A 288,358-nucleotide genomic window follows, 5' to 3' on the forward strand; every position below is an offset into this window, starting at 1 on the left:
CAGGACTGGCAGACAAGAAGATCAGCTTCTCACTCAAAAGAATTTTTTTAAAACAAAGTAATTTTTTTGTTTTCTCCTTAATATGGAGAATAAATCTGGGAAGGGCCTAAGATCTCCCTAATCAACTGGTCCTCATTGTTCTAGGAAGTAGGTGGGTTAGGAAGAGATGGCTTCCAATAAAAAAGAAGGAAATAATGCCATTTGCAGCAACATGGATGGACCTAGAGATTATCACACTAAGTGAAGTAAGTCAAAAAGAGGAAAATACCATACGATGCCACTTACATGTGGAATCTAAAATATGACACAAATGAACATATCTACGACAGAAAAACAGACTCACAGACATAGAGAACAGATTTGTGCTTGCCAAGGGGGAGGAGGAATGGGGTAGGGAAGGATTGGGAGTCTGGGGTTAGCAGATGCAAACTATTACATATAGAATGGATAAACAACAAGGTCCTACTGTATAGCCCAAGGAATTATATTCAATATCCTGTGACAAACCATAATGGAAAAGAATATGAAAAAAATGTGTGTGTATATATATATATATATAACAGAATCACTTTGCTATACAGTAGAAACTAACACAACATTGTATACCAACTATACTTCAATAAAATAAAAATTAAAAAAATGAAAGAGAAATCTTACGATTTGTATGGAAATGCAAAAGACCCCGAATAGCCAAAGCAATCTTGAGAAGGAAAAACGGAGTTGGAGGAATCAGGCTTCCTGACTTCAAACTATACTACAAGGCCATAGTGATCAAGACAGTATGGTACTGGCACAAAAATAGAAAGGAAGATCAATGGAATAGAATAGAGAACTCAGAAGTAAGCCCAAACACATATGGGTGCCTTATCTTTGACAAAGGAGGCACGAATATACAATGGAAAAAAGACAGCCTCTTCAATAAGTGGTGCTGGGAAAATTGGACAGCAACATGTAAAAGAATGAAATTAGAACACTTCCTAACACCATACACAAAAATAAACTCCAGATGGATTAAAGACCTACATGTAAGGCCAGACACTATCAAACTCCTAGAGGAAAACATAGGCAGAACACTCTATGACATTCATCAAAGCAAGATCCTTTTGGACCCACCTCCTAGAATCATGGAAATAAAATCAAGAATCAACAAATGGGACCTACTGAAACTTAAAAGCTTTTGCACAGCAAAAGAAACCATAAACAAGACTAAAAGCCAACCCTCAGAATGGGAAAAAATTGTTGCCTATGAAACAACGGACAAAGGATTAACCTCCAAAATATACAAGCAGCTCATGCAGCTTAATACCAAAAAAGCAAATAACCCAATCCACAAATGGGCAGAAGACCTAAATAGACATTTCTCCAAAGAAGACATACAGATGGCCAACAAACATGAAAAGATGCTCAACATCACTACTCATCAGAGAAATGCAAGTCAAAGCCACAATGAGGTATCACCTCACACCGGTCAGAATGGCCATCATCACAAAGTCTGGAAACAACAAATGTTGGAGAGGGTGTGGAGAAAAGGGAAGTCTCCTGCACTGTTGGTGGGAATGTACGTTGGTAGAGCCACTATGGAAAACAATTTGGAGGTTCCTTAAAAAACTACAAATAGAACTACCATATGATCCAGTAATCCCACTCCTGGGCATATACCCAAAGAAAACCATAATCCCAAAAGAAACTTGTAGCATAATGTTTATTGCAGCACTATTTACAATAGCCAGGACATGGAAGCAACCGAAATGCCCATCAACAAATGAATGGATACAGAAGATGTGGCATATATACACAATGGAATATTACTCAGCTATAAAAAGGGATGAGATGGAGCTATATGTAATGAGGTGGATAGAACTACAGTCTGTCATACAGAGTGAAGTAAGTCAGAAAGAGAAAGGCAAATATTGTATGCTAACTCACATATACGGAATCTAAAATTGGTACTGATGAACTCAGTGACAAGAACAAGGACGCAGATACAGAGAATGGACTGGAGAACTCGAGGTTTGGGAGGGGCCGGGGGGTGAAGGGGAAACTGAGACGAAGCGAGAGAGTAGCACAGACATATATATACCACCAACTGTAAAATAGATAGTGGGAAGTTGTTGTATAACAAAGGGAGTCCAACTCGAGGATGGAAGATGCCTTAGAGGACTGGGGTGGGGAGAGTGGGGGGGACTCGAGGCGGGGGGGGAGTCAAGGAAGGGAGGGAATACGGGGATATGTGTATAAAAACAGATGATTGAACTTGGTGTACCCCCAAAAAAATAATAAAAAAATAATAAAAAAAAATAAACAAACAAAAGAGATGGCTTCTAGTTTTGAGTAATTACTATTCCTTCATCTCTGCAGATTCTCCTCAGTATCCAAAAAGTAACCAAAATGAGGTGACAGTGGGACCATCTGCAGAACTCTCCCGCTGTTTCTTTAATCTCCAATTGAATGGCACCTTATGGTGCCCAGATACATACCAATGCTCCCTGTATGTGCTTTGGCTATATGTACAGAAGGTATAACCCTAAAGAGACTAAAGCAGAGAGAAGCTAAGTGATTACTGTTCTAGACAACACAGAAGATTACAGGTGGCACTTTCATAAAAATTAAGGCATTTCTTTCCAAGTGCACTGTCCAAGCAGGTGACATTATGTACACATTCATTAGATACTATGCAAAACCACCAGTGTCTCCCTATCTTAAAGCAGTCCCATTAAAAGGGAATTAACCTACTTAGAAAAGAGGGCTATGTGTATTTAACTTGAAAACAAGATTTGACAAGGTGACCACCTGTTTTCCCTTTTCCACTTAATTACAAAAGGAATGGTGCTTGAAGTCAACCAAAATATCCAAGAAGGAATTGATGTTACAACCTACTCATCTTCTCTACAAAGCGCAAAAAAAACAGCCACATTGAGAAGAAGCAGAATTAGTGCCCCAGCAACTGATCTTCCACCATAACCACTTGGCTTGAAGCCAGTCACCCTGAAAACAGTGACATTACCTAAGCCATTGGTAAAGGTGTCTTTTCAGAGGGACAAATGCCCATTGGGTGACACCTTATTCTACTAGCTTGCCTAGAATCATCTCCACCCAAAGTGAGAGTTTCTTCCTGCAGAATCTGTTTGGTGTGTGTTTGTTTTTAAATAAAAATTTGCCTGAATGCAAAAGTGGAAAAATAGCTCCTAGTATGTAAACCACAACAGATAAGAAGTCGAAAGATCTAGATACCAACCCCAGGTAAGTTACTCCTTATCTGTGTGACCGCAGGCAAATTACATAACCTCTCTGAATCTTAATTTCCTCATCTGTAAAATGAGAATGGTAATACCAACTCTATTTACCTTATAGGATGTTTGGGAAAGTTTCATAAGATAATTGGAAACTAGTAGGTAAAATGTAAAGTATTTTTCAAATGCGCAGGATTAATAACAATATCAACACATCACAGTAGACCTAAGAAGAATCCCCTAAGGGACCTCTCTAGATCATGAGTGAGTACCCCATAGATTAGTAAGGTAGTTTTCTAGCAGCCCCTTCTTGTTTAATATTTGCTGACCAGCTTCCAAAAAGCCATGAGAATAGTCAAGATGTCTCAGAGAAGTAATTACTTCTGAACGTTTGCAATTGTGTAGACCTGACTTTTGCAAGCACAAAAGTAAATTCTGTGTTTTTAACTCTTTGGAATTTTCCCAAGACTATCATGACCTTCATTCTAATGTTGCACTCCCCAGTGTGGGAGCCACCAGCCGCATGTGCCCATTTAAATTAAAATTAATTAAAATTAAATAACATTAATTTTAATTGCTCAGTCATACTAACCACATTTCAAATGCTCAATAGCCCCAAGCGGCTAGTGACTGCCATGTTGGACAGCACATAGAACATTTCCATAATAGAAAGTTCTATTGGACAGTGCTAATAGCGCATAAAAAATAAGGCTTACCGAGAGAGAAGTAGGGAAATGAAGATCCTATGTGCTTTCAAGTTCATGTTTTGATTCTGCCCTTTCCTTAGGCTAATGACTTAAACTCCCCAAGACTCAGTTTTCTTCACCTGTAAAATTGAGACAATAACAGCACTGCTTTATACAGTAATTATGATAATTAAGTGAAATAATATAGGTAAGGTATCTAGCATATTATACACAATCGATAAATGTTATTTATTACTGTATTTCATCAAGCTTAAGAGGCAGAACTTTTCACATTTTAACATATCTCAAATTCGCATGTAATTTACAGCCAGTGCCAAAAGAAACTTGGCAGAGAAGTAAGTTGTGACATAGATGTCAATGCCTGCACATGTGCAAATTAGCATGTGTGTAGAAGGTTATAGATTCATATGAGTCTCACCTAAGCTGGGAAATAAGCCTTGTTTGCGTGGCATGTAGTTGAACCTTATTTTAAGTTTGGATTCCAACTGTCATTGAAAATGTCTTCAAAAAAGCACATATTAAAATTAACAGAGAAACAAACAATAATTGTCTTTGTAGAATACTGTCATGCTCTACACAATATGATTAAAGGCAATAGAAATTGCCAAACCTCTTGGAATAAGAGTAGGTTCCTCAAAACTATGAAAGTTTGATGATATCTTTTGCTGAGTTCCAGTGATCATTCTGGTACCAGTATCCATCTATCAGAAATACCCAGCTGATTCTTAAGAAATGTTTAATGTCCATTAATACATAATTCAATTAAGAGGGAAAAGTATAATGATGATTTTAACCACACAGGAATTGTTCATCAAGCCTGAATACTGTGCTATGCCTTGAAATGTCTTTTGTTCTTAAATATGCTAATAAGGAATAGATTATAAAAGACAGGTTTTGAGGTGGAGTGAAGGAGGTCCCATGGCGCTGCAGAGAGTATTCAAACCAAAATCGACTCAGGAGAACATTCAGACTTTGAATGTAGAAAAAGCTTAGGCTCCAACCAAACTTATAAACTGAAGAATGTATGTCTATAGGAAAAAAGAGTCGTGTGATTTTATAGGTGCTTCTTTTTTCTGAAGTTGTTATAAAATTCATGATGTATTATCTAACAACATCTGATACCTGATATCAAGGAAATATGGGATTATCAGCAAGAAGAGACAAATAAGGAAAGCGACAAATCCCTAATCTCCTAAACTCAGCTCTAGAGCACAGAGGTTTTTTAGTTTTTAGTTTTTTAGTTTTATTGTTAGTAATGCACTTCATCGAATCTGGTAATTTAGTTGAAAAACACAATTATTTTCAAAGTGACTAAGAAAAAAACCCTGCCAATTAAACTGATACAAGTACCTTCCTATCATTTAGAACTTTTTATTTTACATTTATTGGAATGATTTCTTAAAACTTATTTTTAAAGATATTTATATCATTTATCATTCCCATGTAGTATCAACAAAAAGGAAAATATTAGCAAATATGCTTATGATTTAGATGCTACAAAAATTCTTCCCCTAAAGAATCCAACAGACATCTCTGAACTCCAAGGTCATCATGAGAACATCAAACTTGAGTACTTCAGGCAAAAATTAACAAGGATTGGAGAACATCCCTCACAGACAGCATTGAAACAGTTTCAGAGTTAGGGGTGGATAGAGCACTTTCCAAGCAGGGAGAAGGCAGTGGTCCATCCACAGGAGCCTCCAAGGTCAAGAACTAAAACCCATCTTGCAGCCTGAGAACCTCACAGCCTCCCCTACAGAAGCCATCCCACAATCTGGCTTGTCGTGTCTCTGACATGGTGCTTTTACAAGAATAATATTTACTGGGTTTTTCCCCTTGATTTTAAAAGGTATTCTTGTTCACTGTAAACAATCCAGGAAAACAACAACAACAAAATATAAAGGAAAAATATGTCCCAGAATCTCATCAATATTGGTAGCAATTTGATGTGCTTCCTTCCAGTCTTTTTCCTGTGTCCTAATTAGACTAATACTAGTGCTGCAATTTTGTTAGTATTGTTTTCACTTAGTACTTCCCAAATTCAACAGAATATTCTGGAAAAACAAAAACAAATAATAATAATCCAATGGGAATCACTTTTATATTCAAAGCCATTGATCTGTGTTTTTACACAAGATTTTATTGAAGGATAATATATATCTTGAATATAACTTGAAAGAGTGCTCCGATATTGACTATGGAATTTTATTCCAAGGGACTGATGCTCTGTTGGCAAATGCTGATGTTGGTGCTTTCTTGATCCATTTCAGACAACATCAGGACTTCCATTCCTTCTTCAAATGTCCTTATTTGGTTTGCAGTCTGAAACATCAAGGGATTTTAGTGGCCCAGTCAAGAATGAGTCAAATTTACTCCCCTCTATTCTGTTTCTGTGTTTTCCTGCACTTGCAGCGACTTCTTCTTTCAGTGCAAAATCAAAATGTAATCGTCTTGAAAAAAAATTTAAATAGCAATTAAACTCAACACATGTAATAGGAACAATGCACATAATTCAACTGAAGTGATAACAACATAGTCAAGACAAGCTTGCTCATGCTGAAGCAACGACAACCGTATCCTAACTGTCACCTGAGAAATAATACAATGCCTTTGATGGTAAGATGCACCTTCATTTCAATGTGTAAAAATTGCCATCTTAAAATCAATACTTCTCAATTTATAAGGAAATTTTAAGAATGTGATAAACTTTAACCCAGGAATCCAATCCAAAACTCAGACTGCAGGAAACTCTACAGATCAAACAAGCTAGCTATTTCAAATAAATTACAAGGAAGGAAAAAAAGGAGAAAGATGGGGAAAACAATAGATTAAAAAGGGACTTAGAAGACATCTTAAAATACAGAGAATGGACTTGAGGATATGAGGGCGGGGAGGGGAAGCTGAGATGAAGTGAGAGAGTAGCACTGACATATACACACTACCAAATGTAAAATAGATAGCTAGTGGGAAGCTGCTGCGTAACACAGGGAGATCAATTCGATGATGGGTGATGACCTAGAGGGGTGGGATAGGGAGGGTGGGAGGGAGCCTCAAGAGGCAGGGGATATGGGGATATATGTGTAAATACAGCTGATTCACTTTGTTGTACAGCGGAAACTAGCATAACATTGTAAAGCAATTATACTCCAATAGAGATCTGAAAAAAAAAAATTTTTAAATAATAAAGCTATGAATGACAACAAACAGGACTCATCAGAGTAAAAATTTCATCAGAAAATATATATATATGTGAATCTATCTCAATGGATTACTGTATTCATGAGACAATTGGAAACTTGAACACTGACTGGATATTTGAAAATATTAGAGAACTGTCATTAAATTTTAGGTGTGACAATGGTGCTGCGCTTACGTATTTTTCAAAAGAACCCTTATCTTTTAGGGATATATGTTGAAACAGTTACAGAAGAGATGATATGAAATCTGGAGTCTGCTTCAAAATAATCTGGGAGGGTAGAAGGAATGCGAATATGTACTTGTGATGGGAAGACTCCTAAAACAGCCCCTGGTGGTCCCCACCTTCTGGAAGTTACAACCTCATGTAATTCCTTCCCCTTGTGTGTGGGCTGGACTTGGTGACTTTTTCCTAAAGAATAGAATTCAGCAAGGATGATGGGATACTTCTTTTATGATTAGGTTCAAAAGACTGTGACTTCCCTTCTTGTTGACCCTCTCTGGCTCTCCTCTTTTTTTTTAATTAATTTATTTATTTTTCTGGCTCTCCTTTTTGTGGGCAATGTGATGAAGCAGGCTGCCACGTTGTGAGAGTCTCTATAGAGATGTCAACACAGAAAGGAATGAGGGAGGCCTCCCACCAACAGCTCTTGGAACTGCATCCTGCCAACGACCACTCAAGTAAGCTTGGAAGTGGAGCCTTCAGGTGAAATCTCAGAGGACTACAGTTTTGTGAGAGACCCAGAGCCAGAGGATCCAAATAAGCCCCATTTAGAGAGCTACTCCACAGAAACTGTGTATGCTGTTTTAAAATGCTCAACTCGGGATAATTCATTTTATCCCAATAGATAACTAATATAGTGTGATAAGACTGGCCATGGTTTGATGACTTTTGGGGTGAATGAAAGTGTACGGGGGTTCATTTACCCAGCTTTCTACTTTTGTGTATGTTTAAAATTCTCCATGATAAAGAGTGCTTCAAAAGCAATCAGTGAAATACGGTAATAACAATCGCTGTCCTTCCTGTGCCCTATCGTTGGATGACAGTATGGTTATCCTTCATGTATATATATACACACTGTCTATATCTTGAGTTTTGCTGTGTTTCCTACTCTGATTTGTCTACTGGGCTCCATAAGACAGTAAATATTTACTGAGTGTCTGCTAAATGCTAATGAAAAAAAATGGCCTAATGCATTGCCTTTTTAATAAAACTAAGAGAAAAGACTCTTTTTATATTATGTCGATGGTCAATTTGGGGAATGGCAACAGAATAAATGAAGATATACCAAAGTGATGATTAAAAGGATATATAAATAAAGAAGGGGGAAAAAGGAGCTCTGATATAGGACTAAGAAAAAATGAAGGAGGAGAAATGTGTTAGTTCATTTTCCAGGCTGTGGATTAATAGGTGTCTCTGTTTTGTTTCTTTTTGTTTTGTTTTGGTCAATCTGCCTGACTTTTGACAATTTCACTCATTTTTAAAACTCTACCAGCAGGGCAAGACAGGAAAAAAGGGGTGTAGTAGTCAGATATTTCCCCTTGTCAACACATGTAGAAAATGTTAAAGATGATGGAAACAAACAGAAAAAATTAAACACTGAGTTAATTAACACAAATTAAATACTGAATGGGGATTCAAATTCCCACGGAGCATACAGCTTGCCGAGACATTAGAGGTCTAAGTGTACAAGGTCACATCTCGATAAAATTTAACAAGTGTTTTAGAAGAGATAAAATGTTTTTTATCAAACCCACACGTAATTTTCTTATCTTCTTTTGACAGGGATAATTTTAAATTAGCTATTTGCCACTTTGTTCTCATAAAACGATTATAGGATGTGACTCACTGAGACCTAAATTATGTGAAAGTGCTAGAAAGAAAGGTGCTGAGCATCAGCTGTGGATGCCCAGTGACCCGCAGTCCCTGGGAGCAGCTGTAAGCCGGTCCACAAAAGGAGAAACTGCATATAAGTAGTTCATTATACAAGTTCTGGGTGGGACCACCTGAATTTAAACACAAACTCTGTTTCTTACTAAGGGTACAAGTTTAGGCAAATTCTTTAAATGCTCCAGCTTCAGTGTGCTCATCTGATAAGAGAGTATGACAATGTAGTTAACGTCTACGTTTGTTACAAGGATCAAGTGAAACAGCACATGACTTTGCACAGGGCAGGGTACTGTAATTACTCCTCCGTAAATGAGAGCCATTATTGCCGTTATTAGCAAAACCAACAGAAGATAATCTTAGGCCCTTGGCTACCCAGACCCATACTTTTAGGATGTATGAATGTGAATTATTGTATGGAGTGCAATAAACCTGCCACTCCTTTTTGGTTGATATTCTGATATTAAAACTGGAGAGGTAAAGTTAGGACGATGGGTTTATGTCTATAATTTGCTCCTTTATGATACTGCAATGTAATATACTTCTAGGAATCTAGTATCCATCTAACTCAGTCGTTCTCAATCAGGGGCAGTTTTGCCCCCAATTGGGTTCCAGGGGACGACTGGCAATTTGGGACATCTGGAGACATTTGTTGTCATGACTGGGAAGGTGCTACTGGCATCTAGCGGGTAGAGACTAGGTATGCTGCTAAACATCCTATAAATGCATAGGACAGACCTACCCCTCCCGCCCCCCCACCACAAAGAATTATCCAATCCAAAATGTCAATAGTGTCAAGGTTGAGAAACTCTGCCCAAGGTTAAGCCAAGAACAGAATTCTCCTTTTAGTTGGCCTTTAAAGGTTTAGAGCAAGCATTTAACAACAGCTAAGACTGATTTTAAGCTCTCTTACTTTTAGCCATTGGAACTACTCATTTTTTCATCATACTGACCAAGACTTCAGAAAGCTTCTTCCTGATGCTGTTAGCTAAAACAGACTTCACTTTTTGGGAAGAAAGAACAGATATTCCATGAATAAACAAAAATCTCACATTGTTCCTTAATATTGTGACCTGGAAAACTGATACGTCCTATATTGCATATGATATATAAATATGTGACATATAAATAAATATGATGCACTACTTTATATTTCCCTATACCAAAATCTTGTGGCCCTACTGACCCAACAGCATGTTATGGGTGGGAGAATAAGGCAGAAATTGAGCATCTCTACAATTTCTTCAGTGGCTCTGATCTTGCAACCAACCCTCCTCTCCACTACAATCAAAACACTTCTAACAGTCTCTGTGGATATTTCCACTAAAAACCAACAACAGACTCCCACCACCATCAGGTACCTTGCCATTTCACACCACCTCTTATTATTTCAAGAGTTTGAAACCAGAAGCCCTATTTTTTCCACACTGAAAATATTTGAATGGGCTGTCAAAAAGCCTCTCAGAAACATGCCCCATCCAACAGCAACAAACCCTGTGCAAACAAATCAAGTGGTGCAGAAATCCTTTGCACAAGATGATAGGGGAGGCCTCCATGCTGACACTGTAGGCGAGCCAAGTTTTCATGTACTTGGATGGCTGACCTCCAACTTCTGACATATTCATTATATTCCAGCATGTCGGCTGCAGATTGCATTGAAGTGATGACAGCTACAAGACAGCCAACGAGGAATATGGCCATTCTGGCAACAGGTGGCCTTTCACTTGTACTGGGAAAGTTAATCTAGTTTATCATCAAAGTATATTATGTTCAAGGAGTGTCATGTTTTGAGAGCTCTAGTGACAGATCAAATAGAGAAAGCATTCTTCCATGGAACGTGACATTTTGGGGGGACCGATCCTTTCAAACCACTTCATTGTTTATGCTTGACTCAGGTCTGTTAAGTTACTTCGTTGTCTCAAGGTTTACGTTACAGTTTCCAAATTATGATTTGCGTCCCCTGTCAAAGGCTGATGGAGGTATCCACAATCTCACTTTAAACAATCAAATACCTCTATTGCAAGGAATTTTTAATAGCCCTAATTTGTCAGCAGAAAAAAATATTGAAGAACAGGCCAGCAGCTAAAGTACATTCATGTCTAATCAAACTGACCATCACACTTCTAGATGAATTTTCAAATTATAGATATTCAAAACCAGCTTTGCCTACCCCCATTCAAATTACATTTTTTAAAATAATCATTGAAATGAAATCATAGCCAAGGCTCATAATGGAGAAAAAATGGCCCCTGGAGGGTACTAACTTCTCCTCGGGTTTAACCTTGGAATTTGGCAGGAAACCCTTCCCCAACCTCTCTCCCATTCCCACTAAAGCCTGAGATAAATGATGCTAGATGGTAATATTTATTCAGTCATCCCATTCCATGGCTGCCTTCCAAGCTGGATGATTATGTTTTGCTGCACTTTGGACCTCACTTGAAGAACTCTTAATAGTTCCAAAACATAGGGAAGCAATCAAAATGCTCATGTGCCTTGTGGAAACTAATTTTAATTTTCTTGAAAATCTTCTACCCTATTGGGTCATTCTTCATGAAGAGTCTTAGCGTAAGAGAAATAGAGTTACACTGTTTATATTTTCTTCATTCTGTGTGAACTCCTTTTTGTCCTGGGATAGTCAAAGACATTTAATCTCTAAAAGCAAATCAGTCTCTCTAACCCACAACTACTCTCCTCCACTAGAAAGGATGGTAATAGTCCCATAAACACATATAGAGAAGGTTACCTATTCATAATACTTCTCTCGTGTTCTTGGTTGGGCTCCACTAAAGACTTTAAGATAGGCATCAGCTGACTCATCTCAGATTTTGATGATTCTGGCAAGTACCTCCATCCTAGCAATCTGGCAAGTACCTCCTTGGGGAGGAGTCAAATTGAGCACCCTTCAGGCCAACGATCTCTAAGCATGCAGTTCCTCTAGTTACTGAACACTCCAAAGGAAAAGAAATGTTAACACATGCAAGGAAACAAAAGTGACATGATTTCATTTTGTTCTGTAACTACTTCATCCACCTATTACTTAAAATATGGATCAAGTATTTTATTTGATTTAAACAATCACACATACAGCACTTGCTAGACATTGTTCTCAGTACATTTCATGTATATTAAAATATCTGATCCTCATAAAAATCCCATGGGCTAGATACTACTTTCATATCCCTTTTAAAGATGAGAAAACTGAGGCACAAGAGGATAAGTGACTTTCCAAGGCCACAGAATCAGTAAGTGGCAGTCCAGGTTTGAGCTTAGGTAGGCTTACTCCAAAGTCCATGGTATTAACCGTCATGTTATGCTATCTCCATCAGTAGCTGAATAACAATATAAATAACACCTAAAATTTAATGTGCCAGGCTAGACACTGTATTTAATTCTCGCCCCAACCCAATGAGAATGGTACAATTACCATCCCCATTTTGCACATGAGGAAACTGAGGATTTAGAAAGGTTCAACATTTGTCCAAAAACTTACAGCCAGACAGTGGTGGAGCTTGGGCTGGAGACTGTGGAGATAAAAAGATGAACCAGAAAATAATTCTATTTCTGAAGTTTCTATCAACAATATTTTATAAAAGGAGCTGCTCATTGGTATGAAAGCATCAGGAACATTTTTAGAAGAATAATCTTTATTCTGTCTAGAAAAGGAAAGTGAAACTGAAATTCCAGTTTGCTAGTCTTCCTCAGACATTAGAAGTCTATTCCTAAAGAACTTGGAGATTCAGTTGTTACTGCATGAATCAAATAAGACTCTAAATCTTTAAAAATACCCAAAGCTAATTCACTTATGAAAGGAAAGTAAAAAAACAAAAACAAAAACTAATAATTGAATCCTTTCACAAAGGTAAAATTACATTGCATTTTAGAATCCCAGCATTCATAATTCTTCTTTTAAAAAATAATAATAGTTAAAAATATATGACATTTGTGAGAAAATGTAATGACATCAAGAAATAATACTAGCAAATGTCACTGTTTTATCAGGAAGGAAATACGGTTTCCAAGAGAAAAATATACCACGAATTTTAAACACAGAATAAAATATTAATTTTAAAGGTCACATGTATACTGAAATATTATTCAATCATTTAAAATTGTGTTTATAAAGATTTTTATGAGTTGGCATAATATTTATTTATGTTAAGGAACAAAGTATCATAAAATCTGAATGTAGAGTATAATCCAATTCTTCTTTAAAAATTTGTTCACTTAGTCATTTATATACATATAAATTTCAGGTGGTAAATGCAGCAAAATATTAACAAAGGATATCCCTAAATGGTAGGATTACAAGTAGTATTTATTTTCTTCTTTATACTCTTTATATTTTTTTAAACTTCCTACAATTCAGTATACATTTTATGTTATGAGAAAATAACACTAATTAGAAAACTATGGAATAACTATCTTACTCTGCAAGATCCCCACCTCAGACATCTATAGTGAATATTGTGCTTCCACAAGCCCAGGTCCCAGCTGGACTGGAGACAGGTTCTTGAACTGGATTGAAATCTAGCTAAGAGGGCTGTTTAACTCAGGAGACACGGGGGAGAAAGGAACAGTGGAAATCATTGCCATAAGAGCCAGAAAACAAATGAAATCAGTCCATGGACCTGGCAAGATCATATGTGGGATCACAACAGTATCTACCCCACAGGTTATGTGTAGCAAAGTCCGTGGCCTAGAGAGCAAAGCAGAGTCGGGGGAAGTTCAGAAAGAGGAGCAGGCACTGCAAGAACTGATGGGGCTTCCCTTTGATGCCTTGGGCCTTGTTTCTGAGGTGGGCACAATCACTTAAGGAAGACACACAAAGCTGAACCAGCTAAACGTGGGTTCCCTAACACAACCATGTGAGCCAGCCACTCTGTGGGGAAGTACAACTCACTGACACCTAGTACGAGGACACCTAAACTCCCTGATTCCTGCCATAACATAAAATTCAGGACAGCTCTAACATCCCAAGATCCACCCAGACTCAGGCCTGATTAGAACAAGCTTGGCCAATCCAATAGCCATAGCTATTTTCAGGATGCTAAAATGATATGGATTTTAGGAGAAAGGAAGAGAGGAAGAGACAAGGAAGGAAAGAAGAAAAGAAAAGAGAAAATCCTGAGATTTACAGATTCCAAGGGAAGAGTCTACCTTTAAGTAAATTTCCCAGGTCACAGGAAATTCTGGAAAGTTTCTGGAGAAGACCAAAATTAGCCTAGTTCAAGGGCACTCCTGACTAAAAACCAGGTAAAATGTAAAGACTGTCCCAGAAGTATAACCAAAGACATTGAGCTTGTCCAGATGTAGCTACAGCTTCTCAGAAATGTAGTGTTACTTGTGACTAAAAATAATGATTGGTCAGATGTTCCAATTCTGCAATTAAATTGAGGTTCAGATAAAATAATTATCTTTTTTATATTGTTATGCTCTGCAATTTTTAATTTAAATTATTCTTTGAATGCAGTGAACTTACTCTGTATTTCTTTGTATTCCATACAACACAGATGATTATTAAATATTTGATGAGATGTCAAATTAAAACCTAAGAATGATTTACCTTCCCAGTGAATTCCCACTCTCTAGACTTATAAGATTTCTCAAAAATAAAGCTAATTATCCATTCTAAATGTAACAGTTTGCATCTACCAATCCCAAACCATAATGGAAAAGAATATTTAAAAAAAGAATGTAGGGACTTCCCTGGTGGCGCAGTGGTTAAGAATCTGCCTGCCAATGCAGAGAACACGGGTTCAATCTCTGCTCCAGGAAGATCCCACATGCAGCAGAGTAACTAAGGCCGTGTGCCACAACTATTGAGCCTGTGCTTTAGAGCCCATGTGCCACAACTATTGAGCCCACGCGCTGCAACTACTGAAGCCCACGTGCCTACAGCCCGTGCTCCGCAACAAGAGAAGCCACGGCAATGAGGAGCCCGCGCACCACAACAAAGAGTAGCTCCCACTTACTGCAACTAAAGAAAGCCCGCACACAGCAAAAAAGACCCAACACAGTGAATAAAATAAATAAATAAATAAAAAAGAATCCGCCTGACAATGCAGGGGACACGGGTTTGATTCCTGGTCCGGGAGGATCCCACATGCCACACAGCAACTAAGCCCGTGTACCACAACTACTGAGCCTATGCTCTAGAGCCCACAAGCCACAACTACTGAGCCCAAGTGCCACAACTACTGAAGCCTGAGTGCCTACAGCCCAAACTCCACAACAAAGAGGAGCCACCGCAATAAGAAGCTTGTGCACCACAACAAAGAGTAGCGCCACTCGCCACAACTAGAGAAAGCCCATGTGCAGCAACAAAGACCCAATGCAGCCAAAATAAATAAATAAATAAATAAATAAAACAAGTAAATAAAGAATGTATATATGTGCATAACTGAGTCACTTTGCTGTACAGCAGAGACTGGCATAACATTGTAAATCAACTATACTTCATAAAATTAATTAAAAAGTAAGCTAATTAAAAAAACATGTAGGCTTAAAGCATTTTTATTAGACATGCTCATAGATATCAAACATATTGAAGTAATGGTAATAATTCTTTTTATTTTATAGATAATTCAAAATAAAATCTTTATTTTTACACAAATTCGTTCATACTTTGTTTTTTTGTTTTGTTTTAATGACATGGTGCTTTTTTGTTTTTCGTTTTGGCTGTGCTGCATGGCTTGCAGGATCTTAGTTCCGCCATGAGGGACTGAACCCCGGGCCCTCCGCAGTGAAAGCACAGAACCCTAACCACTGGACCACCAGGGAAGTCCTAGTTCATACTTTGAAATCACTCATAGGCATAATCTTTTGGAAAAAAATTTAATATAATATATATTAGTTTGTTAGCAGTTCAGAAAATCTACTCAAGAAAGTAATCATGTAATTCAGTTTATTTCTTCAAAGTAAGACATTTTACCATTTAACTGCAATATTTTAATTAAACAAGAAATTAAGTTTCACCAACATGTTCTACTAAACTGTAATGTAACATACACATAGAAAGAAAAGACAGAAGGAATAAGTACATATTATTCTTTGGCATTATAATGAAGAAATATTAGTTGAATTATTTTTAATTACATAACACCAAAAAAAGAATTATGTATATTTCCAAAAAAAAATTATCAAAAAGAAAATGATAAAACAACTGTGTTGAGAGAGCATCTTTCTATAGAAAACTTTTTCTTCTGGAATACTACCTTAATCTTAAATTTAGAAAACTATATACCAAGTTGTTCATGGTGGTCTTATTTATAATAATTTATTTGACTACAAGCTGAACATTAGCTATGGTTTGAAACATTAAGCAAATTATTTAACACAGATGGAATGAGATATAACCAGAAAAAGTATGTTAATTATATTCTTCTAACATATAAAATATTTGACAACCATTATATTTATCCTGAATACTCATGGACCCTTCCGCATAATTACCAGTCTAGAGCAGCATTCTAGAACCTCCTATGGCTTGTAAAATGAAAACTGATTTGAGATGGGCACCCTTCATTGTCTAGCCACATTGGAAAACTTTGTTCTACAAATACCCAGAGCACAGAGATTGCAAACACTCCCTAATAATAATAATATCAAGCTTAATACTCTTAGTTCACATTGAATAAGGTAAAAACACTGGGAAAGAAGAAGGAAAATCTGCCATTACCACAAGGGAAGTTTTGAAAATTAAATAAATTCTAACTGTAGTCCAGAGTCAAAAGCTCTTCTTTTTCATCCTTCCACCCCTCAAGCAGTCTGCAGAGCTAGCAGAAACCAGTAGAGGTTGGGAATCTTTGACACTCATTGGGCAGGTAGAGGTTGTAAAGCTGGCAAAGTATAAGAGCATTCTCTAAACATCACTGTTGCTATATTGAGGGGTAGCCTGTTCTGGAAAATATAAGAGATGGGGAGAAAGGAGCATTGAGGACTCAGGAGAGAGCACTTTAAAGGAACCAGCTATGGGTTGTGGAAAAGGAAGGAGAGAAGGTTAAACTCAGAGAAGGGAAGTGCCGGGAACTGTGGACTGCTTAGGTAGTAGCTGCCTTGAGTTGACATTTGCCTTTTGCTATGAAGACTTATGACTCGGAATTATTCAGATGTTTAATCGACTCTTGGGTGACAAACAGACCTCAGAAAGTCCTTTTGGATCTGTGCAAAACAAAAAATCAAAACTTCTGTTAAATTCACTTCTGGAATTTTCAGAATCTCTCCATTCCACACAGTCTCTCTACCCAGTGCTTTGGTACTGAGGTTCTTGTCTTATACAAGGTATCTAGGTTACTGTATAATACTTGATCTATCATCCACCCCCCTCCTGCCCCACTCTCTCTCTACAGGGCTTTAATAATCACTATCTAAACCCCTCCTTTTGGAGAGATGCTGGTAAGGAAATATCTTGCCCACAAAGAAGAACGGTCCCTTTTCTTTATGGCAACCAATAGATTGCCATACCACACCTCTGAAGATGGTTAAGGATATCATTCTGTGAAGAGTTATGGTCCCCTGGGTGTTGAGAAGTCTCTGTCTCTCTCTCTCTCTCTCTCCATGGCTGATGGACAAATCCATAGCAAATACAGTAAATTCAATACTTCTGAATTCCTTCTTACTACTCTTCTATAACTCAGAAGAGCTAGAAATAACCGAGGAACAAAAAGGGGAGGAGGAGAAAATGAATTTAAAATGCCAACAAAACAAACTTCCTACTATGTTCAGTGACATCATATTCAAATCAAATAGATGCTATTTTAAAATTCTCTCCCTAGGGGGAAGAAAAGACTGGAAAGAATTACATCTGGATAACACCAGTTTTCTTTGGATTTTAGGGCTCTGGGTAAAATTTCTATCTTATTTTTACTGTTCTATTTGTTCCATATTCTCTATGATGAATACATATTGCTCAAATATGTTATTTGTTAATATATTTAACAAACATTTGTTTATTTATTTGGTTGCACCAGGTCTTAGTTTGTGGCAGGAAGGCTCCTTAGTTGCAGCTTGCAGGCTCCTTAGCTGTGGCATGAGAACTCATAGTTGCGGCATGCATGTGAGATCCAGTTCGCTGACCAGGGATCAAACCTGGGCCCCCTGCACTGAGAGCGCAGAGTCCTATCCACTGTGCCACCAGGGAAGTCCCAATAAATACTTGTTTAAAAACTAGCTTATGTAATTATTTGCATAGACTTTTTAAAATTGGTGTTTAAAATTTTTTTTCTTAATAAGAAGTGTAATTTTCATCTCAATTTCATACATTTACTCTAAGAAATTGAGATGAACTCTGCCTCCTGGAATGAATGTCTCTGCAGTTTAAGCTGGGAACTTCTACATGGAATATATGAATTTTTTTAGCATGCTTATTTTACTTTGTATATATGTGATATAGCAAAAGAGGAGTTGCCAGAATTATACGAGAAAGGGCCCTTTCTGAGAATCAAGCACAAGTGGGATTTTCATGACCCTGAAGTCAAATGGTGCTGGTGATCCTATTGATGAGAGGCCACAGCTTTACCATGGAATGTTCTTGAAGCACAGCCACCAGGATGCCCTGACCCACATGTTGCTTAGACTTCACTGTTCATGAGACAAATGAGGTGTTACCTCCAGAATTCTTTTTCACAGTTTGTTGCAAGCAGCATAGTAAATACCTGATCTAATACTGTATTTGGCCCCAAGATCACACACTGGCTTTGTCTTAAGTTTCTTTTTGTCCTTCTTGATGTAATGTTTTTAAACTCTTGGAGGTGTTCAGAAAATTCAATAAAGCAAAGGATATAAAAAGACAAAAAGAGAGAGAGAGAGAAGTTTTTTAGAACGATCTCAGAGACATTCTAGAACACAGCCTCTTCCTTTTTGATGCCATAGATCGACTTTCCCAAAGGCTAGAAAGAATAGCATACATCCAGAAATACACAGAATAGTGATTTAAGCACCACTGTCTTCATTTTGCAACATTCAGGAGGCATAAAGGAAGGATTTTCTAATTATTTTAAGTCATTCTGTAGACTTTCCAATAAATTATCAAAACGAAAAATATTGGCACAACATCCCAGAAAGCATTTTTAAGAGGAGTAGTAAAAGGAACATCATAAAATTAAATAGCCATTAAGAGACTAAATACACAAACAATGACCAGATCATATATTAAAAATAGAACTCTGACCCACAACCTTCAGTAACCTGCCCAGGAAGCCAAGCCCTTATCTACAATAACCAGCCCAGGAAGCTAGGCTGCTATAAGTCATACTTGCAGGAAGTTAGACTACTCTCTTTAGGAACAATCCAGGAAGCTAAACAATAACATCTGTAATAATCAGTCCAAAATGGCCAAGTCTTGCTTAATAACTGACAGCTTCCCTAATTTCTGTCCCTGCTTTCAGCTTAGGATCAACCAGAGAAAGCCAAAAATATACCCCTAACCAGTCACATAGGAGCCCTGCTTCTGGTTATCCCACCTCCAGCTTCGCCATGCTGACAACTGCCAAGCAGGGCATACCTGAAGCCTTCCCTTTTTTCCACTATAAAGCCTTCCCACTCCTCTGCCTGCATATGAGTCTCTGCCAAACACAAGAGATGGTGGCTGACTCCCTTGCTATAGCATAGCAAGCTCTAAATAAATATCCTTTGTTTTTCTCATTTGATTGGTTTTCATTTATTTCCACTCCATGGAAGAACCAGGAAAATGCCATGACAAACTTGTAAAAGAATTCATAAAAAAGGCAAAGTCATTTAGTTATTGCAAAGTGTTTATCACAGAATTTATACCTAAATATGATATGCAAGGTAAGAAATACACATAAACATTTAAAAGCACCCCCTTTGAGAATCTCTGCAGCATCTCTTCTTAATACATTCTCACATAATCTCTGAGCATTTTTAATTTTGTATGCCTTTAATAAAATTTGGCAAGCACTCCCAAAATATAGATACTTATTTATACATTTGTGCATGTATAACAAACTTAGACAATTTAGAGGATGAGATAAAGTGAAATAAAACTACTTTTAAACCTTTGGTGAAGCATGATGACTGCACACTATCAGCAGCTAATGCCTTTGATGTGGGTGTAAATTCACATGTCAAAAAGCTTTCTTAATAATTTCCCAGCTGTATGTCTAATAATTCGATGATTAGATTGCTATTGCTTTTGCCTCTTAAATGGCTAAACATGAACTCATATTAGGGGTGGGTAAAATGTCAGCTCTGCCATGTTCTAAACGCTTGCCTGTGCTTAATCATTGTTATTATTATATTTTATCTGTGGTGTCTCCGCCAGAATCTTTTTAGTCCACTTTCCATTTAAAAACTGAAATGAAAACAAAATAATATCCTCTATAAAACTACTAAGAGAGGTCCATATAGACTACAAAAGTTTGCAGGATGCTGAAAGCAAACAGTCAACCATCTACCAGCATCCAACCTTTTGTGGAACACCCCAAAATAAGTGTCAGTCCGTAAATTAAATATTAGTAAACTTATCTCTCATTTTAGATAATATATTAATAGCAAATTAATAGATAAATAAAAGTTCTCATGTTCTCCTCCCACTGCTCAATGGATACTTGTGTGGCGATATGCTCTGCAGACCAGTCTACCATATGAGGTCCCTGAATGAATCAACAAAAAGGTGTGTGTGTTTTTTTTCTTTCTTTTGAAAATAAAGGTGAAGAGGAAATGAGATGGCACGTGTGTTTACATTTCCTTAGCTTAAATTCACATTAGAAAAGGGATTATGCATAACTTTTTGTGAGTACAGTCCTTCTGAACTAACAGAAGGAGAGGCAGATCTGAAGAATAAAACCATAGAGCCTCCAAATATGTGTTATTCCAGCTTCCCTCCTTTGAAAATTGGCAGCTCCAGAGTTCAGTGCTTTTCGACATTTAGTTCATGTTAAATCAGCACAATTATCTTATAAAACTTATGCATCATAAGTGGTTTGGTAAGCACATTAGCTGATTCTCATATTACCCAAGAGGAGGCATGTCAACCAGATGCGCTGATAAATCTAAGTTCAAAATTTCTCAGTACAAACAGTCACTTATCTGCATTTTTAGCAGCTATGTTTGCAATTTCCTTCATTAGTCATTAGTGCTCTAAACGTCCCTTCTTTATTTCTCTCCATAATGACAGAATGTAAACATCAATATCTCAGCTATTTTTGTCATTCATATTATGTATATCTCTACTGATTACTGAACTTTTAAAAAACTTTTATCTACTTCTTCCCTGATGTATTTGTGGAAGTTCCATTATCATTATCTTTTTCTGCTAACAAACTCTGTTTGCTCTTTGGCTATTACCTTTTCCTTGTCAGTCATAACTAATGGGGCAGAATCTTGTTTAATTTTTTTCCATCTCTTCTATTCCTGTCATGCTTTTATTTCCCCCTACATATAGATCTTAAAATAAGTCAAAGGAACCAGGTCATTAAAAAATTATTTGAATGCCTCTCACGGCACACAGGCTTTCATTTTGGTGTCAGCTCAGATTCTTCATTTCATTCTAATTCTCCCAACTGGATCTCTCTCCTCATACAGAACACAAGGAAACTCTCTAAAAGCATCTTTCTCAAAGTCTGGTACCCAATGTTATGATCTGTTAAACCAATTTGTATGACAGTCAGTCTTCAGTTAGCCATGGCAACTGGGGAAATATTGGCCTGTTATAATTAATTGAAAGTTCTTGAAAGGAACCAGAATTCGCGTAGGGCACAGCTCTTTACCGTCTACCAAATCTGCTCTAATATTCGAGTAAATTATGTGCATCTGAGAGGTAGAATCCGGAACTTTTCCATCCATTTTCCAGTAGGCATGCTAATAGATATTAACTTAATTAAAGGGAGAAGGTCTGAAACAACAGCCCAAAAGGCAGTACAGACTATTGACACCAATTCTTAAAAGTGATTACTTCTGGGGAGGAAGGCATGATTGAGAAGTAAGTAGGAGAGACAGTGAAAAAACATTCAGTTTCTACTGTGTCCCTTCTGTATCAATTTTATAGCCAGCATGTATATTCTACAGTTTAAGATGATAAAGAAAAATAAAAAGGAGTGTATGAAAAATAATCACCTGTTTAAGTTAACTAACTGCATAAACAAGTGTAAAAATAAATGAATTATTTGCCTGTGTAAGTAATTAGCCACTTCCAGCAAAGAATATATGTTAAAGTTATGGTCAAAGCACTAATTGTTTTTGCAAGTTAAATATAGCTACAAATATATTTTAACTATATTAAATTTATATTATGAACATATTGAGTATATTAAAAATATCTCAAAATGTATATTTATAAGTCAAATATATCTTTTATACATATGGCATATTATATCTTAAAACCTTTTATGGTTGAAGTCTATATAGGCAGTAGTTAGACCCCCAGATGCCCATTCTACCCTAGGCATCCAGGAAAGAATGAAGAGCTTTATCCAGAGTGCTTAACGAAGCAGCTCTGGAGTTACTGGCCTGGCACAGCTGATCACTGGGGTCATGACAAAAGCTGAAAAGTGGGAGATTACAGTGAAAATGCACATACTAAACAGTGACCTCCCAGTTCCTCTCCTGGTTGCCTTTCAGAATGATGTCTCACAATAGCAGCACAAATCTGGAGAAATGTAGATGACCTAATGACAGCATCAGAGAAGCCACCGGCACAGGCCACTAGCTGGCAAGCCCCATCACACCCCAGAACTTCCATTCACCTTGAATGCCTTGCTCTTAAACATGATCACCAACAACAAATATTAAAGTCTAAGATCAAAACAAAAAACATAAGGAAGAAATTGCAGAAAAATAAAAGAGAGAGAAGAACACTTTAAAAATTATAATTAAACTTCCAGGACATTAGGGAAACTCATACCCACGGAACAAGAACAGGACACTATTTTTAAAAAGGAACATGGAGAGAATAAGAAAGAAACTTATAAACTAAAAATATGACAGGAAAAAAATGAGGCTCTAAAAACAACTTAAACTCCTGTGCTTCTCTTCTCAGAAAGCAACTGGATGATATATTCCACCAAAATGAAGAAATAAGCTGAAAATGAGGAGCACTTGTCAGATAATTCATTTTTGTCCTGATTTACACCAATCTATTTATCTATCTAGTTACTATCTGCAGGGATGATATCATATTTTGCACACTATTTTGTAACTAACCTCACTCACAAAATTACACATCAACATCCTGTCACGGCAATCCATACAGATTTATACATTTCCATCATTATTTTTAAACCCTGTCCAATAAAGCTTATAAACATTATTACTTATGAATCCCAATTTCATTTACATATATGAAAAAACTGTAGCATAAACATTATGGAAATGTATTTAATTGAGCATCCTGGTGGACTTGGATGTTTGGGGACACAGGGATAACTGCAATACCTCTGTTCCGTGACTTCTCTGGTCCACACATTGGAAACCACTTTACAGGAAAAAAACAAGCCCTTTAGCAACAGAGAGGGATAAAAGTCCCTTCATCATGTGTGTCATTTATTCACTCAACAAGCACTCACTGAAGGCCTACTGTGTAGCCAAGCATGGTGCACCCTAAGGTAGTTGGACCTACAAAACAGCAAGGCACTATGAGGAGCTTGGAGCAGGTGGAAATGGGGGGGGCGGTGGGAGTAGGGGAAAAAAAGCTAAAATAATAGCCAGAATGTTACCTGTATCAGACTTCTGTGACTCAGACATTTTACTAAGGGCTAGCCCTGCTTGAGACTTGCCACAAAGCCACCTAAATAGACATTCCCTAGACCTCCTTTCTTCCTCAGAGGAGACAGGCATATGTTTGGACCAACCCTGGCGGAAGATGTGCTACTGCTTGTGTTAAGGAGAACATGCATGTCATGGACTAAGGTCAGGATATCTAAAGCTCCTCTGTAAAGATTCTATGGGCCGTTGATATAATTACCAGTATCACAGATGGACTTTTTTATGCTTCCTCATATATCACTATTCTCTTCTTTGGAAAAAGTTTACAAAGTAAATTCAGGGGTTGGGGGGAGCAAAGGAGGGGAGGGGGTTGATAACAGAAAATCTCCTACTGATGATTGTGCTTTTGGAAAATATTGTCAGACCTGGTCACAGTCCCCAGACAAAATGCTTTGTACAAATAATTCTCAGCAAGATAAAACAACAAGAATGAAGCCTAAGCCAGAAGCACCATGGAGCAAAGAGGAAAGCACTCCTGCCTCGCTCAAAGAGATTAAGTTCTGGCAATTCTGTAAATTCATCCTGAAAACGTCATCTTTATTTCGATGAGGGACTAATAATGTCTTAAGTCATAAGATGTGTATATATATATATATATATATATATATATATATATATATACTCCCAGGATTAAATCGTTAAGAGTAAGGCATTTGAGAATTGAAAAATGTGCATCTCAGCCCCAAGCTTCCTTATCAATTACGGTGTTAAGTTTGATGCCAACCAATGTGCCTTAATGTTCTTAGGTGACAAAGAGGAAATTACATGGAGGTGCATCAGGAAAAGATGACAGGGAAAATGTCGTGCTACCTTGACTGATACAATATTGAAACAATGTCTTCCAGGCCATAAAAAAAAAAAAAAAAAAAAAAAAGTCTGCCTATCCAGCTGAGTTATCTGAGAAAAAGACACTGTGATGATCATAACAGTTTCTAAAGTAAGACTGACTGGAAGGGCTGGAAGGCAGCAACATTTGACAGTGATCATTTGAACTGAGATCACTCAAGAAGGAAAAATATTTGTCCCATAGAATCTGAGTTCTCTGTTTTAGTCAATAGATCAGTCAATTGGCATACACCACACCAAGCATTTCATCTAATCCTTACAAATAAACCTATAAGCTGGGTTTAGTATCTCCATTTTAAAGATGAGGGAAATAAAACCAGAAAAGTTAAATAACTAGTTTACTGAATACGACAAACTCAGGAAAGAGCCCGTCCATACTGCCAGCTTTTCCTTCCCTGCCCCTTGACAATAACTGACACAGATTCCAAAGCTTTTCAGTCATTTTCAGGCATTTAAAATGAAGGTATTAAGAAGGTATTAAGATCTAATTGAAGTCTAATCCAGTTGAAATCAAAACTTCAATCTCTCAACCAAATAAGAATTTCTCCCCTCCTGTACCCTTAATCCTAACCCACAATTTTACAGACCACGAGTGAAGAGGGGGAAGTGGCATGGTCTCTTGTTTTTCTCCTTTTAATCCAAAGCCTTCCTCACCTACCCATGGTCAACAGCAGAGGTGGAATAGTAGTAAAGGAGTAAAAGCCTCTTTTTTCAGTTGATGCTGTTCGTGGTTCTCTCTGATATGACTAATAACCTTTGCAAAGCAGTCATCACATTCTGGCTCTTCTATGGGGTTCACTGCATTTTTCCAAGTCTTCCTCAGAGACCCCCCCAGTCTTCCATTCCTTGGGGCAGGGAATGCAATTTCAGGCTGACATCTTTACCTTCACCTTAATTCCCGCTGTCTCTTTGTACATGTCATGCAACCTCTTCCTGTCCGGGCTCCCTCACCCCAGCAAACCCACCTCCAGGACAGGTTTCTTCCAGCAGAGTTCACTTCTGGCTATCCTGTTCATGGTCAACGTGGCCTCCAGGAAACACTGTGAATGACTGTCCGGCAAATCAGTTAAGGACAGCTCTCTCCCTGTCTTAGCCCAAGTTCCCAAAAAGCAGGGCCCAAGATAGAGCTTTGCATACAGGTAGTTTACTTGGGGTAATGATCCCAGGGAGCAAGAGAGCAGGAGAAGACAAGAGAAACAGAAGGAGGCAAAGCCAATACAGGTACACATTATCAAGCTGGCCACCATGAAGGACAAGGATGGGGATCCTGTCAGGACGGACTGGAGACCTGTAAGAAATGCATCTGGGGTGGGGGGGGGGATTTGGAGGTGCTGAGGAAAGTAGGAGGCATTTATCCATAGTTTCTCCTCCCCCACTGATCAAGTGTGGACCCACTGGTATTAACTCGCCACAATTTCAAGTTGAGTATAAATGAATTCAGGGCCACTACATCAGAGAAGGGGCAGGAAGGGAAGGCTATGCAGGGTGGGCCTGGGGCCAGGCCCTCTATCATTGTATGTGCACAGAACACCAGCTGTGACTTCAGTAGGAGGTGAGGGACCAAGAGAATTGTGAAGTGATTCAGGAAAGGTGCCCAACACACTTTCTCTAACGGCCTCTCTCTCCTTTCCTGGATATTAGAAGATAAAATCATGACTCTTGTGCAAACATAAAATGAACATTTATCAAAGATGACCTTTGACCTATTAACTAACGAGGGAACCAATAAGATGTCAGAACCTGTTCAAAGGAGAATTCAAAGTGCAGATACATATTTAGGCCCTCAGGAATACCAGAATGAAAGGAATTTGCTTAATTGATATAAGACTAGCTTCTTTGGAGAAAAGAGGGAGGAATCAATTTCATTTCCCTCAGACAAAACTCACTTCCGTCTCTATGAACAGGAGTAATTTGCATTACTATTAATTTTCTATAATTTATAGAGTTATAACATAACTCAAAGAAAATGAAAGCTGCAGGTCTCAGAGAATCACATAACCAAGGAGACTGTTCTAGACAACGCCTAGCTTCCATATAAAAAGACCCAGTTATCTTTTTTGGCCCACTTCAAAGTCTTTCCCCATTCTTCTTGACAAGGCCATCACAGGATACCCTAGCCTTTATCTTCCCATATGCTCATCAAAAACTCTGCTAGGAATTCACTTGTGACCCAACCCAAAGAACTCACAGGTGACTCTCTAAGTAAGGGGTCCGTAAACTGTGACCCACAGGCCGAGTCTGACCAGTAGAACTCTGAAGATAAAGTCCTATTGGAATTTGGCCACACTGACCTATTGCCTAGACTCCTTTCACTCCACCGTGGCAGAGTTGAACAGCTGCAACTAGGACTGCACAGCCCTCAGTGCCTGACATATTTACTATTTGGCTCTTTATAGAAAAAGTTTGCTGACCTCTGTTTTAGATTATCAAGCAAACAGCAAGATTGTGAAATGTCAATTTTCCTTTCCATCAGATGGCCCCATCTCTAACAATGGTTTTCCAGGGTTTGAGGCCAAGAAGGAAGCACAGGAGAAATCTGGCATTTTCTAATCCTGTTCATACCCTTCAAAGAATCACCCTCTTTCTCTACCACACCATCTAACTTTCTCTGATGTAGACTGGAGCTGGGCAATGGGGGCCAAGAGTTCAAAAACTAGTTTTACCACTTCCTAATAAAGTCTACAAAGAAATGTCTAGACCTCTCCTTACAAAGTATAGGCACTTACGCCCACTGTCTTCAATTTATGAGCCTTAATTAAAATTCCAAGATCCCAGGAAAGGTCTTCCCCAATCACTATCCCAAGACAAAGCTGCTGGTAAACCGTTAGGGCCAAGATTCAAATCCAGGTCTGACCCAACTCAAAGCTTGTCCTCGCCCGACTCGCATGATAGGCATGATTCTTTAGCGACTCACCTCACATGAATGCCATCTACTTTCAGAGCCATTTTGCTGTTATTTTTAAAGACATGGGATGTGGCAAGAGCACTGGGGTGAGAAAAAATGTTTTAGGCAGAATGCTTGATACCTCCTTGCTGCTTCCCCACCATTCAGATGGGGGAGGAAACACGGGTCGGCTTCCACACCAGCCTGGCAGAGGAAACAGACATCTGCCTCAGGACGGTATTTCTTACTCTTGATAGCAGCCAGGAATGCTTTCTGATCCAAAAGAAAAAATGTGCCTCAGCTAAGAAATACGAGATTAAAATTCAAGCATATTGAAACTAAACTTTGAATTAAGTTTCTTTTTTTTTTTTTTTTAAAGAACTGCTTAACAGCAATGAAAAAAAAAAATCTTCATAGTTCTAAAGCACCATCCAGAAGCCAATTAGCGGAAGGTAAAGGGTGAACCATCGAAATGCAGCATCTTCACAATCAGTCACCTGACCCCTTCCTTTCAACACACAGGAAAACCAGCATGATGCTTCCCTTTTTCTTTGGTTATAACAGGAAAATAAGAGACTCGGGATTTCATCTCTGATGGTATAGACAGGAATTGTCAATCTGAGTGTCAAGACTGTTTCTTGAGCTGATGTTTGTAGACTGTAAACTGTTTTCCTCATTTTCCGTGAAGGTCATCCCTCTGGTTGTTTTCACTTACGGAGGTCAAGGGTCACATTTCAAGCAATTGTGAGGATGTCTTGGCCCACTCCTTCTTGAGCCATCATGCAATAAAATAGTTGATGGATACCAAATATAGTTTGGTGTTCGTTCATAATACACTGGGAAAAAGCAAAGCTTTTGGATTCAAACTTGGTTCAAATATTGGCTACGTCCTTTACTAGCTGTGTGATCTGGCACCAATGTTTCACATCTTTGAACTTTCGCTTTCTCATCTGTGAGTTAGGGAGAATAATCACTTCCTGATTTTTGTTATAAAATTTAAAGAAGAAAGTGTAGGAAGATCTTAGCACAAAGCCTGACACATGGTAGGTATTTCCATAAGCATTCACTCCCTCCCACTTTACTCTGCTATACTCAGCAGTTACCATGCTTCAGAGAAATTTTATGAGTTTTGATATTGCTACTACCCAAAGATGCACTTCACTATGTTATTAATTTCTCCTGTCCACTTTCCATCCCATACCTATCACAAATGCACTTGTGTTTCTCCTCATTTTAACTGGTTATTTCTTGACCAGGCAGAACAAAAGGAAATTCAAACTAGCTACCTGCAACAAAACCCATCATCAGGGTTGGGTGTGATTTAACAATTGGCCTATAGGTCTTTGGTATTAAAATACCAGCGTGCACCTCAGGAGACAGCGTGACACAGCTGAAGATAATCAGTAATGACTGGCATTAGAGAGTAGTAGAACTTGGACCTAAGAAAAGGCTGCTAAGCTTTGTAAAAGTTAAGTGCTCTTTTTTTTATGTAACAGATCACCAGCTGCTTTGGTGAAAGATAGGTTTAGAATAAAGCCCTTCGGTGTCTTGAATTCAAAAGGAAAAGGAGTCCTAAACAGCATGGTAACAAAAAAAAAAAAAATACCCACAAAGTCTAGGAAGGATATTGGCTTTTTATTTTGATGTAGACAGACCTTTTTTTTTTTTTTAATGAACTGTTTGTTTTTTTTTTTAAAACAGCACCAGTGGGATGTGGCTTCATGTTGACTTTTAAGTGACTCAATAGATTGAAAGTAAAAGTTACACAATTTAAAATTTACTTTTCTGCATCTTTCCAAACCAAACAATTTTGCAAATTACATTAGGGTTAGAATTTGCTGGAAGCCAAGAATGTCCTTCTATACAACCCAAAATAAGGCACAGTCTCTGCCCAATATAAACATCACCAAAGACATCTGCTTTCAACTGCATGAATGGTTTTATGGTATTTTCCCTAGTTATTTCTCTGGAAAGTCCCTATTAGTACCATTACCAAATAACTTCAGTCCAAAAAAGAAGTCAATCAAGATATCTAAAGTTCGGAAACCTGGCTCACAGTGATCCAGTACAATCCGCAATGTCTGAGAGCCAAGGAGACCAGAGTAAGATGACACTTCCTAAGTAAGATGACTTCCTCCCCTCTTGGCATCTGCCTCAAATAGGCTTTCTGCCATTAATAACTGTCATCATGGAGGACTTCCTAATTGCATTCTAACAAGTGCAGTATGTGTCAAAAGGGAAAAGTATTTTCTCATCAATCACGCTACCTTAATTCCAAGGATAAACAGATATGCTTTCCACGTTAAGAGGCAGGAAAAGTCTGCTGGCTCAAGCCGCTAACCAGTTACTCATTATTTCCTAAACACTCGTCATCTTCAGAACACATATTTTACGTTAATGTAAATGTATGCAATAATATTTGAATTTCTGTGGTGATCACTGCCAGCTGAAAATAAAATTCACAAGCATAAAACCACTAAAAACCTTAAGCTCTAATTGTAATCCCCAGCTCTTAGACGAATGCCTGGCACACAGAAGGCACTCAATAAATGTCTGTGGAGTTAAGGGCTGTCTACAATAAATGGTAGTTAAGCCAAAAGAGGGAATAGCATCCTTGGAGAGTGTGGGGCAGGAGAAAGGGAGGGAAGATATGGAAAGAGAAAGGAATAAAAAGGAAGGGGAAGAGGGTCTTGGAAGTAACTGCGGAAGCCACCAAAAAGTAAGAGGTGGACAAAGCCAAGGAGGCTACCAAAAAACTGAGTAGGAGGAGCCAGAGAGAAAGAGAAAAACCTCAGAAAACATGAGGTTATAGAGGAGTAAGCATCAGACTATTTTAGGATAGGTACAACATTCCCCCCTTTTTACCAGTTCTCTTCCTTCTCAATAGTCTTCTTAATAAACAAGTGGATCCATTTTCAACTTCGACTTTCACTCTGACTCTTTGTATAAACAAATTTCACATATCCATAATGTGTGATCACTCCAATATTAAAAGAACAAATAGTAGAATAGAACTAACTGCAATAGAAATATTTTCTCTCATGTTAAGAGAGAAAAATGACAGAGGGATCAATAGATCAACAGACAGATGCAGACACATGAGAGGGAGAAAAAAGATACATAAATGGCTTGGTTCATCCTTAACAGTACAGATTTCATTTGTATAGAAAGTAGCCTGAATAAAGCAAGAGTGTCCCAGCAAACAATGCTGCCCCGGCTCTTGTGACCGGTCTTGGGAATCACACGGCAGCTCTTCTGCATACTCTCTTGGTTGAAGCAGTCACAAGTCCTCCCAGATCCACAGAAAGAAGAATTCGACTCAACCTCTTGATAGCAGAATACAAGATTACATTGTAGAAGAGCATAGGGGACAAAAGATATCGTTGAGGCCATCTCTGGAAAATACCATGTGCTGCAATGACTTTCTAATGCTCCAAGTGAGGTCAAAGATCTGAAGCCATCTTCTCTCTAAGGCCTTAACTCTACTGCCTTTCCCTGGGAAGGCTCCTTTTCCCCAGACCAAGAATTCTTCAACTGCCACAGGCTTTCTTGCTCAGCTGGAGTTGATGTATTCAAGATCATCAACATAATTTCTCAATCACTCAGTATCTTGACCACAGGTGCTGGGGTGGGGGTTGATGGGGAGGGGAGGGACATCCTTTTTCACATACAGGCCTTGTAGAAGAGAAATACTGTCATGGACCAAAACTCCTTCTCCTAAACGCAAAAGCTTAAACTCCTTCCCACTCTCACCCCTGACAAAATTAGGCCTTCCTTAGTGCTTCATTTAATAGCTATTATTGTCGTTACCAAATCTTACTGCAAGGGTTTCATGCCTTGTCTGTCTTCCAGCTCCATCTCCCAACTAGTCTTTGGAAATAGGGACAGTCTCATCCATCTTTGCATGCCCTAACCATAACTAATCACTTCTGTCCTGAAAATCATAATGCTACGATGTAAAAATTTAGGACTAAGAGACAGCAAACCTGGATTCCTATCCTGGTTCTTCAATGTACCAGCAGGATGACACTGGCTAATTCACTCAACCTCTCTGAGCCTCAGTTTCCTCATTATTAACATGAGGATATACAATCCGACCTGCCTATTGACAAACCCTTGACAAAGGTTGAGAATCAACTGAGATAATAACGATAAAGTTACAAAACATTATTTTCTAATAATAGTTTCTAAATGAATAAAGATCTTTACCCTTTATTGCCAAAGCTTATAAAATTTCAGTACTTTGCACTCAATATTCTCTCTGCTCCATCAACGGTACCAGGCTCAATATGCTCTTGACTTTAAATGTTTAAACAAATCTAAGCTACACAGGAACTCTTAAAAATACATTTTAATGAACGAAGCAAGAGTTTAAAACATATATAAAGTGGCTGCTCCATACACTATTTTGATTCAAAGCAGAAAAAAATTCCTAAGTATATACAGAAAGGATTCCTAAAGAGCAAGAAAGAAACAAAAGGGTACAGTGGATCCCTACGAACTTACCAAGAAAAAGCTCCTTCCTAAGATTTCACTAGGCATTTTGTATTTAGAAATAGTCTTCTTAAAAGGACTTGTCAAGGAAACATCATCAGCCCTCACTCGTTGTATACTACATTTTTTTCAGAGAAATAAAATAACTTACCCTCAAGTCAACGAATTTTTGCTACTTCAAAAGCAAGAAAAATTAAATCATGCTAATAGCAACTCTTTATTTCAATCCTCAAATCTTATTCTCATAAAACCAAAAATTAAATAGCAAAAAAACCTGTGAAGTTACTGCATTTAACAAAAGCAAAGAACCAAATTCTGAATATTCCACACTGACATAGAATTTGTATGATATGTGTCTGGGAGAAGTTGCAACTCAAAAATGTATGAGAATATGTGATGAATCAAATACAATGTTTGTATTCACTATTTCTAAAGCAAAGAAACACTGGTTATAAAATTAACAAAATCTAATAGAAAAATAGAGATTAACTAATATTTATGTGCAATTAGTTTTCATACAGGAAGGTTTCCAACCAATCTTAACTCTATCAAGGGGCATCATCCTGTGCTCTGTGGTGGGGTTAGCCTGCAACCTCAGGGCTCACTGGGCAAAGGAGCCCGGGAACTGACGTTCAGCCACTCCAGAGAGAGACCCAGCTCATCTTGTCTTGGGTCCTGTGCGATAGGGTAACACAGAAGGTGAGAAGACCTGAGTGGAAGGAGTTAGAAGGGCATCCCTGGATCCCTACAGGCCGAGGGAGGAACTACAAATGGCCAGCTGAAATAGAGAAGAATCCGAATGGCTAATGGAAGCTGCAGGAGGAAGAGTTCAGCAGAGCACCTTAAAGAGCCCAGAAAAGCAGCCATGGAGAAAAGGTCTGTTTTTAATCATCAGTAACTAACTAGGGACAGTAGCCGTAGGCTCAGCCTAGTGAAAACCATAATGTTCCCTTCTCTCTCCCACTCCTATCTTTGATCTTAGCGAGGAACCAACAGGCGAGGAAAAGTGTGCAGAGAGGACGGGGTGAGCAGAGAGGGGCAGGAGAGAAGTAAAGACTACAGGACCACCCCTGAAGCAGGTCAGAGCAGAAGGAAGGCAAACTACTGAACGCTGTCACGTTCCAAATTTTGATTAACATCTTTGCTGTGACATTCTAATTACTGAATTGAGATTGTGTTTGCAACCTAAAGTGACCTTGGAGTATCTTTTCTATAAGACTGGAGGCAAAAGCATAAGAGCTGCCAGAGTTGACATCCCGGGGCTGGGGAAAATTAATCCCACTGAATCAAGCTTAAAGGTATGATGGGTGAAAGACTATAATGCTGAGTTTTATTTATGTCAAAACTGAGGCTTGTTAAAACTCACCAGTTACATATTGTTGAAGCCGCATTTTCGACTCAATGATTGATACACATTTTTTCCAGTGTCTTGCCCACACTTAGGAATAGGTGAAATTCTTCTGCTTTCAGTCACTAGATTCCAGTTGTGACCAGAAAGAGACTGTAGAAGATGAGAACTGTTAGGAATCAAAGAATATTAGGATCTAAAATATACAAGGTGGACTAGAAGGACTAGGGGACATTTCATGCCTCCCTCCAAATTCTTACTGACCACATGGACTGAATGAGATATGCCCACTCTGGCCACCCACTTTCAAAGTCCTCTCTTCTTCCGTCTCTTCCCTGCCCAGAGGCCACAGCTGAGTGGCCAGAAGCTGAGGACAAATTCCTTGCCCAGGCCCTCGAATTTTTGTCTCCGTGTATTTTCATAAGATTTAACTATCACAAGAATTCTGTTAAACTGTCTTGAGAAAGTAGAGATGGAAATTGCTATCAAGATCTAGAGGTTGTCTAATACTTTACTCAGCTGGGGCCATTACAGGTATAGAACATCTCCTAGGTTTTAAAACAAATGTCCCCCTCCCCCAAATTAAAACAGAGTAGAAGCAGAAGAAGAATATCTGTATTCACCTTTTATTTTTGAACTCAGCCCCTTAATAGGGCCCTGAGCTTAAGATATACAAAAATGATTATATTATTATTTTAAAACAGCAATGGCAAGCTTTGCCTTGGGGCTGCTGAGGCTACTCCTCGACCAGCTGATATTAAAGGTAACGCGCTGGTTACATTATCCCATCATCTCCTCAGGCCATGCCAGTCCAAGCCTGGTGGTCAGATGGGAGCTGCCCTTACAGGGAGGAGTTGGCCTCTGTGCTCCAGACTAACAGAGAGCAGAGAGGAGGAGTGAGGAGCAGAACATCCCTGCTGGGAACCAGAGAGGCCCCCCCTGTGCTGACAAACCAAGCTCTCCAGAAAGCAAAGGAGACACTAGTGAGACTTTTAGAGCATGCCCCCCCCCCCCCAAAGAAGGCTATTTAATCTGAAAAAGCGAGGACAAAGAGATCATCCAGGGGAAAAAAATGAGAAGGACCGGTTGCTTAGGGAGGAAAGAGATCAGAACTGGCTTGGTGTAGAAACATTCAGGCCTGCAAATGTCTCTCCTCCCTGGGAGGGCTCATCTGCTGCTGCCTCCACCCGTCACACAAATCTTAAGAGTTTTTAGAAACGTTTGATGTTCACAGTTCAACCTGGATACGGAAGATTTTTAAACTACTACAATTCAACAAGAAGTTATTAAGCATCCACTTTGTACAACGCACTGTGCAAAGTGCTATGGAGGCGGCTTCAATAGAAAAAAAACATGAAACTTACCTTCAGGGAGCTTTTGGTCTGGGTAAGACAGGAACAGAAATAATAAAGATAAATACAAGATAGTCTTTGGTGCATGCTATAATACAGGAAGCACAAAGGAGAGAAAGGTTAAAACCAGCTTGAGATAGGAGGAAACAGAATGCTGAGGAAGCCTTACAGAAAGCAGCCTCTGAGATGCACACTGAAGTATACATGGATGTCAAGAGATTGGGGAGGGAGGGAAGCAGGATAGAAGAGCTAGTTAGATTGCCAGAGGATATCTGAAATACCAGCACTTCCAACATGTACTGGACTAACCCATCCTAAGAGGCCAAATGGACAGAATTCCTAAAGATCACGGCATTGGGAACAGACTGAAAACACAATGTACTGTCAGCAGGGTCATGGAGTACGAAGAGAGCAGAGCACCCGGCCCTGCTCCTCCTCCACCCTTAAAAAGGCTGGTTGTTGTGCATAACTAAGCATTTCTTTGGCTCATAATGAGCTAGTCCAGTGCTCCACCTACCACTAGGGTAGAAAAAAAGAATGTGGCAACAGCACCTGGGATAAACAGCCTAAGTTTTGAACCACTTGCCTTAATTGATTTCACTTGCCCTCCACATCCTTTCACTTTACTTCAATCTTCCAATACTGTCTGCCAACAAGCTCCCAACAAGCCCAGTTTATCATTCTGTATCATACAGTATCCGTGGTGCTTTGATAATACAGTCCCAGTTCAACCAGAGGCCGGCTCTGGGCCTCCTATTTCAGTTACATTTGCAGTCAAATCTCATACCAGATTCTACTGCGTTTTAAGGGCAGGAGTGGATCTCAAATGCAGTGGGAGAGCTACTACCACCCCGCCCAAATTATTCCTCATTGCCCATGGAGTAATTGTAGATATTTAATTCCAATCTTAATCTCTCCTCACTTGTTTTAAGGTAACCATGACAGAAGATACAACATGCAGTTTGGAATCTTGCATGGGTAATTGACACCCCTTTAAAGAGCCATCTGAGAAGGGGTGCAGGTTGATGCCTTTGCTTTGGAAGGAAATGTGGGATGTTTTACAGAACCACAGGCCTAAGGTCGGAGACTGATAAAAGATCTGAAAACTACAGGTGTCCCCTATAAATATGCACCCAGGCCACCTGCTCCGTGGCATGGAAGGCTCTGATATCAGTGACGTCTCCCCACAGGGCTCTCCCTGGCCTTGTCTGGTTGTCTGTCATTGTCTGAAACAAGGAGTTAATTGCTTAGTGAGCAAATAGTTCAGGCCAGATCATTTATGAAAATCTCTCTGGAAATTGCCACCTTCGAGTCGCTAACTGTAAAACTAAAACGATTCCTCGTAACAGAAGGGCATGAAGACAGCTTCGCCTCCCTCTGCCTCAGTTGCCTCCTTTGCACGGCGGGGATAAAATTGGTGCCCACCTCACAGCGGTGCTGGGAGGGAAAAATGAGTTAAGACCAGCAGAGCGCTTAGAAAACAATACGTGGCACATAATAAGGGCTCAGTACGCGCGCAGACGGGACGAATGAATGAAAGGTCAGCCATCAATCTCTCCGCTGCAGCCTCGGATGCAGAATTAACACCCAGCGCCCTGCAGACCGCCCGGCCTGAGCCGCACGCGGCGGTGGAGGCTGAGCAGAACCCCGTTCCCACCTCTCCGCAGCCAACCAAAACCACACACTGGGAGAAACGGGAGCGCTTTCTAGAGGACCCTACCCTCTTCAGGAATAGCTTCAGTCTCACCTCACGGCCGCCGCCACCGCTCTGAGCCCCGGCAGCCTCAACCACAGCGTGCTCAGGGGGCGTCTCCAACGACCCCTGCCCCGCCGGCCTGTCCCTGTGTGCGCGTGCTCCCCGGCCTAGCTCGCGACCCGTAAGGAGACAGCAGAAGTCTCGAGACGTTTCGCGTGGACCCACTCACACCCCTGGTTGTGGGGGGTGTGGAGGGGGTCACCCTAGACAGAATTAAATCGGTGGGATTTAGCTATAGCCTTTCTGCTTGAAGGAACCACACATCACATGCCTGCGCTAGGAAGGAAAGCCCGACGTTCCGAATGTCCGGCGTGGGGATAGGATACTTTTCATCCCCCTTCCCTGATTTCCTCGGGACTTCCGCCTGGAATCTGGAGGTGGAGATATGACCATCAGGCTCCGCAGGGAAACCAGAGGAGGACCAGTGTCCTGAAGCTTGCACCACGCGGCCGGCTCCCCCAGCTCTCTTCTCTCAATTAATGCAACTAAACTTCACAATTGCACATCATTAGAAAACCTCTAGATTTTGGTACTATTACTTCTTCCTTAAGTGAGTCTGACTTTTAGCTATTAAACAGAACATGTGTGGTGAATCTTTTAAACACTGTACAGAGACTAAGTCTGAGGGGGAGCCCCTGGGGAAGGAGTTTCTGTTGGCTCCTGCTGACTCATAAGGGGGGCATATGTATATCCATTTTACAGATGAAGAAACTGAGTCTCAAGGAGGTTAAATGACATCTGAAGGTCATACAGACGCTAAGCTTGTAAACCAGGAGGATTAAATGGCTGGCTTCAAGTTCAAAGCTCTCTCCATTTCACTCCATTGTCCACCACCCCAAGGGTGTTTATGGTTCATGCAGGAACTAAACAAAAGGCAGAACAGAAAGTGGTTATCAGAGCTCCTATGCAAGGGTCTGTCAGGCAGAAGAATATGAGCCGGAAACACCTGGTCCGTGGTTAGGTGGAGTGCTGCTGATCATTTCTGAAGGAGGGAGAGAGGTTGCTTGAATTTTTTGCATGTCTTTTTTGTCTGAAGTGAAGATAGGTGGAGGCAGGAGATGGGCCAGCAACATGGGGAAACCAGCAACCAGGCAAGCAAAACGTTCACTGGGGTCTTGGAGAAGTCTCAGAGGACTCTGGCCAGGTCAGGGCTGGGAGTACAGACCCCCAAATGAGGCAGCCTTGCATGAGAAGCCCTGGAAAGGGAGCCTCCTACTTCCCAGAGGCAGAAAGTGAGGAAAATGGGCTGTAGAGCAGATATTCTGGGCAGAAAAGAGCCTACAGGTGTAACAGTTGTTTTATACATCACTTGTATCTATGTATGGTTTTCCTCTGCTAATTGAATTTCTTTCTATAAACTTGCATTTATCAGAGTACCGATCAAAGATTTTCTAATCCCTGCCTAAAGAAGACACTGTGGGAATGGAAGAGAAGATAATGCACATGAACTTGGGCTCCAATAGTGGTTCTGAATCGTCCTCTTGTCCTGGCATGATCCAGGTTGAGATAGTACTCAACACTCTTTGAAAACGTTGGTTTTCTTACCTGGTGTGGGAACGTGGACATTTGCCAAGGCCTTTCCTCCCCCTGAAGTGGCAGCATGAGCTGCAAATGGGACTAAGGCTGGAAAGCTAATGAGTTATTTAATTACCTTCACACAAAAAGTGGACTTCTGCATAGACTCAGGGAAGTAGACTCAGAGACTCATGAAATATGCCACATTCAAATCCAGAAAAATTTTCTTTCTGAAGAAAAGCAAAGGAGTAGATCATTAAAGCAGATTTTTTGTGGGGCTTTTTGTTTTTTGTTTAAAAAGAATTTATAATGAAAAGAGTGCAGACAAGAGGCTGGTTTGTCCTTGTAGACACTTTATTTCTCTGTTTTATTAGAGGTTAAAGCTGTTAGGTATGAAGTCTGGCCTACTTCACAAGCTGGAGGTCTTGCCTTCAGGGATCATAATTATTTTAGTTCCAACCTTCTGTGGTATCATAGCTGCAGAGCAAGAAGGGAAAATACCTAGACTTGACTTTTTCTTTAATGACATTAAAAATATACAAGGTATAAACTGGAAAGTACACAAGGTATGAATTTTAAAATGTAAGGGAAAAAAAGTTGTGTCAGAAGTATGGTAAAACATAGCAGAAAGAAATGAGCAAGGCTTGCTCTTGTGCAAACTAGAACACCATTTTCATTCCTTTATTATTTCTTTAGAAAAAATTTCTTTACTATTCCTTCCAGTTATTCATACAATCTGCTAATGTCAAAGCAGAAAACACAATGTTATGTTGATAAAATTCCATCTGGTTTATTCAGACCCAGGATGGGCCTTTGAGCTCACGTATCCCACTTTATGTAACAGATTTGGTGAAAATCTGAAGTAATTTGGACACAGTATTATAAATGTGTAAGGAAGTGTCACTACTTAAAAGTATTTAGGTATTCAGCAAATTATTAGGTGTTCAGTAATTATTTTGTAATGAGATCAATCTTATTGTAGAGGCATTATCACTTTAAATATATCTGAATTTTCACACACTGAGATTTCCTACAGCGAGGAGGACTGTTTTATAATCTTATATTACTTCTGATTGGCTTGATTTTTTTTGTCTTGTACAATTTGCACGGCTAGTATAAGACACAAGTACAGACCCTATAAGTGAGAAGAAGATAAACTGGAGGCTACTGGGGTATAATTCAGTGTATTACCTCAGCCCTGATTTCAATTTTAGCCTAGTAGAATGAAGTCACAGCTAGGTGGAGAGAAAAGTGGTTTCCTGCCAATCAGTGTAGCTGCCGAGTCAGAAAAGAGAGGGACCACTCGCTTCCCTGTGGGAAGAAGGGCTAAAGTTCCTTCATGTCACACAGAGCCACAAAGACCCACCTGCACACCAGCCCTATGCATTATTTAAAATATACATAGTGAATAACAAAGATCCAAAAGAATAACGGTTTCAAGAAAGCAATTTATTTCTCATACATAAACGGACAATTCAAGACTCTCTGGAGGCTCCTCATTTATCTGGGAATCAGGATGCTTCTAGACATTCTCTGCTCCATCACTGGGAAGTGGCTGCCATCCTCACAGTCCAGCATAGGAGACCAGCAATCATCCCATTTTTCAAAAAGTATTGTATTATAGAAGAAAGACTGTGGAAGGAACTTCAGGTGGTTTTCCAATACCTAGTCTCCCTTTCTAAGTAATTGGAAGACACTTGGACACGGGGTAAAAATTCCATTCCTAGTCACTGTTGCAGCTAGAACTTCTGGTAACAGGAGGTGAAAGAGAAGAGATTCCTGGCTGTGTCATTAAGGGCAGTGGCAGTGTACCACCTCTTACTCCCTTTTCTCCATCGTGGACAATGAGATCAAAGGCCACCAGGACACACAGTGGAGCCACTACACTAGCCTTGCACTGCCTTTTACGTAACTTTTACGTGAGAGAGAAGTCAACTTTTATTTTTTCATCCCCAGTCATTTGGGTCTCTGTTAAATGCTGCTGAAACTAAGGCCGTCCTAACACACCCGTCTTAAGGGAAATTTCATAAAGGGAGAAAGTCACTATTTATATATACTAGGGTCCAAGAGTTAGCCCCAAAGCCTCACCCTAGCCCTTCCATTTGCACATTAAACAAACACTTATTGAGTATCTGCAGTGTTTCCGATAGTGTTCTAGGCCTTTGGGGCAATGCAGCATGAATGTGTCCTGATCCTTCCCTCAAGGAACTTACTATCAAATAGAGGAAAGAATTAAGGGAGCATATATGACTAAATGCTGGTAATATGCCAGGCACTGCTGTAGTTGTTTTCACATGTTTTATCCTTTGCATCTCGCAAAATTTCTATGGAATCCTCACTTTATAGATGTGGACATCACAGCTCCAAAGGGTGACAGAATTTACTCAGGGTGACACCTATAACAAGTGATGGAATCGACATTTAGGTGCAGATTTCTGACTCATGAGTCAACCAGTGACCAGGCTGCTTCTTGGACATGAATGCAAAACACAAGAATGTGACAAGAAAAGCAAGAATGTCACAAAGAAGGCTCCATGTGACAAGTGCCAAGCACTTCAAATGCTTCAGCTAATGTGTCACTACCTCTTCTTGAGAGGTCACCCAGCCATCATAGTTTTCCCAGTGTCACTGTGTGTCCTGGACCGAGCACAAGCTTATTCTTCCCCTTCTATAAGGAATAGTAAACCCACTTAGGGCCACAGTATCAACATCATGGGCACCTTGGGCATATAGGTCCCATCACTGTGACTACAATCTGCACTTTATCTTTTCCCACTGCCAAAAAAAAAAGAAAAAGAAGAAAAGAGAAAAAACAATTCACAGGACAACTCCCTTCCTGACCACCATTTTTGTCTGCTCGTCTACTTTGGACTCCATCCTTTTCCCCTCTGGGCCTTTCTCCCTCTATATTCCACATACATAAAATAGCATTTGGAGCTTGTATCCTTCTTCATCCAAAGGGCTTATTGTTCCTAATTGACCCTAAAGCATAAAAAGCAGCCTGTCCAGACATTTATAGAATTATATCATCTCTTAAATCATATCACACCTTCTGCTAAAAATATCCAGCTGTTATATCATTTGCAGAGGTAATCCAATGTTCAAAATCCCAGACAACCAGAAGGTCTAAGTGGGATGAATTGTTTTAAGTCGGTTGAAGCATTCATATGTGTTCAAATTAATACCAACTCAATGATCACACAACACATGGGCGAAGCCAGGCTTGCCTAAACATTTTGAGGGTAGTAAGAAAAGATGACAAGTCTCCCTTTTATATGCCAGGAGGACTTGTCCCAGATAATTATCTGAGTTCAGCCCAACAGAGTTCTTTGCCAGCAATTGCTTCGAAGAAAGGGGCTATGATCCCTTATGTTATTTATGGTAAAGTAACACTAGCTGATGAAAATAACAGCCCCAGATCTCACTGGTTTCACAAAATAAAGGGTTATTTCTTGCTCACATCATCTTCTGATTGGGTTTTTAGTGGCCAGCCTTCAATGAGATGATCTGGGGACTCAGGTTTGTACCATCTGGTTGGCTTCTCAGGGTGGTTCCTCTGCACTGGCCCCAAAACAAAGGAAGCGACAAAGTGTGGATATTGTACTGCTGCTTTATGGTCAGGTCTGTATATCACATCATGTCCACCAGGCTCCAGTTTCCAGAACCCAGACCCCATGACCTAAACCTAACTCCAAAGGAGGTTGGGAAACATAGTCTTCCAGTGTGTCTTGGACAAGGAATGGGACTGGAGAGCAAAGAGCCAGCCTCTGCCCCACCCCGGGAGACAAGACATTGAAGGCTGGCTGTACCACCCAGGTCAGATGGTTGGCATGTTGCTCACTCCCCTGATGGCCTGGATGCAGGTATGTCCAACACGTGGGAGGCACTGGCACTCTGACACAAAGAGAGAGGCAGATCTTGGCCGTGAATCTGCAACTGCTGGTTACTGTGTTTTCAAATAGGCTTGGGTTTCTGTTGGTATCCCCACTGGCCATTGCCCACCCAGCCTCACTGCCACCCCAGCATGCCTCTTCCCAGTTCCCGGAAGTGGGACACTGAGCATCTTTGCTTTCTACCTCCACTGATACAGAGAAGACCCACAAAAGTTTATCCTGCTAAGAGGATTTTTACTCCAAGGGTATGAGTTTTGTCTGGAATGAGTGTCCTATCTTCAGAAGGGATTCTCTCTCAAGACCATCAAGAAAGAAGCCTTCCCAAAGTGTTGAATGCTTATTAGAGTTGTAATGGCAGATACACCCAGATGTGTATTCTACCAGAGCTTGGGAGGAGAAGCAGCAGTGAACTCAACATTTGGCTCTGGTCCTATGGAAGTCATGGTCGTCAGGTCTGTTCCCAAATATTCAGGTTCTCTTTCCAGAGACATAGGAAGATTGCATTTCCCTAACATCTTTGACGTTAGCAGGGCTTGACCTGGTCAATACAATGTGAGTGGAAGTGACCTACGATTTCCAGGGAGCAATTTGAGGAGCCAGTGTTTAACTTGTCCTGTTCCTTTTCCTCTTTTCCCGCCTCCCCTTGGTGACGACCTGGTGATGATTTTTCCCACAGGCAGTAGTCCTAGAGGCTGTTTTCCATAGGAACTCTGTCAGCCTGTGTCCCTCAGTTACCACAATAATCAGAGTCCCCTGGTGACTGTCACTGGACATGTAGCCATGAGAGAAAAATAAACTTTGCTTCACTAAGTCAATTGGAGATGGTCTGTTACCCAGAATAACCTAAAGTGACCCAACAGATAGAGGTCTCACAGTTTCTTTTCAGGACGTACTCTTTTACCATTTACTTTTATTTTGTCTTGAAAAAGTTCACACTTGCAAACTGTATATACACCACATCTGTCTGATTTTTTTTAAATGCATGCATGTAACTATTACTCAGCTTCACAAACAGAACATGACTAGTGCCTCCAGATTCCTCTGTGACTCTCCTCCACTTACTGCTCCTCCCTTCCCCCTGAAAGATGACAATTATCTTATTTTCTGTCAATAAGTTCATTTGCATTTCTTAATCACTGTATCTCACGTATACTGCTTAGTTTTGTGCATTATTTAACTTTATTCAAATGAAATCTTATTGTATGTATGATTGCTCTTGGAACTTGCTTTTTAATCTAATTTTATGTTTTTAAGATTTATCTATGCTGACACATATAGCTATACTTTCTTCACTTTTGCTGCAGTTGTATGAATGTAACAATATGAATGTACCCCTTCTCCTATGAGATGGCCACTTGAGTTTCCCGTTGGGAATTTTTGCCATTAGAAACAACACTAATAAGAACAGTCTTGTGTATAGCCTGACGCACATGTACAAGAATCCCTGTAGGGTGTACACCTAGGAACAGAAATGCTGAGTTGTAGAGTATTCACATGCTCTACTTTACTACATAGGGTCCAGTTGTTTTCCAAAGTGGCTGTACCAATTCACACTGCCACCAGCTTTTATGAGAGTTCTCTCTGCCTCACGTCCTCATCAGCACTTGGTATTGTCAGCCTTTTCTTTTTTTTTTTTTTTTTTTTTGCCCCTCTGGTAGGTATAAAATAGTATCTTATTGTGGTTTTAGTTTGCATTTTCTTTAGGACATACTTTCATCACATGTAAACTCAAGAAACCAAGGTGGGAAACCGTTCAAAAATGACTTGCCACAGTTATTCCTAACAACTGCATAAACTTCACAGACTAGGCCCCTTTGTATAGAAGAGGTCAAATAATTGAAAAAGGCACAATTATTCATTTTTGGACTTAGAAAATACCAAAGGGCTTATGCTACTGTTTGTGTTGTAAGTTAAACAACTTATATAAATGGCTCCTTTTAGGGGGTTAACAGTATTATCTAAAGCCATGGGAAAAGCAAATACATACAGTTCAAGGAAAGTATAAACATTTCTTTTATCTTACCAGATAAAGAGATTCAGTATAAATCCTAATGCACCCTCTTGGCTGTATACAATTTATAGCAGATGAAGAGTTTGAAACACTTTTATGTAAACAATCATAGATTTTTTTCGAAGGTTGCTAAAAGGCTGTTTGACACTCTTTGTAAGTGGGGAGCATCTCAGAGTAAGAACTGGTTCTGGATAATATCAGAATCCATTTCCCACTAGCAAAGCAGCTCCATTAAGCACTGTTTTCATCTCTGAAGCCTTTACTTTTATGTAATGTTTACATCATTGACACCTTCTGTTACTGAATCCCTAACATAAACAAGGGATGTAATAAGCCCTAATGTATTTTAACAAAATTTTAAGAGATGTGGCTATGGGATGAGGATAACCAAATGGAGTACAGATTAAAGCAACATTTTTAAAACACCTCAATGTCATGTGACAATGACAACTCTATAATCCAGTCCAAGGGAGAAACATTCTCCCTGTATTTATTCATCAGTTAGAATTTGATGAGCTCCAAATGTCATCTGACCAACCAAATTGTGTAACACAGCTTTTCAGCAGAAAATTAGAAACTCAGCCCTACTGGAAGAGAGATACAAAAGTGAGTTTACTTTGCTCCATAATATCTACAGACTCATGACAACTGTGAGTTTCAAGAACCACAACAGTAATACTATATGAAAAGCAAATCTTTGTAATTCACCATCTTAATGCAATAAAATAAGAAAGTGATCCATCCATGATGAAAACTTTTCCTGATCTAGTTCAGCTGAAATGGGTTATTTGAAAGTGTGTTTAGTCACTGTATGACCAACCTAGATAGAGGGGGTGGTTCCTGATTAACTCATCTCCACGTCTTTATTCTCTGTGAGGCTCACCGGTGTTCCATGGCAAAGATGCATGAGTTCCAGGCAGCAACAGTGATCATTCTGGGCTAAGGCCAGCGTACTGGCTTAGATAAGTGCTACTCAAAGTGTGGTCCACGGACTGGTGCATCCCATGAACTCGACCAATTTCCAATAAGAAAGGTCGACGAGTTGAGAGTAAGTGTTTAAAACTTGTTATAGCCAAAGGACGTTGCTGCAACTGCCCAGGGAATGATTATTGAATTTTCTCCTTGAACAGCATGTTTTACAAAAGAATGGGCTAGTGACAAATTTAAGAAACAAAACAAAAACTGTCTTTTGCCATAGATAGTTTGAGAGGCACTGGCCTAGAGATACTGTTAAAATGCAGATTCTTGATCACCAATCCCAGAGACGCTGATCCAGCAGAGCTAAGGTGAGGTCTGTGAGTTTACATTTCCCACAAGCTTCCCCCTGACGCTGATGCTGCGAGTCAGGACCACATTTTAAATAGCAACGGTCTCCATCCATCCAAATGCAACTTGCTCCCCACCATTTGGCATGGGGATTAACAAACCTGGAGATTTTAATTCTGTGGTCCCAGAAGGTAACACCTTTTAGATATTTATATTTAGCACCTTCTGTTATTTTAGGAGAACACCGGAGTTAGCACTGGCCATCCTCAGAGCGTTCTGCCTTTCAAGACTTTCCCATGTTATCACCTTCTACCCTCTTAAGGACTGGCTCTATGGTGACATTCTCCTGAATTTTTAGAGCTTCCTCTTTTACTGTTTGAAAGCTTTGCAATGTGTTAACAGTCCACACACACTGGGTCTCATAACCATAGCAGGCAATGCCTTCTGGAAACAGACATGGATTATAACTGGCATCAGTGCTGACCCGAATTTTAAGGCATACTCATGAAAGAGGGGAAAGGCTTGATCTCTGGTACTGAAAACCAACAGTGCCTACCGTCCAAGCTGCTCAAGCAACTTTCTGACAACTCACCTGAGTTTCTTAGTTGCAGTCTCTAGAACAGGGGCCAATCCAAGTGTTCTTCAAAATGAAGGAAGCCTTGCACTTCAGAAATTAACAGTCTCTGAATGCAGTAGTCACCTTCTCTCCTTCTGTGAGTATTTAGGAAGAACAACTCAGCCATTCCTGGGTCTCTTCAGGACTTCCATCAGCATCACTGACATAGAAATGCAGAAGCTTTCTGCAAGGCAATTCCATTGCTAAGTCAATTATCACAGGATGTGGCAGGCTTTTAGAGAGATTAAACTGCCCTTTCTACTGAAAGAAAATGATGAATTCTCAAATGGGACCCCTCTAATAACCCATTTGCTCAGCTACAGTGTATTCCTGTTGGCCAATTATCTAGTTTGATCCACACTGTTTGAATAAATGCCTTAGAATTCTGGGAAGGGATGCACAATTCAAAGAGCTGCTTGTACATGGAAAAGGGGCCAGTGTCCTTGGAGGAAAATATTCTCAAGAGTCTGAGAGATTGAAACCAAATCTCTAAATCAAAGCATTTAAAGAAAGTTCTGAAAGAGTAAGTTTTAAATTCTGAGTGTATCTCAGTGGCAGTGGTTCCTTTATTTTTGATTTAGCTGCAACTAAATATCTGTGCATGCACTCCTGTGCCTCAGTTTCCTCATCTGTAAAATAGGGATAATAATAGTACCTACACCTTATAGAGTTGTGGTAAGGATTAAATGAATTAATAAAGGTCGCGACTTAAAAATAGTCCCGGGTACACAGTAAGCACTACATAAAATTTCCCAGGATCTCATAGTTATGTTAGGGGAACCACTGATCAAAACCACCCACCCTGGCCAGGCAAGATAGTAGCCACTTGTGTGAGTTATCTTAACAAGAGGTCCTGATAAGGAATGTGGAACTAACACACTACCACCAACCAGAAGAATTCGGGAAAGGTCAAAAGGAGAAAGGAGACACTAGCCCATATGTCCCACCAGCCTCCCAGAATCCTTCTTGCTGGAATCCATCTTGGCTGAGTGATGTGCATGCCACCAGGAAAGACCCTGAGTCAGAGTGATTGGCCAGAGACAACACAGAAACTAACCCCATTACCATAAAACCTGAAACTGTGAGCCACATGGTAGAGCAGTTCTCCTGGGTTCCCTTAACCTCCTGCTCTCTGCCTGGGTGCCCCTTCCCAATAAAGTTTCTTGCCTTGTCAGCACGTGTCTCCTTGAACAATTTGTTTCTGAGTGTTAGACAAGTACCCCCTCTCGGGCCCTGGAAGGGGTCCCACTTCCTGCAACGTTACAAAGGGTCTTAGTGAGTTGGTGCACGCCTACCTCACTCCACCCCATCCCACCCCCATTCCACCGCATTCCACCCCCACTCCTGGTAACTGGGGTACACTGATAAGCGTATAGGCCAATTCTATCAATAGAAATATAATATGAGTCACATGTAATGTTAAAAATTTTTTAAAGTAAAAAGTGAAACTAATTTTAATATTTAAAAATGTAACCCACTGCATCTGAAATATTATTTCAACATTTCATCAATATAAACATTATTAATAAGATAGTTTACATTCTTTTTTCACAAGTCCTCAAAATATGTTTATTTTTACACTTATGACACATTCCAGTTTGAATGCTAAATTTTCATTGGGACTATCTAGCAAGTATTTAGAATTTGTAAATTATTACATTTGAAAAAGTACCTTCAAACATACTTGAAACTTCTCCAGTAACTGAAGTGAGTTTTCTAATAACTGAATTTATTTATTTTTTGGTTTAAAATTAAATAAAATTATAAATTCAGTTCTTCAGTCCCACTGGCCACATTCCAGGTGCTCAAGAGCCACATGTGACCAGTGGGCGCCATATTGGATAGCACAGGTGCAGACTTTGAGGACAGGCCTGCCACTTAATCATATGGCCCTGGGCAAGTTATGTGATGTTTTTTAAGCCCCAATTTCCTGATTTACAACTTATAAATTTAGTAATTGACAGCAGAAGAAAATATAATATCTACCATAAATTATTCTCTTCAATATTTGAGGTAATATATCAAAATGCATAGCACAGTGACTAACAGATTGTAGTAAATCTTCAATGAATAGTAACTATTTTTCCCTTAACATTTAATTAAGAAAAAATGGAAACATCAAAAAAGCTAAAGAATTGTACAGTGAACCCACACACACTCACTACCTAGATTCTATAATTGTTAACATTTGGTTTTGCCTTATTGAATTTCTATCCATATACCCATTCATCATGCCATCTTACTTTCTCATATATTTCAAAGTAAATTGCAGACATCAGTACAATTCACCCCTAAAACTCCAGCATGCATATCATTAACGTTCAATATTCATTCTTTTCTTTTCTTTTTTCTTTTCTCTTCTCTTTCCTTCCTTCCTTCCTTCATTCCTTCCTTCCTCCCTCCCTTCCTTTCTCTTCGACTTTCTGTCTTCCTGCTATAGCTGTATCTATATCTATATCTATCTATTGATCTATCTATCTAGTCTTTTGTGTAAGGCTCCTTTCACTTAGCATAATGTTGCTGATATTCATACATGCTGTGCATGTCTATTCCTTTTTATTACTGAGTAGTAATTGTGGGTATTTTTAATCAAGAAAGCCCCTAAAAAATAAATAAAAACATTCATCTAACTCAAAAAAAAAAAAAAAAAAAAAAAATCAAGAGAACTCCTGACCTGACCCCTTTCCAAGCAGCTATTCCATTCTTTCACAATTCAAAAAATTCTGCATCTTGTCCATCCAATGTGGATCCTACTAAAGCTTCCAGATTTTGATGCTAGTTAAACTGCTTAGAATTAATGAGAGAAAGTACTTTTTCATGTGAAATCCTTTAAAATTAATGTAGAGTTAAGAAGTTCTTCTGAGCCTTCAATGGAGAAGGCAAACCTTCCTAATTCCTTCAGCTCTTCATACAACAATATTTTAGGTTCTTTCGACTTCCCACTCATTCTCTGTGTTCATATTTATTTGTTTTCTTTTTTATTTACTATCTCTTCTATTGAACTGCAAATTCCATAGGGCAACATCATGTCTATTTTATTCACCAATATACACCCAGCACCTAGTACAATGCCCGGTAATTAGAAGGCTCTCAACAAATATTTGTGGAATGAATAAGTGAATAAAAGAATTAAAGAAGGGACTCGCCTTTAAGCATGTTTAATTTTGTCTATATTTTAGTATATATGGGACAGGTGTTAGAGAGAGGAAGGTCCAGGAGCTTGAAGAAAACACCAAATTCCAAGAGACACACCTCAGGGAATGCAGCGGCCAAGCGCACTGACTTCATTCCCGGCCAGAAGTACAACCTTGAGTCCTTGTCTCTATCGCTCTTCCAGTGGGTTGAATGGATAGCCTAGACCCAAATCTGAATTTCCCTTAAAAACGAAAATCAATTTTAATTAGTGGCCCCCGGCTTTTATTTTCCAGCCCTTCTTAGATCTCCAGAATTAAGTAGACACTGCCCTCTTCTTCTCATGCCCCAAGTCTAAATGTGAGATAATTTTTTAAAACATTGATTTATTTTGCCCTTCCCATATTTTTCTTTCCCCTCTTCCAAGCAGACAGTCAGGTCTTTGCATCCAGTTACTTGCTTTACAGGAGTCTGCAATTCATAAAACCAGAAATTGCCTTCAGACAATTTGACGCTCAGGCTTATTTTCCAGAAGCATAGGATTCCCAAAGGAATCATCCTGGACAGAGAGGCTGGGGGCATTGGAAGGTTGCTAAAGGAAGCAGAGATATTTCCCCTAGACTGGAAAGCTGCTGGGGTTGGCAGACCTCTCAGAGAGTGTGATGCTCACCCAGCCCTCCTGCACCTTCGCAGGTGGTGGGACCCCAGGAGGGAACGGCTGTGGGATCCCGGAGAGGCTGGATTCTAACTGCCTGGCTTCCAGGAGCAGCGATGACTGGTGAGGCTGGGTCCCAGCTTTGCAAAGAAGTTTCAGAGCTGCCCGCCTTCCCTGAGTCCCCTGGCTTGGGACACAAGATTTCAGTGGTCAGTCTGAGGTCCTGACTCATGAGGGCCTTTTGATTTCTGTGTAAGCTTCTTGATTTGCTATATGGCCCCAGAGAAAGAGAAAGAGGAGGAGGATTAAACACTCCTGCCCTTCTCCATCATGGCTAAGATGGGATTTTCTTGCCATTTGGGAGAGAGGGAGCCTCAGAGATGAATTTGATTTGATTGCAAAATAATCAAAGATTGCATTTATTAAGCACTTGAGATGATGCAGTACAAAGCCAAAAAGAAGATAAGAGAGGAATAAGAGGGAGAAATAAAGGTATATCAAAGGGAGAAGAGAGGAAAAGAAGGGAGGGTGAGGGGAACCAAGACAAAATGTGGCAGATGTTCAAATGGAAACCCACAGGAATAGATCTAAATAATGATAAGACTTAAAATGTAAGTTAAACTGTTCAATAATACATAGCCCATCCCCTTCCTTGACAAATACATATTCACAATGACAGAATGAAAACCTTTGTTTACAGCTACGGTTTTCATATGACTGAAAGTCAACAAACTCTCAAAGATGACTGGATTTAATTATATTGCGCATGTCTGAGTGTTTTCTTGATGGGCTAGTGATGTTTGACAAGTAAGATCACTCTCATTAATTCACAAATACATTCCATAAAATTTGTTTTTCTTGCCTTTGTTTCAGCAAAACACTAATTATGTTATAATCAACACTTTCATATATTTTATGTTCCATTGACAGTAATGCTAAAATAGACACATTTCTTGGAATATTATAGTTCTAAGGTAATTTTCAATCATTAATTTCTATGTCGAGAACATTCACTCTGCTAGGGCAGTAGTAACAGGAGTTTTTAATAAAATTCCTTTATATATCATGAGCAACCATTGTATTTGTATGTGTATAATAGAGTGTTACCACCAAAAATTACAGAATATTTTAGTTTCAATATATAAACTGTCATATCATAATTTTCACCACCTTTTAAAGCAAAATCTAGAGCCATGTAATAATGTAAAGAAAAACATTTCTCACACTGTAGCTAGATCCACATCTATACAGACTAGTAGTGATTAGGATTATTTAATTTTAGAAAATGTTCCTCAGACTCCACATACCATTGCTCTGAACCCGGTGCTAATTTGTAAATACCTCTGGAACCACAAAGAGAAATAAGAAAGTGGATGCTCAGCACTGCTGGGAAATGATATTTGATCACACGAGACTCCATCACATCCATGCTATCAGAGAAAAATTATTTGACAAGTTAATTAATTTGTCTCTTCTCTTACCTAAAGTGCTTCTGCCGCTCAAATCTTTCCCATACTCCAAAGTAGTGTCTGTCTCTGATGTAAGTAACAGTGGTACAGCCTGGAAGACTTTGTGGCATTTGGATGGAGTCATCTTTTCTATTTTAAGAACAAAGGGGAAGGAATGAGAAATAATTCCCTGGGGCCTAAATGATGTTCAATTCTGAGGGTGGATGTTTAGGGTGACACCATCCCAGCACTGACCACTAGTTCCCAAGTGACAGAGATGCTCACATGTTCTTAAATGAGTTCATTTATGTCTCTGTGATAAGTAGGGCTCTCTAAAGTGTGAGGGCAGGGAAGGAGACCCCCTTTGTCTCATGCAAGCTCAATACTGAGAAGAAGGGAAAATGAAGAGAGGGAAAGAAACTAAAGGAAAATAGATGAGAAAGAATCAAAAGCTACCTCTCAAACCCCCAGGAAATTAAAGCTTCTGCCCTTAACAGTCTCAGTCAAAAATACCCCTAAGCTCAAGAGCACACAATGAAAAATTGTCAGCTCACATACATTCAAAGAGCTTCTGTAAACAAATACATATAAATATGCACATATATAACTTACATACTATATAATTACATCACATGTAATTTAAATATATAAACATGTAAACATGTATTTCTTCTTCTTGTTTTTCTATAGAAAATTGGTTGACAAATGGCTGATGATCTCCTCTATAAAGCAGGTCTGGTGTGGAACTGTGTGGCCTCTGGACAGAATTGCCAGTGAGTGGCTGGCCACTGAGCTCCCACTGCTCCTTTGTAGAGGTGTGAAGACCTAAGTCATTCCCAGGCTACAAGGCAAAGGCACACTGGTTTCCTAGGATAATCGCGCTCTCCGTGCAGCCCACGGGTGCGCTTTCCTCATGGGGAAAAGGTGAAGCAACTGATCATGGGCTGTCAAGGTCAAGTTGGATAGAATGATCACACCAGTTACTGGTTTTAGACTTTGGGCCAATCCCTTCACGTCTCTGAACCTCCATCTCCACCCATTTAAGTTGGGCTGATGCCACCTGCATAACTGTGTTACTGTGGGAGTTAAAGAAAATGCTATAAATGCAGTAACCTACTCAGCAGATACTGTTTGTTTCTTTCCTAATGATATATATTCCTACCTGAATATGAACATCCCATAATTCTTTCAAAATTACTATAGGCCCATCATCTCATAAAATGACTACCACCGGCAAAAAAATAAGAAGGAGGAAGTACATGCCTGTCATCTTGGAGGATGAGTTGTCACCAGACAGCTCTGGGCATCTGTGAAGCTCTGTGACACTCCAGAACTCCCTTGGCCTCCGTGACACTCTAGCCAGCCCCAGCATCCTAAGCCAAGCGTGAGGATTCCTGCTGCAGGAAACATCTCGACTCATCAAGGAGAACATTCAGAGAATGGCTATTTGCTGAGCCCCTTTTTTCCCTTCTGTCACTACTTGCCAGCTCACGACAGCTGAGCTGTCCTATCAAATACACACTAGCTGCCTTCACACACATGCAAAAAAATCAAACTGAAGCTCCCACTCTATGGCACGAACCAGATTCCTTCTATTTATAAGCAGCAGCCTAACAGGCAGGCTTCATTCTATAACTTGCAGTTCTCAGCAAGCTGCACCAGAATAGAGATGTGTTCATACTTTCCAGTCACCCAGATTGCCACTTCAAAAAGAGAGTGATAGACAAATATGGTGCAACTCGTTTATAACATTTTCCCATGTTTAACTTCCAAATTTGAGAGTCTTAAGCACAGTTGCCAAAAGCAATTTTTTCCTAAATGCAATATTTTTTTTTCTCGGTCTCTTAAATGGTAACTGAATTTTTCCCCCTACTGTTTCTTCTTAGAGGCCAAGAGTTTTTCACTCCCGGTCTGCAATACCCTGCCTGGGCTATCGCCCAAATGGCTTTCACACTTAAAGTGAGAAAGAATTAAGTGCTTCTGCAATTGAAAAATGGTTCTGTCTGCCTTGGAGTCACAAAGCTCTCTTTACTGAACCATTGCTTGGAGACTTCAACGCTAAGTGTACCAATGAGCCTGTGATGGTGCCAAGAAAGTAACTAGAGAATGAAGAAAATCCCAGCGTTTGTCTTTCCAGAGCACATCCAGCTGTATTCACCTAGATTTTACTCCAGATGTTTTGGGGGAGGGGACTTTCACAGCTGTCCTCTGGTTTTCCTTTAAGTGAGTTTAGTACAACCTCAAAAGTTGTCATCTTTATATCATTTTCACATAGTAGTAGTCTAAGCTGGTCGTTGACCACATCTTCATAAGTTAATTGGAGACTTCACCTGTGCTTCCAATATGATATTGAACTTACCTTAATGCCAGGAAAAAGCAGTTACACTTATCTCCATCATTGATTATTCTTTTGAGAGGGCTAAACATATCCCTTGCAGGATACTTGGTCTGGTTCAAAACGTCCATTAAAACATTTGATCCATGCCAAAAGGTCCTTGAAATTTAGTCCTGACCAAAATATCCATTGAGACATTTGGCCCACGATTCACTAAATAATCCAAACATTTAACTTTGTTAAAATTTCAATTGCATTATTTTTATTATAATTGATGAAGTTTGGATTTCACATTCATTCTTGTTCTTCCTCATCATGAAGTTCAGCAAGTTTACTCTTAAGTTGATAAGGAACTGCTCCTAATTATATATCTACCTAATTATTGGTTTGTTTGTCTTATCTGTGAACAGTTTCAGTTATATGAATTTGATTGTCTGTATTGTTGTGAAGTTGGTGGCCATATTTGAGTGTGACCACCAAGAACCTAGGAGATATAAATTGTTCGCTGCTTTGCTGTTCACCATTTAACATGTCAACAAATCTCCAAATGAAGGATGATGTACTACCACTAGCTTCTGAAATGTGGTGAGCCAGCCTTCCAGTGCATTGTTTGTCCTGTGATTCAGTACTGATGTACGAACATTCCTAGTTTCTGGTGGAAATCTTGAAGCTTCTGATCTTCTTCTGCCTCCTCCATGCCTTCCATGAACACATATTCTCCCAACATAATCCATTAGGTCATCTAAATTTTCTTCTGCGTTCTCCACAATGTATTCAAAAATTTCATTTACATCATTCAAAGGTACAAATGGGAGTCCAAACAACTTAGATGCACACTTCTGGGTGTTAGTTTCCATTCTCATATACTCATGTGTTAGACCCAAAGAAGATATTTTCTGCCAGACTAATGGTGAAAAGTGAAACAAGCATCCTTTTACTTATGCATTTGGTAGGAGTAGTCAAATTGCATTCATATTTGCAATCTCAAAACCCATCATGCACAGTGAAGGGTTAGTGTCAAGATTTCTTTCCAGTGTAAATGCAAGTACTTTCTCATATATGTGTATCTGTTAAGTGTCTTCTCACCTTTTCATTATTAGACCATAAATTAATGACATATTATAACCCGATACCACACCATGCACAGAAAATAACTGAGAGAACTGTGTTGGTGCTGTCTTGAAGGTGCCATCACTCAATAACGTGGAACTGGCACTTAAATATCGAATATTATCAAAGTTGTGTAAATAAGAATTCTTTTGTCATCTTGAGCACCAGAATTGTGCAATAGAAATGGTTCCCGTAGGTGGTCACTTTATACTCCTCCGAAATTTCAACTCCATGCATTGAAGTTGGGTTTGGAGGTTGCTGTCTGCTTTGAATTCTGTTTACTTGCCTCTTTAATGAATTTCTTTGTGGTAGCATTAATAGGACCTCTTCATTGTGAATGTCATGGAGATTTCTTCAAAGTACCTGCAATGTTGTTGCATTTCATTTTTTTCTGCCAGTCCTTTTAACCTATTCAGGGTTTTCCTACTTCCCTTTCAACACCAATGTTGTGCTGATGTTTTCCTATCCCATCTTGGATGACGATGTTGTCCAAATCCTGACAAGCTGTACGCTGGCCATCGCAGATGCTCCTCTCTTCACAGCACCAAGCACATTTTACTCCTATCCCTGTTAAAGGACTGAAATGATAAAAACTATTATAATGCAACATTGGCTTTTCTTTTTGTGAGTGTACTATTTCTGCCATATTCCACTGAGAATTTTCAAATAAAGATCATATTGCCAAGAAGCAGCAGCAGAAGTGTGTGTATGTATGTGTGTGTGTGTGTGTGTGTTTTCTTTTGTGACTGTCTGACCAGTAGTCACTGGTTTATTGGTAAGGGAAAGCTTACTAATGTCTTATGGATTCAGCACCTGGTTCGGCCAGACAGGATCAGCCAGAAGGTAGGCACCATCTGAGGGCATGGTGGTCCACGCTGATGGGCAGTCACTCCCACTAAAACCTCTCCAAAGAGAGCCCCACATTCCTTGTGGTCTACCATGATTGTGCCCATATAGGACATTGATTCAAGGGAAACATTGTGCATTCACCCTGGGCGATGGGATAGCTGTAGGGGAGTTAATTAGATGCCCAGTATCCCTCATGGTTGTTCTTACACCTCACAGCTGTGTGGTAGCAGAGCCATACCCGCCCTCACTCCTCCCAAACAAGTTAGCTGCTTTGTAAAGTGTTTATATCAACATGTTCTCTGCCCATTTTACAAAGTAGCTTGACCAAGCTCCTCTTGTCAAACTTTGCCATTATTGAATGACCCAGACACATCCAACCAAATGCCCAGTAACGTACCATTAATGTACCAAACATGTTAATGTACCAAACACATTAACGTACCTTTCATCGTGAGATCCATCCTTGATTTGTTGTCCTCTGTGCATTTCTCTAACTTAGGACTCTTCCTCAGTTTACACAGTTAACGTAAACCCCACTCTTCTGCAAGACTTGGGCCCTGACCCATCTACCTAGCTCCCATGTGCCATCACCAGCTACACTGTGGAGGCAAGAAGAGTTATTACTGGCAATACAGTCACAACACAATTACTGGACCAATAAAACATGATATCATTTTTTATGTATTATTCCTATAAACCAAACTATAAATAAATGTTATGGGATATTTGAACCCTGGGACGTTTTCTAAGTGTGGGTGTTTTGACAGGACCAAATATCAAGGACCATTTGGCATGAGCCAAGTATGCTCATGGATGTTTTTGATAGGACCAAATTTCAAGGACCCTTTGTTATGGGCCAAATGTTTCCATGGAAGTTTTGGACAGGATCAAATGTGTGCAAATCAACAAATCTCTTTATAGCGCAAAAGCATATATTATCCTGTAATCTGTGTATGTCTTTTACAAAGCAAGCTTGCCAAGGGCAAGAAATGTTTGAATCAATTTCCTTAAACATCCTTAACTATTTCATTAAGCACTACGATTGTTTTGTCCCTGTAATGGTAACCTTATAAATTTTAAATTTTGTTTAAGGCCAACCTTAGAGCTGTGGATGGTGGCCTAGTAAATCTTTTAGGAGTTTGTCAATTTGTAAGAAATTCCAGATTTTAGTTTTTTTCTCTGTGTTTTCTTTAAAAAAACAAACTGTAAATATCCAAGTCATCATTTCCTTTGTTTCCCCTTACATAACTTTATTTATTTATTTATTTTTAACCATTGTGTTCAGTTAGGATGTGTTGAACTTCAATGATACAAATTAGTTATATTTATAGGTTGTAATAAATATAACTAAATTTATTAAAGTTAAATGTTCAAGGAATTGCTAATTTACATATGCTACCTTTTTAATTGCATATTTTCTTTTTTTCATTTCTTCTTTTTTTTTTTAAGGCTCTGTTTTTTTTAATTTTTTTTTATTGGAATGTAATTGCTTTACACTCTTGTACCAGTTTTTGAGGTACACCAAAGTCAATCAGCTGTATTTATACACATATCCCCATATTCCCTCCCTCCTGCGACATCCCCCCACCCTCCCCGTCCCAGCCCTCTAAAGCATCACCCATCATCGAGTTGATCTTCCTTTTTATACAGCAACTTCCCACTGGCTATCTATTTTACAGTTGGTAGTATATATATGTCTATGCTACTCTCTCACTTCATCCCAGCTTCCCTTTCACTCCCTGCCCCCCCAAACTCATGTCCTCCAGTCCATTCACTGCATCTGCATCTTTATTCTTGTCTTGTCACTGGGTTCATCAGTACCATTTTTTTTTTTTTTTTAGATTCCGTATAGCCCTTACATAACTTTTAAGTAAGCCTAATGATGTTTTACAAAAGAAATTTTAAAAATTCGACAGGGATCAGTGAGACCACTAAATAGTAAAAAAGTAAAGATAAGATCTATATTTGAAACTGAGAAAGGGACAGCCCTGAAAATCACAGAGTAGTCAATTTAGTTTTCATACCTGGAAAATACTAGAACAAATCACCAAAAAATCAATTTGCAAACACCCATACGATCACAGAATACTAGGTAATAATCAACATTGCTTTGTGAAGAACAGTCTTGTCAGAACCATCTAATTTCCTTCTAAAACAGAGTGACAGGCCTGGTAGATCAGAGGGATGAAATAGATGTAATAGAGCTTGAATTTTACAAAGCTCTTGATTCTCTCTTCCATGATATGCTCATCAGTAGATGACTTCAAACCGGAAGAAATTTGCTGTACAGATTTACTGAAAAGCATGGTTCTCAGTGTTTGTGTTCAATTGGTGGTGGGGGGTGGGGTAGGTAGGAGCAATTTGGTGTGATATTTGGCACAGGAATTAGCTGCTCCTGGACCCCTCATCATGCGCACCGGTCCCAAACACAGTCCTAGCCTGTGTGCAACAACACTTGTCCAATGAAGGAATGGCAGGTAGAATACTGCTGCTTGGTGAATTACACAACTCTAAGAGGAATGGGTGGTCAGAGATCAGAAGGTTGGAGAAGAAGAATGTTTTCTCCTCCCTCTGAAGAGCCAACTCTCTAAGCATACCTGAGACAATATAGGTATGGAATTTACATTGTTTGGGATAGATTGCATTACAAATTATTTTGACAGTTTTTATAAACATGCAGAAATGACAGTATACATTTTATTTTGGAGGAAATTGAACTTAATACGCTCAAGCTTTATAAAATGCAAAAAGAATGGTATATTAAACACTAAGTGAAGAGTCTGTTATACAGAGTGAAGTAAGCCAGAAAGAGAAAAACAAATACCGTATGCTAACTCATATATACGGGTTCGAAAAAAATGGTACTGATGAACCAAGTGACAGGGCAAAAATAAAGATACAGCTGTAGAGAATGGACTTGAGGACACGGGGTGGGGGGTGAAGGTGAAACTGGGACGAAGTGAGGGAGTAGCACTGACATATATACACTACCAAACGTAAAACAGATAGCTAGTGGGAAGCTGCTGCATAGCACAGGGAAATCAACTCAATGATGGGCAATGACTTAGAGGGGTGGGATAGGGAGTGTGGGAAGCAACCACGGGAGGGAGGGGATATGGGGATATATGTACAAATACAGCTGATTCACTTTGTTGTACAGCAGAAACCAGCACAACAGTGTAAAGCAATTATACTCCAATAAAGAGCTTGGAAGGAACAACAACAACAACAAAACACTAAGTGAAAGACATGCCATATCCTTAAAATGTTTTGGGGTGAAAATTTTGAGAAAGATTAGGTGATATAAGGAGACAGCATATGAGTCAGGGTTTAAAAACTGGCTTGAGTACTTGCTAGTCACACAACTTTGGGTTAATTATTTAAATTTGCTCAAACTTCCATATCCTTCTATGCAAAATGGGCCTTCTATGGGGTTGAAATGAGAACTGAGATTTCCTATATATGAATATATATGACTATGGTATATATTCATATATTCAATGTATTCAGATATTTAGGTATATAGGTATCTTCCCCAGAGTCAGGCATACTGTAAGCATGTAATAAAAGTTCCTCACTTCCATTCACATGTAGGAGAGTCCACTTCAAGAAAGTAACATAGCAGATTCAGTGATATACCTACCAACTTCCTATCTTCTGCCATCAGCCTGAAGTCACCAATGGCTATCTGATATTCACTCCACTTTCCCATCCCCCATCCCCCATTTCCATATTTTGGATGCCATATTGCATCTAGTGTTTGGCTTGTCACATGGAAAACAATTTCCAGTGGATATCTGTGGGGTTGCCTGCCCTGTCACTATACCCCTCCCCCTTTTCCAAGACCATACAACTATGATAGAAACTACCATGTTTTCTCATATCCTTGCCATCGTGGCCACAACCAATCCATCTAAATCGGGTCCTTAAGTCAATAGAGGCCAATCATCACCATTGCAATTAACTATTCCATGGGTGTTTCTGATCCAGACTGAGCCTTCCGAGTCTTCCCACAGAATTGTTTTGAACTAGGATTCATGAAGTTTGAGATTAGTCAGCCTCTCCTTTGCTAAGAACATCCATTGGACCAATGTTTCCCACTGTGAGGAAAAGTCAGTCTGTCCTAAAAATAAAAGAACAATCAGAGAACCGCAGATAAAGGTAACGGGACAGGACCTGGCAACATTCAAACCCTGATTCCAATTGTTCCTGAGACCCAGCTGCATCTCTGCCTTTCTGCAGCTCAGTTCTTCAAACCTTCATCTCATGCTACCTAATAAACTTCGTTTTTATTTATGCCTTTTCAGGTTGGGTTTCTGTGATTTGTAACCAGATTTCAAAAAAATACTGCAACCAAAATCCTTTTTTAAAAAATTTTTGATTATATCCTCAGTGTAAAATCATAGGTACTATATTTTTGAATCAAAATTAATGAATGTTATTAAAATGATTGAAGCACATTTCCTAAAAGTCTTTCAGAAAAGTTTTATTAATTTCAACTCTCATCTGCATATATGAGAATGTTACCTACCTCCCTCTAACATTAGATTTAAAAAAAATACTTTCTAGCTTGATAGGTGAAAAACATTATCTTCCTTTAATTTTTCATTATTAATAATTTGGAAGATCAGAAATGAAACGCGATGCAGAGAGTGGAACTGAATTAATAGAGGAGGAGAAGCATCAACAAGATCCAAGCTACAGAGAACCTGTGTACTAGGTATTCATTGCTGTATAACAAATTACCTCAAAACTTAGTGGTTTAAGCAGCAAAAATTTATTATCTCATAGTTTCTATGGGTCAGAAATCTGGGAGCAGCTGAGCCAGATGGTGATGGTTCAGGGTGAATCTATAAACAAGGTGTGACTGGGGCTGGAGGATCTGCCTCCAAGCCCACTCACATGGGGGGAGCCGAGGACCTGAGATGCTCATCACCGGGCCTCTCCACGGGGTGCTCACAACATGGAGCTGGCAGAGTAAGTGGTCCAAGAGGGAAAGAGAGCAAGACAGGAGCCACTGTGAATTTCATAACCTACTATAACCTAATATGACATCACTTCTGCACATTCTATTGGTTACACAAATGGATTCTGGCAGTGGGGGAGGGCGGCTACACACAGGTGTGAATACCGAGAGGTGGGGAGCATCGGTGGCCATGGTAGAGCCTGGTGACTACTGCCTGTGTTCAACTTATTTTACCTCCCTTTCCTTTTAGATCTACCCATCTTAATTCTGAGGACAGCAAGTTCCCTACATACGAACGAGTTCCATTCCAAGAGTGCGTTTAAGTACAATTTGTTCGTAAGTCCAACAAAGTTAGCTAAGGTACCCAACTAACACAATTGGCTATATAGTACTGGACTAACTTACGTGACTGGACAGGCGAACACACATTCACATCTCTGAAAGTTCACAACTTGAAGGTTTGTATGTAGGAGATTTATTGGATTCTGCCTCTCTTCCTCGCATACTATACACTGTCCTTACACCATCTACTCCATTCCCATGAATTCTATTAGTGTGACTACTGAGGCCTGTCTCCTCAGTCTAGATATTTCTCTCCTGATTCGAGACTTGTATCTTCACTTTCCTGCAAGATCTCTTTGTGTGTATGTTCAGTACTAAATGTCACTTCCCACTGCCCCCTTCACCTCTCTTAGAAGATGGTACCACCATCCACACAGTCATCCATGTCAGGGATCAGGGCCTACACTTGACACCTCCCTCTCCACCCCCTCCACATTGTTGGGGATACTGCTTTGGTTGGTCCTGCTCCTCTTCTTGCACTGTGCTAGTAACAGAACACAGCAACCCTCGCTGCCCAGGGGTGGGTCTAAGCCGGCACATTCAGATTTTCTCTGCTGAGACTGAATTCTGAGTGAGTATATCTGAGATGGAAAATGATGAGAACCAACACATTGTATGGCAGCACCCTAGAAAAAATGGCCTGCTGGAAGACTTTGAAGAGATGAAGTTCTCTGCTTTCTGGACCCCAGGCTGTTGTGGCCTATCCTGATAGCTTTCCAACAAATCCCTCTTTTGCTTAATTAGTCAAGGACATTTTCTATTGCTTGCTAACAGATAGAAAAACAAACCACCACCTTAATTCAGCATGTAATAAATCACCCAGTCCTGGTCAATTCTATGCCCTCAGTGTCTCTAGGGCCCTCTCATACCCCCAATGTCACCATCCTTCTTCAGGGCTGGCCTCATGTCTCACCTGAGTTGTTCCTATAGCTTCCTAACTAGTCCCTGCCTACAGTCCATTCTCCTTCTGCTCTATTCTTCACGTGTACCTGGGTGATCTTCTTGAAATAAATATCTGACAATGCTACTCCACTGCTTCAAATCCTCTACAGGTCCTCATTGCCCTTAGTGAAAGTCAAAGGTCCTTACATGGCTCGCAAGGGTCTTAGGGTCTAGCTGTCATTGGTTATTAAGCCCCACCCCCTGCATCCTAACCACCAGCCACACCACAGAGCTCCCAAGTTTTTGGAAGTCTCCATGCTGTCACCTGTGGGTGTTTGCACTTGTTCCCTCTGCGCTGAGTTTTTTTTCCCATGCACACAAACTCCCTATTTGACCAATCCTTATGTATTTTTCATGTTTTGGCTTAGATGTCACTTCCAGAAGCCTCCCCTGACCCTACCAGTCTGGGCTGTGTTTCTTTCCACGTGGTCCTACAGTGTCCTGAACTTCCCTGGCATCCTATGCACCCAACTCTGCTGTAATCACTTAATTACCCATGTGAAGTCCTATTCTATCCTAGACTCTGTTAGATCAGGGACTGTCTCTGTTCTGTGCTGTAACCCCAGTGTCTAGCTCAGTTTTTTAAAACATAGAGTAGCTATGTAATAAACATTTTTTGAATAAATGAATGGGTATTTAACTCTTCTCAGTTTTGTCCTCAATTATCTACCAACCTAATCATAAATAAATCTAAGCAGTTTCCTAAGCCTCCATGATGGCAAATACATGTGCGATAGGATTTTTACAACTCAGCTTCAGCAAACTTTGTTTTAAAATAAGAACTTAATTTGAGCCGCATATATAATGCTAAAAAACCAACATCTCTCATAAAATATGTAGCAAAAAAGGCCAACTTTTTCATCAATATCCCTTTAATATTGGTAGCCGCACACATCTGATAGGGCATATATTTGCTTGGACATTAAGACTTGGTCTTAGGAAACACTGGAATAAAAAATTCTCTTTTAGAAAAGTTTCCTTCATCTGCATGGTAAAAAGTTGTACAAATTTTTCTTTTTCAATACAGTTGCTAACCTGATTGATTATTGCCACATTTTACATGGAAACGTCTATACACATAAGTTAGTCCTAAATAGTTCGGAGCAAATATCCATGGGAAATGCTGTCTTGTCTAATAGTGTGAGGGGGGTGGGTTAATCAGGGGAAGAGCTAACATTCACTATTGCCTGCTGTGCCCGCCACTGGCATCGTGTACAATCCTTATCTCCAAAGAGAGGGTGATGTACGGTGTCAAGTGTTCAATTCTGGACATAGTGATACTTCCCTGGATGGCTGGACATTTCAGGAAAGATTTGTCAGGGACCGCAGATGAACAGGATTACAATTTTGCAACATCCCTAAAAGATGAGCCTGAAAACACACTTAAAACACTCATAGCTGCCCAGTTCTCCTCAGGGAACCAATTACGCACAGTCTACACAGCTATGCATCCCTGCACTGGCTCTGGCGGCTCTTGTTTTTTCACAGGAAAGCAATTCAGACAGTAACTTAACTGGTCCAAGTTCTGTGATGAGATCTTAATGAAAACTCTACAAAATCATCTCTCTGAATTCCCTAAGAGTTCCTTTCTTGGCGATGGAGAGAATCAACCTTTCATACAGGTGTGTGATAGTCAGCACACAGGGTACATACTAGAGCCTTTGTGGACCCAGAAGAGTGGCTCCCAGGATTTCAAGCAACCTCTGTCCTTTGCATCGCCACTCAATCTATTCTGTGACCTGGGCCTCCTGTTATCTCGGTGCCATTTTAACATAACTGTAAACAATTTTGTTTTAACCACCATGGTTGGGCTTTTATGAGCTTGTGAATTAAAACACACACAAGTAATCAAAGAAAATCTTCCCCCGTGTGACCCATCTTTCAAACAAGACTATTGTACATGCTACAAAGTATTTTTCAAACAAAGTGAAACAAAACAAAAACAAGGCCAAAACAAAACACAGTTTTATCACAAGTAATGTGAAAAGAAAAAAAAAAAAAAAAGAAGCTAAGCACGTTTGAAGTTTGGAAGAGGAAAACAAAACAAAGATTAGGGTATTTCTAATAGAAAATTATTTGAAAGATATTTCAATGCTTCATGCTTTTTGCTGATGTTTTTGTTACCAGTAAAGTATATTGCTTTTAACAATGTCTCGTCTAAAGATCAGATTTTTAATCATATAGGAAATAGCGCTGAGGACACTGTAGGAAAGCTCAGGACCTATTTTTTTCTTTTTAAAGAAAAAGCATGGAATTTTGCTTGGGCATGATGAGAATAATTTTCAGTAGCTTATTAAAATAAGAGATGCAGAAGACATGGAAGTGTATATGGAAGCGAGACAGAGCAGTATAAAAGGGAGCCAGAAGAACATCTGGGCAATCTCGTTCCATCCACTGACGTCCTGACACTGGCTCTGGTGCCAGACAGAACAAGTTTCTGTCATTCAAGTCACTTAACCTCTGCGGATCTGATTTCTAATCTATAAAATGGGGAAAACAGGAGTAGAGGTCCACAAATATCTCATTTTCAACTCCAAGATGGAAAATTCTTAGAATAGCAGAAGTTTTTTCATGATGCAGCTGGGGCAAAACTGCCCTGAACTGAGATGTAGAAGTCTGTAGCCATCACATATTTCACTTAGTATGAACATTTATGTTTTGTCCCAGAAATATTAATGTGCTTGATTATGGAGTGCCTCTGAGTAGGATGTAATCAAAAAACAATAAAATGCTTAAGAATAAATTTAACCAAGGAGTGGAAAGACCTCTAAACTGAAAACTATGATGAAAGAAATTGAAGAGGACACGTTTGTAGATCAGAAGATCACTGTTAAAAAATTCATACCACCCAAAGTCATCTATAGATGCAATGCAATCCCTATCAAAATTGCAAAGGCATTATCCACAGAAAAAGAAAAAAACAATGCTAAAATTTGTATGGAACCACAAAAGACCCTGAATAGCCAAAGCAGTCTTGAGAAAGAATAACGAAGTTAGAAGTATCACATGCCCTGATTTCAAACTATACTACAAAGCTATAGTAATCAAAACAGTATGGTACAGGCATAAAAACAGACACAGGCCAAAGGAACAGAATTGAGAGCCCAGAAATAAGTCCATGCCTATATAGCCACCTAATACTTGATAAGGGACCTAAGAATACACAATGGGGTAAAGATAGTCTTTTCCATAAATGGTGTTAAAACTGGATCATCACATGCAAAATTGTGAAACTGGACCCCTATCTTATGCCACTCATAAAAACAAACTCAAAATGGATGAAGGATTTATATCTAAGAACTAAAACCATAAAACTCCTGGATGAAAATTTCCTTCACAATGGTCTTGGCAAAGACTTTTTTGATGCAATACCAAAAGTACAAGAAACAAAATTAAAAATAAACAAGTGGGACTACATCAAACTAAAATCGGTCTGCATGGCAAAAGAAAAACAATCAACAAAATGAAGAGGCAACCTATGGAATGGGAGAAAGTATTTGCAAATCACATATCAGATAAGGGGTTAATATCTGAGATATTTAAGAAATTAATACAAGATAAGAGCAAAAAATAATTTGATTTAAAAATGAGTACAGGACCTAAGTATTTTTCCAAAGAACACATACAGATAGCCTATGGGTAAATGAAAAGATACTCCACATCCTTAAATATTAGGGTAATGCAAACCAAAACCACAATGAGATTATTATCTCACACCTGTGAGAATGGTTACGCTCAAGAAGAAAGAGACATACGTTGGTGAAGATACAGAAAAGGAAACCCTTGTGCACTTTTGGTGGGAATGTAAATTGGTGCAGCCACTATGGAAAATAGTATGGAGGTTCTTAAAAAAATTAAAAATAGAACTACCATATAATAGATCCAATAATCATACTTCTGGGTATATATCCAAAGGAAATGAAATCACTATCTTGAAGAGATATCTGTACCCCCAAGTTCACTGCAGCGTTATTCATAACAGCCCAGAAATGGAAACAACCTAAGTGTTGATCAGCATATGGGTTAAAAAAATGTGACAAACACACACACACAGACTGGAATATTATTCAGCTATGAGAAAGAAGGAAATTCTGCTATTTATTACAACATGGATGGATCCCCAAGGCATGATGCTAATTGATATAAGCCAGACAGAGAAAGAAAAATATTCCATGATCCCACTTATATGTGGAATCTAAACAAAGCCAAACTCACAGAAACAGCATACAACAGTGGTTGCCACGGGCTTGGGGATAAGGGAAGGAGGATTGTGGGGAAATAAGGGAGACATTGGTCAAAGGATACAAACTTCCAATTATAAGATAAGTTCTGGGGATCTAATATTCAGCATGGTGACTCTAGGTAACAGTACTGTATTATATACTTGAAAGTTGCTATGAGAGTAAACCTTAAATATTCTCACCACACATGCAGTCATTAAGTGAGGTGGTAGGGTGCTAACTAACCTTATTGTGGTAATCATTTCACAATATTATATGTTTATCAAATCATCACATTGTACACCTTCAACTCATACAATGTCAATTATATCTCAATAAAGCTGTGGGGAAAAGAGATAAACCTTTATAAGCTTGAACAACACCAACTTGCCTTATTTTATTCACTCCTGAAGGTCTGGGGTCAGATTCCAAGTTTACATGAGTTCCACAAATCTAAAAGCATGTATTATGAAAAAGACATCATAGTGCTGTTCTCTGTAACTCATGTGAAAACAAATCTTCAGCAAGAAAAGACGTATTCTAACAAACAGAAAAAGGCTGTCAACCAGAAGTTGGAAGCTGTTGAAATCAAGTCTGTTTGGTGCTCCTGGCTCAAAGCTGCAGGCACAGGAGGATGTCTGCAAAGCCAGCATCGGCTGAGAGCGACCACCTCGCACTGAGCCACTTGATGTGAATGCAAGCCCAGAGCCCCTCAGGGATGGGAGCTAAATCCTTCACTTTTAGGCAGCTTCAGCACCATTAAAATTCTCAGTAGGGGCACTTTATGCTTTAAGACTGTCACTCAGGAACAGGTGTCTGTGAATCAAGGCCTTTGTCCTCAGAGTAACCTTCACAGCCACCACCTTGCACCCAGGAGGCTGTTCTTATTCACACGAAAACTTTTGAGGCTTAAAGGTGTGCATGCAGTGGGGTTGACTGACAGTGTGGAAACCCTAACTTTGAACTTCCCAACCGTTTGCCATAAAGCCTGAAATCACATTTCATTGTCTACTTGGGAGAAATATTAAAGGGGCTGTAAGTATCTGCAGGAGACTAAAGAACAAAAGCTTAACAGGTGACTTCTTCAACTAATCCAGAAAGTCTTGTTTTCATTCATCTGGGAAAGATGAACAGGCTTTGGGGGGCGGGGGGGTGGGGTGGGGGGGTGGGAGAGGGAGTGGTTCGTGTTCAGCAGCACTAAGCTTCTCTGAGTCAGATGCATAATGCTAAGACTTTCCCCAGTAGGTGTTGAGGTGAATAGTATTTGTTTAAGCTGAACTCTTTGGGGCACAGAGGCATCTGACTGAAGTTCTTCAAGTAATGGAAAGTTGTCCTAAGGAAGATTCTGCTCAATGCATGGTGGTTGTGGGGGTCTCACTCCATCCATCATGGTGGTTCCTGATGCGGTCGCTTCCTGTCCATGTGTTGCTGGTTTACAAGGAGGAAAGGCACAAGCTCGCCTTGACAGTTTTCTTTGACATAATTCCCACCACTAACTCATTCACCTGCTACTTCCCAGCCTCCTGGAAGAACAAAAATATCTAACTCAGCTCATTCTTTCTGCCACATGACACAAGACATGGCCAGGGTACTACTTACAGTAGCTTCTTTTAGAAGAGGCTGTGGAGACATCTAGTAAAGATTGAGAAATGGCCAACCACTTCTAGTGGCCTAGGCCCAGACCACTAGAAACCACTTGGGCATTAGTTTGAACGCCACCTAAATCACAGGTGAAAGATTTACTGCCTAAATTCTCAAAACCCAAACACCTCCCATGTACATTTTATAGTGTGTGTGTGTGTGTGTGTATTTATTTGCTGCACCCAAATCAAATAAAGCATGACTTTTATGTGAGTTTAAGTCTTCTGCCAGAATAACAGAAAACTTGTCAGTTCCAAATATTTTCACCGAACTACAGTGTTAAGTCAAACGAGGGAGGATCCCTGCCTGAGGCAGTGAGATGCCAGGATCAGGTGCGAGGAAGTCTACTAGCCCATGGTGGGCTTTGCCGTATGTACACAGTGAGTACTCACATTGCAGGAACTCAAAAGACAATCTGTGATGGATTCAAAAAGTCTTCCAGAGTTGCTGTGATGAAGAAGCCTCCAAAGCCAGTTACATCATTGAAACTGAGGGGCAAAGAGCAGCAAGGTGTAAGCATCTGGAACACTTCCCTCCCATTTTCCTTCCAACCTGCCATGCTAGGCAGTGGCACAGAATTCCAACAGCAAGGCCACAGCCTTCGGGTTCAGGCTGACTTGTCTTCCCTGGGAGATAGTTTGGAAAAATCTATTTTTTCCTCTGATGCTTTGTGCCCTTTTGCATAAATTCAGCGTTCTAGCATCCAGCCTGTCTAAGCCTGCTGTGAGATCAGACAGAACAACCTTTGTGAAAACACTGTGCTCATGGTTTTCCCCTGGACTGAAGGCGGCCCTGTGGGAATTCTCCCTCCCTGGAGGCCAAATACCTAAGATCCCAGCTGAGAGTTTCCTTCCCTGGGGAGAAGTAAACTAGAGCCCAGCTCTGCTGCTAGTTCCTATCTGGGACCCCAAAAATTCTCTCACTAGCTGCCAAAAACCCAAACAAGACTAAAATAAAATATTAATAGCAGCTGATAATGAAAGTTAGTTCCTACCACTAGAACAGCATCAGTGTTAAAATGTTCCAACAAGAGAGGTTTTCTGATGTGCTTGAGTTGTCAAAAATGAAGTATTTCCATTTTTAGTTCTGAATGGAAGCTTGAACTGAAAGGCAAATAAATGCCATTAGTTCAAAAAAAGTAAGGATGGTGGTGAGCCACTGCTTCTGCTGTTGATGCCCTAGTGGGAAACTGAGGGGTGGCAGGACCCAGGGCTCACTGCTGATGCCACTCTACAGGCTGCCCAGGAGCTGGCAGCTACAGAAATGTATATCCAAGAATATCCAAAGAATTTCTTCTGGTACCCACATCTAATTTTGTAATTGCTTACTTAATGCTGGGCGAGGAATTTCAGCACAAATTTCCTTACAACTGCCAAAAATGTCAGTTAATAAATCCCTTGAGCTATACAATGCCAGTGCAAGAATGTCCAACTGAGCATACAAAAACTGGCTGTACTGACAGCTGAGGGCACCACTGATGCTCTAGCTGCTCAAAGTCTTGCTCGTGTACTGCATCTGTCCAGAATGCTACCTTCTGTCTGTGGGACATCAATTTCTCCTGCTCTTGGTTGTGGGGTCCCAGGATTTCATGGCTATGAGATGGCTTGAAACTGAGTTTCTGGATATCCTATGGCTTCGGAATTCCAACCACTTGCAGACGTTACAGGGCTGCGGTTAAAGTTTCAACACACACCATTCCAGGATAAGACTAATCTTCTGTAGTTCACTGGCCAAGAAGCCAGGAAGTAGTGGCCCACAAGTGAGGTGTGTATCTGCAAAAAGTTGAAGATGTTAGCATGTACCACTTTACATTTGACCTGCCCATCTTGGAAGGTCTTCAGTCAGGGATTCTTTTTATTTCTTGGTAGTTCTACGTAAATCAACCTTCCAATCCTACACAGTCTTTCACTGTGTAATAAGTTTTCCAATCCTTCCCTCTGTACTAAGTTTTCCAGTCTTTCCCTGGAACAAAGTTTTCCCTGGTTCAGGGTGATTCTATCTTTGTCGTTCTTCAGACTCTGCAGGACCACAACTGGAGTAGAAACTATGGTAGGCCAAGTTACAATTAAAACATCAACCACTTCAAAATTGCTGTGCACATCAATCCGGGCCTGAGATTTATATCAGAGACATAAAAATCTAATCTGATAAAACCTCAGCAATGAGAATAGACGCCCATTCATTTTAAAAAGCTAAGATTACTTATGCATTCATCTTGATTTTTAATCCAGTACAAAGGCCAGCATTTTGGATCTCCCTAAAGAGAAAACTGAAGGGCATCACAGACTTGACCCACTGGGCACCAAACAAGAATTCTAACTCCTTGCGGCACGCACGTTCTTCTTCTACAAGTGTCAACACAATATGCAAGTGTCACATTCTTTGTGCCAAAATGACTTTTACTCCAAATCTCTATTACTTTTTAAGAAATTTTAGTAAGGATAAAAAGAAATTAATTAAGAATACTTTAAAAATTATTATATGATGTAGCAGCACTCATAGCACTCACATTTGAAGTGCTGCTTCTACGATGAACACTGCTGAACTCTTAGCACCGAAGGCCTCAGTACCTCTTACAGCTGATCACTGAGACACTCCAGATCACCATGGGGCTCCCAACCCCCAGCCTTCTTTCTACGCAGTGGGTCCATAAAATGTGAGGTTTTTGAGTCCCAAAAGTTTAGAATTCTTTAAGTGCCTTTTTATGCTGAAGCTTCATACACCCAAACAGTAGCAGCCCGAGGGATCTCAGGCTTTCAAAGACTGCAGTGTATCACCTTGGAAATGTTTCCCAAACCCCAAAGGCTGGAAATGGTATGCATGGACTAACTCTTAAAGCAGCAGCATGGGTCCCACAGAACTTTCTGTGATGATGGAAAAGTTCTTTAAATTTATGTAGTCCAACATGGGGAGCCATTAGTCACATGTGGCGCCATTAGTCACATGTGGCAAACTCAACATCTGAAATGTACTTAGTATGGCTGATAAACTGAATTTTTAATTTTAATCAAGCTGAATTTAAACAGCCACAAATGGCTAGTGGTAACTATATTGAACAGCACAGCTCTAAAGCATCAAGGCTTTGAGTAACACGATACCTTTCTGACAAACGAAAGAGGCACGCAATAAATACTTGGTAGCAACCTGTCATCGATAACCTCTAACCACTCTCCGTTCTGGCTCAAGTAAAAATAAAAACAGAGCTAAAATAGCAAAAATAAAAAAGCCCACATGACTTTTTAACAACAATCTCCCTTGAACAAAACTAGTAATTTTTAATATATAGGAGTGGCACAGTCAAAGATAAAAAATAAAACTAAAGCCAGCAAAACAAAGAATTAGAAATAAGCATACTAGAAGTTATTTATGTTTAATGCTTAAAAGTCTGAATGCACAAACAATCTACCATTATAGAAGTACTGGTGGTCAATACAATGCATTAGAACTATGTACAATGCACAGTTTAGTATCAAAATCTTTCTACACTGTAGAGATTTACGAAACTGTTAATGACATCAAACACTAAGCACTTAAGACACCATTTTGTTTTTCTGCTACCACATTAGGAACGTCAATGGACAGTCCATTTCAACTTGCAGCATCCATCCATTTCTAGTATGAAATTAAGTAATTTTCTACTTATACAATAAAGTTTATCTACACAGTTCTCTTGATTTTGATCCATAGCAGCAAAGGCACTGTACATCAGCAGATCCACAGACTTAAAAGATTTTTTTAAAGCATTCAAACAAAAAATAATAATAAAAAAAAGGAGTCACATATTATAGTTTAACAGCAACGACAACAACAGAAAAGATAGCAACAATGTTTCTGGCACAATGGCACAGCCTGTGTCCATTTCAGGGACATCCAACTAAGACATGGAAAGACCTAGAGGTAAAGAGAGCAAGTCCTCATCCCAGGTGAGAGTCCATTCTTTCTGATTTTCAGAGGGAGGCCCTTGCAAATCCTCCTCTGCTGTCCTTGTCTTGTAAAAGACTTGACTTGCACAGCGGGAGGAATCCTCCCCTGAATCTGTGCAGTTCCCAAAGAACATGCCAAAAAATAGCCCATCCTTTCTCATAACGACAAAACTGCCCAAAGGTATACATCTCCCTTTGCAAAGAAATGTGGCAAAAAAATCCAGAAGGGATTAAGTTCTCCCTTTGAGGCCAAATTTACTTTGTTCATCTGTCTATAATACAATAAAAAAGGAATTAAAAACATATTACAAAGACACCTGTCAACAAGTCAAAAAAAGAAAAAAAAAGAAAAAGCTCAATTACTTTTATCGAATATAATCTAAAGCTATAGATATATTGGTTAAAGTTGTCCAAATAGACTCCAATGAATATGACATGGTCTGTCACATTCTAATTTTTCGAATTTCCAAACAGCTTTAAAATAAGTAAAAAACAAAAAAAATCTAACAACACAGCAACATATTGCTTCCATATGTAATTATACATTTCACATCTCTATACAGTCATTAGTCTACATTTAGTGACTTTTTTAATCAGTTATTTTAAACCTTCCTTTCCCCTCCTTTGCCAAAAAAAGGGGGGGGGGTATCAAATACAACGCCTCTTCGTTATCAATGCAGGAGCAGACAGCTTGATTTAGTCAGTCATTGTTAGAAAGCCTTCTTTAAACAAAATAAATATATTACAGATATAATACATAATTAAAGATTCCATTCACTGGTAAGCAGGGTTATCCATGTTCTTCCGAGTAGAGAGCTGAAGATTTGGTATCACAGGTTCTTAATGAGTATTCACAATTCAATAGCAGGGAGGAAGTGGGGGAAGGAGGGGGCTGAACGCCACAACTGCAGTGAGTATTAGAAATCCTTGATTTTGGATGCGGAGGAACAGAAGGATGACAGAACAAAGTGCTACAAGGAGAAGGAGTCCAGTTCGCATGAAGATTTGTCCTTAATAAATAACTTCATAAACCGTGGCCTTCTTATCCCCCGAGCCAGTGACAATGTATTTGTCATCCACAGAAATGTCACAGCTGAGCACCGATGAGGATTCTTTGGACTGGGAAAGAGACACACAAACACGTTAAAGACTGAAAGAAAAACCCATGAATATTGAGAGGCACTGGAGGACTCAGAGCAAAAAGAAGCATAATATCTTCCCTTGACCAAAACAGGAGCCCAAGCGAGGAAAGGCAGTCCCTTAAGTCCCTTCAAGGCAATTCTTTAAAATGGCTGAGCCAGCTGCATTCCTAGGGATACTTCACCCCGTTGGTCTAGAGGCTGCTCCTGCACTGGGGACATCGGGTGTCTGGCAAGTCCGTGGTATGAGCCCCCCTGCTGATGAAGGAAGACTCTACATCAAATCCTAGTCTCCAGCTAAGAGCAGAGTGTTCTCAGTATGCAAATCCTCGGCTTCACTCGGATGGCCTGGATGTAGATGGAGCTGCAGAACACTAGACGCGGCACTTAACCTGTCTGGTCCCCACTTTCCTTAAAAAGGTAATTAGGTAAAGACAGCTTACCTGTCTGCCACCTCTGAGGGTGGCCTCAGAGCCAAGATAACATAATTTTGCGGAACCGTATTGAAAATATTACATTTTTTGAGATAGGGAATGTAAAAATATTTCTAATATAAAACCTAGTTGTCCCCTACGTAGAAACAGAATATAAATGTGCAACTGGGGAGGAGTTCAATAGTTTGGAAGAAAAACGTACCACTCTTAGATTTCCAAATACCATGTTTGACGACACCAACTACAAAGCATTCATAGTTAACTTTTAACTAAAAACTGTGCTAAACAAACAAACCAACCCCACAGGATTTTAACTGGGACTCTAAAACAGTAAAAAAGCAAATGTTTCACATGCAGATGTTAACCTACTACCTGTGTTTCTCAAACTTTTGGATTGCAACCTGTAATAAATACATCTTACTTCATAACCCAGCAGACACGAGATATAATACTTATACTCACTACAAAAGATACACTCAACATTTTTTATTTCATTTTTTAAAAAAACGCTGGTTGAGACCATCTAAAAGGTTGTGATTGACAATACAAAAACCACTGTATTACGTTATAAACTTCACGACAGCAAGAATCTGCTATTTTTGTCCTATTGCACAGTACTTTCACTTAGTATATGCAGTAAATTCAAACAAATTAATCTCATCAATGATGACTTAATACCATATGGTCAAGAAAGCTGCAAAGCTGTTACACTATTCTAAAAAAAAAAATTCCAAAAAACACCACCACCTAGAAAATAACATCCTAAACACAGAAGGTTAAAAAGGAAATCTTTAACTTGCCTATGAAATTCTCACATACTAGCGAGAAGACACAGATGTGTGTGTGTGTGTGTGTGTGTGTGTGTGTGTCTGTATCATGCCTACAATCTCATTCTCCTACAAAAAATTCCACAAACTACATAAAGTACCACTGAGTTAATAAGAATAAAGTTAAGTATAAAATTAATCAAGATTTATTACACTTTTCCATAGCACTCTTTTGGGGGGGGGGGGAGTCAGAAATAACAACACAAACGAGTATTCAAGCAAAATGCTCAGAGTTCAAACAAAATTTCTAAAAGCAAAAATGCAAAAATAAATTAAAAAATTTCACAGAAGACAGGAAACAGCTACTCTAACATGCAAAAAGGGATTGGGGCATGACAAGTTCGTTAGGACCACTGGCACGGCATCTCAGCTCTGAGCTCAGAGAGAACTGGACATAATTCCCGGTTGCATGGCTTGCAGCTGTGACCCTAGTCTCTGTCAGGCACAGTTTTCTTCTCTGTGCGATGGGAGTGACACTAGCTCCTACCTCCTAGGACACATCTGTGTTATTCATTTGTGAGAATACACACAGAACCATGCAGTGAGCATACAGTGAGTGAAGGCTGCACAAGTGAAGTGTTACCTGGAATATACTGGCCCCATAAGGTGTCCTCCAGGCATTCAGGAGGTTGTCCTTGCCCGTGCTTACAAACCATTTACCTATAGGAATAGTGATTTGAAAAAGGCAGTGTTTATTACTTTGTCAGAGCCATGAGATTTGTGCTGCAGAGCATCAAGTAATACACAGAAAACTCACCTGATTTGCAACAAATAAGAGTTTCTTTTCATGGGGAAAATAAAGCCCACTCTCCTAGGTTTAATAAGTTATTTATACTTAGGACAAGAATAAAGCGGATAAACACCAGAAAATAACATGGTATTAGGGAAGTAGGCATGTGTGAGGAAGTATAATTCTGAAGAGAATGAACTCAAGACCTGACTTGAAATGAATCAGCAGGAAGGCGGAATGACGGACAGTGGACGCCAGGGGCCTGCTTACCACAATGAGCAAACTTGAGTGACAGCACGCAGCTCTCGTGGAGATGGAGCTGGTACTTGTCAGGCTTGGTGACGTGCAGCACCTCCACGTTGCTGTTCTCCATCCCCACTGCCAGCCACTCTCCGGTTGGGCAGTAGCCCAGGGAAAAGATCTAGAATTAAAACAGGTGACCATGATGGTAGCTGTAGAGGACACACTTCCTTTAACAGGGAGGCACTGCTTCCTCTGGGGACAATACTTAAAATGATGAAGGAAATCAAGATAATGTGATTGTACAGGAAGAAATCCAAGTCAAATCTGAGATCCCAAGTAATGAGCCAGATCACATTACTTGGGATCTCACACACTAATCAACTGTGTGAAATTCAAAGATCTACAGAGTAATGGTCATTGAAATAAAAACCTGCTAAAAGCTTATAATAAATGAGATTTTTTAATCCTTCAATAAAATATAAGCTGTTGTATTTTGACAGAAAACAACAAAAATTTTTAGTTATGTAATTCAGAGTCAAAAGTGACTCTGTCCTATGGTCAATAAATTGCTGCTGAAGTCTCTCATATATTTCACAAAAGCAGGTCTCTAACACGTCACATGCACAACCACGCACCTGGGAGGTGAAGTCGTGCTGTTGCAGCTGCCGCCCCTCACGCAGGTCCCAGGACCGGACAGTGTTGTCCAAGCCGCCCGTCCAGAGCTTGGTGCCATCGTTAGAAATGTCAATACAGCTGGCCCCGTCCGTGTGGCCCTGGAATTGCCTGAAGATGGAGAAAAGTCCTTCAACAGTTAAGTTTTTAGGTGAACTCAGTTCAGAGTTCCTTGGCCATCAATTTCACTGCAGGCCTTACTGGTAGATTTCCTTTTGGTTTATTATGTCTTCTATTATTCAAAATACGTAGAGAGATTAAAGTTTAATTAAGATGCTAAATCTCCTGCATTTTTTTATTTTTGAACACTTAGGAAGTACTCCTCAAATTACTCTTATGTTAAAACACAAAACAACTGATAGAAAAAAAACTCCATCTGAATTAAAAGAAAACACAGCTACATGAATATGAACCAATCAAAGATATAATCTGAGACCTATTCTATCACTGTGATATGGAAGAAGAGGAGAATTTCAGAGGATGTAAGGAGTAGATTCCTTCTAAAAGCTCCGGGGATGGGCACAGAGCTGCAGAACAAATTCTGCCAGCAAGGAACTATACAACTGTAGGAGGCTGTGCAAGAAGAAAGGCCATGCTCTCAAGTAACGAACATGGAAAGAATCTCGGTGTGACTCAGCTGCCGCAGGAGCAGGTAAAATGTATAAAAGACATGAGGGCTGGGGCTGGGGCTGGGGCTTAGCAACAGTGCCTCATAAGAGCCTTATCTAAAAGGGGAAAAAGTGATGACTATTTTGTTTTTGGAATCATTATAGAGCTCCATCCTGCAAAATATGTTACAGACAGACAGTAGGGGCCTCTTCTTCCACCCGCCCCTGGACCTGTAGCTGGGCTCCATTACACCCTCTGCACACCCTTTAGCAGATCACACCTCCCGCTTCCTGCTCTCTCAGGTGCTGACATCTGGAGACACACGTGTTCCAGGGCATTTCCTATCAATGGCGATCCTACTCAGGATGGACAGTTACGTCTACCCATCCTGAAAGGTGGGACTACAGATTATCTAGACCATTTCAGGGTGAGGCCCACCCAACACAATGCCTGTGCCCAGGTTAAGAGATCAATGATCATTTGTTGAAGGAAAGAACGTGTGAGATACACATGGCACCAAGGATAGCGCCACGCACTGAGAACTTTCTCAACAAGTGTCTATCGTCAATGATGGTTTGTTAGCACAGATGGCAAATTACAGATGTCTCATGAGCTCATGAGGTCACAGGCATCTTATGTGTATTAATTATGTAAAACTGACCTCCTATTTTGAAACCTGAATTGGCGATGCTTAGTATGATTAAAAAAAAAAAGAAAAATAGAGAAAACAAATCCTCATCTGATAAAATTCAAATGATGCAGCAAAAAAGATTTTACAGCATCTTAAAATGGTCCTATTCTTAACAATTTTTAGTAAGATAGTTGTATTTCATCTTTCTGAAACGACACACGCAGCTCTCTGGCACGGCACAGTTCAATCCGCTGCCCTGGTTAGGGACCCTGCTGACTCACCTCACCAGCGTCTGGTTGTGCAGGTCCCACACGGCGATGTTGCCATCGCTGCAGCAGGAGAAGCAGACCTTGGAGTCGGGGCTGATGGCCAGGGCATAGCAGGCGGGGGCAGAGGACGTCAGCTCTGCCTTGATGCGCGGGGTGGGAGCCGCCAGGTCCCAAATGGACAGGGTGCTGGCTTCCCCTCCCACAATGAGGGTGCGACCATCAGGGAGCAATCGGCAGGAACGGATGTAGTTATCCCTGTTCTGTAGAGACAAGACCCATCAAGAGGTTATTCATGAGGAAAGGAAAACAGCATTAACATGAGAGCAGAAACCCATAAAAGCATTGTGTTCCCTCCTGGTTTTAATGAGCCATTTTCACTTATGACAATGATAAAGTGGATTAATGCTAGTAAATTACATGAAATTAAGGAAGTACTTAAACCTGATCTACAAAATTTAGTACTGAGATATTTAATCTTAATTAGCATGAAAATGCAAAGATCTAGACCCACTCCCACCACCAGCAAATCAACCAGCCGCCTGACTCATCTGCACACGCAGACTCAGCAGCCCGCACAACCCTGGAAGAGCCACGCCTGGGAACTGGGTACACGACCTGACTGCTGAAAGGCCCTACTTCTGCTGCCAAGAAACTGCCAGGGAGTTAGAGACCTTGCAGTCTCTTAAGTGTGCCTGGCCCTGCATTACCTGACCAAGGGACACGGTGGGCTTGAGTAAGCAGCACCAACTGAAGGCAAGGCGTGTTAAGTGAGAGAAAAAACCAATTTCTCCTAGCTCATGAGGTTACAGGAATCTTGTGCAATTAGGTCAAAATGGCCTAGAACTGTGCTGCTGCAGAAAATTCTACTGCTCGTCCAAGGAAGAAAACCAAACTGAAATTTCCTAAGTAACCTAAGGATGAATACCCATGATACAGCTCCGGGGGCAGCTAGCGTTTGCCATGAAATAGTAAGTTACTCTTGTCTTATAACATGACAGATTTTGGTACTTGGGTGCACTATCACAGAAACCACTGTGGGCTCTTAGTTTTGTCAAACTCTTTAATCAGATAGGAAGACAAGCCTGTTCCCATGCACTGGGCAGGGTGAATGAAAACTGTACTGGAGTATACGCCACATGTGAAGAACCAGATGAATCTACCTGAAGTAACTGCAAGAAGACAGCGATCCACGTCAAAGACCACAAACCACTGAAGACAACTAGCCACTTGGGATCAATTCTGTGTGCTGCTGGTACACCCAGGTCCTATTTTCTGAATGAACGTTTAAACCATGTTCATCCTCGTTCACTCACCAGACAGTCGAGCTGAGAGACAGGGCTCTTGTTGCCGGGGTGGCTGATGTCCCAGACCTTAACGCAGCCCTTGCCCCCTGTGTACACGTGCCGCGTGGGGTTGCTGATGGTCACCGCGCACACCACCTCCCCATGGTTCAGCGTGTTGATCTGGCGGGCGTGGCGGGGGATGCCGGGGCCGATGAGGGCGTCCGGGGGGAAGGGGACAGGCTGCATCTGACCGTCCGCAGTGACGTGGAAGGAGTAAGCTCTAAGGCAGTGGAGAGGAGAAAAGATAGGAAAGAGAGAAGGCAAAACATGTTACTTAACTGATCACTGTAATGAGATGAGAAACAAAACATTTTCGGTGCTACTTATGATTTGCAAACAAGTTAGATTTACTGAATATGGTAGAAAGAACATAACTTTCAGAGCCACTGAGCTAAATCTATGATCAAATATTGGGTCAACTCTTCGCTAGCTGTTGTGTGACATCAGCAGTTACGTAGCCTCTATGAACCTTACTTAGTTCTAATCTTTAAAATGGAGTGAATGCCACCTAAGCTTCTCAGAGAATTAAATAAGATCACCAGTGTCCAGTATAGTAACTACTCCTTTTGTTAGGGTACTCTACAAAGTTGCACTGTCTTGTACTTCAGGTGATTCAGAAGCCTGTGATTAAGATTTTAACCTACAGATCACTTCACTCCAGTCAAGTGACTTACTAATGAAAACGAGTAAGCTAAAATTATGACGTTTTAAGACATTAACAGGCTCTAGGCCTGGATGGTGAAACAACATATGAGTCACCAAAAAGAATGAAAACGTTTTTTGGATAAAGACTTGACAATAACAAATCCTAATAATTCCCAAAAGAATTAGAACCTGAAAAAGCATCCTGTGTGACTGCCCCAGAGGCTCACCTGTGAGTACCTATCAGCAGGCTCACCCGTGAGTACCTATCAGCAGTTCCATCACCAGGTCATTTCCAGGGAAAACCCTCCAGTCGTGAAAGCATTTGGTTCTAAAACGCAACTTAAGTTAAAGCATCTCGCTCAACAGACGCCTCTATTCTTAAGGCACTGAAGTCAGGAAGGGACAAGTGAGGCTGTTATGATGAATGTTGAGTTCCAGGAGGCGGGAGATGGTGGTGGTGCGCAGGATGGAGCAGGGCCTGTCTTGGGGAAGATCACAGGCAGGAGCCCACTTTGGAAATGATGTCATTTTCTTTGGCATGGAGCTTCAGAATGTGCTCTGCTTACAGGAAGGAGTTTATGAAAGACATTTCAAGGGAAAGCATTTGTGGGTAGACAAAGGACAGGAGCTTGGACCTACTGGGGAAGTTTTAGAATCAAAACAGTTGATAGTTCCTTAACACAAAAATCTACAGGCTAGCCACATGCATCAAAATTCGGCTCATTATTAAGGGAACGTTACCAACAAAGTCCCGAATGTCCCCAGGAAGGATGTGGCTGTGGAAGATTTGGGGACCAGACGGCGGAGGGCTTTCTCTTTGTGTAGACTACACAGAGAACTGCGTTAGAGCTGGGCTGTAGAAGAGAACTAGTATGTTAGCTTGCTGAGAGGGGAGGTGGTGGGAAGCTAGGAAGATGAGATGTAGTTCTCCGCTCAGAGCAACAGCACTTGGAGACATGTTGGATGTGTGGGCCTGGAAGAGAAAGAGATGCTGAGGAGCGCTCTCAGGCTTAGAACCCAGGTGGCTAGGTAGCCTAACAATACATTAGTGAAGGTGACAGGGAAGCATTACTGAGGGGTACACATGTGGGGAGGTAAATGGTACGGGTGAGAACCCAAACATCTCAACCAGAAGTTGAGCACTGTGATTTAGAAGAGAGGTCAGGTCAGAAAGATCAGTGTGTGCTCATACACAAAGAAGTGATAATTGAAGCTAAAGGAGCAGAAAAGAATAATCTTGGGGCAGACATGCAATGAGTAGACTAGATGCAGAATTTAATAAAATGCTTATAACAGTTAGAGGACCTCCAGCTAGAGCAGTCAGAGAGGTAGATAATCGGGAGAGACAATAATATGGAAAGGGGGACTAGACGGTCAGTCACATATATCTTGGGTATCCCAGTGCACGCAGCACTTGGGGATGCAACAGAAAGAACTGGGGATATGACAGAGAGAAAAACATCCCCCACCTACCCCCTATTCTCCAAGTCACATTCTGGGGGCTGGGGGTAGGTGGCAGGTGGGCTAAGGGGCTGATTCATTAGTGAGATACTAACATATATAAAGATTAAAACGTCAAATGGTCAATGCTATGAACAGTGGACATGCCATGTACGCTGGGAATTTGACAAAATGAGAAGAACAGGGAAAATGGCAATGGGGCTGCAATATAAAGAAAAGGTATTAATTAACGTGGCCAAGGAAGGAAGACGGTATGAGGGAGAGTGTGGTAAACCGAAGGCCAGAGGGAAGCAGAATGCGTACACTATTCACTTAGTCATAAAATATTCAATGTGCAACATGTGCCGGGTGCTGGAGAATCAGTGGTGAACAAGATATCCAAAGTCCCTATCATCCAGAGCCTGCATCCTACAAGGGAAAAAAAGCTAACATATAAGCAGATAAATAAGCAACCTTAGACAGCAGTATACGTGTGCGCGTGTGTGTGCGCACGCGTGCTCTCTCTCACACACACACAGTTTCAGATGACGGAGACTAAAGGTGCACAGCAAGGTCTGATACGGTGTACAAGCTGAGACCTACAGGCAGGGGCCAGTTTTGCACATATACAGAGAGGACTGTGCCAGGCAGAGGAACAGTGAATGCAAAGTCCTAGAAGAAGAACCAAGTGAGAAAGCCAGAGGGCACACAGTGGCAAGTGACAGGCTGGAGAGAGAGGCAGGGGCCATGTGAAAAAGGGCCTCATCGGCTGTGATGCGGAATGTGGGCTGTTATTCTGAGCAGAATGGGAACTCACTGGAGACTTCTGAGTACAGTGATTCAGTTCATATTTTCAAAGGATCATTCTGGTTGTTGGGTGAAGCACAGATTTTAGGTGGCAGAATGTAAGAAAGAAAACTAGTCAGGGGGCTAGTGCGGCCATCTGGGTAGGAAGCTGGTAGCCAGGGCTTGACAGACAGTAAGAAAGCTTACTGGGAACAATCTGCAATTCGAGATTCCTCTGGGTAGAGGCAGAGGAGGCTGCACGGGATGGCACGTGTGGATCCTGGAGGTGACAAAGTGAAGGGTGAGGACAAGGTCTTCCCTGGGGTCTCTAAGTAGGTAACTGAGTCGAGAAGGGCAGACGTTCACTAGAGGTGATGTGGTCCAAGCCCTGAGATGAGGTTACTGGGGGGCTGACCTCGTGAACACCAGTGACACCCAGGCAGGCTCTGAGTGGGCCAAGTGCCAAGGCTTTAATTAACTGAGAAATCTCCCAACAAGGCAGAGGAGTGGGTAGAGACCCATGGCACAAGCCTGAAAGGGGTTGGGTTTTCACAAGAAGGTAGAATGAGGGACTTCCCTGGTGGCGCAGTGGTTAAGAATCCGCCTGCCAATGCAGGGGACACGGGTTTGAGCCCTGCTCCGGGAAGATCCCACATGCCGCAAAGCAATTAAGCCTGTGTGCCACAACTATTGAGCCCATGTGCCACAACTACTGAAGCCCACACACCTAAAGCCCATGCTCTGCAACAAGAGAAGCCACTGCAATGAGGAGCCCGCACACCACAATGAAGAGTAGCCCCTACTCCAACTAGAGAAAGCCTGTGTGTAGCAACAAAGACCCAATGCAGCCAATACATAAATTAAATAAATAAATTTATTTAAAAAAAAAAGGTAGACTGAGTTCAGTTCTGTATGAGACTGGAAAGGAACAGGAGGTGCGGAGAGCGTCAAACCTAGCCTTTATCAGCTCTGAGGACTACCGATGTGAAGTAAACGAAAGGCCACCCCGTGAAGGGCTGCAGGTGGAGGGGTCCCCTCAGGAGAGAACCAGGTGTCAGTTAAGGCAAGGCAGGGAAGGCGGCAATGCTTACAGAGAAAGGCTGAGATGCTGAGGGATGACGACAGAGACAAAGGCTTACTGATTTAGCAATTAAGGGGTCATGAAGACTAAATACTAAAGAAAGAAAAAGAGAGGTTATCCCAAGTTTAGAGACGGTGTTATACATTCTTGATAATCTCCTTGGAAAGACATCCCTTCTCTCCCCTCTAAAACAACTAAACTGTTTTTAAAGAACCTTGATAATTTAAATAGTTAAGAAACCAAGCACACCATTTCTTTTGAGGTTTTCAACACTACCACAACCACTCTGTGAGCGCCTACTATGTTCCTGGAACACCCTTATTAAGAATTTCAAGAGTCTGTTGCATTAAGAGTATAATGTAGCCCTCTGTTTACTATTAATATACATAAGACACTGAAGTCTGGAAGAAAGAAAGCTCCAGTACACACTTATCATCAGATTTTAACAAACTCTTTGTTGTGTAGCTAGCAGAGTACTGGAATGTATAATGAAAGCCAACCTTTCCAGAAATTAGAGAGGCCCAGGTTTGAAAACCTATTCTTTTTCTATCTAATTAAATGCATCAATACTCCTTATCCACATATTCTGACACAGATGTCATGCTGAGCTACAGTATTAGGTAAGATACTTGCCTTGCCCATAAGTGGCTTATAATCTAAGAAGCATGATGAGAAAAGTATAATACAAGGTGCAAGATGGGAAGGATGAAGTTCCGTAGTGGTTCAAAACACAAAAATGAAGCTTATGTTTCATGAGAAACATGGTACTGGAGATGGGTTTTAGAGAATGGAAGGATTTCACCAAAGAGGGAGGAAGACGGAAAAACCATTCCAGGTGGAAGGAACAGCTCTAAAAGGATCAGATGAAATGATCTGGGAATGTTCTGGACTGGTTTTAATTCAGGAATTCATTTATTCAACAATGGCCCAACACAGTAAGTGGTTGAAGGAGCTGACCCAAGCATAGCATGATAAAATATATTTTACACACACACACACACTCTCTCTCTCTCTGTATAAAAGGAGGGGCCTAGAAGACCAGCCTGAGAATTTCACAAACAGAATTTACTGAACAGTGTTTTGAGGAGGAGAAGGAGTGGGACATTACTGGGGCAAAGCCACCCATAGAATAAATTTGGTAGCAAGGAGTACAACGGATAGGAGGAATGAGAGAATTGTTCCCACAATCTAGACAAGAGGCAATGGGGGACATGAACTAGGCAAGGAGAAGCATGACACACTAGAAGTAACAGTGGATATAAAACTCTGTAGGACTTAATTAATGAGATGTGAGGAAGAAGCCAATAATAACTGAGTTTCTGAGCTCAGGGAACAAGGAACAGAGTACTCTGAAAACCAAGCAAATTGGGAGGAAAATCTAGTCTGGGGAAGCACTTTGTGAACGTGATGAATTTGTAGTGCAAGTAACACGCACTCAAGATGCCTAGCTAATGTGTCCAACAAATAACTAAAAATAACAGAGCTGGAAGGAATGGATGCCAAGAGCCAGAGAAATACTCTGTCTCTCACGTCAGATGAAACTACTAAGAGCTAAGAGTGGTCTCCAAGAAAGATGGTGAAGAGAGAGGAAGTTTGGGCTTTCTGACAGAACTACACGTCAAACAATTCGAACATCTGCAAACCACGCTGTTTAAACGTGTACTGAAGTTGATATTTTATTTGGATCATCATCTTTCAATGAAACCCCAGCATCGTTCAGAAGGTTCTTGGCCTTCCCACCTCCTTCTCCCTCTATGAGAGGCCCAGTTCTGTAATGACACACTCATCATTTCCATGCTTCACAACGCCTTTCCCAAGTTTCCCATGTCTCACAAGAGAGAACTAGACCTTGAAGTCACAATTAAGGGTCTGGCTGTTGTACTTCATGCAATAGGACAGAAGATTGGGTTCTAGGAGCGTAAAAACACATTAACAAATACTTGAGGGTTTACTGTGTGTCAGGAATTGTTCCTCTTTTGAAAAATCTTGCTTTATAAAAACAAAGAGAAACAACAATAGAGAGAATCTCTAAATTGTGAGCAGCCTATAAATCACAAACCTGAGATTTTTTGTTACGGCTGAATTTACATTCCATTTCCCATAATATAATCAGTGCAATGGTTTTAACTGTATATTTTTACACTATTTATAAAAGTCTCAAAAAACTAGCAGGTGAGGAAAAAAGTCCACTTTAGGCTTATGTTGAAATTAAACTCTGTTGTCATTCCAATTACTTATTGAGTAGAACCTTTGCTAATTCACCAGAATAAGCAAAAAGACCCAATGTGAATTATCAAATAAATGCTATTTTATTCATTAGTTTGGAACATGGATTTAATTATAATTCTTGATACTATCTAGCAATTACTCTGTAAAAATAATTAGGACAGAGGTGCAAGACTGTTTTAAATCTTTCTAGAGAAAGGCATTTATAATTACTTTGTGTGTGTGGTGAGGGAGGCCTTTAGGTGATTTATTATGTTTTATGTTCTAGCACAAAAAACAGTTTTCCTGTTGAAAACTATGCACAAGTTTCACAACTCTGTATCTTGTGATCTGGAGAGCGATACTACCATTATAATCATCTCTTTTGTAAAAATCTGTAATAAAAGTATTTCTCTCTATATCCATAAATGAATGTGAAATTTATGTCTTGGTGCCCTGTTAAAGACACAGCAATGACAGGAACAGGGAGTCTAATTTACTCAATCTAATCTTCTTGGGCCATCTCTGCCTCCCACTATGTTCTATTGCATAAGCAATATAGAAACTGGTAATAAACCGAGCAAAGCTCAAGGGGAAATGATGCTGCAGTTGACTGAAGAGACACTATACACCAAACACTGTACTGAACACATAGCATTAACACCTCATCCTCACCCCTCCTCATCAGGGAGGCGCCGGCTCTGTTTTAAAGATGAGCGAAGTTAGGAAACTCTGCACAAAGCACTTCCTTCCTAGTGTCAAACGGCAGAGTCAAAAATTCAAACTTGGATCTGTCACACTCCAGAACTCATATTCTGTTAACACAACACTCTCTTTGGGATTCCTGATGTCATTTGCCAATTGCATCAGGTGTGACTCCGTCAGTCCTGGAACAAAAACTCTCAACCATCCTCCAACCCACCAATCCTCCCAAAAGGATCTCAACAATTTTATAATGCTGTGTGTCAAAACTGGGGCAAGGCAGGGACCCCAGCTCAAGGTTCAGAAGTGCCTCCTAAATCAGACCAGCTGTGATTCCACCGTGGTTCAACTGGCCCAAATCCCCAAACCAAGACTGTGGTTGCTTCTTTAGATACACTTGACACACTTTCACCCCTCGTGGCCTCTGGGCAGCAGCAGAGATGGGAAGCACCACCTCATCTGGTAGTGGTTACACTATGGCTCTGGGTGCAACTTCCGGTTAACTAAGTGGTAACTGTACAGCACCTGGCAACGGGACGATACCGCTTCCATCAAGGAACCTCTCCATCCCCACGCGTTCCTATGGAACTTGCAGGTATTCAGTTTATTTGATTAATCCTATGACCTTGTTATTTAGTCACTACTTGAAATAGGCCAAACTTTCACCTTCAAATACACCAGGGTTCTTGGTCAACAAGACTTGTCAGTCAGTCAACAACTATTTGCAGAACACACACAAGTACACAGAATTTTACGGTAATTGATATTTATACCTTCAACTCTCCAGGAACTCAAAGTCTAATCTGCCTTGCCTCCCTTATTAATCAGTCAAATATTTACTGAGCAACTTAGCTATGGAGCCAGCACTGTGTTTGATGCAACAGGGAAGTTTAGCGTAGAGTCTGTAGAGGAGCTTCAGAGGGAACGGCCAAGAACATGGAGAAAAAAAAGACACACAGGAAACAACAGGGTGACAACTAAGTGTCTGAGTGTATAGCAGTGAATAAATAAGCTATGGGAGGTCAGTGAAGGGAGAGATCGGCACCTATTTTCATTCATTCATTGAACAAGCATAAGCTGTGAGCACCAATTGTGAAGATGAAGCCAAGAGCATAGGAACTGTGCAAAGGCAGTAATAAAAAGGTGCACCGGATTAAAATGAAGGATGAGGAATGACATATGGGGAGAGATTAGAATGCACAAGAAGAGGCTGGAACAACTGATGTGTATGTTTTGCCTTCATAGCTCGAGGGGGCCACGAATACAGAGGCTCCAAATACCCAGCTCACAGGATGAGAGGCCAGCTGAGCAAGCCACCTTTCCCAGAAACACAAATGAGCATAAGACCACACTTCTTTCTCTTCAGCCTTTGAAGTTTGGCATGTCTGTTCCTAACATGCTCAAATTTTGAGCATCTAGGTTTTGCACATAAGATGACTTTTTTTTCCCAAGGTAACACAAAGAATTGCCTTGAAACCAGTAGCAGATGTAGAGGAGTCCTGATTGCTGGAGATGCCTCAGCAATCTGCATTTCCATATCAGAAGCTTGAGATTCTAAACTGAAAATACAAGACCCCACACCTCAGTATCTCTTCCCTTGCACTAAGAGAAAATGAAAAATACTTTACACAAGCTGCAGGAACTTGCCAGCACTGTCTAGCAGTGCTCAGAGTCTGGGCCCCCCGTGAGGGCCCAGACACACAGTGAGCACCAAGCACAGAGGCAGGTACTCACGGTTTTCCCCCTGGAATGCCCGTCAGGTTTGGGGGTATTGCTGGCACACGCATGTGATGGTGCGGATCAAATCCAACCTAAAATTTTTCCCAAGCAAGACAACAAAAACAAACATAGTTACGTGAGTTAAACTCATTTCATCCTACTCCATATCTTTCCAAACCCTAGGAGAATAGATGCTCTAAAAATGTGATTTTAGAGGTAAATACACAAAAACTGATTGATAAAATGATAGGATTTTCATGATTTCATGGTAACATACTTGGGGTGGAACAAACATAAAAAAAAATAGTATTACTAAAGCTCCTGACAGAAATGAAGGGTTCACTATATTTATTATATTGTTTGCTCTACTTTTGTAGGCTTAAAAATTTTTTTAAGAAAGGAATGCAAAATAAAAAAATTCCCTCACCTTACAAAAGAAAATGAATTTCACAATATAATTCCATGCAGTTTAATTTATAAATATGCACAGGTCCCTCTATAAATACATCAAATTATATAAACTACCTTAAAAAAACACACATGGCAATCCTCTGAGCTCTGAAATACTTTTATTCTGTAAAAACGTACCACTGGTGATCGCCCATAGGCAGCGGCTGCGGCCGCAGCAGCAGCAGCCGCGCTCATCTGCGGGGAGATGTTGTGCAGCCCCGCGTAGGCAGCTCCGGGGCTGGTCAGCTCCCCATTCATCCCAGCGTGCGGCACAATCCCAAACGGGGTCGGATATGGACAAGGTACTGCCATTGGGGTCCTCAGGCTTGAGGCTACAGACCCAAACAGAAGGAAGGAGAAAAGCCAAGGACACACACAGGAAATAACAATGAAGTATAATGAATATCAGGAGTAACACGTTCTTACATATGCTAAATAGTAGGATCCATAATTCAAATAAGCTTATTTTAATATTCTCAAAAGTCATTCAAGCCTTCACCAAGGTTTAAACATTCCCCTTACTTTACTGAAAACCTACTATGTGTCAGACATGGTAAGTGTCAGGCACTTGACTCAGATTAAAGAACTAACAGCCAGTCAATGCTGGTCATTAGTACAGTTAATGTACTAATGTACACTCCTTAAATTGCTTTGATATCTTTAAAAACAGGAGACTCAAATACGTAGAGAAACTTTTTTCTTACTAACCCAAGGGGTCGACTCCTGGTGGTTTTCCAGGGACAGGCCTCAATCCGGGAGTGGAATTACTGCCTGGGGTAGGGGCATCGGTTCGTGGAGTAGGGGTATTGGACTTTGACACAGGAGTAGTAGATTTCTCGTTCTACCAAGAGAGGTAATGGAAAACACTGGTAATTAGAACACAATTTTAACAATTATGTTAAACATTTGAAAAGGTAAAAAGGAAAGAAAAGGAAAGGAAAAGGAAATGAAAAAGATTTTTCAGCGTGGGCCTCTATTTTCATTAGTTAAAAAGAGCTAACAAAGAAACAAAAAGTGTTCCCTGAGACCACAAAACCAATATTCAGGAGGACATAAATCAAAGCTGAATTTGGGGCAGAGTAGACTATTTCCAGGAAACTGGTCTGAGTCAGACAGAGGCTGACAAATCATGACATCCTGATGTGACCGACCACTTGCTGGTTGCTTTGATTTAAGACTGAGTGGTTTGAGTTGGTTTCTTGATGGACTGTTCATGCCACAAGAAGCTCCCCTGGTTAACAGGCCCCATTAAAAAAGATTCAAGCCTGAATCATCACAGAGATCAGCACAGAGGAGCTGACATTACAAGGCCAGAAAGCCAAGAGAAAACAACAGAAAAAAACTTAATCTAGCCCTGTGCCAGACACATCTTCCAAATTTGCAGACAAACTGAGGAATTATCTTTCCCTCAGCTGTGAATTCAAAAGGTTATTTGAAAACTAAATTCATTTTTTTTTTAAAATGCTATGTTACCAGGAAATAACTGATGAAGAAAAAGGAAGACACACCACATAAAAATGCAATTAACTACACAGCCACAGAAGAAGGGGGTATGGGGAGATTATCCTGACCTGCAAGCAGTTTCATTTTTGTATTTGTGATTTGTGGTGTGAGTCAAGGTAAACTTTTATAAGTGACAGATTACTTTTTAGATAGGAAGGGAAAATTATTGCAGTCATATATAGCTTGGTAATTCAAACAAAGCTAGCAACAAAATCACATCCAAGCCCCAAACTAAATTTACCATAAACCACAGGTGACAAAACCGTCTCCGTAACCCCATTGTATATTTCTTCATCTTTGCTGAGACACATTTCACTCAGTTACCTCATGTCCCTCCCCTATCTTTGCAAAAAGACTCACAAAACATTCATCACTAACAAGTCAGTGAACCCACTCTGTTCCAAAAGTACTTTTATCAATTAAACTTGAATACTGAACATATACATATACTTGGAGATAAAAGTCCTATGGAAAAATGTGGAAAAGACAAAATTTTAAAAACAATTAAACCTAACCATCTGGAAACAGGCAAAGCTAAGGAAGATGGTGACAAACTGCTTACAAGGCTAAGTTCTTTGGATTTGGAGGAAGGAGTACTGCTGGAAGATGCGATCGAGGCTGGACTGATGGGGGCATCTTTCTTGAGCAGGCGTGTCTTGTCCAGACCATTCTCTCTCGGGGAATGTGCTGGGCTCCCTCGAGGTGAAGATGGATCCTAGGAAGGAACATCAAGGCTATCAAATGCAGCACAGTGCATTCACAATGCCAGAGTACTTGGTGTGGACGTTTCTACCACAAAAGTCTTCAATAGCTTAGAGGTGAAAAAATGTTCTGGAATAGACCACAAGACTCATCGAATTGCTGAAAAAAATATTCAGTATCGAGGTCATGGAAAATACTACAATATTTATAGTATTTATTTAAAACAGAAACAAAAATCAAAACTCTACAAATTTGCAAGTCATGTGTCAAGGAGACCTGTAAGCTGACCACAGATGTCTGGTGTGCATTCATGGTGGTAACAAAACACATCTGCACTTCACAGAAAAAAGTAGCAATAAAAAAGGATCAGTAATACATAAATTTTTCTGGTAAATAAAATGTGCGTTCCTTTAGAAATTAAGAAAACATTGTGGACACTAATTGTTGGGACACTGGTCATCATTATAACTGGGTACGAGCAGGAAGTCAAATGAGCCACAAACATACCTCATTGGAAACGTCAACCACCAAGTTGTCATCACTCTTCTCACCATCGCTGTCCTGCATTGACAATTGAGAAGCATTATCTCCTCCCCCAGCAGAAAAAAAAAAAAAACCTAATGCAGCCAGATTTACCCTAGGTAAGTCCAGAATAATTAATTCCTCATATTTTACGAAAATGAACGGCACCAAACAGCGTTAAACACTCTACAAAGTACTGTGTTCTTTAGTCCTTATGATGACATTATGAGGTAGGTAACAGGATGATTCCATTTTAATTTAAAAAACTGAAGCCTGTGGCTTGTTACGCTAGAGTACCAGGTGCCACCACACTACACAATCCAGCCTACAGACGGACAGGATTTATCCTCTCAAAGACTGGATAAGTAGCCACAATTTTAAAACTGGGAGGTTTCACATGACAATTCAAGTTCTGAACTTCTTTTGAGGCCTGTAGTCTTGCAGGGCACAGCCACAGGAAGCGGAGCAGGGTCGGCTTGCCCCCACATCAGTGAGTCCCATCCGGCTTGCTCCCTGCACCGTGTGCTCTAAAGACCAGTCCCTGAAGGAAAGTGAGCTTCAACCCATGTCAGGGACGTATGTGGATGTCTCTGTAAATTATATTCCACAAAATGTGCTACATTCCTCAGCACAGGAGATCATTTAGACATTTTAACAGGCTATGATTTTACATTTTAGCTTCACATTTCTAGTTGCCCACAGAAAATTCAACCACCTTGAAATTTATGGAGGGAAGCAAATACACACATCTAACAGAATATGGAACATGAGTCTTCTATCGGTTGCCGGATAAACCACTGTTTTCTGGCTCACACACACATGTGCGCTCACCTGCAAACACAGGCCTTCAGCCAGCCATTTGAGACACAGCGAGAACTGCAGTAACTATTTTTCTTTCCTAGGATGTTATCTTATGTTCTAGTTTTGGTTGGTAATAATAAGAGAGTAAAAAGGCTGCTGATTAAAAAGCAAGGTAAACTGCCTCCCCCAAAGCAAAGGTGAGTGAACCTACATAACGAGCTGCAATCTCCTTTTCTTCGGTCTTCTGCTTTTTGCTATCAGAGGAGTAGTCTGTGGAGTTTCTGTGCTTCTCAGCACCTCGGAAACTGGCTGATGGGGAAACCGAAGAGCTCTGGAATTAGAAAGGGAAGAGGGATTGAGAGGTGACCACACATTTACAATGTCATTTTTTAAAAATCACTTGAGATTTTGTTTTCTTTTGGTTCTTTAGTACACACTCACAAAACTGTTAAGAGGAGACAGGAGAGAGGGGAGGGGGTGAAAGGAAGACGAGAACAGAGGTAGAGAGAAAAATAAGGAGAAAAAGGAAAGAACATAACAGAAGAAGTAGAGTCAGGACAGAGGGAGCAGAGGAATAAAAGGGAAGGCAGGGAATAGGTTAAATGCAAAAGGCAGAGGGAGTTTGGTCTAAAGGAGAAGTTTGTATTTTATCGAGAAAGGGAGCAGATATAAGAGAAAGAGGACAAAGAGAAAGCAGCCCCCCCACCGACCCCTAATTTCCCAGCTAATGAGAAGCCAATATTTTAAGCCTCTATAGAGAAACTGAATAAATCAGAATCCAGCTTGAGAGATAATTACTATTCTTCAATGAAAAAAAGAGAGGTAAGTCTTTGGGGATTTAAGCACCCAAATATGGTGATCCACAGGGCCTGGGAGATGCAGAGTGGCAGGTAAAACACCAACAACAAGACCACACCTACAGATATGCACTTGATTCTTTTTCTGACTCCTAGAGTTCCATGACCTGCTTTTTGTTTTTAATCTCTGGAAATTCAGGAACCCCATTAGGATCAGAGAATAGAAAGATGGTCCCTCCCTCTTGGGATCACAGTTGGGGGCAATCTGTACGGCCTCAGCCATGTCTGTCATCTCTGCTCTTCCAAAGAGCTCTCAGGTGGAGGAGTAGCACAACACAGAAAACAAACACCAGCGACAAGATCAAGGCCAGGTGGTTACTGGGCACAGTGAGATGATATAACAGCTTAAAACCATAAACGAAGGACTTCCCTGGTGGTGCAATGGTTAAGAATCTGCGTGCCAATGCAGGGGACACAGGTTCAATCCTGGGTCCGGGAAGATCCCATATGCCTTGGAGCAAGTAAGCCCATGCACCACAACTACTGAGCCTGCACTCTAGAGCCCTCAAGCCACAACTACTGAGCCCACATGCCACAACTACCAAAGCCTGCACACCTAGAGCCTGTGCTCCGCAACAGGAGAAGGCACTGCGATGAGAAGCCTGCGTACCACAACGAAGAGCAGCCCCCGCTTGCTGCAACTAGAGAAAGCCTGTGTGCAGCAAGGAAGACCCAACACAGCGCCCCCTGGAACTATCCTTAAGGACTGGCTAGTGACTCAGTGCCACACAGACCAAGCAGAAGCTCTAAATCAAGGTGAAGTGTAAGGAGAGAGAGCAGGGCTGAGTGCAGGGCTAACCTGCTGAAGGTGAACTGAAGGCCTGTGGAGCCAAGTCCCTCAGGAGAGCACCAGGGCAGGACTCCAGAGTACTAGATTAACCCAGTCATGGTGGGAAAGGGCTGATCTTGGAGGACAGAGGCAAGAAAAGTTGGAGATAAGGAAAAAAGTTCTAGAAGGAACAAAGAATCACTACCAGAATCTTTGCCTGGTGTCTAAATCAATTCAGAAAACAGTTCAGTAAAGCTCGTCCTCATTTGGAACGTTACTCATCTTATATAAAATTTACTCCTTGTACTTTTTTTTTGCTTTATCTTAGTCTGTTAGCAATAATTAATATTCATAAAAATGCACAACATTTACAAGGGCCTCTTAATTAACTATGGGAGGCAGTGTGATATCTAGAACTTTTGGCTCTATATCCTGTTTTACTTCCACTGAACCATAATGCCACATTCTCTTCTGAGACTAAACTTTCAAAGCGTGTCATTAGAGGAAAACCAATAGACTTTTTTCCACCGCATGTTGGGTATAGCTACCAAAAGATCACCCCCTGGTGGTCAGCTGTGCTGATGGCAACTCCTCCACTAGCTCAAAAGGCAGGGGTGCAGGGTGGGAGTTTGGAGAAGGAAGACTGAGAAGGATCACTGAGTGGGTTCCTACTGGTAGAGGCTGGAAAACTCTAAACCCTTCCTTTCTGTATCAGTCCCTCCCAAGGTTTTACATGATTACCTTAAACATAGGCACCAAGCCCTATAACTATCCCTACTCAAACATTCACTCTTAAGTTTGGTGGCAGAAAAGATGGCAGGCATTATTCATTAAGGCTGAAGACTGAAGCCTTCTAGTGAGAAGCCAAACAATTTTAAACAATTGTATTGATTGCTTCTTGACTTTCATATATGTCTACTGAGTTCCAATCCTTGGTTCAATGCTTCTGCTTTGCTTTCCTACCAGGACCCAGTGCAGTCAGGTTTTTACAACCATTACTTCCTTGAAACCATGCACACAAACACCAGCTGTGAGCTACTACCTACCATATTTAATGCCAGACCCTGTATCTAGTTTCTCGCCTCTCCAGCCTATCCTTCACATTTCTGGGATTCATTTCCCAAACAGAGATTCTCACCCTTCCTTAAAAATTACAAATGGTGTCCCACCATCCACAGGAAAAAAAGTCCAAACTTCCGAATATAGCTGTTTTCCAAAGTCCTTCACCCCCTGCCCCAGTCTAGGGCCCGGAACTCTAGGGCCCTCGTCTCGAAGCTCTGAGCTTGTTGCTCCCTGGTGCGCCATCTATTTTCAACTGCATTGGTAGCTTTTCTTCCTGGTTTTTGAGAATGTCCTTTCCCTCGGTATCTTCCTTTTGAAATCTTCCCTCATCACTCTCAAGAACCAGCTCTAAACATCACTGTTCAAAGCTCCCTCAGACACTGTGAGGCAGAATTAATCACTCTTCGTTCCCTTAACATTTTGCTCACCCAGTGAGTGGAGCACTCCCAATCGATTGATAGCTATTTGTTTACAAGCTCCTTTCCACTCCAGGCTGTGGGTTCCTGGGGGCGGGGGTACCCAGTGCAGTGAGTGACACAGAACGGCCAAGAATTGTTTTTGGAACATAAACGACTGAACCCCTTTGCACTCCTCAATCTTAATCCAAAATTCATGTGATACATTCCTTTTCAGAGGGCCTCTTGGCCAAACAAATCCACAGGAAGCCGTTCAAAGGAGTAGGATCTGAGGCCTGGCACCCCCTGGATCAGGCAACATGGTAGCTCTGCCCCTTCTTCACCTTACTCCTCTACCTACTTCTACATAACTTCATCCTACTAATGTGATATTTTATGAAAAGAAGAAAAACTGAGTGTACACGTGTATGATTAACTCTCCAAGTCTTTTGATTCTGACACTCTACACTTTAACGTTATTTCCACTCTGTCAAAAAGGAAAAAGTGATTTTTAAATGATGACAAACTACTTTCTTAAAAATCAATACTAAATGGTAATGCTTATTTATTGACACACATGTACAAAGAGTTTTTTTGGTTTATTTGTTTTTAAGCTAGTTGTTTCAGGCATAGGGGACAGTATTTTATTTGTGAATTTTACTGCAGAACAGAGTTACATGTTGGCATTTTCCTGGTAGAATGATAAAATAGTTAATTATCACTAGCATTTGAAGGTTAAGCTGCACAATAGGCACCAAGGCAATCAGCAATGTTCTAATAACATAATTGCTCTAGAATCAAATAGGACTTGGTACAGACTCTCATCATGCATCTTACAAGTCCACCATTCTGCCACTGGAAGGCCATTTGGATCTTTGTTAGATGTGTGAACAGGAGGAATTAAACACTGACAAAAGTCACACTTTTACAAGAAAAGTTTATTTTTATTTCTCTTTTGTTATCTTAAAAGCTTAGTCTGGAGCTGCATTATTACTCCTTATAAATCTACAAACTTAGAAATATTAAATATAAATCTTTCTCATTATAGTCTGACCATGTAAAATACTAGCAAGTTTGTTATGAACGAAGAGTCACAATCAGAAAGCAGTGGCTGATCTGAAAAGGGCAAAATACCTTAAATGTGAATGGTTAGTAAAACCTCTCAAAAATAAAGTAATAACCTAGAATTAAAAAAAAAAGTTCTGTATTTTTAAAAATTAAAGACATATTTAGATATTGAAAAAGACAAGGTAGATGTCTAATAAAAGATAAAGAGGGAAACAGCAAAAATAAGGAAAAAATAATATAAAGGTATGAATCTTATTATACGGAAATCCTAATTGCTTTGGTAACAAAAGATAAGCTTTAAAGTCACTTATTCCTAACATTATAATCATGTTAGTTCAAAATGAGAAAAATTCTATATCCTAGCCTGAAATCCAACCTAGACTTTACTAAGGCTATTGATCAAGTCAGCTGCAAAACTGCTACTCTAACTGTAATTCATTCAGTGCAGAAATTACTTTGGGTCAGGGACACAGGGGGAGTTTGTTTATGGTGGTGGGGAGGACGGAGAAGGCAGGCTTAAAGCCCTGTAAGACTTTTTACTTATGTCATAACCAAAGCTCTCCAGCAATCTAAAAGGGTGACCCCACCCCTTTGCCATGACTCCCCTGCCACCTCAAGATCAAAGATGACCAAGTATGAGAAAGAGTTCTATAAAGTATTCCCCCACCCCCAAAAGAGGTAGTGTTGTTATAATTAGCCAATTATAATAATAGGTAACACAGATTTTACTAGTAGGCAAGAACATCTCTCTGGAGTCAGACTGCCTGGGTTAAAAGTCTTCCACTTAATAGTCCTGTAGCCTTGAGGATGTTGTTCAGTCTCAATCAGTCTGTAGTCTGTAGTCAACACCACCCCACCTGCTCCCTCAACCAGTGTGCTCACAGGGCTAAGTGAAAGGAGCCACGTAAAGTACAAGGCACAGTCCCTCGCAAATAACTGAGCCCCCAGCAACAGCAACTCAGCACTGTGACTGGGCTGCACACTATTTACTACGCAGCTAGTGTGGATCTATTTTAAGCCTCACATAAGGACTATTCTAAGTGGTTGCAGAGCACTGCCCCACGGCATAGATATGCAGATGGTCCATAATGATGGGGTTCCAATAGGCTGCTATTAACCAAAACACATCTCCTTTCAACAATTACAATAAGGTTTTGGTTCCATACTGCAGGCAAGACTATAAATACCATATCCACGTTGGACTTTCTAATTTGATTTCAAGTGCCCATCAAACTAACTCTGCTTTCCACTGGCATAGGTGCACTGCTCAGATGTCCCTGCCCACTTATAAGATCCCAACCAGCAAGAATGCGCTATATATAAAGGTCGAATGCACGACCATGATCAAGAACTCTAAAAACTCACTGCTCATCAGCTGCGGCCTTCAGACGCCCCATCTGCCTGGCACCAAAGGGTAAATTCATTTTCAAACAGATAAAGAGGATAATGACAGGGCAGAGGGCACCACAAAAATCTGGCCAGGGTGACTGCAAGTCCTAGATTGTCCCAACTTCACACCTGTTATCCAGGTCTCTTTACTCTCAAAACCAGCCCACTTTAGAAAATGAATATACTGCTACTCTTTTTTTTTTTTTTAGCTCTTTATTGGAATATAATTGCTTTACACTCTTGTACCAGTTTTTGAGGTACACCGAAGTGAATCAACTGTATTTATACATATATCCCCATATCCCCACCCTCCCTTATCCTGGCCCTCTAAGTCATCACCCATCATTGAGTTGATCTCCCTCTGTTATACAGCAACTTTCTAGTAGCTATCTATTTTACATTTGCTAGTGATATATGTCTATGCTACTCTCTCACTTCATCCCAGCTTCCCCTTCACCCCACCCCCACCCCCGTGTCCTCAAGTCCGTTCTCTACATCTGCATCTTTATTCTTGCCCTGTCACTGGGTTCATCATTACCCTTTTTTTAGATTCCATATATACTGCTACTTTTAACTGTAGTGTTTTCAGTACAGGAATTAGTTTGGGTCAGGGACAATTCAGGAGGAGTTTGTTTATGGCAGTGGAGGCAGGGAAGACAGAGGAGGCAGGCCCAAGAGCCCTGTAGACTCTTTACTGATGCTATAATCAAAGCCCTCAATCATCATTCCCTCTGCAAAAGACTGATGTCCAGAAGAGAAATGGGATATTGGTGACTTTCCTGAACACAGAAAGGCCAATGTAATGCTAGAGATCAGCGGGAACCCAGCCCACTCCTCCTTCCAAGCAGAAGGGCCTTCAAGAGGAGCTCTACCATTCTGAGTCACCCAGACTCAATTAGGGTCACTAGTCCTCAGAGTATTTCATGGTTGTGAAACACTTTCAACAAGTTCTGAAGGAAAGGTAATATCGTGAATAAACTTCTATACCAAGCTAACCATACCATACCCCAGAGCATTTCTGACGGGTTTTATTGCACAGCATTACATAAAATGTTTATATTCCTGTTCACAGAGCTCTTTTTAACTAATAAAACATTTTAACATTTATTATCTCATTTATAAGGAAATAACCAGGAGAGATGGAGAAAACAACCCTCAACTGGGGAAAATTAAATATAAAAACTTTAAAATGAAAATTATTTGGTCAAAATGCACACGTCTTGCATACTGACTCTAACATGCAAATTTATGTAAATTAGCTTAAAATTTATAGCATGCTGGTGGTAAAAAGCCTTAATATGGTAGGGCTCCGAGGCAGTCACTGGTTGTCAGTTTACTGCTTATTACAGTCTTAAGACTTATTTTTTTTAATAACCTGCTTGATTAAGGAAGTCATTAAAAACACAATCTGTATATAACCCTCACAGAACTTGCTTTTTTCAAATTAACATAAATCAAAATTCACCTTCAAAGATGACTGGGACTTTGTGAAGACTTGCCCTTGTTAAAATAAGATTTAATATAATCTCCATATAAAATAATGAGTCTGTTCTTAATAAACATTTCACCTTCTATAACATTTTGTGAAGAGCACTTTTTTTTTAATAAATTTATTTATTTATTTTATTGGCTGTGTTGGGTCTTTTTTGCTGTGCGCGGGCGTTCTTTTTAGTTGCGGTGAGTGGGGGGCTACTCTTCGTTGTGCTGCACGGGCTCTAGGCAGGTGGGCTTCAGTAGTTGCAGCACATGAGCTCAAGAGCTATGGCGCACGGGCTCTAAAGCACAGGCTCAATAGTTGTGGTGCACAGGCTTAGTTGCTCCGCGGCATGTGGGATCTTCCTGGAGCAGGGATCGAACCTGTGTCCCCTGCATTGGCAGGCGGATTCTTAACCACTGTGCCACCTTGGAAGCCCCAGCATGTTCTTTAAAATGGTCTATTGTTGTCTTTGTCTTTCTGATTCTCTCCCAGTAAGAACAACTCGGTTCAAGATAAATTTCTTTTGCAGATAGTAACCAAAATTCCACCAAACCAGAGGAATGATTTTAAGGAGAAAGCAAGTATACACAATAGTCATACTATGGGTACCCAAGTTACACAGCTATGGGTCCGAGACCAGTCTGTACCATTTGCTGTGTGACCTTAGACGAGTTAATGAACCTCTCCAAGTTTCCATTTCTCCAGCAGGTAAATCGAGGATAATAGGAGTACTTCCTTAGAAGGTTGCTGTGAGGATTAGAGGAGAGTGTGTGTTGTGAACAACAGTCTGGAGCATCATGAAGAGCTATACCTCTTTGGTTAGCGTGGAAACCACGACACAACCTTCCACTTATGGACTCATTCAACAAAAACAAACAAAGCATCCACTAAGTACGAAATACAAAGGTGAATGAAATACACCCTGTGCCCTCCAGTAGGGCTCCATAAGTCAAATATACTTAGAATGCATGAAAGTCCTACATATTTTTTTTCCTCCATGCAGTAGAATCTACAGAACTTCAATATTTAGTCATTCATGTTTTGCTTCCAAGGCTTCAGTGTTATGTATTACTTGGTCAGGAAAAAATGCCATAATAATTTATAAGGTATCAATAAAATTGATTTTAAATTAGAACATTATCTTAATGTCCTCTTGGGGTTTCTTGACTGTTATTCCCTCTTCCTGGAATAAAGCTGTTGGCTCCACCCCAGAAATTTCATTAAGTACAGCTACTTTAGCTGGAGAGCTAAGCTGCTGGAGCATGATGCTTTAACACTAAAGGTACAGGTTTGATTCTTACATAGGCACTTGACCTTCCTCTCCTGACAGCCACCGTCTGCATGTGGTCCAAACTCTGGGTTACATGAGGAAGCAACTGGGGGGGATGAGAAGGGACAAATACCTACTATGACCACTGATGGAGACAACCCAAAGCACAGGCTGAATTAACCAAGTAACCTCATCCCTGATTATCTGAGATGGCATAGTATGAATAACCTCCCAGAAACTGTAATAAAAATTACCCAGTGCACACAAATATCGCACAGAAGTCACTTATACCTTTTAAACTGTCTAATCACCCAAAGTCACTTCATGCCCTTCAAGCCAATGAATCTCCTCAAAGTTTGCAAGACCTAACATTCCTATGTGCATTTGTCCTCCACCCAGAATTTCCTTCCCCTCATTTATACAGATACTATAAATCTTATATGCAGATGCTATGTTAATTATAGTCACATGCACCCGCCACCTTCTTCTGAGATTTTTTTTTTCAGTATAGTACCTATAAAATATATCCTAAATCATTCATTCTCCTAATGCCTTATAATCAACGTTACTAAATCTTATAGACAAATACGATGTGGTGCATTGAGTCTGACTGCCCTAAAAACAAATGAGAGGGCGAAGCGGTTGGCAAAATTTTCCTTCCTGCATTTTCTGAGAAGGTGAATTGGCTTTAGACTCATTCTTGTACTGTGTTCTGTTCTTGAATCAAAATATCAACACACTTCTAACAGTTGCTTGGAAAGAAGCTGAAGTAGGGTAGGTGCTCAGAGAGAAAAGTGACTCAGCTTTAAGACTTGGCAAGCTGTATCTTAATGGACCAGAACCCTCATTTTAGTAACTATTAAAGTTTATTGGAAAAGAAAATCTTTTTATGTTGCTATTTTTTCCAGTAAACTGTTTTAATCTATTTGAAAGGATAAACATTTTTTTCTTCCAAAGAGTGTTAACTCCACAGAGCCTCATATATATTCTTATGCATTATGTATGCAAATATACTCTATACAATATCAGAGGGTAATTCAACAGGAACAGAGAAGGAAACTACAGTGTATCAATTTAAAGGTAGGCTTCTCAACAGTTTTAAGGTTGCTAACCAGAAACCCAAACTCTAGGTTTTCTTCATACCACCCCAAAAGGGCAAAACAGTTTTCAGTGATCATTTAGCCACTTTGGTTAATGTCTCTCATTAAAATATCAAAGTGAATCGTATTCTAGAACAGAACTGACAAACAGAAATACAATGTGAGCCATATATGGATTTAAATTTTTCTAGTAGCCAGATTTTTATAAAATTTAAAAGCAACAGGTAAGATAAATTTTAATCATATATTATTTCAACCCAATGTATCAAAAAGTATCATGTCAACATATAATCAATCAATATCAAAATTAGTAATGAAACAATTTTTTTCATTTTAATTTTTTTCAGTACTGAGTCTTTAAAATCTGGCATGCATTTTACACCTACAGCACATCTCAATTTGGACTGGCCACATTTCTGGTGCTCAATAACCACATGTGGTATTTGGCTATCATATTAGATGACACAGGTCTAAAATTTCTTGAAATCACAATAGGAATCAACACCAATTAATATGAGCATCTGGCACTTTTCAGAAGTACAGGCCTGATCTGGCCACTGTCTATCTTCTCCAATCCAGGTGAAAGTCTCTCTCTGAGAGTGCTGGACACCCCATACTCTTTTATCCCTCAGTGCAGGCTTCTGCCAAGAGCATCCTTCCCTAGCCTCTCAGCAGCTAGCATCTTTTCCCCTTTTATTCCTCAGCTTAAATGCCACCCTCTCAGAAAGGTCTTGCTGGTCATGTTATCCAAGGCGATCCCTCCTGGAAATCTCTATCATAGTCCCTTGTTTACTTCCCTCCTAGCATTTGTATCATGGCCATTATTTTGATTATTTGCTTGTCTATTCCACTTGACTAGAAATTCCACAAAGACAGGGACCATGCACTTGGTTTGCTGCCTTGATTAAGGGCTGCTAAACAAGCGAATGAACACAAAACCTGATCTGCTCATGTATCAATACTCATGTGTATGTCTTACTTGTTCCCATATTATTTTTATTATCTTGAGAGTAGAGATTTTACATTCCTAAAGGGCATATGCTCCTGGGCTTTATTTCTTTGTATTCTCAGCGCTCAATATCAATGATTGTCAGGGTCAGAAGAACAGCTGGGGTTGCAGGTGGGGAGGTGGGTGAAAGTGCATGTAGTTGGCACATCCCAAGGAGGGAGGCAGACTTCAAAAGTGGTAACTTAGAAACTGATGTCGTGACAAGACAATTTTCAGGACCATGCTAAAAAAGACAGTAAGAGAAAGTAGAGCAAAAAATAAAACTGAAATAAAAGTCACAGTGGCACCAGGCAGAGAATATTGTCAAAGCTCGTACCTTTTCCCTGTTTGCTCCTCAACCCCTCCTCCAAGGTCAGCACCAGGCTTGACCTCTGGGTGGGCAAAGAAGAAATATTTGCTGTTGCATAAATGTATCAACGCCACCAATTTTTCTTATTCTAAAAGAGATAAATCTTCAGCACAAGGGAGACATTTTTCAACTGGTTCCCCTCTTCCTTGTCTCTCATCACGTACTCATCAGCTGTCTGCAGCCAGGAAGAAACAAATCTTACTCAAGTCTGACCACTGAAAAGGCAGAATCTAAATGAACCCTGCCTGTCAGACCCACCACGTGAAGAATGCAGGCATCAGCAGTTCTTTCTGTGGCCACTCATTTAGAGAACAGTGATCCCTGGGGATGTCCTTGAAATGTTTATCTCCCAAGGAGGTAGTGGTCAAGGAAAAAAATCCTCAATACTCCAATTTTTTTCCTGAAGAGTAAGTCACCACACACAGGTGATGAAAGAAAAAGGCAAATATAGGGCAGACAGATACATACTTGTTTTTTTTCAAAAGAGCTTCACATTTTTGTTGTTTGATTTTTAAATCAAAGATGACTATCTCGAGTTTTACATAAATTTTTAGTATGTAAAGCAACATATAGTATTAATATCAATCAGTTTAAGAAAGTGACTTCAGTATACTGAGGAATAAAAACAAATGAGACACGTACTCAGAGACACAATTTCAAATCCGTCCAAAAAAGTGATTTCAAGCAGCAGCTTTTATTTGATAATTAGGTCTAAAGATGCACGGGTTGATCAAATATGTAAAACACTGGAAGAACAGGCATGAGCTAAACCTGAGAGTACTCTAGGCTAAACAGGAAAACAGCATTCCACTAACTGGGGCTGAGATATTGAAAGGGGTGTCAGGTCGCAGTCTAATCCCATCCCGTCCATCCCCCATCTCAAACCATCAGAGGTCAGAGCTAAATTATAAGGGAACTACAGAAAAGGTCTCAGCACTCTGTCTGCTTGCCACCCCTGACAACTGCGAGTGCTGCTCTGCGGCTCCTGCTGACCTTTCCTCCCTCCTGCCCCTTCTTCTCCCTGCCCCCCAGCCCTGCCCCACCAGCGCTATCTCTGTCAATAATGTCTTCCCAGTCGCACTACGGGCTGAAGAGGTTGTTGACCCTTATTCTAACAAGTCCTTTTAGGTTAATTACTTTTGTATACTCAGTGTACCCAGTGACATTTAATCACTACAGCGCTGCTCGGGTAAACAGAACTGAATGAAGCCAACTGCAATTTGGCATCGAGCTAAATGGTGCGGTAATAGCAGCATGCTGAAGACCTGAAGAAAATACTCTCCCTCACCACCCTGAGAAATGAGGGGAATGCCATTCTATCAATCACTACTGCATTAAAAAGGTAGAACCTACCTCAGTAGTATGCTTTGGCTATTTAATACTAAATATGGTTTGAAGGAATCCAGAACTTTGTAACATAAGGATAGCCCAGAAAAGTTTTTGCTGAACAAATGAAGATCACAATAACTCAGAATGTAGGTATGACTTTTGTGGTATGAGCGTCTCTCCTCTGTGTGCCTCTCTCTTCACACATGCACACACACAAGCAGCACATAAAGTCCATCTCCAGATAGCCCTCTGCTAACAGCCAGCACTCCGTTGTCTTGCTAGTCTTTTGTTTTATAAGCATCCAGGGCACAAGAATCTAGATGCAGAAGATCCCTCAACCTAGTGTGTATAAAAAAGCAGCCAGGAGCAGGGGATTAATCAAAGGTCACGGCACAGACCTTTGAGCCACCGAGAAAGTTTGTTCAAACACACAGGCATGGACTTCCTTCCAGTGGGACGAGAGAGTGGGACAGAGGCAGCCAGACCACTGGAGGCAGAAGTGCTTTCAATACTAGCTGGTGGATGGAAAACTGAGACTTTACTTCTCTACTGGAAGGGCAACAAAGACCTCACAAGCAGAGCCTTGAGTTGTGACTCCGTCTTGAGCTGAATGGCTACTCTGTGTTGGCTATTCTAGACACCAGGGACACAAAGGCAACAAGGCACAGTTTTGCAGTGCTGTGGAGTCTGGAGTGGGGGCGGGGAGATGAAATAATCACAAGCTGCAGAGTGAGAGTGCTCTGGTTCCAAGTCTCAGCTCCAACTCATATTAGCCTTGAACCCCTCCAGGCACCCCTCCAGGCCTCAATTTTCATGCCTGTAAAATGGAGATAAGGATATCTGTCCCACAGGATTGTAATGGAGATTAGATGAGCTAACTAGGAGAAGTGGCTGGTCCTTTCTTTCACACTTATTTCTGGAATCCGCCCGAGGGCAAAAACCAAAGCTTTGTCAGCAACCCCATCTGGGCAAGTCTCCTCTTGCCTTCCTTTAAAAGACGGTCATGGGCAGTTCCTCGAGCCTCAGATTCTGGGGAAAAGTCACTCTGTTTGTCCAGATTCAAACACTTCAGACAGCCTATTCTCCAGTCTGGGCATCGACCTCCCCTCTTGGTTTGGTGTCCTCTTCAGAAGTTCTACTCCTCTTCCTTATTTGTAGAATTCACGTGAAACACACCTTCCAGCATGACCTTGAGTTAGGGTAACAGAGCGAAGACAAGACTTGCAATCCCAACTTCATCGGAACTTCACAAATGACTGCAGTGAGTGAGGGGTCAAGCCTAATGGGGTGGTGGGAACACAACACAAGCCCCCCTTGTTAATAACAGAATACCCTCAGCTACTGACCTGAGTACCAACTAGGTGCCAGGCACTCTGCTGGGCCCGAGGGCAGCGACTTAGAACACACCAGAAAGGGGGATGAGGACCCTAACCTCAGAGAGCACTCTCTCCAAGTAAGGAGATATACAGTAAATTAAGTTATTAAGAAATTAATAAATCAATAATTTAATAAGTGAAAATGGCAATATGCTACAAAAGAGAGAACCTGGATGTGAAGACTGAGACTAACAACAGGGTGGTCAGGGACAGACTCTTCAGAGAGACAACATTCAGGCTGACAGGCGAACTGGAGCCAACCACGCGAACAGCCAGGAGGAGGCTGCTACACACAGGGAGAAGAGCACATGCACAGCCCCCCAAAAGGGACAGAAGGGCTGGGTGCCTACTGTGGAGGGAGCCCGCGAAGGGGTGACGCTGGGAGGGGGGAGGGGCCGGGCTGTGCAGGGCCCAACAGGCCATGGTGATATCTGTGCTTCAAGTGCCCTTGAAGGGGACTTAACGAGGCTGTACACGTGTTCTAAAAATCGTTCAGGAGATCTCTGAAAAGTTCTACGTTAGAGGGGAGCCAGAGTCAGAGTTAAGACTTTTAAAAACACTTAAGAGCAAAGATTATGTTGCCCTTGGTAATTAAAAATTGAAAACAATATTAAGTGTACAATATAAACCTTACATGAACGCTAAATTCAAAACAGCAAAATTCTGAATCAGATCATCAAAGCTGAGCTTTCATCATTTCTGGTGTCCCTGCTTTACGAGTGCTGTTAGCATGGGCTTAAGTGGGGCCTGCCAGGTAATAGAGCTTTGGAGGGGAAACAGGGGTCTGGGAGAAATGCTGACGGCTCGGACTCGAGGGAGTGCTGGAGAAGGGGAAAAGAGGATGGATTTCAGAGAGATGTGGAAGCGTAACCCAGTGTCTTACTTCATGTTAACGTGTGTGTGCGCGCATAAGTACGCATGTTTTCCTGAGTGTATGCAGGCATAGATGTATGTATATAATTAGAATAGAACCAAGTCTGTCAACACACTGATGTCATCTTTATGCATCTGCAATCGGACCTAGGTTTGTCCTGGAAAAAGTAAGGCATGAGTCAGATATCTCATGAGAATGCTCCTGACCTTGAGGAGCTTGTGGGACCGCATGGAGCATGTGAACAGCATCTTCCAGGGTTATCACAGAATGGGGGGTGAGGGGAGGGTTGGAAATAACTGATCTCATCAACCAGAATTAAATTCCTATAAGGTGGTATATCAGGTATTTAAAACAGATGCTAAAGAATAAATGCTGATTTTTACTCAAAGAAACTTAGAAGCAAGGGAGGAAAGACCCATTTCTGTGATCGACAGAAAACTGGGTTATAAGAGTACAGTGACTGTTTCAGGAGGGGTGGGATTTATCACTGAGCCTTCCCACCAGAGAGGTAGTAGGCTAGGCACTACTTGGGAAGGAGGTGCAAGCACTGTTAGGGTCCAAACCTGTGCTGAGGCCATTTCAGGTGTGTGAGGAGACTAGGCTATGTCTGGGAGAAAATGGAGAAGAATAAGGCACAGCGCAGCCAGGGCTCCAAAAGGTGTCCTTTTCTCTGGGATGACGTCATGAGCTGGGATGAGACGAGTGGCAAGGAGCAACCAATTCAAGGACTGGACAGCAGTTCACCTTGGCTGCCATCACCAATGTCAGAATCACCAGTGAAGCTTTAAAAAAAAAGCCCCACCTGGACCCCACCCCAGAGCAATGAGGCAGCTTCCACTGGAGGGGTGGGACTAGGCAATCTTAAAAGCCCCCAAGTAATTCTACTGTTGGGCCCTACGGCATATTCAGAGCATCAGCAGCAGCTGTGACTCCTGTGAGGTGACTTCCTAATCAACTAGACCTGCCTACCTATTAGCGCACGTCACCTCCAGCCCTTTCAGAGAGCACAATTAACTCAGTGGAGTGACAGCAGCCCAGACTTTATCTCACCATGGCTGTTCTCCCCAGAAGAACAACATTTAACTGTAAAAAATCATGTCTTTCAAAATCATAGTTTGGAGTTGAGAGAGCGAAAAACCACGACCACAACCATGTCACTAGATGAGCCTAGATGCTCTACACATCTCTGAATGACTTAATGTGGTGTTGCCACGCACAGCTCTACAATGCTAACAAACTGATGTATTTTGAGTACCATAATTAAAACAATAATCTCAATAAAGTGGGCATTATGAGATAATTGGCCATTCTCAGGTATTAAGCAAACTGTGGTAAAAGCCAAGGATACTCATCACAGAGGTCAATTACAATAATTGCTTATCTGAATTACATTATTGCTATTGTAAACCCTGCTTGATTAAAAAAAAAAACAATAAAAACTGATATAGCACACACCACAGGGAAATGACCTGAGGAGTTCTTGCTGTTCCTGTTGCCTGGAGACTGCAACGTCTCTTGGTCACTTGAGAATTCACATAACCAACTTCGCAGCACCTCTGCTTACACCCTATCCCTTTAAAACAGGTATGTGTCCTCAGCTTCGCAGGCGGAGCTCATTAAGGAAATAAGACTATCAAACATTTGAGAATTAGCTCAGAAGGGCAACATATGGTAGCATATAGGAAAATGGAGTGGCTCTAAATTAATAATAAAATTAGAGGGTACAAGAGAAAACCAAGTACCCGTTACTCTGGGAGTTGCATTTTCCTTCATCAGCAGATTACATAAGTCCTCACTGCCTTTTGCAGAAACTGAGTCTCTCAGTTCAGCCGGTTTATAGCTTGTGGGAAGAGATTTCACCCTCCACGTGCCACTGTCAGCTTGTCTAGATTAGCACTTGGGCTCAAGTAACCAGTAACCAATGGTCAACCAGAAAAGAGTCGGGAAAGCTTTGAAGACCAGAGGAGGGAAAACAGAATTCCTGACCTTCCTTCAGTTAACTGGAATGTGTTTGGCAACTGAAGAGTATAAAACTTTTTTAAGCTGTGATTAAACATCAAGACTTTGATGTTTTATACAGTATTCTTCCCCAGTAATTAACTGCACTAATGAAGTTAATTACTGGGGAAGAATGCTGGATAGAACATCAAAGTCTTGATGTTTAGTGTCACCATCAGTTCAGCTAAACAGTAATAAAGAAATCATTTCTTAAAGCGCATTTACACATGTTCAGCACTTCTATTTACAAGCTCAAATTGTATGACAGGAACATTTTTCAAAATATCCAAAGATGCTATCCACAATGCAATCCAACTGCACTGACAGCAACAACATACCATTTAATGTAGTGTAATTAAGTGGCCAAGAACACCGCATAAAGCAAAAGAATTGAGACATTTAATCATAGTTATGAGGACGGTTATAAATCTACCATTACCATGAGAGGAAGGAGTGGCGGAAACCAAGGCAAACAGCCACAAAAAGAACTATGTAACCTGAAGACTAATGCTAATTAAGCATTAGATACAGGATTTAGCTTCAGTCTGAGAAAAAGAAAAAGGAAAAAAAAAAAAAAGGCCAAGCTATAAACAAGAACTTCAGACATTAGGCCCTTTCAAGCACTGCCGGTTGGCACTGAGTGTCCTTTGCCCTTACCATCAGAACACAGTGTGCAGGGATGGGGAGAATACTGGGAAGCAAGATCAGAGGAGGGCCTTCTCGATATGAGCTCACAGGTACAAACAGGCTCTCCTGAACAAGGCAGCAAGGTGCCCATCCTTAGCTGGGAGGGACCAGAGAAGTCGTCTAGTCCCCATTACTCAAGGTATGGTCCACTGTCCAGTGGCACTGAGATCTCCTGAGCTTGTAAGAAATGCAGTATCTTAGACCCACCACATACCTACTGAATCAGAATCTGCACTGTAACCAGCATCTGTGCTTTTCATGCTCATTACAAGTTTTGAGAAGCACCTGTCTGCTTCAACCTCCTCACTTTATATAGGAAGAAACCTGAATCCTGAGGGTTGAAGTAACTCAGGCAAACTAATACAGGGCAGATACTATAAGATGATCTTCTGATTTTAGTAAGAGGCACAGGAAATGATGCCTGCATACTATGAAATGAAACCAAACTTGTATACAGAGCAGCAAGGCATCATCAATAAAAGAGGACACAAAAGGGGTCAATGGAATGACAAAGGGGCTTGCTTCATTAGGTTTGACAGATCTGGCTGGCTTCAAATGTATCTGACTTAAGCCAAGAATTCCATCAAACACATGTGAAGTGAAAACTTACAAATTCTGTAAACAGGAAAGATGAAAAGGACATTAAAATGTGTGAAAATGAAACCAAACCCAAAACCCAGAGAAGGAAAAGCTTTGAGGTCTCCACTTTATTTTTTCAAAGGGCGATGGAAACAAGAAAGAAAAGGCTGTATCTATGCAGCTACCACATGTGACTGCAGAGGATGTGGACTGCACAACTCCAGGGAGTGTAAACTGCACTTCTGCACAACCATGTGTGGCCAGACTAACCCCAGCCCATGAAGAAGTGAGAAGCATGCGCAAGCTTGTTGCATCATATAAGGCTGGATCCAAAGGTCAATTAGGACTCCAGAGGATGAAAAAGGGGGAACAAGAATGTAGGCTACATAAAAGCCACTGAAGCAATTTCATCAGAATTGTTAATCGTGTTACGAATGTCTCTCCCCTAATGAAAATGTGAGTCCCAGGAGGGCAGACATTGTTGTCCTTTCCACCACTATATCTGCAGAGCCTAAGTACAATTGCCTATACTTGGTTAACCACTGAATAATAAAATTTTAAAAACATTTAACAGATAAGTTTTGTGGCTTCTTATACATAGATTGTCACTGTATTTAGCATCATATGGCACTTACTATCGACACTGATGATGAAACAAAACTGACAGGTAAATTTAACTCTTGGGGGCTACATTTAGTTTCCTAGGGCTGCCAGACAAATTCCCACAAACCACGTGGCTTAAACAACGGAAACATTCTCTCACAGGTCTGGAGGCTGAAGTCAGAGATCAAGGTGTTGGCAAGGCCATGCTCCCTCTGCAGGCTCTAGCAGAGAATCCTTCCTTGTCTCTCCAGCTTCTGGTGGTTGCTGGCAATCCTTGGTATTGCTTGGTTTGTGGTAGCATAGCTCCAACCCCTGCTTCTGTCTTTACGTGGCCTTTCTCTCTCTCCTTCAGTTTATGTACCTCCCTGCCCCCACCCCAACGATGACATTATTAATGATGCACATACATAATGATGAAGTGTCTCAGGAACTACTTCTAGATGACTTTCCCACCACATCCATGTGGCCTCAGTGTTAAGGAAGAGGTGCTGGCTTTTTTAAAGCTAGGGTCTACATATAAAAGTTTCCCCACTCCGTTCTCATTTCTTTCAGAGTCCTGCCTCATCTCCACCTTTGGAAGCACTAAAGAATCCAATCTGTAGCACTTCCCCAAAGAAATATTTATAATGGGAAATGATTAACTTGACTCCCCAAAACATTCTTTGACTCAAGACCTTGAATGAGTGAGGACAGCAGCAGATAAGATGTGACAGACCCACAAAAACACACCTTGCAATGGATGGCCCCTTGAGACACAGGGCCACTGGGCTGGGGGTGAACTAAGAATGCATGTGCTTTTTCCTTAAAAAAAAAAAAAAGTTTTTAAAACATTAATGATATGCCTAAATGATGTGATTGATACATACATTTTTAAAAATTGTTTGGAAGTACATATCTGAAATCAATAAAGTCTCCAACATGAAGTTTTTTCTGACTTGAAAATACTTTTTGGATAAGTAATAAGCAAACTCAAGACATCTTTAATTCAAGCCAAAGTAGCTAAAAAACAGAAATCACACTCTTATATCCTAATATCCTGCCAAGTAGTTAAGCGTGATAACTGACATTCAGACACATGACCTTCTGTTCAATTCAAATGAGTTATCTTTAGATATCTGGTGACAACTCTTCTTGTGACTTAAGTACCTCATAATACAATCCATCTTGTGTTTTGCTGTTGTTTAGGAAAGGCTTGAATAATCCCCCTACAACAGTATTCTAGCAAACACTCTTAAATTATGTAATTCACCAGGTTCAACTCTGCTGGTACAATCACACTCGAAGAAGACAGTTATAATACATTATCATTACAGCTATACAATCCAAGTTGAATTTTCCTTGGCTGAATTCCTAACATTTTAATGCTGAAATTGATCTGTTTTAAAAACATCATGTGAAGGGTTTTTAAATACCATACATGCCCAAGCTCTTTATTTTAAATGCTTCAGAAATGAGGTTGCATAAACAGAAAAAAAAAAAAAAAAAGAAATCTGCTCTCTAATCTAGCATTAAGCATATTTTAAAGAACAACAGGCATGTTTTCAAACAAACTACTGCAGTATACAAATTACCCAGCAGGGATAAGGATAACAATGCTTCTTCTGTGGGTTTAGAACCTAGGGAAAGCTGACATTTCATCAAAGTTGTCTTGGAAACAATATTCTTTGTATTCTTTAAAACACAAGAGGTGCATATTTGGGTGTGGGCTATTCCTTGCAAAAACAGTCAGATGGTGAGGCTGCTATGGTTCTGGTACAGTGATTAGGAACAGAAGTATGTAAGCACTGAAATTATGCAAGGTGTTTTCAAGAACAGGGATCACCATGACACACATGCCAGGTTACAATCTGGTTCCCACTTAGGCTGATTTTTCTTTACCTAGAATACCATTGTGTAGATTGACTACAATAGTGGCCACAATTTTCACATGTCCCTGTAGCCACAGCTGGTCATGTGACTTGCTTTGGCCAATGGTACAATAGCAAACTTGATGCAAAAGAGAGGCTTTCTCGGACTCTGCTGCTGCCAAAAGAACAAGCCTTAGCCTGTTGGAGGGGTGGGTACAAGAGATATGTGGGGAAAAACCAGATTGCCTGAGCTAAAGACATTCTAGACTACCCAGCTGACTGTAGACACATGAGCAAATTCAGCCAAGATCAGCCAAGCCCAGCTCAGGTAGAAGAACTGTCCCCAGCCCCACAGCCAACACAAAGACTAATGAGATGTAACAAACAGTTCTCACTTTATATCACTAAGTTTTGGAAGGTTTATTACACAGCAATTGCTAACTGATATAATCATTTAATTGAGAATATGCACTATACGAAAAAATGCCCCTTCCCCTTTTTTAAGCCATCCATATTAGGAATAAATGAAAACAATGCAAATTAAAGAGCAAACTCAGTCCTTTCTGGTTTTCAGCCTGATGACTTCTAATACTTAAGAAATGAATCGACATGTATAAATGGTAAACTATCACAAATTCATTATTGCTTCAGCAGCCTCAACTAACATATGAAAAGCACTCCATAATTATCAAATCATTTCTACTTACATCATCATATCTGCCCTCCCCCAAACTCTGTTAGGATAGTACTAACACCACCATGTTAGTGATAAGCAAAGAGAACTCTAGTGAGATAAGTGACTGCTTAAAGTTACACTGCTAGAGAGAAATAAAGCTGGTATTAGAACAAAGGGCTTCTGACTTAAGACCTCAAGTGATTTTCACTAATACCCTGACAGAAAATAAGGAGAATATGACAAGGTCAGTGAGATTACTCACACTTTATCAATTCATGGAGTAAAAAGACAAGATGTAAAAAGCTCTATTTGATATAGCCGAAATAATTTAGAAAAAATAGAATGGCTCAGAATGAACCCTAAATTACACTGATATCCCAAGATTACATAATTTAGATATGGTTATTTTTTAAATACCATCTCTTTAAAAAGCAATAAATATTTTCCCAATTCAATGTTTTTGAAATAATTCTCAACATTCAAATTATGTACACAATTTTGTGAATCAAAGGAATTTTGAAGATAAAGGGACCAATGAAATGATACCTTCCTGAAATTAGTCAGGATAGGCACCATGGAAGCTCTTTAATTGGTTCTATCCACATGTGAGTATTAAAATAACTCTCAACTTCATGTTTATTTATGCTCAGCTTAATTCTACATCTCATCTTCATCTACATTTCCTCCTGAGATTTCAGAAGGGGGAAAAAACCCATCTTTAAGGGTTATCATTTCATAAAAAATGTACCACCTAACACCTAGAAGAAAGACCATGGAGTCAGGAGACTCTTGAAGGGAGACTGTTGCTCAGAAAAACCTGGCCTCTGTTCACCAATGCCGAATAGAAATACAGAGACAGAGCTTCGGAGGAGCAGAAAGGAATAACTTTATCATTTTGCCAGGCAAAGGGAGAACACAGTAAGCTAGTGCCTCAAGAACGGTGCCTCCCTCTTTGGGGAATAGGGAGAGGTCTTATAGTCAGGGCTCGTGGTCAGGGGTAGGGAATAAGGATCAAGGCGCTAACAGTCTTGCATTCTTCTGATGGGTCGGCAGTGAGGTCAGTAGGAGTCAGCATCATCAACCTTCAAGTCAAACCAGTCTGGGGTCTGCATGCTTGTGGGCAGCCTACCTTCGTTAATCATTCACTTCTCCCATCTGGAGGGGGTTTCAACTTCTGAAAAATAGCTCAAAGATATTGTGGTGTGTATTGCTGATGGGGAAACAGGACCTTGCCCCAAAGCTGCTCTTGACTGTTTCTGTTTCTCCCAGGTCTCAGGCATCCCCTCCCTTCCCTAATTAATAACGGCTTGAATCTGCCCATTGGAACTCAGGGAAGGTCATGGAGGCTGAATGAAGGCTGTTTTCCTATAATCAAGGAAATAGGGGATGCAGACAGGCTTTGTGCCCAGGGCCCCAGAGGGCCCTCCTCCATATCAAGAATAGAGAAGAAGGAAAGAATTCTTTCTAAAGATGGGGAGAAGTAAATTGGGAGTTAAACTAATGGTCTATATCAAAGGTTAGCCAACTTCCGGAAAGTGCTTGACAGCAATCGATTTATTAGGCTTTGCAGGCCACATAAGGTGTCTACTGCATATTCTTTGTTTGTTTACAACCCTTTAAAATGTAAATACCAGTCTTAGCTCATAGAGACCCCCCCCCCCCCCCGCCCCCCACACACACAGAACCAGGAAATGGATTTGGCCTGTGGGTCAAAGCTTGCCCATCCCCTCAAGTCTGGTCTATATAACTGTAAGAGAATTCCCATATTTTTTTATAATCTAAAGACTCTCACCACACAATCATATCAAGTTTCCAGCATTCTCTCCCAGGGTGCATTCAACAGCAGCCAGGAGAGGAGGCAGGAGGGTCTACATGGTGCGATCTGTAGCTCCACTCAGAAGGCAGTGCACCACTCTCAGATGCTGGAGCACTGTGATTGTCATGACTTTAAACGCAAGAGAAAGGTCATAAGTTGTCATCTGATAACTTCAGTTATCAGTCAACTCAGTTTCATGACTTAACTTGTGGCTAGGACACTGGACAAGAAATTGCTGCCTGACTGGTTTGGAGGAGAATGGGTTAAAGTTGCCTGAACATTCTTCTCTTGCTTCCCTGATTTATTCAAGAGTGTAACAAATGACTACTGTAATAGAGGCACCCTGACAGGAATACAGGAATGCTCAAAGCTGAAAAGGACAAGGTCTTTGCCCTCAAAGCGCTCTGTCCATGAAAAAGTTAGAGATAAGGTAAGTACACAAGTTCTAAGGCTGCACTTAGAGACTGCAAGTCAGGGAAGTCTTCAGGGCCAGGTGTGCTTTGGAATTTAGTATTTTTGGAATTTGAGAAAGGCAGTAAGATACATTTATTGTAGCAGAGTCTGGGATAACACCCTAATTAAACATTAGTATGTCTACAGTCAATCCAGTTTTGTTACCAAATGAGATACAAACAAAACAAACCCACCAAAAATGACAACCACTAAAAAACCCCCAAACAAAAACCCATTTTGTTTCCAGAAACTTTTGTTTTTCAGAGTAGTGAACAGGGAAATGTGGGCCTGTCTAATCTTATAAGAGTCTGAAAATTCATTATGTCTTTTGGTCTCTTTTAAAATAAAGTTTTAACTTAAGAAAACCCACAAAATATGATGATTTCTGATTCAAACTAAGCAACTGCCAACTTCTGCTGCATTAGGATGGCCTTCTTTATCACACCAGGTCTTTAAAACAACAGGTTACCTGAGATGCAGGTGGGTGAGTTCAAGCTAACCAAGATTTGACACTTAATAACATTTTCTTATGCCACCCAAAAGTCATAAAAAAATTAAATTAAAAAAATATATAAAATAATCCCTAACAGGCAGTTAATGAATCCTTGGAAAGTATGTAGCATGACTTTCTTAATAAATTTCCCATCGAATCACTAAATACCTGTGGCTTTGTGCCTAGAAAAGGCAATATGCTTTTAGAAGGGCCACCTTAATATGGACATTACATCTCCAATTCTGGAGAGAACACGCTCCAACATCCGATAATATGAAAGCTAGAGATCTTCTGACCTTCTCAGTGCATATGTCCTGTCACTCGGAGGAAAGAGTCTGTGCCTAATTGAACTTTGCTTCTGCTACAGCACCCTGTATGAAGTAAGCACTTTATCTAACAAATACCTAAAAATCTAACAAACATATAAAAGCTGTTTTCATTTGTACACCTCAACATGAAAAACAATATAGTGTTTATCAAATTGGCGGATGGAGAGTTCCTTTCCCACAGTGGATAAAGTGTACTCAAAGACTCATTCTAACTCATCAATACACAATTTCCCCAGATTGAATCTGAATTCTTAGACGTAGACACAAGCTTGGAGAACTCCTGGTCCAACTACTTTGATGTTAATACTAAGTCAAAAAGCAGGTGAGGGACTTGTCTGAGGTACTGCAGCTAGTAAGAGGAGAAGCTAGTATTAGAACAAGGTCTGCAGATGGTTTCCAATTCAAGTTTGTAATGGCATTCTGTTGATAAATAAGTATGTTTACCCAAGATAACGTATACAGATTAAAGCCTACACATTATTTCTGGCCTCACTACATCAGGCTCACAGAGTCAGGATCATAAGGAAACAAAGGTTCTAATTATTAAAGAGGCAGGTGCATACACATAACTTGATGAAACTCATCATCCCTGGACCTAAGGATCCTGGATCCTTGGTAAGGCAGTGCACAATTTCTTCTGTGCCTCATATTTCATGTATTTCAGAATATAGTTCATATATTTCCTATTAATTTCTATAACAGACACAGAGACCATATACAGTATAAAATAGTTCTCTAACTTGTATAACTATTGCATCACTCATTACTTGCTTTGCCAACAAGTTACTGATTCAATACTCACCTTTATACACAAATAGGAATTCAAAGCAGAAGTTTACTAAGAGCACCTGGTTAGGTTAATCTTTCAGTAGTATTCCCTCTGAAATTTCTGAGTTTGGTTAACTGTAAAGAACCTCTTACACTGCCCACTTACGATTCTACAGGCAAAAGAGCACCTCATCTATACAGGTGTGAAATTAATGACACGCCTACAAAACTCAGAAGCAGGATAACTGCAAGGATGCCTAACCTGTAAACTTCTGAGATAGTACAAGCTCTAAGTTTGTTTCCAAAAAGAAAAGAAAAAGTTAAATCTATCACTAGTTATATATAAATTCAAAATACAGAAGTATCTTACAAAAAGCCTAATGAAAACATAACTATAAACAGGTTAACAGGACCTGTGATTATCAACTTAAAAAGTTCCTACCATGTCATCTTATCCCTTGCTGTCATTACAGTCCAGTACTTACAGGTAATTAAAATGAATATCTTGAAGGAAAAGGAAAGGATACCCTAAAACGAGGTGAAGCATGGAAATAACACGGACCCAACGCTAGTCTACAACATGTGCTCCAGATGCTCTAGTGGTCTCACTATTACTATTATTTCCACTGTGGATATTTTTCAAAAGATGCTACAAACATAATTAATTCTAGGTACTAAAACTGTAGCATGCAAATAGTATTTTGAATTAGCCACAATACCATTTTGAATACAAGATACTAGCATTTACTGAGAACTGACTAGAAGCCAAGCACTTCACAAGGTACGTTACACACGCTGTCTCATTTAATCTTGTAATAACCCAATGAAATGGATCATATTATTACTGTTATTATTATTATTATAAAGAATCAAATTGGGAGAAACTGAGTAACTTGCTAGTCTAAGAAACTCTGAGTTGAACCTAGATCTATCAAATTTCAAATCCACTCTCTCCTTCCATTATACCATTTTGATTCACGGCTGAAACCATCACCGTCACATGGATTTAGGGTGGGAAATGTACCTTCAAATATAGAAAGTAAATTAAAATACTGAACAAGTCTTTGATCTACAAGTCTGAAGCAGCTCCAATGTTTCATTTAGAATACCTGAAGATACAGGAGAAAAACACCTAGGTCCAATAACACACTGGAGCTTTTGCACACTAAGGTACTGCTATTAAATATCAAATAAACAAAATACTTCATAGGGCACATCATACAAAATACCATAAACTCTAGGTTCAAAAGAACCTGAGCAGCTATGCAATCTGATGAGAAACCTGAGGCTGAGAGAGAATAGAGGGCATGTCCAAGGTCAGATAATGGTGGCAGATCCCCTGAATCTGGTGCTCTTTCTACTTTATCCCTAGTTGGCTCTTTCCCCCTCTTTCTATGTATTTTATTTTAAAAAATAATAAAGTACACTCAATGAGTCAGACTACTGACCCCAAATAGTTTCAGTGGTAACAAAAGCAGTAATTTATTTACTCTTCTGTTGCATCCTTTGCTAAAAAGGCCTTGGGGAGCAGAAACAGTGAAGAATTCCATTAATTAGAGTATCTAAAACAAACATAAGTGGCAATTAACAGATTATCAAATATGACAGTAGAATAAAATGAGCATAAAATAGTGTTCCCTTCCTGCCAGTCTATCAGGGAAATCTAGCTTTAAGCATCTTGCATGATGCCTGTGATCCAATCAGATCAAAGTGGCTGGTACAAGGGTCTAAGATACCATCTCACCTCACTCTAGCTCTCTAATGTAAAGCTGAGAACTGTGTTTACAAGAGAAGCAGATGACTAATCAGGGTGGCACTGACATTGCTTAGTGAATGAAAGTGAGACAGATCTTGAAAATGATTAAAGCCCCCAGTCACAAATAGTTGTTAATGACTATATACTCTGAATTTACAGGACAGCCTGATATCATGCTTTATTTTCATTTTAAATAAAAGCGGTTTGTTAAATGTAGGATAAATGAGATTCAATTTCTATGTCATAATTCTTTTCAAGTAGATTAACAAATCAGCATAAAAATGCTTCTGTCAAGCCATGGGCCTCAATTTGGTATTCTAAAAGAGAAATCACCATCACGCACAGCCCTCAACTTAAGATTCAAGTTATGCTCAACAAATTGATATAACACTGGAATCAAGCATTCATGCCTCTGTGATTCCTACCCAACTATCCCATCTGTTCTTTTCTAAAGGTACTAAGTTGTCTTTTTGGAGGGGGAGGGGGAGCAGCAAAGGAAGGGAATGGAAGGACTGGAAAGGAAAACTCAGAACAGTTCAAAGGGGCCTCTAAGTTATGAAACACAAGAGGTCTCTCCTCAACTCAGTCAGCTGATAGGAACAACAGCCAAAACATGGAAAGCACAAGCATTTGTTTGTCCATCAATTAAGGAAGGGCAGCAAGCATAAATAGACATAAACACTATAAATTATTACAGACACAAGTTAGAAAGTATTATCACTAAATGCAGTGATTACAAAAAACCAAAAGCCTACCCTTGTTTCTCCATGAAATGACAATGATATCAAACTATAAAACCCAAATTAGGGAATTCTGTTACTATAAAAGTATTCCTATTAACCTCCAGCAAGTGGATGAAGATGCAAGTTAAATTCTTTGTCAGATTTTTCATCTGCATACATTTTAATCAGTCAGACAACAGATTCTGAGCTGTAAGAGGAGAAGGATACATCTGTTGGATATGAGAAATTTAACACAAAAACACACACAGGACTGTGTGATGACATTCCAAAATGCTGTGAAATAAAACTGGCCTCAAATCAACATTTTGAAGGTCCACAAAATGTAAAGTATTAAAAATACACACCTCCCCCTGTGAAGCGCTTACACTCTTAGGACATATGACAGGTTAAGTCACACAAAGGAACACATCACAACAGCATTATTACAGATACATAAAATCAGCATCTATTGAGTCTGGATTTTTGTGGATTTGACACACAAGAAAAGATGAGAAGCTCATATATGATTTATTGTCTTCCTAAGTGGCAGACACTGTGCTGTGTCTCCTTATGCATGTCTCTAATCTTCACTCTTAAAACCCAACACCAAGTAAGGTATATCCAGATGAAGTTTACACTGACCCTAGTATAGAGATGAAGAGAATGGGCTCTGGGGACTAACTTGGTTCCAATCAGCTCATCTGACAGATTAACCTTCTTGGTGACCGTGGGCAGGTCACTTAGCCAACTGTCTCCCACTTTCCTCAATCTAACTTGGAGATACTAGTAGACTCCACCTTAGTAGGAGGTTTTGACTAAACAGAAGGATGGCTGTAACAATCTGGGCAGCACAGAGTAAATGCATCCTCTGTGCTAACTATCTTTATTATTACTGTCCAAGATCACAAAGCTAGCAGGTGGCAGAGTTCTCTCTAGAACCCATGACCACAGTGGCTACAAAGTACATCTTTTCACTCTATACTAAGCTGCCTTCTAGCAATTTTCAACAACATCCAGAAAAGCAGTAGACCACCTCTCAATTCTTCTTAGCTGGGAAGGGAAGCCTGAGGCATATGTCATACAAGAGGACTACAGAAGGTGAGGGCAATTAAAGAGGAAGACTCCAGGGTGTTGGGCCCAGTGATAGCCAGAGGTAGGAGCCATCATCCAGAGCTACCCAGTCTACAAAGGCATCTCTCTGAGGAAAGGCAACACAGCCAGGATTGGAAGCAACTGTGGACCAGGGCTCAGAGGCAAATACTACTCACACGACAATGGCCAACCACGCTAATGTACTCTGAGCCTGTGATTCTCGGGGCTGACGATGCGTAAAATGTAACTTGCACCAGAATTTTAATTTTTTTTAGGGGAAAGTTATACCTGAAAAATTCTCTAGATACAAAAATAAGAGAAACTAAAATATGTAAAGTAGCGAATCAGATAGAAACATTTCATTTGGGGTAGGCTCCTCCCATAAAAGCAAATACTTCAATATGGACTTCAACAGAAAATAATTTGAAAAGCAACCAACACTTTAAAAATCATATAATATATTCCGAAGGTAAACAAATATTTCTGAAATCACTTACTGCCACGTATATGGATTCCAGAAGGTTAGGTAAATCATGAAGGGAAAACCTCCAAGACTAACCCACATTATTTTGCCTTAATGGAATTGGGTTACATTCAATATTATTTTAAGTAAGTGGATTTTTGGTTGGGGTCTAGAAATTGTGTAGTTATAGGGATATTTTTGTTGTAATGGTATTTGGTATAATCAGATTTGATTTGTACATCTCCCAAAACAAATGTTGTGACAACCAGAAAAAATTTCCGGATCTTAGGCCAAACAAAACTAGCTCTTTAAAAATTTCATTCCTTGTAGGATGCAAAGACTATACAATTCTCTCTGATATTTATTCTGAATATCAGTGATGTATCCTCTACATTTCTGAAAGCCAAAGGCACATAATTTATAGCAGAGTTTCTGAAACTGTGCCCTTTTCACTGGTTGCTGGCATTTAAGGCATGTTTTCACACATCTTGCAATGTTCTGAGACTACCCAAATTGACTGGAATTACATTTTTAAAGCATTTTTAATTGAGTGCCTGGGCTAAGAGTGTTCTATGCCCCACCTGCCCTCACTTGTACTTGTTTCTGTAACAGAACTCTAATTGCGGTTGTAGAAACTTTCCACTTAATCTAGTCCTTCTTTTTAGGGTTTTCTGAGCTTGAGAATTGTATATTCCTTTTCCTTAACTTTTAAATAAAATAAGTCTCTACAAAGAAACACAGTTGGTTTTTAGCTGGTGTTTAGTTTTGACAACCAGAGAAATGTGAGATTTAAATCTAAGCTAACATGCTCTCAAAGTGGCATCTTAGGTAGGAGGAAGGAAAAAGAAACAAAGACTTGAGAATTCTCAAGCATAGCTGACCCCACAAATGCTTCCTGGGCCATCAGTGGAGATGTCACTTTTCTAAAAACAAAGGTGTGGTGATTGATAAAAATGGGCAGCCCCAAACACAGCCCCTGGGGTTCTCAGGTCCTCTCTCTCACAGAAACAGATCATCCAGGAAATGGCTCTAAACATCCAGATGAAGTAATTCTCAGAAAACAGAGTCATTTGAAAGACACCTCACAGGCTTTGCCAGACAGGCCCCAGCCCCCATGGGAGCTGAAATCCCATCTGCACAGAGGCTCCTCACTGTCCACCCCCATGGGAAGCCTGGCAGTGCCAGCACTCTCTCCAGGAGGGCAAGCACCACCCTATGCCCAGTGTGTTGTTGTGCTTTCCAGAACTCTGGCCCTTCTGTCATTCCTATTAAGAAAATATGGGATTTGCTTGAACCCTGTTGGTACCGACTCTCTGAGTAATCTGAATTTGCATCCTGGGCACCCTCTCCCCGCAATGGGAGGGGTTCCTCATTTTTGTAAGCTCTGGAAGACAGCTTTGTGGCAGTGCACCATCACCCCAAACAGCACAGGCCATATGAAATCTTCCAGATTGACATTTTTATGGAGAAACTGAGGCCAATCTCTCTACTGGAACACAGCAAACACGTAACACTCTGAGAGAATACTTCTTTTGTTAATATTCACCTTCAGGAGAACACACTCATACAGGGGTGGGGCACAGTCCTTCATCTCCCCTGCAGGACGCAGGCCTGCATGCTGCCCCTGCACTCCAGAAGCTGCAAGTGTCCTTTCTCCCTCAGATGCACTCCTGCCAAAGCCCAGACGTACCAAGACTGACTCTCGCCTTGTGAGACTGCTCTGTGAACTCAGCCTTGAGAGAAGGAGCTGCAAATAAATCAGTATTACCATGCAGGGATGTATGCTCCTTCCCCAAACAGCCAACCTTATTGACAGGGATTAGGTGTATGAGTAGTAAAATAATGAAAAGCACCGAGAGTCTCCGCAGCTCCACAAGCACCTGCTGGGTATAACCCTTTCCCCACACAATTAGAGGAACGCCGGAATTGTGACAGTTTACAATCCTGGAGGGGCAAGTCCACTTTACAGGTAATCTGACATTGAAGTAAAAGAGACTGCCTGCAAAATGCAAGGTAAACCGCGAGTCACTGTCCTCAGGCCGCTCCTTTGGCGCTCATCAGGCTAGTTAGTCAGGCTGATCAGCAGCTTCTCCTACCAGCAGAAGCACACAGCACCAGCACAGCAGGGGAACAGCTTTTAAAACCGGGATAGGGACTAACAGGAACCCACAAGGTTCTCCCTGTTTGGTCTCCAATTTCAACTATTATGAGTGGCAAGTGGTTTTGGCTGTAAAACATATAAAAGTCACGTTCTCAACCGAGGTTGAACTATCTGGAATCACGAAATCCCCTTTGGATTTAAATCTGTGCTCAGATCAGGTAAAGTTAATTCTCAACCATCTGCACGTACAAGATTCATTCTGTAGTTTTGCAGCAAAATTTTAATCCCAGAATAATTTCTCCCACAGCCTGGCACATTTCTAGTTTGCTGCTTTCTCCTGTCAGGCTGGTGTTTGCTTGTGGAATGCAAGTTAATTTAAATATTAACACCCCCCCCCCAAGAATAAATGCAATCAAATTACTTTCAAATTATCCATATTGTACACTAAAAAAATTGTAAGAGTCACTGAACACTTATTAAGTGTCAGGCACCTTTAAACATTTACTTTACCCCTCCCCCTGACAGAAAATAGAACACTAGGGATGTAGCTTGCCCAAAGTCACAAAGCTGGTGAACAGCAAGAAGGCAGGGTTTGAACCCAGGCCACCTGACTCCAGAGCTTGTGTTTCTAACCAGCATCCCTGCACTGCCTTTCCCCTGCAGGCTAGCTGGGGTTCACAGCGTGTTGTACACAGATGTGGACAGGTCGCAACACCCACCAGCTTTTCAGCATTGAGAAATGTGGTTCAAACTGAGTGTACAAAGAGCCGCCTTGAGTCACCCTTTACAAGGGTGTTATTTTAGCTCTAAGAGCACAGCAAACATGAATACTGCTCCAGTAGTGAGTGGGAAAGGAGGAGGAGGGAAGAGACCTGTCTGTAAAACCTGTCTCTTCCAAAATATGCTCACCCTTGTGGCTCTGGCCATGGCCTGAGGGGTGCAGTGGGCTGATCTATTTGTCTTGGCCTAAGCGAATTTCTCTGGAATTCATTCCTTTCACTGGTAAGCCTTTTACTGTGTTTTTGCCCAGGGTTTCTTATAATTCTGGATTCATGATGAGTCAAGTCTGTGGAGTCTTGGTCTCTCTCACTTCTTCTAGCTTGTTAACAATGAAAACTTCTTGCCTTACTGTCTTTCCCACGTTTTCTAACTTGCATGATTTCCCCGCCTCCTTCCTCCCTTGCGGACTAACCTCTATCAGAAACACCACCTACTGGGTCACACAGATGCATTTATCCCCACCCAGGACAGTCTTTTCAGGGATTTCTTCCTTACGAACTTTAGATCTAGGTCCCTACACCTGATTGCCTAGTGATGAAATAAACAAAATATCACCCCAAGTTGCAACTTGGGGAGCATTTGGGTTGCAGTTCTTTTTAACAAATTTGCCCTTGAAGTTGCCCCCCACCTCCCAACTGATTACTAGTCTCTAGGACTAAGATGCTACAAAGATTACAACAATCTAACATTCCCACTTTTAACATAAACTCAGTAAATTCCTATTCTTCTCCACTGAAATTCCTTAAGATATGGTCACATGAGGTACGGGAACCAAAGAACAATTACACAAAGGTACATCTATTCTTTTTGTCACTGGTAGAAGAGGAGAATCCAATGGATAATGCTGGAGAACAGAACACAGTGAAGAGGAAGCAATGGCTGCCTCCCTGCCCCAGCACTGGGTGAAGTAGTTAACGACAAAAGAACGTCTTACTGATAGTACCCAGAGTGCTCTGGACAAAAACTGGAGACCAGACACAAAGACATGGTTTAATAGAACCATTCAAATACATTTTCAGTAAACTTTCCATTATCATATCTCAGAAATGCACTGTCCCAAAGGGTATTTTAACTTCCTAAATACAGTTTCTAAATATCCTTGCCCATGTTTTATAAACATTTTTCTGGCCTTACTATGTATTCTAAATCCTTTACTTGCCAGGAAGGCAAATTCTGTGACAGTTATCCCTCTCCTGCACTGTGGTAAGGTTTGCTGGTTGGTGCTTTTAGAGAACCCCCAGAGACCTATTCAGATGAATTCTTCAGAGGGGCCCTTCTCTAAAGCCCACCCACTTCCACTAACTATCTGTGCACTGAAAACCCACTCTGCAGCCTTTCAGTCAATACTCAAAGAGAGCGCTCACGTTGAGGCATTTTAAACAGGGGAAATATGCATACAACCCCTCAGCCAAGCAGACCTTATATTTTGGTTTGTGATAGGGAAAATACATGCACAAATGAAGCCTGAGGAAGACCAAATGCAAAATGAAATCATCGAGCAAAAGGACAGCGGCTTCTCCGACACTCAATCATTTTCAGTCACACTATGTTGTCCAGTAACCTGCATTGATAATTCCTCATGAATAAAATGCCAGCATTATCATCTGCAGCTATGTTGTTGACATGCTTTTGCTATTTCACTAAAAATACCATTAATTTTCTGGCTTCACAACAGCTGAGCTACTCCCCATTTGAATATACAAAAGAGCATTTTGTTTAAACCAAATTAAAAGCGTTCCAGTAAATGACTTCCATTTTGCTAGCTATACTATTTTAGCATATACTGTTTTTCTTAATCCTCCCTACTTCAACGTCATGCCTGTCATTTCCCCAATCTGAAATACTTTCATTATTAAAAATATTGTTCTTAAGGTGGGGAGGGGGAATCTAGAAACCACTTCTGTTATAGCATTCCTGGCCAGCAACACACTTATAGGGCGTAAGTACAGTGTGGCTTTTTTTTTTTTTTTTTAAGATTATAGGACATGGTAGCCTCCTTAATTCTCTCACCTCTGTGAGCCAAGGTACATAAACAGCAAACTAGTTTCCAGGTACCCAAAAAGAAAAGTCCTACACACACACGAGAGAGAGAGAGAGAGAGAGAGAGAGAGAGAGAGAGAGAGAGACCACCGACACCACCTTCCATTTCCCATCTAGATAAGTTCCGACATCCCCCATTTAAGTCAGAATGAAAACCACTACTCCTGCCAAGCCCTCCTGGCATCTCACCACTTTATTTGTTCCCATTTGTATCTAATACTTTTGTCAACAGTTCAACAAAAGTCAAAGCAAACAACCCACTGCAAACACTGGGGGTAACAGCAACAAGCATGAATCCTTCACAATTATCCAGCCCAGCTGCTCAGAGCTCATCCAGGCTGTTTTCATTTACAACAATGTCAACAAAAGGCTGAAACCCAATAACTAGATGGGTCAATACGGCCACTGTATACCCTATGAAGGAGGAAACGCTGTGCTCCTCCTTCCCTGCTTCAGCAAACATGTCGAATAATTCAGTCAAATGGACAAGTGCTTGTCTAATCATTTGTTATGTGAATTATTCAACAACTTTCCACGTAAACCACTAAACAGGACTCTTCAAATATTTCTGTGGCACTTCTAGCCGTCCAACCATGGAAGCACACGAAAGGGACAAAAGCAGATGAAAACAGAAATCATGACCTGAGTTAGTTCCAAGTGAGAATCTTTGGTCTAAGAAAGCAGAGTCTTTACAACTAATCCTTTTAGGTCTAACCTTGCTGGGCATTGTCATACAGGCCCAGGCTTCCCTGTGGCCCAGCCTGGGGGCAACCTATGACCATGGAGCTCCACTATCTTACCTTACTCAGCTTTAAAAGTTTCCCCCTGCCTTTCACAAGCACTGCAAATAGGTACAATATGCATTTATGATTTTTAATAGAGTATTTAAAAAGTATAGTTAGGCATGTATTAACCACCTACAAAGCGTAGTTTAAAAGCACCTGTTCCTAGATTACATTTGACAATGTCAATTCCCTGGCCTAATTTTGAATAAAATGTTGCTGTTTATTTACCAAAGAATTATTTTGAGATGTTACACTTCCAAATCCCCACTTCCCTTTCTTTTCTCTTAAATGTATGGCTTGTGAAATCATATACAAACCAAACAGCTTGATAAGAGGGGCTTGACCTGGCGTCCGGGCCCTCATCCTGCAGAGCCCCTCCCTCAGGACCAAGAGGACAAGCCCACCCACATCCTCTACCTATCCCCCTCTAAACCATGAACTGGGTACCAGGACCCTGAAATTTCCTGCCCAAAGGCTCACGTTCAGGGTCAACACAGTTCTTTTTCCTGGAGCCTCCCAGAGGCAGACTCAACTATTGGTATAGGTATACCAGACCTGAGGAGGCCATTGAGGTGTAATGAAGCTTTGACGTGAGAGCTGGGCCATCTACAAGAAAATATGTGAAGGCCCGTGCCATCTAGCAATGAACTCCTAAGGAGCCTGAGAACTGTAAATCCAAACCTGGCCTTTCAGATAATTGCGATAATTATTAACTGAGTTTATAACTTTAAAATACTTAAACATATGGTATGAGAGCCTCTATCTGTAATTTTTACCAGGCCCACAAAGGCTAGGGGTTGGCCCAACAGGAAGGTATCATGCACAGTTTTGGGAATCCCATCTTTTGAGACCACTCTATCACCAAACATTCCACCGCAGTACTGTGTGTAAGAAAATCATGTGAGAATTTTTTCCTTTAAGTACTATTTGTTTTTACAGATCCACATATCTACAACAGTAACAAAAGTATGATTTTACTTCTCTAAATACTTTAAAAACACAATAAGAGTTAAAAAGTTAAAAATAAAAGTCAAGATTTATTCCTGTTTGCTGGGCCAGTACATACAGTAAGGATAAAATATCAGAATACTGGAAACATTTTCCCTCCTATATTATTTGTGTTCTTTCCTTTTATAGCCTTCAAACATCCAGATTACAAACTCACTGCTTTTAACACACTTTGTCTAACACAGATGAAGGAAAACAACAGAGATTCAAACTCATTCAAACTCATTTCCTCTCCTCACTATAGCCAGCTTACTTACTGCCACTTATTACTGTGGAATTTTCACTTCTTACCATGAATGTCTAAGAATTTTTACAGTTTGGGGCATAACAAATTGTGCTTTCAAAAAAACAAATACCTGTCCAGGACACAAAAAACACAAGTTCAGAATTCTATTTCCTTTTAAGGGTCTTTAATATTCCCTGTACCTGTTGTATTTCTGAGGCTGCCTTCAAGCAGCAACTACAACGTTGGTAACTTTAAAAAAGATTCATGAAAGAAGAAAATTCCATCCGAATGGAAAAGAAGCTATTTACTGGGAGCAGCAACAGAAAACTATTTCCCCCCCAATCAGAGAAACTACCTGAAAAGTGATTGGGTACAATCACTCAGAAGTCTCATGATAATATTTTAGCCCGATGGTCCAAATGTTTCACTGATTCCTACGAAACAGTATCTGAATAAGAGTAAAAGGCACCTTCAAGATTGGGAGGCTACAGAACGTTGCCACTGGCATTGCCGTGGGTGTTTGCTAAAGGTTCCCTGTTTACCTGTATTTGCACATCAGCCCTGGCAGCTTCCTGGGAAGACTGCCTTCAGAAGCTAGTTCTCCAATCAGCATAGACTAGTTCTATATGCACAATTTAAGAGAATTCAGGACTAACTGGAAGCTCAGAAAGATGAAGGGGAACAATCCATTAATGTATTTTTTTCTACTCAGAAGACAGCATATCTCAGTTCCATACTTCAACAGGAAAACGATTTGAGGAAAGGGATTGTATCTAATCTTTACTATGCACCCCCAATGACGCAGTGCAGACCTATTTGCCCTCCAGCTGCCAAATCAATAGCTACTAACTTTAGTTTATTTAGACTGCATTGCTCCATTTTCAAGCTCATCTATCAATACCAACAGGTTGCAAAGTCAGAAACCATTAAAATAATACTTTCTGCTTAGTTGTCTAATGGGAAATCAGGAAAAATCTCTCAGCTACAGAGGTACAGCTGTGTCTTTTTAATATCCAAAGCAAAACATACAAATTGACAAGTTCTTCCTACTTAAATGCCCCTCAATTTAATGACAATGAAGCAAATCAAAAAGATTAGGACAAAGCACAGAGCTTTGTCTTAATATGTTTATTAACAGAATTTCTCACCCTACATGCTAAACATAACAGACTATATCCAACATGAGACGTTTCATATGTAATAGTCTTTCCTCCCCAGGAAACAGGATCAACCCATAGGGGAAAATGGAGACTGAGAAAAAAGGGTAGAAGGAGAAGAAAGGAAGAGGAGGAAATTGAAAACAACAAGGGTGAGCAAACCAGTTTACAAGGAAGCGCCTGGCGCTAACAGAAGGGACGCAACACACAGGACACGGAGGGCACTGCAGGCTGGAGGGGGTGCCGCCTGAAAATTTCAGTGGGGGCAAGAACTGAAGACAATCCTGCCAGGAGTGGGGGAGTAACTACTCATCAAACAATGCCAAAGTATTGTTCCTGGATGCGTCTCTATTTAGTCATAGTTTGCTCTCTTCTCCCAAGGGCAAAGCTGTCACCAGCTCAGTTTAAAATTTCTCTAAATAAGGTCAGACTAGGTTACTACAAGATTTTATTATCAAAACAGATTCCAGCCTAAGCTTCAGGAGTCTCATTCTGACCAGTCCAATGTGATTTGGTTATAACCCCAAGAGCAGGGACCGGGGCTGGGGCAAGGGTATGGAATAACTCACAGACCTTTCAAGTCCTGATAACTGAGGTATAAACACAAGTGATTATTTCAATTTTCTCTAAAGATTATTTTTTCAGGGCAGCCCAATAAACCTAATAATGCCCAGATTTACTAGGAAATTTTTTATTCATTCCCCCATGCACCAGAAAGTAAGCTAATAACATCCCACTGAGAGTGCTGTCAGGCCAAATCCTGCACTGCTGAATGCACCACCAGGATAAATCTCCCTTCACTTGCCGTTTCACCATCCACTTGAGAGCCAGGCCCTGGGGACTGCTCCAGATTACCCCTCCACACACAGTGTCACAGGCACAAGCCCGAGTGGCCCAATCAGTGCCAAGAAAAGAACAAACTAAAAAAGATTAATTCACAGATGTTCATGCATTTCACATACACTGTGCCCCATGGTCCGTTGCTAGGGCAACGGGAGACCACCAGTGTGAGCTTTATTGGCTTTATGAAGTGTGTCTCGGGGACTATAGTCCGAGAAATGCTGCATAATATTAGTGTGGCTTTTTTGAAGCCTTGTTTTCAGTGTTTATCCACATTTAACCTTCTCACTATTATAAAGGGCATTGTTATGCATAGCCTTCAACCCCCCCTATCACCACCAAACTGCCTCAACTTTGTATCTAGAAACATTAAAATGCTTCTCCTGGGGGTCCATTTTGGGAAGATCCAAGTTAAACTGTTCAGCCAATTCCACCAGGAAAAAAAAAAAAAAAGGCCTACAACCATTTAAAAGATCACTATATTAGAGCTGTCGACCACGTTAGCCATTTCTGAACAGTAAAGAAGCTACAAACCAAAATATACACGTGCCCCTTATTTTCTACGCATTGGGAGGAAACTTGCTTTTGAATATCAGGGGTTGATTCTAACCAGACGGAACAGCAGAACCAGCGAGCCTTATCAGGCCCAAAGTCTCTCCCTATCCAACAGAACTTTCTGTGATGATGGCTCTCTTCCATGCCTGCAACTAGGATGGCAGTTAGGACAGCCATGCGTGGCTACCGAGGACTTGAAGTATGGCTAGTACTGAGAAACTAGATTTTTCAATTTTATTTCATTTTAACTAATTTAAATTTAATAGCTTCATGTGGCTAGTGGCTACCATAATGGACAGTGCAATTTTACTGGCTTACCAGACAACTACACAGGTTTTTAAAAGTTCATAAAAACACTGTCTTTTTATGCTTTTAGTTTCCGCTTAATTCATAAAACTCTAAGTAATGTACACAGAATAGTATTCAGGACTGTGGCTGCCTCTCCTCTCACTGTGTGGTTCCAAAGGCCTCGGTACTCGGCCTAATCAGCCTGGTTCTTTGTCCAACAGGCCGGGGGAGGAAGAGTGACTTCCCCCCTCCCCCACCCTGGGTGGGAGGTTAAAATCACAAATGTCACAACTCTCAGAGCAGTTGCACAGATCAAGTGTTAATCTAAAGGGAAGGGGTGGGTGAGGGGGAGAATATGGGTTGGCGGGGCCGATCTGGAATGAAGAGGAGAAAAATAAAGCCAGTGAATAGATCAATTGAAGCAACAGCTTACATTCAGATTCACAGGAGAAAGAACACACCAAGACAATCATTTCCTGGGAAAAGCTCAAGCCTAATGAGAATTTACTCTGCTCCTTTATGTGACAACCAGCCCTTTTGTGGCACGGGCTTCCTGACTGACAGGAACCCGGGGCCCCTTAATAGGATTTCCATATTATTTCCAACACCTGCCCAGAAGTTATTTGTTTACATTGAAGGAGGCAAGATTCCCAAATCAGACATCTGCTTCTAGTTCAGGCATATCTTAGGAAACCATCTAGAAAGCAGCTTTGTTACCATGGTGACATTTTTATTTTTCCTCTTTTTTAGTTGGCTCAAAACATTAGCATTCCCAATTTTATTTTGTTGTTCAAAAGGCCAAATATCGCTCAAGAAAACAGAAGTTTAAAGAAAGATAAATGAATACTCAAAAATTTCTAAAATAATTAAAATGACCATAAGGAAGAATAAATAAAAATGAGGTATTATTATACCGCCTATCAGCTTCTCTCATTGGGTGGCATCACTAACCTGTTTACCTTCCCTCCCTCTCCCCTCTTCTCTTTCCCTTAAATATGACACTCAGCAACTTGAAAAAGTACCAATTTGGGGGAGAAAAAAAGGTTCAAGAATCCTTAGGGTGTGACATACAATTAAATAACGAATCCATTTTCATGAAAAAGAATTCCTCAAGCTCACCCTACAGCCATGGTGAGGGACAGGAAAGTATAAGCTTTGCGTGAACACTGGTGGTTGAAGAAGGGACGGAATAATAAATATGAGGGAAGAAAGGTAGACTGCAAGTGAGTAGATTTCATGTATGCGTATGTTGCTGTTTTCCTGTTTCTAGTGAAGCAAAACTAGAGGCATCACTGAACCTAGGGGTGGGGGGAGGTGGGGACTTAGCCACCAATTACAACTATCACAAATAAACAGGAATTAAAGCGACAATACTAATAGATGATGCTTAAAATACTTTTTTTAAAGAGGTGAAATTTATTACATACAGAAATATTTGGATTGGTTCTGAATAATGAATCTGATAAAGTCATATTACGTATTATGTTCAGTTTCTAGATTCAAAGTTAAACAACTAAGTATTCAACGCTAAGATTTAGTTTTGATTTGCCAGATCTAAGCAGCATTATTTAGTCTTGAAATATGATTTCATTAGTTTCATCTAACAGCAAGTTTATTTAAAAGAATCCAAAACTCTTGCAGAAGGTATTAGTCAGCCCTCAGCAAACTTCCTTTCCAGTCCTCTTTATGAACCTGAATTCTATTCAACTCTGTCCCAAGGCAGCTGTCATGGTAATTATCAGATATGACTCCTCTTCCATCCAAAATTACAACCCTTTTTAGTGGCTGGCCCCAAGGTGTAGAGAGTCTTTAACGCAGAAGAATTTGAAGTACTTCAAAGCACCATAAAACAAAATACACAAGCTGGGCAGAGGTAAGTGTTGCAGTAGAAATAATTCAAGAAATAGAGAAGTGAGGATACTGAGCATCCCCCTGGGTAATTTTAGGATTTTTCCAGAGTGGGTTAAGTGATACTATATAAGAATATAAAAAAGATGGTGAACCATTCTTTCAAATAATTCTTTTGTTAGAATTACCTACATTTTGAGAAACAAATGCTTTTGAAATTCAAATGCCAGTTTAAACAAATAAATATTGAGCCCCTTTAAAATTAAAAACAAAAAACATGTTGAATAAAAATTTTATGATGTAATATTTTTACAAGAGATGAAATGCATTCTAATTAAGTTAATTAGAGACATTAAACACAGGGATGAAAATGTTTGTCTGGTAACTAAGAGGGTTGGTTTATAGAGGAAAAGAATTAAACCGCCCTTGCCAAAAATCAGCCGGGGAAGGCAGACCCCACAACCAGCCAGCCCCTGTTAATTAATATTTGTTCTGCCTCAGCGATTGGAGGAGGAGGGTGCAGTCAACAAAGCTTCCCCAGTCTCATCACTAACCCTTCATGCTCACCACCTGAGGACCAGCTATGCCCTAAAGATATTTATTCATCTGTTCGACAAACAAACAATTACAACATATTTTCTGGAATTAGGACACCTGTTACAATTTCACACAGCTTACATGCCTAGAGGCAGGTATCAATTAATACTGAACAAATTACTGCATCATAAACTCATAGAACAAAATTCCTGATTATTCTGTGATAAGGTAATTCTAAACAGGTAAATACATGTAGAAAAAATACCTCTACAAAGAAATAAAAAAGCAAGAGTAATGCTGAAACACTTAATTTTAAATTCCCATCTTATTTTGGAAAATTCAAAGAGTTAAACATTAAATCCTTGAAAGGTATACTTTAGAAAACTAAACTACTCCCCTACCACTCAACACCCAAAATGAAATATAATTACCATTGTGTTTATTTGGCTAATGAATGGCATGGCCAACTTTATTGCTGAAGCCTATCCTGTGGTATAAGGTTTGTATTGTAAAATTCACTTCTAGGACTGGACTGAATAACATAAGAAAACATCTACATTCCAAAAGCTTGAAAAAAAATGCCTGGAGTAGTAGCTTTGTGATTCAGGGAAGTCAAGTGACTTGCCCATTGACAGGAAGCTGACCTAAAGAGAGAAGATCCTAAATCTATTACAATTCCTACTCATCTTTGATTTGTCCTCCTATACAGTTCCACAAAGAAGATAAGATTCTTGCCTTGAAGGAGATAAAAATTTAGTGGGCAAGACCTATGCTCTGCTGGAGCACAGGACATCTAGGACAGTACCCCTAAGGAAATAGATTTACTTAATGTATTTTAAAAACCTTTCTTGAAAACGTATTTTTAAAAGCCTTCTTGAGACTTCCCTGGAGGTGCAGTGGTTAAGAATCTGCCTGCCAATGCAGAGGACTTGGGTTCATCTGGGAAGATCCCACATGCCGAGGAGCAACTAAACCTGTGTGCCACAACTACTGAGCCGGTGGTCTAGAGTCCAAGAGCCACAACTACTGAGCCCACGTGCCACAAGTACTGAAACCCATGTGCTACAACTACTGAAGCCCGAGAGCCTAGAGCCCATGCTCCACAACAAGAGAAGCCACAGCAATGAGAAGCCTGCATACCACAAGGAAGACCAATGCAGCCAAAAAAATTAATTAAATAAAATAAAAAAATTTTTAAAGGCAAAAAAGAAAAAAGAAAAAAAAAAAAAAAAAAAGAATCCACCTGCCAATGCAGGGGACACGGATTCAATCCCTGGTCCAGGAAGATCCCACATGCAGCAGAGCAACTAAGCCTGTGCACCACAACTGCTGAGCCTGTGCTCTAGGGCCCACGTGCCACAAGTATTGAGCCCATGTGCCACAACTACTGAAGCCTGCACCTAGAGCCTGTGCTCTGCAACAAGAGAAGCCACTGCAATGAGAAGCCCATGCACTGCAACAAAGACCCAATGCAGTCAATAAATAAATAATTTTTTTAAAAAAAGCCTATCAAGCAATATGTAGAGCTGGATTACAAATACAACATAGTCTGTGTTTGAAAGTAAAAGGATACAAATAGAATTCTTTTTATTGATGATCAGCATAAATTCCTAAAAATTTTATCTTGATTATTGGTAATCTCCATTGAACTGTTTATCATCAACATGTACATGCAAACCTAGATGTCATTCTTCTACCCATTCTCTCATCATAAGAAAGAGACTTTTCCTAGTACGATTCAGCAGAAAGTCTTGACACTACTGGGACACACACAGAGACATCTAGAATATGGGCCATTCTATGAGAAGGTTGGCCCATGGTCTTCGACAAATCAGTGGCACAGAAAAAATTTTAAAAGGAGGGAAACTCTTGCAAACCAATTTCAAATAATCGAAGAAATTTGCTTATAGGCTAGATATTAGAAGCTATCAAGGAATTATTTTTATTAAGTGATCTAAGGCATTATGGTTACCAAAAAGGGGTCCATTGTTTAAGAGAAATGTGTTCATTTTAGGTATTGAAGTACATAAGTGTAAAATGCATGCTGGAATTTGCTTTAAAATATTTTAGTAAAGAAATAAAGGAATAGATTTAAATGTGGCTAAAAACTGATAGCTCTTATATTTTAATGTTAAGTATATGGAGAATCTTGGCACTATTATTTCCACTGCTGAGTATATTTCAACTTTTTAATCACAAAGGATGAGACTGAGTCACCCAAAAAGCTCTCCTTTAGCCATGGCAATGGCTATGTGATCTTGAGCAGGGCCTCAACACCTCTAAACCTTTCCTCATATGTGAAATAAATAATAAATCAATAAACCTTTCCTCACCACCTGCCTTCACAATGAAAACTGAACTATGAGCTATACATGCTCAGAGATCAGTGAGGTTTACTGGGTACCTAGGGCTCCACATAATTTTTCGATAGGTTAGCATGGATAAATTGGAGTGCCCAAGGCACAGCCCTTAATGACATACCTTCTTTTCTCGGATTACTGATGTCTGAGGGGAAAACAGGAGATAATGCAAGCCCCACTACAGTTTAGTTTGTTGGTGGCTTTTGGGTTTTGTTTTTTTGGGGGGGGGGGGGGTTGATTATACCTTCTCTTTATAATATTTTATGGATTTCAACTTTAGGCCTGTGTCTTTTTGTAATATGTCCTTCTAAAGTCTACAGGCAATTAATCCCACCAAGCTTTCCCACAAAGGGTAAGATTACAAACCTTCCTATCTCACACAGGTATATGGTGAAAGGCAGTGAGTGTTAAAACCCAAATTGCCTGGGCCAAATAGTCATCCCCTCTTCTACCAGCCAATCTTTCCTCCTCAAGTGGTTTCTTCTCTGCTTTCTCCCACACAGGACATGCCAAAAAGGCACTTTAATAATGTGCCTTATTAAAGGCACACTCTTCAGACTGATATTCCTTTGCAACAGGAAAAAAGAGGCAGAGGGGAACAAAAACCAAGTTACGCAGGTCACACAAGATCCTGGAACAGAACCTTCACCATTAAGTCTTGATGTACAAAGTGAAGCAGCAAACAGAAGTAATCATTCTGTTAATTCAAGCTAAAAACCCACTTTTACCTGTAACACCCAACTAATAATAAGGCAAAAGTGCTTTCTTGGCCCAAATCATACACTTCAATTTGAACATAAAAACAGCGTTAGTCTAATTCTCCACTGATAAACCTTTATAGCCAACAGAGAGTAACTGGAGAGACAAGAAGAAAAGCAACGTATTATGTTTCAGTCATCTACATAGAATAAATACCAAAATACAGTTAGGGGAGAAGAAACAGGCATTGCCATAGATACAACTAATAAGCAAATCATTATGAAAACAAACAAAAACAAAGAATCCATACAGGAGGAAGAGGAGGAGTCATAGTATATATACCTACAGAAAAGTGTTTAGCTTGAAAAATATCTGTATGTAATTTTTTTTTAAAGATGCACTATCCATACTTATTATACCAGCACAAATTATGAAAGCTATAAAGTTCAGTATTGGCGGATTGTGTGGAAACATACTCAAATATTGCATTTGGCATTTTTAAATGTTGCAGCACTTCTGGAGATTAATTTGGCAATGTAAAAATCACTAAAAATGATCTTACTCTTCGATGAGGCATACGGCACTTTGGGGAAGACAATCCAATGAAATAATAAAAATAAAAAACCACCACTTAAAGGAAAAAAAATGTACTTATGCTATATTTTACAAATAAAAAATGGCAAACCCCTCACGGGCCTGAGTTGAGGAAGTTACTGCATTCAGGATAAAAACCAGGATACATAATGTACACAGAAAGGACTTTGGAAGTAATAAGGTAAGCACAATAACAGCAGCTCGGGAGAGATCACGGAGCTAATCAACAGCTGCTGATAGTGAATTCTGCCATTTATATTCAAGTTGGTCTTGATTTTCGTGGCTATATTTCGCTAGAAGGTGTAGACATTTGGGGTGTAATAAGACTAATTTCTCAATCTCAGATTCCTACTAAGTTTTAGGCAATCTGTCCTTCATAGCTCTCCATCATTACCCTCGTGTCAGCCAATCAGGTGGAAACTGAGAGTGACGTGAGGAACCTGATGACTCTTCTTCATGATCTGGGACCTCCAGTAACTAGGACGCTCCTGGCAGCATATGAAAATGTCTGTCACCACTCTGAAGCCAACCCAGCTCTACCCCTCAGCCCGCAGGAGGGATGGTCAGCGGGTTTCATCACCTCAGAAAATGTTTCCTTGGTTTCACTTATATCCTTTTAAGAGAAACTCCAGAAGACACTGAGAAAGTCCCCACTCAGGAAAGAGAAACAGGAACCTATTTTGGGCTTTCCTCCCTACCAACTAAGGGTGAGAGTGGACCATGGTCTGTGTTTCCTGGCATTTCCCCCAAATCCAAGGCTTACTGTGCACACATGTATGTGGGTACTGGATGGCCAAGCGACAAGCAGGTGCTTTAACTCCTTACTTCAACAGCCCTAGAACACACACCATTCTGGTTTCTCCTCACCAAATAAAATGATTGTTGGGCTCCTACAGTGCTTTCTCCTTTAGGTCCATATTTACATTCTCCATCCTTGTTGAAAAACTTCAGATACAGTTCTGCTTAGGAATAACTTCAGAAAACAGGCTTAGGAATGAACTTGACTACTGGAGCTATAGAAAAAAAGATCAATAAAGCCAATAGCATTTGGTTTAGTGGCCACAGAACTTCCAAGAAAAGAAAAGGAAGAAAAAGGGCCAACATTTTAACAAGGAAATTTCTTTCATTTTTACTTGACATCTAAAGGTAAAGCACCTTAATTACCTGAATCTTTACAGTAAGTTTAAATCTATATTTTATGAGCTACTCTGAAATCTGCCCTGTTTAATAATCTGTAATGTCAAGAAAACATTTTAAAGTGTCTCTCACAATTAAACCCATCCACAACCTTGTATAAATCAAAATTTTGCTACCATATCAAAATGTTACACTGGGGCTGTATAACACTGCCCACATACTCATTACATGCAACACTAATTACTACCAGCAGATTCAGAATTTTCTGCACATTAGAGGCTTTTAGAGGAGCTATAAAAAATTTCAGGCACCATTAATTTAAATTTGTATTGAAATTTCCTTTTGACAGATGGCCAAAAATTACTTATTATTTAGAGTACCAGAGCTGCCTGTTTGCACATTAGAACAGGAAAGGGAAAAATTAAAAGCAAGAAGGAAATTTATGTCACGTTCATTACCTGTTAAATGTTAAGGAGCATTATCCTGCATGAATAAATTATTTCATACAAGCCCAACTCCAGCTGCAGGCAACTGGCATGCTCCGGCTGATAAAAACCATCTCTAATCACACATCAGACAATCACAAAAAGCCCCTCTTAACCAGGAACCACTTACAGGAGGATGAAGACAATCGATGGAACAAGCAACTAACTGCTTCTCTGAGCAGCACAGAACACATTTACAAAAATTAGTGAACTATTTCACCTTGCAAAGCCACAGCACAGCCCCAGACCTGACACAATGCAACTTCAAATTCAAGAACGGTACCCAACAAAAATATCTATTTATAGCTACCATTCCATAATAAATCAAGGCAAAGCCATCCGTCTCTATTTCCTTTTGTTTTTCCCCTGGCTTCCAAGCTATATAGATACTCACTCCCAGACTCATCCTGAATGATTATAGATGATTTCAAAATATACCTTACTCTGGCATGAGGGACCATAAAATGTAATTGACACAAAAGTGTGCACTGGAGTATAAATATTTTCACAGTCTTCTGGGAGTGGAGCATGAGAGGAGGTTTTTGTTTAGTTCACTGGCCTGCCTGAAGGTATGTATTTATCATATGAAGGCAGGGAATGTTTATGTTATTGGCCTCAGAATAACCAGGCAGGCTTTCCAAGGGCTACTACCAGCAAATCCTGGTCAATGCATTTACTTACTACTTCCTAAGTACATATGTGTGGAGTACTTACCACACTCTGATTAAGAATGTTTTTTAATTTAGGTACTGATGTTCATATTATACAACAAAGTATGCAACTGTAAATGCATAATTAAATAATTCACTGTGGGCAACTGTAAATGCTGACAATTCTACAGGTGTGCAGATACCCTTTCAAATTACAAAGATTCTTGAAGGGTAAAATAGTACATTTTATTTTCCATCATTTAATGACTTTGGGAAACAAACAACAACCCTACTCTCCCTTTATTATAAAAGGACAGGGGATAATGAGGCATTCAAAGTGACAGCACAGGCAGTTTCAGGGGAGTATTTTAGCCTCCGTACACATAAACTTTGCTAAAAACCGCAAGAAACGTAACTGCCTATGCTCCAAAACATTCAACTGTTACAAAATACAAGAAAACGAACTGACAGCATCTGTGCTTTTGGCCAATGCTTGAGAACTGCCCTTGCTTTCTAATCTATACAAAATACAATGGCACGTGAAATACAATTATCCACAATGCAGCAACGTATTTATATTGTGCCTGGCTCAAAAGTTATCAAGCAATTTCATGTTTTACTCATTTCCTGCCATGGTAGCCTGTTTTTCTTGTTTGCTTACTATATATAAACTCAGGCATCCTTAGTACACCCCTTTATGGTATTACATAAGCACATCCAAATCATTAGGTCCTAAATACTTTTCCTCTTTCCCTGCAACTTCTCTATAAAGAAATAGAGAAGGCAGATAAGACAGATGCAAAACCTAAGGAGAATAACTTGCTATACTAGAAACCAAGACATCATTAAATTTAAACAAACAAACGAACAAAAAACCACACAAAACAATTCTTTCTGGTGAAGAAAAGTGCTCTTAAATGTTTTGATAAAGAGTTTTGTAGGATGGAACTGGTTCCCAAAATATGTATTTCCTTATAAACCAAATTTCCCCCCATTATTATTTATCTTATAGCCAAAGCTTAACTGAAGAAAAGTGGTTATTCTTTTTCACATGGCAAAGAAATAAAAAGAGCAATGCAAGCCAGATCTTATAATTCAATCTTAGTCTATAAATCTGATTCTGATAGAGAAATGGGACCAATATTTTTAAAAAATCTCAAACACAACTGAATGCATTCCAAAAAGGCAGTTTACCACTACTTGGTAAAGCCCACCAAATCATCCTGTAAATCTCAAAGAATCCATTGCAAGATTTATTCAAATCATTTACAGCCCCCCTTTAAGCCATTCCTTCATCTGTAATTTTGAGTCCTACCTTGATGGAGTCTCTGTCTATAGCAGCAAAGGCAGATCAAACGGAGAGAAGGAAAAAAAAAAGTACCAGTTAGTTTACATAAAATCACACATTTGTCAAAGTTGATTTCTGCTAAATAATAAATGGCACAGATGTCAACTTTGCTGTAAAGTTAATTATTAATACTACTTGACCAGATTCACAAAGCTCCAATTTACCTTTGACACAATTTCAGAAACCAAAGCTGGATATTTGTGTTATTTATACGTCTTATTGACTTTTCCACTTATAAAAGTGTTTACAGACATGCCTCAGCTCTGGATCATAGCACTAAGATAACTGGATGACAAATAGTACAGTGCTTCCAACATCAGAGATGGGAAATGTATGTTTATGTGATAAAAATCATTTACCCAAGATTATAATTCATGGTAATGACACTGAAACAAGAACAGATATGAGGTTTTAATTATAACCACACCCTCCCGACCAATGAACCACCCATGTACTAAGTAAATTCCCATAAAGGAATGCTGGGAGAGAGTTTCATTTGCTTTTCTGCCATTAAGTAATAAAAACTACGAATAAGCACCATGCAAACATACAGTCATATCAAAATGTCTCTGCACCATCTATTTTAGTGGTGGGAAGAACCAACCTAGAAGGATCACAACTGGCCTTAAAATCAATTATTTACACAAACAACTACATTGTTCTTACAGGCAGAAATGATTTAATTTCATGCTTCTAAACAGACTGGGTGAGAGAGGTAGTTAAACCAACAGATTACATTAATTTGGGCTGCACTTTCTCAATTAGTAAGACTACTGAAATTGTTTCCTTACCTGCAAGATTTTCACTTCATTATATAGGCTGATCTGATTTATAAATAATAATTGAGTCTGTCAAATTATAAAGTGAGCTTTTATCAGTAAATCTGTCCTCAAAATAGATTCGGTCAAAATTAGCTATTAATGCCACTCACTATTTCAAACACTTCATTACTGATTTAGACTTGGGGAACTCAGGAGGTAGCAAGGGATCAGAGACAACAACCAGGAATCGCGTTCCCTACCCCTTGCCTTTGGGAAGTGCATTAACTCTGACCAACCACTATGATATCATTTGGTAAAAGACTGCTTCCAATCGTTAATTTACCTTCCAGTGGAAATCCTTTGTTTAGTCACTGGTAAAATGAAATCCAGAGACGGAATAAACAATGACATGCAGACCAACCTCAGCAGCAGGTAGGTAATATCAGATTGACATCCCAAGAAAACTGCTCACCTCTTTGGTGATCACTGTCATGGTGCTTCTTCTCATCTTTAATTGGAAGGTGGGACTGGCCTCCCAGGGCACTGGAGAGGGCCAGAAGGCCGGCGCTGCTACCAATAGGAGGAATGGCAGGGGGCTGAAGCCCTGAAGGGTGTGGGGTCAGAGGCACTGGCAGACCATGTCCATGTGATAAATGCTGGGCCTGGAGTTGTTGCTGCTGTGAGAAACGAGACAAAGATATTGAACTTGTTCTCTATATCTGAGATAACCCCCAACAACAAAAGGAGACGAAAAGAGGTGCAGAAAGATCCTGGAAGGCCCAGCATCCGTGAAGGTAATATTTATTCTATATATATATATAAATAAAAGGGAAGGAGATAAATAATAGAGAAATGCTATCTTTTTTACTTGGATTTAGTGGTTTTGCAATGCACTGTAAATAACTTCACTGTTGAATAGTGAAATTATCTACGTTACTTCTAATAGTTGAAATTAGACTTCTTTAACAAAGCATCTGTATTTTGGTCTCCAAAACATAAGGCCTCACTATCATACATCTCTAATCAAAACATATACGTGACTAACTGTTAAAGCAGTTATGTTGAAGAAAAAAAAGCTGAAAACTGAGAAAATTAGTGTTAAACAGTTCTCCCAGAACCACTGCACAGCATGCGGCGAGAGTTAATTTGAAAGAGAAAACCTGAATTAACAACCCAGAAAAGGAAACTGGTTGCAGCCACCGTTTTAAGCCCTTTAAGTGTCCTCAGCGGTACTTGAGCAAATTACTAAAGAAAATCTAATGTAGCAAGGCCTGGGTCCTCCTGTAGGCTTGCTCAATAATGCTGAAATAATTGGGCACTCTGTGCACGTTTAGTGATGCTCGAATGAAAAGCTAGAGGCCTGCCCTTGTACTCTTCTCCAGTGGCCGCTTCTGTGTTGTGACAGGTTTATCTGAGTGGGACTGTGATGCATGCACCAGTAACTGTGCTGACAAGAGTTTAAAGTCATTTTTACCAGCACACTGGCAACACATGGAGAAAGCCCTCGAGAGGCTGGAAGGGGAGTGCTTGACCTCAGCGGAGGCTGCAGCAAGCTGGGCTGCAGGAACCGCGGTGGGAGGGCCTTGCTGCCTCTCCTGAGGGGGAGCGGGCGAGGGGTGGTGATGGGAGGGTATTAAGTATGTTCCTCAACAGGAGTCCCACCTCAACCTAGACCATGCTTAACAATGTTCTGTGAGAACAAGTGTTGAGAAATTCTCAGACTAATTTCTGTAATGATTATATTTTATTTTTTTTTAATTTATTTATTTTTATTTATTTATTTTTTGGCTGTGTTGGGTCTTCGTTGTTGCGAGTGAGCTTTCTCCAGTTGCAGCAAGCAAGGGCTACTCTTCATTGCAGTGCTCGGGCTTCTCATTGTGGTGGCTTCCCTTGGACTCTAGGAGCGTGGGCTTCAGTAGCTGTGGTGCATGGGCTTAGCTGCTCTACAGCATGTGGGATCTTCCCCGCCCAGGGATCGAACTCATGTCCCCTGCATTGGCAGGCGGATTCTTAACCACTGCACTGCCAGGGGAGTCTCATGATTACATTTTAATTAATACCTTTAGAATCACTTTTCAGGCCTCTCCAGTGATAGCTAAATAGTCTCTTTTACAATTTTCTTTCCAAGCAGGACCGCACAAAACAGCTTTCTCAAACATGTGTGGAGTGGCACATTCTGTTCCCCTTCACTGGTGAGAACAATCTTGAAAAATATTTCCAAAGAAAAAGTGAGTTTTTTTTCTCCTCCCCAAAGTCCTTTTACTTCCCTCCTCTTCACCTCTTCCTACGTCTGAAAATAAAGTCAAAGTGTAGCACTACTTAGTTCTTTTCTCCAATTAACCTGCACCTACTTTCTGGCTACATGCACTTAAAATACAGTCAATGAAATAAATTACTAACACATTTCAGATAAGTTTACATACATAAAATGGCAAATTGGAGCAGTGATGCAGACACTCCACCAACTAACGCCCACCCTAAAGTCCTGCCAATGTGCTACCCAACTGGATAGTTCAAAATAATGTCTTTCTTCATTTGAGTGGCCGAAATCACGTTAATAATTCTTCATGTACTGTTACTTAGCTGTGACCAAAAATTATAAGCACACAGTATTTTCTAAACATGTAGAAAATAGGTCTATGAAGAAGCAAGGCCTTTAGGTAAATATATGGCAAATTTACTTCAAGACCTTGTTCTATGGAAATAGCCAGAAAATTGCTCCAATTCTCTTTCTCCTCTAAATCCCCTAATACTTCTTGTGCATGGGTTAGGCACGTAGCCACTTTCTATCTTAGATCAGAGTTCAACTGGCAAGCATTTATTAGAGCCTGCATATGACACACCACAGCTAACTGCAGGCACTGAGACATTCATATAATATCTGAGCAATTTAAAAATATGTCTATTTCATTAGACATTAAAAAAACAAAACAAACAAAACCCTCAGCCAAAAGCAATACCTTCAGTGCTGCAGGTGTTTCACTTCTATTTTTCTTTCATAGAACCAAATATAAGCACTAACTGCCTCATTTTCCTGTTCACCCAGAACATTCTAAAGGCAAAAAACATACCCCTAGTCTGTAGCACCTGCCATTCATAGTGAAGACTTCCTGGGTTCCTTGTGCTCTATTCTACCTCAAAATAGCTCTAACACTAATCTTTTCCTCTTCTCCACTGTGCTGGTCTTAGAGGAAGGAGGATCCCCTTTCCCTTCCAAGGTCCGGGTTCCCCCCACCTATGTCATCTTTTCTTCCCTTCTCCCTTTGTTGCTCCATCAATTCTCCAACTCTCCACCCCAACCCCATCTTTAGTGGTTCTGTCACTGATTTTGTTCTTCTGCTTGCAAGCCTAATTCTAGCAACTCTAGCATTTTGTTTAAGATGAATTGCCTACCTAACACTAAAAGAACTTGAGGTAGCACTTTTCCAGGATGGGAAAAAAACCGCTATGTTTTAATCATTTTTTGTGTCCTCCACTGCCCCTAACACAGTGCCTTGCACATACCTGGCACTTGATAAATGTTTGTTAAATTTAATTAAAATAACCTTCTTTTACCCTCTTAGGCTACTGGTCTGTATATCCTTGTCTATGCAGAGCCAAACTTCTTTAAAAACTAGTATAAATCTGCAGTCTCCACTTCTCAATAACCCCCTCCTGTAGACGCAGGCAGACACACACACACACACACACACACACACACACACACACACACACACACCCTTACTCATTAACACCCTGTAATCTGGATTCCACACCTTACTCTTTAACACACTGTAATCTGGATTCCAAGTCCACCCATCTCAAAAAATTGATGACCATTCAGATCGCAATTTTTTCAAGATTTTACAATTGTCTTTCTCTCTGCTATATCTGCAGCCAGAGCTAGTGTATCCTCCTTATGAAACTCTCCTCTACCTGCTTCAGGAACACTACAGTGATTGCCACAGCCTCTCCTTAGTTCTCTCTCTGAATACTGCAGTTAGATTTCCTTCCTGGCTTTTCCTTCTACTCACTATAGAGGTAGAATTCTAAACCTTTTGCTCCTTTCCCATGCTCTAGCACCCCTGGTCTAACTTCTTGCCAGACAAATCTACTTGGCAGTCCAGCATTACCTAAAAATGACACGTTTAACAAAAACCCCCTAAGTTACTTCTGCTGGCTCAAGTTATCAGTCACCACTGATTTGTTTTTCTTCTGTGCTCCTATATCTGTTATCACCAGATCCTGTCAATTCTCAATTCCAGCATATTAGTTAGACCCTCACCATTCCTTATTTTGATTAGCACAAGTCTCTATCAGCTCATTTCAATTTTAATGAACCCACCCTGCATCACCACTGCCAGTATTTTCTTTTCAATTCATGGCCTCTCCGGTTTCTTAGAACAACCTCTCCATTACTTAAGTTGTACTCACCTATCCTGCTCAGCTCATGTTTCACCTGTTCTGCAAAGGCCTCTCCAAGCATGCCACGTGTCTACAATCTTACAGGATTCCCTGTATCATTCATTGGAACAGACTGCCTCATAAAGGTACTGTTACTCATCTTTTTATGGATAAGAAGACCCTAACCTGACAACAAGATTGTGACATTCTGGAGAGAAGAGACCAGCCTCAGGACTCTTTGTACCCCTGGCACCTGGCTCACCACTATTTAGTCATATGGCCATATATTTAAAGCTTTTGGTAAATTAAGTTTCTACTAAATATAAAGAGAGCTCCTATATATCCTTTATCCAACTTCTACTAATGTTAAAACGTCTTACATACCCATAGAATTTATCAAAACTAAAAAATTACCATTGTACATTACTATTAATCAAACACAGACTTCGTTCAGATTTCTCTGGTTTTCCATTAATGTCATTTTTCTGTTCCAGGATGCCACACTGCACTGAGAGGTTTTCTCACTTGTTTTACACCAAGATGATAAAGCCCTTTATAATTTTCATGAATGACAATATCCAAATTACAACTGTATCGTTAAACAGAATATGCCTTGAACTTAGGAGAGAGAGAAAAAAAAATGAGAGGGGGCTATCATAAACCTACTTTTACAAACCATCCATTATACATACAGAATATCAAACAAAAAAGCACACTCGGGGCATCCTGCAGAAAGGAGCAATTTTTAGCAAGTGTTTAAAATATAAAACTATAAGATAAAAATGAGATTGTTACCAACAGGTAGATGATAAAAATGTAAGAGAGATATACTTAAATACTTCAGGTTTTTAAATGTTAACATCAATCAAACAAATCACTTTCTGTATTTAGTGGTCATTTTTAAGCTTTTTTTCTCCTTAGAAACTATCCTAGCACACAGTGAAAGGTATTTCATAATGATTACTGATTAGTCAATGAAACCAGTGTATTAGAGACCATCTTCTTTAAATAAAAACAGTAAGTCACCAACAGCTAAACTGAACTTTACCCTTTCCTCCATTAAAAAAAAAAAAAAACCCTTTAATTTATGAAATTAGAAATAACATTCAAGAATTAAAAATTAAAAAGAATCTCTATAAAGTACTCTCATCAACAGAGGAAAACTCACAGCAGATTCCCTGGAAAAGGACTCAGGCTTCTCTGGGTATTATTCAAGGAGCTGTGAGAAGCACAGCCGAATGGACTTCCCTACAGTACAGCAAAACCTTGCCGATGTTTCCCAATAGTGTTAATACTGTCCTCTGCTCTCTACCCTGTCTGTGTTAATTACAGAGCAATTAACCTGCAAAGGTTCAGTGCTTTATCCTATAGTCACCAAAGAAACATAAAACCTCTTGCTTTTTAAAGACAGAGGGAAAGGAAATACATCTTAAGAGTACACCAGTTCAACACTGATTATTACAATAATTTAAGATAAATCACCATTCTAATCAGAAATCAGGTTAAAAAATGTTTACCTTAAAAGAAAATTAAAAATAAAAAACACAATCAAGACAAAAAAAAAATAAGAGGAAGGCACAGACTGTAGCACCACTTAAACATCAAAATAAAATACACTCTATGTAACCATAACTGGAAAAAAACCTATTGAGAAAGATATATATCTTGGAAACATTCTTCTGACTGGGCTTCCTAGGCCATTACTATCTTGGGTGCCTTACTTTAAAAAGGAAAATAAAGAAAACACTCTCATCTCAAACCACAATACAAAATAAAATTTTATTCTTTTCTCTTGATGGGCCATTCAAGAGAATAAACATTAAAATGCAGTGAACTTTTGAAACTTAGGCAAATAAGTACTCCATTAAGATAATTAATTTAATTTTGAAAAATAGCCAGTAATTATTTCTGAAAATATACAGCAATGAGGTAGTAGATACAGCCTCAATTCTGTTAATAGCTTTTTACTGGAGTTTCTGTAACAAAGAATTATCTCCTCAGTTTCAAGTTTGGAGTGAAGGGAAAAAAGAACCACTAGCAAATCAAGCTCACAGGAAATGTCTTCTAAAATGGTTTTCTGCCAGCAAAAAGAGAAATTATTTTTAATCAAATGTCTCCAACTGCTTAATCACCCACCAGGGCCTGAGACTGGTCAATGACCAAGCGGGTAAGTACAGAGCGGTAGTCCACACAAATCCCTAGCAGCTCTCTCTGCACAACTCCAACTGGAAACCAAGCAGCGGTTTTCCTGTCCACCACCCTTCGTCTCTACTATACTATCAACAGAAGAAGGCTCAAAAGAAAAAACAGAAAAAAAAAAGAAAAGCTTCTTTCTGAGAAGCAATGCCACCCCAGTAGCAATGAGCATACTCAGTGCTATATCTTGGTTTCTTAAAAACAAACAAAAAACCCCAAACAAACAAAAAACAAGGTGAGCCTGCTACATCTTGTGTCAGAAAGCAAGAAAGCTATCTAGACTAGCAGGGTGTGACAAACAGGATAATGGGCCAACTTGAAGGGGTCCTCACTGGCAAAACTTGAGACAATTAAAGCATCGTAAAGAACGATAACTGTAATAGATTACAACACAACTGTAAAAACAGTTGCCAGGAGTGGAGTCCATGGTATCCCAAGAAAACAGGTGGAGTTGTGGGACATGCCATGAGGCCAAGGGCTCTCAGGACCACAACCACTCTTCCAACCAGCTGGCCAAGCTGGGTGCACTGAACCATGTGTGCCTTGACCCAACCAAGAGACACTATTCTAGGAGAAAAGTAAGGGAGGGAGCAACACATTCAAGAGCTCAGCAAGAGGAGGCAACAAACTCCGAAATAAAGCAACAAGCATGGAAAAGGGCCTGGGACTGGGCTGGTATCTATACTCCCTGGACTGTAAAGGTGCCCTTTAGTAGGCACTCTGTCAGTGGGGGTTGGGCTGAGTCTGAGAAAGGAGATCCTGGATGATATTCGGGGATGCAACATAATGAAGTGACATCTGAGCTACTCATCTGGAATCCTTACCATCTCTAGTGACCTAAAGCAGGTTACTTGATGATTTCTTCACACACAAAGTGGAAACCTCAGTTTCTTCACACAAAAAGTAGAAACAGTTATAAAATCTACCTCTCCAGGGCTGCTGGGAAAATTATGAGATTGTGCATATAAAACCCTGAGCACAATGCTTGGAAAATAATAAACACTCAATAAACAGTTACTGCTATTATTAGAAAAAGGTATCCAGAAGTCTATATCCACTCACTCACTTGAAATGAGGGGAAGGAGGAAGGAAGGCAGGAAAAGCTCTTCTTTACAGAAGAATATTAATTTAAAAGAAAAAAAAAAATTTAGAATTTACCACTTCATTCTCCAAATGTTTTCACAGCATCAACAGGTACTAAAACCACTGGGTAAAATGTTGTTGGGGAACAGTCATTCACAGTGTCAAAGTATCGCCCCAGACTACTAGCTTCACCAATAAATGCGATACAACTGGGAAATACAAGACATTACCCAGGTAGTGTTTTTACTAAAAATACTTACGCTGAATCTAAACATGAGAAAACAACCAGACAAGTCCAGATTGTAGGACATTCCACAAGACTGGCCTGGAATCTTCAAAATGCCAAAGTCATAAAGTGAAATCACTTGGGGACTCTTTCTTGCCGGTATGAGAGAAGACTGAAGAGACAGCACAACAAAGGCACTCTTGAATGTGAGTACCAGATTGGGGGACAACTGCTATGAAGAAAGATGAGCTATCAAGGACATTGTGTGGACAACTAGAGAAATATGAGTATGGACTATACACTGGATATATGGATGGCTTAACTGTATTGTGCTTATGCTGGAAAACTTTATACAAGATGCACACTGATATATTAAGGGGTGAAACATTACCTCTTACTTTCAAACGATTAGGCACACACAAAGTATAGGTCTGTCTGTCTGTATGTATACACGTTACAAAGCAAAAGTGACAAAATATTAACTGGTGAATCTAGGTGATAAGTACACAGTGTTTGTTTTACTATTCTTTCCACTTCCCTGTAGTTGTAGAGGTGGGGTAAATAGGGTGTGCCCTTCTAGTCAGAAGACTGGGAGTTCTTGCTTTGAACAAATATCTCTAGCAAAAGCTAGAAGTTAAGTGAATACATGGAAAGAAGCAAGAATATAGAAAAGAACAAAGGAAAGAACTTTACAACCTAAGCTTATCTGTAATTCATTCCGGATGACTTAAAACAGGAGATTTACTGCAGGGGAAAGACCGGCATTTACAGCAACACAAGAAAGATTATCACTGCAAGGATAAGTTTCTCACACTAAAACCATAGATCTCCATGGTCCTCAAGATCTCTGGACTTGAGGTAACAAGCAAAGAAGCAAATTCCATGAGTCCTGTGCCAAAGATTCTACTGTCTTAACTTGCAGTTTAACTCACAAAGTAATTATAGCAAAAAAAGGAAAGGAGGGACTTCCCTGACAGTCCAGTGGTTAAGAATCTGACTTCTAATACAGAGGACCCAGGTTCCATCCCTGGTCAGGGAACTAAGATCACACATGACACGGGGCAACTAAGCCTACGCGCTGCAACTACTGAGCCTACACTCGCGCCTCAACTAGAGAGCCTATGTGCCACAAACTACAGAGCCCACATGTTCTGGAGCCTGCATGCCACAACTACAGAGCCAGTGTGCTGCAACTACTGAGTCTGTGCACTCTGGAGCCCATGTGCCACAACTAGAGAGAAGCCCTAGGAAAGATCCTGTGTGCCACAACTAAGACCGGACATAGCCAAAAATAAAAAAATAAATTAAAAAAAAAAAAAAAAGGAAAAAATCCCCTAAACCCGAGTTATTATATTAACTTTCCCATCAGAAATCCAATTAGAATTTCTTCTGAATTGGTCCACAGTTTACTAAGAAAAGTATTTCTAAGCAAATTAATAATAGAAATACAATTTCCTGGAGGCTTGTTTATTTAGAGAATTTTTTGAAGAGATTTTAACACATTATCTTACTGAAACCAATGCTTCTATTTTGTGTTATAGTTATTAAAGTTACCAAGCTAAGGGATCCTGCTCACAAAAACTTTCTTTAGTTACTTTACAGTATCTTTTAAAAGTAAAGCTGCATCTAAAATGCCTATCTATTTTTTAATTCTTCAGTAACCCTGAAGTTGACCTTTAAACTTTAGAAGTAGAATAAACCTCAGATGACAGATGAGTTGCTTTCCAACATTTTGGCCAAAACTCACGTGTGTGCTACACACATGTGTGTTCTTATTGTATATCTGCATAGAATACATATTAAATGAAACAGCAGTTTAACAAATACCAAATACTATGTGAAGCACACTTTTATATTTTCTATTCTCTTCTCAAATAAAAAATGTTGATGACTGATTTCACTGCATAGTCATGAATCTCAGGAACTGCAATTTGAAAAACCCTGAGCCAGGCTGTGATACTATGATTTACAATAATAAATATATATTTGGTCTTAGTTCACAGTTCCAGGCACAGGGCTCCAAAAATCCCTGGAATTTCCTAAGTGAAGAGAGCAATAAAAGGTGTCTTTTGCTATGTTAATGAGGTAACTTTTGGAGGGCACTTTTGGATGGGAGCAGGTTGCTAAGAGAACCACCACGTGACTAGCAGGTTGGACCTTTCAGTTCTTCCCACCAGACTTTCAGGGAGGTCGGGGAGAGTGGCTGGAGAGTTGAATTCAATCACCAATGGCCACTAATTTAGTCAAGCATGCATATGGAATGAAACCTCCAAACAACCCAAAGGACAGGGTTTGGAAAGCTTCCAGGTTGGTGAACACAGGGAGATTTGGGAAGGGTGGAGCACTTGGAGAGTGCTTTGTCCTATGCATTTCTTCTATGTGACTGTTTCTGAGTTACAACCTTTTATTAAAAAACAGGTAAGTTAAATGTTTCTCTGAATTCTGTGAGCTGCTCTAGCAAATTAATCAAACTCAAGGAGGAGGTTAGTAAAAACACAGGTGATAACCTGGATTTGGGACTGGTGTCTGAAGTGCAGGGAGGAGGGGCATTCTTGTGGGGCTGCGCCCTTAACCTGTGGGAGCTGATGTTACCTCCAGTTGAACTGTATGACACACCCAGCTGGTGTCAGAGAATTGCCTGGCGATCTGGCAAACGATATCATACTGAAATTGGGTGCAGAATTTTACAGGCAAACGTACATGTGAGGCCCAAAGTAAAAGTCAGTGGGAAATTGTATCTGCATCAAGAATGTGACACGAAGACCTCACCATGCAGCCCAGTGAAGTACCTACTGCCCTATCAGGACCTTTCTTAACTAGGGAGGCCTTAATATAATTGTTTAGTAATCCTTCATTCATAAGAATCAAGAGACAGCCTCTCTGAGAAAGTTACCTCTGAACTAAGACCTGAAGGATGAGAATGAGAGGACCTAGCAGAGACCTGGGAGAAGATAATCAGAGATGAGAGACAAGCAGTTGCAAAGTCCCAGAACTGGAAAGGAGCCTTCAGTGACCAAGAAAGAAAAAGAAGTCTGGTGGGAACCCAGTAAGCAAGGATGAAGTGGGGTTGGACGCAATATTATGGGAATCAGATCACAGACAGAAAGGGCTTTACACTTTCACTTAAGAATAATGAGAACTTTATAGAAAAATGGTACAAATCAACTGGTTTGCTAGGTAGAAACAGAGACACAGATGTAGAGAACAAACATACGGACATCAAGTGGGGAAAGCAGGGAGGGTTGGGGGGGAGTGAATTGGGAGATTGGGATTGCCATATATACATTACTAATAAGGAAAAAAAATACCAATTGTACACTCTAAATATATGCAGTTGATTGTATCTTAACTGTATCTCAATAAAAGTTCTTAATAAATAAATAAAAAAAAAAAAAAAAAAAAAGAACGGTGAGAACTTTAGGCAGTGGTGAGTTTGCTATTGTTTTTTTAAGTTTGCCCATAAGCAGTATAAGCTGGATAATTATTTGCTGGCTATACGTGTTAACAAATATCTTCTCCCAGTCGCTGGCTTATCTCTTCATTTTCTTTAAGAAATCTTCTGATGCACAGATGTTTTCAACTGAGCAATATCTTTTCCTTTTGGTTTGAGCTTTCCATGACCCATTAAGAAATCCTTTTCTATTATAAGATTAAAAGTCTTCTTGGTTGTTTTTCTTCTCCGAAAGTTTTAAAGTTCTGTTTTTTTACACTTTTCAGATTGATTTCTGCATATGATGAGACAGGTGGATCCAATTTCATTTGTTTCCACAAAAATAACCAACTAATCCCACCAGTTTCCATCTTTTTCCCCACTGATTTGCCTGCCCCTCTGACATATATAAGTGGATCAATTTCTGAGTCTTTATTTCATTGGCCTATATAAGATTATAATAAGTATTTTGAGCTAGAGTATTATACAATCTAAACATTTTTAAAGTTCATAATGGTATGTGGAGACTGGATCTGAGAGCGAGCAGCCAGATGAAAGGAGAGACCAGCAAGAAGGTAATACAAGGATTCAAATCAAAAAATAATGACTCGCATTAGGGTTGTGGCAGTACAAGTTGCAAAGAGTAGAAGGACTTAAGATCCACTTTAGAGATGGCACTAAAAGACATGGTTATGGATAGAGAAGGGGGTGAGAATAACTGGAGAAATGTGAGATACCTTGCAAAGATGGGCCCCAAGCAAATGGATAGATGATTGTACTATTTACTCAGATGGGTCAGAAGAGAGGAGAAATGGGCCTATAAACATAATCTTGTTTTATAATTTTTTAATTAATATCTTTATAGAGTAGTTTTAGGTTCACATTTATAGCTTTTTTAAAATTAGAAAAGTTTTATGTATAATGAAGACAAACAGAATAGAAAGAATTTGAAAGTCACACATAATCCCCAGCAGCCAAAGGAAACTATAATGTTGATAAGTCCATCCAGCATTTTTTCAATGCATCCATAAGCATTTTTAAAACAAAATAACATCATGCCATCTTGTAGTTTAAAATGCTTCTTTTCCTATTCACTGTATCAAAGAACATTTTCCCATACCCCTAAATAATGCTTTGACTATATCACTTGTAATGGCTGCACAGTACATGCCATTGTATAGATACGAGAGCTCACTTAAGTGGTCCCCCAACTGGCTAAGGGTTAGGTTGTTTACAATTCTGAGACATCTACGGAGAGTCACCATGGTTTAACAATATAATCAGTGAAGATAGTTCCTCTGCAAGTTACAGAATACCCAAATAAAAGTGGCCTAAATAATAGGGGTTTTTATTTCTCACATAACAAGTCCAGGGTTGGTTGGATGACGGCAGTATCAAGGCTCTGGGTCAACATCTCTGATTCTCCTGACCTCTCCCATATCCCATTTCTCCCAAGATGGCCCCTGCAGTGCGGAACATTAACTCATCCTCACACAATCAGGGTCAGGCAAAGAAAGGGAGCAATTTTCTCTTTATGGGTCTTTCTGTTAGAGAGAAAAAGGCATCTCTCTATATCTCATTTACCTGGACAGGGTGACAAGCCCACAGCTGTGGGGAAGGCTGGAGAGAGCACCTGGATGTTTTAGCTTCCATAGTAGAAGGCAGGTTCAGCCTGTAAGAAACAACCAACAGGGACTTCCCTAGTGGTCCAGTGGTTAAGAATCTGCTTTCCAATGTAGGCGACACAGGTTCAAGCCCTGGTTGGGGAAACTAAGATCCCACTTGCTGCGGGGCAACTAAGCCCACACGCCACATTAGAGAAGCCTACACACAACAAAGATCCCATGTGCCGCAACTAAAGACTCGATGCAGCCAAATAAATAAATAAATACTTAAAAACAAAAAAAAAACACAACAAAGCCTGCCTTGACAGTATCTTTGCTTGTAGGCCATTTGAGGCTACGAGCTGAAAGAAACCCCAAAACAGCCTTTGAGTTTTCAATCCAGGTAGACAGCAGCTTAAATTATTCTCCTGCCCTCAACAGTTTCTTTTCCCAGATATTAACTTGTACAGAGCTGTGTCTATAAATTGCTTTGGGTCAACACAGAAGCATCTGGGGAAAAGAAAAAAAAAAAAAAAAAACCACATGATTGCTACTTTGCTTCATGATCACAGTGGCACTGTTCCTGTTAGTCACAGAAGACAACCTGGGCACCAAGATAAACTCTCCCCCTTTATGTGCATCTACCAAGGGAAAAAAAATGCATGAGAATCACAAAGGCAGAATAGCCACTGAGCTGCCTTAAAAAGGATTCAAGAACGTGCCATTAAGTTTTACTTAAAAGCTCTGGGTGGCAGAGTTAGCTCTAGCTCTTGCTTATTAGGTCGACGTCATTATTTAAGTTTGCAATATTACTAGAGCCCATCAAGTAGAGTTATTCACAAGTAGGACGGACAAGATTTTCTCAAGATGGAAAAACGAGAGAAAAAGTATACAGTTTATCATAAGGGAATGAGATAATTTCAAAAACAGGACTCCCCCAAATACACTGGCAATTCCTATGCGTTCTAACTCACTTATGTCACCCCTTACTGGTCTCTGGCCCTGTATGGTCCTCCAGCAGTTATCCCCCCCCCTCACCCACTACTGCCTATAATTAGCTTACCCTCAGCCTTTTGCTTTCAATGGGTAACTGCTACCGCATTCAGCGTCCCCATGCACTTGGTTCATAACTCTGTATAAACATGATTTACCCATCTATGGATCTACCCCTTCCCCATGAAATCATGAGCACAGGGACCAAGAGGCATGGACCAGTTCTTAGTCTTCTTTGTGCCCCAGAACTTTACAAGGTGCGTGTATGAACAGGAGACTAATAAAGTATTCTGAAAGATTTATTTGCTTGTATTTTCCTTTGATACAACTATGTGAAGACAGCTGCTGCCTCCAGTTAATACCTCTTAATATAAAAATATCCCAAGCAGTCATTATCATTAGTTGTTCAAGATTAAATATTTAACGTGGTTAACTTATTTTCCATAGTACCTACAACAATATCAACATAATACAGGGTTTTTTTGTTTTTGTTTTTAACCTGCCAAGAGTTCAAGAAACTTCCTTATCCCCCTGGGCACTATTCAGAAACAAATTCAGTGCCAACTTCTGATCTTCAGGTTTCTGAGCAATTATGCAGCAATGCCTCCTTATAATGCTATAGACAACTGCCTTCTGTCCACACACATTCCAACAAGTATGTCAGGATCCTGTGCAGTTCGATTCTTGTTAAGGTGCAGGCTCAAACATTTTTTGTGTCATGAGACCTTCTGTGAACTTAAGACCAAAATTTCTTCTTTGGACAATACACATCCTCTACACCCCTCAAAACACACAATTTTGCCAACATTTCAGGGAGCTAATGGACAGCCTGATACCCAAGCATGAAATCCAGAAAGATTCAAGGACCTAAGATTAAAATTACCGGTGCTGATAGTGGTGCTCATGACAACTTTTGATTCTTACATGTGACAGTAAATTACAACAGGCAGGAAGAAACATAGTATGAGTCAGGAGTATCCAACTAGTATGTGGAACTAATACACACTTCAACTCAGGCTAACCAATTAGTATGTGCATCAGGCACACCCAGTTTCACTTCCCTCATTGAGCTCTGGACACCAAACACTGGACAATACTATAATGGATCTCGGGATAAAGAGCCTATTGATTCCAGTGTAAAAGAAAGAACAGAGTCGAGGGAACGCGTAAGGGACATGTGTAACAGAATGGTTAAATGTGAGAACTCTGAAGTCGGTCTAAGCTTGGTTCCCAGTTCTGTCACTTCCTCCCTGTGTGGCCTTCAGAAAACTACGTACCCCGTCAGAGGCTTGGTTTCATTATTGGTAAAGCTGGGACAATAACACTCCCCTCCTCATGGGGTTGATGTGAAGTTTAAACAAAATAATGTCTACAAATGGTAAGCACAGTGCTGACACAAAGCAAATACTCAATAAATGCTTGCTATTTTTAACCACCCCCTTAGGGAAAGGAATACAATGCTAGGGATGTAAATCTACAGAAGTAACTGTGACACAAAAGGCCCTCAAGTTTTAAAATAAAAATTTCATAGTCATAAAAATAAACAGGCTTACAAACCATACAATGTTAGAAAACTGGATAGTACTTTAGCGGCTATCAGCTCCAGCCCGCATTCTACTGGTGGAAAAACTTTTAAATTAAATTCCTAAGATCATACTACAAGTGACACTTCCTTCCTCTCAGTCTTGGCTCAAAATTGTGGGACAAAAAATCAAAATGCAAAAATAGGTCAAAATGAAATGTTTATTTAACAAATAATTATTTAACATTTATTTATTAAATATAACAAATTATTGCATGTTTATTGAACAGTTACTGAGTATTTACTATACAAATATTAAAAATGACAAGCTACATATTGTTCTAGGTACCACAGGTATAAAAGGGAACCAGATCCCACCTCCTAGTGAAGGAAAATTAACACACACACAAACAAATAAGTGGTAAATGCTCTGAGGGAAATAAAACAGGCTACTGTACAGAGACTGCATTAGGTGAAAGAGCTACTAAGGTCTGCCAGTCAGGGAAGGCCTTTCTCAGGAGATAACATCTGAGCTGAGATTTTAAAGAGGAGCATGAGGAAGACCAACCAGGTCAAGACATGAAGGATGGGGGTTCTAGAAGGTAGCAGAGCTGGTGCACAATCCCTCAGTCAAGAAGATGCCTGGGATATCCAGGGACAGAAGAAAAAAATCAATGTGGCTGGAAGACAGTCACATGAAGAGAGTGAGGGGTATCGGAGAGGTGGGTGAAGGGTCAAGCTCACATACACTTGTGGGCCATGGTAAGAAATTCAGACCTCAATCTAAGCAAAATGGGCAGACATCAGAGATAGGCTTTAAGCCGGGGAGCAAACAGATCCAATTCATATTTTAGAAAAAGATCATTCTGGAAGCAAGAAATTCTATCAGGAGGAAGCTGCAGGAAACTAGCAGAAGGCGTACCCTGGACCAGGGGGAGATGGCAGAAGCAGTCACCCTTAAGAGAACAGTCTAGAGGCAGAACATTTTTTTAAATGAAAGAAAGTTGTTCTATTGAGCTTGGATTCTTCCCCTTCATCCATCAGCCAGTCTCTCAGATACTGACAGTTAAGGACCTGAGTTCTGAGGGGTACTGGAAAGAAGGCAACCGAGAAAAGAAAAACAAACAACCCCCCAAAATTGAATGGGGAATACCAATAATGAAAGCTACAGAAGAAATCAAGACAGTGTGTCACTGGGAAAAAAACGGACAGCCAGTTTAATGGAACAAAATAGAGTCTAGAAAATGGACCCACACAATATAGTCAATAGATTTTTGACAATGATGCAATAGCAACTGAAAGGAGAAAAGAGTCTTTTCAACAAATGGTGCTGCAACAATTGAATAGAATGCCTACCTGGGGTGGGGGAGAAAGAAAAAGAAAAGAAACTCAACCCATATCCCCATATCTCACACCATAAACAAAAATTAACTCAAACTGGATCATGGGTCTAAACCTAAAACTTCAGAAGAAAACCTAAGAGAAAATATTTGTGGTTTGGGGTGAGGCAAAGATTACTGAGAGACAACAAGAGTCAAAAGGTAAGACTCATAAAGAAAAAAAATTCATAAATTAGACTTCATCAATGTTAAAAACTTCTGCTCTTCAAAAGATATTATCAAAAAAATTAAAGGATGACTACAGATTGGGAAAAAATATTTGAAATATACATAAAGTGTGTATGTCCAGGATATTTTTTTTTAATTTCAAAACGATAAAAAAAAAAGACTCAAGAAAAATAGGCAAAGATTTGCACAGATACTTATCAAAGAAGATATAGAGATGGCTAATAAGCACATAAAAAGACACTCAACATCACTACTATGGAAATGCCTTAGAACACGAGTACCACTATACACCTACCAGAAATAGCTAAAAACTCCCCAAACCTACCATCCTCCTAGTGCTAGTGAGAATGTGGAACAAAGGTTCTCTCATATATATTAGTGAAACTGAAAAACAGTATGGCCATTTTGGGAAACAGTATGTCAGTTACTTTATTTATTTATTTTTTTGTCAGTTACTTTAAACATACACTAACCACATAACTCAGCAATCCCACTTCCAGGGTAAAACTTAAAAAATTTACAAAAATCTGTATGTTAATATTTACTGAGGCTTTATTCACAATCACCAAAACCTGGAGATAACCCAACTGTCCTTCAAGGGGTGAATGGCTAAACAAACGAGTATATCCATACAATGGAATATTATTCAGCTATACAAAGGAACTAATTGCCAATGCAGGCAACCACATAGACAAACCTCAAATGCATTACGCTAAGAGAAGATGAAAACTCAAAAGGCTACATAGTGCATAATCCCATTTATATGACACTCAAAAAGGTTCACTTTGAAAGAAAAAACATCATGGGCAGTTGCCAGGGACTGGGGTAGGGAAAAGGACTGACTACAAAGAACAAGGGAATGTGGGGAGGTAGGGCAAGATAAGAGAGAAATATTCTGTCTTGATAGTGCTGATAGTCTCATAATTGTATTGGGTTGCCAAAACTCACAGAACTATAAGCTAGAAAGGGTAAATTTTTGGGACTTCCCTGGTGGCGCAGTGGTTAAGAGTCTGCCTGCCAATGCAGGGGACACGGGTTCGATCCCTGGCCTGGAAAGATCCCACAACGCCATGGAGCAACTAAGCCTGTGAGTCACAACTACTGAAGCCCGCACACCTAGAGCCCGTGCTCCACAACAAGAGAAGCCACCACAGTGAGAAGCCCATGCACCACAACGAAAGAGTAGCCCCCTGCTCGCCGCAACCAGAGAAAGCCTGTATGCAGCAACAAAGACCCAATGCAACCAATAAATAAACACATTAAAAAAAGGTAAATTTTACTTTATGTAATACCTTGATAAATCTTTAAAAATATGTATAAAATCTTAATAATGAATATGTATTGCTCCCAATTCCACATATAAAAAAATACAAATTTATAAATGCATGCAGCCTCATTTTTACCATGTTTTCTATTACCTGTTTCTCTTTATTCTGCTATCCTTGGACACTAAAGTTTTAATGAAATGAAAATGTGCTAATTAAAGTTGACTTATGTGTAGTAAAATGTAAAATCAGAAAGCTTACAAATACCAAAACCTTAGTAAGATGATTTAAATGTAATCTGAGGATCATTTCAGAATAAGTTGCAAAAAACATTTAAAAATATTCAAAGTGAATGTGAAATGTGCCCTGCCCCTTTAAGAGGCTGCAACGAATGAATAAGTAGATGTAATCATTAAATTAATCTTACTAGTCTATAGAAGGTTCAAACCTTTTCATAAAAGTCCTCCATTTTTAGGTAGATTGATATCCTAGGGAGCTTTGAGGAGGACACATACCAACAGTCCTTAAAACTTTGCCTGAGTCATCAACCCTTTAATTGTCTATTTGGGGGGAGCCTGCCTCCTCCCTCCCAGCTTTGAGGGACGCAAGGCAGGCTGGGTCCACCTGGGAAAAGGTCTGGCTAGATGGGAGTTGGTGATGCTGCCTGTAGAAAACTTACTGGGAAGAAGTCAATAAGAGAACTAGAAAAGCAGAAGCAAAATGGGGAAAAACAACAACAACAACAACAAAAAACCCCACTGCCTGGAGTGAAACCTGCTTTTCTGTGTAACAGTTCCATCCAGTCCTCTTGACCCCCACACAGGCTCGGCCTGCTGTGCACTGGTGTGAATGAAATGCAGAAGCACAGCTCTGGAAAACTCTACATTCTTCTTAGTGTAAGCCCAAAGCCCAGGTGCTTCAAGGGAAGTCAGATGCACCCACCCAGACACATTCTGCCAACTTCTGTAACATTGTGTGCTTAAATCCTCCAGGAGCTATGGAAATGCATTTATTAGGGCGAAGGATGGAAAAAAGGGCTCCCCCTCCACAGGAACTAAACAGTAGCACTTCAAGTTAGCAACAATTAAAAACAAACAAAACTGATGAGCTTCTAGAAATTTCTTCTAAAGAAGCTTTGTAACAGAAATTAACAGAGTGGACACTGTAAGCACAAATGAGAAATCCTGTTCCTTATCTAGGTTTTTTAGGGAGTTCTGAAGTCGAGACAGAGTTAAAAAATTACTTAAATATATGAGAGTCTTTGTTAGGAGAGAAGGGAAATTACCGCCTCTTAGAGCCTCATCAAATTACAGCACAAAGATTAGATTATGATTGCATCACTCAATAACATAGTCCCCTGATCCACAGTAAATGAACAAGTTTAAAAAAAAAAAAAAGAAAGAAAACCCCACACAACAACCAAAAGTGAGGGGCAGACATACCAATGTAAGACAGAAGAATGTGTAGAACAATGTTAAAACTGCTTTCTTTGGCTTAGATGAGCAGGTAAGCAAAGCCCTATAACTGCAGAACCAGCCTCCACTCCCCACCCCCAACCCTTATCCCATCAATCTGTGTACATCATGTAGTCAGCGGCCAGCATGTTTTATAAAGCCTTTAAGCCCCAGGCACACTGTTGAGTAAAGACAGTAAAAAAGCTGGAACAACAATCTCTGATAAAACACATCTATTTTATAGCTTGTTTTTAAGTTTTTAAGTTTATTTCATATAATACACATTTAGAAAATACCCATAGTAATCACAAGAAAAAACGTGAAAGGGAAGCTCACCCGTAAGTTCACTGAAAATTGGCCATTTAAAAAATAATGTAAAAGCTGAGATGTTAAAGAAAATGTTTTATGCACAGAAACTCACAACAAACTATGACTGTAGTACATGAGTTCAATTGCCTACCTACACCAGAAAGTCCCCTTAATAGAGCCTGAGGTGTATGAGGTCAAATACTGAACGTCTTAGATCCTCCAGGAAAGCGGAGGAACAGGACTTGGCTGCAGATAATCAGGAGAAATGATTCCAGAACAGCAGTGGGCCCTGGAGAAAGTGATCAGGAAAGGAGGGAAACTCAAAACAAGGTAGTTGATGATTACTTTAGGCAACTGAACTCCATCCTGCTGGGACCCTTTGCGAAAGGACCATGTGCAGAAAGCATCTCAAAATTGCCCACCAAAGGGGCATGAGGGTAGCATTCCACTGACTGTTCACCTATGGGTCCAGGATTACCCCATGGTGGGGAGAAACTCCCTCACCATTCCACGTTGCACACGCCTGAGGAGTGGATTCCCCACAAAAAGCACCAGGGAAATGCAAAAGCTTCCCAGTGCAGTTGAGGGGAGGTGCTGTCAAGCCACAGAAAATATGTTGTAATAGCAATGACTCGAGAGGAAGCCACATAAGGAGGGTATGTGGTGGGCCCAGGAAGGACAACACGGTTTCTGCACTGCAGGGATATCTGTGTCCAAAAAGGGTGGCAAGCACAACTACTGCAAAATTATGAATACCTCTGGAAAGCCCATTACTAGCAAATACAGAAGAGATAAAATCTGGCTCTTGGATACTTTATACGTTTTTGCTTTTGTTGAAAAAGTAAAGTTGTATTTTTAATCTTCTCTCATAATTTCTGCTATTAGAGGCTGTGATGTAATGGAGGGGAGAACACAACATACACACGTTTTTATATACACATATTTATATCTTTCAGGTTTTTTTGCCTAATGGTTAATTAGTTTATAAAGACAAAAAAGGCAACTATCACAACAGTGGGTCTAAGTGTCTCTGAAACTTAAAATGGCTGTTTTTAAGTCTATAATGGAAAAAGAGGGACATACCATTTTAAAACTGTCATACTGCAAGACCTTCTGCCAGAATGCCAATCTGAAATGCACGTGTATATGTGTGTGTGGGTGTACACACACACACATAATTTAAGGACCAATCATGACAAGGACAATAAAACAAAATGCTAAGAGGAAGGAAAAAAACCCCAAGGGTATTGTCTTTCTTTTTTTAAGCTAACTCAAACACATAGGATGGTAAAGGCGCAGTCATTTAAATCATTTCCTTAGTAATACAAGTAATATTTAAATAGATTTAATAGTGCTGCTCCAAACCAATGAATTATGGGTTTAAAACCTATTAAAATGTAATGTTTTTTTCCTGAGCTGAGAGGAGAGAGATTTAAATCCACTGAATTTTAATATTTCAGCTTGAGCTGCAGGAGGTAGAGAAAGTCCAAATGAACTATTCCATCAGCACCATTCAAGCATGAACATTTTAATCAGTTTTACTTCCTTGGAGTTCTCTAACACAGTTTACGCTGTCATTCTGAAAGCACTTAACACAGAGAGTGTGAAAAACCACCAAGGCTTGTTATTGCCTTCACAATGGATGGCAAATAATTTTGCAGACTTCCTATCATTAAAATGTCACTGCTAAAAATTGAGGTTCAGCATTTCTTGTGCTAAACTGCATTTTCCTACAACACCATGGCATACCTGTTCTTAAGGATTTTTGAAGGGGGTGTGCTTTTTAAAAAAATGCATATTTCTCTCATTTCTTTCCTCAAAGAGGTTAAAAAAGAGGGGGAAGGAATCCAAAGGAATCCCATTTTCTATTTTTACAAGCCAAACATTTTCTTTTCCAATGTTCATACTAACAAAACTTTTTTCTTAATGGTAGTTTCTTTGGTGAAATTCTTATGAGGTTCCAACTTAGTCTCCTTTATTAAGCATAACCACATTCACACAGCATGTGCTGATTATATAGTGTAATGGATTTAAAAAGCATTTTAAGATAGTCAGATGACTCAATTTAATAATACAGGAAATGAAAACATCATTTCTAATTAGATCATATTACTGATTTAAAACTACAATTTGTGTGTTGTTCCAACAGTGTGATCTTACAGAGATTCTAATTTAAAAACACAGTGGCTAGCAGGACACATGACAAGATCTAACTAGATGCATAACGTTCCCACAGCACATTTGGGGGAACTCTAGGAAAGCTTCAAGGAAATATGAAATACGAACAATTCCAAACAAAACACAAAATATTAACTATAGAAAACAACACAGGCATTTTTTCCTGTTTTTTTTCCCCTTATAAATAAAAGATAAATGATACTTATTTCAATCTATCAACAGTTTTAAACTGAACATGACCTGTGAAAGAAATCATTATAACTGTGTTTCATTCCATTAAACACAACTAGCTTATTGTCAAGAGAACAAGCCGCCTCTCCAGGTTTCGGGCTCACTTCAGCTTTTTGCATTTAAACTGCATGGATCACTGGTTTGGCTCATTTACCAATGAAGGTAGAATAATATTGCAGAGTTAAAAAGGTGCTTCATCAGATTTCATTAAATTTGGGAACATTTGCGCTTGTCTGGATGGTGGGCATACATATAAAACAGGTACATATCCAGTGATAAATAAATGAAGGTCTGCAGGGGCTCAGATGGGTCTTTGCCTTCCGGAGGAACGCTTTCATTCCCATGGCGCAGAAAATCACTGTCGACTACCAAAAATCAAGTTACAAAAATCTAAAATTGACCCCCCTGATCTCTTCTGGTAGTTGGTCAAAACACCATCACCTTGCAACACAGCCACACCTAACCAGACACAGAACAGCAGGTGCACTTAAAGTTCCACAGTGTTACAACCCTGAAAGCTCCTGGACACTACTGCTTACTAGGCAGGGCTGAAACAGACAAAGGCAAGAACAGCAGCCACAGAAATGCATCAAGTGAGTTGCCTTTAATGGGGCTCTTTTCTTCTCACTTGGTTTGTGGCTCCCTAAAACTGCTGGGTTTGTTTTTTCTATTTCTGCAATCTGTTTTTCAGAATAGTCAGATGACGTGATTTTGATTCCATTTTCTGCTCAGATACAAATAATCTGGAATTGCCACTAGATCCACCAGCTACAGCACACGCTGCTTTGATAGCATGCAGCTCTACTGAGTTAGTTCTTCAAATAAGTTTTTAGGTCACCAAATTAAATTAGCTTTATTTTAATAATTAAATCCATATATACACAGTATGTCTGTCAGTTACTCAGCTACAGTCTAATAAATCATCTTCTCCCTGAGAAAAGGCAATCTGCCATCCCATTCAAAACAAAGTATGTAAAATGAAATAGATATAAAACAGTATTAAAAATATACTTGATGTGATGAAAGAAAGGGAACTTGTTCTGCTTTTATATCTTTCCTCATATTTTTAAGCAACATCCAACACAAAACAATGTGTTTTTGATTTATATTAATCCCGCCACTGTACAGACAGTAACTAAAAAGACTGAAGAAAGCAACAAAAAAGCATTCTGTTTCCCTGGAAAAGGCTATACCAACCAGACATAAGGTAGGATGGCTACCTGTATTTTAGCAGTTCATACAAAAATAAACGCCAAGCCAGAAATGACCCAGGAACCTTTCCTATGGGTCCTCACCCACGCATTCTCTCCTTTGACAGCAGAGAATATAGTGGATGAGAAAAGGTTCTATTCCTAGTGACCTTGAGGGATTTGGTAACCAAAATATATCCCAACAGGAGTACAACATGTGTTTCAAGCAAACACAGCTGCTATATACATATACACTAACACTAACTTCAAAATCAAAGCCTTCTCAGCCATTAAAAAATTTATTACATTGCCATTTTCCGGAATTTTCAGAAATAAAAACTAATTGTGAAAGGTATTCATCTCTCATCTCTCCCCCATCCCTGAACACAGAAAATGTATGACAAACGAGTCTCTACATGGCTTGTTCTGATTCAGCCTCTTCTTTCCAAGGGGCACTTCTGAGGAAATAAAGGTTACACTTTTCCATTTATTATGTCCTTTAATTTACTACCAGTATTTTCTTGTGGTCAGAGGGACACAAAATAGAGCTCAAAATAGCCCATTAAAAAACAAGCTGCAATCAGACTATTGCTCCACCACCATCGGCAGCCATCCCAGAGTTCTGATTTCCTTGTTAAAAGACAGAGGCATAATTGAAGCAATATCTTCACTTCAGATTGATTATCAGCCGACCCTTATCCGCATCTTCACTCAGCAATTTGAATTTTAATGAAAGTAAATGGAATAATTAGCATTTCAAAGTGTGTTTGATACACTGAGGGGAAAAAAAAGAGAATAGACTTTTGTATATAATCTATACACAAAAGAAAGTATTTGGGAGGGGGCAGAAAGAGGAAAGTACAGTTGTAGTGTCTTCATTAGAATAACCTAAGGAACTGCTCCTAACAGCTGCATAAACAGAGATGTGAATACTGTGCTTTCTTCCAGCTAAGATTTCTTGCCTTTATTATTTTTAAGTTTTAGCACCTTATTTTATTACTGGTTACCTTAATCGGGAAGAACAAACATATAAGTGGAGTTGGAGTGACTGCTCAAACCCATGAATTCAGCAGGATTTCTATGGCGCATCAATGGTATTAGGAAGGATTGTCTAACTGGGCCACTGATTTTGCAAAAAGGTGTAGTTCATCTATTATTTCTACTACAAATGGACACTAGGCCTTAAGAACCACTCATCACAGGGGAGGAAGAGCAGCAGGAGATGTGAAAATGTACATTTTATTTAACTAAAAATGATATTAAGATACTCTATGTTTGGGGAAAGATAAAAGAAATCGGGTCATTTTAACATCAGGGCAATCTGTGTCTTTTTACTGGCAATAGGCTAGCAACAGAGGCTGATTGTAAAGGAAAGAAATACGAAAAACAACTACCCAGTCTCCTCAGGGGGAGAATTTTCAGAACATGTCAACTTGAATTGGTGAGAATATGTTCAGAGTTTCTGAGGTAGCCATCAAACTTCACGTGAGACTGAAAGCAAAGTGCTTCATTTCACTTTGTAGTCCTCTACTGCCTTTTGCCCCTCTGAACAAAATTGAAGAAGAGCGCGAAAGAGAGCTGATAACAAACACTAAGATGATCAGAGCTAAAATGGAAAGGCCACGTACCCCAATGATGGCGTTCAGTTCTGCCATGGTCACCTGCTTGGCCCGTTCCACAGCCTGCACCACTTGTTGCTGGTGCTATAAATGAAGATCAGAAACAGAATACGATTATTTGTTTTCTAGTCAGTCAAGAACAGCTTTTCCTAACATGTCCTCTAACTTTAATTACATGCAAAACAGGATTCAGGGGTCTCCATGTTTCAAATAAAAGCCCCACGTGGTGGATGACTAAATGTCTAGGGTACCCCTGTGTCTACAGTGCTGAGAAGTAACTGGACATCCAACTGCAGGGATTATCCTTACAAGTGGTAGAAGCAACTTAAATTTTACTTTCAAGTCAGTGGTGCACTTTGACCCAATGTCTTCCACTAACACTAACAAAACAACACAACCCGTCTCCTCACCTGCTTTCTTTGTCTCCCTTTTTTCTCTGCCACCTACATAAAACATGTTTTGAAAATATTTCCTACAAGTACTTATTTTTAAGCTTCCACCTGGTGTTTGTTAGAGAAGACACTAGAAAGACATCTAGAATCCAATGTTTATGTTTCTTCTCTAAATGTGAAAAAAGTGCTCATATTTTCATTCCTGTCATGAAGAGCTGCATATTTAAAAGATATTAAAAATGTTCAATTCTTGCCAGCAGTAAAGTTTAAGGACTTCAGCTATTTCTTTTAAATGCAATAAGAAAACTAAAACCTGCAAGTTTAAGTTATTTTTCTTTTGAAAACTTAGGGTGGATAATATACAAAAATCACTTTGACCACAATTAAGTTCTAAAAAGAATGAGCAAGATCTGATTTTAGTAATTTTTGTAATATTAGAAAAATTAAGCAGCACTCACATTTGGACATACACAAGTGCTTACACAAGTACCCCCAAAATGTAAATATTATTCCCAAACTAAATACACTTGAACACTCTAGTACATACACACTCAAATTCAGTCTAAAATAGGAATCTCCTGTACTTTTTTCAACTTGCTTTAGTAAATGAAGAGCCAGAGACTGTGCTGTGAAACAGGTACTCCTCTGTGTGGCTGAGAGAGTCTTGTTTTGGTGGATTCCAGTTGAGAAATGTACTAACATTCTCTACTGATCTAAAGTGAGTATGAAGCTCAACTATCATACTGCTCAATGCATATAAAGAACTAAGCTATCAGTTATGTAAGTGAAATTCCCCTTGACCTACCTAGTACTACATTCCAAAGCCCCCAAATAAACAGTTACTGGGATTAACTAGGGTGACTACTATTTCTACCTCCCAGCTGTAAGTAGGGGAAGGTGATGTGGGAAAGGAAACTGCTTTAAATCAGTTTATCTACATGTGGTGTTCTCACCCTTGATTTTCTAATAGACGTGTATTTTATGCCTATTAATAATGCAAAGAAAAGATCTATCAAATAACAAATCACTGCATTTTACGTTTTTAATGGACTCTGATCATTAAACTATATACCTTGATTTTTTTTTAAGACTCTGTTTCAAAACAAAGGCTTCAGAAGCAATCCCCCAAATCTTAATAGATATCTCCATCCATCCTTACTCTTTAGTAAAATATCTACCAAAGTGAAATAATTTATTTTCCTTTTTCTCTGAAGGTAAAAATCCTAAAGATTCATGAAAACATTAGAAGGAACAGAGAAGCATAGTTAATAAAATGGCCAGTAGTAGTTGTTCTCCCTTGAAGCCAACCTGACCATGTATGTTTATTGAGCATCTATCATGTGCCAAGCACAGAGCTCATATTTTGATTTAGGACAAATTTGGTTGTCAGGGTATTGAAAACTAGCAGCAGTTGGAAAACAGAGGAAAAAAACAAACAAACACAAAATTTTTATGGAATTTTCCATCTTTTACTTTCCAAAGAACTGAAAGCCAAAGGAACACATGTACACTTATCCAGCATGCATCTCTCTCATTCCATTCATGCACCCATTTGTTCAACTAAAGTTTTTAAAAGCTCTTACTCTGTGCCATTTCTGTATATTACTTAAATACCTGCATATTACTGAAATATCATCTACTTTACATTAAATATTCAAAGAACAGTTCCACAAGACAGAGATGCAGAAAAATACATCTAGTTAGGGCTTTTCTACCATGAAGATCGCTCAATTCTTGCTTCATAAACTGGATTCCAACTGCCAAGATGAGCAAAGATGCCTTAGGCAGTGGGGATATCTTTCTGACTTGGCATTAAAATCAGGTACATTTACTGAGAAAGCCAGAAACACACCAGTGAACCGTAACACTGACATCAGATGCTTTTATAGAAACTCTTGCTAAAAAGCTAAAATGACAATGGAAGTTATGATTCAGCTCCTTCCTTTTCTCTCATGGCAATGGCCATGGGCTAATACCACATCTGAACTTTACCTGTAGTTCAGGATTTTACTTCCCTTTATTTCTGCTTACAACTGTGAATCATGAGGCGCTTAAGGACTTTTTGAACAGAAGCTCCCTAAGGCAAAGAATGCCTCCTCCCTTTCTGGAAGCACTGGGACATTGCTCACTCAGCCACACAGTAACATTGTAACACACTGAAGAAGCACAGAGAAGGACAAATGATCACAAAACAAAAAAACGAACACTAGGGGAAGAAGCCCCAAAGTACTCTTGCAACAGGACCCAAAGAGGCATTGTTTTTCCACTTTCACATTTAAACATGTAAGCTCTCTGACTCAGAAAACATGGCAAGTTTTTCACATCTTCTTAGAGCCGTGATGGCTTTCCCATTATGTCTGCCATCTCTTCCCCTTCTCTTCCCCTTCCCCATCTGCTCCTCTCTTCCCACTCCACCCACATCTCATTTCCTCTCCCACTTCCTGCTGATCTCCTCTGTGGCCTCACCACAAGTGGTGACAGCCACTCCAGCCCCAGTAAATCTGCAGAAGGAAGAATCCTGTGGCCTCTCTCATTGCTCAAGCTGCTCACTCAGATACGAGGTCCTAGTCTGAGCTTTCTACCAGCACCACCAAATAAAGTGCCACTAGGAATATATTAATAAGCCAAGGGTCTCTGAGAGAGGAGCCTCTAACTGGGATATAGAAGAGAAAACAAACAACAACAAAAATCCTCAAATATTTATTCTTTAAAATACTGTGATTTATAATTTTAAAAAATCCAAACAAAAAATCTAGATTCTGATTATGACTGTACAACTCTGTAAATTTACTAAAAATTACTGAATTGTACCTAAAATGAGTGAATTTTATGAGGTGTAAATTACAACCCAATAAAATACTGTGATTTAAGGAATACAAGCATGATTGTAAAAAAAAAAAAAAACCAGTAAAATGAAATTCTATACATTAAATCACTTGCCTACTTACTTTCATCATCATAAAATTAACTTTTTGCACTTGTTCAGTTAAATAGTTTTTCTACAAGAAAGAGACTAAAACAATATAAGCTTATGATAAGTCCAGCAAAGTATGCTGAGAAACAGGCATTAACAAACCACTAGAATATATACCTCAGATGTTGAACACATGTTTCTCAGAAGAGACTACAAAGACAATATCTGCAATGCCAATACTTTGGGGCATGGCAATAGATTTGGTACCTCTAGTAAAAACTTTCATTTAAAAACTGTATTAGGGACTTCCTAGGTTAGGAATCCACCTGCCAATGCAGGGGCAAGGGTTCAAGCCCTGCCCTGGGAGGATACCACATGCTGCAAAGCAACTAAGCCCAAGCACCACAACTATTGAGCCTGTGCTCTGCAGCCCGTGAGCCACAACTATTGAGCTCATGTGCCGCAACTACTGAAGCCCATGCACCTAGAGCCCATGCTCCACAACAAGAGAAGCCACCACAATGAGGAGCCCATGCACCACAATGAAGAACAGCCCCTGCTTGCAGCAGCTAGAGAAAGCCCATGTGCAGCAACGAAGACCCAACACAGCCAATAAAAAAAATAAATCCAATAAATAATATTTTTTAAAAATGCTTGCTTTAAAAAAAAGAAAAACTATATCATAACATATATTTTTTTAATATCCTTCTTATTGATGGGGTAATACAGGGGTAGTAAGGACAGATACGTAAAATGAACTAGAATTCTTACCCTGACATGTGGAGATGCAAAAGTGAGCATGAGATAATGGCTGCCCTCCTCACACAATTCACATAGAGCATCTTACAAAACAGGAAGTTAGGATTTAAAGTACTAGGCAAGATTACTGGCAGGAATGGTCAGCATACTTTCTGGGGCATCAAGGAAAGGCCTTGTTTTCTTACTCATTCAATTATTTACTAAGCACCTGCTGTGTGCCAAGCACTGTGGTAGGAACTGAGATTAATGAACAAGACAGTGAATTAATAATACTCAAGAGGCCTGGTAATTACAACTGCAGGATAGTTCCCATGAAGACAATGACAGGATGCTACGCAATCACTCATCAGAGAAATATCTAATCAAATCTTAGGGTTGGAGGAAGATTCCATAAGCAAGTGGACACAACAACTGAGACCAGAAGAATGTGCAGGGGTTCTTTGAAAAGCAAGGAGAAAAGAACTGGAGGCAGAGGGAACAGCTTGGATAAGGTCCCTGAACGATAAAGAAAGCTTGTCTACTGAGGAAGAGAAAGACTGTGTGGCTGGAGGAGGAGAGAAGTGTAAGAGAAAAGTTGGAGAGACAAGGCAAGGTAGGATTCTGAGGCCCTTCCTGGGCATGGCAAGACACACATGGAGAACTCTTTAAAATGGAAGAGGTATTCACAAAAAGGACAACAAAGGCACGCATTTGAAGTCACTTGAGTATGGTGCCGGCATACTCTATAGAACCATATACTAGTGGGGAGTGAAATCTACAAGGTAGGAGGAGCCTAAACAGTGAGGCTCTGCATGACATGCCAAGAAGCTGGACTTTATCCTGGTAAGATTTTTTTTATTTAAAATTTTTAAGCAGCTGAGTGTTATCAGTTCTTCATTTTAGTCAGATGGATCTGGGAATAGTAAAGAAGCTAGATGGCAGGGAGGTGAACCAGACTGGAGGGAGAACAGAGGGCTAATGTAATATTCTAAGGTGAAAGATACTGTGGCCTGAACTCACTACCTCATATTCAAGCTTTTTCCTTTTTGGGATAATGGACCCTAATATTGAGTAGAAATCTACCTTCCCATAACTTCTTCCCACCCAATTTTGCCTCTAAATTCTCCTCCACAGTAAGTATTTGAAAATGGCGTAATGCATGTTTTCAATTTCCTCTATTCCAGATTAAATATCCCCAGGTCACTGGCTCTAAGAGACTCATCCTTCCGGCTACTCCTCTGGTTGTGCTCAATGTAACTAGACACAATTTGATCCTGAGCAGATCAAAACCAAGTAAAAAGTGTCACTCCATGTCCATTAAGTCAGGCTAAAAACCTACTTTTTCAGCAATTCTACCAAGTTTATTAACACAAATAAGCTTTCAATTTAACCAAAACTCTTCTAGTCAGTCTTTCCTAAATAGTATCCCAAGAAATGTTAGTTCCACAAGAACTTAGGTATTACGTATACAAAGCAAAATTTTAAAACTCACAAGGTTTAATCTGGCTAACATCTGGCAAACTGCTGGTATTTTCAGAGCTTCAAATCTCAAAAGAGGGTGAATATGCATTATATGCACGCCTTTCCGAACAACTTTGGCTCTGGAGCTTGGGATTAAGGCTCTCAGGAGACAGCTTGGGAAATGTTGCCCAAGTACTCCTCATACGGACCACCTGGCCTTGTCTTCTTCATTCTCATTCATATGCAGGCAGGGCATTCTTCACTGCTAGGTCCAATAAGTTCCACAAATCCAGAGCTTTCCAACTTTCTGCAATGTTGGAAATGTTCTTCATCTGTGCTCTAGCAACTAGCCACATATGGGTGCATACTGAGCACCTGCAATGTGGCTAGTGCAACTGAGAAACTGAATTTTTAACCATATTTAACTTTAATCAATTTTAATTTAAATTTAGACAGCCACTTATGGCTATGGCTATGGCTACTGTATTGGACAATGCAGCTCTAACTTAAAGTACCTTAAAGCTTAGGTCCAGTAATAATAATCTAACCACTACCTAACTAAAAGTCAAATGAGTCAGTTTCTCAAATATACACTCATTTTTTTAGACACATACAAATAAGAGTTGGCATCGCTGCCTTTGGAAGGAGGCCCACATTTAAACCTGCAGAAAAAAGTTCTCCCTCCTGAGAACCACCTTTCACTTCCTGAGGGGAAGGAGGCCATGCTACCATAAGGATCTCACCAAATATCCAAATGTCAACCAAAACACACAGCCATGCAGAACAGGCCAAGTAGTCAAGCATGGAACATGGGACAAAATTATGCTGATGCCTCACTCAGTACTGTGAAAACAAAACAAAACAAAAAACATTTTAAATGAAAGCTTGCCCAATGTAAAAATTAGAAAACTGGTTCAAATCCTCTAAAGCCCCAATCCAGGTGTATTATTCATTTTAGGACATTCCTTAGATATACAGCACTGTCACAATACATTACCAACACTGATAAAATGGCCCTGACTGGGAAGCAGACGTGTCCTGTAAAGTCTGCTGGCACTTAATGAATGATCTCAGAAGATGGTCTTAAGGGTGTCACTGCATACTTATAAGGGGATCTCTGGTGATTTCAGCCATGCTCTCCTATATCAAACCATGTTATCACAAGCCATTGATTCCTTACAAAGTTAACAAGCAATAAGACGAGTTAAGTTGGTGCCATTATGAGGCGAGAACACTGCCACCAGTCCATGTAACCACTATATTTTGTTCATTTCCTCCTGAAGGCACAATATGAAACTGACTGATCACATTTTTCAACTTCTATTTTACAATTATTCTATACATGCAAAATGTGATTCAGAATAATTCAGTACCATATTAAGCCAGGTGCTAAATAAATAGCACTTGACATACAACCATATCTCACAATACAGTGACAGGGTTCATTTTCCATCAAATTAAAAGGGCCAAAGTTATGGATAGTCCAAAACAGAAATTCGCGTATCATTTGATGTGACTGGCTATCTTAGCCTATTGGAACTTATATAAATGCATATTATCACTACTATGTAATTGTGTATTATTTTCTACTATTTAAATGCAATGTAGAACATCTAAATGAATCTACAGAATTCTGGAGAAAACACAACTACTTGGTACTACTCGTTAGAAAAGCTAGCAAGGCAATGAAAATCGTTTTGAGTTAAATTAAATTTGTACCACAAAGCATTCAAGCTGAATGTTCTCTTTTCTCTAGGTAAATATAAGAATAAAAGTAGAAATAAGCCTTAAAATTTTCACTCCTAAAAATTCTAATCATCAGAGAACTTTGGTTAAACGTGGTCAAAAGAATGATTTGAATTATCTTTTTTTTCACTTGTTAACATTCACAGATGCAAGGCAGAAAGAGCTGCTCACTCCAATCTGGGCTCTTCCACAACCTCCAAGCAGCCTGCTTCTGCTTACAAAACTCAAGGAAATGAGAAAACTAAAGTGATGGAATTGCAGGGGACTGGGGAAGGAGGGCAATATCCATTTCCTCCTTGGCACTGAATGATTAGAAACAAGTTGTAAAAACTTGATGAAAACAAGGTTAAAGATGGATAACGCCATTTCTCCAAATCTAACAATGACCATGGGTTTAATAAATGGTAATTAGGAAGCCACTGGTCATAAGGAATCACATTCTGTTCTCTCACTCTGTCCAATAAGGTACATACTCTTTCGGGTTACTTCAGGCTGTGATTGGAAATGGTTTGAGGCTCAACATATTAATAATGGATCAAGTTTGATGCTGTAAAACAATCAACCTGAGCTACTTTTTTCTGAGATGCCTTAAATTCCACAGAACCAAGAGTGACTTATCCAATATATCTTTCATGATTTGGAGGGAAAGGAGACTGTCAAAAATTTTGATTCCATTTTCTCCAGTTTGAGGACAAGACACGTACAAAAGAGTGTGTGTGAGATAGGTGAGGGAAAAAGAACTGTAACTTAAGGACTCACATATGTTCCACTTATGAGAAGCAATTTCCTTAACAATAACTTTTTCAGCTTCAAGCAGCATTTTCCTTTCAGCAAGTCTACTACAAAATTTGGCAGGCCTATGAGTGATCTCTCATATATCCCATCCTTCAATTGAGAGGTGTCTTCAAAAATCTTTGTGCTTTTTAAAATATGGGCATAAACATAAGCTGTGCATCTAGACCTAGGCAGCCCACAGGGCCCGTCACTGTTCGTGTGGGTTCCTTTTCACCCCCTGTGCTTCTATGAATGATAAACAAAGTCTGATGGATGACTCTTTTCCCTACAATTCAGACCTTGGCGGAGACTTCGATAACAAGAACTATGCATTATTTTATATTTTGTGTGACATTAAAATACAAGCTGTGCTAATAATACAGTCAGAGCTAGAGTTGGTCACACAAAGACACACCATTGGTTCAATGTGACTCCCTTCAAATCAACACTGGCAATAGTAATAACACTATTTTTATTTTATGCACAGCACTATGTCTAGAAGCAATTGCTAGCTGTCCCTTGATACTCCTTCTCCTACATTAGTTTGAGTTTTAGATGGGCATACTCAGCTAAGACTACATTTCCAAGTCTCCCTTGCAGCTAGCTATGGGCAAGTAACTAGGCACTGGCCATTGCAAAGTGAGCAAAAATGTGAGCACCCTCCACATCATGACCTTAAAAGAAAAAGCACCTGTCCTCTCTCGTCCTTCCTGATGGTTGGGGCAGGACATGGTGGTGCTAGGGATGATGAAAATCAAGAGAAGGACTTGAGCTAACAACATCATGGAGTCACCAAATTAGCTACAGCTGCTTCTATGCAAAAGATAATACCCATCTAGGTCCTTTACATTATCACTAGCCCTCACGTAACAACCCTACAAGAGCAGGTATCCCAATTTTCGGATGAGGAAACTGCAGCCCAGAAAATAGTGTGTCCAGCATGATAAAAGAAGCAAGTGGCTAAACCAGGATTTGGTCACAAGTCTGCCTGACCTCAGGCTCTTATCACACTGCCTCATGTATAACATAATTCTTCCAATGAACTCTGCTGCTTGTTAGGGGAGCAACAAGTTTCTGAAAAATACAAATGCTACTCTGGGTAAAAAAGACTTCAAACTATCATGTAATACACGTAATATATGACAACTGACCTACAGCCTATTAGGGATTTGAAGTTCTCAAATGTCTTAGAACACCTTGTTAGTCACCATGAAACATACCCTGCCATCTCAAAAATAAAACTATTTTATAATCCAAGGGAAAAAAAAGCCCCAAAAGTACAGCTATCCTCTAAGTAAGATCCTCAGCTAGTGCCCAATATTTATTTAATGCTTAATCTAACAGGATAAGACAATATTTACTGGGTTTCCAAAAAAAATAAAATATACGCTCCCTTCTGAAAGATCACCTGTGTGGGGCTAACCACCCACTGCTGGAAGCAGCCCCTGGAGCTGCGAACCTAGCTCATTTCACAGGAAGACCACCAGCCAGCCCATTCACAAATATTACCTTCAACGCTTCCCAGTTTTTTACCGAGTCCCTCCTCTCCAAATGTCTTGGGACCCCAAATAAGCTAGAATAAAATTCATTTCCCAGGAAAGGTTAAAAAAACAACAAACACACAAACAACCCAACAACAACAACAATTGGCATTTGCTATCCCAAGTGCTTTACATTTAATACATATAATACACATTGTAAAGATGAGGTTGCTCTCACCATCTATAGGAATACCACAGCACAGAGATCAACTTTCCCAATTTAAGGCCAGTAAGAGACAGAGTTGGTCTGATTCCAAATAAGCAGAAACACTGTGCCTTGGTGCCAGGTTTAACAAGTGGTGCACAGTTTTCAATCTACATTTGAATCTCCCTACAAGGTATGTTCCTGGAAAGGAGTGCGAAGGGGCACTGGAGATAAGTCAGTGTTTATTAGCATCCTTCAATTTTGCTGAGGGCTCATAAGGTCTAAGGTCTACAAGCTATATCCTGAAATCACCGATGAATAAAGAGAACCCATCCACAGAAACTACTTGTAAAAACAAAGCTAATTCAGGCTAAGCCACCAGGTATTTTGAAAACAGCCAGTCCCCCAGCTGGACTGAGAAATTTGTTTATTTAGATCGATCCGTGGGTAGAACACTGACCCCATCCAAAATCACTCTCTCTTCTGAGGTGAGCTCTACAGGTTGAACACCTTGAAGAGTTGTCACCTTTTGGATCTTTGCTTGCTGGTTTGGGAAACAATTGTTGGTAATTTGGAAAATTAATTTTGGGAGCTAGAAGAGAATCACCCTTGAGTCTACCTAATATGCCTCACTGAGATTTTTAGCTAGTTCCCAGCCACTGGTTGTTTTAATTTATACTTTTTTCCTCTATAAGGACATCAGAGAGGAAGATAAACAATACACATTCTTCCAAAGAGAAATGAGTAAAAAGGGGAGGTAGGGCTGGCTCCAGGTCCTCCCTCTCAGGAGGGAACTTTGAACTTCTCGGCTACTGCTGCAGCTAGTACTCCTGCCAGTCAACCTCAGCAAGCTGCTCATTACTATGTGCTAAGCTGCACATGGACAATCCCAGGTAATCCTCACAGCAATCATGCATTCCATGCTATTATTAACTTCATCCTACGGATGAGGAAACTGAGGCTTAAACTGGCAAATCACTTGCTAAAGGTCACCTAGCTTAACGAGGTCATAGTAAGCCATGCAATTTGTAACAGGGAGGCCAAGACTCGACCCAGATTCCACAGTCACCATCCCTGGCCATCTCTTTCTTATGGAACTGCCAACAGGAAGTTGATTATAGTTCCTCCTCAGCAAATGAGACCTGAAGTGAGACAGAGAAGAACTTCCCATTTACTACTTTTCGATTTGCCTTTTACAGAAGAAATCTGAGGGCAGCAGAATATAGATAAAGTCTTACCCATCCCTAAAAGCCAGAAGAAAGTGGGAGAAAAGAACAGCTTCAGACAGGTGAGGAGTCGTTAGGTTTCTCTAAATCCTGATTTTAAGGATCCTGTGAAATTTATCCTGTAAGCGATGATTACTCACTTCATGAAAAGAGTCAGCAATATCTTTGTTTAATGCCTGGGACTTTGGAAGTAGTTGTTTGTGAGTGCAATAAGCACATCACTAAAATAGATATTGGCTATAATTTTTTGAAGTGTTTTAGTGAAATCTAATAGGAAAGTACTTTTCTCTGATATTACATACACAGACACACTTCAAGTCCTTGAGTTACAATTACACAACTTATTTTCCCCCCAAAAAGGTCTTGCAGTTAAACTAAATTTACTCAACAGTTGTCATTCAGTACTATATAGTTTTTTAATTTTAGAAAATGTACACTAGACACAAGCAATACTAAGCAAGTACATTAATCAGCACATGGGAGCTAAATTAAAAATAGACTTATCTACTAGATGTCTGCAAATTTACCTCTTATTCCTGCCAAACACCAAAAAAACCCTCCCACCACTGTCCTATAGCTTAAGCACTAGTCTTCAAGAAATGCTTTTCTTTTTTCTAAATACAATCATTTACTTTTTAAATAAAAATATTTAAAAATAAATTCTAATGCCACAGCTGCCGTTCTGCTAGTGAGACTGTCACACAGAGAGCCGGTGTTAAAAGATCAGATTAAGAGCCTTCAGTCCTAGCACCAAGTGACATTCACAGCCATGCAAGAGTGATTTTCCATGCCTCTGAAGAGACAGGAAATAGAATTCATCTTCCTCTAATAACATGCCTCCTCCCCTCCCTCCAGATTACAGTCCATCTGGCCTCAGGGTAGAGGCTAGGAGTGCCATGCCCACAGACTGCCCAGAAGAGGAAATAAGGTGGGCAGTATTCAGACACAAAGCATCAGAGAGGCCCAGATTGGACGGGAACAAACATGTCTGTGGCCCACACATTAAAGGATATACACACACCTTAGGAAACTAAAAAAGGAAGAGCCAATTAAATCCAAAGCAAGCAGAGAAAAGATATACACAGAATCAGGATTTAGAAAACCATGACATAGGTCATTCATTACACATGTCAAGGATTTCAACCAGGAAATGTCAAAAGTATTGGAGAAATAAATAGTAAGTAGTGAGATTATGATGCCTATCCTCCCATCTTAGAGCAGAAAAGGAGTTGCCAGTATCTCCCCACGGCTTTCGCCTACAGGGTACGACTTCCTTAGCCAATTAATTCCAGTCCAGTCTTGCTCAGCCCCACTACCACTACATATTCTGTTCCTACCAGGCCTGCTCGCACAAACAACGTAACTCACGTGGGAAAAGGACCTACTGGCAAATCAGCTAGCTCCACCAACACCCCAAGATCTCCTCCCACATCTGAACATAACCCCACTGATCCTGCAAAAATGCCAAGGGAATAAGCTGCACTGCTGATTATGTGTAGGAGTACGTGTCTGCAGAAGCCTAAAATCTAATACCACCCAAAGGAAAATTCAAACTTTTCCCTCTGCCTTGGGGTATGACACCTCAGCCTGGTCACAGCACTGTGGGTTACACATTCTTCCTGCTCTCCACCTCCATAAAGCAGAGCTGCTTAAAGTAAGAAGAAATGACACACTGGTCTGGATCAGGCAAAGGGCAGCCAGGCTTTCTAAAGAAATGCAAATAGGCCCCTTGACTCTCCTTCAACACTCCATGTAATCTAGCCAACAAGCAAATCCTGAGTAGAAATAGTTAAATGGGGATATACTGGGTGGTAGTTCTGTGGTCACAGCTAAAGGATGAGAAAGACAATATATCCTCTGTTGTTTGTGATCCAGAAGAGCATTTGAATCCAGGATGTTAACTTAGGTCCATGGTTTGTGAATATGAGGGGCCCCAAAGGATACATTCCTGATGAAAGACCTCATGGTTACTGAAGTCTAACCCAGTTCAGACCAAACAAGAAGTGAGATAGGGATCCACACAGCTATCACACACATGCACACTCAAATACCAGCTGCATGCCAACCTCAGCACATGCCCACCGGCAGGTAGGCGGGAGAGCTGCTCTCCTGGAAAGCAGTGACACAACTGAAGGGTAGGAGTAGAGTACCTTGGTGCCTTCCAGCCCACAACACCAAGCACTGTGCCTACAAAATGTGCAGCTATTCCATTTATTAGCTTCTTCCTTCTCACAGCTGATTTTACCCAAGCAAATGAAGGATTCAGTAATCCAGAAGCAAAAACTCTTCCTCTCTAGCTGGTGCACCTAAACTTTGTAACTGCCAAAAGCCAGCAAGCCGGGCGGGGGAGCCACCAGGAAGCCACCATGTACTAGAAATACACCTCCTCATTACACCAGGTGTGCATTTGTGGGCAGCATGCACACTTCCACCAGTGGGAGCAGAAGAAAGCGCGTGAGCTGCATTGCTGGGCCTTGGCAAGGCATGAAGGCCGTGGTACTCAGAGAAATGAGTCCACTGAGCCCAACTTTGTGTCTTTTCCCAAACGCACCCACAATGAAGACTTCATTGGGTAATAAGAGGTAACGTTTTAAAAGCTGCTAGCCAAAAGTTACATTATTTAGTACATAAAGGCTTTCTATTTGATGTATCTTCTGCCAACTCTTAATGCCCAGTGACAAAAGTGTAGAATAAACTCTTGTCTTCTGGGCAATTTTTCTATCTCCCCTATTAAATGCCATTATGACAAAGTCATAATTCCGAGCAACACTCATCCAATGACAGCAAAATATTTTAACAACTGAATTTTGCTTAGCACATTAGAAAATACTCCATTATATAAACACAATTATATTCCACTGAATGTTAATAAGGTGTAGAAGTTGGAATGCGAACACTGTATCTTAGAAATGTGCAATACAAACACCAAGAGACAGACAAGGCCAAAGAGTCAGTTTTATCTGTAAAACCACTAAAATGGTACCTTCCAGCCCAATGCTTGAAACCAACTGCCTTACCTCTTGGGACAGGAAAGGAATGACTTGTGCACAGATAGCATTCAGCCTCTTGACAATCTCTGCCTGCAAAAAAAAAAAAAGAAAAAAAAAAAAAAAAAAGGAAAGGAAAGCAATAAAGAGAACAGTCAGCTGGTTACAAATTCCCAAAATATCAACAGGATGATATTAAAACACACTTTATATTCTGGCTGGCGTATTTCCTAAGGAAGAGGAAAACTCTCATCAGCAAGCCCATTAAAAGGAGACAGTGACAACAGTGCCACATTAATAGCACAATTTATTAACCAATATTCATCTTAAAAAGTTAACCTTAAAGCACCAGGACAACATAAAAAGGAATTTAACTTTCATGACTGGAAATCAGTTTTCAATAGCCTTCAACAGGACCCTTGTTCATTCTATTGTGGTTTTTCATAAAACCTTGTGTTTTCTGGGTTTAAATGGTAAAGATACATTCTTCCCTACACCCCAACTTCTCTCAACTAATAACTCACTGGAGTTCTACATTTGTGGCTTTTGCTTTAAACACAGGCACTGGAATTTTACCACCAAGACCCCAACCTCCCAAAAGAACAGCACCTAACTAACCCAAGTGAGCTGATTAATTCAGATCCTTAGTTATAAATTGTAGGGAAACAGCATGTTTTCCTCAACCATTAAGATTTCCAAATGTGTCCCATCAGGGTTTTCAGTGTGCAGAAAGCAATTGTTTATATATGGAGACTAACCTTGGGAACATTAATTTCCATCGTAGTATGGAGCTGCAAAAGTCCCAATAGTGTCAGATAACAGTTTATTCTCTATTAATTTTGTAAGTGCTCAAATTTTAGACAAACAGTATGCTACAGTAAGTTTAAAAAAAAGAAAAAAGAAAAAAGAAATGCACCACTACGTTTTCTTTAAAAAGCTACACAGAGCTTCACTGATCATCACCTTAATTTATATTATCAGACGGCTCCTACGTACTTCAGTATGTGACATGTAGACAACAGGGTTTTTATACACATACACACAAAAAAATTTTTGCCAGTTTTATTCAGATATAATTGACATATGGCATTCTATAAGGTTAAGGTGTAGAGCATAATGATTTGACTCATACATATACTGTGAAATGATTACCACAGTTTAGTTAACATCCACCAAAATAGCTTATTTTTTTAATGATGGAGTGGGGAAAAGGAGAGGCGAGAAGTGATGGGACACAGAAAACATAAAGCAATTACTATTCCTGAGACATTCTTAATACAAATTCCATCCAGGGTCAATTCCTCGTTTTACAAGAGGACAAAAATTCTCCTTTTCTTGCTAAGTCATTACCAGAATAACAGCGACACTCCACTTGTGCAATCTAGGTTTCCTTCTTTCATCAGCAACCCAATTTTGACTTTGTGGCTGTGCAATCTTTTAAATACCAGCACCTTAAAAACTTTGCCAGCCAACAGAAAACAAAAATTCACCATGAAGTTTCAAACCTAAGCTCTCCATTCCAGACTGCATTCCTAACAGGACGGACAAAAACCCAGTACCTATTGGCAGCAGTGAATAAGGACCCAACTGTGCTGACCTGATTTAATTTACTGCCCTGGCCCCATGGAGCATTTAGCTATCCTTTAAGAATGCTTAAACCACCATGAAAAGCTGCAATGGGAATCACCAAACCACTCTCCACCTGGACGAACATACCACAGTGGTTATAGGGTGAAATTCCAGTGCGAGCTGAGAATAGAGTAGCATTCACCAGACTGAAAGCACTAGTCTCAGAGGCATTTGGTTGTTAAGATTTTTGTAGGGAGAGGTGGAGGGGGAGAGAATAAAAGATAATGAGACACTTTGGGGCAGACCAAACTGATGATTCTAACGCTTAGAACCATCTGCCAAGCATATTTTCTTCATTATGTTGTTTACATAAATAAAATAGTCCCTTGCTAGGAGGGCTGAAAAAATGTGTGGGCACATAAGAAAACTGAGTTCTTTAGTTTGCCTACATAATCTAGGCAATAAAACCTACTCCAAGGAAACTCACTCATCTGGCAAAATAAAGACCAAGAGGTATTTATTTGTCTCCTTTAATTTGGGGCCTAGGCTATGTTAAGACTGAACAACTACGAAAAAAAAATCTACATTTTCTTAAAAATAAATGTAGAAAAGTCAGAAAGTCGTTTTATTGATCCATGTATGTTAACCCACATACCTAATAGAAAAGGGGGAGGCACGGGCAGAAACCTTTCAAACTTTTTCTTTAAAGATCTCCTTTTGTCTAAACGACTTCTTAATTTCTTTAAGTTGTCACGCCAATGGATTTTCCTGGTCAGGCTAATTGGCAGCAGGGGGGTAGGATGCGTGTGTGTGATTTCATAAAATTAAGCAGGTCATTCCTCACTTTGAAAGCTAAAGTTGCCTCGGAAACACTGTTGCTTCCATGGTCATCTAATTTTGCCTCTTTTGTTCCATAGGACCCAGCTTTAGGAAGGCATCATTTATTTACAGGCCTTTCCACTGGGCTTCAGCGATCAGCCAATAATACTGTGGACACACACCTCTAATGGCCTATGTTTTGAAACTGAGTCTAATCTAATGGCGTGGGGCCCAAACTCCTTTTCCAGCACAGCCATTAAAGGATGTAGGTTATTGCTGTTGTCACCACTGATATTTGTCATTGTAATGTAATTAGGGCCCTAAAATGATGCATTACAGCCCTTGGCACAGCTTCTATTAAAATCTTTTCTTCTGCTCACTGAACTGCGACCTGCTTTCTGATGAATAACAGACAGACAGCTTTAGGGTAAGGAGCAGATTCATCAAAGAAGTATTTTTCAGCTTTGGGGAAAGAGAGGGGGAAAAAAGGCATCCTAGGAGGAAAACCACCAGGGGAAGAAAAGCCACAATACACATTTGAATTTCATCTGACCACTTGAAATTCTGATTGCGTCTGATGAATCTTGCTTAGACAATATATTCCCAGTCTTCGAATCACATGGTTAATCAGGGCTCTAATCTGCTATCCATCAGCCTATGCCAGCGCTGTAGCTTCCAATCAAATTTATAGGTGATGTGGCTCATGCATCCCTGAGCAAGTACATTCACAGATAGCCCATTTAAACAGGCAGAGATTCTGAAATACTGCTGTGAGGGTTACTGGATGTTATCATGGTATTCAATGCTTTATGGAACTGCTAACTATTGCCTTCAGATGCCCGTGATATTCCAAAATAGCATTAATGGCCTCCATAAAAGAACAATTGTTCATGCCAAAATATAACAAAATGATTGTTTTTGCAGCCATAGTTTATCAAATACATTAACAATTTTGACACTTCTATTATGTTTTCCTCGATCTATCAAGATATTCATTAAAAAGAAGTTCCACACACAGTATTTTCCTACCCTCAGTTCACTACCATTCTATTTCCACCTTCTATAATTCCCATCCTTATGCCACCCTCCAATAAAAAGAACCAATAAAAATAACGACCATCCCACTTAAAAACAAAACAAAAATCACAAAAACATAGAAACAAAAAAACCTGTTTGGGCAAAATTTTTTAGAAAAAGGTAACTTAACAAAAAAGGCATTCCATAAAATTCCCTTGGTTATGCACTTGACACCTGGCACACGAACACTGACAGGCTAACTAACCCCGAGGTGGTGATGGCCAGTGGACTAGCAGCATGACCAGTGAGTAATGAAACAGAAAAACACTGAGAAAAACCACCTATCCCTTTTTTCTTCACACTTCAACTCAAGAATCACTGCAAAATTTAACTACTTTGCATCATGGGAAAGCAATGTCATGCACTGAAAAGAATGCCACAATTCAATCCCTTGATTAAAAAGTAACAAATACTAAAGCACACAATATCAAATATTTTCTTTATCACATAACAAATTACATTAGTTATTTTAGTAAGACAAAAAACTAGTTAAGCCTACACTTGAATTGAATTACATTCCCTCAAATAGTCCTAATATAATAAAAAAATTTCATTTTTATTTTATTTCCGCCTATATGATTTCCTTAAAAAAATTAAATTTTATTTCAATGACAATAAACTTGAGAGAAAGTACAGATTATTTTATCAAAGACATGTATCAAAAGCAATTGGTTTAAAAAATGTTTGCGTTTTTATTCTCTCATCGAAATAGGAACAATACTACTATACAGTATTACTGAAATAAAACATAACAACAAAACATTACTTAGGAGACCATTTCAGTAGCCAATGGGGTGGAAAGCAGGGGCAAAAAAAACTATTATAGTTTCAGGAAAACATTGTTTAAGAATAACATTTCAAAATTAATTTGTTTTTATATAGCAGTTTCTTTGCCAAAAAAAATTAAGATGTATCTATTTATTGTACTGCTTATCAAGAACAGACACTCATCTATTATATATAAACACTAAAAAGTGAAGAAAAATTCCCACTTACTCTATCTGAAATGCTTTCCAGAAAGAGTACAAATAAATCTTGCAATCCTCTCCTTCAACCCCCTTTTACCACTACAGAACCAAGACTACAATCTTTTATTTCAATCAGAAAATAAATTATCTTGATTTGTTATTGATTTGTTTCAAATTGTCTGAGAAACAGTACAACTTCTGGAACTGATCCTTCCTGCCCATAGCTTAAAAAGTCAGAAGACTAGCGAGAAATTCTTCCCAACTTAATAAAAATCCAGACTAAACATAGGAAAAAATATTCAAGTAGTACTATTTCTCTAAACTGACAACTCAGTGTTTATCTTGTCATCAAAATTCAACTTGACAAGAGGTAAGAACATGTAATAGATGAAATTAATTGTAGGTATTTTTTTTAAGCCAGACTGGAATAAGGCTTAGAGATTTAGATCAAAGGTATTGTCAGCATTGCTAGCAAGCTGGTAAACCAGATGCCTAAGTTATTTTAGTACACGTGATTATTCTGCACAAAATATTTTATAATGCTTAATAAAGCAATAAAATGAAGCAGTAACATTGTAAGAATCAATTTAATAGGACATCTATGAGTTCCCTAAAGGACTGATTCAAACTCTAAGACTTTCTTCTTTTGCAAAGTATTAAGACAATTTGTAAAAGCTCTCATCATCCCACTTCCTCTAACAAGAAAGAGGTACTGTCTAGGAGTACTCAGTTAATATAACCTTGAATGATACAAAAGTGCCAATATTCAACCATTTTTTTAATCTACTCCCCCTCCCCTGAGGAGTTTAACTAAAGCAATGATTCTACTGATTGTAATACCTCAAGCAATGTCAATCTGCTTTGTGTTTTGAACTCATGTTTATGCTACTTTACCGAGTGCTAAGTGTGCTTTTAAAGTACCCAGCATGCAGTTAACTGCATATACTAAGATATCCCCTAACAAGATATTCAGGTGCTGTGTGTGGTGCTAGTGCAGGAATACATGGGATGATATATTTCCCAAACAGTATCATATAATACCTATATTTCGTAAAACTATTCCCATCTGTCCCCAAAAGCGAAGCTGCATTTTACTGAAGAATTTTTGCAGTGGTTAGAAAAAAGTGCCCCTTCCTCTCACCTCTTGAGCTTTCTAGAAGTGAAGGTCTTTGAGGGAATTCCCAGACATTTGCCTATTATCCTATCTACATCTTCCAGGCTCTGGTTATTGTGTTTAAATACTGTTCCAAATGTTAAGAGTGACATTTTATCACGGTTGAGAAAGACAATCATTTTGCCAGACAGACATCCAGTTACTACCCCAAGGTCAAACCACTTAAGTTCTCAAGTCTGAAAAACACTCGAACCAACAGTAAGGTTATACTCAGCTCTACCAGAGGGGTGAAGCAAGGAAAAAGGAAAAAAAGATGGGAGGGAAAAATGGGAATGTCAAGAGTAGGGAAAGCAAATGCCTTTCTCTGGTGGGCTTAACCCCAGCCTTCAATGAACCAGAGAGCTGGTCAGAGAACCTGATGACTGAACACCAAGACACTCAAGTTCTGCACATGCTCACAGCAAGCCCTGCCAGCTATTTTCTGATTTCTCTTCTCTCCCTCCTTGTCTCTGACCCACTCTCTCTCTTCTTTTTCTGTTTTTTTTTTTGCCCTACTTTCCCACTGACATAAATGTACAGGTGCCTTGAATGCGGATTTACAATTAAGCATTTTCATTCTTAGCAATGGTGGAGGGGACAAATATTCCTTGTGCCTATAGGAGGCGAATATCACTCACCTTGATTTCTCCAAAAATAATGTATATGATTTAAGTATATGTGGGAAATATACGAAGACAGAGGAATTTGAATACTGGAATAAAACCAAAAAGAAAAACAAAAACAATAACAGGTCTTACCAAGTTCTCATCAAGGCTACCTATTCTCCAGGAAAGCAATAAGCCACCTTTTCATACACGGAGAGCCATGCTCCACTTTTCAGTCTATCCTCTTAGGTTGGGTGAAAGGCTTCCTTGTTTGTTTCCTTCTCGTTTATCTCCGTTTTTCAACAAATCGTCATCTATATTCCATATTCCTCAGCATTTCCTTTTCTCTCATCCTTTCACTTCTAAAATGACTTCTATCGGTTTCCTCTTCCTCCTCCCAACTATATAAAATTTCAATCCTTCGAAGCCATCACTGCCAAGATACCCTTCCATCCCCTTCAACTGTTTTCTCTATTTAATAAAACAGTTAGCTCTTTTCAAAACCAGAGTCCTGCTCTTCTGCTTTCTGCACTCATACTGCGCTGCCAAACACCTGCACTACCATCCTGGTCCAGTACAGCGGGCAAGGGCATCCACAGCGCCCACCAGACATTGCACCCTGGCATCAAAACATGGGGACCAACAAAGCCTGGCAAGGATATGGGAGGTTCCCTCCGCCTGGAGCCACCTGCCCCAGATCTCATGGCTCATTCCCTATTCATTATCTCAGTCACAGTCCGCAGGACCCTTCCTCAGGCAGTGCCACTCATCATCCTCTGACTCTTTCTTCCTGTCACTCTCCAGCCCATGACAGTCTTCTTCACAACATTCATCATCACCTGAAATGATCTCACGTCTGTTTTTGTTTCCATGTACTAGAGCAGTGTTTCTCAAACTTTAGTGTTCATACTAATCACTTAGGAATCTGGTTAAAATCCAGCCTGGAGTGGGGCCTAAGAGTCTACACTTCTAACATACTCCAAAGTGACACTGGAACTAGGGGTCTGCAGACCACACCTTGAGTAGCAAGGTTCCAGAGAATGGAGGCTCAATGAAGGCAGAGAAAGATTTGTCTATACCCCAGTCCTGGTATATAGAAGACACGCAAAAATATTTGTTGAATGACCTAAAGAAACTGCAGTCCAGGTTCGGTGGTTGGAATCTCCTGAAACCTTTTGCAAGTATACTAAAATTGTTTGGGAATAGTTAGAGCACTTCAACCATAAAGGAATATCCATCGGGAAGACCTGCTTATACTGATTCGGTTTGCTTACCTCCCCAACACACATTTTTTCTGGCAGTTAGGATGCGATACTGCTCAAAAAGAGTAATAAGAAATCACAGTGGGTCACAAAAGGAAATGCAAATTCACTCTGGACAATTCCTGACTGATAAGTAAATGATTAAAGCTTCCATTCTCAAACCCTGGCAGGGAGTGTGTTTTAAAAGATCATTTGAGAAATACAAAGGAGATGCCACTCAACCTCCTTCCTGAGATTACTGGGATCACCTGACCCACTGGAACTGGGGTATTTGTTAGAGGGCACACTGGGAGGGCACCTTGTGTGGTGAGTCATGATAACTCTCCACAGTGGATCTCCAGAGTGAATGAATAATGATTCTAACAGCTCAGGAGAAGGCCCAAACCATGCACCCCTCACAGGCCTCACAGGAAGAGCAATTCCTGACAGTTCCAGGTGTAGTGGGTCACAGGGGTTATACACATGACCTCAAGTGTAGACCAGCTTGGACATACCAACCCTGCTCGAAACCTGGTCACTCACGGCCAGGCCTGGGGAGCAACGGGCACAGCTGCAGCACGAGGATGCCTAGAGGGAATACGCCATTTGAATCCCTTCCAAACAAGGCCCAGGAATTGCTGCGGCACCACACGTATGGGACCCACATGCGGATTTAGATACACAAATCCATTCCCCACAACTCCAGACAAACCTGTGTGAATACGCTCACTGTGAGAGGGTTCTAACAGTTAGCAGACTTCACTTAAAATATACTACTTCCTTGCCTGTTTCTGTGGAGTTTTTCTGTCACTGGTGCAATTGTATTCCACACAAAGTCCACTATCACTCACTGATTCCTCACCCAAACGCTGAGAGACTCACACAGGTGTGACTGTGATTCCTGTGCACTGGGAGAAGCCACCTGTGACAGGCCGCTTAAGAAATTAAAAATGAAATCCCATACCACAGACTCAGAGCTCTCTATAATCAGAAAAATAATAGCATTTTTCCCTATCCTCAGGCTCACATCTACCTCTGCCTGTTTTCTTCTTTAATACCTTACTAGGCAGTTGAGAATATTAAAGGTGTAGAACACTACTGTCATCTATTTGTGCTCCTAGTTACTTTTAAAACATATATCAAGCTGCTTTTTATTGTGCAGGCAGCTTAAAAATTTTAAACGTGAACCTTAGAAAAAGCCAAACTCACAACTATAATACTGCCTTTCTGTCCAGTCAACAAATATTTATCAGGCACCTACTATCTGTCAGGCCTACTTCAGGTGCTGACACAGGGATGCAGCCACAGGAGAGAACAAGACAAATAAGTCCCTGCTGTCATGGAGTTTACACTGTAGGGGCAGGAGACAGAAGCAAACATACAAGTATATGAAGAGGAATTTCAGATGCTGAAAAGTGCTATGAAAAAGATGAAATGGAGGGGTGGAAGAGAAAAGCCTTGGGCAGAGGGTGGATCTAGTCTGGATGAGATGATCAAGGAAAGACAAAGAAGTGACCTAAAAGCTGAAATGTGTCTGGAAGCAGCATCACCCAAAGCAAGTTCTATACAAAGTTTTGCAGATGTTATTAACAGGTACTGTATTCATAAAGAGCTCCTTGGTCAGATGGCCTCACAGAGCTTAAACAAACAGGATTCTTTCCTGCTGACATCCCAGAGCCTCTCAATTGACGATGTTATATAAATCTTTGAAAAGGTGCACACAAAATCTAAAAAAAGTAGTACTAATCAAACCTCTTTGTGGAACCCTTTCTTCTCAAAGCTCTTAGAGGAGATTATATTTCATGGGAAACATTAAGCTGGTCAATGGCTTCCAGCCCTGGCTTTACACTAACATTAGTAGTGGATCCTTCCCAAACACCCACGCCCAGGCCTCACCCCAGGCCAATGAACTCACACTCTCAGAGGGTAGAACCCACAGGTCAGCATGTGATTGTAAAGCTCCCCAGGTGATTCTAATGTACAGGGAAGACTGAAAACCATTAAGCTGGAGCACAGGCTGCATGCAATAAAAAACAGAGTGGAAAATAAGGACAGAAAGGGTTCTCTGGGGTCAGACTGTGGAAGGTCTTGAATGCCGCACTAAAGAGCTTGAACTTTATTCGGAAGGCAGCAAGGACCTATCAAGGACAATTGCTAGGAAAGCCATGACAAACACCAGACAGGAGGTCAAGACACTCCAGGGCATTTCTGCTCTCTACTCTTTTCTTGCCACTGATTGTATTTGAGTGGCTGTAGAAGGACAGAAGAGATTTATAACCACACAACATACCGCAAGAGGAAAGATGGAGGATGAAAGATAACTTCAGAATAGGACAATATGAATTCCCATGGCACCACAAATGCTGGAAATTCAACAAGATATTTTCAGACATCGGCTCATTCATTCACTCCTACTCTAAGCTAGGAGCTATGGTGGAATCACAGGTGAATGCCAAATTGATCTGGACCCTTTGAAGTTTTTGTAATCTAGTACAGCTGAAGACTAACTGGAACTAAACAGAATAACGGACAGCATGTAGTACCTAGGTGGTACAAAGAGGAGCCTGAGCAATGCAAGGGGGAGGGTGGAAGAAACCCCTTCTTGCTTAAGTCATTGCAGTGGCTCTGGGGAGAGAGAAACATCACGTGAGCCATATTAATTCCACAGTTTCTCAGTACTTGTCTCTATACTGCCAGGCACTATGTTACCCTCTGAGAAAAGAGTAGGGGGAGACAAGATTTATAGAACCCATAATCTAACAAATGAGACAGACACTGAAAAAAAACAAAGTGCAGGGTATTTTGAAATGCTTAGCAGGAGACACTGTTTCCCTAAGTAACTGAGGGTGAAAAGTGAGTCTGCTAGACAAAGGAGAGAGGGGCAGGGGAAAGGCCAAGAACATTCCAAAAAAGGATCAGCCTGATGCAATAGTGTGAGACATTCAGATTCTACAAACGGGGCAACTGAAAGGGGACAAGATGCGGCTGAAGAAGCAGACCCAGAAGAACCCAATGTACTGGGATTATCTCTACCCAGGTTAGACCAGTTTGGAGACAACCAGATTACTCATGGTGAGAGTCATCTTAAATACGGTGGCAAAAGGTACCACTTGGACCATGATCGGTATCATCCTCCACATCCTAACATTCATGGATGGCTTCCTCTGAGCCAGATATTTCAATTAAGTGTAGGACAATTTTAAGAGGATGACTTCCTGTCCCCATTTTACAGATAAAGTCACAGAAAAGTAAACTGGTTAACTCATTCACCATGATCAGATAGCTGGAGAGAAGTAGACAAATGCAGGAATAACTGAGAACAGATTCCAAGAGACCAGATGACTGACTGGGGTGGCTAATGAGCGAGAGGGAAAGGCAATCATCACCTGCTTCTGGGTTTCCGGCTTGAGAAATTGGGTGGATGGTGCTGACATTTCCTGAGATAAAGATCACTGGACCACAAGCATGCTTGTGGGGGAGGATGTCATTTGGGGACATGTTGAGTTTAAGTACTTGTGAGACATTCAAGGGAAAGGAGGACTTGGTTACATGCAACGGTCTCAGAGGAAAGATCCAGGCTGTAGGAAAAAATGGGGATTCATCTACTTAGCAGAGTGGTCAAGATCACCTAGGTAAAGGATAAAAGAGGAGAAGGATAGAGCCTTGTTGGAAACACTGGCTGGATTTCCTGGAGTAGAAAAGGACCCTTAAAGAATGACCCAATACAGACAGATACAGAAGTGTACCCAAAGCTCCCGTAAGTCCAGATAAGGCAGCAGACAAGGCAAAGGCAGCAGACAAGGCAAAGGCTGCAGACATGGCGATCAGCCGGGAGGCAGCACAGCCATCCCAGCACAACAAGGGTCTGATGGGGAGTGATGGGGAGGGCAAGAAAAAGAGGCTGCATGGGGAGAATCAGCAGCACGCCGTGATGTCACTAGATTTGGACAATGAGAGGAAGTAAGGAATCCATGATTCCAATGTGTAAAGCCTGGATATGGTTATACCATTCATTAAGAAAGGGAAGTCACAAGCCTGGTTTTAAGGCTTCTTGGGGAGACAGTTATGGAAAGGCAAGGGAAGAATCCAGACTCAAGTGGCAGAATATTCTGCAAAACACGCCAGATATTGTGAATGATAAGCTGTGGAGTCCCAAATCCCAGGTGGACTCTAGTTAATAACGCACCAGAACCACGACTCTAAGCAAACCCTAAGTGATTTGGAACTCCATTTCTACAACCATGAAATGGGAAGAATAATGCTGCCCCACATCTCACTGGCAGAAATATTTATGAAAGTAGACTTATTAACATAATAATCCCTTAAGGTAAGTAGTACTGTTTGTTTTAAGACAGACTGAGATTAGATAGTGCTACAAACTGAATAGCTGTGTTGTTAGGTATCGATTGAAGCTTAGGGCTCTTCCTGTCTCTCAATTAAGAAGACATCCCTCACTAATTTATACTGCATGGGGGAAGGGCTGTAGATCTAAGGGGGGGGGGGGGGGGTGGGACTACAAACTCACCAGCACAGTAATAATAAAGAACAGTGCATCCCAACTGATGGAAAAGAGGAATGAGGTCAAAGGCTCAGCCCCAGAAAATTTGCTGTTTCTCCAGTTTCGTGCACTGTGACCTAGAAAAGACGTTCTCAGTATTTATGTTTCGCTACTGGCAAAGGATATCTCTTCCTCTTTTCTTGGTAAACAGATACTGGCCCTGGATGCAGTAAATTTTATATACAGGAGTAAAGAACAGGAGGCCAGGGTAGGGGGGCAGAGGAGAAGTCAGGCTCAATTTCAAACCTTCTTGCAATTTAAGGCCACAGATAACAAGTGAGACATAGAAATATGTTCTATTAGAAAGATGGTGAAAATAAAAAAAAAAACCTCTCTAAAGCAAGTTATTAAATTAAGAATTTAGAAGTACTCGGAAGAATTTAAACCAGCTTTGCCTTAATCAAAACAGACTGCAGTGCCTAGCAGCTTCCTATTGACTGTGTCAAATGCCTTGACCTAACTTAATATTTTATACATGTTGAACTAGATCTAACCTTTCCCCTAATTTGCTTTTAAAGTTACTTTTTTATTTTGGGGGTTATACTTTCATTTTATGAACTCCAATTTGTCTATTCCTAATTTATAAAACAACTCTGATAAACCCTTTGATTAAATATTCTAAAGCAATGCTACTGAAAGTAGTCAGTCCCCAAACTGTTATCCATGAGGAAGAAGATAATGGGCTTGTGCCAGAATTAAGTCAACTACTGTTTAGTTCAACTAGATGGGGTTTTTTTGGTTGTTGTTGTTGTCCCTCAGTTTTGTTTTTTTCAACAACAAAGACATTCCTGATGAAGGGAGTAGTGCATTGATTTATAGTCTGGTACAAGCTCCCTACAGTAAAAGCCCACCATTAGCAAATAGTTCACAGACCTACACCAGTCCATGGACCACACTGAGTAGCACTGCTCTAGAGCAACACTCCTGCAATAGAAACTATAACTTCTTATTTCCTGGCACTTTAGGTGATAGATATATTCCTTCAACGCAACAAAGCTCTCCAACACAGCTCCAATACGTGGAGGATTCCCTGATCCCCTGCCTGATTTGTGTAGAGACGAAAGTGTCCACAGTTATATTTGACTACTTAAGGGTAGGTGACGGCCTAGAAATCAGTTCTGCAGGCACCCCAGCCACAGGGTCTTCCCACAAGATCATGCTGCCTGCTAGTCTGATGCTATGCTACAGCAAACAAAAATAAAACACCACAATTATATACCATAATCTTATTTCTAAAAGGGTTAAAGGAGAGTATGACAAATGTTACAGCTTAAGAATGTTTTCACATCTTTCACAACAAAATACACTCCAAAACTGGAATTTTGCTTGCTTTAACTTGTTTCATTTTCTGCAAAGAACGTGCCCACATGAGAAACCAAATTACAACAAAATATACTACTTCATGATTCTTTTTGCCGATTTACCCAAAATATTGCTCAGGAATTAGAGGCCAATATGAGCAGGGCAGCCACTGAAAGTTGAGAAGAAAGGAGACAGAATCTGAAAGCACAAGTACCTATCAGAGTGGGGTCTCCGTGAGCAGAGGGGGTAGAACTAGTCTCTGTAGCAATGAAACAACCCCCAAACATCAGCTGGAGCTCAGCCAGGCTACCTAAGCAAGATATCATTAAAATTACTTCCACCCGCTGAACTGTTCCAGAGATGCTTGTCTGGAACTTGAGCAATGAGAGGTTATGCAGAGATATCACACTACCTAGCCATCTTGATACCCTAAGTGGAAAGTCTCATTCGAGCGGCACATGGACTACGATGTACTACAAAAACTACACCATGGAAAGAAAAAACTAACAGACTTGGAAGAAATTCTGGAGATTTTGGAGAGTCTTTGGCTCCTTGCTACTCAAAAGGTGGTCAGTGGACCAGAAGCATGGGCATCACCAGGGCGTTAAAAACAGAGACTGTCACTCACCACTCTAGACCTGCAGCAACAATCTGATTTTACCATGATCCCCAGTGATTTGTAGGCACATTAACGTTTGAGAAGCACTGCTCTAGTTCACTGGTTCTCAACCCTGCTGCACATTAGAATCACTCCTGGAGCTTTTAGAAAAATACTGATATCCAGGTCCCAGGGTGAGGAGCCTGGGAACCAGAATCTTATAAAACACACTGATCCAGTCCTATTCTCTTGTTTTATGCATATGGATGAGGAACTGAGACTCAGAAAAGTCAGATGATTTACCAAGATCACAGTGGCTGAAATAAGAGTAGATCCTAAAAAATAGTTAGGACTGTGTTGTGCCCCCCCCACCCCCGCTGCCAAAAAGTTGAAGAAACTCTAGTTACCAATAAATCAAGCTCATTTTAACGATTTAAGGTTTCATTTTGGTATATACTTTTTTATACTTTTGTACTTTTAAACAAAACAAAAATATATTTATTTTATGTATTACCCCTTGACACTTGACCAGTATTTTTCAACAGTGGGGGTAGTAGGGGTGCATAATTCTCCCTCAGCCACAACACAACTGGTGGAGACAGAGTGAAGACTGAGCCTTTGGCTTCTGCCTAGGTCAGAGTGGTAGGACCATGGGTGACTCTATTGCTTTCTTTTGCTTTCTAAAATCTCTTTAATGTGAATATATTACTTTTTCAGCAAGCAAGCAACAAGAAAGAAAGAAAAGCACTCAAAACCACCTTTTAAAGATCTCAACTTAACTTAGATTGAAAAGTCCCAAAACAAGGACAATCGCTGTGTTCTGATAAAACTTTCCAAAAGTACAGAAGTGATCCTTGGCGTACCTAAGACAAGAAACTTTCGCCACAACTGCTGACCCTTTTGGTGGTTGATGATTATGTCATTACATTTAAGACGCCCATAAATTAGCACTAGATACATGGGGGTGTGGTGGGAGTTGTGGGTGGAGTGAAGGAAATTAAAAGCTGCGGTCAGACTTGAAAAAAATACCCCATAAAGCAACGTATGTTTCTGACAGTTGAAACAGACTGCATGACAGACAGTAAAACCACACTTCCGCATGGTTTGGTTTTTTTTTCTTTTTTGGAATAGATCTGTGGCTTTATGCCACCAAGCAATATTTTGGTTTACCAAAATGTACTCTATGGCCTTTTTAATTTCACGTTTACTTAACTTTCCTTACTATCACTGCTGTTCTCACTCAACTACAGCAGCTTAAGACAAGTGTCTTGGGGGGGGGGGGGCAAGTTTAAAATACAGAATATGCCTCATTTTAGGAAAACAGGAAAATTAACCACACATGTAATTCACATTGACTACAGCATCCAGTGTAATTTTGGTATTTAGCTCATACATAATGGACAATGGGAGTAATTATTTCTTTTGAAATATACTAGTTTCTCAAGACAATTACAGACTTTTCATGTTTACATAAAATTTCTCAACCCAAGAAGGATAAAAGAATCACTGACCTATCCACAGTTGTTGATAGAAAATGATAGAAAAATTAAAAAGCAACAGAAGAACGGAATGACTGGAGCAAAGAGTTTCCACAGCTAATGAATAATTTAAAGGATTCTGTACCTATTTTTAATGTTAAAAAAAAAAACTTTAAAAGGAAAAAAAGCCAAAATCAGTTAATTTGCAAACTCCCACTATTGTATCTATATAAAGGTAATGGCAGTAACCAAGCAAAATGATGAAGAGAATTTCTCACACTAACACAAAGGTCAAACATCTTCCTTAAAATGGTAAGTTTCTAAAACCACTGCCCACAAAGAGCTGCCTGGCAAAGTCCATTGTGGTGTGAGTATAGAATTAAGGCACAAACACAAATCTTGCTGAAAAAGAATCCTTGAGGTTCTTGGCAGGAATATAGATTTGGCAGGAGATGAAGGGAAGGTGCTAATATAAAGGCAGAGGAGAAGCAACAAACTCCCTGTCCTTGCCTCCTCTCCCTTCTAGCACTCCCTCCTCCTCCCTAGGCACCTCATCCCCTAGCCATAATCAAGACCAAGTTTCCCCTCCACAGTCTCTTTTTCTATTAATGGTACCTTGATTCTGAGAGTCTGCAGACGTCAATGTCTAGGCCTTTCTCTGTTCATTTCCACACCCCTCATTCAACAAGCTGCAGGATCACTTGGGTTCCTCCTTTCCAGTACATGTCACCTCTTCAACCCGGCCTCTCTCCTTCATGTCCCTTTCCACTCAAATCATTTCAACCAACATTTATTGAACATTTACTGCCAGGCCCCATGCTAGTTGCTAAGAATAAAGCAAATTAGCAAAACACAGTGTCTGCCCCATTGTCTTTCCTATGTTTTCCCTCCACAGCCCATGTAATAGAACTAGTATTTAAGGCCTTCTAAAATGCTTCCCAAACCCACATCCTCAACCATTCCCTTCTCTTTCAATCAAGCTGGGAATGGTAACCACCACCTGAACATGAACAATACTTTCTTAACTCTGTACCTTCCACTTGGAATCCTCCCCTTTCCTCTCTTCCTGCGCAAGAACCTCCTCCTCTGAGGTTCCACTAAAATATCCCTACATCCTCTGTAACAGGATTCTTAATCACTTGCAAGCCAGAAAGACTTCCTCTTCGTCTACCTATGTCACAATTGTGCCATCACCACACACTCATGTATTGTTCACACTGGTCTAAATGCCATTAAAAGATTAGAATCTCATGGAGGCAAGAGTTCTACCTTCCGACTCCCTAAAATCAAAAGCTTTTAAAATAGTCACCCACATTCATAGCACAGCACAACGGAATATGCAGGGGGAAAATAAGCCCAAATAAAACAAGTTCATTGAACGGTGCCCAAATATTCAAAAATATAATAAACCCATGCTCTAGAGTCACAAGCTACTTCGAAAACTCCAGACTCCATTTTGTTTATCACAATGTGATCAGGACTAGACAAAGACAAGCACAATGCACTTTGACCTCACCAAGAAGCTAAGTGAAAGAGCAGGACTTTTTTGTAGCAAGATCTGCCCTAATTTCTCAGCTGGGATAGATCAGGCCAAGGTGTTATGCTGAATTCTCAGATGGCCCAGTCTATCCTAACTTGGTGATAACCAAACAGGTATCCCAGAGAAGGGCTGAAATATTGGGACTGTTCAGCATGGACACAAGAAAGCTAATGAAGGACGACACTTCTGAAAAACTTACACAGAAAGGAACTAAAAGTAAGACTAATTCTGGGACCCTCAATGGGTAGCCAAGACAACTGGGCCTCGCTTAAAACAAGAAATTTCCAATGAAAAAGATGATTACAGAAGACCACGTGACATTTTCATTCTGAACTTGAAATAGAACCCACCACCAACAACCCTACTTTGCTTATCATCATGAGAACAGCAGAAGAAAACATGAAAGTACACATATGATTTGACAGGTTCTATCGAAATGATGTAATTAACTAGAGAAGCCAGAGAAGGCTGATTCTTCAGCCTCTACTCATTAGATGCCAGTAGCACCTCTGAGTTGTGACAATTGGAAATATCTGCAGGTACTGTCAAATGCTCTTGGGAGAAAGGAACTGCCCTGTTTTGACATCACTGCTCTAGAGAAATAGTTCCCAAACTCCTCCTTTTGGGTTCAGGTTTCCTCACTGGATCAATGAGTACTAAGAACTCCTCTCCCACAGAAAAAGGCACACAATTTTGCATATAAGTTCAAGGATTTTGTGGATACTTTAAAACCCAACCAAGGACCCCCATTCCAATTCTCACCCTAGGCAGGCACTCAACAGTTTTTAAGTCCTCTGGACAGTCCCACGTGGTTATGAAAGGTACTGTGCCTGTTTCAGAAGTTTCATGGTCATAAATACAAAAATAATTATAGGCCTGTGGTCATCAGGCCACGAGCCAGCAGTGCAATCTTCAATAAAGATGAATGATCGGTTCACTAACCCAGTGCACCTGTCCACCAAAAAATTATACTACTTTCCCCAACCTGGAATAACTAACCAATTCATGGCAGTGTGCATGGCCCTGCAGCCCTGGCTGAAAAACTAACCCCAACCCATGTTTCCACTCAATGGTTACAAGAGCAAAAAGTCCCAAAGCAAACAGAAAGGAATTGTTCTGCAAATTAAAAACTGAATCTGAAGACCAAAGCTATTTCCACTTGGTTTAAAAAAAAAAAAAAAAAAAGGGTTTCCTTCACTTGTATGGCTGGTGAAGCAGAGCCAGGGCAAGGGATGGGCAGAGAAAGCCGCCTCCATTAAGAAGACTGCTTCCCTCCACACCACTTCTCAGCAAGGCTTAGGAGGCAAAGAACCTACTGCTCTGAATACAAAAAGCATTTTTCTGATACAAATAGATACAAAAAAGTAGACCCACTATTATTTGTAACACTTAAGCTCTCTGTGTGCAGAACACAGTGGACTATGTACCTTTAGACACCAAAACCAAAACAAGCTTACCATATTAAAATGGTCCCTCAGGAGGCAGGCATTGCCAGTGGTTCAGAACTTGGGCTCTGATGCCAGGCTGACTCTGCAGCTTACTCGCTAGAAAGCCCTGGACAAGTGTCTTAGCTTCTCTTTACCTTACCTTCCTCTTACACAGTAAGGACAACCAGATCCCTTCCTTAAGGGTTATGAATTAAATCAATAAAGCACTTAGTGCACCACTTGATTTGCAGTAGGTGCTCAATAAACATTAATTGGTATTATTATCATGAATATTTACCAAGATACACATATGGACAATCTGTAACTACATGGAGCCACTGATACACTCAAAGGAGGACATGTTCCAAGATGTAGACATACCTATGACATAAGCTACACAGCACATGGTTCTAGGTTGTAAAACATTGACAATATTCGGGGTTTTTGTTTTTCTGTTGGCAATAGCCTAAAACTGCTCAAAGTAAGGTTCTTAAAAAATAATAATATTTTATGTGTAAAATTGATTCAAAATCTTAATTGAATGGCATGCCGCTACTGTAAAGCAATGAAATTTGGGACAAACCTTTTGCTAATGCTGGTCATTTTAAAATCATATGATGATGGAGTTTAAAGATACCTTAGAAATGACTCATCTGAAGACGAATCCAATCTTAAATTTTAAAACTGCCCAAATGCCAGCTGAAGGGTCTGTGGCAGACCTACAATGAGAACTCCAAACCTCAGACTGCCTACTGAGGACATTGTTACTCTTCATAAAAATGAGTCCTGCCTAAGAGCTCAGAAACAAAGCTTATATATACTGGTGGTTGACACTCTACCATAGGAAGTACAGTGCAATGAAAAATTAAATCATCCCTTCAGTTGTTGCAGCATTTCCTCCCCTTTAAGTTCCAAAGATTGTTTCAGATGCCAGAAATACAGGAGTAACAAAACACATTCTTCTCTTTTGGAGCTTATACCTTAGGGATGGAACCTGATCTCTACTATGTCCTCGATTCATCAAAGGTCAAGATTATACATTTCCCCCTTCTTTTATTTACCTACAATTAACTTATTATAAACCAAGTTGAAAAGTCCAAACCTTCTCTAAGTAAAGGACAATGCGAGAAACCCAAGGACCTAAGATCTCAAGTTCACTGTATGCCAGTCCAGGCCTGCTTTACCCTGAGTGTCATCAAGGTAAACCTTAGCTACAGAAACTAACATCTGCACTGGATTCTGGAAGGGTAACTAATCCCAAGAGCTAATTACAAAACAGGTAATAAACTACTACATATATACTCCTCAACACTTCGGGAGAAAACTACTGGATCACATTATAATTCACGTGATTTCAGAAGCTGCATGATTAAATTTCCTAATACTACATATGCCACAGGGAAAAGCATAAAAGCTAATCACTTTAAAGCAGCACTGGAATTATATTATATACATATAAGATACATATAGTTTGGGGGAATTCCCTGGCAGTCCCGTGGTTAGGACTTGGTGCTTTCATTGCCAGGGACGGATTCAGTCCCTAGTCGAGGAACTAAGATCCCACAATCCCTGCAGTGTGACCCCTGCCACCCAAAAAAAAAAACCAAAAAAAAAAAAAAAACCACATTTTTAATATTACATGTTTTTATAATAGCTATTCTAGCTGTGCATCAACATTACTCCACCTGAATGATGGCCTTAAGAGAACCAGTGAATTCTGAACCATCCACTAATTAACTGAGAGACTTTGTCATTTAACATTGGAGTCTCATTTTATTCATCCAGAAGATGGGGAAAATGCTTTAGCAACATTATTGGAGCCTAAATAAAATCACGGATGAGAAAGTACCTTGTGAAATATAAAGTACTACATAAATATCCATTTCTATTCCTAGCTTAATTAGGTTAATTTTGGGCTTAAAAAAAAACAAACTCAAAAACAGTTGTTAAAAGGGACTTTCTGAGACTAAGAAGTCTCATGTCTGTTCACTGGGTCATAGAAAATAACCAAAACCAAACAGTCATTTTAGACCAAAGGAACTAAAAAAGCTCTCAGTGTTCACTTACGCTCTAATTTTAAGCTGAGAAAAGTACAGTCCTGAGAAGTTAAGATACTCAGCAATATCACACAACTGGTTACTGGCAAGGTCAGGACTAGAATCTGAATCTCCTGACTCAGTCAAAGTGCTTTGGGGGAAGTAGTAGAGTATTTCAAACACAGCATTTGAAATGTTTAGAGATTTGACAGAAATATCTATCAAACCAGTGATCTGAAATTGAGCCAAGCCCAGGATCTATTTTTCTGGCTGGCTGATCTCAAGAACTTATTTAATTTCTTTGTGTCTCAGCCTTCTCATATAGAAGATGGAAATAATAATAATACACAGTAATAACCTCATAAGGTTATTGTGAGATTAAGTAAAATATTACCTGCACAACAAACTCTCTAAAATCACTTACTGTTATGATTATTACTCTTGTAACGACATGGTACCATCTCCACCAATAAAAAACTAAGATATCTTCAAAGTTTCTTGTCTCTCGAACCAGAAGCTTGCATTTTTACCGATTTGGAGAGAAGCTGGCTAAACATACCATAGTATGGCTAAGATCAATACCTCCCCACACTCACTCAAACCACACGTACACAGACCTATTAATAGTAAAAGAATTCTTCAGACACACACTGACTAGTGATAGAGTGATGTTCAAACTGAATTTTAAATTCAGTTAGTAAAGAGTCATGTTTTCATCTTTAAGAAGGCAAATTCCACATGCTAAAATACATATATTATACTTTAACTAGCCTAACTGACTCCTAAAAAGCAAACCTAGCTCAGCTGCTTTTACTTCGTCTTTCCACCTGTCATTTTTCCACAGATTTAACAAGTAGACACCACAGGCCTAACTAGGCTTGGAAGCTCAGTGTTTGTTATCCTACAACCTCAATGTGCCCTTAAAAATATTAAATGGCACATATTCTTGGCTAGCTTGATCTGAATGTAAGGATTCCCTCACTCACCAAATATTTCATGAGCACCTACTGTGTGACAGGCACAGTTCTCAGCACTGGGGACACGGCATAGAACACCTCTGTTCCTATAGAACCTTACGTTCTCATGGGAGAGAGGAGACTGGCAAGAAACAAGTTTACATCTAGTGTTTGCACAGTATACTTTAGGAAGGAGAAAACAGCCAGTTTCATTAAGCACTCTGCTGAAAGTGGATCTAGGGTTTGTATTTTAATTTATGATTCCAAGCCTCCCTTTTGGACTCTGGAAGGACAGCAGGGAGGAGAAGGAGGCTCTGTGCTCATACACAAACACACAGATCAGGTCTCTAGCTAGAGCGACACTCTAACACTTCTTGGATGGCCGGTAGCATCCCCATCTTCCCGTCTCATGTTGCATACAGCCAAGAACATTCCAGAAGCAAGCACACTATTTGCTGTTTGAAAATAGCATGGTCAGTGAAGGGAGCCCTGGAAGGGAAATCAAGAAACCTACGATTTCCTTTTCTGCCAGCAACTCTCGCTATGCCATCTCGGGCGTCCGCTGACCCGCGTGAACCCTGGTCTCCCTGCCCACATGCTGATCCTCCTGTACCGTGACACTGGGCTAGTCTCTTAAGCCCTTAAGCCTCGGTGTCATCTGTTCAAGGAGGCCAGTGGAATGACACTGCTTGGCAAACTGTCGGGTACTCCACTGACAGAAGCTATTTAAATAAATACATGGATCCAAGCTTGCTACTTGCTTTACAGGAACATCAGGAAGATTAAGGAGAACATATAAAACGCCTTAAGCTCTCTGTAAAGAAAGGGTGTTACAGGATACTAGTGTTCATAATTTCTACAATTATTTTACTTTCCAGTTATATTTCGTTGCATTTTGAAATTCTTTAACCAAAACAACCCACAGACCTTCAGAAGCAGAATACATATTTAGAAAATAAGAACAGAACCCTAATTAGAATAATAACAATTAAGTGAAATCAGCTTGCTAGGATATCAGAAAGTCAGCATCCATCTTCCTTGCCTCAGCCCCTCAAGCCTAAGTTGCAGGGCAAGAAACGGCTGCCGCGGGGGCTGAGGCGCAGCAGGCCGGCCAGGTTGTAGGAGGAGCCCAGGACAGCAGCCAGCCTTTCTCTCCATCCATCACAGAAGCTCCCTCCACAGTGCAACCTGTGAAGTATTTGTGGGCAAAATCCTCAAAAATGATGACAAAGTGACCCACGCACCAGATGGCAGAGGACCTGAGGGGCGTCTGAGGGTATTTTCTTCCACTTCTTTGACCAACCAGCTAAAAAAATCCACACCTTCCTTTTGTCCCCCTGGACGGAGTACAGTCACACACGGCAGCTCTCTGAGGAAAAGTTGGGCTCGGTGGCAGAGAAACAGCAAAAGCTTGGCATAAACGCTGGGTCAAGTCCAATGAAAACAGAGAGGGCATATAGATTTGCGCTGATGAATGCCAGCTAAATCCCTCTTTACAGACGGAAAGCAACTACCACTGACAGCTGTTACTAAGGCAGAGTTAAAACGACTCTAATTTTCACTTCTGACTAAAATTTCTCAGGCCCTTCCCCCTTAGAGTGGATAATTTCATGAACTCTGTTTGCAATGAACTTACTCCAAACAAGTCCTAAGTCTCGCAAGCTGTCATTATCAGTGTAAATACTCAGTTGACCACACCTACACACGCTGCCTCCCGCTTTTCTCTAACAGCCCAACTCACAAAACTGATCGTAACTCAGCCACAAGACCACTGGATCTGCCACCACAGCTAAAGTACTCGAGTTTTTTAGGAGGAGGTGTGGGAAGGGATCAAGGGAAAATATCTTCTAAAAATCACATCCCTTTCACTGGCTCTGTAGCCATCAAATACATTATTGCTATCCTGGAGTGATAAACCAGTCTATCCAGTCCTGTCAAATAAAAAAGTTCTCACTAAAAACAAACACAAATTACTTCTAAATACACATTTGAAACATTTAATTCCCAACTGATTTTATCTATTCTATAGTGCAAAAAGAAAAAGAAAAAAAAAAGTAAAATTCTAGGAAAGACAAACGAAGAATGGAAGAACAATGGGCCAGTCAGTGTCTGCACTATCTCGGCTTCACTGAGGTTGGAAAAGCACCTAAAAAGATGCATCTTATCCCTCGGTCCACTAGTCCAACCCAGCTCAAAGTGGTATCATTTGGGATACAAAGAATTTTGCCCAGCAAATAAAATATATGAAACAAAAATAAGCAATATCCAGTAGGGATTAAGGGGCAGTGAGAAAGGAAATATCCCTTTGTTTGAATGCTGCAAAGAAAGTCTTTCAACTTATAAGCAAAACATTTGCCTTCATTTAAAAGTTTGAGTTGTGTGCGATTTCCTGTATCTAAGAATCTCTTTCTGAACTACAAAGAAGCCACAAAACATCACATTTTCCCCTCCCAGCTTCCCCCTTCGAAAACCCACAAGATGGTGATTAACAAACAGCCCCTTGTCTTCAGGCATAGTTTTAGAAGCCACAAGGAAAAGATAAAAGTTAAATGGAAAAGCAAGTTTGTAAACAAATGAGAAATAGGTTACACAGGGAGGAAGTAAACTCATCTTGATAAAAAAGCAGCTCTCCTGGCCCCATTTGTGGGAGACTCCAAGTGAAAGCAACCCTCACCCTTACCCACTGAAAGCAGTTTGGATGGAGAGAGAGCCCAGGCCAAGCCTTCTGGCCCTGACTCTGGGAAGAGCTGCAGGAGTCTGGGTATAACCCTGATGTTCAGTGGCTCAAGGACTGGCCCAGACTCCCAGGGGCTCTCCACTCCAACCCAAGGCAGACCCATCTCCCAGGAAACACCCTTCCAGGGAAATTCATCTAATTCAGGTAGTCCTGAATCCACTACTTAATAACTATATCACCTTGTGCAGATCTGATCCTGTTTAATCATCCTTTGATGGGACATAATCCCCTTCTTAGGATCTTTGTGAGAATTAAAGAATTCTGGCAATGGGCCCAGATCAGTAATAAACTGATATGTAATAAACATTCACATCCACTGAAAGGAAATTCCAATTCCACTCAACAATCACTGTTTCAGGTGAAAAATCTTCAGATATTCTATAAAACCTCAGAAAGAAAATTAAGAACCAAACATGCAAGAAGAGAAAAAGGGGAAACCCACGCAATCCATGTGCTAATTATGCACATACCCTGACAGGTTAAATTTCCTCCTCCAGATCTGCCTCTCTTGAAGGTCCTGTCACACAGGTCCTGGCACATGTAAAATGACAGCTCCACAGGTCCTGCCCAAGGCACCGCCCCTTGGTATGAACCATCATAATGCTAGATCCTCTCAGTTTTGGAAAAAAATGTAATTAAAACCTACATATACCTAGACTTACAAAATAACACTTAAGTTGGCCCTCATTCCAAAATGTCCAAATCGGAGAGGCAGGGAAAAATTACTGATAACCTCCATTTGGTTAATATTAATTACAGCATACTGTTGAAGGATAAGTAATCTTAAATTAGAAAAGGTGGCTTTAAACCTTAATGAAAAACAAATAAAAACACAAGCACCCCACCTCTCACCATGCTCTAATTGTATCTGGAGTTTTTTTGCACAATCATCAAAATTTCACTTGTAATGTCTCTTTGAGAATTTCCAGTCTAGCAGTGTCTATCACTGTTCAGCCCCTCTAGATTATTATTTCCTAATATTTATACAGCAAAAGAAAGTTCTGCAAGCAAAATTCTCACTGGTTTATTAGGTACTTTCAGGTAGAACATCCCACCTTCAATAATTCACTTTCATTATTACACAAGAGTTCAATCACATCCATTTCTGAAAAAAAATAGTCACTGCCTAAGAATACAACAGCCACATTTTTGCCCACATTCTCCAACACCTACTCCTGCATCTACTCCTCCAAATCCAAGCATATACAACCTAAGACAAGAGATATGCAAGAAATTAGTAATGCTCCAAAAAAAAGTTTTCTCATGGGAAATATGGTCTAAACAGAACTCTAAACAAATTGACTTCCACTGCAAGCACTGTCCCCAAATAAATTTACTGCACCCTAGAATCAAGTACACTCAAGGCTGGAATGCCATGCCAGTCGTATATTACTTCAACCTCAATAAACCTCTTTTTACTCTCTAAATCCTCAGCTGCTTTCTAAAATAGTTCACGAAAAAGCACCAACCTAATTAACAACAGCTTCCTCTGCAACTGTGGCCTTGATTTCACTTATTTACACATTAACTGCAGCCTCCTTTTGGCCGATCCAGTCTATTCTCTGTACCATGCCGAGCCTTTTATCTGCCCTGGACAGCATTTTCTCCAGCAGATGAAGTAGATGCCGATTGATTTGCTGTCGAGCATGGTAAATTAATAGCAACAAATTGCTGAGGGCCCGTCTCGCTGCTCCACCATGCTTCGGCAGTTTTGCTTTATTTGCTCCATGATGGGCAGCAGTCGGCCTCTTCAAGTCAATTTCTTCTTAACAACCTGCAATACTTTTCAATGGTGAAAATAGAGCTGTTCCTTGTAAGTCAGAAATCAATATCCTATTGCCCTTAGAAAATGCTAAACAAGCAGTATTGGCAATCCACTTGGTACTAGAGGGTATCAGATATAATGCAAATCCATACTGCTTCCCTCCTTGTAGTTATTACAGTTTGCTAAAAGGTTCCTAATGTCATTTATCATCATTTACCATCGACCAGAGAGGCTATGATTATGATATCCTATCAGTTGGCAAGGCCCTTTCATTTCTATTCAATTAATATTTTAGCAGCACTCAAATGGTTGTGGCCCAAGTCTCATAATAAAATTTACATGGCTTGTAGTGAAACAGGAGTTCTCTTGCTCTGGTTTGAAAAAAATAACAATTGTATATACACACTTATAGGTCGAATTTACATACCCATTTGTTCCTAATCTACAACCAATATTCACTTTTTAAAGTGGTAACTGCCGCTGTCAGATTAAATCAGATTAAATCAGGGCAGTCTCCTTTAATTACAGCATTACAGGTGAAGGATGGGAACAAGCAGCATTTAGCAATGTTATCAACTGCATGCATCACCCTGTTCTGCCCACGGTCACTGACCCATTTAGAAGCTACACTGTATTTACAAAAAACAATCAGCAGGAAAAAAAAAAAGTAACAATTAAACTACAGTCTACCTGTCCCATCCAAAACAAACAAACAAAACAAAAAACAAACAAAAAACAAACTTAGGGAAATCCTTAAGGAATAAAGGCCAATGTTCTTCCATTTTAAAAAAATTCCATTCTGAAGATATCACAATAAAACATGTGCCGTTTCTAACCATGTCGCATTTGTCATCTTCACTTTCATGCCAGAACTTAAGACAGTGGCAAAACATTAACTTACTTTTTAGACTAGAACACTCCACTCTAACCTTTCTGGGTTTTTTCCCAGCTTCACCTGCTCAGCTCTATCGATCCTACTAAAGATTACCAGAAATTAGATTCATATTTTATGTTCTAATTCCATGTCATGTCACTAAGTTCCCCTTTAAAAAAAAAAATCAACTAATTCTACCAGACTAATGCTATTTACTCAGTTACCAAAATTTAAATTAATTATGTTCTCAAACATAATTGTTAAAAATTGGCAACATTATGCAGGCTTAATTAAGATTAAATCCAATTTACTAAATGTACTTTAATTGGTACTAATTACATTAGCTTTCATTTCAGAATGACAAATTCCCCACAGGTTTCACTTTATAGGCCTCGATCAGGACCAGCAAAGGGTAACTGACCATGAGCATCACACAGAAAGGGGAGGGGCCATAATACTGGACCCCCCACCCTGCCTGTCACTGCTCTGTGCTTTTATTCTTTAATCAATTTGCTAAGTCACAGAGTCATGACTCCATCACAGCCATCATTTTCTGTTCCAATGAAAAATTTCTCTAAAAATAAATACTCTGTGGCTGGCAGCAGCCAAGAACAGGAGCATTAACCAAAAAATACACAAAGGTTTCAAATATCAGGGCCACCAATTACTAGGGTACTTCCAAGGACTCTGGGGACTCCTACTCTTGAACCCTTCAGAGACACAAATCTAATAAGTGAATAAGCCTAACCTGATCTTGAGAACTAGGCCCAATTATGCCGCAGGGCAACTTCCCTACATTATTGCTGCTTTCCATTACGAGGGTATCCAGCTAGTGCATCTGGAAGAGAGGCCAAGAGGAACCAAGGCTGTCTGCCTAGGAAAACAAATAAAGACAGATATGCCTCTGTGCTTAAGGGGGGAAAGAAAGAAAATATAATAAGTAGGTGGTTTGCAGGGCTGTCTGTATTTCATAATGTGATAAACTGCCCTCAGGATTCTTGATATGATTGAATTTAAAAGCAAGAGAAAAAAAGGGAAAATGTACTCCATTCTCAATTTTAAATGGATGGCATTTGAGGCCAGCTGGACAAGAAGATGACAGAATTACAGAAGTATGAAATGTGTACAATTAAGGGATCTCACATACCGCCCCCTGCCCCCTAAAAGAAATACATACAAGCTCTGTACCCCCGAGAATTGTAAACAGTATAAAGAGATCTGGAAACTAAGTGGTTATGGTAAATAACATACAGGAGAAGAAAATAAAGGGACACTAATCATCTGGTCCAATCTTTAAAAAGACACTAATTAGCACTGGGTGGTAGATGAAGGCCAAAAAAAAAGACATGTACAAGATCCAGAACTAAAACCACATGTGTTGAGGAAAATTAACAAACAATATCTCTCATATAATTTACTCCTATAAGGTAGAGCAAAGGGGAGCCCATCCATAAACTTGATGGGTTTTGTTTAAGCAGGAGATATTTACATTCCTTATCTAAACAGAAATGGCAAGGATGCCAAAATAAGAATTTTAACATGCAGCAAACTATACTATCACGTTAATATTGACATAACCAAACAGCACATGAAGTAAAAAAAAAAACTATCTGAAATAAAAAGTCCTCAGTGTGACCACTCATTTTCCCCCCAACTTTCTGTTTTCAAACACTGTCTGATTGCTTTTATTGTCTAATTGTCATCGTTTAAAGATCTGAGTATGTTTCAAGTATGTGATAACTAACCATACCAAGAAAGGAATCCATAAGTAGTAAAGGCCTAATAATACATGATCATTTCATATTTTTTAAACTTAGAAGGTAATGACATCCACCATGAGTATAAATAAGAGATGAAAAGCATTAAGTTTTCCCTCATCTTTTGCCAGCAAGTAAACACATGCACACCTATTCCAAAATGATTGATAAGACAGATCTGAAGCACTTTCACTAGGAGATCACTAAAAATAAATGCCTCCTAGAGGAATTACTATTGCCAAACAATATTTATACATATATGCTATTTTTCTTTCTAGGAAACTTAAACCAAACCATTTTATTCAGTCTCCCGCAAAAAAAGTCTGGTTCAGTCATACTTATCAACACTTTCTGACTAATCATTAGCTTTTTTCTGTCTTTCTTTTTCTTTTTTTTCTTTTGGCTGAACTAATTGCTAGATTTCAAGACCTGGTGTTGAACCTTATCATGTCCTCCTATCAGGCTCATGTACTCTCTACACATTTTGGAAGGAACAGTTACAGTTCCTGGTAAAACCCAACTAAGCAGCCTCAGGGGACCAGTAAAAGGAATTTACATCAATTTCTTTTGTAGCTCCACAGATTTCATTTTGATCCTCCCAGCTCACCCTCTATCCATTCTGTCACAGCAAGCCAAGGAAGGCTCCACACAATTTACAATTTTACTTTTTAATATTTTCCAAGAAAAGCTTTTATAAGACAAATCTGCAATGCCCAAAATACACAAAATTATTTCAAAAGAAAAACATTTTAAAATTTTAGCATCCTGCTTTTGAAAATGTACGAAGTTTAATATGCATTCAAACACTTTAAATCACATTCTTAAATAATTAAAATGAGGATAATATGCAAAAAAGATGGGGAAACACACCAGAAAAAACAGCATTCTCTCCACTACAGTCTTTTAAAATACAGGTGGCCACAAAAGTGTGCAGAATAAAATTGCAAAACATACAATTTCCTTTCTAAAGTGCACAGTATTACTGTCATTTAAAATGCTTAAAAAGAAATAATAGCTTACCTGCTTGTGCATTTCTATATTCAACCCATAGGACATCTCATAATACTGTCAAAGAAGGAAAAGCAATTAATTTCATGTCTTTCATCAAACCATCTCCCTAGTTTGTTCAAAAAGTCCCGAAGCAAACATAAAAGCATAACCTAAACCAAAATATCCATCCTACCAATGCTGCTACATCAGGAAGAACAATCTACCGCTACCTTTAGCCTAATAAACTAGAAGAAGCCACCTTAAGATACAGAATCTAAGAGAATAACTCACAAAACTAAGAAAATCAAGTTCAAACAGAGCATTTTTAACACCTCCAGTGGTCTTTATACATCACAAGCAGATGACTCACAAAGGTCTGATGAAAATTTGGTACCCTATGGACTCTAATTCCTAGGCACAGCCGGCAAGTTAATAACAAAAACAACGTGTCTCATACAAATGCTGATGTTTTGACAAGAACTGTTCAAAAAAGGTGATGCTGCTTCAGAGTTCCGTTTCTCATTTTTAGCTCACTGCTCATGCTCATGCATTCAAAGGGAAAAGCCTTGATAGGAAATGAATAAGTTACTCTGGAGCCTTTATGAACAAGCATAAAAATACACTTGGTAATACTTCTGAAAAAGCAGATCTGATTGTTTTAAACATGTAGTATAACTGGCATTACAGAAATTCTGGCAGAACAAATCGGTTATACAGGAGACTACAACACTCCTCAAACCAATGTAACACTACAGAAATTGAAAATACGCAAATACACACACATTAGGAACATACAGAATGGGGGGCGAGGGAGGGAAAATCTGAAAGGATGTCTGGTGTCTTTTTCTTATTCATCATTCTTTAAAAGAAATAAAACACATTCAAATTTTAACACTACTGAAAAATTATCTGGTGAAAACTGTTTGGAGCAAGAGCAATAAAACAACAAAGAAAACTACCAACACAAAAACATTTTGCCTGTGACTCTAAACAAAATGTAAATGAGGTTGTTTTTTCAGTCTGTAAAACCAAAGCACAGAAAATTATACCCCATGCAGCTAAATTTTTTGAAAATTCAAATCAAAGCTGGTTGTCAGAGGCAAGTTATAACACCTGGAATTACAGGTTGCTAATGGTCACATTCCCACAACTTCAACTGCACTTGCACTGCGACTGTGATCTATCCTGCAGCCTCCAGCAATCTGAATGTATTCTTGCTTTTGGTATCCCAAACTAACAGGCACTTTGAATCTATGACAGTTTTCTTACCATCACATAATGCCGCTGCATCTCTGTCTTCTCACTGGCGAGTTTCTCACATTCCAGTTTCAGGCTGTTCAAGAAATACGGAAATCTAAGTACAACGCAGATCCTGACTTATATCCTTCAAATACACATTCCCTCCTCTAAATCATCACGTACAAAATGCCAAATCAACTATCTTAAATACCACTCTCATTACTGAAGAACAAGCAGGAGAGAAAAGGGTGAGTAGAATCAGCCGGGGCTTGCCCTTTCAATAAGGATCAAATGTGGGGGTTTTGTTTGTTTTAAGAAAAAACCCTCTTGTCAATTTAACTCCAGAATCTCATCCAGAAATGAATATTCACAAAATTCACTTAATGCAACAAAAACGAGGAAATAGACATCAATGTCTACATCTCCAAACACTAATAAGTCCCCCAAAATGTCACAAGGGAGTTTTTTTCTTTAATGTTCCACGAAGAGATTAATGAAAATATGAATCAAGCATGTCTTATGAATGATGTCTTATTTTTTCCCTCCAAAACACAGAGACAAGTTGAATACCACCACCCAGGGGCAAGGCGTGGATCAGGTTCAGTGGCTTGTTTTGGTTCCGGCATTTATGAAATAAGAATTACACGTCATTGGAAATCCAGCGAAAGAAAAATATTTCAAAGGCACTCTAAGGTCTAATAATTGTCTCAAGACGAAAACATCTTTTCAGCATAAAAGTAATGAAATCGCCTACTTGGAGACTGCCCAGGGCTCTGGGCTCTTGGTATTTCACTGGAATAGAAGAAAGAAGTGAGAAGGAATCAAGCCCGGAGTAATAAAGAACCAAGGAAGTCAAAAGGCCCCAGAATCTTCCCAACCTTCCATTCTCTTGGCCCCAATAAATCAATATCGAAAGTTTGGCCTCAGCGTTTTCTAAGTCTTCCCAGTTTCGATTGTTCGGCCTGTTTTTTTTTTTTAATTTACGGGGAAAAGGAGGAAACGCTTAATTTCTTTATACCTGCCTAATGAAAAGAGGCCGTGACTTGACCTTTCTGCCCACAAGAAAAAATGATAATACCTTTGTGGTGGCCCAAAAAAAAAAAGGGGGGGGGGTTGTGTGTGTATGTGGGGGGAAGACAAGAGCTAAGCAAACAGGAGGATCAGCTAAAGTCAATATCGTTACCTGTGGTATTGAGCCTGTAAAAACTGAAACTCTTCCTTAATCCGATCACAGGACTCGGAAATTGTAAATTTAAAGGGTTGAGCAGGCTGATGCGGTGCCTAAAGAACAACAATAAAATATTTTAATTAGCCCACAGCACAGGCAAGGTGGGGAGATGGAGAAAACACCACGAGGTGCGCGCCGGGGGGGGGGGGGGGTCATCGCGCAGGCAGGCAAAGAGCGATTAAAACTCTCCTCCCGCCCCCTCCTCTGGCCGCAGAGCCCGGCTGAGGCCGGCTGCAGGCTGCTCCCGGGCCCCCGCGTCCTCGCGCCCGCCCCGGACCCTGCGGGTTCGAGACCCCGCTCCCCTCCCTCGTCCAAGGCGAGCGCCCAGGGGCCGGCGCGCCGCGCCCACTGCCTCCGCACCCGGAATCGAAACTGGCCCGTCGGGGGCACCCGCGCCATGGCGTCGGGCCGCGGTCAGGTCGCGAGAGGGGGCACACGGCCGCCACCCTCCCCGGCCGGTTGGCCGGCTAGCTCGCTGGTCCCAGGGGCCCGAGGCGCGAGGGGCCGGCGCCCCGCGCTCCCTCCCCGCCGCCGGACCCGCCGCGCCGCCGCCGAGGGCGCCCTCCCCGCCCCGGCGCGGAGTCGCGCCTCCTCCATCGCTCGCCACCCCTCCTCCAGGAGTCGCGGCGCGGGGAAGGCGTACGGCTCCGCGCGGCTTCCAGGGGCTTCAAAGACAACAATAAGAAAATGGCTACAACTCAACTGCCTCTCCGCACCTCCTCTCCGAAAGTACCCCCGCGCCCGGGGGCAGTGGGGGGGGGGGGAAGCGGGCGATTCCCCGAGTGGGGCGCGGGGTTCAGGCCGCCCTCCACGCCCCTCCGGCCAAAGACACAACTCGGCGCACAGGGGGCGACGCGGGGAATCCCCCGGCGCCCGGCGAGCCCGCGCCCCCGCCGCCCGCACTCACCGGGTGTCTGGTCTGCGGGTACATCTTGCTCAGGTCGCGAATCATCCAAACCGATTTAGTTGGCTGCGCTGGGCAGAGGCGCGCGGCTCATTGGCTTTAATGGCCTCGAGGAGGAGGAGGCGGCGGCGGAGGCGGCCGGCCGGGTCCGAGGGGCGGCTCGGGCGGTCCCGGCCCCTGCCGGGTCTCGCGTGACGCGGGCGGCAGGAACGCGCGGCGGCGGCTGGGTGCGGGCGGGCGGCCGGGCCGCTCCGCATTCCCCGCGGGCGTCACTGGCCCACCGCGGGCATTGTCCGGCGCGCGTCTCCCGCGGCAACGCTCCGACGTTCGCTCCGCCGAGGCGCGCCCGCCGAGCCCGGCGCCGCGGCCGCGCAGCTCACCCGGGCCGGGAAAGTGCGAGCTCCGCGCCCCAGCGCCCGCCGGCAGCGCTCCCGCTCGCTCGTTGGCTCGCTGGCTCGCTCGGCGTCCCACTCCAAACTTTTTTTTATTTGTCTTTTAATTGGTTGTTATTCCTCCGAATGAATGATCTCTCTCTTCTTTCCTAAAAGCAAACACAAACTCCTTTGGTTCGGAAGAGGTCTCGGCGGTGCTTTTTGGTTTCTCTGGAGATTTTTTTCACCTCACAGCAACGATCTTTTAAAAGGCACCTTTTAGCTTCTTTTACCACATCTCATTTCCTTATTTTTCTTCCTTCCTGTTTTCTTGTCTCTTTTTTTTAACCCCAAATTGGAGGGGATTATAAAAATAAAAGAGTGAAACGCTTGCGGTTTTTTTTTTTTTAAATTCTCTCTCCTTTCAAACTCTGCGAACAGCACCTCAAAATAATATACAAGTGTGTGAGAGAGGGGGAAGAAAGCAGCCAACAGCCCAAACACCCGCTCAGAACAGCTCTAACAACACGCTCTGTGTAGGTGACTTCTTTGACCAAATTTAGCAGCGGCTAATCATTAACATTCTGATACATATTCACAACCGTCCGTGGAGGGACCGCGGAGCATCCCGGGAGATGTAGTCCGCCCCCGGCGACCGCGGCTAAGGATTCGTCCAGATTGACTACAATCACCGGCCGGCCACGCGACCGCTCTGGGGCTCTCTCCAAGCTCCCCGCCCAACCCCCGGCGCGGTAGGCGTCTCCAGCAACCAATCAGAGGTGGCTGAACATTAATCGCCGTTCTGAGTTACTGCCCATCATTTCACTGCTGACAAATGGCGAGCTAGCGGGGAGGAGCTGGCCGGGCTGGAACCCACGTGGGGGCCGGGCGTCGTCCGTGGCTCGGACCAATGAATGGAACGGGATGGGGTTAGCGGAGGCGGGGCGGAGATGGCCCGCCCAAGGCGGAGCTTCGCCTTGGCTGAGGTTCTTTAGCGCGAGCGTTCGAACCGGGGAAACATTTGTTCGGCTGTCAATCAAAGTAACGTGGGCCTGGGAGCAGCGGTGGCTGCCGCTGCTGTTGCTGCTGCCCTGGCTGCATCTTCAGAAGTGGGTGTTGGTGGCGGTGGTGGCGGCAAAATAAAGAGGTTAGAGGGGGCGGTAAGACTGGAGGCTAGTCAGAAGATCTCCTTCCGAGTCTCATCCTCCCATCCGCCCCCCTCCGACCCAAACACCCTCGGCCCCTCGCTCCGGGCCGCGCCAGGAATGCGGACTAATTAGGGTCCAATGTCTCCTTAAAGAGACAAGCTCGGCCTTGTGTAACGCTCCGAAACCCCTGTTGAGACAAGAGAGGGAGGATCACGCCGATCCCACTTCGGTTCACATCAATTTTACGCGCCGCTGGAGCCGGCATAATTTTCCGTGTGAACGCGGATTTGGGCCCCTGTTCTTGTTGAGAGCTGGAGACGGAGCTGCAGGACGCCGACCCGGGCGAGGGGTGGGGACGCGGGGCAGGGGGGGCGGGGCGCCTCTCCAAGCCCCGAGGGGGCTGTGATTGCCGTTTAACCCCGAAGCGGGGCCGTCTCCCCCAAGCAACTCTGCAAGGAAGCTCCCCGAGACGCTCCGACCGGGGGTCGTGGGGGGCGTAACCGTGAAGTTTCGGGGTGGGGATGGAGGCCGGGGGGACAGGGGTCGCCCGATTCCCAAAGAAACTTTGTCGAGAGAGCCACCCGCACCCCGCAGACTGTCAGTTGCTCCTCAGGAAGGCAGTATCATCTAGGTGCCGGCCCCCAGCACAGGGAAGTAAAGGGCCCTGCGCACCCCGAGATGCTCCCTCTCCCGGATCGGCAGGACGAAGACCGCCCCTCATCTTCCCGCATTTTGGATGAGCAAGTCGAGTTTGTCGTGGTTTAAACTGTCAGGAAGCCACATGGGGCGCGAGAGATGGCGGGTCCGCCACGGCGAGGGACTAGGGCTGGAAAGGTGGGGGAGGTCTGGGAGGCAGAGGCTGGGGGAGGGACATCCTTGTGGTAGGGACTAAAGAGGTAAGAGCGGACTTGGTGGCAAGGAGGAATAGCCTGGGACAGGCAGCGTATCCACCCCTAGTGCTCGTCCAGCTGGGGGCAGCTCCCGGGTTTAAGAGCAAGCTGCACGGCTTGGCTCGCAACCCTCCTAGCTAGCCTCTAACCTTGGGGGGGGGGGGGGGGGGGGGGCGGGGCGGGGCGGGGGGCGGGAGGAATTCAGATAAAGTCAAACAGGGGGTTGGCTAACGTAATGGTCTGAGTTTTGGACATGTATTTGTGAGTGTCTTTTGCTTACTCTAACTTGAGACGTTGGCCGAGGTGGCTCGGCATTCGTGAAAAACCCTCCTATAATGATATCCCTTGCCTCGGTGGACGAATAGAACGACTTACTGTCCAACCTAGCACATTCTATGGGCCCCTCTCTGTGCTGGGCACTTTGAAGGGCTGGTTCTAAGGAAGGCTATGGTGGTCTTCACCTTCCTCTAATTTTTTTTTTACTAAAATCCTGGAACTAGAGTTCACTTGAATGTTTCAATTCAGCAAATATCTTCCCCTCCATCCCCAAAATAAGAGAATGGAGGACTCCTCGGGCAGTTTTCTGAACTTCCTCTGTCCAATACCTAGACACACATGGCTTTTTGAAACTTGAAATGCGGCCAGTCCAAAATAAGATGTGCTGTAAGTACACATACACACCGACTTTGAAGAGTGAGTACAAAAAAAGAAAAGTGAAATAGCTCAATAATTTATAATAATTACATGTTGCAATTCCAATATTTTGAATAAAATTGATTAGCCAAAATATATTACTAAAATTAATTTTGTCTTTTTTTACTTTTTTAACCCAGGTGCTAGAAAATTTTAAGTTACTTTATGTCACTCACATATTTCCATTGGACTGTACTGTTTTGAAACATTCCCAAGAACCAAAAATTAGAAGACTTGAGTGATACAGTTTCTACACTAGGACAGTGAATCTTCTAAGAACACCAGCAACTCTTCTAGGGCTGGCTATTTGCTCACACTGAAGCTTTTCAATAGTTTGTTAAATTACCCACAGTGCCTCTGTAAGAAATTCTATGTTACCCGTTCTGGCCAGAATGTTAGCAACTTCCATGAGAACAGGGACCTGGTTATGTTCACAGCCTCACTCCAAATGCCTAGAATGATGTCTGACACATAGTTGGTGCTCAGTAAGTATTTGTTGATGGCATTAATGAGTGAAAGCCATTCTGTGTCAATACAGAAAGCTCCCATATTATTTGGGCCATATTTATGGAAATTCTGTGCAGTTATTTCCCAGGACAGGGGATGAGAATCCTAATAATAGAAACTGAAGAGCTATTGAAAGGGTCAGTGGACAAAGGGGAAACTGTGCTCTGTTAGGAAGTACCAAATACTTGTATTAGGGACCTTTCTCTTAATCTCTCTTGACAGTTTGTGTCAACAGAAGAGTGGCTGGAGAAATAGGATGTTTATTTTTTATTGAGTAAAATTTTAAAATACAGCACTTGGATATGTTTCACATTTTGACCATGTGGCAGAGCTACATAATTCACAGGGATGTCTCAGAAAGATGCCAAGTGAAGCAACCCATAGCCCTGCCTGGGTCCCAACACAGAAAGTGTCTTCTCGGCTCTCTGCTTGTGCTTCGCTCATTGCAGTTCTCCCAAACTATGGAGCCAAGCTGTGACTTCAGTTGAGGGCTTGTCTTATCCCTACCTCACTGTTGGGGCGGGGTTGTGCTCAGAAGTAGCATTCAGGTTGAAAGCTAAGCCTGGGGCTTTCGATCTTAAAATGATATGCAAAGCAAGCATATTGTTACCACTTAGGTTATATGCACTAAATAATTTATTCCTCCATCAAATATTTATTGAACACCTAATATGTGCCAGGATAAGGGAATTTAGCAGTAAATGTGGCTACTTTTGATGTATTGCCTCTCAGCTCCAAATGTATCCATCCTCTTTGCCAGCTCTGTGAAAATGGATCTGGGCCCTTTAAATAGTTTCTTTTGCCCCTGGTACCAAAGCTTTGTCAATAGGGAGCACTGGAAAGACATTACAGGAAGTAGTATTTCTGGTTCTGGTGTGCAAGTCCAGCAGGTTCCTACAGCACAGGTGGCAATCAGTAGCACCTAACAGCCAGCAGCTTCCTTCACCATCCTCCTTAAGTGGTTTTGGAGCTGAGTACCCCTGATGAGACATCTTCCTGAACAGCTTTCCCTGGCACCTCAGAGGATGGATTTCCGGTAAGATCTGGAATGTGGGTTTCTGGATCTTGCCAGAAAGGCAAGGTTTCCAGCAGGGTCCACCCACTCCAGCTGTGTCCTCTCAAGCAAGGTCTTGATTTCAGCCATGGGACCCGTGTGGGTCTTGGGGAGGCTCTTTCTTGAGTTCTCTATCTCAGCCCTAGGAGTAATGGCTGCTCCTTACAACTGCTATTTTGTATTCTTTAGGGTTCTCTTTACCTCTTACTTACCAATCCCTCTTTACTCCCATTTCCTGTCATAGTTAATAATTCTTTATATTGAACTTTCTGTGTTCAAATTACTGTGTGGTTTTCCTCTAATTGGACTCAGACTGATACAGTAAACAACATAAGCAAAGTCTCTTCCCTATTGGGGCTTATGTTCTGATCGGGGGAGGCAGACAAACAGTTGAACAACAGCAGCATAATGTGACGGTGGTGGTACATGGTATAAAGAGAAATAAAGCAGGGTGGGGGGATGGGAGCGACTGGAGTCGTATAACTAGTTTAGATGGGAGGTCATGGAAGACTTCTCAGAGGAGGTGACCCAGGTCCCAGAGGCAGAAGGTATGGGTGTTTCTCATTCTGAAAAAACTCCTGATTGAAGATAGGAATCCTCTTTCAGCTTATTCACCCTGGCACTAATGGGGTGCTTTGGGATAAAATGACTGAGTGTGTGGGGATGATAAGTAGCATCCTATCTTTAATAGTCATACTTATATCAGTAAAATAGTCCTATCTAAAAGAGATCCTGAACTTCTAGCTAGTCTGAATTAACAGTCTGAATATTTAAAAGGAGCAGTGAATTTCTTTATACTCCAAGCTGATAAAGCAAATCATATTTAAGAAATACACGATTCGGGCTTCCCTGGTGGTGCAGTGGTTAAGAATCCACCTGCCAATGCAGGGGACACGGGTTCATCCCTGGTCGGGGAAGATCCCACATGCCGCAGAGCAATTAAGCCCGTGCACCGCAACTACTGAGCCAGCACTCTAGAGCCTGTGAGCCACAGCTACTGATCCCACATGCCGCAACTCCTGAAGCCTGCATGCCTAGAGCCCATGCTCCACAAGAGAAGCCACCACAATGAGAAGCCCATGCACTGCAACAAAGATTAGCCCCTGCTCTCTGCAACTACAGAAAGCCTGCATGCAGCAAGGAAGACCCAATGCAGCCAATAAATTTTAAACAATAATAAATTTTTTAAAAAAGAAATACACTATTAAAAACAACCCTCTTACTTGAGAAAAACTCATGTTATCTTTACTTCCCTTGACTCTAGAGGAGCCCTTCAAGAGATTTTTCTGCTCCATTCCCCTGCCTTTAAGCAAATAAGGTATTATTATCCCCACTTTAAAGATTAATCAACTGGGCTCAGAAAGAAGTTACTTGCCAAAGGTTGTATAGCTTGTAAGCACTAAAGCAGAGATCAGAATTTCTATCTCCTTATTTCATATCTGTGTAAAACCCGAATTCTACAAGTGGGTATTTAAAGTATTCAATTTAAGGACTCGACAACCCACTTGCGTGGTTTACTTCTTTCCCAGCAGATGTTTTATTGCTAAAATAAGGGTGGAGGGTGAATTAGGGAGATGACTGTTGCAGCTGCCACTGGGCAAAAGCTGAACCCAAGGATTCCCAAGGCTGCAGGAAGCAAACCTGGCTCCCTTCCTCCCATCAGCCACCAACCTCATAGTCTCTGAAGGCTTGAGAAGCGCAGTTCAAGAGAGATGAACAGTGCTTAAGTGTGAGTCCTTTTATTTTTCATAACAGCAGGGTTCACACCTATTCAGCTGCTCTTGCCGTGCCTTCACACAGGCTCCCACTCATGCTAACTGTCACAGCAGCCTGCAGGGTAGATATTACAGGAGAAAAACTATGGATTTACTTTCTGAAATGGGTGGCATGGGAATGGGGTAGGTATAGGAAAGTTTAACTAAATACCATGCTGCTTTGTACAAGAAAATAATTCGTGAAAGTCCAGTATTATTTTCACTAGAACTGTGAAAATTCACAATTAACCATGATCTGGTGAACCCTGCCTACTCTTTTAACCTCTCTGATTTCATCCATATGGTGTCTCATCCTTAAAGGAGGTATGATCCCTCCATGCTAAATGCAAACATTGGCAGCTCAAAAAATATTTTATAATTTGGGACTTGCATTGGTCATATGGAATAGATTTGGATTCAGATCATCTGCTAAGCTTGATCACCTTTTCTTTCCCTCTTCCAAAGACATGAACTTCTGGAATGAATATTATTTGGGGGAAGTGGAAGCAGACACATTTTGTTGAAAATTGATCAGTTTGTCTCATAAAGTGAGCAAAACCGTAAGGGTCTGTAATCTTAATGCTAGTGTGTGTGCTCCCACTGCTGTAATTCAATTTAGGGCTTGTCTTCAATGTTATGTAGCCTGGAACAATTCTGGTAAATCACATGACTTCCTTTAATAGAAATCCTTGTAAAATAGTGTGAATGAGCCATCATTCACAGTGTAATATCTGGTCCGGTGCACTACTACTTTTAGAAAAGACTATGATATTCTGGGAAATTTTCATTCATGGAGACACCTCCACCTTCGCTGCTTGGTTTTATATAGAACCAGATTTGAATGATTTTATTATATATTTTTATCAAATAGGTCCATAAGAGAGACCATTTGATACCTTATCTCTGCATGGACCATGAGGGTTTACCTAAGGCTGCCACGTAGTATATCTGGTGGTATGTAAAGGTAGAGAGAGATAGGATAGATGGGTATTAAAATCCTGTTTACAGATGAGGAAACTGACGTTCAGAGAAACCAACGGCTTCTTGAAGGTTATACAGCTAGTAAACCAGCAAGTTGGGAATCAAACCTGAGCTTTCAGAGTCCACTTCTTTCCACTCCACTAGAGCTGCCCCCTGAACTGCTCAGTCTTAGATGCCACCCAGCCACTGTTCAGTCTAGCCATGCTCCTTGCTCATCTCCTCCCATTTCACAGCAAAGTTACCAATAGCATGATTGATTGGCATAACCTTCCCCAGCACGGTTACTACTGTGCAGTGTTTCTGTAGTTTAGGGTTGATTTCTGAATGTGACAATTTTTGCTCACTCATTCTCCATTCTCAGTTTATAATCCAAACTGAGGCACTTTTTATAATTTATCCAGAGAGAATTTAAAGAGAAATTAAGGCTTTTAAAAGGGATGCCATGCTGGAAATAATCTTATAATCTCCAGGAATAACATTCATTAAGGATTTAAACAGCAGCATAGACTATTTTTCCTTTACAGGCTTAAGAAATTTGGAGCTTATGCTTTCTTGAAAGGAAACAGTTTGTTTTTAAGTCCTGGGAGGATTTCTTATTCTTTGAAAATTTTAAGATATATAATTAATCATGTAGAAGATGATGTATTATGATAGTAATTGTCATGTATATTTTAATTAAGACATTGAATATGTAAAATAAAGAATTGTCAAATATTTATTGCAAATTATATTTAGAAACATTTTTATAACATTTAGATTGCTATGCAGCAATCAGTGTTCTCTAACAACTTGCTCCAAAAACAGTAAACATGTGAATCATGTTGTAAAAATTAGTCAGATTCAGAAATCTACTCAAAGATATAAAAACACTAGATAGTAAAAACGGCACTGGCACAAAATACCCTAACTGTACATTTTCTACCCGTTCGAGGGCAGAGTGTTTACAATAGCCTAACATAAACAACCATATTTGAGACTTAGTTTTGAAAATTCACTTCTTGTTGAATGAAGTATGTTAGTCACATACATTCTTTAATTATTTATGCAATGCTTAGGAAAATTTATAATCAAAGTTTCATCAAAGTAAGTTTAATTAAATTTTTATTATCTGTAAAGCTACTGCATTCACAACTAGAACTTTACTAATTATTAAAACCAAATATATACAGAGTCATAGCCTAGGGAGAAGGAATTGCCAAATAAAGTACTAACTAGTCAATTCAACTGGAAATTTAAATAGTGATAAATAGAGAAGAGTAATTTTGTTTTTAACATTTTAAGTGTCAAGACTTAGGGGGCTAGAAAGCCTGCAATTTCTATTATGAACCTTGCTTCATGGCCTTCTAGTATGTCCTAGGAAGGACCTGTATTTATTTCACAGCTAGGTTACATATAATCAACCCCATTAGTAGCTAATATTTACTGAAGTGTGCCAGACATTGTCATATAAATAATCTACCTCAATGCCTTCATCTCCATTTCATCTTCATCTTAAAGGTGAGCCCATGGACTATTGGACAGGTTCCCTGACTTGCATAAATTCACCCAGCCTGCAAACTGCAGAGTAATATTCAAATCCAGGACTGTTTCTCTAGAAGTGTTGTTTTGTTTTGTTTTCTGTTTTCAAACCATCCTTTTCTAGGTCAGAAAGGAATATGACATTTAGATACATAATTTTGATACAAAGTATCTTTTGTTTTCTTCATTTTGTTTTCAAAGAGTAAGTTGTGGCTAATAATACATTTTATAAATCTTGCTATGCTATGGGATCTTCTTTAGGAGAATTTTGATATGAACCAGTGAATCAGCAAATGGTTGCTAAGTTTATATTTCCTCCATTGAACAAGATTAAATCCTAATTCACTCAAATTGTTTTCATGTTCTGATGAATGATCAAACGACCCAATCTCTAAGTCCATCTTTTTATTTTTTATCTTTTATTTTTTAATTCTCACCAGAGGAAATAGTCACTAAAATTAATGTTTAAAATATAGAACTAGGAACCACATTTGAGTAACTATCCAGAGCTTATTGTCAACATACCACCCTGGGAATTTAGAAATATTTTAAATTTCAGGCATGGTAACATGCAAAAAATCTAATCATAAAGGAAGTTATCATGAATAGCGGATACACACATACACACACCCCCCCCCCCACACACACACCCATATCAACAGTTGATTTCATAGATAATTTCCTGCCCACTGATGGCTGCTTCCAAATCTTTCTTTAATTACAGAGGAAAATTGATAATACCTACTAATACAGTTTAGTTAGCTCTATTTCTTATGTTTAGACCAATAAACAATGTTCTAATGTACTTGTTTTAGTTAGATGAAAAATACATGAAGCAAGAACAAGGCACTGTATTGTTTGAGAAGATCCGTGACACGTTTTAGGTTGACTGTTTCATAAAGATTCTTTTTTCTCAGCAAGGTTCACTTGAGATAGTAGGCTAATGTAAAAACAAATTGTATGTATATATAAGTATTGTTACATATGATATATATATATATACCATATTCAGAACTGTTTTTTGCTAACAAACTTAGATTTACAAGAGCTTTGAATGTCAGGGAAAAAAATCAAAATTTCATATCAAAGAGAGAAATAAGCTAAATTCAAGTGTTTGTTTTCTGAAGCACTGCTGAATACATTGTCCGGATTGTTCCACAGAAGGCTGAAAGCAAAACACGGGTGGGTCTATCAAACAATCCCTTACTCTGTTTATAACAACTGAAGCTGTGCCTTTCATATCAGAGTCCCATCCGAATGGGGAGGGGGAGGAAGAGATAAGCTCATCAGTGAAATAGTAGCCTTTAACAACAACCAGTCACTTCCTGCAATCAAAACCATGCTAGCATGTGGCTTGTTCAAATAAAAATTACTGGACTGGAGCCAAACAAGGAAAAAGTAATTGATAATGTGGTTTTTCAGAAACCATCCATCCATCAAATGTGTCAGTCCTTCATAATACTTTATTTCCCTTCTGAACAAAGATCTTTAAAATTCATTGTGTGCACTTAAAAACAAAGTGTCCTTGTGCTGGTTTATAAAGATTCTCTTTTAGTTTGGGTTTGTTTTGTTATTTGATTACATACCCTCCCATCCTGCATTTTTTTTTCTTCCAGATAGTTGCTGGAAATTTCTGCCATTCTTAAACAAAGCATCTTTGTGCTGTATCAGCTTGCATTTTCCTTGGATTGTATTTGGATGATGCCTTTTCACTGACTTCAGCACTGGAGTATTGTAGCCACAGCTTTAGTAAGTAGACTGTAACAAACAGATTCATCGGCCCTTTTTGTGTGTTGCAGCCTATTAACCTGCTGGTGGGAAACGCTACTCAGAGTAAGGCATAGGAGTTACTGCAAACAGAAGGAAAAACTGATGAGGAAATATTGGTTCATACTTGCAGCTAGAGAAAGCCATTAATAGTTAGTTAGTATTAAAAAAAAAAAGTTCCACCTTCAGCAATCCCTCTAATACATGCAAATATCTTTTAACTGAAAAACTTTCATTCATTTTAGGGTCCCAAAGATCAGTTCACCAAACAGATCATAGCTTAGCTTACCGTCAGTATCCAAAAGAAAGTTTTGTAATGTGAATTTCAGTGACATTCATTCACTTCCACTTTTGATAACTTCCACATTAAAGTCAAGTGTGCTAGAGATTTAGTGCGACACAGACACAGATACACACACACACACACACACACACAATTTTGCCCTGAATATAGTAAAAATCACACTTCAAAATGCATATGATGGCTTCCCTTAAGTCATATTTTAAAAGACAGTTATGTGATTTCAACACTGTCACTGAAAAAAGAGAAATAATGAGGTTTTGGTGAAGAAAATTCTGAAGGAAAAAGTCCATGTGATTCTGTAAATTTTTCACTTCTTTCAGCTGCCTATTTACAAGTAAATGCAATCATATCGTGATCTCTTTTGTATTCTTCTAGTCCTATCAACTCTTGACCTGCCAATAACTTTTCGTTTATATTTAGATCTGTTGGCAGTGTTTTGGTACCGGCTAGCCAGGAGAAAGGAGAAAGGCCCTTAGAGATGGTTATTCCTTGTACAGCCAGCTAAGACGTGGCCAGAGAAACCACTCCTATTACCTCACCAGCCATCTCAATAAAGTTTCTTTTTAAACAAAGCCAGGAAGAAAAAGCTTCAATAGCATCACAAAACCCCTACATTACAGCAGATCCTGCCCCTGGAATTTCTCTTTTGGCCTGCTCTGAAATAATACTAAAAAAGTCACATTTATACAAGATAATAACAATCTTCATGTGTAACCACTTTTCCGTCTATGAGATACTAATACTAGAACAGCAAAAAGAAGCGAATATTCACTCTTCATCCAAAGATTGCAACACAGAGAAATACAACAGCGTACAGAGCTCCAGAATTATTTTTGGTAGGGGAGATATCATCAATTTGGAAATGGCAAAGAGGTCAACTACTAAGTCAACATCCTGGGTCCCTTGAAAAATGATCTAATTTAGTTTTTTGATGGGAAATTGCCAGGAAAGTCAACGACACAAATTCTGCCTTCAGAGGCATTCACAAGAAGCGGCTATGGGAACGAGTGAAATATCTTCATTCTTTGTTTTTCTACTAGAGTTTACTGCATATTCAGTTTTGCTCATTGCTTCATGCTAGGCCTTATGGGAATATAAAAATGAAACAGGTTAATTTTTTAGTAATATTTTGATGTGCTTGATTTTGTTTATTTGTCCTATACTTTCTTAAACTGAGCTCCTCCCCATTCTGCCAGGGGCATCCAAAAAGCATGCCTCCCAGAAGTCTAGGATTTTCATAGAAATTGTTCAGAAAGGAGGGGAAAAGCTAATATTCAATTTCTGATATCCAAAAAAAAGGATTTTTTATCTCAAGTCAGTGTAGTCTTGAAAGCCAAGCTTTGTTAAAACAGAAAAGACTTTCCAAATTCATTGTTTATCATCTCATTGAGAGCTAGGCAGGACTGAGTAGATGCGTTTCTTCCATGGTACGGGGGAGATAGCTGGTGAAGCTTCCTGCCCTGGGGTAGCAGGAGGATGCAATGACAATGCTGTCATTATTAACATTGTTTCTATAACTTGATAGTATTTCTTGATCCTGGTTAAGAAAGAAGCAGATCCTATGGGTGGGTTATGAGCCTTTAATGTAACAGTCAAATACACACGAAAACAGAAATCTCAGCATTGGAATAAATAATTGTCTGCTTGTTGAGGGGCACTTTCAAGAAACAATACAAAATAGTACAAGAAAAAAAGGTGAGTAGATGTTAGGGACATATGGCCAAGTGGTTTTCAGGACCTGACAAAAAGACAAGCACAGAATGACTTTATCAGAGGAGATTAGCAGTATTGGGTGGGGGATAGAAATGGTACCCTGGCTCCTTTATGGATGTGTCGGCTCAGTGTTCTACCCCTGGCATCTTAAGTCCCCACCTGTATCCTCCCTCATAGCTATGTTTCAAGGAGAGGAAGTCAGTGGCTCCTACTCTTAATCTGAGGTTCAATTATTAGAATCTCCCCATCCTCAGTAGAGTCTCATTGACTACTGGGAAATGCTTCCTTGGGTGCTGAATGCAATCTGCTTTATTCTTCCTTCAGCCCAGAACTCAGGATTCCTACAGCCCTTCTGCCACCCCAAAATATGGGGATGGACCGTTCTGTCATGAGACAGAGTGCACTGAACATCCCTTTTCATGCAAATGAGTCCCCTCTTTAGAAAGCTGGGCTTATTGACTATAGACCATTATCACAGTGAGACTGAATGAGTGGAAGCAGTTAAACATGCTCTTTCCCCCCTTTTGTGTTTATAGCTGCCCAGAAATGAACATCAATATTTAAATGTCTGAATTATCTTAGGCTTGTAAAAAACCAATTAGCCGCTCCCTGGGCCCAGTGTTTGGGGCCTCCTCAGGGCATAGTATGGGACTGTTTAGTTCTTGCGGTCAGAGGCAGGGAACTCCAGGAGAGGTCGGAGTGGCAAGGGTCATTGCTGGGTTAGTGGGGTCTCCTGGGACCATCTATCCTGAAAGGACAAGAGTCTGCAGCAGCCCTTTAAGGCCATCAGAAAGGATTCAGCAGGACTGTTGGCAGCACAAAGAACACTTGGCCAGAATAGCTGCATCACGGAAAACACATCACAGACTGGAGCCTTTGATTCTGAGCAGTTCAGGGTCATCTCTGCTGACAGGTAGAAACCTCTAGACTTGTAAGACCTTGCTCAGCTCTAGTGACTCTGGTTCCTCTGAAGAAATAACTCCTCCTCTCCAGACAGAGCTTACATGTCTGTGTCTGAAAGCATGGCTCCATCTTTAGATTTAGCACATCCTCTGCAGGGACATTTTGCTTGGCCTGGAGCAGAGAGGGTGGACCATGGGGACTGGGAATCATGTTCATTAGGAAGGTTTCCCATTTCCTTAGTGGTCCAGATTCCCCTGGTTTCTAACTCTTAGAGGGCCAGGATTATTATCTCTTTGGTATTTGATTTTTTTCTGGCAGACATCATTTGTTGCCTACTCAATGTCTAGTCACCCATTTCTTCCTTACTGACAGAACCGCTTTTAAGTCTGTGGTAACACAGGACCCAGTCCTAGGTGGGATACATGATTTCCAACCTTTCCTGGTGGCTGGGGGTGCTGAAAGAGGAGTAAGCAGGAGATTTCAGGATGATAGTTTATGGGAAAGATTTACCTCCCTCATCCAAGAGGACAGATGCAGTCTGCTTGGCACTTCCTGTCTTGGTCTCAGAAACATTGTCTGGAGCTACACTGGGATCAGCATGTGGCTGATTAGTGTACAGAGGTCAGAGGTCAGTTGTATCCCATACTTTCACTTATTTAACACTCATTCATTGAGCACTTGCTACATTTCAGCCTTAATAAACAAGACCCTGACACGTGTCCACATTCATTGCTCCTATCAGCTACTGTATCACCCATGGCTCTTTTTTTGCAATAGAAATGAATACATGTGTGAAAACGTAAAATACAATGGGGAGGAAATTCATAGAAGATATTTGATATCAAGAGTTTAAATTGGGAGACTGGAAAATGTGACTTGGAAAATGGACAGAAGACAAGGAAGGAGGCTGGGCATCAGGAGCCATGGCTATGGTCACCCTCAAGAATGGTCAAGGCAGAATCAGGCCATGGCCTCCATCACAGCCTCCACTAAGGCTAAGACCACATCTATTGTGGCTGCTGACTTCCGCCCATATTCTAGAGCTAGTATCTCAGAAGTAAGCATCAGATTCTGTTGAGCTTCCTCAGATGCCTGCAAGTTGGCAATTTCAGAAATGAATGGTGCCTCCTCTCTTGCCCAGTTTTGTGTGGATGGGGAGAACTAGAACTCTCCTATCAAGGCTACACTCATGGTGCCTGAAGGCTACCCCAAAAGGAGATTGGAACACTCTCGGAGGAAGGACCAACGCTAGGTAGTCAAAATTTTAAAGTGCATGATGGTAAAAATAATTTACATAGAGTATCACAGTTTTCAAGGTAGAAAACAGTAAAAATAACTTTCATATAGTATTTTAAGGTATTCAAAGTACATCTGATCATCACAATACAAGAGGCACACTGAACAGGTGTTATATCTGAGCCTCAAAAAGATGCGATTATTTTAATAGAATATAAGGTGTTCAGTGATTATCTTACTTTTTATTTAAAAAGAAAGAAATGTATAACCTTTAGTATGTGACGGTTTCAATTGGGGATGACATTAGCATATCTGCAGTGCAAACAAAATCTTCTGTAGACAATGTTGATTTATATATACAAATGAACTAGTTTTCTAAAAAGTGAAGGTATTCTATTTGGAAGTTAAGGTGATTATTTTTCATATTAGACTCTTCTCAGATTTTATCTCAACTGCTTATCGAGTTTTTAAATTCTTATCTTGTAAAGACAAAGCCACATAGCAGACCTGATCTTACACTTAATTGGTGTAGAACAAGAATGGCAAAACGTGCCATATGTCTTGTCACTCACCTATCTCTTGACCTTCCCGGACGTAACTAATTCATCATGGCATTCTTTCCCAGAGTTCAGACACAGCCTCAGAATCCCTCTCGATGCAGCGCTGAAAGCAGCCCCTACCAATCAGTCAGAATTGGCAACCCTAGAGGAGCGGTGTTCAATATGGAGTTGTAGTAGTGAAGGATTTCTTTTGTTTGCCCAGTATGTTGAAGTTCTGTGAAGAGCACCCTCCTTCCTCTGGAAAAGTCTTCCAAGCATGTGGTCTAAATCCTGGGCTGTTAAGCAGATTTGAAGCTATTGGTTAAACTGTAGCTGTGGTCTCTTGGAATTCAAACCCCATCTCCATCAAGACTAAAGTTTTGAAAGACGTGGTAGAAAATGTCATGATGGTGGAACGTGGGGGGCTACCTCTTAGGACACTCAGTATGATGCTGCAAGAGAAAGACATGCTTTGCCCCTGTTGAGGGCAGACCAGCAGGAGAGAGAAATGGCTTTGATAAATCAATTCCTTTCTGTCCTCCCACAGTGGTCCTATATTGCTGAAGGGATGCTATCCCAGCATGGGCAAATTGCAAAAGTCTATTTCTCAGCCCAAGCTAAAGTGACATTAGGAAGTCTGATCTCCCAGGCCCCTCCCAAGCATGATCTGGGGTTAGGAGAGAGATTCGTTTTGCCTCCCTTCTCCATCCACTTTTCCAAACAGAAGACAGAGACAGAGATCTAATTCTTTAAACTAAGGCCTAGGCAGATAGAGGCTGGGAGAAAAAAGTGAAGGTGATGTTCAGTTCAGATTCAAGCTGGACCACATTTCTGGCACTAGTGACTAGGCAGTTATGATGATGTTGCCAGAGAAATCTCAAACCTGGACACAGGAGCCAGAGATTGCTTAAGCCCTGAGGAAATCCTTAGACCTCTAGGTCTGCACCCATTGTAGGTGAGCTGGATAGTTGAGGTGTTCAAACTTCCCAAAGCCTCCCTCCCTTCTCTTGGGGTTGCTGCTGATGGAAATGGAGGAGGAAAATCACCCAGTGGGCAGAACCTGAGCCACCAGATTGGCCAATTAAAGAACTCAATATACTGCCAGGCAAATGATTCAACACACAGATGCCAATGAGACCTACTAAAGTCACCATTTATCTTATTATCCCTGATCAGCAGGACATTTGTGTGTGTGTGTGTGTGTTTGTGGATAGGGGATGCTGGAATCACCCTCCTGTCAAGGCCACACGCACTCAATGCCTGAGGGCAACTTTCAAAGGAGACTGAGCATTCTGGGCAAGGATCAACAAGAAGCCTCCATGCTAGGGCAGCATTTGCCCCAACATGTGGCTTTTCCATTCCCCCATTTCTAAGTGGTGAGTTTTGATTGGCATTATCCTCATTTTCTGACACCATTAAATATTAATATCTTAAAAGTCACATCTACACCTAATGGACAGGAAGAGACATCACTCTGTGATACTGGACATTCAGCTATTTGCATTTAGGGGAGCTGAATAATATCTGTGTTTACATGTGGGATTATTGCATTTGTAAGCTGGTGGCTATATTGGTTATCTCTTCCCATAAAAATTCTGTTAACGTGCAACTGCAAAATCCAGTGGCTTAAAACAACAACCATTTATTTAACTCCTGAGTTTGTGGGTTGGTTGGGCAGTTCTTCAGACTTGACTAGGCTCGACTGATCTTAGTTGACTTTACTCATGTGTCTGTGACTCAGCTGGTGGGTTGGGGGGCGGGGGGCTTGCTGGGTAGAATGGCCTCACCTAGAATGATCTGGCTCTGCCTCTAGAGTTTCTTTCATCCTCCATCAGACTAGACGGGGCTTGTTCTAATGCTGGTGGCAGGGTTATAAGTGAAGAGCAGAAGCACACAGGGCCTTTTCAAGCCTAGGCTCAGAACTAGCCCATTGTCACTTCTGTCCTATTCAGTTGGCCTTCGTAAGTCATAGGCCAGCCCAGATTCAAAGGATGGGGAAATAGACTCTATCTATTAATGGAAGTTGTTGCAAAGTCACATTGCAAAGGGCATAGGTAGAGGGCAAAGAGGGGAACTGGAGCCATTTTTTCAATCAGTCAACCACAGGGGCTTTGGGGAAATTATTTAAATAGGACGAAGAAGGTATATGAGGGAGCTAGATAGCCAAGAGATGGACAGTGGTAGAGTTATCTCTAAGATCTGCCCAGGACTCTTCTGTTCTTTTACAAGCAGTACTCACCCCCTGTCTTCTAAGAAATGTTTATTTTAACCACCAGCCTTACTTAAAAGGAATCTGACATCTTCTTATTGATTCTGCTTCCTTGGCCATAGTGATCAGACAGAAATGGGCACATGACCCACCTAGATTAATCAGAGAACCATATATCTTGCCTTAGTCCTTTGACTAGTTGTGTACAAAGCCTAATTCAGGCTACTCGAAATGCTTCCACAGATGGGAGAGCTGAGAACTTGTGAATCCAGGAATCGACATCAGCCACAGCAGATGGACAAAGCAAGCCCGCAACTATGAAACTGACATCCAGAGGAACACAGGAAAGGAGGAGGCTAGAGTCATGAGGGAATCTCAGTTCCTGGTACAGTTATTCCAGAACTATGTCACACTTGTCCTTCCTATGAGTCGGTTTTGAAAGGCAACTCTTGCTCTCTTTTCAGAAAAAATAACTCAAGTTGGAGCTGGTCCATTACAACCAAAGTAGTACTATAGCTGTAATTTGGGACATAGTCCTCCTGCCCCAAAACATCCTCTCATCCTCTTGCAACTAAGACCTAGGCAGATAGAGTTGCCATTTTCTCTGTTAGCAATTCATTTTTTGGCTTAGGAAGGTGTATGAATTGGAATGAGCCATGGACTTTGACACCTCCTTGTATGGCCAGGAAAGCCTTCCCGCCCCTGATCTTGCAAACCTGTTTTCACCTTTCAACACTCAGCCCAGTGTCACCCACACTCTGAGGCTTCTTTTCCTCTTCTTTTTCTGCCACTTCCAATTTAGGGGGCTTTTCCCCTTCATGCTCTAAAACACTTTAGGTATATTTCTAGGACACTACTCACATATCACATTCTATGCTCACAGCTCTCATGCACCTCCTTAGTTAAATTATGATTCCTTCCTTTAGGTTAAACATTTTTAAAAAAATATTATTTACCTTTGTATTCTTGGGGCATAGTACTACATTGCTTTTAATAAAAATGCAAGTCTTCTAAAGGTTAGTCTATTAAAACTTTAAGCCATTAATATCTTAGCTTGAATTCGTTGATAAACATTATTTAAGAACATACTCATTCAACCATCAGTTCTAAATCTTGCCTGCACATTAGAATTACCTAGGGAGCTTTTTAAACATATTGATGCTTGAGCCTCACCTTGGACCAATTAAATCAGAATTTCTGGGATAGGGGCCCAGGCATCAATATTTTTAATAGATTTCCAAGTGGTTCTAATATGCAGCCAGGATTAAGAACTTCTGCCCTATATGAAGCAAGTTTCTATCTCTTACAGAAAGCTAGAGCCAAAGGAAAGATTCCATCTAGCTGGAAGGAAGCCTTCAGGAAAGCGATGACTTTTGAATTAAATTTGAACGGGTGGGTAGAATTTCAGGAGGGAAATGTAAGGGAAGAAAATGGAACATGTAAAGATGGGGAGCACCGGCTGTGCATAGGAAACGATACACCCAGCTTATCTGCAGTGCAGGGGCATGAGAGAGAGCATTTAGAGTATTTCTCTGTGTGAAGCATTTTATACACCTTTCTCAGTGAATCTTCACAATTACCTTCTGAGGGAAGAACTATTTTGTGGATGAGAAGGCTGAGGCACAGACAGTTTGAACACTTGCTTAAGGTTTTACCACTAGCTGGTGGTGGATCTGGGACTTAAGCTGAGGTCTGAGCTGCTCTCCAAGCCAATGCACACAGCTCCACCGCGGGGCTGGAAGGCCGGCTGCACCTGTTGGCAGCGACTTTGCGTTCCAGCCTCTGTTTTCTCCAGCTGAAGTTACTAAAGGGAGCATGGGGCAGGCTCGGGACCATCTGACTTCTTGAGTGACTATCAGCAGGGTGAGTGCATTTGGTAGTGGCCTGTGTTCCCCTGCCAGGTGAGGCTCAGCACAGTTGCTGTCCAGAATGAGCTCTGGTGGCCCAACCACATGGCTAGCTGCCTGCCTGCAGCCAGGCAGAACCAGTGGACTGAGGGAAACTCACCTAGACCTTGAGCTGCAGTGTCACTGCTGCTCCTTCTGGTGACTGAGGTTTCCCAGAATGATGTCTCTGACATACTTGTTTTATGTCTCCAATTGTCCATATTTATTTTACTCCTGATTTTAGAAATGCCCACAGGGCACTGTTTCTAGACACCGCAACTGTCCTCTCTCAAGCAGGCTATGGCCCTGACCACTTGCCATCAAGTCCTGTCTGTTCTTCCTCCCACCTGGCCTCATGCTGCTAAGCCACATGCCTGAGCCAGCCAAGGAAAGGCCTAAACCAGGTTGAGCCCGTCGGGCTAAGCACTGAGGACTCATTGTTAAGCATTCTTGAACAGGGGAGTGCTAGATCAAGTAGTGTGACTTTTCTAAAAGAACGAGAAGGTGACACAATATAATTAGGAGGTATATTGTGTAGAACTCTCTTGTTGCATGTGACAGAAACCTCAATTCAAACCAACTTCAGCAAAACGAAGGATAAATTAACTAATACCGCTGGAAGTCCAATACTCATATTTTCAGCATGTCTTGATCCAGGGGCTCAAACAACGTTATCAGGTATCAGATTCTCCACTCTTTCTGCATTATGTTCATGGGCTTCATTCTTGAACTCCATACGGTGCCCTATAGCTCTAAGATTACATCACTGTTAGTGCTAGTCATCCTGGCAGAACAGACGTTTTTAGGGGGGTGTACCTTCTCAAGACTGAACTCACCATGGTTGGATTAACTCGGGTTTATGTCCATCTCTCTAAACCAATCAATATGCCTAGAGGGATGGAATTTTGATGCTAGGGCAACCCAGTTTATGAGCCCACCTTAGAACGAATCAACACAGCTAAGGAAATTCAGTGCTTTGATAGCTGAAACGTGGGTCATATGATCCATCTCAAGTCACATGATCTGAGACTGGGCATGGAGTAGCCAAAGGAAATTTGAAATACTGTAACTTAGGAAAAAAAGAGAATAGATACCAATGAGGCAAAAACAACAAAGCTGTTTCAAAGTTCAGGTCTGGCACAGATAAAGTCCCTTCCAGCCTGTCGTAAAAACAAGGGATATAACAGCATCGACTTCGGCAGCCTACAACTCACACATCTGCACTAGCACAGACTGGCACACGGCCACAAGGCAAATCAGATCAGTTTGGAGCCAATGAATTCTTTCTCATCTCTTCTGCTAAATATGGCTTAAGCTATGGGGCACTCCAAGCTTCAGGAAATTTACAGCAACTTCTCAGCCTTCCATGCTCATGGATGTCACGGATAACTGAATCCCACTGTTAACCTCAATATGTCATTTTACATAAATATTTTAATTTCATCACCAACCTTTTTGTCAAAGTTGTTAGCAAGTCATTAAATTGGCTTACTGAAGGGTTCCATTTTTATGTCTTTTTCTGGGCTATCATCTGATAGAAAAATGGGCCAAGCTATCCAGAGTTGAAGTAGCAAGCCGCAATAATCTATAGTTTTCTATTTCTCCTTTACACTCCAAACTAGAATGAGAATTATTATTTATTTCTTTACAAATGTTTTAATGTTTTGAGCATTGAAGTCTATGAAGTAACGCCTGGCTCTCCATATTTGGTTTGGTTGATCACTATGTTTTATAAAAGCAGCTTAACGTGTTAGTAAAGCCGGTTTACACTGACAGATGCAATGTGGCCATATGCACATTACACAATTCTATCACGTTTCTTGGAATTTCATTGAACAAAGCTGACATGGGATAAGTTTAAGGCCTACAGTGAAACCATTCTAGTAGAGCTTCGTAGGACTTTAATACAGATTCAGTGAAATGATGAAACTCAGCTACCAGGGTTCACAGCAATCATTTAGGAAAGGGGAGGACAAATAGCCCAGCTTAGATGGAAAGGCACAGAACAGAGAACATTCGTGAATGGCAGGCGCTTGCAAGTAGAGATCAACTTAGAACCTTCCTTAGCTGACATCTCCCCTTAGTTCACCCTGTCTCTGATGTCTTTTCTCTTGTCTTTCCTCCATCTTTGGCAGTCTTGCATTTTATGTGATTAGCTTTCAAGCAAAAGTTTTAAAGAACATCAATCATCTTTTTCAATATTAAAAATATATATATATAATGAACTGTTTCCAGAGAAAGAGGCAAAAGAGTGTTTAAAATCTTGGGCTCTGTGGCCTGACGGCTCCCAAAACCCTAGTCTTGTATTTCTGGTCAAGTGACTTGAAGAAGTTAACGAACTTCCTTTAGCCTCAATTCTTCATCCACATGATGTTAAAATGGAGATAATAACAGTAACTACCATGCCGGCGATCTGGCACATAGGAAGCATTCGTAAGTGGCTACCATCACCATCACCACCATCACCATTAATTTACACTTCTAGCAAAAAAAATTAAAAACTATCTTTGGGGGAGAAATTTGGAAGTCAAGAGAGTCTAAATGAGGGAATGAGTGATTTATTAATTTTATATATTTTTATGTGTATACATACACACATATATATACATATATAATCTGCTATAAGGGTGTGATCAGGAGAGATTTTCAAACAAAGGTCTGAGTGAGAGGCTTCTTATTTTAAGATCCATTAGCTCTTGCTATTAATGCAAAGGAGAGTGCAGGATGTCTTCGAACATTTTATTTCAGCCAAGCAAACACAGCATGGGCACTCCTGCACATAAGGAGAAGTAAACATGTTTATTCAATGCTCTAGGTTTTCAGAATGCCTTTAGACATATTTTTCTTCACAAGCATTAGCCTGAAGCACTTAGCATGAGCCCTCGTGTGAACCTGTGTGTAAAAGGACAGACCCCATTCCTGCCCGGCTATATAGCTCCTTGTTCTACTTCTCCACTTATCCCTCCAGATCCATGGTCCACCCTTCTTGCTCTGGGCCCAGGGAAGCTGACCTGTACCAACCAGCTCCCTTGTCCTTTGGCTTTGGTCGGGATCTATGATTAGGATGCATCAGTGGGAGAAGAGGGAGCAGGAGGAACGGGATGTGGGGGTATCTATTCTTTGGGCTCCTCCTGCCAGAATCAGGATTGTGCGCTAGCCGCCTCCCTCCTTTTCTTTTTCTTTTCTTTTCTTTTTTTTTTGCCTCCCTCCTTCAGTGGCCCTTTCCATTCAGCCACCCAACCTGGTCCCAGTGACTATTCCATCCTTGGTCCTTCAAGCCCAATGGTGACAACAGTTCCCTGCCTGCTACATGCCCACCTCGAGGAACTGCCCTAAACCTTGTTGGTTTCCCCAAACCCTGACTAACTGCACTTTTGTAAACAGTCTGTTAAACTCCTCAACCGTTCACTTTGGGTGTGTCATCTATTTTCTCCTGAATTTCCTATATAGTCCCTTTGTATAGCTTAGTCTTACACTACATTGACAGAAGGTTCTGATCAATCAATATTTATCCCACTCTATGTTAAAAAAGTTAACAAAACAAATACAGTGTTTTTCCAAGTCCCAAGAGCATAACTAGTACTATTTCTACAGATCCATCACCAAAAGCTGTCAATAAACTTATTTTAAATAACATAATGTCTACTAATAGCAGAAGCAGAAATCCAATATTAACAGAAAGCAAAATGAAAGAAAAATTCACTCATGATTTTATCACCCCATATACTAAACTGCTTTCATTTTCTTGTTGTCTACTTACAGGAATAATGTACTTTCTTTTTATTCTTATTTCATGTAATATCATGAACTTTCTGAGATCCTTACAATTTTAAATGTTTTTTAAAATTATTTTTTCCTTTGAGAGCATGCAGTGTACCTTCTTTGACATTTTTCCTCTCACTATCATGAAGGTGACAAATTATTTTTACTTAGAGATTGGGATGAAATTTTATTATAGAACCAAATATGTTACTTTGGAAACAGGTTCAAAGGATTCATTATTGGACTCAGATCTCATAATTGGAAACAAATTCACACATATCAAATTCCTTAATTAGCACATGCCAAACTTTCTCTCATTTTCATTGTTGGAAGTAACTTCAATGATGGTAACTTTTTATGCTCCTGTAGGCTCATCTCCTTATAACCTTTCTACCTGATCTCACATGCCTTGCCTTTATATTTTGTTTAAAAAATTCTGCTCTAGAGCTGTTAAAGCAGAGCGGGAAAAGTGATTCTTAAAACATAGGTCAACAATGTTCAAATCTGAGCTAGATGAAAACAAAGGAAAGAAAAAAAATTTCTGGGGATAATTTTAGTCATTTTTAATCCAGAGCATATAGGTTAAAATCTGGCCAGATTAATCCCTTCTCCTGGGTTGAATCACAAATTATTTGTCAGTGTCTTTATGGAAGAGCCTGAGTCTGTGTCCAAACTTCTAAACTGGGAACAGGCTACCCAATGGTGCAGAACCCCAAACTGATACATACATTATTCTAGTAAGTAAACATGTCCCTCAATTCATCAGGTAATTTTGAGAAATTCTGAAATCACCCCCAAATTGTCTAATATGAAGCCACACGTGTGGAATGTTTTTCTTTATAGTAAAAATTTGCAGTAACATAGCCTTATCTGCCAATTTGCTAATGTCTTAAAACAATCATCATGTTATGACTATTATTTTTTAGATCTTGTATTGCTAGATCCTTGCTACTCAAAGAAAGGTCTGTGGACCAGTGACATTGAGATCACCTGGGAACTTGTTAGATCTCTAGAATATCAGGTCCTACACAGACCTTCTGAATTAGAATCTGCATTTTAACATGATTCCCAGGGATACATTAAAGTTTAAGAAGCACCGAGTGCCTAATACATGAAAAAAATGCGTTTCTTACTTATTTTCAGACATTTGAATCATAGATGTATAAAGGGATTTTAGAAATGATCTAGCCCTGCATTCCCTGCTGTGTATTCCATGGAATACTCATTTCATAGAATGTCAATAGAGGTTATGCTGAAAAAATTTAGAAAATACTGCTGGTTAAATAATGCAAATAATTTTCTTTACTACAGGATTTTACAGAGTCTTTAATAAACTTATGTGCATTGTGACTCTCCAGGGAGGGAGGGGGAATAAAATTTAAACTGTGAGTGTATTGCAAACATATTTGAATACAGTGCGTTATTTTCACCAAGATACCAGATAGGACTAGTGTATACTTGAACACATTTTGAAAGTATTTACCTAATTCAATCCTTCATCTAGCAGACTCATATCCTTTATTTTCACCATCTTATTTGACTAAAGATAAGGTAATTTACTCTAATTTCTTATTGATTTTTCAATAGGAAAGTGACTGCTGCTGTATTAGTGAAGACTATAAAAACAGACCTAAAATGTAATGGCTTGCTCACATAAGGGTCCAGGGTTTTTATAAGGTTGGTGGGTATCAAAAACTGTGAATGTCGGAGATCTTACCCTACTCACAAGCTGATGAATTAGCCTACCACAGTTTCCTGGGAGCTGGCAGAAGACACAAAACTTCCAGGTCAGAGACAAATGACTTGATTACTTATGAAACAGAAAGCAGCATGAGCTTCATGTTTGTGTCATTTTTCCATGTTCCCTAAGTCCCACAGGGGCAATGTGAAGTGTTCCAGGTGAACATTGCACATAGAGTGGGTTTGAGTCAAAGCTAAGAATCCTTAAATGCATCTTTCAATCCTTAAATCAGTTGCAAGCAAAGATGCCCTTTGCCTCAGAGGGAGATATTATCTTGATTATATTGGATAATAAAGCAACCTGTGCTTTGCTTCTAAGGGAGACACTATCTCTGTCTTCCAAGGCTGTTCACATCTTTGAAAAGATAGCCTGAAACAAGGGCAGCCAATGCCTCTGCAAACAGGACTCACAGAAACATGAGAAATCCATGGAGAACTGTCTCCCAACATTCCAGGGTGAGATAGTGAGTAGGTGTTTTACTTAACAAAGTTATTCAGAGATCAGACTGATGGTGACTCTATACATAGCTTCTAAGGGACTCTAGGGGATGGGGGTGTCACCTTTCTGGACAGCAGGAAGGGGAAAGGTGTGGAGGAGCATACACGGAAGGTTTTCTAAGCTATGCTTCAAAGTGGTGCACACCACTTCCTAATATTCCATCCCAAGAACTTGGACACATGGCCACACCACATTGCAGAGAAGGATGGGAAATGCAGTCTAATTTTTCACCCAGGAAGAAGGGGAGAACAGGTTGGGAGGACACCCAGAAGTCTCTACCACATTGCCAATTTTGATACTGATTTAGCTACAAGTTTCTCTGTTTTCATCTCAAGGAAAAATGAGTAAACCTACATATAAATGTCATAGAAATAGGACTTTATACTTCACAGCATCATAGAATTTTAGAATTGGAAAAGCCCTCAGAATCATTAGTTCCAAGCAGTCACCCCTTCATTTTAGGAGTGAAGACACTGAAATCAGAGAAGGTAAATGGCTTAGCTGTGTGACTTACTAAATATAGTCTGTTAGTTAGCTGAGTTGACATTTCCAGACCTCCATGCCTTTGCACTTTGACCTGTGCCAAAGTTGCAGGCTCACAGGACTTTTTTGTATATTAAATTATCATTCCCTAATGATCTATTTTTATATTTGGTGTTTTGATGATTGGGACTTCTTTTCTTACATAAAATTTTATTGAAGTATATTTGATTTACAATGTTAATTTCTGCTGTACAGCAAAGTGACTCAGTTATATATATGTATGAAAAAGAATATATATATTCTTTTTCATATTCTTTTCCATTATGGTTATCACAGGATATTGAATATAGTTCCCTGTGCTATACAGCAGGACCTTGTTGTTTATCCATTCTATATATAATAGTTTGCATCTGCTAATCCCAAACTCCTGATGATTGGTATTTCTTAAGTCACCTAGTGTCTATGTGAACTGTTCATTCATTTATTTATTTAAGAAATATTTATTGAGCCCTACAATGGCAAACACTGCTCTAGTTACTGGGAATGCAGCTGTGAGTGGGCCAGGGAAGGTCTTGCTCTCAGAGGCCTGATATGCAGGTGATATTCCATGACATGTAGAATATGGATGAGTCTTCAGCAGGAGAGATGCTATGGCTAGTTTATAAAATAAGCCATTACGTATGGATTCCAAGCAATTTTCACTTCTTATTGCCAGCTTAAATCAGATTGCACAGAATTTACAGCTTTTTAAGTTTCTTTACAATTAGTTTAGAGCAAGATTCCCTTTGTATTTATATAACAACTAACTTTTTAAAATAAGCCTATGCACTACTTCTATAACAAATAAGTTATTTTGTTGTTGCCTTTGGGTTAATGGTCTTTATTATGTTAAAGACGGAGCTTTATTTCAAGTCTCAAAACTGACTGGAACATTTTTAACAGAAATCTCATCCACATGTTTTGATTTATCAAAGCATTTTCTGTTTACTTAAAACATTTCTTTCTGTTCCCTAGAGAAGTCCATAATGTACACAGTGCAAATTGAACATCAGAAATATAATGTAGTCAAATGACAGAATAAAATTCAGGAGAAACTGCTGAAGCTTTGCTCTTTAAAAGAAAAATCTATGTTCCTATATTACATTGTGCATATGTATTATGGAAATATCTGAAGGATACACAGCACCCCATGCACAAAACTACTGTTTATGAACAAGTTTATATAATGCAGTTTATTGAAAAAGGGTTCAATTTAAAGTAATAGTGCATGAAATAAGCATAATATGGCATGTTGCAAAGAGGTCTAGATTGCGAGCCTGAAGAATCAGGATTTAATTGTGATGGTGTTTAAAATAAACTAGGCAATATAAATATTTGTATAGCATTTTATGGTTGACAAAGGTTTTCAAAAAAAAATAAAAATAGGTAATATTTATTGAGCACTTACCATGGGCCGGATGTGGTGACGTCATTCATTTAATCCTCTCAGTACCTCTATGAGGTAAGTATCAATGCCCTCTTCAACACCCCACTCCCCAGCATCATCCTCCTGGGTGATTGTAAGGTCAAGATGACCTGATCTGCTGACTGCTTGGACACCTCTCATCCCAGACTGGGACACTAAGGAGAGCCTCTGCCTCCTTCTGCAAACAGGGTTCCTTCCTTTCCGGATTCAGATTTGGTACATGGTGCTGATTAGTTGGTGGAATGGGGAGGGGGTAATCTGAATATATAACCACATTATTTTTCAATTTCTGTACCTCACAAGGGCCAACGGAAGAAGTAAACAGGCCCACAGTTCTCTCAGGCATTCACGTTTAGATTTACCTATTTTACAGACCTCACAAAGCTCCCTTCATACTTTGTTGTTCCTTTGACTTCACCCATGTGCTGGCCCAGAGGCAGTCTCTTCCCCCACCTCGCCTGGGTGGTCCCCAGTGTTGCCTGCTTCTTTGTGTCCAGCTTAGAATTGCACATCTGCCGCCTCCCGTTAACGTCATTATAAAACAGGGAATGGGTTTCAGTTCTTGGCCAAATTGTTTGACACCAGTGCATGTCTTCCTGGGAAGTACTCCAATTCTATTTTGTTTATGTTGTTTTGTTTACTTCCAAGTGTGTGTAAACTGTCTATGCTTTCTTGATCCAAATTGTACAAAGACTGAAGTATTTACTTCCCATTACATCTTCATGTTGTTTCTTTTTCTCCCCATCCTTGTAACGCTTTTAAATGCCAGCTTAACTTTCTTCACTTATGTCTGCTTATTTCTCAATTACCATTGGACGACCTTTTATATTCTATAGCTCTTCCCTTTGGTAAATTCCATCAGATCACATTGATTCTAAGATGTCTATTTTTTCACATCTTAACATGTCTGAAATCAGCACGCACCTCACAGTGGCTGCCATGTTACAATTAATCATAGCACTTTTTAAATTTCTTGATTGAACATAAAATAGTGGTGCATTTCAAACAATCTAAGCCTTCTTAGATTTGATGAAATAAAGCTAATACAGTCATAACAAATGAAGAGTCTGCAATTTATACAATGAGGTACCACCTCAAACGGGTCAGAATGGCCATCATTAAAAAATCTACAGATAACAAATGCTGAAGAGGGTGTAGAGAAAAAGGAACCCTCTTACATTGTTGGTGGGAATGTAAATTGGTTCAGACGCTATGGAAAACAGTACGCAAGTTCCTCAAAAAACTAAAAAGAGAGTTGCCATATGATCCAGCAATCCCACACCTGGGCATATATCCAGACAAAACTATAATTCAAAAAGATACATGCACCCCGATGTTCATAGCAGCACTATTTACAATAGCCAAGACATGCAAGCAACCTAAATGTCCACTGACAGATGAATGGATAAAGAAGATGTGGTACATATATACAATGGAGTACTACTCAGCCATAAAAAAGAATGAAATAATGCCATTTGCAGCAATATGGACAGACCTAGAGATTATCATGCTAAGTAAAGTAAGTCAGATAGAGAAAGACAAATACCATATGATATCATTTATATGTAGAATCTAAAATATGACACAAATGAACTTATCTACAAAACAGAAACAGACTCACAGACATAGAGAACAGACTTGTGGTTGCCAACGGGTGGATAGGGGAGGGATGAATTGGGAGTTTGGGATTAGTAGATGCAAACTAATATATATAGAATGGATAAACAACAAGGCCATACTGGATAGCACAAGGAACTATATTCAATATCCTTAGACAAACCATAATGGAAAAGAATATGGAAAAGAAGTATATAAATGTATAACTGAATCACTGGGCTGTATGGCAGAAACCAACATAACATTGTAAATCAACTATACTTCAATAAAATAAATTTTTAAAAAATTGGTCCAAAAAAAAAAAAAAGAGTCTGCAGTTTAGAAAGCCCAGTTGACTTGCCCAAGCTCCTGTGCTGTGACAGGTGAATCTGGGCAGGACGCATTCCTGAGCAAGCTGCAGTCCCCCTCCCACCACCACCTTGCTTCATGCTCTGCACTATGGTAGAGGAAGTTGAGGTTCAGAGAGGTAAGTGATTTGTTCAAGGGCAAGAGGCAGGATTTGAATCCAGAGGGCTTTCTCTTTCAACTGTCACATGCTAATCAGTTCTATGACCTTGAAGGTCACTTAACTTCTCTAGTCCGCAGTTACACCATCTTAAATTCCGGAATTTTGGCTAGAAAAATCTCTAAGGTCTCGACTACCTCTAATATTCAGATTTGAAATAGATGCAGTTCTATTTATTTATTTATTTATTTATTTATTTATTTTTATTGGCTGTGTTGGGTCTTTGTTGCTGCACATGGGCTTTCTCTAGTTGTGGTGAGCGGGGGCTACTCTTTGTTGTGGTGCGCGGGCTCCTCATTGCCATGGCTTCTCTTCTTGCAGAGCACAGGCTCTAGGCGTGTGGGCTTCAGTAGTTGTGGCACATGGGCTCAATAGTTGTGGCTCATGGGCTCTAAAGCATAGGCTCAATAGTTGTGGTACACGGGCTTAGTTGCTCCGCGGCATGTGGGATCTTTCTGGAGCAGGGATTGAACTTGTGTCCCCTACATTCGCAGGCAGATTCTTAACCACTGTGCCACCTAGGAAGCCTGATCCAGTTCTATTTTTTAAATGTTTAAATATTTTTAAAATATCATCTAGTACAGGTAATATGAGCACGTGGCATAAAATTTAAAAATTAGCAAAGGAACTGGAAGAGGGGTCACGTCTTGCTACGCGCCCTTCCCAGGAAGGGGGGGCCCGCGATTGCACTCCTGTACCGGCCACCGCCGCCGTCAGTCATCACACTGAGTTCACTTCCCTTGAGAGTCTGGATAAATTCAGGTCAGGGCTGCAGGTATGCAGCCCTCAGTGTCATAGTAAAGCAGTTCACCAATCTCTCCATTCAGAAGCGTGCAGTCTTAATGTACAGTGATGAGAAGCTGTTATTTTATGATCTTTTCATTAAAAGCTTGATTGAAAAAAAAAAATTAGCAAAGGAAATATAAGGAAAATATTTTTTCTATCTCTTGTCCCAGCCACTCACTTCTATTCCCTAAGGTAAACACTGCTATACTTTCTTGTGCATATTCCTGTGACATTCTGTGCATATAAAGCAAATATATATATCATATTTTCACATTATCAACAACGAATTCACACTTGTATCTCCAATTGCAATCCCACAATACAGGACTCGTTCTAGTTTTCTCCTTTTCAAATTTGTAGCTCCCATCTACAACTTCATCCTCAATATATTTGGGGTAAACTTGTCATCCCACTTGGCTCTGACACCCTGTTCTAAGGTATTGTCCCTACTGCCCCCTCCCCCACATGGATACTTGTCTCATCTAGTCTGGGCTCTGACATCCCACACTAGCCAGGTTGGCAGATAAAATAAAGAACATCCAGTCAAATCTGAATATCAAGTAAACAATAATTTTCTTAGTGTATGTCCCAAATATTGTGTGAAATAAGCTTACGTTAAAAAATAACTCATCGTTTAATGGAAATTTAAATTTAACTGGGCTTCCTGTTTTCTGATTTGTTGAATTTGGCAACGTCACATGCTGTGGCATCCATCAGGACCCAGTGTGGACCCTTCCTCACCTCACTGGAGTTTTAGGGTTGGGGTTGCAAGCTGAGTTGCCCCCCTCCCCCACTGTATCTGCCTTGCTCAGGCCTACCTAATGGGAAAGGAAGGGAAGGGATGGAAAGGCAGAAGGGAAAAGAAGAAAGAGGGCAAAGAAAAAGGAGACAAGGAATGGGAAGAGGAAGAATACACTCGGTTTTTAAAATTTATATTTAGGAAAATAAATTTTCACTTACCTAAACTATATACAGTCTGATCATTAAAACAAACAAACCAAACACATGGACAAAAATGCCCCCTAGTTTCAAGGAATACTAAACTAGGTCAATAAGAACTATACTGAGATACGTAACGGTACACCTGAAACCAACCCAACATTATAAATCAACGACACGTCCCTGTAAAAAAAGAGAGCTACACTGAGGAGGGGGTCTTGGAAGTTCAGGACAGTTATGAAGGTCTGTTCTGGGCAAAATTTATTGTTGGTGCTTACCAGCTCCCCATTCAGGAAAAAAAGAAAAAATCTAACACGGAAAAAGAAATTCACGGCAAGGAGCCTTCTTTATTATCACAGTGAGGGAACGTACGCATTGTAAATAACACAGAAAGAAAGAATTTATAAAATTCCACAAACAAACCTTGCCTACCTTACAGGGTGACTATTACAGTGGAAAAAAACCAACAACAATGAAACACTGGGTTAAAATGTTTCCTTTGGCCAAAAACAAGGGCCTTGGCTTTTTAAGACATTACCTGTAGAGCCTATCATTAATTCCAAAGCACAGGGATAATCAGAACAAACGCTTTCCTAGGTGTTTTTCCCCCTAGTCCAAAGTGGACAACCAGCACGTGAAGATGCTCCAAAAACTGACCCAAAGTCAGAAATAGGACATCCATAGCATGGGGAAATATTTAGAAAGAATACAGGGGAAAGGCCCACAGAAAGCACTGGTGGGCAAATCCATACAAAATCACCTGGTTGTGGCTGCACTTAGGGGAAACAGCACAAGCATGGGAGAGATGCAGTCTTACTGGAAAAGGTATCAGAGGCAAGATGCATGTGGGCAGATCGCAGACGTCCAATCATTATGTTGCATGTGGAAGAGAAGGATGTTCCTTGTGTACCTCCATCTCAGGAAGTGTTCTAGGAGCAACCACAGTGCAGGATATGGGTATCACCCTTTGGCCAGAGTGGGGAGCCACAGCTTGTGGAGTTGAAATGGTTTTTGGACAAAAAGAAATACCCAGAAGTTCGTGTTCCTTTGAGCTCCACCCTCACACCTAAGAGCTGTGGCCACCTGGGACACCGATGGGAAGAAAATAGCTGGGAGCTCCCTCTGTCCTGCATAAGGTCTCGGGATGGCTTGTGGAGGAAACGGGAACATGAAGGGGGAAGAACTTGGGCTTTTAAGCCGAACACAACCTGGCTCTGAAGTTTTGTTTTCTACTTATTACCAAGGGCAGAGGACAGGTTACTTAAGTCTTTCAATAACTGTTTCTTCTTCTGTTGAAACAATACCATCATGCAGGTTATTGAGGGGATCAAACGGAATAAAATAGAACAGTGGTTCTCAAGTGTAGTCCCTAGGCCAGCGGCATCAGCCTCACATGAGACCTTGTTAGAGCTGCAAATTATTGGCCCCACCCCAGACCTTCAGAGTCTGAACTGCTGATTCTATGGTGTAATGAGCCCTCCAGGTGACTACCGGGCAGGCTAAAAACTGAGAACCACTGAAACAGGAAAAGCCCCTATCTGCACGGAGTCTGTGTGCAATGTGGTAACTGGCTTTAAAAGCAGGCTCCTTCTTTATGTGCCGTCTTTCCCTGTTTCTCCAACTCTCTATTTTTTCATATTAGAATATATATGTTGCCTCTGTCTTCTCTGTTAAAAGGAAAGGAGGACTGAGAGCAGAGCTTGGGAAGAGGCTCTGCTGCTACAGCCTGACTCCTGCCTCAGGGATTCTGACACCCAGCCCCTGATGCCCTGTAAGTCTCCAGGACTCCTGTCAAATGCCACCCCACTGTGCCCATACACCAACCAACCAATGCCTGTGAAACCCGAAGGAGAGGAGAAGGAAGCTTGCAGGGAGAATTGTTCTCATGGTCCGATCCACATTTGTGACATCCCCTCACCTTTCCAATCTATCCCCCTCACTGCAGGTCATTTTCCTAAATAAAAAAAATACCAGATCCCTACACTGTTCTACTAAAACCCTTTGTAGCCTCCATAAGATTTTGCCCTTAAGATTTAACCAAACTCCTTAGCATAACGTGTAAGGCAATTCCTAGCCTGACCCCGAAGGACCTCTTCATCCTCATGCATGTCTCACTTCCTGTATACCCCTCCTCTCCCTATCCCTCCATCCCCCACTCCCCACTCTCAACACACACAGGCACATAGGCACACACTGGACTTGGCCAGGTGGGAAAGCCAGTGGCCGGTCGATGCTTCCTGGCGGATGTCACCCTTGAGCTGACTGAGAAGAGCATAGAAGAGGAACAGACGTGAAACAGCATGGGGAGCTATATGACATAATGGAGATTATTTCTGAAGCTTAAGTTACTAGGGGAAGTGTGAGGACAGATGAGGTTGGAAAAGCAGGCTCAGGGCAATTCTTTAATGACATGCTAACTAAGGTGCCCAACAAAAATCAAACTGCACATTCGTATGCAAATTTCAGACAGGCTGCTAGTTAGGTCAGTGTGTTTTTGTTTAGGTCTCATATAAAAGTAGGTGTTATCATCTGCATTAAATAGCTGAAGAAACTTAGACTCCCAGAAGGTATATCGCTGACCCATGGGATGCTCACACTATAAAATACTGAGGCTATGCTTCCAAGTCCTCTTCACACTCCCAACCACTACATTCTTCCGTACTCAGGGCTTTGCCTGGCACTTTAAAAACCAGAGATTGACTTCAGATTTGGACTACAGCTCTAGATCCAACTCAAAACCTTTTCACTGAGGTCCTCAATTTAGAGGAATTACTTTTTTGACCTTAAGAGATTTATTTCCTTGTAATTGGAAGCTTAATTGTTTGTTATTATTTATTCCTTAACAATGCAGGCGAGGAATAGTCTGAGATTTGCACAATTATTTATTTTGTGAATCTCCTCGATAAATTCTTGACAGAGAGCCTCCTCCGTCTGCACAGCTGGTATCAATATCCATAAAAGGCCATTTATGCAATTTGTCAGCTCTGTGAGTGTCAATTTCCTAGAGTGGTGTCTTTAGTGGCCTCCACTTATGTTTGAAACATTTTTATGAATGTATTTACTTCTGAATTCTTTTCTGAAAAGATGTGGAGAAAAACAACCTTGAAAATAATATTTTGTTCTTGAAGAGATGGGCTATTGTTCTCCATCTTTTAGGAGCAGGTTGACAAAACTTATATCTAAGGAAGCACAGTGAAACCTTAACGTGCAGGAAAAAGCCAGAGAAATCAGTGTGTCAAACAGCTAGCTGGACTTATTTGAAATGACTGTAACAATGATAATATTAATTAATATAATATTAATAGCAACAGGAAGGCTAAAAAGTAAGTTTAGTAAAGTATCTAACATTTTTAAAGGGTTTCCTTTCCATAGTGGCAAAAATTTTCTATACACGTTAGGGGCAAAAAAATGTTGTTAATTTTTTCCCTCCATTTAAAAATTATCAATATGAAGACATATCTTAAATTGGAAAATTTTTTAAATTAATGAACTTTAGCCTGGTAAATCTCTCAAACTTTCATAACTTTTGAAGGTAAAAGATTATGGTTGTTTCTAGAATTAATACAGAGCTTCCTCTATAATAGTGAACCAAAAAGTATTTGTTGTAGCAATGGATGAAAATATTATTAAACCAAATCACTTAGCCTAAAATGACTTTTAGCTAATACCTTCTCATTTTGCATTGTGCACTATATATCTTAGAACATGGCTTCCATTTAAAATCAGTTAAAGTAATTGCTACTTCTAGATATTTTATAAAGTGGCACGTGCAAAATAGTATTAGTACAGAAATATTCATAGCAGCATAGAATGTAATAGCCTCAGATTGAATCAATCTAAATATCTGTTATTACAAAATTTGTCACATCCTTATAATGGAATACTATGCAGCCATTACAAAGAATTGGTATCTCTAGATATCATTAACTAAAAGCAAAAGAAGAGTGTTTTTGTTTTGAAATAGTCTGAAACTTACAGAAAGCTTGCATGGATAATACAAAATTCTAATTTTTTTCTGAATGCTTTAAGAGTAAGTTGCTGACATAATGCTCCATCACTTCTAAATATTTTAGTGTGTATTCTCTACAAAAAAAGGGGGGCCATTCTCCAGCATACAAACATCAAAATCAGAAAATTAACATCAGTATGTTCCAGCCATCTAATCCCCAGCCTCCTTTCTAGTTTTGTTAATTGTTCTAATAACGTTCTTTACAACAAAAAGATTCAGTCGAGAATCATGGGTTGCATTTAGCTGTCACTGAGTTTTAGTCTCTGTGCTCAGTCTAGAACAGTTCCTCTTTGTCTTTTCTTAACTTTTATGACCTTGACATTTTTGATGTTTGCAAGCCAGTCAATCTGTAGAATGTCTCTTATTTGGGTTATACATACTTGGCAAGTTATTCTGCTCATTGCATCCTATCAGATAGATTTCAATTTATCTCATTATTAGTGATGTTAACTTTGATCCCTTGATTAAGGTGATGTCTGCCAAATTTCTCTACTGTAAAGTCAATCATTTTCCCTTAGTAGTTAGAACGTATTAAGAAGGATAGAGCTAGGATATGTATATATTTATTTAATCTATATTTATCATGTGGGGACTTCTCTGCTGGCACAGTGGTTAAGAATCTGCTTGCCAATGCAGGGGACATGGGTTCCATCCCTGGTCTGGGAAGATCCCATATGCCTCAGAGCAACTAAGCTGGTGTGCCACAACTACTGAGCCCATGTGCTGCAGCTACTGAAGCCTGGGCACCTAGAACCTGTGCTCTGCAACAAGAGAAGCCACCACAATGAGGTGCCTATGCACCGCAATGAAGAAAGCCCTCGTGCAGCAATGAAGACACAATGCAACCAAGAAAAAAAAAAAAATATATATATATATACAGTGTGGTTTGGGATAGCCTTAATAGAGCACGGGTTTTGTATTCCGACATATCCTGAATCTAGCCAGGTACAGATGCCCTGTTTTCCTTCGCTCTCCTTGAAGACAGTAAAAGAAATTAATTTCCATTTTTTTTTCATTTTCTTGTTCTCATGTAATTTTCCTCTTAATTTTTTTTATCTATATCTTTGAAAGAATATATTAAAACAAGGACATGTAATGAAACAATGGGTGGGTGGGTTGTGAAAAGATGGAATGTACCTTCAACAGCTAATAGAACCCTCACACTTCTTAATATATAAAATATACAAGTAGTAACTACTTGTGATAGATATTGGCTGTTCCCCATCTAATAATCATTCTTGACTCTCTTATTTCTTGCTAAAAGAACTCTGTTTTATTCAGGCAGAGGGAAAATAATCCCTGGATCTCTGGGAGCATAGGATCCCACTCTCAGCCCCTAGGGCTGATGGGTTTACATGGGCCAAGGTGACATTATTATTCTCAGCCTGTGATTGGTCTAGGAGTGGGCATGTGACTCAGTTCTGACCAATCAGTTCTGGGGTAGAATGGGAGGCTTGGCAGAGAGAATTTCCTTCCTGAAAGCTGCTTGAGAAAGAGGCTTTTTAATCCTCCTTCCCCAGTGTGGATAATGCCTAAAGTTGCAATAGCTTTTTACAATTGCAAAGCAACAGCAAGAGGATAAAAGCCAACTTTCAAGAATGGTAGCATGAAATAACAAGATCCAGGTCCCTGATTCATTTTTGAGCTACTGACTCAATGCCAGCAACCACCTACCTCGGGAGTTCTTGTTATAAGAGAAGAATAAAATGCCTGTTTGTTCGAGTCTCTGTAAGTCAGGTTTCTGTTATCTGCAATCAAACTTCAGCCTTTCTAACTGAAACTGTGATTAAAGAACTCTTCATAGTCCCAATCTCTGTTAAGAAAAGATCACTGCTAGCATTATATTCTTCACTTCAAGATAGGAACTGGAGAAGTTAGGGGAATAGGTAAAGGATCGCTTTTAAAAAGGCAACTAAGTGAACGAGAGTACAGGATGGTGTCCATATATTGCTTTTGTGTTTAAAAGGGATTGAATAATGTATTCACACTTTCCTGTACTTACATAAAGAGACACCTAAAGGATACACACACACACACACACACACACACAAGCCACTACCACCACCACATAACTAAGAGCAAAGGCAGGGAGAAATAGGGTAAACTGGGGGTGGTGTGGGAGTGAAGAATAAAAATTAAATAGGAAATAGAACAGTAAACTTGTTACAGAAAATTTGAAAACTGTGTTTACAAAAAAGACTTTTTGATGAAACTATATTTTGGTTCTCTTTATGCCATTTAATGGCTGAGTGATTTTGGACAAATCATGTAAACTCTCAGGGTCTGGTTTTCCTAACCTGTGGGACGAGCGGTCAACAGTTTTCTAATTAAACTGTTTCATTTCTAAAACTATGCAATTCTATTAATGTATCATTTGATATCATAGTATACAAAGTTAAATTATTAAATTTAATAATTTAAATGATTCCAATTAAATTATTCCAACTGGAAATTCTCATCTGGACAAGTTTACAATGGGTTACTGGCAGTACATTTGGAGACAGTCTAGGACTGGGTCAGATTAAACAATTCTGACTTGTCCCCATTACTAAACATGAAACCTATTCCTACTATTTAGTATCGCAACCTTCCCCTTGTCTCTAATTCCTGGTTCTTTTTATTTTGCTCTACTTTGTTCTCCATAGAAGTTGTGCCTTCTAACATCCCCAATAATTAACTTATTAATTATGCACTGGGTTAATGATCTCTCTCCCCACATTACAAACTTTGTTCACAGAGTGTATCAACTGCTTGATACAGAGTAAGAACTCAACAAATGTTTGCTGAATGAGTGAATGAATGAAGTCATAGTGTACAGATCCATTTAAATGTCTAAACAAATTTTTATCTACATTTGGGGGAAAAAAAGCATGAAAGGCAGCAAATCATCAGTTTTCACATTTAGATGGTTGTGTGGTTTGTCAGGAAAATATACAGGCTCATAATTTGTTTGTTTGTTCCTGGCTCATCTTTATAACAGAAAGTTATGGAGTATAAGTAGGGATCTTAAGAACTCAGTAATGGAAAGCAAATCTAATAGGGTGGTCTGCCTAATAGCAGTGCTAACCCAAATGTCCTTGGGTGCCACGAGCGTGCGGATCTGAGAATGAGTCACTTTAAGAGTTTACGCCTAAGGCTCAGAACTCAAGAACGGCTGCCTCTCCAAGAGAGGAACTCAGGCCTTCTGCTTTCTTGGGTATCCGTTCAGGCTCTCAGAAAGGTTTCCTCGTGTGAGAAGCGCAGGGCAGCCCACCTGCTCCTCAGCTGCCCTCCTTGCACTTCTTGCTCAGCCTGTCCCACTTGGTGGCTGAGTGCTGGGATGCTCCGGTGCCACCTGGCTGCTGTGTGACCTCACCCTGCCCAGACGGTGGTGCTGACCCACCCTCCACTTCACAGACGACTGGGGTCCCTGCTCTCCCCACGGTCCTCTGCTAGTGCCGTCCCCTCCCTCACATCCCCCCCTTCAGCGGCAGTGGGCATGGGAGAGGGCCACCCGGAGGCGGTGCTTCAACTCTCAGTTACATTTGTTTCTTCTTCTGCTTTTGCAGCTTAGTCTTCATCCTCCCAGGGCAGAGACAGCTCCCTGACTGTGAGTTAGGGTGGACTCCAGGACGGTGCCCTTTGCAGCTGGACGCGCTGCTCCCTTTCCCGACAAGCAGTTACTGAGGCTGCCCTCATTTATGAATCTCTCTGTCTCTCTGTCTCTCTCTCTCTCTCTCTCACACACACACACACACACGGGCTTCTTGGTTGCTACCTACAATCCTGCTGCCATAGTCCCCTTACCTCAGAATTGTGTCAGACATGTCTATACATCTGAATTACAACAGTGGACAGGCTTAAAATTCTTTCCCATTCAACTCCTGGGTTCTATGAAAATTCAGGAAATCTAGCAGGTGTGTGTTGGTGCAGGGGACCAGGTCTCCTCATTCAACATGTTAAGGTGAAAGAGACCAACTGACCTGGATTTGGAGTCTGGCTCCACATTTTATCTGTTCCGTGACCTCTGGCAACTTACCTGTTTCTTCATTTGTAAAGTGGGCGTAGTGATAATACGTACCTCATAGGGTTATTTTAAAGACTAAATATGTCAAAGGCATGTGAGACATTCAAAGGAGGGCCTAAGTAAGCTCTCAAATGTTAACACTTATAATAATTATCGTCCTCATTTTATCTCCCTCCTCCTCATTCATCTTTCACCAGCATCATCACCATCACCATCACCACCACAGTCACCAACATCATCATCTTGAATCTAGCTGGGGACTCTGTAACAACAGATTTCTACCAATACTCAGTGACATTATCCTCTCAACACAGCAAACACACTGTTTAGTTTCTTTTGAGGGAGAGGTTTTTAACTTTCTAAAACACATTTTCTAATTTAATTGACCAAGAATTTGGAAACTTAGAAGAATGTGACACAGAGAAAGTACTGCTTATTGTAGTTTATAACACAAATAAAATTAAGATTTACCAAGATTCCCTTTAAAAAGAATCATACCTAGAAGATTTAAACTTTAATCATGAAACTCAATATTTAGAATTAGAGAAAATCAGAGAGAAAACATGAAATTGGCTGTATTACAAAAGTCCTATCTCATAAAGAAACAGAGTGTGTAAATATTCAATATCTTTTCTGCCTACCATCTAAGGTGCCCTACTTTAACTCCAAAATCTAAGGGAGAAAGGAGATAATTTTTAGGCACAATATCTTAAATTAAAGTACTAGGTATTGTTTAGAAGTTGTCTAGGAATTTACAAGTCTATTTTCCTACAGGAGAGAGAAATGGTATGTGATCATGTTGAGAACATTTATAAAAGTTTAGAAGGGTGTTTGGAAGGTGGCTCACTGAGAAATACTAGAAAGGAATGCAACCTGCCAAAATGAATCTTTGAGAAACTAGAGATCAATAAATTGAAATAGAGAAAAGCAGACATATATTTGGAATCCAAATTTTGATATCCATCTCCTGGGAGGCAGAACTGGGTGAAATAGACAGCTTTTTTTTCCTTGTTACAGTTTGATAGTTTAATACTATCCCGAATCATTTTTGTAGACTCTCTGGACCATTGCTTCTTGTATTTGAGTGTTTGCGTTTTTGGCCTTTTTAAAATCATGATTTCATGCCCTTTTATTAAAGGATGGGGAGAATTGAGTTTTTTTCTTAACTTTTCATTTTGAAATAATTTTAAACTTAACAGAAAATGTACAAAAACAGGACAAAAATCTCTGGTACTTCCTTCAATCAGGTTCCCAAATATTTACATTTTAGTACATTTATTTTACCTCTCTCTCTCTCTCTCTCTCACACACACACACACACACACACAGGATGTGCCTATTACATTATATTTTTCTGAGGCATTTGAGAGTAAATTTCAGACGTGATACCCTATTGCCCTTCAATACTTCAATGTGTATTTCCTAAAACACTCTCCCACATAATCATAGTCAAATATTTAAATTTGGGGAATTGACACTGATAAAGTATTACCATCTAATCTATAGACTTATTTGAATTTTTCCAATTGTCCAATCAATTTCCTTTATAAGGTCTAAGATCTAATCCAAGGCCACACTTGCATTTAGTTTTATATTTCTTCATTCTTCGTCAATCTGGAACAGTTCATCTGTCTTGCCTTGTTTTTCATGACCTTGATATATTGGAAGAGTAAGAGCCAATTACTTTATAGAATGTCCCACAATTTTGATTTGTATGATAGTTTCTTGTTCATTTTTGTAGAAGTATCACAGAAGTAAAGTGTGTTCTTCTCAGTGTATCATTTCTGCAGGTACAAGATATCCATATTCTTGGTGCTGTTAACTTTTATAACTTACTTGAGATGATATTTTTCAGGTTTCTTCATTGTAAGGTTAATTAATATATGTTTTGTACCTATTAATTGATGAGTAACTGAGCAATCTGTGGAGAAATGGTTGAGACTATGTAAATATCCTGTTCTTCATCAAACTTTTACCCACCAATTTTAGCATTCTTTGATGCCTCTTGCCTGAATCAATTATTTCTATAATGGCTGGCAAATGGTGATTTCATAAATTCTATCATTCCTTTTACATGTATAGCATTCTACTGTAAGATAGTTTTCCCTTCACTATAGGAGAAGCTTGCTATATCTATCATCTATCTATCTATTGTCTATATCTATCATCTATCTATCTATTATTTATCTATCTATCATCTATCTATCATCTGTCTATCATCTATCTATCTATCATCTATCATCTATCATTTATCTATCATCTATCTATCATTTATCTATCTACATACTTACCATCTATACTAGTTTTGACAACTTTTATAAAGTTCTGTTGACAGATTTGTATTCAGGTGTTCATAGTACTTCATCTTATAGTGTCATGATGTCTTTTTAACTATTATTAATAACCTATTTCAAGGAAATACAATAATGATCCCACATCCCCATATTCACTGAATATTTTTTTTTCTAGTCACATGTGCTCAAATAAATCGAGTCCTCGGAACAGGAATCATAATTTTTTTTTGCATTTGTTATTCTAATGCTTGACTTTTTACACTTTTTTTCCCACTAAAATCCAAAAAACACATTGGTTATCTGAATGAGAAAATCTGTCTCTGGAAAATATACCAATGTACTCAAGGAAATTCATATAAATAATTATAAACATAATGATAATTATTTTATTTCAATATTCAGGTACATAGGGGAATGTATATTGTAGAACTTTGCTAATAAAGAATGTTTCTGGAATAGATTAACTAGTATCCAGGCAGGATTCAGAGATCCTCTAAACAAAGAGGGCTCCAGATTACAGATTGCTTACTTGATAGCATATATGCTCCAAAGGGTCAGTCTAGAAATGTTCTGTCAAGAAACAAGAGACTTTGGATTCAGGAAGGCACTCTTAGGTACTGATGGAAGGAATTAGGAATATTGTCAATAGCTTTTCTTTAAAAAGATCATATTTTACTTTGCTTTCCTTACTTACAATAATAATCCAATATATGAACATACATCTGTATAATGGAAAGCACTTTTCATATACATTACCCTATACAAATCTACATGGGACTATTTACTACAGGAAAAGTCAGAACCCAGCAAAAGGTTAAGTTCACACAGAAGGATTCTCAAAGTGATATGATAATTTCTGCTTGCAAATCTGGTGCAAATATGTTTCTTAGGGTATAGCACATTAAACAAGGCTATAAGAATAGCCTCCCAAATGTGCCAGTTATACATTTTGCTATTTCTTTTTTCTTTTTCTTTTTTCTTTTTTGACGGGCTGCTTTCTTTTGTTGTTGACTTCTCATTTAGTTTCAGGTACAATGTAAAGTAAATATGACTTTTACAAAGAGAAATAGATAATTTTTCTTTGGAATGACAGAGGATTGAAGTTATTATTTTTTAAGTGAATGTTGAAGAAACATTTCCTCCATAACTGATCTCTTATGGCTGGCCATTTCATGACTTTTAGATTTGCCAGTGAAAGTGGGAATCAGACTCAAATACGATGAAGAGACTGTGCGATGGAGCCCGGGGAGCAGGCGGAGACATGGAGTGATTGAATATTTCATGGAGTCAGGCTTGATCATCTTGGACAGTGACTGAGCAGACCAGTACAGAGTAACTGGGTGGGAGAGACTTGTGGGCAATATTTCAAGGAAAAGATCCCAGAAATTTACACTGAGGAGTTGGTTCTATTTTTATTTCACTTAAGGATGTCTGGTTTCCTATTCCTTATGCTACGAACAAGAGGCTGCAAAATTTCCCAGTTACAATAGAAAATGCTCAGGATGGCTTACAAGGCACCAAATAATTGGATGAGAATCCTCCTCCCTGTGGAGCCCTGCCCATGTTTATTCAAATACCCAGAATGTTTTGTCTGGAACCTGTTACACATTGGATTTTTAGCAGAAGTGGAGATGTCTGACTGAATGCTTCCATTTCCAGGCAGATACTGTCATTTTGTGTCCAGAGTTGGAGAGCTAGCAGGGATCATTTTGCATATATCATCTTAGGTATCTTCATTTCATCTATTGATTGTATTCTTTTTAAACTGATGTTCACTCTCCCATTTAAATCAGCAGTTCCCAAACGTTTTTGTCTCAGGACCCTTTCACACTAGTTTGAGAACTAGTTTTTGTGGGTTTCATCTGTTGATATTTACCATATTACAAATTAAATTGGCAAGTTTTAAAAGTATTAAATTAAGATAGCAATAATAAACTCATTACATTTTAACATAAACAACACATTTTTATCAACATATCCATATTGCCTAAAATGAAAATATTTAGTGACAAAAATGGCACTGTTATACTTTTTCTGCAAATCTCTTTAATGTCTGGTTTAATAAAAGACAGCTTCTTCATTCAATCTATTGTGACATCACATGTCATGTAGCCTCTGGAAATCTTCACATCCCACCATGAAATAATGAGAGTGAAAGAGGCAAGATAACTTTACGATTATGATCTTTTAGTATTATAGTTTTGACTTCTTGGTTCCTCTGAAAGGGAGGAGTCTATTGGTCCTTGGACAACCCTTTGAGAACGGATGAGATAAACAAACCTGAATAAAATGATGAACAGCTTAAGCACGCTGGTTCAGAACTGTATCAGGGAAAGAGTGTTGACTTGTTTCTTATTCTTCAGAAGTTAGTTTCATTGTCACCACCTGAGAGAGGCTTTCCCTGACAATTCTCTCTGAAGTAAGCATTCCTCAGTCTCAATATTCTGGAATTTTACACCCTGTCTTCTTGTTTTTCTTTTTTATGGAACTGATAATTGTAATTTAAAAATGAGTTCTTTCTCCCCCCCTTTATGTTGACTTGGCTGTCTCCCTCATGAGACTATAGACTTTTTGAGTTTTCCTCTCATCTGCTGCTGTATTCCTTACATGTAGCATGTGCCTTCACATAGCCAGGATTCAATAATTATTTGCTGACTTAAGTATTAAATATGAGTATGAATAAATTAGTGGTTAGTTTTCTTTTTCTCACCTTTATTTTGGGCTTTAGTTCTGATACTGAGATGATTGGTGGACATAGGATAATTGTAGTAAATACATTCTTATTCATACATTAAATAACCACTGTTTCTAGAGTGGCTCTTATGTGCTGGTCAAGTTTATAGGATAAAAAGATGAGTAAGTAACCCCAGTCATAGCCCTGTATAACGAGGTATACCAAGAGAAGAAACTTTAGCTGAATCCTGAATAGAAAATGTAGTTGCTACGAGAAGAGAAGCAAGCTGCAGTCTGCAAGATGAGTGAAAGCCTGGCATACTGAATGAACTGCAGGGAAGTGAGTATGAATGAGTCATTTAGGTTGCAAGAGGATTACAAGGGAGAACTACGGAGAAAAGTGAGATGTGAGGTGAGAGACATGTAGACCCCAGGACCCCACAGGCCCTGGGCTCTGTGTTGAGTTTGGATTTTATCTTAAAGGCAGACCATTACATGGATTCATTACATCCACTGACAGGAGAAAGTTGTAGACTCACAGACATGGCCACAAAGTACGGCGCCAGTGCCTCCCTCCATTCCACCTCCTGCTGTGCAGATCCATAGCCCAGGAGAGCTCATCAAACTCTCAACTATATTCACTTATGTTTATTAAGTCTTTGATTTTATGAGACATAACACTGATGCCAATTTTCTAATTGAAAGAAGTTATTCTGCTTACCAAAATATTGGGAGGAAGCCACGTGATGTTGTTAATTCAGAAGTAGATATTATTTTGCCAGTATATATTTCTTATTAACATAAAGGCAAAAATTCTAAGCAGAATGCTTGCAAATTAAATCCAGAAACATATAAAAATACAGTAATTGTAGAAAGCAAGTTACAGTTTTCCAGTAATACAAGTTTGGTTTAACATTTGAAAAAGTAATCAGTGACATTCACTTCATGTATAGAATAAAGGAGAAAAAGTGTATGTTCATCTCAAAAGATGCATTAATAACATTTGAAAAAGTTCAGTGCTTACTCATAATAAAAACTCTCAGTAAATTCAGGATAGAGAAAGTCCTCAATCAGATAAGGGTATCAAAAACATGCAATAAATAATCACCTTAAGGTTGAACTATTGAAAATTTTAGCCTTCAGTTTGGGAAAGCATAAAGATGTCGGTTATCATCACTTTTGCACAACATTGTACTGGGGGTCCTAGTCAGCAAGAAAAATAGAAGGTAGAAGGACTGAAGAGAGAGGGAGGAAATCATCTTATTTGCAGATGACATGAGTGTATAACTAGAAAATCTAAAAACAGAGTCAATAAGAAATTATTGTACATCTATATGCTAGCAATAAATTATTAAATATTGAAATTTAAAAAGATACATGTACAATAGTATAAAAAATCAAATACTTAGGGATACATTTAGCAAAAGACGTACAAAATTTCTGCACAGATAATTTTAAAAAATCACTCAGACAAAATTTAAAACACCTAGGGACTTCCCTGGTGGCGCAATGGTTAAGACTCTGCACTCTCAATGCAAGGGGCCCGAGTTCAATCCCTGATCAGGGAACTAGATCCCACATTCATGCCACAACCAAGAGTTTGTATGCTGGAACTAAGAAGCCCTCAAGCCGCAAGTAAGAAGTCCATCTGCTGCAACTAAGGAGCCTGTGAGCTGCAACTAAGAAGCCTGTGAGCTGCAACTAAGGAACCCACTTACTGCAACTAAGACCCAGTGCAACCAAATAAATAAATATTAAAAAAATTAAAATACCTAAATAAATGAAGGGGTATACCATTTTTAAGGAGGAGAAGGCTCATTATTGTTAAAATGTGAACTCTCCCTAAAATTAAAATATCTCAGATACTGTTTTGTGGAAATTGAAAACCTGATTCTAAAATTTATATGGAAGTGCAAATGGCCAAAATTAACAAAGATAACCTTAAAGGAGAGGAAAGAAAGGTCTTATATAGGCATTTATTAAGAACATATTGGGAACGCAACCAGGAGGGTGACGCGGCGGCCGCAGCCATGGGCGCTGGGCCTTCGGCGGGGCGGAGGGGGCTGGAGGAACGTCCGGGAGCGGCTGAAGAGACCGCCGCCGGGACTGGCCCTTGACGCTGAGCCGCGGTGGGGTCCCCGCAGGCGCTGCGAGGGCCCGTGAGCAGGAGCGGGGAGCATCAGAGGAGCCGGGCAGCCGCCGGCCACTTCAGGGGGGCCCGCCTTACCGCTGGGCGGATCGACAGTGCCGTGTGGGCACCTCTGGGGGTGGGGTGACCCGCCTGGCACGTTTCGGGGGCCGGGGCGCGTCCGCAGGGCCGACGCACATCCCCCGGGGGGCAGGGGGGCACCGCCAGGGCCCATCGACGCCTCAGCCAGCCCCAGGGCCGCCCCTGGATGGCTAGGCTGCCCCGTCGCGGGCCACCCGGGCGCCACAGCGGCTGAGCTCGCTGGGATCGACGGGCCGCCGCCGGCCTCGCCGCCCCCTGCATGCCCGGCGCCGGGTCGCGGCCCACCTGGACGCGCTGGGCCCCCTGGTCCCCTCCGTGCCGCCGCCGCTGCTGCCCTCTATGTTCTACGTGGGCCTGTTCTTTGTCAATGTGCTGATCCTATGCTACGCCTTCCTTATGGAGTACATCGTCCTCAATGTGGGCCTCGTCTTCCTGCCCGAGGACATGGACCAGGCGCTTGTGGACCTCGGCGTGCTCTCCGATCCCGGCTCGGGCCTCTACGAAGCCGACTTGGAGCTCGACGTCTTCGATGGTTACTTGGAGCCTGCCCCCCTCGAAAGCTCCGTGCCAACAGAGAGGTTCCCATCTGGACCCAGGACGGTGGGACAGAGAGATTGAGACTGGGTGCTGAGGTCCAGAAGGCATGTGCCCCTGCCCAAAGGGTGAGGCAGGGGTGCCCAGAGACCTCGCCTGCCTGCAGCCTTGCGCAAACAGCTTTGCCCTGGCTTCCTACCTTTCGCTGTTGCAATGGATGTTTACAGGAACCCAGCCAGAGTCTGCCTCTCTGCTCTTCAGCCCTGACTGCATCTGCTTCCCCCACTTAACCCTTGGAGAGGACACTTCATACACAAAAGCAACTCGCAGCTCTTTTTGATGCCAGTGGAGCTCTGAGCCCCATGGGGTTTGGCCCGAGGCCGGGCTTAGATACAGCGACTGTTTCAGAGAGTGACTCAGAAGGAAAAGAACACTTGGGGGGCTGAGGATGGGGTTTTGACTCATTCATTTCAAGTTGTTTGCTCTCCATCAAGTTGCCAGAACTGATATGTTGCGCCGGGGGACAGCGCTCCTCTGGCCAGAAATATTTTTTGAAAATGTGAGTGGCATGAATACTTGACTTCGATAAACATGTAAAAGCAATACTTAGGAGGCTAACTTCTTTCAATTAAAAAATGTATGCAACTCCAAAAAAAAAAAAAAAAAAGAACATATTAACTAAAATAGTACTGATGCAAATATGAACAAACAGATCAATTGTAAGAATAGAGTTCAGAAACCAATTCACATAAATATGTATTTACAACAAATATGCCACTTCAAGACAATGTAAAACAAGGTTCTCTAAAAAAAAAAGTTGCAGGGTACAAAATTAATACACAGAAAATGGTTGTGTTTCTATATACTAACAACAAATAATCAGAAAGAGAAATTAAGGAAACAATACCATTTACCATTGCACCAAAAAGAATAAAATATCTAGGAATAAACCTACCTAAGGAGGTAAAAGATCTATACTCGGAAAACTATAAGACACTGATGAAAGAAATTGAAGATGACACAAACAGTTATAAAGATATACTGTGCTCATGGATTAGAAGAAATAATATAGTTAAAATGGCCACACTACCCAAGGGAATCTACAAATTCATACAATCCCTATCAAAATACCAAAGGCAGTTTTCACAGAACTGGCACAAAAAATTTTTAAATGTGAATGGAAACAAAAGACCTCAAATAGCCAAAACAATCTTGAGAAAGAAGAACAGAGCTGGAGGAATCATGCTCCCTGACTTCAGACTATAGTACAAAGCTACAGTAATCAAAACAGTATGGTATTGGCACAAAAACAGACGCATAGATCAATAGTACAGAATAGAGAGCCCAGAAATAAACCCATGCAGTAATGGTCAATTAATCTACAACAAAGGAGACAAGAATATACAATGGAGAAAAGACAGTTTTTTCAATAAGTGGTGCTGGGAAAACTGGGCAGTTACATGTAAAAGAATGAAATTAGAACATTTTCTCACATCATATATAAAAGTAAACTCAAAATGGATTAAAGACCTAAAAGTAAGACCAGAAACCATAAAACTCTTAGAAGAAAATGTAGGCAGAATGCTCTTTGACATAAATCATGGCAGTATTTTTTTGGATCTGGCTCCTAAAACAAAGGAAATAAAGCAAAAATAAACAAATGGGACCTAATTAAACTTAAAAGGTTTTGCACAGCAAAGGAAACCATCAACAAAATGAAAAGACAACCTAGTGAATGGAAGAAAATATTTGCTAATGATATGACTGAGAAGAGGTTAATATCAAAACATCAAAAAAACAAACAACCCAATTAAAAAATGGGCAGAAGACCTGAATAGACATTTTTCCAAAAAAGACATACAGATGGCCAACAGGCACGTGAAAACATGCTCAACATTGTTAATCATCAGAGAAAAGCAAATTAAAACTGCAATGAGGTGACACCTCACACCTGTCAGAATGGCTATCATCAAAAAGATGCAATTAACAAATGTTAGCAAGGATGTGGAGAAAAAGAAACTGTTGTACACTGTTAATGGGAATGTAAATTGGGGCAGCCACTGTGGAAAACAGTATGGAAGTTTCCCCAAAACTAAAAATAGAACTACAATAGGACCCAGCAATTCCACTCATAGGACTGAGCATTCCCCCTCCACCCAAAAAAAACACCAATTCAAAAAGATATATGCAACCCAATGTTTATTGCAGCATTATTTACAATTACTAAGATATGGAAGCAACCCAAGTGAATAAACAGATAAAGAAAATGTATATACACACACACACACATATATATATATATACACAATAGAATGCTACTCAGCCATAAAAAAGAATGAAATTTTGCCATTTGTAACAACATGGATGGACTTGGAGGGTATTATGCTAAGTGAAGTAAGTTTGACAGAGAAAGACAAATACTGTATGATATCACTTATATGTGGAATCTAAAAAATAAACTAGTGAATATAACAAAAAGACTCACAGGCATAGAGAACAAACTAGTGATTACCAGTGTGGAGTGGGAAGCAGGGGGCACAAAATACGGGTAAAGGATTAAGAAGTACATTAATTACTATGCATAAAATAAATAAGCAACAATGATATATTGTACAAAACAGGGAATATAACCAACATTTTATAATAACTATAAATGGAATATAATCTTTAAAAATTGTGAATCACTATGTTGGACACCTATAACATATAATATTGCACATCAACTGTATCTCAATTGAAAAATGTGAAAAAATCTACATTTTAAAATTGTAAAAAACATCAAAACAAAAGCAACACCATTGCCAAATCAAAATAATATCCCTATTAAAATAATAAATGAATATTGATCCCTCACTCACACCATACACAAAAATCAATTCCAAAAGCATCATAGAACTAAATGGACAAGTCAAAACTATATAGTTTATTAGAAGATGTAGAAAAATTTTTTTAACTTCGAGTTAGGCAATTTTCTTAAATAGAATGCATATAACACTAGCCATAAAAGGAAAGATTGATTACTTGGACTGCATTAAAATTCAGAACTTTAGTTCATCAGATGACATCTTCAAGTGGTGAAAAGACTAGAGCGAGATTGGAAGAAGATACTTGCTCTATGTGTATTTCCAACAAAAAACTCCTGTATATAATACATATAACACATCATATTACATATATAACATATATATACATAACTTCTATATATCAAAAAGAAAAAATAGACAACATAATGTAAATGTGCAATAATTTGAACATTTTATGAAAAAGGATATCTAAATGATTAATAGACATATGAAAAGATATTCAACATCATTAGGTATCTAGGAAATGCAAACAGAGCCACACATCCACAAGAATGACTACAATAAACCAAAACCAAAAAACTTCAGAATTTACCAAATGTTTTATGTGTGTAGAGTAATTGGAACTCTCATAGAACTTGAGAAACTGTATGGCAATACCTTCTAAAAATTAATAATTTGCTTTTCCTGTTACTTGATAATTTTCTTCCTAGATACATACACAATAGGAAAGTTGTATATGTGCACCAAAACCCATATGAGAATGTTCACAACAGTCCCAAATTGGGAAAAAAATCCAAGTGTCCGTTAAAAAAGAATGGATAAATTTTGATACACTAATACAATGGAACATTATACAGCAATGATAATGAATTACAGCTACCTGCAACAATGTAGATGCATCTTACAGAAAAAGGGCTGAATAAAGGCAGATAGACACAGATGAGTCTACACTATGTAAAACATTTACAAGAAGTAAAAAAAAAAAAGGCAAACTGATCTTTGGTAATGGATCTAGAGTATCTTTGCTGAAAATGAGGTAAGTAATGACTTCCTGGAAAGGGGTATGTGGGAGATTTCCAGTTTGCTGGTAATGATCAATATCTGGGTTGTGTGATGGCTATTTTTTCTGTAAAATACATTAACATCTGTGTTTTAGATTTGTACACTTTATGATACGAATTAAGAAAAGTAGAAGTAAAACAAGAATAAAACAAATCTGTTGTTTTCTAACTAGAATGCAGGTGTGTATTTAGGAATCCCTTCTATATTACTGATCTGCTTTATTACTCTGCCTCCAAAATACTTTTAGTGAAGGTATATATATATATATATATATATATATATATACCGAATAATGTAATTAATATCTAAGTTTCTATGACAGGGCCACTGGTACAGAAGAGACCACTGGATGCCAGGCTCCATCCATGACTGGTAACAGACACAAGAGACTTGGTTCAGTTTGAATGGGGTTCGTCAGTCAGTTTGTTGACACTCTTGAGTCTCTAAGTCTGCTGTTGCTTCATGTCCAGCTGAACTACTTTGACTCAGAATAGCTAATAATGAGTATATTTGTAAATATGCCAGAGGTGGCAGCAGTACAAACAGGACTACCAAGCGGGATTTTCAAATGTGAGGGTGACAGTGGCTTGAGGTGCCTTCAAGAGACAAGCTTGCAGGTGGGGTAAGAGGGTAAAAAGATCAACCCACAACCAGGTTGGACGGAAGCCCTCAGCCAGATAAACATCCCTGCAGACAGGGAGACAGGCTGCAGCGGTGTGGCTAGTACCCAGAAGAAACAATGTTGAAAGGCATGTGATGACTTCAGGGACGCTGAAGTGAATGGATAAACCATTCATTCATTCAACAAATATTTACTGAGTGTCTGCTCTTGAACAAGGACTATTTTAGGCACTGTTAGCGATTGAACAAATGCCATGTGGGGACCACATCCTCACACAGGCAAGGCCATAATGAACGGATGGTACTGATTCACTTAGCATTCCCATTTCCGGGAATGCATTTCCTGTGTTAATGAGGATATGCCTATACTTACCTTAAAAAAAAGTATAGCCTTTATTTGTAAACACTATCTATTGCTGACTTGCACAGAAGACGTGGTAATGGAGTAAGGGAGTCTTGATTGATTCATCCACATTCTTATCTGGTCTCTCTATAAGCAACATTATTCATTTGTAAGAAATTTGGACAATAAATAGTGGCCATGAGTTATAGCAAAATGCACCATCTTATACGTGACCTGTACCAATGCCAACTGAATGCAGGATTTGCCTATATAGCACACAATGAATTATTCAACAATTCTGTGTTAAAATGGCCGTTTTTGGAATCTAGTCTGTATATTTGAGGTTTTTCTATTTTAAGTGGTAAATTTAATTTGTGCTTATCCTGAAATTATGTGTCATTCTGATGTGCTGCCTTTAGCAAAGCATGTATTCTTACATATGGAAAATACATTTTTGAATGACAGAACGACTTATAAACATGCCCACATACATGTGTGTGCACACACACACACACCCACACCACACTAATTATAACCAATGTAGTGGCAATCCTGTGCACACTGCATATTCTGAAGTATTTTCATCTTGCCTGTAGATTCAGAGCTTTTGCAAGTAAAATATAGCCTACGGGTGGTGTTTTTTCATTACAATATAAAGTAAGTGTTTGTGCAAGAGATGTGTAGAAGAGACTCCCAACCAAAAGAATCAGAAACTAGCACTCTAAAGTGTCCACAGGCTGGGCTTGCCATCAGGCAGAGCTGAGTACAGTGTGGACTCAGCTGCTCATGAGTGGTGTGGTCTCCCCCAATTTACCGAACCTTGCTCAGTTAGGCTCAGAAAGAAGCCTCTGTTTTCTTCTCTGTAAAAATGGGGATTATAATAGTATTCACTTTGTAGGGTTATTGTGAAACAAAAATGAGATAAAATATACAGAATGCCTATCTTAAGACATGAATTTAAAAAAAAAAGACTTTTAATTTTTAGAAGAAATTTCTATGCCAACCATTTATTTTAATGCTGTCTGCTGATTTTAAGTGTCTCTCCTTATTTAAGTTCCAGTTATGATAAAATACTTCTAAAATGCTCCAGGATATCTTCACATTTCCCCCAGAGGATGAAAGTTCCTACTGTCACATCCCCACTCCTAACCTGTATTATCTTGGGTGTCTCTTCGAGGTCTAAATGAAAATGGAGTTATTTATGCCATAATATAATTTATTTAATCTTTAAGGAAACAGATAAAATAAGATCAAAGGGGGTAAAGGCACTGTCAACTACAGTTAATCAAAACATTCAGGCTTTGGTAGTCAAGCCTGGAACTTTTTAGGAACCAATTTTATATATATAAAATTTCTGATTCAGGGTTCACAGTTGAGCATATATGTAAAATTTAATCAGATCCTTTTTTCTGGGGCTAAATTGTACAGCTCCAATACTCTACCCAAGCCCATGCTCTTTATCCATTTCTCATGTATCACTTGAATCATTGTATCTAAAATGAATCTTTGGATCCTAAATGAAAAGAGGAGTAGAAGTCTATTTTTAAAATGAATTCTCCTAAATTTATGTAAATACTTCTGTCTATATACTTTCTGTTCGATCTTTTCAAGCTAATTGCTCTCTTTTCCTATAGGAATTCAGACAAAGCTTTCTTTTCCAAAGTGACGATTGTTCGTCATAAAGAGTCCTTAGTGCTCCTTGGTCATTGGTTGAAATCTGGAAACACTACAGAATCTTTCACCCATTCAAAAAAGAGGTGTGTGTGTGGGGGGGCGCAATTCAGCAATTCATTTCTGGCTTTTCTGAGAGTATTTCTATGCCAGCAAACATACTATCATTAGGAACTGTCTTAGTCAGTTCATGGTACTATACCAAAAATACCATTGCCTGCGTGGCTTAAATGACAAACAATTATTTCTCACAGTTCTGGAGGCTGGGAAGTCCAAGATGAAGGTGAGGCAGATTTAATGTCTGGTGAGGGCCACTTCCTGCCATATCTTCACCGATGTGAGAGAAAGATGATGGGAGAGGAAGAGGAGGGAGAGAGGAAAGGGAAGGGAAAAGGAAGAGAATATATCTTCTTTTAAGGGCACTAATGTCATCATGAGGGTTCCACTTTATAACCTAATTATCTCCCCAAGACCCCATCTCCAAATATATTACGTTGGGGACTTAAGCTTCAACATGTGAATTTGGCAGGAAACAAACATGCAGTCCATAAAAGGAACATTACCACCCTGCCTGCTTTTCTCAAGTTTCCACTTCCTTCTGGTAAAACAACCAAGATTTTAAGCTGCTCCACCCCTAATACCACCCATTGTATGACAAAAAGTGATAATACAATTATTAGCAACAGTTGCTTTCTCTCTACTGTTGCACTTGTTGGAAAGTGGGGAAAGCAAGAGACACAGAGAAGTAAATTATATTTGAAATAAAACCAACTTCCATCTAGCTAAGGTTTGTCCAATTTCGTATATTCTTTCTCCTGCTCTTACTCTCCCAGAGTTGTCTTTGCAGTCTGAAGATACCATTTGAAATGCTCTTTGAGCGATGTCAAGTCAACCCTGGGATCCAAAGTAGCTTTGATGTTTGTCAGGAAAATATTGGCCTGCTGGAGTTCTAGTACACCATGCTTGCTATAGAACGTGAACAACTTAACTCCAAGTAACCTTCACACAAACTCAGAGAGAAATTAAATATAAAAAGAAATACCTTTGATAACAGAAAAGAATTAGTATCTTTCTTAAAGGCTCATCTGGAAGATTTTTCAATCTTTCTTCCTCAAGAAATATGTAGGCATTAAATTCAGTTCTTATTTCAAACAGAACATTTATATGTCAATTGCAAGAAAAATGTAGAGGGGGGCAGCTGGCTTTAATACCTTATTGAACAATGTGACGAGAATTTTTAAATGTACAAACTAACCACGGGTTGACCTTTCGAAACTGAAATGCATAGGTGTGGATGACATTTTCTCATTCAGTTACTTATTTTGAAATCTAAATTAAAGCACACACAGCACCAAATTAAATATCTCCTCCCCAGAGTAAATATCCCAATCATTTATAACTAAGCAACTTAAACATCCAGTAATCAGCAAACATTAACATGTAAATACTTTGTTTTAATAAGCCATAAACATTAATAAGCACATGGCTGAAATTACTCCTGCTGAAATCATTCATCTGCAACCTGAAATATCAAACAAGGGTTGGAGAGAAATAAAACTGTTAAATTTGATTCTGAAAACATTCATGTGAGTTTGCATAAATCCTCTTTATTTACTAGTGGATTTTTTTTTTCAAGAACTTTTTTTTTCCTCCCCCTGCTAGGAGACTTATGAAACTGAAATGTCAAGTGAGGGTTGCTTTATATCATGTTCTGTCAATCAAAGGAAGGGAAGCTTTATGCATCTGTTGCTAGTATATTGGCACTTTTTGAAGAGTGTTTCGGTGGGAGCGAGAATAAATAAAGATCCTTCAGGCACTTTCTCATTTATGGATGAGGAATCAAAGCAGTCTGAAACTTCATTTTCAGCCTGATACCCTGAAGATTGTTGGCTGATAATTCTGGATGGAACAGCTTATCTTGGAGGATTAAGGAGAACATGGCCTTGCTATTACTTCTGGCTTCAGCCTATTCAGCTGGGTAGACTTTGTCACACAGTATCTGGGCCTTTACATATGTCACTAATCTTATCTATATCTTTTCAGCTCCTTCTGTTGGAGCTGTGGTTTCCCGTGCCTAAACCTCCCATTTCTTCATTACACCGTCTGTATAGGCATTAGCCCTCACTAACAGCCTTTCTACACCATGTCTTTCAGTAATGGCAAATTTTGTAGACATGCTGCTTTCATGAGCAGTTTAGGGTAGAATTTTTATCCTGAATCTAGAGACTCTCAGCATCAGTTATATTAAAAATCTCCCGGTAGTCCCCAAACAAACATTTCTCCCGTTTACCAAATCCGCTTAACTAAATGAAATAATCTCCATAATACATGATCTTTGCAACCATTAAAGATAACATGGCTGTCTCCCTGTGTACCTGTGTGCCTCTGCTGGGCTGCCACTTTTTTCCCACAGGTATGAGACTGTCGTTCACCCATGAAACAAACATTTGAACCCCTAGTGTATGCAGGATATCAAGAGGCCATAGACATGATTTCAAAACAGACTCAGTCCTCAAGACATCTACAGTCTAGTGGGGGAAGTGTGAACTCACAGAAACAGCTACGAAGCAAGGTAAAAATCGTGCATACCCAAGAAAGAAACATAAAGTGCTTGGATAGTGCCTAAGGGGCAGATAAGTGAAAAGTCTGGGTGAAGGAGGTGGCATTTAAAAACAACAAAGGTTTGAATTGTTCCCACCAAAGGAGAAATACAACCCATGGCATCACAGGAGTGAAAGGAGACAGCAAGCACTTAAAGCTGAGGTAAGTAAGGCTGCCAGATAAAATACAGGATTCCCAGTTAAACTGAATTTCAGATGTAAAAAGTGAATACTTTTGTACATGTGTAACTGAATCACTTTGCTGTACATCTGAAACTAACACAACACTGTTAACTCTACTCCAATATTAAATAAAAATTTTAAGAAGATGAATACTTTTTAGTAGAAATATATTTCAAATATCACGTGGAACACACATAGTAAAAATTGTTTGTTATTTATTTGAAATTCAAACCCCAAATTCAAACTGAATTCTGAAGTTCAATTGTCTAAAATATTGCATGGGGTGTACTTACAATAAAAAATTATTATTTTTCAGAAATTTAGATTTAACCAGGCATCCTGTATTTTTCTTTGTCTAATCTTGCAACCCTTAGCGACAGCTTCGGTGATGTCTTCACAGAAGAGGTGGGAACTGAGCTGAAGGATGAGTGGAACCAATGCAGGGGCAGGGATAGGGCCATGGTTTTTAAAGCCTGGTGCGCTGCCCTGGGCCAGAGCCCAGGGTAGGGCATCTGAAAAATACGACCCCATTTTCTTTCAGTGTCAATTTTACTCAAAGGAAAAACAATAACATGTAAAATAATATTACCAACATGGAGTAGAATGCAAAATTTGCATGAATTTTAATATAAGGCAGGACTCTTCAACCTCCGGACGATGGACATTTTGGGCTGGATGACTCTTTGTTGTGGGGGACTGTCCTATACATCGTAGGATGTTTAGCAGCAGCCCTGGCCTCTGCCCACCAGATGCATGCCCTTCCCAGCCGTCCCAACCAAAAATGTTTCCAGACATTGCCAAATATCCTCTGGGGGTGGGAGACAAAAATCACACTTGGTCGAAAACCACACTATATGGCACGACATTTCCAAAAATTGGGGGTCGTGATGGGTTATTTGGGGCTTTGTTCCCAGAGTGTCAGGCATATGCCTTCATCCTCCTCCTCACTGTGCTTCTTTTCTGGACAGTTTTGAGATACATCCAAAGAGTACATTTCTGATAGTGAGAGAGAGAAATGACTGAGTGCCAATTTAAGCCAGCATGTTACTTTTCTGTCTAATTTATTTTTTTAATCTAATTTTCCAGATTGTAAACTCCTTCAGGTAAGCACAATTCATCTCCCAAAGCACCAAATACCTGCCACACGACAGACAGTCCCTTGCTGTGAACTAATTTGTGGAAGAAAAGTTTTAGCTTCTGTTTAGAAAATCCCGGGTATCAATGAATGGGGTGGGATAGTGGTGAGAAAATGGCCTTTCAAATGACCTCAGGTAACATGCCAGGTGAGGACAACACAGTCAATATTAGCAACATGCAGGATGAATTTCAGCAGCAGGACTTTAACGGCAACCTTAGCAAATAGATTCCCCAGATACTTTGACACTTGTTGTCTGAAGTCATTAACGATTGTCTGTACTTCCTATTTCCACAAGAAAATTCTAGCCTCTCCCCACCTAGTCAAGAGCAATATTCCCTCGAAGCTGTGAGCCACTGTGCTTGTACCAGCCCTCAATTACCACTGCCTAAGGCCTCTATTTGTAATGTGCTGCCCACTCAGCTCTCCTGGCAACACATAGCTAAAATGAAAATAAGCCTCTAGGCCAGTACAGCATGCTGATAAGAAAACAGCCAAGTTTTCAGCTCTGGGGCTGCACAACCAATTCCTCCATGGTGACAGGAGAATCCAAGAGAAGGATGATGTTCCTAAGAAGGGTGAAGATTCAAGAAGAAGCAATTTGAATGACGGAAAAACATAAGACCCTGTGTGTGTGTGTGTGTGTGTGTAGGACTACTCTCACACACATTGAGGGAATGGCACAGTCACTAGATACTTTTTCCTTAGACCTGGTTTATTTAGGAGCTATTCCCATAACGATTATGGGCATAGAGAATGGATTTTGCAGACATGAGCTGTTGTGCCTGAAAATAGTCCCCTTTGCTCAAATGGTTCTCTCATTCTTTCCTCTTCTTTCTCAAGTCCGTTCTTTCTGTGTCAGTTCCTGCTGCCCATGTTGGCTTTCAGCCCACCATTTGGCCATCATCTCTCTCTCTTAGTACAGACTGAAAGAATGTTCTTGCTAGCCTGGGCCACTGCAGTCTTACGCCCCCTAGTCTTTGCTGTATTAAGTCCTTTAGTGACTGTGATGCTGAGGGCAGAGCCTCCTTAGGTCTGGGGAGGATCAAGCAATACCTTCTAAGAACGGCTGAGGCTAGGACAGACAGACATCTGGCTCTCTTTATGTCCCATGCTCACAATTTCTCTAAATAGAGCTCCTCTAGCCACCAGTCCAGTTGAGTTGGCGTTGGCTCCCCAGATCAGACTCCTTTGTCATCCTTGTCTGAGGCCATGGGAAATGGGAAGGAGCGGGAAGGGTGGGAGAAGCAACCAAGAGTGTGAGGGGTGGGTGGATCAAGGGGCCTTAGCCCTGACGCTAAGAGGGGGCAGCACACAGAAAACTCCAGCTATGAAGGAAGCAGACCTCAGACATTTGTCTGTGAATAAGCACGTGTGACTCTTGGTGTGAACTGTGATATGTGAGTACGTGTGTCCTTAGATGTGATGGGGATCAAAAGACACAATATGTTAGCAAAAGTAACAAACACTGACGTGATTATAGATAATGGCAAACTAATAAAGGAGAGGCAAATTGTGACGCCTTAGCTTTGCTACCTAAGATGAATAATAATTATAACCGTGTATATGAACTGCTGGCTAACTTTGTCTTTTTATCCATGTGGCATGACAAGTAACAAGCATATTATTGGTGTAGTAGGTTCACTTTGTTGTACATTTTGTTTGTTGACAACATTCAACTCACACAATACATGAACTCAAAAATTAGAAACAAAGGCATTTTTGGTTCTCTTTGCTAGTGACAAAGTCTTGTGTACCTTACTCACTGGGGTGCTGCCATCTTCTCAGAGAACATGACCACCAACTTACTAGTTAGAAGAGACTATTTACATTATAATGTATCTCTCATAACACTAGGAAACAGGAAGATGAAAATTCTAAATTTCTGCAGTGGGCATCTTAGTTTCCAATAGTTACCAGGGAAGTACCCATACTGTGAGTCCCACTTCTCATTTTTACTGAAATTTCTTTTAAATTTTTTCATATTTTCCTTGGTCCATTTCTCAGTGGGGCACTGATAGCTTTTTTGGCTAACTCACTGTGATGCAGAAAGACTGGACCCAGTCTTCTCCATTCTACTGAGGATGCACCAGGAAGCCATGGGAAGGAGCAGGTATTCCTGCCAAAGGGGGAACTGGTCTTTCCCATGGGGAAAATAGAGTAAATGTCACATGAGCTGCAATTCAGGACCATTCATCCTTCTTATTTCCATTTCTTCTTCTTCCTCCCAATTCAGACTCTCTCTCTCTCCCTCTTTTTTTTTTTTTAACTGGAAGATGTCTTTAACTGTGCCTGCAAGCTCTAACATTTCAATCTGACAAGTGTTCTCAAAGCCTATTGAATTGCAGACATATGCCAGACGCTGAGAGCACCATGACGAGTAAAGCATGGTCCTGGCCTTCAGCAATCGTATGGTTGATTTAGAAAATGCAAGTATTTATTAATACGTTCCATATTACGTGGCAAGGGTAAGAGAGAATTTTGTGCGGACACAAAAATTTCATCCTATTTCAACTTGGCTTCTACTTAATTTCCCATAAGACACTGCTTCTTTCATTGAGGCACATTTGTCAGTGGCATATTCAACACTCATCACTCCACTTCCTCCGTGCTAATGGAATCCTAATTTTGCTTGGGCTAAAGTGATAAATGATTGCTATGGACTGGATGTTTGTCCCTACCTCCACCCGCTATTCATATGCTGATGCTTAAATTTCCTGTGTGATGGTATTTGGAGGTGGAGCTTTTGGGAGGTAATTTATATCATGAGAGTGGAGCCCTCATGAATGAGATTAGTGCTCTTGCAAGAAGATTCATGTGAGAGATACTCAACATCTGCAAACCAGGAAAAGGGTCCTCACCAGTCAGTGGATCTGCTGGCACAGTGACCTTGGACTTCCTAGCCTCTCCAGCTATGAAAAAGAAATTTCTGTTGTTTAAGCCACCCAGTCTATGACAGTCTGTTATAGGAGCAGAAACAGACTAAGCAAGTGATGATTGATGTAAGCCAGTCATGACAATTGCATTTTCCTTTGCAATTCAGAGATGTGGCGAGGAGGAGAATCAAGATGGCGGAGTAGGAGGACGTGCGCTCACTCCCTCTTGCAAGAGCACCGGAATTACAACTAACTGCTGAACAACCATCGACAGAAAGACACTGGAACTCACCAAAAAAAACCACCCCACATCCAGAGACAAAGGAGAAGCCACAATGAGACGGTAGGAGGGGCGCAATTGCATTAAAATCAAATCCCATAAATGCTGGGTGGGTGACTCGCAAGCTGGAGAACAGTTATACCGCAGAAGTCCTGAGGGTTCTGAGTCCCACCTCAGGCTTCCTAACCTGGGGGTCCAGCAATGGGAGGAGGAATCCCCAGAGAATCAGACTTTGAAAGCCAGCGGGATTTGATTGCAGGACCTCTAGAGGACTGGGGGAAACGGAGACTCCACTCTTGGAGGGCACACAAAAAAGTGTGCTCACCAGGACCCAGGGGGAAGGAGCAGTGACCCCATAGGAGACTGAACCAGACCTACCTGCTGGTGTTGTTGGAGGGTTGCCTGCAGAGGTGGGGGGCAGCTGTGGCTCACCGAGGAGAAGGAGGCACTGGCAGCAGGGGTTCTGAGAAGTGCTCATTGGTGTGAGCCCTTCCAGAGTCCACCATTAGCTCCACCAAAGAGCCTGTAAGTGCCAGTGCTGGGTCGCCTCAGGCCAAACGACCACAGGGTGGGAACACAGCCCCACCCATTGGCAGACATGCAGATTAAAGTGTCACTGAGCTCTACTCACCAAATCGGATTAAAGTTTTACTGAGCTCCACCCACCCAGCCCAACCCACCATCAGTCCCTCCCATCAGGAAGCACCCACGAGCCTCCTAGACGGCTTCCTTCACAAGAGGGCAGACAGCAGAATCAAGCAGTATCAGCAGTATTTCATCTTGTGGAACTGAAAATCACAGCCACAGAAAGACACAGAAAATGAAAAGGCAAAAGACTTTGTACCAGATGAAGGGACAAGATAAAATACCAGAAAAACAACTAAATGAAGAGGAATAGGCACTCTTCTGGAAAAAGAATTCAGAATAATGATGGTGAAGATGATCCAGGACCTTGAAAAAAGACTGGATGCAAAGATCGAAAAGTTGCAAGAAAAGTTTACCAAAGACCTAGAAGAATTAAAGAACAAACAAACAGAGATATGCAACACAATCACTGAAATGAAAAATACACTAGAAGGAACCAATAGCAGATTAACTGAGGTAGGACGAATAAGTGACCTGGAAGACAGAATGGTGATAATAACTGATGCAGAAAAGAATAAAGAAAAAAGAATGAAAAGAACTGAAGACAGTCTAAGAGACCTCTGGGACAATGTTAAATGCACCAACATTCGCATTATAGGGGTCCCAGAAGGAGAAGAGAGAGAGAAAGGACCTGAGAAAATACTGGAAGAGATTATAATTGAAAACTTCCCTAACATGGGGAAGGAAATAGCTACCCAAGTCCAGGAAGCGCAGAGAGTCCTAGGCAGGATAAACCCAAGGAGAAACACGCCAAGACATATAGTAGTCAAACTGACAAAAATTAAAGACAGAGAAAAGTTATTAAAAGCAACAAGGGAAAAACGGCAAATAACATACAAGGGAACCCCCATCAGGTTAACAGATGATTTCTCAGCAGAAACTCTGCAAGTCAGAAGGGAGTGGCACGATATATTTAAAGTGATGACAGGGAAGAACCTACAACCAAGAATACTCTACCCAGCAAGGATCTCATTCAGATTCAATGGAGAAATCAAAAGCTTTATAGACAAGCAACAGCTAAGAGAATTCAGCACCACCAAACCAGCCTTACAACAAATGCTAAAGGAACTTCTCTAAGTGGGAAACAAGAGAAGAAAAGGACCTACAGAAACAAAAACAAAACAATTAAGAAAATGGTAATAGGAACATACCTATCGATAATGACCTTGAATGTAAATGGACTAAATGCACCAACCAAAGGACACAGACTGGTTGAATGGATACAAAAGCAAGACCCATATATATGCTGTCTCCAAGAGACCCACTTCAGACCTAGGGAAACATACAGACGGAAAGTGAGGGGATGGAAAAAGATATTTCATGCAAATGGAAATCAAAAGAAAGCTGGAGTAGCAATACTCATATCATATAAAATAGACTTTAAAATAAATGTTACAAGAGACAAGAAAGGACACTACATAAAGATCGAGGCATCAATCCAAGAAGAAGAGATAACAATTATAAATATATATGCACCCAGAGATGTGGCTATGTGGGCCAATTTTATTTATTTATTTATTTAAACAATGCTTTTTAAAAATATTTATTTTATTTTTTATTTATTGGCTGCATTGGGTCTTTGTTGCTGAGCGTGGGCCTTCTGTAGTTGCGGAGAGTGGGGGATATTCTTCATTGCGTGGGCTGCTTCTTGTGGTGGCTTCTTTTGTTGCAGAGGCCAGGCTCCAGGCGTGCGGGCTTCAGTAGTTGTGGTGTGTGGGCTCAATAGTTGTGGCTTGTGGGCCCTAGAGGGCAGGCTTGGTAGTTGTGGCACACAGGCTCAGTTGTTCCACGCCACGTGGGCTCTTCCTGGACCAGGGCTCAAACCTGTGTCCCCTGCATTGGCAGGTGGATTCTTAACCACTGTACCACCAGGGAAGCTCAATGTGGGCCAATTTTAGCCAAGGGGTATTCTGTTGAAGAGCTTCTGGGAAAGCATTTGCTTTCTGACAAAAGAAACTGATATGGGGGGAGGGTTTGCTGGTGAATAATCTTCCCCTTCTTTCATGCTGGGGATGCTGTTGTGAGGATATGATGCTTGGAGCCATAGCAGCGATCTTGAGACTGTGAAGGATGCAGCATAAATATGGAAAGCCAACATGCTGAGAATAGAGGAGCAAAAGGATGAAAAGCATTTGGGTCACTGATGGTTAAACGTCTGAACAGGCCCTGGAATCGCTACCTTCAGATCTCTTTTTAACTATGCTATAAAATTCCTTGCAGTCCAATCTGATGTTAGTCAACTTTTTGGTTTCTTACAGCCCAAAGCACTCCAAGCTAATGTAGTCTTGTAATCTTCTTGCTAATGAACCTTAGTGACACTGCGTAGCCTATCAAACATCATACAGATGAGTCAGCCACTCCAGCAGCTTTTGTTGCTCTGTAGCAAGAATCTGCAAACTATGTCCTGTTGTGGGCCCACTGCCTGCTTTTGGATGGCCTGCGAGGTAAAAATGGCTTTTACATTTTTAAATGACCAAAATAAAATTCAAAGCAAGAATGATATTTTGTGATAAGTGAAAAGTATATAAAAATCAAACGTCAGTGTCCATCAGTAAAGTTTTATGAGAATTCAGTCATGCTTATTTATTTTTTGTCCATGGCTGCTTTCATGAAGAGGGGAGTATTTGAGTCAGAACAGATGGGCCACAAAGTCGAAAGCATTTACTCCTGGGCCTTTTACAGAAAAAATTTGCAGATCCCTGCTCTACCACGTGAAGCCTCACTCAAGTCAGTGTGATTTGACTGTATATTAGTCACGTCACGCTCTCTTCCCTCCATGCCCTTGACCATGCGGTTTTCTCTGTTGGAATTGCCCTTCTCTAGTCTTTCTGATTATATCACTATATTGAGTTTATAAAACACTTTCACAAATATTATTTTACTTGATTCTCACAAAAAATTCTTTGAGAAGATAAAGCAGAGATTATTATGATGGAGAGGAAACATGCCAGAGTGCATGCAGTCCAATAGCAAGGATTTTGGAGCTAGACTGATTTCAGTCAAATGTTCAAAATTCCACTCAGTAGTTTTGTGACTTTGGACAAATCACTTAATTTTTCTGAGCCTCAGATTTTCATCTGTCAAACGTAGATAAAATTCTTCATGCACTCTATGTTAAACCATTACATGGCTGGCATAGATTCCCAGAACTAGAAAGAGCTAAGGCTGGAAGTTGGAATCCAGTTGATAATCTCAAGCTATGTACAAACTCACAGTTGGTTCTGAGAAACAACATTATGAAGATAAATACCTGTTCAAAGATGAACAGGAAAATATCTCAGAATTTCCATTTCTTAGACTGAAAGTAATAAAGCAGTTAGGAGGCTACCTGCTTGCCAAGGAAGATAGCATCTTAAGAAAAAGAGAGAAAGAGAGAAAGGAAAGAGAATACTGTGTTCTCTTTCAACCAAAGTATACATGCCTCACATAAATTAATCAGTGGTCTTTAGTGGATTTCAAAATGGTGTGCATGCAAGACCCTCCGAGGCTTTCAACATTCTTTCTTATGTGGTATTCTAGTTACAAATACAGCAAAATAAAAGAACCAACTTTTTCACTGAACTCCTTGGCCCTAAAACCTCTTTTTTTTCCTTGCCCAAACTACCTCTCTGTCAGCCTCCAGCTCTCTCCTAACTCCCACAGCATATTTTGAAATTGCATATTTCAATCACCTGTACGTGCTAACCGAAGCTGAGTAATGAGTGTCTGGAAGGTTTGCACAAGGTTATTAAAAGTTTCTTAATCTGCCACCAACTTCTCTTTTAATATTGTTTGTAGATTTCCTAAAGCACAGGAATAAATTCCCTTGACCCTCTTACTCATTAACTTGGAGACCATGGCAGAAAATCAAAGGTACAAGGCTGTTAGGGTATCTGGTCCCTTTTAATAACCTCATGGCTGTAGCATTGAAAAGATAAGGCTATCAGGGCTGTTGATCAAAAAGACAAGAAAAGGCAACTACAGCAACAGACACATCGTTATGCAAATAGTGGTTTTAAAACCATTGCCTCTCAATTCACTTCCTAATAGTACTTTTTAAATTAGGGGGCATTTTAATCACAAAACTACGATGGAGAAAATGGCAACTTTAGAATGTCTTCATAGTAGAATGACAAGGGGTGGATTCATCTTAAAGCTGTGTGTGTAGAACAAGCACAGAGTTTTTACTTAGGTTGTTTCTATTACGTGAGGAAAATAGGAAGAAATTTATGACAAAAGAATAGGGTTCGTTTCTAAACTCTCCACTTGCCAGCTGTGAGTATTTGGACAGGTCATTTAATTTCTTTGGGATCTGATTTTCTCATTTGTAAATTGAAAATAACACCAAAATTAAAATGGCATCCATCTTTCCTTGAATACCTACCATGTACTTTAAATAATTTAATCCTTTCAATGTGATTTTGAACTACTATCCCCATTTTACAGGTGAAAAAAATGAAGCTCAGAGACTTTAGCTATTGTATCCAAGTTTTTACAGCCAGAAAATGCTGGAATGAAGACAAAAACTCCTGAGCCTGTAAAACAGGGCTGCCTGGAGGGTCTGGTGAAAGAAAAAGTGTGCTTTTCCAAACCAAAATGCCAGCCCATGGACCCTTTCTCAGAAGCACAATCCACAGGGTTTTGCCTAGAATGTTCAAAGAGAAGGTGGTTAAGAAGTACATTCTAAACACATTCATGTTTTGGGGAGTGAGAGAAGGGAGGTCTGTGTGTTCTCTTAAATGTGTAAGTAATAGAGAATAAATAGAACATGTCCTTTTGGTTTGTTTAGTTTTCAAATCATTCCAGTGCAATTTGCGGTAAAAACTGCTTTCATTTTTAAGTGATCAAAGCAGTGCATGATCCAATCAGGTCAACAACCGCAACAAGCCAGAACAATGCAAACATGCCTAAGCTCCCTGTTTACTAAAGATGTCCACAGCAGATAATAATGTGCACGTCCCAGGATATTTAAAGAAAAATAAATATATACTGAGGAAACCAGTTCCAAGATGACTCTCAGGCAGGCGAACATCTGAAATGAGCAATTGTCATTTACTGCCCTCGTTGTTTTTAATTATAATTGAGAGGAGTTGAAATTTATTTTCTTTTTTCCTTCCCTCCTCTGGAATTTCTCTTCCTTTTCCCCAAAGGGCAGTTTACTGCTGAGGAACCTAATTTTCTTTGAGTCATAGAGGCTTTTCATGGCCCTCGGAGGGAACTTCTGCATACTAACAAAATGCTCTGGCTTCTCACGTGTCCACTGCAGTGTCAGCAGGGCAAGAGGACTCAGCCAAAGGTTAAGCAGGCCACCAAGAGCTCAGCTCTCAGCATTTGATTTCTTAGTCACACCACATCTATTGGTTGCTGCCCTGAACCAGGATAATGGTCACAGTGTGTCTGCTTGCCAAGTACAAACAATGCTGCCCTGTAGAGAACCGAAGTAAAAATTAACTTTGGGGGGACTGCATTAGTGAGAATTTTTAATCCAACTCTTTCAAGCAGTTGCATTTCCATATTTTCACATATCCCTTTTAAAAACGTTTTATTTCACAGGAAGCCTGTAATCATGGAAGGTTTAGACCTAAAAAGGCATTTAAGTGATTGCTTAGAGTCAATGGATGTAAAAGGCCAGTCTAATGCGCAGCGCATAGTAGGCCCTCAATCAATGGCTGCTGTTATCAGTATACTCTACAACAGCCTCTTCTGTTTGCAGTGGAGGAAACGGAGACTGAGAGAGGAAAGAGGCTGACCGAGGTTATAGACTTTTACCATGGAAAAACCACTGGAGTCTGTGTCTTTGATGTGGGCATCACATCTCCTACCATATTTTTTTACCTGTAAATTTATTTTAAAATTGTTTCTGTAGATGCCATGACGGAACCACTTTATGAATGATTTTCCTGGGAAAAATGAGTGAGAGGGCCTATCATCAATTCCCATTCTTGATGGTTTGTGAAACCTTGCTACAAAGATACCCTCCAGTAAGTACTCTCGATAAGTAGAAGAGAACAGTGGTTAGGGCCACAGGTCTGGAGTCTGATCTGATTCCCAGTTCTGCCACTTGCTGCCAGCTTTGTTACTGCACATAAGTTGTGGAACCTCTCTCTGTCTCTGATTCTCCCTCCATAAAGTAGGACAATTAGGGCTACAATACAGGGTTGGCGGGAGCATTAAATACAGAGAACACAACATAGTACATGAAAAGCAGTAAAGTGTTAATCAAGGATAGGGCTATTAATATTTGCTGGGTTGTCCTTTTAGTCATTACTGTAGAACAGCATTTGGTTAAGGTGGATTTTTCCCAGGGTTTGGTTAGGTCAGTGCCAAGACCTCTTCTTTATTAGGTGTTTCACCTATAACCTGATTCATGGCATCAATTTACCCCTAGTGGTCAGTAGGAAATATTTTCAAATGCGACTAAAGGAGCTGAACAAATGAAATCAAGAGGGGAATCATGAGTATAATTTGAGAAGGTAATGGTCAGTGTGTAAGTATCCAGAATTAGGAGGAATTATTTTATTTAGGGACAGATTGATGTGGTGAGTCCAAAGTCGATGTTTCTATTACTCAAGACTCTATTGTAAGACTCTTTTTTTTAAGGGTGGTATCTTGGAATTTATTGTCTCATGGAAGTGAGGAATCCAAGATTTAGGCAGAACTAGATCTGAGTGATCAAATGATACCATTAGGTCCTGGATTCTTTCTCTCCATCTCTCAGTGTATTTTATTCTGTGTATTGGATTCTATTTCATGCATCCTGTTCATGGCAGCTCAGGCTAACATACTCATAGCCCCAAGTCCAACAGAAATAAAACATGTCTCGCTCCTGTTTGTTCCAGCAAAAATCCTGGCATTGGTTAGACGCTGACTGGGGCATGTGCTCACTGCTGATCTATTCACTGAGGCCTAGGGGAATCGAGGTTGTCATGGGTCAGGCCTGTGTTTCATCACTGGAGCCACGTATGGTGTTGGCCTACGTGGACCAAGAGTGTAAGAAAGATGGTTCCCCAAGGAAAATGTAGGTTTTGTTCTGAAAAGATGTGTTCTAGACAGACAAAAATAACACATGGCTACTCTAGCATCCAGGTTGGAGACAGATATATTAGTGGACCTATCCCAAACAGGTACCATGTCCATATATTTTGTTTCCATTCATAGTCATTCTCATCTTTAAGTAAACAAGCTCTTCAATTTCCCTGCCTCTCACGACCTTAATCTTCCCAACCGTTAGGTCTTCAGCATCCACTGCTGTAACCATCACCATTTCAGCTGTTTGTTAGCAGAGCTGGTACAAGGAGGGCAGAGCTGTAGCTAGTCAGTAAACCCAGCTGGCCATTAAGCATCTGTATCACATGTTGTCTTCATTATATAATGTTGGCGCTCGAGGGAGCCCCCAGATAGTAACTTTTCATACCCAAGTTTAGAAAGAACTAAAAGAGAGATTCAGGATTTCAACAGAGAGAGATTAAAATGTCTCCCCTTTTAACTAATGAGGTTTAGGGAGTGCAGTTATGTGGGCTTGCTATCACTCCCCTGAGTTGAACATATACCCCCAAACTGCAGGTCTGCCCCATGGCTGGAGATCCTGCCCCACTCAACTTACCCCATGGAGTAGTGCAGACAGATGGAAATGTGTCTTATCTGTAAGAGGCAAATCACAAAGAGGAAAAGAAAGGGAAGGGAACTAGTTTAAGAATCCTCAACTACTCCTTAGCTTTACATCATTCTAATTCCCCCTAGATCAAGATTTCTCACACTTGACATGATTGACATTTTGGATCAGATAGTTCCGTGTTGTAAGGGGCTGTCCTAGGAGCATCCCTGGCCTCTACCCACTAGATGCCAGTTACATCCCTCCTACCCCAGTAGTGACACATGTCTCCAGATGTTGCCAAAGAAAATCAGCCCTGTTCGAGAACCACCACCCTGGAGTAAAAGGGAGAGGCCAAAAGTGTGTTATTCCATTAGGGCTTCCACATGGAAGGAAACATCAGGGCGGGAATGCTTACAGAAACTCTCATGAAATGAGTAAAACAAAACAAAACAAACAAACAAACCCAATTTGTTTCTTTATGGAAAAATTGTCTCTCCCTCATATCTAACCATTAGTGCTGGTATGGAAGTAAAGGAGTGTAATAAAGCATTCAGCCACTAAATATTTATTGAGCACACTTGCTATATGCCTGACAGTCTTAACAGGTCTCAGGGTTGTAGTAACGTTAAAAAAGAAGGAAAGAGAGAAAAAGAGGAAGAGAGAGATAGAGAAAGAAAGAAAGGGAAAAGCTAATGGGTTCTTGGACAAAAACTAGGAGTTTTAGGAAAATAAATAAGTACAATATCTATTTGTCAGGGACTTGAGTAAAGCAGGTAGACAAGAGATCATTAACTCTATATGGAAACCAGGAAATTAGATTGATGAAATTGTTCAGAAAAATGTGCCAGCCACTTCCAAGATTACTAGGATCTAAATTTCAAGGTTTGAAAGAATGGTTAATCTGATATGAAGATATGTTCAAGAAATGTGTGACTCTCAACAGAAATGCCTGTACTAATATTTATGAATTCACAAATTTGGGGATTCCAAGGGTCTCAGTCTGTATCACTCATGAATGTCAAGTGTCTAATTACATATAATTACTACTGTATTTTCATTAATTTATTATTTAGGTCTGCAACACTGCTGTTATTTCTTCTTCACCTTTATTCATGTTGCTTTTTAATCAGTTTTCAAAGCATTTCATCAGATCATGTCTGATTAAAACCTAATAAAACTAGTATCAGGAAAAAAAATCTAGGATAAAAGAGATACCATGTAATCCCAGTTGTCAACAATGCATTTTTTAAAGTCAGCAAATTACTCTGAGGTCTTCTCCTCCTAGCAACTTCTGAAGAATCTGGAAACCCCAGCATGAAGGAAGACTTTTATTCCTTTAGGGAAAACACTGGTGTTGTCTGTAGGTCTGCCACCTGAAGGAAAATGAATGCCTAGGGCTTCCATTACTTTTTCTCTTTAATCTGCAAACTCCTAACACTTCATTCTCCAGCCTTTCTCGCTGTTTGGGATGGGTACCATAGAGTTGGTAAAAATAATAATTATACCTCATATTTTCAATGCAGTATTAACTTTTCAAAGTGCTTTTGTATCCATTTGAGCTTCCAGACACCCAGGAAAGGGTATTATTAACTGTATTTTGATAAGAAGAAAAGAAAACTCAGAGAGGGCTCAGATTTCCGGAAGAGGCCCTACAGCCAGGAAATGGCTTGTAGCTTCTAAGGCCTGCTGCTCACATCCCCCTTTCAATAAGCATTTTCAAGTGTCTCAACAACTTCCTGTTGGCCATATTTAAGTTCAGTGCCAAAGTAGATCATCCATGGTATAGACCACTGGCTAAGTGTTCTGTGGCGAGGTCCACAGCGAGGACATAATCAGTGAATTAGGGGCTATTTCAAGATAGCTGGTCAGAAGGAAACATTGTGCAGGTATATGGGTGTACAGTTATCCATTTAATCATTCCTTCACTTGGTAAATATACACTGACCACATGTCAGCAACGTTCCAGTATCTCAAAACACAACACAATCTTCAGCCTTTTTATAAACAGCCGAAAAGAATCTCAGCCTCCAATCTGAGTGTATGATGGTCAGTAACTCACTTTCCAACTCATAAAATTGAGAAGCCTGACAGGGCATATCTATCGAGAGGCTAACAGTATGTGCACTTGGTGTAGTGTGGAAATATACTGCTGATTGTATATTGGCTGGTTTTCTCAGCTGTACGCCAATCCAAGAGCAGCCGTGATCATCCACAGACTCATAATCAACTCTGCGCATTGATATTATATTTGCCAAAAGCATATTTAATACACTGGTGAAGCAACTGGAGAGCAAATTTGGCAATATGTATCAAAGACCTTAAAAACACACAAAATTTTCCACTTGTTTTATTTTGTCTTGACTCCTGGGAATTAATCCTCAGGAAATAATTCTAAATAATGAAATAATCTGTTTGCAGATGATGTTAAAGTCTTTATTATTTATTATCATGAAACATTTCTTACAACCTAGCTATCCAAAAATAAGGAAATGGTTAAATCGTTGTTCTCCAAAGTGTGCTCTGGGGAACGCCAACACTGCACAATGCTCCATGGTGAAAGTAGTTCCATGTTTAATTAAGTTTGAGAAATGAGCACTCTAATCTCCTCTCCTGGAGCTTCACAGTACAAAATAATGCAGGGAATATATTACAAAGTAACATCTTCAACTTTTTCCAACAAGGTGAATTCTAATCTATTTACTTTTGGACTCCAGTTTTTGAAGTAACATATATTAATATTTCAGGGACCTAATGCCAGATTAAATAAATTACAATCCACTTAGAAATAACATGCAAAATAAAAAAATCTTATTTTTTAAAGCATATAATAGCATGAGATGATGAAAATATAATTTTATGGAGGAAATATAAGAAAATTTGTATATGTATGAAATCTGTATATATGTATATAAATGTATGATATATATAGATAGATACATTGTAAATGATTATACTATAATGTAAAAATGCAAAGTAAAAAGACAAGAACAAAAAAAGTATGGAGGTTCCTTAGAAAACTAAAAATAGAGTTACCATATGATCCTACAATCCCACTCCTGGGCATATATCAGGAGAAAACCATAATTCAAAAAGATATTTGCACCCCAATGTTCATTGAGCACTATTTACAACAGCCAAGTCATGGAAGCAACCTAAATGTCCATAGACAGATGACTGGATGAAGAAGATGTGGTATATATGTACAATGGAATACTACTCGGCCATAAAAAAGAATGAAAGGCCATCTGCAGCAACATGAATGGACCTGGAGATTATCATACTAAGTAAATCAGATGGAGAAAGACAAATATCATATGATATTGCTTTTATGTGGATGCTAAAAAAAATACAAATGAACTTACATACAAAACAGAAATAGACCCACAGACATAGAAAACAAACTTATGGTTACTAAAGGTGAAAGGAAGGGGGAGGGATAAATTAGGGGTTTGGGACTAACATATACACACTACTATATATAGAATAATCAGCAAGGACTCACTAAGCAGCACAAGGAACTATACTCAATATTTTGTAATAACCTATAGGGGAAAAGAATCTGAGAAAAATAGATGTATATGTATGCATAACTGAATCACTTTGCTATATACCTGAAACGATCACAACACTGTAAATCAACTATACCTCAATTAAAAAAAAAAAGGCAAAAGGCATACATCACCATTCTTATGATGAACATACGGTTATATTTTGGATACTTTTTTGTTCTCATTTTCACTACTTTGCAAACTTTTAGGTACATGCTTAAATTACTTTTATGAGAAAAAATTCCTTTTAGACTCAGGAATAAAGGAAAACATGCAGCTACAATAAATGCCTTGGTCAAGCTCTAAAAACAATCTTGTGAAGTTAATTTGTCTCCCAACGTGTGTGGATAATAAACAAATCAGGTATGCCCATCTAGGTATGATACATAATTTTGCTTATCCCTGGTTGAAGATCTGAGTTCAACAGATGAAATTTAGTATGATATATACATAAAGCATAGCTGACCAGCTCTAACCTGAGCTGAAGAGTGTTTTATTCACTTCCACACAAGGCGCTAGGTCCTTCAGTGTTTATTTTATTCTCTCTTCTCTCTCTGCCCCTTCCCTTCTTTATCCATCGCTCCTCCATTTCTTTCAGAATCCACAAGCATGTGTTACCAAATTCCCACACCATGTCGTCCCCATTAGGATCCACTTGACTGTACTTACCCAGTTCCTTGGAAACATGCAGCCTTTGTTTTAACTTTGCACATGCTTGGTACTTATAATAGAAAGAGACAGGAACCAAGATGTTTGCTTTTTCTAGTGAGAGAAAATAAAACACGAAGACAATCCAAAGGAAGCCATAGTGAGATCACCAGTAGATAAACATTTCACAAGAGAAATGATAACCACTATTATGAGAAGCAAATGCAGCTTTTTTTTTTTCTTGGCCATGGAACTTTAAAACAGTCTCTGAAAACATCCCGTTATCCCTCAGCTAGCAGACACACATCTTCCAATATTTGACAAATACCATCTTGAATCTTTCTTAGTGCAGGTGGTTCTAACTATGTCATGCTGTTACTCTCTTCTCAGTTAAAGTCGCATTTCTTTTTCAAATGCCTTCTGCACAGCAGAAGAAAACCTTAGCAGATGGATTAGGGTAAAGGAAATGGTACATAATGAATCACATTTGAAACCCCAGCATGCAGATCAATATATAAAGATATTTAGTCTTTCTCCTCTCTGCATTCAGTGAATTTGAGTGTTTCAGAGACTCAGGAGGCCAGAATCCTGCTATGTGCTGAGAAAGCTTCTCACTGAAGCTGTGCCTCTCTCCTTCAGACTGACTTCTTTATCCCTCCTGCCACTGCATGAGAAATGCAACAGTATCTCCTAGACCAAGCCTTCTGAGCACTTGCAGATATCAAAGCCAGAATTCTCATCTTCTGCAACTCTAGGGAAATCTTCCAATGAGTATTCACTATAGACTGAATGTTTGTGTTCCTCCCTTCCCTCCCAAATTCATATGTTGAAACCTAATTCCCAATGTGATGGTGTTGGGAGGTGGCGGGTCTTGGGGAGGCGATTAGGTTATGAGGGTGGAGTCCTCATGAATGGAATTAGTGCCCTTATAAAAAAAGACCCCAGAAATTCCTCACCTCTTGTACCATGTGAGGGCAAGTAAAAGATGGCCATTTATAAACTAGGAAGCATATCTTGGACTACTAGCCTGGTAGAAATGTGAGGAAAACATCTCTCTTGTTTATAAGTCATTTTGGTATTTTGTTGTAGCACATAAGTCACATGTGGGATTTTGGTATAAAAGCTTGAACAGACTAAGAGAGTATTTTTACCCCCATTTCACTAAAGGTATGACAGTGGGCAAGTTCAAGTGATGTTTTCATAGTTGCAGAACATACTATCAGTCTAAAACAAAACTCCAGAATAGAAATTGCTAATTCAACCAAATTGAATTGTATCAAAGTACACTGATAACATTTTTTTCTCCTAAAGTTTTGCTGTATATAATAATTGCTTATTTTTTATTCCAGTTCAACCCCAAGGTAGGTTAGCTAGAAGCTTTCCTTAATAAAACAGGATGGAATAGTATGGAAGGTCAAATCTTCAGGCACCTTACCACCTATGTTTCCAGCATCCTGTTACCTGATTGGAATTTTGACATTTTGGATTTAAATACTAAGTGAGATTGTCATTACCAAGCCCGCGTGAGGTCTAATCTTGCATTTTAGTGTTAATAGGACTTTTAGGTGGGAGCAGCTGCTTAATGGGTCAGTTTGTAATATCCCACAGCTTTTGAACTCAGCCAGTGGACTAGTGTTTTCAAGCAACTTCTGTTTTCGAAATACTTTACTAGTCCAACTGCAGAGGAAAATGTATATATGTATAGGAAGAAGTGCTGTAGTGCTTTTTTTGTTTTCCTTCCCCTCTACATGGCTTGCAGGATCTTAGTTCCCTGACCAGGGATTGAACCCACACTTTCGGTAGTGAAAGTGTGTAGTCCTAACCACTGGCCCACCAGGGAATTTCCCTGTAGTGCATTTTTTGATAAGAGAGAATAAAAAGAATCCCCCAAATTGACAACAACTTTGTGATAAATTGTCTTCAGTTTTTTAATTCTAGGTTTTACAGTTAAATGAATTCTGTTATCTTCTTTCCTTGATATAAGGTTTGCAGGGAAGTTTTGTAACTACTTAAAGAGTTTTGCTATCTTTTTTTTTTTTTTTTGCATTTGAGAACAAAGCTTCTTGGAAAGTTAAAGTGTGATTTGTATCTATTTGCAACAAACCAAACAATTTCCATTATGACCTATCTAAGGACGGACCTCTTTGAATCAGGAGTGAGGCAGAAACTTCTCAGTTTCTCTCCATCAGAAGTTACCAAACAGGCAAAGGTGTTGATGACGGTACACAGGAGGAAAGTATTCTCTGTGACTAATAGATTTGAAGAAACAATCTTCATGCCATAGAAGATAAAGTTGCGAGAAAGCCGTGACTTCCAGGGTCAGTGTAAAGCTGAAGATAATTCTGGCTGCATATGGTACCAATAATGAATGGAAAGACTGAAATGTGTCATCAGGAGGTCAGATTTTGGATTCACCATTTAAAAAGCTTTGGGGTGGGGGTAAATTATCCTGGTAGAGAAGCTGTAGCCACAGAGCATGTGCGTGTTTCATCCTCACCTTCACACAAAATTTGAATACCAGAAAAAGCTGGTAAGATAATCGAACACACACAGAGAGGACTTAGTGCTTCTTTGGTGAGTGTACTTATCAATAATGCTAAGAAAATCTGAAACAGAAGTGGGTGGGCCCCATATAATTTTACCAGACTTGTAATCTCTATTTCTCAGCTACCACTCCACTCGGTTCCTTCATCTGACATTAGCCAGGTAGCATTTGGTTGAAAAATTATCCTGAGTTTCCCACTGAGAGATTGTTTTCTCCATGGAAAAGAAATGGCTTAGAGAGAGGCTTAGAGAGAGCATAGGCTCAGGTAGCCTCATACCTGATTCTTTCAAAGCCCATTAGGCCTGGCACTTGGGCGGGTGCTTCTTTGCATGTCTGTCTAACTGCCTTCTTGCCTTATTTCTAATTGGGTCGCCTTTATGCTGCTTACATATTGAAATCAAATGGAACCATTCTGCCTGATGCTAGAAAATAAAATTGGTCGTAGTAACAGTGAGTCCTGAAGAATGGTTGAAGAAGAGCAGTGAGAGCTGAGACAATTTATAAATTCTAGTAATTGGGATTTTTTATAAATGGAAAAAAATAGCTGTTTCTAGAAAGTACTTTTCAGTGTTTTCTGGGGTTAGGAGATGGTGAGGAAGATAGGCCACGAGGATGTGAAAGTCAAGTGATAGGATTGCTGCAGCTGAGTTTGGTCATTCCTGGAGGTAGATTTGTTTGTCTGTTTGTTTGTTTTTAATAATTTTTATTGGAGTAGAGTTGATTTACAATGTGTTAGTTTCAGGTATACAGCAAAGTGAATCAGTTATATATATATTCTTTTTTAGATTCTTTTCCCATACAGGTCATTACAGAGTATTGAGTAGCATTCCCTATGCTATACAGTAGGTCCTTATTAGATTTGTTAAATGCAGCCTCCAGTTCTGGATAGTGATGTGTTGGTAAATGTATAAAGACTGCCTTTCTGAAAGAAAAATGCAGACAACTTAAATGTAAACCTTACTCAGGGACACACTGAATATACAAACCAAACACTAGTTAACACCGGTAGTAGTTTTTATGAGTGTATAGGTACAGTGGCAGTGAAAAGTCCACTGGAAGGAATGTATAGAGCATAAGACTTAGGAGAATGAATTTTGAACTCAGAAAACATCTGCAGTAAAATCCTATGGCTAGCCCCCCTACTCTGTTGATGGGACTGTCCACTGGTGCAGCCACTATGAAAAACAGGATGGAGATTCCTTAAAAAACTAAAAATAGAGCTACCACATGATCCAGAAATTCCACTCCTGGGCATATATCTGGACAAAAC

General features: G+C 40.1%; 2 protein-coding genes across 12 annotated transcripts; one reads left to right on the forward strand and one right to left on the reverse strand.

Annotated features, from left to right (window-relative positions):
• Positions 1-71,960: 71,960 nt before the first annotated feature.
• LOC130844810 (transducin-like enhancer protein 4) lies at positions 71,961-212,467 on the reverse strand. Of its 11 annotated transcripts, none has more exons than XM_057721021.1 (20): positions 211,543-212,467; positions 210,591-210,688; positions 209,438-209,501; positions 208,199-208,243; positions 178,749-178,811; positions 164,804-164,878; positions 140,016-140,217; positions 138,750-138,766; positions 90,950-91,069; positions 89,923-89,976; positions 89,276-89,428; positions 87,919-88,051; positions 87,349-87,542; positions 86,776-86,852; positions 78,153-78,402; positions 76,852-77,099; positions 75,294-75,441; positions 74,686-74,836; positions 74,269-74,345; positions 71,961-72,404 (listed from the first exon to the last, which is right to left on the reverse strand). In XM_057721021.1, exons 1-20 carry the CDS (start codon positions 211,585-211,587, stop codon positions 72,297-72,299), a joined length of 2,322 nt encoding a protein of 773 aa, XP_057577004.1. In that variant the 5' UTR covers positions 211,588-212,467; the 3' UTR covers positions 71,961-72,296. The 11 variants fall into 11 exon arrangements, with proteins under 11 accessions (XP_057577004.1, XP_057577003.1, XP_057577006.1 ...); XM_057721020.1 differs by having other exon boundaries at positions 140,016-140,220; XM_057721023.1 differs by lacking the exon at positions 211,543-212,467 and adding an exon at positions 210,996-211,171.
• Positions 212,468-258,251: 45,784 nt separating this feature from the next.
• On the forward strand, positions 258,252-258,638 carry LOC130844330 (dexamethasone-induced protein-like; the record flags this gene model as incomplete). The annotated part of the gene is made up of 1 exon (XM_057720628.1): positions 258,252-258,638. A coding segment is annotated over one exon (387 nt), but the record flags the coding sequence as incomplete, so codon positions are not given.
• Positions 258,639-288,358: the final 29,720 nt, after the last annotated feature.

Source organism: Hippopotamus amphibius, chromosome 2 (genome assembly GCF_030028045.1).
Source record: "Hippopotamus amphibius kiboko isolate mHipAmp2 chromosome 2, mHipAmp2.hap2, whole genome shotgun sequence".
Classification (NCBI taxonomy): domain Eukaryota; kingdom Metazoa; phylum Chordata; class Mammalia; order Artiodactyla; family Hippopotamidae; genus Hippopotamus; species Hippopotamus amphibius.

Coding starts and splice junctions, on each gene's coding strand:
- LOC130844810 (XM_057721020.1), bottom strand. CDS start 211,587: ATGATTCGCGACCTGAGCAAGATGTACCCGCAGACCAGACACCCG. Junction 89,977..90,949: donor AGGAGATTGCAGCTCGTTAT/GTAGGTTCACTC, acceptor TTGTCAATGCAG/GACAGCGATGGTGAGAAGAG. Junction 86,853..87,348: donor CCTATGGGCGATCACCAGTG/GTACGTTTTTAC, acceptor GAAAAATTTTAG/GTTGGATTTGATCCGCACCA.